This window comes from Coloeus monedula (genome assembly GCF_965178545.1).
Source record: "Coloeus monedula genome assembly, chromosome: 10".
Classification (NCBI taxonomy): Eukaryota; Metazoa; Chordata; class Aves; order Passeriformes; family Corvidae; genus Coloeus; species Coloeus monedula.
This window is the reverse complement of record NC_138790.1, coordinates 11,617,542-11,905,899: the sequence shown is the minus strand read 5'-3', so window position 1 is coordinate 11,905,899 and position 288,358 is coordinate 11,617,542. Positions and strand designations below refer to the sequence as shown.

At 38.6% G+C, this 288,358-nt stretch overlaps 2 protein-coding genes across 2 annotated transcripts; one reads left to right on the top strand and one right to left on the bottom strand.

Moving 5' to 3' along the window:
* Positions 1-48,636: 48,636 nt before the first annotated feature.
* DIPK2A (divergent protein kinase domain 2A) lies at positions 48,637-64,592 on the bottom strand (the record flags this gene model as incomplete). The annotated part of the gene is made up of 3 exons (XM_082287976.1): positions 48,637-49,445; positions 51,887-52,190; positions 63,939-64,592. The coding sequence occupies 3 exons, from the start codon at positions 64,590-64,592 to the stop codon at positions 49,114-49,116; spliced, it is 1,290 nt and encodes a 429-aa protein (XP_082144102.1). The 3' UTR covers positions 48,637-49,113.
* A 24,666-nt stretch (positions 64,593-89,258) lies between these two features.
* On the top strand, positions 89,259-265,892 carry SLC9A9 (solute carrier family 9 member A9; the record flags this gene model as incomplete). Its single annotated transcript, XM_082287798.1, has 16 exons — positions 89,259-89,433; positions 95,855-96,057; positions 98,931-99,008; positions 99,623-99,699; positions 127,236-127,351; positions 135,390-135,495; positions 158,247-158,382; positions 159,209-159,317; positions 169,481-169,569; positions 188,611-188,724; positions 190,494-190,605; positions 196,195-196,348; positions 219,880-219,928; positions 224,683-224,762; positions 265,064-265,169; positions 265,671-265,892. The coding sequence occupies 16 exons, from the start codon at positions 89,259-89,261 to the stop codon at positions 265,890-265,892; spliced, it is 1,926 nt and encodes a 641-aa protein (XP_082143924.1).
* Between the last annotated feature and the right edge of the window lie 22,466 nt (positions 265,893-288,358).

Genomic DNA, 288,358 nt, shown 5'->3' with positions numbered 1-288,358 from the left:
CATGGTAAAGCTAAACCAAGAGTTTCCATGTTAATGGCATTCCCCCACAGCAATACTGATGTGAGGCAACTATTATTCCAGCTCTACCTTCACAACAGTGAAGACCAGCATGAACAGAGGCACCATGACAGTGCTGGCAGCTCTCACCCACAGCCCCTGCAGGCAAGTGCTCAAGCAGGGTGTCGGAGGTAACTTAGCACTACCTTCATGCCTCTTCTAGAACTGTGCAGCTCAGAGCTGTTGCCTTCCCACTTAATGACTTCATAAAGCTGTGGGTTACAGACTAAACTGATCTTTTCCATTTGCTCATGTCAGAAAATAAAAGGCTTTGTAGTACTTTGTACTTCTTAGAAATGAAACTGAGCTGACAGGTTTACTGGCACTCATGACACTTGAAACCATGCTAACTGGACAAAAAACCTGATGAACAAGTTCCCTGCTGAAGTCTGGCAAGCAACTTCCAAGCATGGTTATCTCTTTACAACCAAACAGAAAACTACACTGTAGCCACATTAAAAAAACATAAGCTGGAAGGAAAATAAAAAATTATCAATGAAGTTCTCAATTTCTCTTAAAAGAACTCTAAAAATCTGAGTCCATTTACTTCATTACAAAATTATCCCTTACTATCCCTATTCCAGCCAGTATAAGCTAGCTACTTATTCACCCTAAAAATAAATAAATTCAGCCCATTCAACTTTAGCTGACACAAAAACAAAAACTTAAAATAATTGTTGCAATCTTAGGTTTCAATCTTGCAAAAAATTAAGTGGATGAATAATTCTGTATCTAAGTTATCCCCATTGACTTCAATATATGCAGAGTCAGCTTTAATATCATATTTCACCTGTATGTAATTTACATACACCTGAGGAGAGTCTACAAACACAGAGTAACAAACACTGGTTTAGAGGGATAAAAACTGCACAAAAAACAGACACAGGGGAAAAAAAATTCTATCTAAATTTACAGTTCTGAAAGTTATAATGTCTACACTGAAACATAGTCCTGGAACTAGTAAGTGGAAAGCATAGTTAGGAAATGGGGAATCATAATTCATTAAAAATTACCTGCTAGTAAAGCTGCAGAATTATGAGCAACTTCTTGGCTAAATTTGGGCCAATGATGAAGGATGGGAAAGGTTGTGGAAACCTGGAAGTTTAAAACAAAATTGCGGATAAAACCAGTTTTGAATAATGGGGAAGTCACAGTGGAGAACAAACACGTAAAACCTCACAGTAATACTAATTAGCTTTCATCAAATACTAGAATTCTGTTTCTGAAGACTGCCCATAAGATCTATGACTTCTTTTCCCTGTTTATTTGGCCTCTCATTCTCCTCTACACATATGCTACTGTGCATCAAAACAACTCACAAAATATTCAAAAAGAAGGTTCAGTACCACTTTGATCTTACCATCTTTGACAGCACCAGATTTTTGTAAAGCAGTTTAAAAGTTTTAAGTTTATATAAACAAAAGTGTTACTACCAGAGCTGTTGTCCTATGAGATCATGGTAGTCATGGAAGACAGTGGCAAGGCCACTGGAAATGCTTGCTCTTATATAAAAGGTACAGCAAATCATAATGATGTCATTGTACCATGTGTGGCTATGGTTTGGATAGGTGACCAAAAGAGTGTTGAAGATGACAGGAATGTTTTAGCTGTTGCTGGTCTGTGCTTGCACAGCATCAAGGCCTTTTCCATTTGTCATGCTGCCCTGCAAGCAAGGAGCCTGGGGGTGCAGGAAAAGCTGGGAGGGGCACAGCCAGGACAGCTGACCTCAGCTGACCACAGGGATGTACCATACCATACAGCATCATGCTCAGCATATGACGGTCGTGAAAAGAAAGAAGATGGAGATGTTTGGAACTACAGCCTTAGGATTCCCAAGCAACCATTACATATGGTAAAGCTCAGCTTCACTGAAAAGGGCTAAATATCTGCCTTTCCACAGGAAGCAGAGAATGAATTCCTTATTTGGCTTTGCACGTGCATTCAGCTTTTGCTTTACCCATTGAACTGCCTTTATCTAATCTCCAGAGTGTTCTGACGTGTATGACATGGTTCAGACAGCTCTATAGTCATTGCAGAGCTTCTAGCTCAGGTATCCAATCAGAGAAATCAGAGGTGGATGATACCAGCAAACTGCTATCATGTAGTTCACTTCTGTTCTCACTGCCAATGTAGGGCATTTTTTTGATGTAGATGACAGTATCCCTTCCCATCTCACTTATACTCTTTCAACTGCTCCCATTCCCCTCAGGAATCTCTTGTGCAATAGTCTAATCTCACTGAGCTAAACTGAAATGTAGACTATTCTCCCTTCCTGGGGAATAAGAACAAGGTACAATTTCCCTTTCATTTGGTGCCATACTTAGACCTCAAGTGGTAACACACAAAATTCAGCAGGAAAGTACTGAAAGACGCAGGTGAGCACTGGAGAGAGGCATGGCTCCAGTCTTGCTTCTCAAGAAGAGCAGCTGAAACAGCACAGAAGTGAAATACCACTGGCATGTAAATCACTAAAGCCCTAAACAAGCATAGAAAATACACTCGTGACTGTTTCTGAACTAATGCTTCCTGAATTTCTCCTGAAACACTTGTTCAGTGTTTTGCTCCAACAAAACCAAAAATTATGAAAAATCTCCACCACACCAAAAAATTTATTTCTTTGCACTACTGAAAAATCAAAGCTATTAGAAACACACATTAAATTAGCTGTAGCATATGAATACTACACTCAATCATTTTAGTTCCTTCTATGACAAGGCTGTTAATCTTAAAATTTTAAGCTGCCTTCACAAGCTTTAGGTCCAAAATTTCCATCCACCTCCACAAGCTCTTAATCTGAACCCAAGTCTGTAAGACCCTATAAACTATGCAGCTTCTACTTGCCCCTTTTTTTCACTCTAACCATAAAAAGAACGAAACCATGAAAAATTTTCAGAAATATTTTACAGAGACAATTAAGCATTTCTTAGGACATTTTGGCAAGCTGGTAAGTCATCTCCATCAGCCTCTATTTACAGGTGAATAACTGGTAAATGCTCTTCCCTTCTGAGCCAGCATATCCATCTCTCTGTAGCCCAGACTGACACCCTGTGTGCCCTTTCTCTGAGAACAGTTGGGTTCATGGCAGGGAGATCAGTGCATGGGGAAAGTACTAACAAACAACAGAGGATATTTAAATCTCACTGCTTGGAGTTTATTCTTTAAATTTCAGCACAAAACTTTGAATCCAAGAGAGAATCCCAGTCTTGGATAATAGCTATGATGTTTTTCTTTAAGCTTTTGATTCAGTCTGTTAAGAGAAATTTCACATCCTTCTCCCTCCCTATTAAGAAAATAGACCTTACATAGATCCAACTGTTTACCCAATAATTTATCATCTTTCCCAATATTTTCAACAGCATCTTTTAGCTGATCAGAGCCAAGGCTAATATCCAGACATAAAATCCATTCTCTGTCCTCCAATACAGCAAAAGTCCAAAATGACATTTCACAGGCAGCAAGATTTTTTTAAGTAGGCATCCATCAAAAACGCATTTTTCCTTGGTACCTTGGCCTTGAAAACACTGCATTTTCCAATTTCCTACATGCTGCTTAATGTTATGCAGTGTCAGTCACACCACATTGTGTCATTCTATATAGCAGGTCAGCACGGGCCACCATGTTCAGAGGTACCTGATATTTTGCCAAATCATTTGGCACATCTCGCATTCTCATCAGTTTGAATTACTTGTAGATCATTTCAAAAGAGGGACATAATCCTTGGCAATCATTCAGAAAAATGGCAGACAGTCTGAGTGCTTTGCTGGACTTTTCCTCCATCTAGAAACTGCAAGATAGACAGATTTCCCTAAAACAATGTAACTGCATGTCAGATTAATACCTGTGCAATTCTTGCTTACATTTACTATCTCAGGGCAATGTTTTACAGTTCTTCCTTAGAGTGAATTGTACTTCATTCTACAGCTTACCTCAAGGCAGCTCATAATCAGTGTTATTAGGAATACCAGATTCTGACCCTGAGGCAGAGATTAAATAATACTCGATTCAAGTGTTAATTCACTACCTTATACTTTCTAAAGTAAGCATATGTCTTTCATTCTTTCAAAAAATTAATTCTTACAGTAATTCTACACCAACTAGAATAATTAAAGCATTCTTTACATGAAACTCTAGGTGATAAATCCCCTTATTATTATGCACATCTGGTTTTGTGTCTCTTAGAACATTGCGTGTAGGAGCACAACAGATAAATAGTGCCAAAATTGATGGTTAAGTTCTGCTTACACAAATAAGAACATTCTTGAAAAGGCCACAGGTAGTGAGAGGGAAAAAAATCCCAGATTAAATGTTTCATAACAGTGAGATATTTTTCCACAGAAAAGCAAAGCAAAGCAGAGAATTTCTTTCTGTGTAGAAAAACCTTGCCATCAGAAACTACAGGGAGCTGTACTACAACCACAGCGACTACAGTTCAGCAACAAGAAAGCATAAAGAATGAAACCAGGAAAGCATTCATTTAAAGTAAAACAATACCAGCTCTTCACCTAGTTGCAAAACAGGCTCCCATGCATAGCAAAAAGACTGCAGAGCAGCAGTAGACCAGAGGATAAAGATCTGTGGTGAGTTTGCACGGATAAAAACGTGGGCCAAGAAGATCGACCAGCATCTGAAGTCTGATGGGTCTGACAGACGATGTGTTTGGGGGATGTGCCAAGAGCCTGCAGCCTCACCCAGGGGCAGCCAGTGAGATCCTAGACTGAAATGTCAACACTCTAGAGCCCGATCATGAAATACAAGCCCCCAAGCAGAGAAGACTTGACATTTTCATAGGTTCCTTGGCATAACTGCTTTGTCAAGTATAGTTTTCTAATTTAAAAGCCTTGATTTTAGTAAACAATAATTTTGAAAGGGGCATAATAGATGATTTATATGGCTAGCAAACCAAATTTACAGAATATACTCCAAAATCAAACCCCAATCCAAAGACCCCCTGAACTGAATTATACGAGTATCTGCATCCTACAAGCATATAAAAAAAAAATATTTGTGGTATGTGATCATGACAACAATTCAGTGGCCATTCAGTGTATGTTTGTAGAGATAACAAAGAAGATGGAGGCTGTAAAACTCATTACCACCTTGAAGAAGGTGTGGCAAATAGCTCCTTACAGGCAGAGAATTAGAGCAGTTCAAGACTGAACAAGCAGCTTTCCTTGTGATCTGCCAAATAGTGACAATTATTTCAAGTGAGAATATTTTAGGTTGTGCAGGGGATAAAATAGTCTTTGAGTGTTGCAAGGCAGCTAAAGGTTACTCAAAACTATATCTAATTTCCACTTACAGTTTTACTAAACCCAATGATTCAAACAAAGAGTTTGAAAGCAAACCTGAAAACTACATGAACTCATGGACTGCTAAGAAGGTGTTTTGCTGTGAGATACAGCTGTCACTTGTCTAAGATGAAGAAGGAGTAGTCCATAAAGAGGAAGGAAAAAGAGAGGAGGAGAAGTGAGAGTTAGGAGAGAAAAGGAACAGTTATGTCTAGCAGAGGTAACACTGCATAATACAAACCTTATAAGAAACCGGTTTAATTTTTTATAGTTAAATGAAATCCATTGTCAAAAGAATTTAATTCTGGAAAGTCTCAGTACAAAAGGCTTGCTAAAGAGGTGGTGAAAGTGAGGAGAAAATTATTTTTTGTATTCCATTCTATATTGAACAATAGCACTTGTCTAAAAACGGGCTTACTCATACTCCTTGTAATTGCATTTTTCTTTCAATCACCTTCTTTTTCCCCAGTGAAGTTCCATATAAGTGAATGGTCTCTTTTCTCCACTGTCTATAAAAGCAGCTATGCAGCAAATCTAAGTGAGGGTAGACACAGGAATATGCCACCAACATTTCTTTACTAACTTCTCCTGGTTTTAGGCACTTCAGTTAGGCTACTATCATAATATTAGTAATTTGAACTCTATCCCAAACAAAGCCAGTACAATAAGTTTTCTGATCAGAGGTGACAAAAAACAGAAGGTTCAACACAAAAGAATATGCATGCTTTCAAATGTTGCTTCCACAAATGAATTAACTTTTTTAAAAATCAAGTGATTGGTTTTGGTCAAGCAAAATATTTTATTTTCTCCCAAAAAGTAATTTTTCCTCCTCTCCTAGCATTTAAAGAACAGCAGCAAAATCTTTGGACATAGGTAATCAGCATGAGATACAACCACATACAGTGCTTGTGTCCAGATGTTCATTTGTTCACAAGCTTGAGCATTAAAAGTTCCAAAGAGCAGCAATGTGAAAAGCAGAAGTGCACAGTGAGAAAGATAAATCCCTTCAGAGTCCCTCTATTACCTACAAACTACATTGGATTGATAAGGAAACATCAGCATATGTCCTTATACACCCCCCACCCCCCCCCCCCAAATTATTTTAATTTCTGGTTTCATTTAAAAGAAATTATATTTTTCTCTTCATCAAAAAGGAATTTTGGTACAGACATGAGTTTAAAAAATAGGGCATGACAGGGGTTACAGTCTTCCAAAAATGGGCAGGTATTTACTTCCTTTCCAATTGGTGTCTTCTTTCAACATTGTGGCTCAGATTTAACGGCCTTAGAATATGACTTTGACTTACAGCTTTCATTATTTGTAAGAGCTCCTACAAACTAATTCATCTGTTTCCTTGTTTTCTACCCAGATTTGGAAAATTTTTATGGAACACAGAGCTCCAGTTAGTCATCAGCATTGTTAGAGCACACAAGAGCCCAGTCAAGATCTGCTCTGGAACAACAGGGCACTTTGGAAGGGGCCTTTGGTCCAAGGAGCTTAAACTTTTGAACTAACACTGAGAGCAGTTCTGCATGGCTTAAGCCAGGGTTAACTGCACTGCTAACACAAGTGTCAGGCTTCACAAGTGTAAGATTTTAACAGATAATTATGGAAAAATAAAGGATCAAGCTGAAAATAAGATCTCTTAATTATACAGCTGGGTATTATATAAGTACAGCACAGGCTGATGGCACCTGAAGGTATTAATTATCATTACTATTTCAAGAAAGATCTTCTGTGCAGATGTAAGCCATCACTTGTTCATACACTTTGCCAGTTACAGGTATCTCCGTGGAATTTTTTTCTTTTTTTAAAATTTATTTTTAAATAACAATAAAAGTTTAATTTAGTGATCGCTTTTTTTCCATCCTAGTACTTATTTCACTAGGACCATTTTCTGTGCTTGAAATTGAAAACATATTTTAGCACTTTTCAGAACTAAGCAAGAACATATAGCCCATAGGCTGTCCTACGAGACATGGTCCAACAAACACAGCCAGCATCCCTGCAGCTCATTGAAAGAGGCTCAGTAAGAATCTCTAGGGAATATTAACAATAAAACTCTTCTCAAGTAATGGACACGCGGAGGACTTGGCAGCACTGTGGCAAAAGAAGCTCAGATAAAAAGGTTGTTTCCAAGGTGCTGTGTGAACAGATCCCACGTTCTCTCGAATGAGCTGGTTGAACAGGACTGATAACACGGTTCTGAACAGGATGCTGTGCTAAGGACATAATAAAACAACACTGCAATGCCCCCTGCATGGGGAGAGGCAGATGGACTCAGCATGTTTTCATGCTTGGTCAGGTGTTATTAATCTATGACCAAGAGAGCAGGTGGCTGTCACAAACTGAAAGAATTTTTCAAAAATCATTCAGCTCTCCAAAGCCTGAATATGCTTTTTAAAAAAGACAGAGAGAGAGAAAAAAAAAGAAAGAAAAAAAAAAAAAAGAGGAGGAGATTGCAACCAAGTGCTATTTCAGTAATTGCTAAATTTAGACAATGGCGCATAGCATGACAATTTTTGCCCTCTAAAACTTAGCCTAGAATAGTGCTTGCTCAGCACAAACAAATATTTCAAAATATTCCATTTTTTAAAAAAAAACCTTAAACCACATATCCTCTTGACAGTAGGTTCCTCTGAAGGATTACCATGGGAAGTTATAACCCAAACCCTGACTGCAATGTTCCCTGAAAGAACATATACAAAATCTCGTCTAGAGACAACACACAGAGGTCAGGTTATTGTCTCATAAGGGTGCCTGACACATGCTAAGCAGGACAATTTTTACCAGGATAGTATAGGAGAGAACTTATCCAGTGAGGATTTTATGGGTTCATGTATTTAAAAGTCACCACTTTACCTTCATAATAAAAGTAAAATTGTAAAATATTTTTCTCCTTTTCAAAAATTAACGCATCTGCTCACACTTTTACTTTGCTCAGCCTCAACAACAAAACTAATTTTAAATGAGGATAGAAAGTCAGTTTCAATGTTTCATGGGCAAAAACTGTCTCAGAAACCCTCTTATCTGTGCCAACTACAGTATCCCCATTCAATATAAACCTTTACATTTTATCCATTTACATTTCAAAAAAAAAATCCCTCACATTATGCACAGAGTACATAATGAAAAGTTTAGAAAAGGCAGCTTCATTCAAGCACAATGAAAAACAGATGTTTTTCTCAAAAACTCCTAATTCTGCTACTCTGCTATTTAACTTGGATCCAGTGAACTAAATATAACACTGCAATACTTACATTTGAAATAATTCTGTAATTATTTTTCTATAATCCACACAATTAATATTTCCTTGGAGTGCTGTTTCTCACTTCCACAGCGTTTTGGGGATTGGATGGTTCAATTAGGAGAACAAATGAAAAAGGAGCTACATCCATCTTGTGTTTCAATCTAGGCAATGTCACTGGACATAATGACTCCATTTCCCATCTGTAGGAATATAATGCAAAATTATCTACTGCAATACAGGCATATTTAAGCAAAAGTATCCTTTCATTGTAGAACCTTTTGGACTGACACAAGCTTTCTCCTAGCAAGGAAGTAAATAGCTGTTTTTAGCTCAAAAGAGTTCTTCACCCTTGTCACCAAGCTGACTGCTCAAAAAATGGGAACTGAGAAGGCAGGGCAGAGAAGAGAACTGACTACGCCTATAACACGATGGAAAAATAACTCCTGGGTATGTATCTTCAGTGTCAGTGCCCCAAGACAGATTGTGTTAGAAAATGAACTCTAGATTTGCTGGCTAAGTACTGGCTGAAAATCCTTTAGAGAACAGCAGCAAATGCATATTGTCTGCTAATAAACACAAACAAGCAGTAGTATTTAAAAGTAAAGGAAATCCACTATTTCGTTTACAATTCAGTTACAATCTGATTATTATTTCCTTCCTAAAACCAAAGGCACTTTTCTTTTTAAGAAGGAAGGGTTTAAAAAAAACAAACAAAACAACAACCTTGCTATGTTTAATTGTAATGATTGTTTCTATCAGCAAGGTCATTCATTAACTGCAGCACTGCAATAATTGCCTCTTTTTATTGCAGGGGTTGCCCAAGACTTGATATTCTGTTACAGCATTGTTGAATAGTAGAAACTGGGCACAGGTTCAGGCAAACAATGTGGTCATTCAACCACCACAAAAATGAATTGCTGTTTCTTCCCTGCTTGCAATAACAGATTATCTCAGTAGGCATTTTCTATATGGCTTTAATTTTACATATAATCATTAAAATCTAATTGGTGTGATCTTTCCTTGGAGCAGACAAGATATCCAATATAGTAGTAGTTACTGCTTAAAACGTACAGTATCCCAGTCTATTTTAAATGCAAAGGAAGAAGTACTGTTATGACAGTCACAACCTTAAAAGACAAAGTTACAAAATATGACCATTGGAGAGGAGCAGGATTCCCATGCAATACCTTCTGAATAGGCAGTGCTGAGGAACTGGGGATGGTTCTTTCTGTGATGCACAGGTCTCCAAAGCTTGATAATATTAACCTCAACATGTGAGGCAGTACTGTCACGATGATACAGTGCTGCCTGCAAGCAAATAACCCTGACAGACCCTATCCAACACTGTCCATGACACAGTCAATCTGTAAATAAATGCAAGCTGACTACCTTCCTGCCTAAAAAAGCCAGTTTGGACTACTGCTTGCCAAAGTATTTGAGAAGTCATGCTGATGTATTGAGGCAAATATTTCAAAGAATATTAGTTTCTTCAACTGTTTTGCAAAAGAGATTAGGTTACGCTTTCAAAAAAAAGGTTTCCCTTCCAAAATGTCTTTGGAATTGCAGAATTTAACATACAAAATCCTACTTAAAAATCAAAATTATTTAAGTTTTTACATTACTGTCTAGACTGAGTGGTGAAGAGTTTACATAAATTCTTTACCTAAATGTCACTAACAGATGTGAGCCATAAGACAACCACCAACATCAGAACACCAAATAGTTTCAGGGAGTATGCATAAATTGCAGAATAAGGCCCCTTTACTAAAAGGCACAATTCTCAGACAGACCACTTCTTCTGGGAATAACTTAAATGAGACTCCAGGTGGATGCAAGGATCCAAAACTGCAAGAGATGAGTTTCCTATTACGAAGCATTTAATAATAAAGAAAAATGCACAGTCTTTCTATAATAACAAAGATTGGGAATTTATTTTTCTCTAGCTTTCATCTCTCATTGCTCCTGTAAGCCTAGATTAGTATTTGCAACAATCAAAACCTGTATGCAAAAATATTACACTATTTCTCTTTGCAAATTACTTTGGCTTCCCTGTTCCCTGAACACATTTTTAGCATGCTTTTAACACATACTTTTCCTCTAAAAGCTGTTAAAAAGCCTCAGCTCTGTTAATGCAGGCATCCCTTTATCTGACACCAATGATTTTTACCAGGTCACTGGTTTAATGCCTTTAAGCCCTTTATAAATTAATCATCAGTGCAGCCAAATGATTTTGTCAACTTCCTAACAGTAACTGCAGTTCTGAATAACTGGATTCCAGTGGAAGATCTGCAACGAAAACCCCTTAGCAATTTTTAAAATCTCCGTCTGTCCATGAGAGCTAAGGGCTGCAAGGATCGTGCTGCTATTGTTACAGTGTCACATCCCACCCTTGCAGATGGCAAGGTGGGGAGGGGGGATGGAATTACATCAGGGCAACTGAGGCGTTTTTATTTCTTAGGAGTTAAACACTCACCCCTGTCTGCACCCCTGGACCAAATCCAGGAAACCATTTCAACTGGAGATCTTCCTTGCTGATCTCAACTGGCCATGAGCATTTTTAATATTAGACATTGTTTCAATGCTTGCTGGATTAAGCTGCAGCACTAGTTCCTGGATGTAAAGCTAGAAGTACAGTACAGAAATGTTTTACACGTGCAAATGCACTTAAAACTCAACATTATACATCTTTGTCTATTTAACACTCCTCCAAAAAAAAAAAAAATAGGTGGCATAACGTAACAGAATTTCAGTCTCCCTTATAGAAATCAAATTCCTTCGTATATAAATTAGAACTCGTAATCGTGTTAAAAACACAGTCCATGTGGGCCTGAAATCACTGATAAAACAGTGCTTAAGTGAAGCAAATTTCTATTATTGATGGTTCTCATGACCTGTGAAGAACTTCTGGAGAGAAGGACAATTCCAATTACTAAACCATTCAGCACTCTAATAGGATCTGCTTTCCTCCTTAGAGAACAATAGGATTTTGGGAGCCAGCCTTAAACAACGCCTGCAAGATGTATCTGCGTGGGAGAGGTACTGATCTGAAAGCATACCTGTTTGGGTCAGGAATCACCACCAGAGTGAGGGGCAGATTTCCAGTCCCTGGCAATGCTGCCCCTCCCCGAGGAGGACAAGGGCGTGGGCAGGGCAGCTGAGTGACCTTGATACACGGAGCAGGTCACAAGTCAGCATCAAAAAACCACACCCCGGGGAAGTTGTGATGTTATCAAAGCAAGACAACTGGAGAAGTATTGCCAGAGGCACTGCTACTACAATAAGAATTTGTGAGAAGGGGGAAATTAAAGAAACAGAAGTTGTTGGGAAAGAGGATCATGACAGGGGATGAGAAACCAGCAGGCCAAAGAGAAAGAACTACGTGGATGTATACAAATCTACTTCATAAAAATAGCTAGCTGCTCTGTATTTTCACAACGTTCTTGAATGTCAGGCATGATACAGCTAAGGTACCAAGCAGCTGTGCACAGACAAAAATGTATCCTGTGTGTTACAGTTGTGCTGAACAAATAATGAATTACATTTTCCTTAACCAACTAGAAATCACTGGAGGTAGAACTCTCTGTAAAACAGATTCTGACCAGAGAGACACCATATTAATTTCTCAAGATGAAATATAATGCATGAAGTATATGCAAGTGTCTAAGGCAATTCTCATAATACATATTCCTTTTCTTTCCCCCTCACTCACTGCTAGTTTTCTATTAGTTTGAAAAGGTGGTAGAGTAAGAGCCTGAACTCTCATTTAAACACCTAAGCATATTTAAAATTGCCATTGCCCATTCCTGTACCAACACAATTCCAAAATAAACAGGAAACTAAAGGCATTCACAATTAGCATCAGCAAGTAAATTTTCTATTCTGGATACACATGCTGAAAACCTTTACGAAACCTCAAAACTGGACAGGGGAAAGGGAGAGTAGAAGGGAGGCAGAGTCAGATCTCATTGCTTTGATTTGCCCTAGAGTGGTTGTAGTCCTCATTCTTTGTTGGAAACATGAACCCCACAGTACTTATCACCGGGCTAAACAGAAAATGTTTGGTTCACAGCACTGTAATTTCAGCATTAAAAATGCTTGCTGGCAATTTTCTAGCCGTATGTAGCTGTTGTTGCCAGCAAGTGCTAACAATCACCAGGAGCCAGATTCCAGCTAAACCTGTCAGCACTTCAGTTTTTGGCAAACATTTCACAGATAGTGTTTTGACGCCTCTGTGCTCACTTGCAGTCCAGTCAGATTAGAGATCACAGGTTGAAGTACACTGCACTATCGTGCTCTTTAGAACAATTACCCTCTGTTACTCTCTGAAATGAAGGAAACCAGCACTGGCTTCTTAACAGGTGTTTCAAAAGTAGTATACACTCTGTACAACCTCGTAGGTGAATTGCACCCACCTCCATACTAGCTTCCACAAAACAGTCACACACGGGATGAACTAGATGGCCTTTGAGTTCCCTTCCAACTCAAATTGTAAAATGATATGCAGAAGAAATGGGTTTTCTATCGGAACGTGGGAAAATTTTAGTACATAACCTTAAGATTCAGAAAACTTCCACATCAAAAAATGCAATGGCACAAGTGGCACCTTTCCATTACCAGGGCACTTTGCAGTCAATGCTTGTACTTAGCTCAAACTCAAATTTCAAAATGTCGTGAACCTCTGTAGCCACCCAGTGAGGCACCTGCAGATGTGCACAAATTCAAATCAAGTTAAAATGGAGAAATAGCCTGAAAAGGGCTCATCCTAAACCTAGGCTCTTACTGTCCCCTCCTCACCTCCAATCTTGGACTCAGCTTCTTGTGGCCTTCCTTGTCAGATTCACATTACCTATTGCAAGTCTCTCATATTTCCTTCCTGACTTCACCTTAGAGGAAAGGCATTAATATACTGAACTCTAGTCCCAAAAATGTTCCCACTGGAACACATTTTGTACAGGACCATGCCCCATTGTGACAGCAGCTGGAAATTTCAAACCAGAAAATAAAACATATTTTCAAGAAAGTAAAATAAAGTGCAATTAACCTTTATAACAGCTTATCAGGGTATGTGGCTTCCAACACTCACCATGTCTCAAATCAAAAACTGAAGATTAAAGATCAGCAATCATTTTAGCTAGTGGGCATGATATTGGAGTTACCTGTGAAATATTCCCACATATTATATAAGGCCAGACAGTAAGATTCCTCTTAAATGTACAGGCAAGAATATCAACCTGTAATAACAAAGAGAGCTCTATTATATTTTTCAATAAAAGGACAGAGTTTTGTTGCTTCATCAATATTCTTTACACAAATTCTGTCCACTACTGCTTCAGGAAAAGGCATCAAAAATCTAAGACTCGAGTTTAGATAGATTACTAACAAGACACTCACAGGATATGAAGTACAAAAGGCACCTTGTTTGCAAACCAGCAACCACAATCAAAAGAGAATATGGTGCCTGGACTTAAAACAAAGTAATAAAAGTTGTTGTCTCTTCAGTGATCCCAGCAGTATCATTCAGGCAGAAAATAATTATCTCTTCTTTTACCTGGTTGTACTTGATAGTAGTCCTAACATTTTAGGTCGTGCAGTTACATCTGAAAAAATAAAATGTCTTGAAGTTTTACCTGGTACAAATAGTAATTTCCTATAACCTCATTCAACATGCTGTATGTTCTGATATTAAAAAAAAAAAATCAGACAGAAAAGGTTGCAAAAAATACTCAGACAAGAAACATTATAGGCATACATGACCAGGGAATAAAACATATATATTAACATATTGACACAATATCAAAACAAACTATTGCTGTTACTTGAAACTAATAATAAAAGTCATCTAGCCTTTGGCATCATTCAGAAAGGTTCATTCATGTTGTAATAGTATGTAAAAAACTGAATCTTATTAAAGCATTGAAGGGTTAATCTTAAATTATCTACATAATCTGAAATGATGCCTGAAGAGTGTATTAGTCTCTAGAGTACTTTTGTTTTCTGACAGCTGCTTAGGCAGCCAAGCTGTGCACTGAATACACTGATGATGAAGCATTCATAAGCTTAAACTGAAGCACTGCTTCACCATATACTTATGCATCACTTTCAGTGTGTGCTTTTGGGATGACTTTTCTTAGAAAGTTTGTAGACAAAAACTTTAAAAATTGGAAGGTTTTTAATTGAAAAGGACAGCCACACCCCAGTGAGGTACCCAGGTGGTTTGTGACTCACTCCAGAACTCTCATGGCTGGGCCTGAGGCCAGGGCAGAGAGGTTTGGGTTTCAGTGATGCTGTCACCTACACAGTGTGTCTGTTCTGCAAACTTAGAAACAAACCCAAAGCACAATGCAAAGCAGCTCCAAAGGAGAGCCAGGATAAATCTTCGCACCAGCGCTCTCAGAGGAGTCAATGTGTTGCCCTCCTCAGCCCTGGCTGTCATAGTGGTGACAAGCAGGACCCCGCACAGGGGACGTGCCCTCCATCAAAGCTCCCAGCACTTGTCCCCCAGGAGCTGTGCTGCCAGATCACACTCTGCTCACCCTCACAAATGTCACAGGCACATGGAATACACAGACAGTTTCCAAAGCAACAGCATCTTACACAGCCCACAGGGGAGGGCAGACCGCGGCCCTCCCTGGGGCGTATGACTCTCCAGATGACACAAGTGTGAAAGGGCTGCCAAGTGCCAGCAGGACGCTCACGCTCATTTTCCTTCCCCATTCCCACCTTCTTCCAGCCATGTTGCCCCTTGGACTGCTGGGTTTGGTTCTCTGTGCTCTCATATGACACTCTCACCACAATGTCCCTGTGTGCCCAGAACTAGACTCTTCTGGAGCAAGCAAAACATGGCACCACCACAGTCAGCTGCTTGGCCCAGCAGGTGAGGCGGCACAGCATGATTCCAAGGAGGAACACACAGTAAAAACAAAACCAGAAACACAGATTAAAAGAGGAGAAGGGTGTGAAAAGCAAGGCTTTAACAGCCAGAACAGTCAGTAAATGTTGACCAGAACACAGCCCAAGCGATGGTATAGCAAAAACAAGCGGTACCCTTTAGGGACAGACCCAAAAGCTGCAGATAGACCAAGCTCTGTAAACAGTCACATTGCTTTAAAACTAACTGTTCCTAGAGGTGATGATCAAACGGATGCATGAACCACAAGGTTTTACACAAACCTATGCTTAACCAAGTATTTACTGCAATATTCATTTTGCCTACTCAACCAGTGAGTTATCATAGTTAGACAAGTCAAAATTAGTCCTGGAAAACTCATCAGCCATCTCCAGAATCTCACTGTCAGTAACTTTTTTATTGGAATGATGTCAAGGAGCATCCCTTGCTGGTACAGAGCTATACCAGTGCTGCACAGACATGGAGCAGGCACACAGTGCCTGTCTCCACAACACATCTATGCTAAGAGGTGTGACAGAGGAAAGAGCAGGGCAAAAAGGGCTAATTGAGTTGGAAAAATAAATAATTCTGAGAAGATCATGATGTTTCTTCAAAGTTGTTTATGCTGATGAAAATATGCTGAACTGTTCACTTTGCCTTTCAAGCTAGGCAGCTGCTGACTCAGCTCATACTGCAAATTTTAAGTGCTGTGTCTTCAGGGTATTTTGCCAAACTAGAAACTAGTAAAGTCATTGCACAAATAGCTTGTGAGATTAAGCAGTCACAGGTTATAAAGAGGGTCAGTCATCAAAGTAGTTAAATACAGATTTACTCTGTCATATTTTAAGTTAGTTTGATATGCAGGAGGGCCATTTCCTTATTTCCTCCTTCAATCTGTGTTACCTAAAATAAACCAGAAACTTGGTCCCTGATACAAAACAAACTGAAGCCTGAAAAAAAAAAGACTATTGCATTCTCCAGTAACGTGTCTCATGGGATTCCTGTAAGCTTCAGTAGGCATAGTTTTGAAGAGAAGGTGGATTAATAGGAAAATATGAAATATTCTATAAGATCAATAGGCAAGGCAAAACATAGTTATCTCTTTTTCCAAGTTAATAATGAAAAATATTTCAGTTAAATTGTCATTGTGAATTTTTTTTTCTTTTAATATTAAAAATTCTATACTCTTATGGCACATGATTTGACCTCAGTCTCATACCAGAGTACACAATCCCTGCAATAACAGGGAAGAAAAGATCTTTTCACAGACCAATTTTTCCTTCTATTTCATAATTTAACTTATAACTTGTTCCATAATATGTCCATCCAGTTGAACAACCAACACACAGGCAGTGCAGGCAGGACAGTAACCAGCCCAGATTAGATCTCGGGAAGGAAAATTAGACAGGAAAAGCAAAAGGAACATATGCCTTCTGAATTTACTGATCCATGTTTTTCTACACAGCCCATAAAACATGCTCCCTGGTAGACCTTTTAAACTGGTGGAATGAGATCAATCTTCTTTAATGTAAAACAGAGCTGCATCTATTGTGTATTTTAAATAGTAATTGACTTTGAGATCATTTGAAGAAATGAACTAAGTTTCATTAAAGATGATAGTATCTTTAACCAAGAGGCCCCAGAAGCGATGGGCTGACATGGGCAGTAAGTGTGCACACCAGAGATAATAACCACCCTTGCAGGAGGCAAATTGATTTTCTTCTTCTGTGAAGCCTAACAAATGCTACCACATTCTTTGTTCCCAAATCGCTCTCAAACCACTACCACGTTTGTCAGATTTACTCATTCCCTTATTTTCTTTTTTTAATTTTAAAAATTAGCTGTTTATCTTTCAAACCTAGTACCATCTTATAGGACCTCTAAAAGCACAGCAGCTGGTAACTACTGTGCTAGGAAGTTTCCCTTCATCCCCATCATAGCAGAAGCAGTTCCTAAAGATATTGTCAAGCATAATGAGATTATTAGAAATTATTGACTGGCTTTCTGCCTTCATACAATTTACTTGCTCCTGATTTATTATTTACAGAACCTTACACGTATAATAAGGGTAGACAGATCCAGTACAGGACTGACAAAAGATCATTTCTTTCCTATTTGCTGAGCCAGCTTTTTGGGAAGACGTATCCCACTAATATATAGCTGAAGCACGTTGGCATAAGCTCCTGCTTGTGTTTTCATGTGCTGCGTAGGTACTTGCTATATTTAAAGCAGATTACTGTCCATGGGAAAAATAATTCATTTGGATCCAGTAGAAATGCACTGAGGTGTACAGCACGCTTGTCAGAGAGATTAATGTAGACCTCAGTAATAAGATTCACCTCAGCACTAGGGTTAAGCTCTAGTTCAGCCTCCCTGCAGACAGACCAAGAAAGCCACAGCAGCAGAACAGACTGACACCACTTCCCCACGCCAAGGCCGGCAAATGCCAAAAGCCACACACAGCCCAGACAAAACCAGTTAGTCCCTTGGGTGACCCCAGCAGCTATCTCTGCCAGCGTTTAGGCAACATCTCTGAGTTGCTACCAGAGAGCAAAACTCAGAAGGAGCCAGTGTCCAACATACTTTCCTACCCCTGGGCTGAACTTCAAATGAGTGGGAGAGAGGCCCAGGCAGACATCAGCTGGGAGCTGGGGAGTTCCAGATCAACATGCTTCCAGTGTTTTCTGCCAGTTGGTCATAGCTCCAGGGATTTCACCCCAAAACGTTAAATGTGCACACATATGAGCCACCTCTCACAACAGCAAAAGACAAAAATCATTCTTGGTTTTACCTACAGCTCTGTATTCTGAGTTATCAAATGTATTATTCTTAAACAAGAAAAGAGAGCTAGAGCTAGGACAAGGCAGAAATGGACTCCTTTTAGGCAGCCACCAGAAGAGCTTCTTGATTAGCGGGCAAAATTTAAACCTACTTGATCACAAAAAAAAAAACCAATTCACAGGAATCATCTACACAGCTGCCACAGTCACAAAGGTGTTAACCCCTCCTCTAGCACAGCTGATTCTGCAAGCACAAATTACCACCATCTTCCTCTCCCATCAAAACCTGCAGCTCTCAAATAGTATCTGTATTTGAAACAGTTTTTATTTCCCAGGTATGAATTCAGTCACCTACAGCATAATTGCATCACTTGGGGTAACTCCAAACACATCCCAAGATGTCTGATTAGGCAGTCCCAAAAAGCCATTCTTGGATCAAAAGCCATTTTCTCAGCCAGGTGTGCTCTAAATGAATACACTAAATGGATTACAGAGAATAAAACAGAGACAAACACATTTTGTAGGTGTTCCAGACCTCTTAAATATGTTTGATTCCTGTGAGCACCAAGGAACACCAAACTGCTGTGCTTTAACAGTAATTGGAGCTGAGAACAGAGAATGAAGTTTCTTTAGTTCATTACTCCCTCTGACAAGAACAGGTTTTGCTAATGTAAAGTTAAAAAATAGGGAAGCTGCAAATTTCCCTTAGAAGAAGCTACTAAAATGAAATAGTCTTTAAATAGCAACACTGGATCTCCTGTTGCTTGGAGAATTTAAAACTGCACAAGCCAAAACACCAAAGTTGGTACATAGCAATTTTCTGCTGGCAGGAAGCTGATCTAGAAAAGGAAGAGAATCTTTTTGGTTACAGTGAATTGGCATTTATTCCACTGGTATGAAAACAATGCAATTGTACTGAAGCAGTAATAAGTGTTTCATTTTGTGAGACTTAAAAGGCACAGTAAAAGACAGAGATGTTCAGGTCATGTGTTGGTTATGTGTGTTGTCATGGACTGTCACCTGCAAAGCATAAACTGCTGCAGGCTAGACTGTCCTCGGTTACACCTCTGCAAATCCTGCTGAAAGCTGATAGGTTTGGACAAGTTTATTCAAAGTTGTCTCTTAAGAAAAAATAAAGGGGGGCAACAATTTTTAATAATGGCCTCATTTAGCCTGTGGTGCTCTTGCAAACAGCAGTGGGGTTGGAAAGGAAAGTATCCACCCTGGCTTTCAGATTCAGGTGAGGTTTACAGAGCTAAGAGGGATCAGAGAAAATCTTTTATGCATAAGCAGAGCACAGTGGATAAAATTCCATTACAAAAGAAAAAGCCTTCTGGAGTCATTGACACTTTTACAGATCTAGCATAACCAGTTTTGATTTTGACTTGAGAGAATTTTTTTCTCAAGAGACCTACTTCTAGAAGGAAAAAGTATACTCTTATCCTGTCATCCCCTGTCCACAATGGCACACCACATTCTCTTTATAGAAACTACATTTACTGAGATCATGAATATTAAAAAACTGATTTTTTTTCATGCCACTGAAGTAATAATTATAGCTATTTACATAAAAAGTTTTACAAATTAATTAACTAATCTTAATAATGATGCTACCAAATCCAAAGTGAAGCAATAAGGATAAGGCATGACTTGCATGGAGAAAGAGTTCAAAATGAACAATGAAAAGAAGGTAATGAAGATTATTATGTCATCTATAATCGAGGAAGCCGTGACATTCCTGAGGGATTACTCTTACTAGGGAGGAACATGACTCTTGGATTAAGGTCAATCAATATAGAGCTAATCAGAAAACCATTGGCTCATATTGATCTCGTGCAGCAGAGCTGAGGTTAAGAACACCCCAGTGCTTGATCTATCGGCACTTGAAGATGAACTGAGTAACATTAACATTTCCATATGAATAAATTCTTTTAAGCAAACTAGTAGTAAACTGGCCTCTGCACCACAATATAGTAACTACGCCATTGTCCTTCCAGAAATAAACAAACTTTTGCCAGTTTTTTGATGGATTTTTTTTTGTTGTTGCCTTCGTATATGATATAAGATTGAACCCTCTGATCTAACCAAGCACTTTTACTGCAATTGGCAGATCAACAGAGACTATGAACTCCAAAGGAGGTGGTGATGACCAGCTGGAGACAGTAATCTCTGGGATCAGTAAGGAGGATACAAACCACAGTCTCACACTAACATTTTTGCTTATTGCTCTGAGAGAAAGGGGCTACAGAGCCAGTTTTTCAATCCTGTCCTGGCTTGTGGAGTAGCATTTACTCCACTTTCTGTTTGGAAACGTGCCCAGAAACAGTGTGTGTGAACTGCCTCAGGAGATGAGCAAGTCTTTGCCAAAGTACCTCTAGAGAAAGCCAAGATGTCTGTTCTGTCTCTTACATGCAGAGCTGACAGTACCTCTTACAGTCAGCACATTCAAAGCCTTCCATGATAAGACCTATTTTTAGTTGTTTATAACTTTGCCAGTGTTGACCATTCTGAGGAATTTCCTGTGCTGCTGGGTGCTTGCCTCAAGCTGAAAGAGTTTGGAAAGCGTCAGCTTAAACAAATGAGCCAATTTCAAGAAAGATGCAAGTGAATAATGATCTACCATTCAAAAAAAAGAAAGAAAGAAAAAATAACATTTCATTTAAAAATTTTGTTACCTTCAAGCTAGAGAGTAAGAAATGGAAATTTGGCAGAAGGAAAATATCACTGCAGTGTCATGGTGTGAAAATTCTCCCAAATTTGTTTAAAATATAAGCTTCCAGAATTCCAGTTCCCACGTGAACAGCTGAGACTTTTGGTACAGCCTGACAGTAAAATGCTTTGAATATGCAATTTCTGGCCTGAAATAAGAAAAGGGTTTTTTCTGTAATTGCACAATTGCCATGGTTAATTTAACACCATACTTGAGAAATAAAAAAAATAAACTCCTCCTATGTTTTTGTAGCTTTGGCTCTAAAGACAAGAGTGAGCTGTGTAATTCAGAAGAAAAGAGCTGGGACATTTTGGGAAGACAAGAAGTTACAAAGATTTGACAGTGACAGGAGGAAGAAGAAAAAAGTTTAGTGAGAAAGACTGAAGAAAATAAAAAGGATACAATTTAGAAGGGAAGGCATGAAAAGAAGTGGGAAATGGTGCAGAGACAGGATAGGTACAAACATGGTGCCAGGATAGGGCAGGGAATGTGCTGCTAAGGTCCGTGTGGACAGCTCAAGCAGTTGTCTCAGAACAGGTGACATCCCAGACAGACACATGCTAACAATTGCAAACTATTGAACCTCCATTATTTATGTGAAGATCTGTGATGCTTCACATCCTTTGGCACAGCTGTCAGGATTTGGGTCCAGTCTGGTTTGTCTAAAGCCTTCCACTGTGTTCAGTCTCACCTGAAAGGACATGATCTGCTGAAAAGAAGAGATCAATAGCTCATCAGCACCTCCTTTTACCTAACTCACAATCATAAAAGGTGGAGTATTTTGTGGGGTTTTTAAGGATTATAGAAGCAAGCAACCCCTTGGCAGGTATTTAGTCCCAGCAAGGGTATTAAATTGCATAATAGCACTCTTCAGTTCTCTTTTTCTCAGCAGGGTTCATTTTCTCCCTTCTCATGCCAATGTAACCCTTTGTTGGTGAATATGGCCATGACCTGCTAGACTTGAGCACAGTTTTTAGTTATTAAATAAAACAACAATACGTTCTCTAGTTTGCAGGTTTCAGAAATTTGAAGTGGTTAACCCAGGTGCACACCACCTCAGAAGGGCTGTTTTCCTTTCCTGTTTTCTGCTAAAAGGTGTAGGACTGAAGGCTTTCCAACAATGTACTGAAATCCTTGATCTTCTAATCAGAAATCAGAGGATATGCAATGCAGGAGATAATTTATCAACTCATAAATGGAGAGTGATTAGTTTGTATAGTATGGAGGAACAGAAGCGCAAAACCTACCAGTTGCAGTTATCAAGGCAATGCAGACTCCACTAGAACCATAATATAGTTAAGGAGATGTCTCTGATCAAAGTACGTTGTGCTCTTGCTTTTGAGCTCATTCTGAGGAAAGGCTCAGTCAGCACTTTGCTACTGTAAAACTGAAGCCCTCAACCTTTGAAGTTATTAAAGATTTTAGAGCATTTTTCACAATGAAAAAGCAAAGTTTAGCTAAGTCTCTAAGTACATTATATTTGAAGTAAGCATTTCTTCTAAAATCTTAACTAAGCATTTCACTTGCTGTTCTAAAGCATTTTTGTGATGTTACTTCACACAGCTAAGCAACAACTGCATCACGTTTTAGCTTTTAGTGGTTCTGTCAACATAGTTCAATTTACATAGAGAAGAACATTTTGGAAGGTACAAATTTACTCCTTCAGCTGCCTGCAGAATTAGATAATACATGTGATTATTTTATTTCAGAGACATCCAGTTCTACCCTACCCTTAAGGAAAGGATGTCTGGGATATTAGGTAGGTCATTTCTGTGACAAAGTCTAAAGATAACTGCAGTGCAGGCACAAGCTGCAATGCTGCCAGCCACTGCTAAAGATAAATATTGTGTTTGTTCTTGTGCCCTAGATAGGAAAGTGGTGCATTAGAGGAGCTGTATCCTCCAGCCTGCGTTGAATAAGTGACAGTGGAGAACACCATGCTTTAATTACAAGTCCATAGTCAGATTGGCTCTCCTCAGTTTCCTCATTGATAATGGATACAGAAAGGCAAAAGACACGTGCATTTCTACTGCTTGATTATGGATGAAAATCAGATACACGTCAGATTAAATTACAGATTTGGCGTTTAGATTCTGTGTGAGTAAAACCTTTTCATTTTCCCAGGCAAAATGTTCTCAAATTATGGGTAACTTTCCACCACTTTGCCATTCCTCAAGCAGAAAAGCCTACAGAGGTTACTGGTACCTACATGAGGCTCTGACAACCTCCACAGCTATCTCTGGGCACTCTGCACTGCTTCCTCTGATGTTAATAAAGACTTGGATGTCTATGTTTCCCCATACTTGTAATTTTTTAGCCAGTTCTTAACCCAAGCCATTTTCTGTTCATCACAGAGCTTCCAGCCACCAGTCAATGGCTATTCAGCTGCTAAGAAATAAATGATCAAGATTTCAGCAGGATCCTTTAAGATCAATTTAAGATTCTGCATGGGAGAAACAGAAGGTTTATGTGAGGCTTTAAACCTATTTTTAATTAACTTGACCAGATAGTTGTTTCTACTGCCAACAATAAAATATCTTGTACACACAGTCAGTATAAGACCAGAGTAGATTGCATTTTACAGCCAAACAGTCACTGGCTATTTAGTTCCACATTTACTGAAAGTGGTCTTCTTTCATTTTCCTTTCCTCAAAGGAAAGAAAAGAGATAAAGGAGAAATGAGCATAAATTAGTTCCTTTCCTTACCTCTGAGCTCCAAAGACAAGTGTTCTCTAGCAGAGGTGATTTGTACTCACTTTCCCAGTCACTCTGCTGTGTTTAAACACAGTTATTGCTGAGGAATGCTAACAGGTAACATCAGGACTCTGTACAGAGCTCGACCTTTTAACTACCCTTTCAAGCAGACAAGCTGCCACTTTATGGGCAGCTGGGGGTTGCAGCTCTTCCCTAGTGCTTGCTTCTTTTCAGATTATATATTTGAGATGGGGCAAGAGAGCCTCTGCTTCATTGATCAGCTTTTTCAGTGAACTACTGTACTTCCAGTGACATCTGAGAACAATAAAATGAGTGTATAACTTCACACCTTCACCATAGGCCTGACACTGTATTAGTGCATCAACTTTGTCAGCTACATTGCATTAATTATGCTAACTTTACTAAATACACACTGCTAAATCCAGATACTGGAAAATGAGGCTTCCGTTGTAAAATGTTTCTCTCGAGAATAAAGACATTTCAGAAAGCTTAAATACATACCTTTGCTTACTAATGATAGTGTTCTTGATATACAGAACATTTTAATGCTATGGAGTCTTTAATGTTCCCTGAGTCATTAATTTGACTAGTAAATTCCACACACTGCCTGGAAGCAAAGATCTTCTAGTTGCATAGGTCCACAATGGCAGATAAAGACTGCATCTCAAATTATGGGTTTTGAGACAGCATCCAAAAGTCTTTGAATATGCCTGAAAATGACTATGAAAAGAGACCTATGTTTTTCTTGGCATTTGACTGCTTTTGTTTCTTATTCCACAGTTTTAAACATGAAATTGCTTTTACACTGACTATCTAACTTCTGACTTTATAGCCAGGAGCCTTTTGGGAATATCTAATAACACACAAAGCAAGTTCCCACAGAGGGTGGCATTGTATTACACTCTCTGGCTTCACAGATTCCAAATTTTCAGCTCTTGGCTAACGAAGCACTTCTGAAAACCTTCAAATACCACCCCAGAAATATTATCTTTTTTGCTTGCTTCTTAATTAAGAATTTAATGATTTAGACTTTTCCCAGGACATTTTTCAAGACAAGTTAAAATTTGAATTTACATAAGTTCTGTGTTGCACTGTGTAGATATGTTTCCATTGCCATCAGTATCATGAGCCAAAACTATTGTGAGGAAAAACAATTATTCTGCTTCAAGTAGCAAGTTTTCTATTTTCTCATGGCACTAGCATCTTTCTTGTTAATATTTTTTGCAGACCTTTTCCAAGACCTTTTAAAATATTTAATCTTTTTCTTAAGGCATAATTCATTCAGGATAATAATTATATTTAACAAAGTAGAAGAAACAATGTCTGCTTCGCATGATTTATAAGTCATATTATTTTATATTCATGTATTCCAGAATCATTGCTGACCACTTATAACTGAGACAGGGCCCTGGTCTGACTGAAATTTGCATATTGCACTTACTGATAATCTAAAAATATTCTAGTATGAGAAGCTGCTTTCCTTGGTAGCATTTGCAATGACACCTCAGTGATTTTAAGGCCTAAACATCCTTTTTAAAATCAAATTGGTATTTATGTTGGAGCCCAATTTTGAATGTACTGACAGCATTCAATACACAGATCTGCAGCCCATTGGACCATGCAGGAAGGCATTTGCATGATTTGGGAAAGCCCAGTGTGTTCTTTAGCTGGTCTTTAGACATCCAAATCCACCCAAAATTTGGCATTAAGTCATAACTGAAAGTGAGACTTGGTTTACAAACTTATTTGATTCTTGCTCTGACTGACAAATATTCACTTACTATTTGACAGGGTAGAGAAAACCAACACAGCAGCCTCCATGCAGCACACTTGTGGTTCTTTGGGGGACAGGAAAGCCAGCTTGAATACCTATAAGGGTTTTCATTGACTTCAACAACTTTTGGATCTGCCCACGACTGACAAAAATCTCTGTTGAATATTTTCAACAATGCCACTGTTCATTTATTTAACTATTCCTCACAAGATCCCTTAAAAAGTTTTATTTTCTATATAATGCATAGCTAAATTATACTGATAAAGCATAACATGACACCATTATTTCCCAGCAAAAATGGTCATGGCTTTTGTTTTATTTTTTAGATGTTTAATTCAATTAATCTTCTAATTTCTCTGAACAGAGAAACCTGTGTATATGGTGGTTTCCAGCAAAGATCAAAGAGCTTAATTTCATGGCTTATCAATAAGAAAATCTTTCATTTTCCCAACTAATGTTTTTATTCATAGGTTGGAAACGGAGATAAACTCCCACAGAAGAATAAAAAGGCATTTACTCTCCTGTGAAGGCTGCACTCTGCTTGCAGTTAGAAGGAAAGCAGCTCCTGCCAGATGGGTAAATCTCTGGCTAAATGGAGGGCAGAAAACAAGGACAGTATTAGTGCTGCTTCTTTTGCAGCACTGCACCAATAAGCACAGGGAATTCCTCCACCAAACAAAGGGGGAACAGGGACTAAGTGTGACTTCCTGGCTTGAGACAGCCAGAAAGGTGCTACTTTTTTGCAAATGGCATTGCTGCTGTTCTTCTGTTTGTTCTCCCAAAAGATGAGAATAATATTTACCTTATGCAATATGTAGGGATTTGAGGATAAAAAGCACAGGAAGCATTGATATTATAAGCTGCTGAGCAGTTCTCTCAGATAATATGCCATTAGTCCAGGAGCTGACAAGGATCCTAACCTTAAATCTTCAAAGAATTCTGCCACAAATATCAGACTACTAGAGACAATCATGTATGTTTGACTAGGGTATAGGAACAGTATGTGAAATAAGACAAGATTATATATTACTATATGCCCTGAACCAGAATTCAGTAACAATTTCAGGGCATAATTAATTACTAGCCAAGGTTATGTCTCCAAAAATAACTAAGTATGACTGGCAGCACTGCTCTGACTAAACCAATGTCCATCCTAAAAGTGAAGGAGCTGTGAGAAATAAAGAACACACAGAATCCCAGGCAGAATGAAGCACATTCATCTTGTCTGTACTTGCAGAACCATCAGCCTTGAGTAAGAAAAGACATATGACTACAGTTTTCTAATAAAAGCCCGCTTTATTTGAGAATGAGATTCATTATATTGATAAGGATTTTAAAGTATTCTTTTTGGTTACTGGGGAAAAATCAGAGTTAGAAGTAGAACTGTTTAGTAGTAATTTTTTAGCATAAAAGGCAAGTATTGGGATTGGATGATCCTTGACTGGCAACACTGCCAAGTGAGTAAACACTGTTCAATAAGTGTGTGCTCAACCCCAAACCTCTCCAGTGAAACACCGGGGCTGTGCTCACAACTTCAGTGCCACTCAGAGTTCATCATCCAGGCAAGCACAGAGCCTCCAGAGCCTGCTGCAAGGAGAGAAACTTCCAAGAATGTCATATTGACTTCAAATCCACCTCCATCCCAGAAAAAAAGCCTGATGTGAAAGTACATTTCCTCAGCCTACAAGAGACGAAAGAGCTGTGTTCAGGTCTCCTGGCCTGCAGCCCAGTGCCATTCCACCAAAAGATTTAAAAGTTTTCCAGTGAGGAGTGTGAATTCCAAGTTCTCCAAATGACCAAGATGAAGTTAGGGAAAAATGAAACATATATATACTTGAACTCAGTGCAGAGCTTTTTATTGGAAGATGATGGTTTGGCTGCAGTAGAATCCTGTGCTTAAAATGTAGAAAAGGATTGTGGGTTTTCTTCCCTCTGGGATTTTGTCTTGTTTATTTTACAAGGCTAACTTCTCAAAAAGGTGACTTATGTTCCAAAGCCATGTGTAAATAATTTATATAGTTTGGTATAATTTAGAAAAAAAACCATATCACTGGAACTCTGACGCAGTAAAGTACTGAATATGTGCTTGAATGCCACTATGAATAGATTGCCTTTCCTAAAACTAAGCTGAGTACATGAACAGGCAATAGAATGAAGTAACTTGTAAGAAATCCACTTATTAATTCAGCAGCCCCACAGTGTATCCCCTATGCATCCCTGTGTGTCCCCTGTTGCATTAGCACATGCCATCAAAGGCAGAAAAGTGCAGGACAATTCGGGACAACCCTTGCAGGCAACTCTGCTGATATTTCTTTCATGCAAGTGTCCAAGTGTGAAACAGAAGTCAGGAAATGAGAAAAGGAACAGCTACAGAAAACTGTTGCAGTGGCCCCAGAGGGTAAACTGGTAAATTATGAGGTAAGAGATAGAAAAAAGCTTCCAGTACCTAATATTTTAACTAAAAGTCTAGAAGAACACAAGGAACGTTGTGCTGACAACCATTTTCACACAATGCTTTCTTACATTTTTTATTCTATCCTAATGTGTCAATGTAACAATATTGCCTATCTTGTCAAGGCTTAGAAGGAAAGGTATAAAAAAGGAAAAGCTGAAGAGACAACAAGGAAAGAGAAATGTGACTTGACAGGAACGTTTCAGGCTTTTTTTGTTCTCCTGTCTCCTAAATATAACTGCATTTTCCTAGGGTGCAGTAGTGTTCAAATTTTGACCCACTGGTGTTTATCATAAAGGAGTCAATGTTATTCAGCCTTCATTCTGACTTCATTAGTCATTACAACAAGTCCATATTACAGACTTCTCACCCTTCACTTCAGGTTTCTGGTTATTTCTATCAAATCTGGCAGCCTCTCACCACCAGCAAATTCTGATGAACATAAGGGAGTTTAGCAATTAGGAATAGCTGAAGGCAGGAATGTCTGAACCTCCCCTGCCCTGCAGAGGTCTCTTACATCACTGTAGCCAAACACGAACTCTAACAACTTGCTGTGTCTTGTTCTCCAAGATCTTACTTTAGAAAGACTTACTTTGTTTTCCCAGACTGCTTCTTCCTCCAAACAAAATGGATGTAACCCGGCTTCTTCTCTTTTCTTCAAGGGAGTCACGTATGGTCACATTTTTGGAGGACATTCACACTTCTACATGAAATAAAAAAATAAAAAAAAAAGAGGCCCAGTACTGCAGCTAGGCTACATAGCTAAATTATACCAGGGAAGAAAATGTGACAAGGGCAACTAGAGCAGGACCAGCTCTTCAACGTGTAAGGTTTATACAAGTTCATTAATAGTGAGGAAAATACATCTCTTGAAATTACTGTCTGCCATAAGCATCAGTATTTCACAGTAGCCTAAAAATTTGTTTTCATATCTATCATTTAAAAACACATGGATACACAAAGCAAGCCAATCTCCAGACAGCTGCAGCAATACAATTTTTAAAGGTAAACTGAGACCTTATGTAAACACTAGTTCCAAATTCACTTCTTATGCTCAGAAAGAGCAACTTACTTTCAAACCAAACTGCACTGGTGATCTTTGCTTTTTCAACCATTCCTAAACATCTTTTTTTTCCCCTCTCAATAGAAAGACTATTTTTGTGTTTCTGCTTCAAAACACTTTAAAATTAGTTTGTCATTTCCCATACTACTTGAGGGCCAAAGAACACGGGCTTCTAAAATTATGTCAACATTTAATTGCAATAATTTTTACATAAAAATATGTCAATAATTGTTGTCATAAAATTATGAGAGTCATTTCAGCTTCCAGTGTATCCACTGTTCACAGCATTTTTTACAGTCCTTGCCATACAAGGTGCTGGAAGGGTTCTCTCACAGTCACTGTCATTATGCCAAAGCCTGTGGACCTGAACCTAGATCATACAGGTGCATTTTCCAAGTTAGCCAAAACAGCAATTCTGAAATTCAGGCTGCCTTATGCTTTTATGGAACATTACTCTGGCTCCAAAAGACAAATAATACTTCTTCAGCATAAATGAACTGGTACAACGTTAACTTGTCAATAATTCAAAAACTTATCAGAACATGCACAGGTTTCACACAAAGTCAGGATTTTTGCCATTTGCCCACAGCAATTTTTTCAGTACTAAGAGGGAGTGCTAAATTGGCATTTATTATACCATTAAAACAGAGCCCAACTCTGCAAGCTATCTGGAGAGAAGTACAGTCTCCTGGGTGGGAAGGCCTTAAAATCCATTGACAAATTTAGGAATTATCATAAAGCGAATGTATAAGGTGATAACGGAGACACTGGAATGGAACAGAGTGAAGTTTAATGCAGTGTCTGTCAAGGTTTAATAGTACAAGAATTATAAAAGGCCCAAATATCCCCAATGTATCAAATGCTCCAAAGTCCATGCTAGGCACCATAGGGAATTGCAGCAGAGCACTGAATCCAAGTAACAACAGAGGGACATTGCACAGCTGCACCTTGGTCAGGCACTGTCCTCAGATGCACAAACATGCAGGTTACGCTGCTCATCTGAGGGCTGTACGTACCTCACCTGCTCACATCCCCAGGCATCGTGAGACACCATCATTCTACCTTCCCTCTACACATCAACGACACCTCTGAATCCATCAGAATCCGCTGAAGTTACCCACATCTAACACCTCGAGCCTAAAGCCTGTTGCTCCCTTTTAAGACTCAACAAGACTTGGCAGCATTGCCAAGAGGCATCGACCTCTATGAGCAGCTTTAAATTAAGTAAGAGCCTCTAAACTTCATTATGTGTGGTACCCTGGAAGGCTCAGCTGATGAAGAGTTTGGAATAATAGCTCAGCAAAATAATCACACCAGTCCCAGATCTGTTGGTTTGAAGCTCATCCATAACCTTCAGTTTGGGTTTCACACACATAGATACTGTTGTAGAATTGTCATTTTAGTTCTGGTTTGCATAGATTTTTGTTTAACAGTCTCAATTTCAGCTGCCACTTGTGCTACATCACATCTTTGTACAACTTTTCTCTCAAGCTCTCAGTTCTTGGCAATGCATAGCAGATTAAAATAATTGTTAATAATATTTTACCATACTTGTTCTTTTCCAATACAGTTTTGTAATTTCATCTCTTTCTCAGCACTGGTGTGTTTTTCTGAGCTCAAAATCAACTGAAACTAATTATTTTTAAAATTATGTAATTTTTATTAAAGAAATTTCTATCATGCAGTATTTTAGTAAAAGGTGTACTGATCAAAGTACTGTAGTTCCTAGAACATGCTATTTTCACATGAAGTTCTTTTTTTCCTATCCAATTAAAATAGGAACTTTTGTTACTTTGAAAAGCCCCTATTTCTGATACAAAATACATACTTAACATTTTAAGCAATGCAACACCTTCATAGTTGCTACATCTGTTAGTCTACCATTTCAGTATGATCTGACCTACTGATTTTATACTCTATTTAAGCCACTTTCTTAAAATAAAATAAAATAAAATAATCCACATACATGAGAAATGATTAATCATTTACAGTTTATAATACCTTTCATGAGGGAAAATTAAGAATAGTTTTATGGATTTACAGTTAGTTATCTGTTACTGTGAAGCAGTTTTTGCAAAGCAGTGTTGAATACAGGGACCATTTAATGATAGCAACCTCTCACAGAAAGTGAAAAGTTATTTATCCAGCTGAAGCTGGAAATGCAATAATTTAATGTCAGTGTAGTACCCTAGATCCACACTGGGACAGTGGCTGATACTGGAGTGGAGAATGCCCTACGAGTAACCCTTGGGAAGCCCTCCCCTTTAGGCATCCAAAATTGAGCCTGTGCAGTCTCTGCTGCTGTGACAGGTTTGTGCTGCTGTCTGGGGCTGGCTGTCATGGTGATGATGGTTCTGTCACAGTGATGCTGAAAAACAAACTCGTAATCTCAAATGTCATTTGTTGTTCCAAAAGCTACAAGCATGGATGAGAGCCTTGGCTGTTAAAATGCTAGAATGGGTTTCAGCTACAGCCTGAGTGATTCTGTGATGCCAGTGGCACCTCTGTACCTCTTAGGCAGGACACATGGCATTTTCTCTGTTGGTGACCCCATGTGCTTAGAATGCCACGCATGTTTTGGTGAGCAAAATGACACTTCTTCCTCATATGACTTATTAACTGCTATTCACATTACCTTCTGCAGTGTCTGGTCAGCTTTTAAAAGCCTCAAGACAGGGTACATATCCATCTTCAGAATGAAACAGGACAAGACAGCAACTCAGAGGGAATTTCTGTAGAGTGCAAGCGAGCAGGTGACATGAACACATTCAGTGGGTGTTTCATAGTAGGCAGGAGAGACCTGCAGTTTCCAAGGTGTGCTTTCTGACCTAAGCCCTGTCAGATCTGCCACCTGCCTTGCTGAGAGGCTGCCTCTGGCCCCCAAAAGCACTGAGGCAGCTGAAAGCAGCTAATGCCCCAAGGCCAGACCTGCTCTGTAAAAATAAGCTACTTCAGCACTCTTACTATGCCTTCGCCTTACTGACTTGAAATAGCCCAGTCTGACCCAAGGATGTGCTGTGAGGGATTTGGGTATTGTGATTTAAAAGTGCTGAAGGGCAACTGTGCCACAGGGACAGGTCATTAGTGTTAATCATTGGTTCTGCACAGTTACTCAGTGAGATATTGGGTGATTCCTACTTGTTTTCTTTCTACACTGATTGTAGTGTTTATTCAACAGTTTTCTGTGCTTTAATTTGGTTGATTGACATGCCCAGAGAACAGAGAGTTCTGGCCCTTTTATAAATTCAGAAGAAAAACTAACACAAAATAAATTGGCTCTGGCATTAACCTACATTCAAAAAAAGTGAACTACCTAGCTGATGTACAGTTTTAATTGTGCTTTTCCTGATGCAGGGTAAAATCCTATCCTCAGTGTAAAACCTGCCCTCAGTGGAAGAAGCCATTCTGGGGACAGGGACGAATGCCAACCACATGTTGTTTCCAGAGCCACCCTGCTGTCCCAGTTCAGCAGCACACACTGCTGCTGGTTTTAGGAATCATTAACGTACCCTCCATCACAGATAACATTAAGCTCCCAGCTGACCATCCATGCTCGCTCAGGCCACCTCCAGGAGTGTCCTGTGTCCTACTCCAGCCCCACCCAACCTCTCCCAGAGTTTTTCCCAGCCATGGAAAAAAAACTAGAATGTAACTGCCAAGTGACCTGCTTCATGGAGCTGATTCAGACATCCTGGAGTTGGAAAGCTTGTTTTCCCTCATGAGTTTTCATTTCAGCTGCATGGAGTGGCTGCTCAAGCTGCAGGTTTGCCAGTGCCTGAGTGAGGACAATGGCAGGACTACAGAGCTGGGGTGCCGCAGGGGAGAGTTGAACCTGCAGGCTCAGCTGCTTTCTGGAAACTTTCTTCGGTGTTTGGTCGGCTTTTCTCACCTACAAAGGCAGGGAAGGAGCAAAAGATATCTCTCCCAGTAGCATATGTGCAGATCAAAGAGGATTCTTTTCCTTACACTTATTTCCTGAACCAGTATTTTAAATCTTTTCTAAAACATAAACCTGAATTTAATATCAGTAGTATCAGAAGTATTGGGACATAAATTAAGATCTTGCTCTCTAAAGTCTCATCTCCATCCTACTCATCAACAAATACTGTAGCTAGGTTCTGGTTTTCTGTCTCATCTAGTCTAGACTAACAGCACATGAATATTAAGTTATTCTAGATTCATAACAGTATAATTGAAAGCACAATTTCTCTCTCTTAACTAACCAAGCGGGAACAAAAAAACCCAACCCAAAAAAATACTCCCTCTAAGAAAAACAAAATAAAACAAAACTCTGTAGCTTCAACCTAACACCATTTACAAAGAACAAGACAAAGTGAAATCTGAAAACTGCAAAACCTAAAATCTCACCTCCCACAACACTGGTAAAGCTTGCCAGTTTTTGCCCCACCCTCTTACTGTTAAAAACTTTCTCTCACAACCTCTTAAAAAATATTTTCACATTGTTTGTGCCTTTTAGAAATTCAAATGAAAAGGTAACACACATATCTTAAACCATCTAATAAGCTTTGATTGTAACACTTAAATTGCTCAACAAACTTTCTTGTGCAGTAAAGTCTGCCGAACTCATAGCCTTAGAAAGCCCTGAGATCCTGAATTTTTTAAAAAGAAAGTAAAAAGTGAAGAAGTTGTTATTATTTTAGATAACTTGGAAAGGTTTCCGAAAGTTAGATACAATGCCTGAGGCCATTACACTTGAAATCTTAATCATCAGTGTCTCCAACACTTGGGATATGAAGGTTTTATTAAAACAGAGTTAATAGACATTTTTAAGAGTGTCTAGCCTTTAAAAGTGGTAGGTGCACACATAATGTGCCATCCCCTAAAGAATTATTGGCACAGATTTGATATGACCTACAAAATTAAGCCATGGCTCCACTACTTCCAACTTGAACTCGGGAAACCTCTGAACTCATTATATTATTACTCTGTTCTACAGATACAGAACTGAACTTCAAATCAATATATAACCCAATTACTAACCTTGTGAGCAACAGAGAGATCTTTCTCAATATTCTTTCCCCCCTACTGTAAATGCATACAAGGGCTGACAGATTTTTGAATGCTTCATTGTTTATAATTTGTTTCACGATTGCAAAAAGAATGCAATTTTGATGATTCTCAAATCAGAAATCTCTCTGACTAGTAAACATTCACCACCCAAAAATGAGTGATATCTAAACAAATCCTCCTCTAAACATCTGAAATGGGGCATCCACATCACCACCATTTGAAAATAAAGCTCTGTGTGCATACTAGAAGGACACATCCCCTAAGTTAAAGCTGAGATGGTGAGCACTGCACACAAGCTCTTGGGGGGAACAATCTTTTGATTCTCTTTGGTTTGCACAGCATCTGTATTGCCATGCTAGACTTACCCATTTGGCCTTCACTGGTGTGCTGTAGATCTCACTTGGGAATTTAGAAAGGCAATTTTTCCTCTCTTCTCTTGAACAATTATGCAATCTCCAATGCAGGGATAACTCATGGTGTGGCTCTAGGCAAAAGCCTCCTGCAGAGGCTCTGCTAGAAATGCCATTAGCACAGCTGATACCAAGGTCACCCTCAAAGCCTCTCAAGAGCAGCTGCACAGCTTCCCCACCTTTTTGCATATGCTTCAGCTCTAATATTGATTACATTAACAGAAGAACATAATATCTGATTTTACTGAATGAGGTGTAACATTTGTTGCCAAATTATTTAATTGCTTGGGAAGCAGAAGCTCCAGACACAAATGTATCTCCAAGAGAACCATTAATATACCTCCTCATTTAAAAGTTTTCAAAGACACTGTGTTTTGGTACCCTGACCTATGCTATTTTGGGCATTTTAGGGAGTTGAAACTGACCTCTGTATATTTCCTTACATACTGATAAAATAAACTAAAAACTTAACTCATTACTTCAATTGCTTGCAAGTTTTAGGCAGTTGGCAGTAAATTTCCTTTTATATAAATATAAGTGTTATCTCATTACCAACAATCTCCATTAGGATCTAGCAGACCATGAAATAGACTTTGCAAGTTCAGGCAGTGTGCTAAGGCCCAGAAAACCATTACTTCAGCTCCCAGCTCCAGAAATTATGAGGGAAATGAAGCACTATATTACAGTGTAAAACACACATGCTAAACAAGCCTTTTTAGTCAAGGCATTAGGAAAAGAAGCACAGATTACTCATTACTGTGAAAAGTACAGTTGGGTTATTTGGCACCTTTGCCGAATTTCCTACTGTTAATAACTTCTTACAGAATGTGCTTTTTGCAGAGGAGAAGCTGTAACACATAATGCAGGATCATGAAGAACTCATTTTATATCCTAGGGGAGGCAACTCTATTCTAACATTTTACCCAAAACTACTTACCTGTTCAAAGAAAAAAAATATTTACAGATCTATGGCAAGAAAAAAATCAAAGTACCACAAGAAAAGACAAAAATATTGCTCTGAATGCTAAGTAAAATATTTGAGCTTCCCTAGTGTTTGAATAGAAATAATGTTCCGTTTATAAAGCACACTGAGCTTTAATCTCCCTATGAGACTAAAAAGAGATAGTTTAAGTCAGTTTACTAAAATAACAGAGGATAACATTTGGTTCCCTAGATTCCATAAGACACCTAAAGCTCAGGCAAAATGCAAACTGTCAACCGAATACAGCACTGAGCCATCCTATCCACACTTGGTGGGAGAAGAGCGATTTTTATTTTGTAAAGGAGCTGTGGCTTCAAACTTAACTGTACTTCCCAAGGTTTCTTGTCAACTCGGGTTTGTAGAGAACAGAGACCCAAATTAGTAAACCCAAAAGGGAAGATAAGCAGAATCAAAAACTAAAGATATTTGCTCGTCAGCAACCATTGGAGGGTCAGCAGTCTTCTCTCCAAACCCCAGCACTCTGTTCTTGCCCTGTGGGGGGATGGAAAACAAGTGAACCAGCTTCAGGGGGCTGAGGGTACAACACAGTCCAGAGCAAACATGTTTAATTCACTTAAGACCTTAAGAAATGACTTGTTTCTCTTAGCAAAAAAAATATATTTTTTTTTTCCAGTCCACAAATATTAAAAAAAAAAAAGAGAAAGATAAAATGTTGTTCTCCACAATAAGAATGCTTTTGGAATTCTGTATTTATCACTTCTTCCAGACTTAGTTTCCTGAATCCATATTTAAAATGATCAGAATCAATTTTTAAATTGCCATTTAATTCCATATGATTTTACATGAGCAACAATTGAAACCGAATTTTGTGACACAGAAATCAAGCCATCACAATAACATTATAGTAATCATAATGGTAATACAGTAGCTTCTAGAAATGCATTCAAATACAGGTCTATAGGAGCTTTAAAATGTCCATAATTGATAAATTAAACACCCTTTTGTGAGAATTTACAGTGCAGCCCTCCAGAAATTCCAGCTTTTGCTTTTCAAAATATTAACAATGATCAAAATTCTTTTCAGAATCTGCAGTTATTCTGTGCAAGTGGTTTTGTTATAGCTATATCATTATTATAACATCAGGACAAAAAGAAAAAATGTATTTGTTTGCCATGTTAGTGATGCTTACAGTAATAGCAATTCTACAGGTTAAAAGTCAAGGTATTATGAACACTGTATTCTTAAAAAAATAAAGGAGGGGGACATTTGAAATCAATTTCGCTGTATTCTCTCCCCCAAATTACTCCAGAATTATAGTCTCTTATGTATTATATTATTTCTCCCAGTCACATTCTTGAAATCAGTTGAAAACCTTCTAAACTGAGAGATATTGAGAGTTTAAGACTAAGACTGTAATTCCTTTGGGCGATAACAGGTTGTTCAGCTGTAGCTGATAAACAGTAGGGGCCAGAAAAACCAAGCAACTTTTACTGAAAATCCCTCATGCTGCTTTCCTGCAGCTCCTCAGCCGTGTTACACCCTCAGAGCTGGCAGCAAAAGAACCCCAAAACAGCCACTGCTTTTCACTCCTCCCTCGGTCCAGCTCCCAGGGCTTTGGGGCCATTTGCCATCAGTTTTATTATCATGCAACCAGTAGGAAATGTGTATCATGTGTGGGACTCAGTGGAAGATCACATCCTCCACCACTGATTACTGGCATATTTCAGGGTACTTGAAATAAGTACTGAACTGTGCAGCCCATGGAACCTCGTATTCAAAAACAGAGCACAGTCCTTTGGGGTTGCTGAGATAATGGGTAATTGTTCACTTCTGTGGAGAGAATGTGAACTGCTACAAACTCAAATCTAGTTGAGACAGCTACTGTGGGCACTAATTTATCTGTCTGTCTTTGAGAGATATAAAGTCACTCACTGCAGGGTACTCCAAAAAAACTCAGAATTGTGCTGCTGCTCTGAAGGGGATTTAATCCTTCAATGAGTTCAAACACAGCTGAACTGTTCTATCTGAGTTCCTATATAGCACCCATCATCCAAATGCCCAAGTGCCTGAAGAAGTCTTTCAAGAGTTAACTTCCATTCATCCCCTCGTGCAACATCAAGACAACTTTGGGTACCTCTTTCCCACAAAGCTTTTCTGAGCCTGTCCGAAAATATTTCCCATTCTCCTCATTATAATTAGGTCATGTTCAATAAACCACTTATCATTCGAGCTCATTCATCAGCCCTCTTAATAGGACAATATCACCCCCGAAATCCAAGAGACTTAAACTAAGCATAAATTGTTGAAACAAACATATTCTCCCTTCTAACAGCCACCTTTGTGAGTCTCTCTTCCACAGTTCCACCTGGATTAATTCAGTACTGGCTTTGGCCAGGCCTGGGTTAATGTTTCATGGCAGCCCATACCGTGCTGAGGTTTGGGGTTGTGACTAGACCAGGCTGGATAATGCACCAGTGTTCCAGCTGGTGCTGAGCACTGCTGCATCCTGGCAAGGCTTTCTCCAGTCCCCACTGTGGCCCCCAGGAAGCAGGGTGAGGGTGAGCAGGAGGGTAGGAGGGGACAGTCGGGCACACCCCACCCCACCCACAGCCCCGGCACCACTGTGGCACAGGGAGGAACTGGGGCTGCCTTGCCGAGGCGGCTGCTGCTCTGGGACTGGCTGGTGGGACGTGGTGCGTGATTCCCTTTGTGGCACTGAGGCTTTTCCTCCATCTATTAAAATGTCAACCCAGGAGATTTCTGGCTTTTGCTCTCCCTGTTCTCTCCACCAGCCTAGGTCTATTCATATTACCAGACTTCACTGCTCAGGTGCCAAAGCCACTGGACATTTAGCACAGATGTTTCTGCATTCAACTTCCTTCCTCCCTCAGAAGTGGTTATCACAGTTTATAGAATAGGAGTCATAGGAGCAGAGGAATCCAACTGCTGTTAAATTTCCGCCTCTGAACAATTTGTCTTTGTTCTTTTAAAAATATTTCTGGAAATGCTTCTGTCCCCCCAGAGCAATACATCTTCAGTGCCATGTTATGCAATGACCTATATATGCAGAGAGAACACTTGGCAAATAATAAACTCATTAGAAAAGCCACTCTTCCAAAATACTGAGAAAGGTTGGAGGTATGCAGGCTAGCACATATTATGCAGGAATTTTCAAACCAACAGAGAAAACAGATTTCTTGGCCGAATCTCCTCATTTTTAAACAGTCAGGTTGAAAGATGAACAGTTCCAGATGGCACTTGGGTGAAAACATGCAGCTTCACTGACAATGTTTACCAAAGATGTTAAAAAAAACCACAAACAAATAAAGGCAAAGTTTTACAGCAGCATTGTAAAAACGATTTCTTAGCTCTTGAAAGTTTAAGAGAAACAAGAGGGTAGCACTGCAGATTGTATGGAGCCGCTTTTTTTGAGGACAGATTTTTCTCAGTTTCCTTAGGGGGGAAAAAAAAATGTTTACCTGCTAAAAGACAGTGTCTCTGTGGAACAGACCTGTGGAAACCCCAGTGACCACATATGAATGCTCAGAGAAAATGACAGCTCTGCACATTTCTCATCAAGGATTAGTGTGTTGAATCTGAAATACATTTTGGTTTACTGTAACCACATTTAAAGGTTATGAGCCGTATGTAATGGAACTGTGACATTTCAAGAAACATTCATCTTCGAAGTTCAAAATACTGAAGCACCTTTTTCAATTTTAGCCAGCTCTCCTATGCACACACTACTAGAACAATCACTTTTAACTTTTACCTATTCAATTTCATTTAGGAAATATTAAATGACAGTCCCACATTCATATATATCTCTTAGGTCAGACAATCCATGGCATTAAATTTGATATCCATGCACCAGCATTTTTGTTTTGTCTATTCCTTTAGCAGAATTTCCTGAACATTATTGTTTCATTTTTTAATTTATTTTCCTTTTTTAGGTAATATTGAATAATTTGTATTTCTAGAAGTAGGTTTTAAACCACTGTCTGAAAGAGCCTCTCCATTATGTATGGAAGGACCAGAGTATAAGAACTTAGTTAAGAGATGATATTGAGATGCACCCTCAATGAAGCCAATATTTTAAAAAATGACTGCTATCATGCCAAGCTAAAACAAGTTTTAGTTTCACTAAGGCTAAAATCTTACAATAAGTACTCAAAAGACATTTTCAAAAAATTAAATCAATAAAACTATGTCTCCTTTGTAAACCAAGGAAGAACAGCCCTACACTGCCTGGTAAGGAGACGTTCTCCTCCTCTGCAAGTTTTTTTCATAGATACAGGAGCTCTTCCCTAACTGAGAAGGTGCTACAAATATGTGAAAAGGATGATGCATTCTGTAAACCAGTCTACTCAATTTGCTGCCTCCCTTCAGTCAAATATTATTCCAACTGTAAGAGGAAGTTGGAGATCAATCTTTCTTTAAATGTTTGTCTGATTATAGACTTAAGTTAGCAGAGAAGCAAAACCAAATGGTACTACCAGCTTCTGGATATTTAACAGCTAAAAATGTAACATACAGACTCTAAAATTTACAGAGCATATTCTTTTCACTATTAGAAAGCCTTTTACTTGCATGATTAGCTTGATGCAGTCATAATAATGGTTTCTTAAATATTTCGCTTCTTCTTAATTTTCTATTCTGATCATTAAACCCAAAAAACCAATGGACAGCAATCCCAGTGCATGTTAAGGTTATATAAAAACTAGATGTAATCAATTTCCTCTGGTGTCTAATATTTCCTGAAAGGATGTTTCCTGAAAGGATGGATGTCCTAATTGTCCTCAAACACTTTAAACAAAAAAAATGTAAACTGCATTATGTGCAACTTCATTTAAACTTCAATTTAAAGTGTGTGTTTAAGTGCTTTGCTGAATCCATTCAGCACTGTGGTATAGGGAAGATTACAGTGTTCATATCTTAATTTTTCAAAACCAGTTCCAATAGGACCGAACTCCTCTGATCCTTTCAAGCTGACAGGAAAGCACTGGAGTAAATGGAATCAAGATCACAAATGTTTTTCTTTTTCCCAAAACAGAACAAGGCAAAGTTCCTGCTGGAACTCTTGAGGTGTCTTTTCCCACAGAGGTTTGCATTATGAAACTCTGTACAGGCAAATATTATCTATTACAGCACAGCATATAAATGCATTCACTTCACAGCATCGTAATCTGGATTTAAAAGCTGAAGAAAAACTATGAAGAAACGTGTACATCTAAGATGGGAGAATGGGGGGGGGAGAAACAAAACATTTTCTGAAAATCAGAATCGTAGCCAGATTTTCCATGTGCTTTACATTTCAGGATTAACCAGTTCTTTACCACTTCTCAGCCTCCCTCCTACACTTTGACTTACTTGTTACAATAAACCACAAGGTATTTTCAAGCCGTCTTCTCAGAGGACTCCTGGACTCCTCTGAGCCCACACACCTGTATTTTCCTTTTGTGAAACCCAGAACATGCAAGGGAAATCAGATGGGAGATTATTACACCTTTCCTACAGGGCTTGGAGAAACTTCCTGCTTCATTCTTCAAAAGTAAAGAAGTATATAGATATTGTAGCACAAGCCTTGAACATTCAGTCCTCTGTGAGGGATTTTCACAGCTGAGCCGCGCTTTAAAGCCAGGAGTGTGGCACTTTACTTACCCAAAAGGATTGCTTAGCAGCCTTACACAGCTTCAGCAACTCCCAAGAGTTCTCTTCGGGGAAAGACTTGGCCTAGAACAGTCTACTTAAAAGCCCCACGTTGTACAACAACTGCAGTGATTTCTTTTGTGTCAGTCACTGCTGGAAGCTCACCCTTTCCTTGCTGAATTGTGAAGTGGTAAGAGATTCCCTCGTTCCCTACAGCCAGGATGCCTATGGACAGGACAATATGGCAGCAGCTCAGCTGGTGAACTACAGCAGCAGCTTCCAGTGCTCTCCAGGTTTGTTTTATTGTTACCTCCTCCCACATCATTTGCTGGTCCATCCACGGCCCCACCAATACTCAACTTGAGCAGATTCTTTTTTCTTTATCTTTTTTCCTTTTTAATTTCTCCAGGCACTGTTTTGTTCCTCCAAAAACCAAGGTGGTATCAAAATCTTTTTTTTTTTACAGAAATCTTACTGTTGTACATGGGCTTACTGCAATGAAAAGATCATCACACAGTATTGTACTGAATATATAGTATAGAGACCTTATGCACAGCAAATAGAAATGAGAGGTTTACCACAGCCTTTTGTACAATTTAACCAGCAGTTAATGCACATGTTCTTTTATTCTATCTTTTTTCACTAGGAAAACAAGTTGGCAGTTAAGAGGCTATAGTCTAGAATTTACACTATCAAAGCAGTTAAATATTACTGGCTTTTAGTACATTCAGCAAGTAAGGTAAATGTTACCAGATTCCATTCAGCTTTGAAATGTGCTCTGTAAGTATTAAAACATTCCCAAACACTGGGAAAAACATCTGCAGATGTACAACCAGGATGAATACAAAGGGTATCTATGAACATTTTGACCCCAAAACTGTAATCAATATATAGAATAAATGAATTGTAGCACTGCTTGGTTTTGAAGCTGCTGAATGCATGAAACTGCATGTTGTTCTTGTTTTCCCCTGTGGTTTGCTACAAACATCAAGGGCTACTTAGCTGTCTATAAGTAGGACAACTGGCAAGAACCTAGAGGCCTTAACAAAAGCCTAGAGAAGAACAGACTTCAATAAATATAACATTAAATAACACAGATATTTGAATTACAAACATGTGATCTGAATGCTTTTAAGTGGTTCGCGCATCATCTGACCATACCTTTCAGCCACTGTGAATTACATCCCCTGACAGTCAGATACTGGTGGAGAAAAGTTTCCTGAAAACTGGGCTCAATCCAGCTACAAGAATTGCAAAAGAATTTTCAAGGCACATGGGTATCCCACAGTTAAACACTGTTTTCTTTTTAACTGGTACCCAACAAGGTGCACTGGTACCTGATAAGCTGCCCCAAAGCTTCCTTTGGCAAGCTACTACTCCACATCAGCCTGAACCAGGAAATAATTTCCCCCAAGGCCTTTGCAGTCTGGAGGGCTGTGGAAGTGAAGCCCTGTGCCCCTTCCTGCAGGATGTGGCACAAGAGCCACCAGCACCCACCAACGCTTGGCCTGAGGCTCCTTTGCCACTAGGTAAGGAAAACACAAGTCAAATTTATTCTGGCTCTTGAATGCAAAGCAGAAAACAGCTACCAAAATGAAATCAGTAGAACAAAAAATCAACATCTATGTGGAACACAGGATGGTCATGGGCTACTGAACAGATTTCCTCCTGCAGACATCTGTCCGCTGCCTGGACTGAGGTGCTATTTCAGCAAACATCCTCCCTTCATTGTTTCTGCTCTGGAAGAAAAAACTCTTACCCTGGTTCATGGTCTTCTAATTATACTTCTTTTCTTTTTGCTAAATATTAAGCACAAATAAATCTTCAAAACAGATCCTGACCCCCCAATACCTGTTCTTCCTGCAATTCATATGCTGATGTCATTGTATACCACATGCAAATCGTCATGCGTAGCTCATGGGAACAAAAGCTCTTCTCTCTGGATGACTTTCCAATGTGTGGGTTATTTTAAACATGGTTCACGCTGCCTGCAATGCACATGAAGTGAGGATTTAACTTCAAACCCATTGCTTTTGTATATTGTTCATTAACCCACTCTACCTAACCTTACCAGCTACTTTCAATTCACACCAACATACCTCAGCCTGTGGCTCATGTCCTGGAACCCAAACAGTGCAGCACTTTGCTTAGTTGTCTGTAGAACAGAGAAGTTCTGATAATCTACCGCTAAAGAGCTGTGCTAGAGACGAGGAACAGACCCCTACTCCATTTGTAACTGCAATTGTGTCCTTGCTACACATCAATTCTAGCAATAGCAGACATGAAAAAAAGAGTGCCTCCTGGGTAAATCCAAGTGTGATACTAGTGATGGTTTTGGTGGGCAGACAAAGGTCAGTGTATGGAATAAATTGCTAGCCCAAATACAGAAAAAAAATGTGGTTACACTTGGCAAAAATGTTTGTAATTAACTGCTTATTTATGGAAATACATCACATTAAAATTAAAATATTCTATTTAAAAGGCACTAATACAAATTGCTAAAAAGTGACTTTTGCAAGATTTTAACATTATAAAAGCAGCATAATTAGATTCATCTCACAAAATGTAATCAGTTGAACTCCAGACAAGTACAGATTAATGGGAAAAAAAAAAAAAAAAACCACAAAATCACCTATAAGAATATATTTTCTCCTTTTCAGAATGCTTTTGCCTTAAGGGAGATGGGTTACAGTTTCTCATGTCTCAAAAATCCAGGCATCAAAAGATACAGTCTGCCTCAATTCTGCATCTAGTGAATTACAAGAGATGTGGTACTTGTAAGAGCATTTCAGAATTCCTACACTGGACTCTGCTGAGGAATGTTGGATGTCTAAAAGCCAGAGCTGTAATCTTTCTCTCACAGTGCTAACAAAACATCTGAAAGTCTAGAAGAGCAGTATTCCAAATCAAAACACTTTTATAACTACCAAAACAATCAGAAGCCACAGTTCCTTTACAGGCAGTAAGGCACCAAAATATAAATACAACAGTAGCATGTAAGCTAAGTTATCACATTGCAAATCAAAAATTTAAACTTGAAACGACTTAAAATAAGACCAGGAAGATCATTAGTTTGTTCCAAATAATAGCTGGTTACAGATCAGTTTTTAGGTCCTTAAGACATCAGATCTGATGAGCAGTCGCACAGATAAAGACAAGGTGGGGAAATTATGTTATTAGACTTTCCACAAGTAAAGCACTTCAACTGAGTAAAACATCATTAGTTGAGAACCTGAATTCCAAACTGAATTCTGCAATAGCAGCTTGGGCTAAATACACATATATGGTATATACATGTATATACATTTGTATATACAGATAAAATTTGAATATGACATTAGCAAAAACTAATAGATAAATAATATATAAACTTAACTCTGAGGAAGCTCACTCAAAATGCAGGATTCTCATTCTGCCTAGTGAAGAACACATTTAGCTCTCAGTCTGGGTTTATATTAACCCTGTTCAGAAGGAGTAAGGCAGATCTGAAATGAATCTCTCAATCCTATTCCTGCTTCCAGGCGCTGGTTTGGTTGCAGAGCAGTGTTGATGCACATGAACCAGGTTCCTTGCCAGCAGCTCTTACCCATGTGCACACCAAATGTCTTCCAAGCCCAAACAAATATAAATTGGAACTGCTAATTGGGCAAAAACACACTGAAGACGTTCAGTGGAGGAGACAAGTCCCAGTTTAGGCTGAGGCAGATCTCAGACATGCACACACTGAGGATGCAGAGGCTTTTGTCAGCACTGAAGGGATCCGTAGGGCAACCCAACCCCGAAGGAGCAGAGGGCAGTGCCAGGGGAGAGAGGCCCTGCTCAGGGCACAGAGACCTCCTCAGCTTTTGTCTCCTTCCTGCTGCACTTGCTGGTCAAGCACCTGGATAATGCAGTCATTTATAAATTCAGACAGCTGTGTCCACAAGCAATTTCTACAAAAATGACAAAAAGCATTTCTGATAACATATTTGGTCCTGGAGCGGGTGCATATCACAGCAAGTATGTGCCACATAACACTCAAGGCTGGTCTGTACTTCCACAGTGTTTTCACGTTTGAAACACTAAACACCACCACCACACTTCCACCAGCCAGCTTTTTACCCAAACCCCACCTTCCTGAACGGAAGGAGGTGACCCTAATACTTCTATTTCAAGTGCCAATTAACTATTTAGGAAAAAAGACAATGTTAGCAGAAAGCAAATCCAGTCTATTTATACTATAATAGTCCTGAATTATGCTGAAAATAAACAGGATATATAAAGATCAAAGACAAACACAATTTAATTAACATATGTATACATAATTTTACTGTTTGGCAGAGGCAAAATACCACCTCTTCTAGGAAGATGTTAACAATAACCCTAATATATTTTGTATAATACCTTTGGGGAAAAAAAGTAATTAGAAAAATAATTGGGAAAATATTGTAATGGACTGCTGACAATATCCACAAGAGAGACTGGGGAGAACTGCAGAAGTATGTACAGCTGAGATGGACAGGAAGGCAAACAGCTGAAGGAATAGTTATTAAACTATCTTCCCTGGCAAGTTCTCCTCCTTTGTAAACTAGGAAGTTTTTAAAACAAAACATCACCAACAACAAACACACCCAAGAACATCTCGGTCAAAGAATGCAGGAAGGTGGTCTGAGAAAAGAATGCATTTTCCTAACCTTTGTCAAGTCTCACCCTCCTCTAAAACAAATTGAGAGCTGACAGGTGTTTACATATTTTGATTATATAAAACAGTAAGCAAATGAAATGAGAGTTTTTTTACAGAATATTGATTCATATTAGAACTGGAAAAAAAGTAGGATGTGAAATTCAAGACTAAAACCCAGAGTGTGCTTTGCCATAATCCTGTAACTGTGTGCGCTCGCTGTACAAACTCCACTCCTCACAAAGTGTGCTGGCTGTCGATAAAGAAGAGAGCAACTCTTAAAAGTTGTTGATGACTAAATCTGCTTTTTGCCAGAGCTCTAAATTTACCCTTAGGAAAGCGAGTGTGAGTGTGCTAAGCTCAACCATCTCCACATATAATTTCTCAAATGAGTGTATCTAAATAAACAATTAGAATTGCTCCTGATATTCTATAAGAAGGGGAATAATTAGGCCCATTATTGGTATACTAATTTTCTACTGTGAGGCACTGAAGTCAGCAAGTTTCCCTTCATTCAATTCCCCAGCAATATTCCCCCAATTTCTTTGCTCAGAATTCTGGTCATATTTTTCCATGCCCTCTCCTGATGGAGGAGGTAGGCCCTTCTTCTAACTGAGAAAATCAAAATTAATTTGTAACAGTAAACAAATTTTTTAATATGTGAAACTACCAAAAATCCCCACTTCTGATAATGGTGCATTCTGGAACACTACAAAAACTAGTTCTAGGTATATTTTAATGCATGCTAGCCTACGACAATCCCAAAAGACTCAGTTAATCCTAAAAGACTTACTGACCTGAAAATGAATAGCTGAGACAAGGTTCTTAAAGTATTCTTTATTAATATCATTAGAAGTTGCAGAAACAACTTTCTTATAATATAAAGGCACAGGGAGACAATTTTGATAAAATATTCCAAACAAACAGTAACTTACAGTACAAAAGGACAATTTTAATGCACATACAAACCCCAAACATCTCATTCAAAAATATTTCACCATGTTCATCATAATAATGGGCAATGACTAAAAATATAAATTGTTATTGTACAATAAATATCTCACAGGTGCAAATGGAACAAGATTTATTGCTCTCCACAATGTTTTCCCTGTAGTGTTTTTGTTGTAGTGGGGGTTTTTGGGGCTTGTTTTCTTTTCACTTCAAAGTTCCTTTTACAAGCAGCTTTAGTAACTTGTTTCTGGAGGGACTAAACCCCAAACAAAATCTAACAGAACATTCTGACAGTTACAGAACTGTCTCAAGTAGTAACTAAAACTGGCAGTGTTCGATTCCTTCACAACTTCAACAATCATACTCCACTCTCTCTTTGGGAAATGTGGTAGATGTTTAAAAATCAACTGTAGTGGTAAGTCAAGGCTTTTATGGTAGGGTGGTAGTACCTAGTCTGAGGATTAATCTATTTTCTTCAAATAAGTGGATTTTATGAAGAAATATAACATGAACCTTTTCCAATAGCTTGTGCCAGAACAAGCACATAAAACTGTTCAAATGAGGGGAGAAATTAAAATTAAAAGCTGCACTGAACATTCTAACTTCAGAAAACAAGACAAGGGACTGGGAACAAATTAAGACTACAGCGGCAATGATCACGTAAGAGTGAGAATTTCCAATTCTAAAATATATTTAATCATAGAATCTTCAAAGTTGGAAAAGATCTTTAATATCATCAAGTCCAACCAGCAACCCAGCACCACCACCATCTTCACCATTAAACCATGTCCTCAAAACACAGCGACTTAAGAAATCAAAGAGCACTCTGCATCTCTGCATAGCTCCCCTCTGAGCTTTGAGAAAGAAGTCAGTGAGTTTGCCATTTCCCTCACTTGCACTTGCAGAACAATTTCCATCAGGCTTTGATGCAGTACAGGAGGCAGAGCAGCCTGCTCTTGGAAGTAGCACACATTACCTTGCTCAGAACTGTGTTTAGCTTGTACAAAATAGTGTTTCATACACGCATTTAAGAAATATTAGTTTCCTTCATTACTGTTACAAGAAGTAATATGCACACATTTCCTAAGAGTGTATTTGTATGAACAAGATTTCAGGAAAATGAAGCATAGTAGTTGTAAAAATTAAACAAAACCAAAAACTGAGGAGCAAGCTTTCAAGTGAGTTCTTGTAGCAGTAACTGAGGCTTTTACAAAAACTGTGATTTATGAGAACAACTCCGTATTTACACAAACATCAACAAGACCATTTCAACTGCACTGGGAATAATCAAACTTAGCTCATGAAAAGGTACCTAGAGTGAGTACAGCTTACTGGTAAACCAAAAGATGAATATTCAGGAAATTCCATTCAACACACCTCGAAGGATGTAAAACAAACTGCTAACTTGCTTGACATTATTATTCAAATTAGGGTTTTCTCTAGCATAAGTACACAGTTTTAGAAGTTCTTCAGAAAGTAACCTAGGACAATCAAAATCTGAATTTTGAAAATTATTAGCTTCACTAAAGTATAGCATTTTTTGTTTACTATGTGTTCAAAAACTAATAAACAAAACCATTTTCTTTGGTTTATGCTTAACTACACCAGACTAGTAATTTTTTATTTTTAGTCAATCTTCTATCCCCAATTCAAATTAATACTGAACTTTTTATTGTAGTGTCTTTCCAATTTTCAAATTATCTCTGTTAAAAATAAGAGTTTGCTCATACCATGATTTCCTGTTAAACAGCCATGAGTATATACTGGCACGCAGGGAAGTTTTGTACAATAGTTACATTAAGTGATATTTCCAACAGCAGAACCACAGAAGACATTAAACAAATGTTAGTTCAAGTGAAATTTGAGTTTATGATGATCTTAAAAAAACAAACCACAATGTCTAAGCATGGTAAAATACAGTGTAAAACCCCCTAAAATTAGACAGTAAACTTCAGAATCCTGCACTCACAGTAGGAATGTTCTGCACAGCATTGATGTGAAAGCCTGTTCAGTTTGAAACAATGCAGACAGCTAGATTTACCTGGATGTAAATGCCACTTCAAGGTGTTTAAACAAACACAAAAATGAGACAATGATGTCAGGAAAAAGGCCTTTAAAACAGGCCGCCAGTCTAACTTGACTTTCCAAGTAAGAACATCAGTTTCACAAAACTGTGACACTAATGCAGTTTTATGTAAAGTACCCTTTGACACACAAGCTGTCAATTAAGCTATCACAGTCTTTTGTGACCTACTCCCTTTCAAACAGTTAGGGAGGACAGTCAATAGTAGCTCAAGTTTTAATTCAGTAAGTACCTTGTTTGTTTGCAAAGGAACATTATAACACCATAAAATTCTATTTTTACAGTATTTAGAAAACTGATAAACTAGGGTTTTTTATTCTCTCTTTTTAACACATGAGTCCAAAGCTTCTTTTTTCTATGTGTCTTTGCAATAGTGTTTTAGCCAGTGTTGCAAAAGAATTTCACTGTGGACTACCTCACGTTGTTGCTCAGTTGTGCAAGGTATTCCCGGAGTTCCTTGGCGGCTTGGAATCGACCGTATCTTTTCTTTGGGTTGGCACACTCGTCCAGCAGGGCTTCCAGGCGCCCGTCTTTGGCAATCTCAGCTGGGGGGTCGTGGAGGAGCCCCCCTGAAGTGCCACGCCATGTGGCATGTCTGGATAAAAGGTTCTGACAAACGGCGTAATAGTTGTGGTCCACAGTGACACGAGCACAAAGAATCTCTTTAGAGAAGGACAGACAAGCTTCTTTATCACAGTCATCGAACTTGCTTTCGTACCACACGTCCCAGTTCTCAGGTTTATCTGTGAAATATAAGGAGACAGGAAAAAGAAGTGAGGGGGGAGGAAGAAGCGTGTCTGAATACCATCAGAAGCTCAATACACAGCAAACTGCTAACATTTAAACTACAAACCAATTTTGTTTAGATAAACTCTGAAATGTATTGGCCTAAAACTGCATCTGATAGTTTGGTACATCCTTCTGCTGAAATGGTCCTGACAAAACAAAAAATAAGGGAAAGAAAGAAAGAGGGCAAAATAGATTGCTGCTGGTTTTGCTTCCTTCTCTTTGCTGAGTAAACACATGAAATCTACATTCACACATACCCAGAGGAAAAAATGTAGCATGAGCAAGTACCAGAGAACAATCCACAGCCAAAGCTGAGAGAAAAACAAACAAGCAACATGATTTATTCTAGCAACATAGATTTGGTTTCTCCAGTTGCCCTGGAAACTACTGCTGGCAAGTGGTCTACCAAAGCCTAAAACAACATTCCAAAGTAATTACTATAAACTTCTGAAACTTTATCTTCTATCTTACTTTCGACATGGCAGTAACCATTAAGAATATAAAAAAGCAGATGCATTACTTATAATCTTAGAAGAAATTAAAATTCAGCAAAGCAAATGGCATTTATGTACAAGTACAAACCTTTCTCCTTGGTAGTTTTCTTTAACTTAAAACCTGATCTACATAACATACCTTATGCAGTAATAATACTTAAAAGGTTACTAAGTGTGAGCTCTCGTGAGTTCTTACTACTTATTGCTAGAAAACTTTCATCTTAAGTTTCCAGACTACTGCCAGCTTTGAGAAGAGGTCCTTGTCATGGAGTCTCATAGTTTTGCAGATCTCTCTTAGCAGTGTGAGGTACAAAAAAAAATTAATCTGTGCTTGGCTAGTCTCTGAGCTGACTACTGGTCTTCTCATTCACAGCACACTGACAGTTTAGAAAAAAAAAGAGTACTGAAGGATGACAGTTAAAACTATAGAAACATGGTGTAAGATGTGTATAATTAACAGCAAATTCAATGGAAAAAAAATCCAGCAAAGGAGAATGGGAAAAAAGGGCTTCAGCAAATTCAAACATGATATCCCACACAGAGTACAATCAGGTACTACTGTAGAGTGCAACTGGATAGAATGTACACACTGAAATATCTAAACAGGCATATTGATCATTCTGGACAGAGACTGTCTAATGGAACTTTCCAGAAGATTCATGAAATCAGTATTAAATGTCAACCACAACACAAGTTATTGTGTTCTTGATTTAGATCATAGATCACACACCAAAATCCTGGCTGGGACAACAGATGTGACACTTCCAGCATTCAGCTTCTGCAAGGAGCTACTCGCTCCTATTCCACATATATATCAACATTTTCAGAGTTCATCTGGATGTCTTTCTGCCTGAGCAATTCAGACATGCTCCAAAAATGAAAGCCTTCAGTAATATTATTTTAAGAGGGAAGGAAAGGAACAGAACAGAAAGGAATGGAACGGACAGAGCTCTAAAGTAAATGTACTGGATATCCAACACATTAAAAGGTTTCCTTGGTAGGCTCATAAGTTTTAATCTAAGCTTTAGAACGTATAATAAATCTAATAAAAAACAACCAAACAAACAACCCCAAAATGCATTTCCTTGTAGAAAAGTGTGGGGATAGAAAAACACAGTCCAAAACTTAATTCTGCAGCACAACATATGAAGCCTATATGCAAAGCTTAATAAATCCATTCACCCAAAGCAAACTGGAATCACTTGGCCTGTTGCCATGAACTTCTGCAGAATCCAGGGTCTCATGTTCAATGTCTCCAGCCCTTAGGTCTGTTAAGTCTTCCTTATAAGCTCAAAAAGAATATAAGCCTATGTGATGCCACTTTGTCAAACACCTCTTCTGCTGCCACTGCTTTGAGCTTTTACAGTTGACAGAAAGAAAATTAATTTGGAAACAGCACTATAATCACTCATTCCTTCAGTTCCATTATTAGAAAACCAACCAGAACCACTGAAGCAAAGTCAGGCTATGGGACTAAGGCAAAGCAGGCACTAACACTGTTAGTCACTCACAGAAAGTAGAATTCCAAGACCTCCAAAAGTGCTTCTGGGAAAAGACAAAAGGGACCTCTCTCTCTTAGCTAAGGTAGACAAGACAGACAGGCTGCTTATCTGTCCATTTGTCCAAACACACCCAGCATCAACACTCTCTTCCCATCCCCATCTCTTCCTTTATGCAGCTTTACAGTACTTAAAAAAAGTGTCCAGGTACGCTCTTCATGAAATTGACAAATTGGTCAAGCTAATTAGTAGTCTAACTGCAGAAGAAAGCTAATTCGTTTGTTAATTAGTAGTCTAGTTATAAAGCCAACAAAATACGTATTTAGCAACCACACATACTTTAAATATTGCAGAGAAAGAAGTGAGACACATGGGGTGAGGGGAGTGAAAGAAGAAACTTACTCTGTCTGATCAACCTTTTGTCTGCTACCAGAACATTTTCTGCATCTACAATGATAACTTTTCCATCTCTTGGTCCCACTGCAAAGTTGTCAAAGCTGACATCAAGGAGGTAGAGTGCAAATTCAAAGTCATTATTTGTCAGCTGCTCAGCTATTTCCATTAATTGCCAGGCCAGATCCACTCGCTTCTCCCATGGTGCATTAAAGTAACTCCACAGCTCTTCTCCCACATAGTTGACAGCCACCATTCTTCCGCACGCTCCCAAGTACTTTGCGAATGGCCAACCCTCATCAGATGGAAAACTCTGTATATAAAAAATTTTTAACATTTTAATTAATACAAAACAGTTTAGATTTTAAAAGGCTTTTCAATAAAACTTAGAAGAAAAAGCTGTAAATACCCATCAACACTATAATCCATATATTTCTAAGTTTCAAAGGGAAAGGAAAAACAATAGAAAATGTATTTATGTGAGCAAGAGGCCTTGCTGAATTAGTGAAGGGAAAAAGTTGGATGACCTGAAGCAATACATAACCCATATCTAGCTTTCCATATATACACACACACTCACATATATTCACACACACAATTCCACCAACCATCTTTTTCTCTTGGTGTTTTATTACACATCTCTTGTAGTAATTCAAGTATATTTCCCATCAAGATATTCTTGCATTTGATCTTTTAATTAAGATCAATTCTTTTAATAATCTAAGGAAAAAAAACTTTACAAAGTGGTACCTCCTTCTCTCCATCACCATCCCTTCCATTATTCCTAGTTGATGGGATTCTTTTGAGGTTTCTTATTTTTCTCGTATACCATAACAGTCTATCTCTTGATTAATTGCTCTATTTATACTGTGTGCTTCTTACACACGGCCACTTAACATTTTTATCAACAGTAAAATCTGTCTCCAACAGCACCTTTCTGTGAAGTTAACACAAGAGACTGAACAGAAATGACACACTAAAAGCAATTACAAAACAACCCACAACACACCAGCATGGTTTTCCTAATTCAGCTATGCTGAATGTGCCCTAGGACTTCGATATGGACAAGCACTTAAAAAGTACCCTCCAAACTGTGGAGGAATGCTGAATAGGAATGCAACAGGAAGAAACTACAAAAGCACTAATTTAAGAAACCACAAATTTAGAGAAGTTAGCACTCTAAGAGTATGATGTACACTAATTTTAACTATTAGGAGATACCACGTGCCCATGCCCCTTCCTCGTGTTCTACCTTGCTATCATGTCACCAGACACAACTCATGACCAATTCTGCAGCAATGATGTAGCAAAGGTTTTACCACAGTTGGGGTGAACAGCATGGTGGCGTTTCAGGATGCATGAAAGCTTTGTACCTCCTGGAAACCACAATGGAAGAAAACATTTATTGTAAACTGGGGAAAGAGACTGGAAGGAAACACCCCATGTAGACGGATCTGAACTACAAGACCATGCAGGGAAGAGGTGCCTAATATAACAAACCTTGTCTATATAGTACACGTGAAGAAACTAAAATCATAATTAATATACATAATTGACAACGTTTGTCATTTTTATGGCAAAAAGGCATGAAGCTGCTCTCTAAGGTGGCAAAGTGTAGAAGACAATTTCTGGGCAAGTAACCATGTTTACCACTGCAAAGAACCACCCTTCTTGGTTGGGCAAAAGAGCCATGTTAATTACAGAATAGGTTCAAAGTTTTTGACGTGTCTATATGTCTGAACTTCAACTCTATTTTTATCACATGATCTACTCACATAAGCAAAACAGGTTGTGATAAATCCTGACAATAATACAGAACTAATTTCACAGATTTGAGACCAGCATGGCATTTTCAAGCTGTGATACCACATAACTCAGCAGAACTAAATCTCTCTCAGTAATTAAATCTACCATGCAATAGGGAAGACATTATCCAGCCTCCAGGCTTATTTACCTGCAGGATTCAGGGCAATTAATGAAGGTGGTAAGTACAGCCAAATATCTGCCAGTTCAGGTCAAGTGTCACATTCCACAGTTAAGAGGGTTTTGGGGGCTTTTTTTACTTGTTTTGTGGTTAACAAAATAACCTTCCAACAACTGAAGTATGTGCTAATTCAGTGTTCCTTACTTATTCTAAGCAGACTATATAATAAAAACATGGCTGTGGCATCAATAAATGTCACCAAAGGGGTATTTCATGTGCATTTATCATAACTGTATTCAGCCCTGAACCAAAACAAAACAAGAAGCAAATGGCTGTTTTCCATCAAATGAAATTATTTTACCTACATCATATAAACTCCTCTTTAAATTGGAGAAAAGTTACCTGATTCTATTTCCTGATAAGCACAGGCTTAACTAATTTCACCAAATGTGCATGACATTTTCATATTGCTGCATTGTATCAGCACGCAACTCAATGATGCTTAAATATTTTTATTTAAATATTACTTTGGACCACCCCACTCCTTTTCTTTTCTATGGTTCTCCTTTTCTATGTTCCAATCCTGCCCTGCTTATGACTCTGCCTCCCTTTTCAAACACAAATTCAACCACAAGCAGTTGAACCTGGCAAAGGATGTGCTACCATTGGAAGCAAAGGTGTCCCTCCCTTCCAACCCACCAAGCACACTCATTTCAATCCCCTGCACATCATTAGGAAAGCAAGGCTGGTACTTGCTGGGCTGGTGCTCCATTGGCTCAGAGCCTGATCGATATCATCACATGCTGGGAGATACTGGTGAGAGGAAGAGAGAAGGCCTCAACAGCCGAGTGCAGAAGAGAGAAGGAGCTAAGGGGACTTTTCCTTTCCAGCAGCAGCAGTGATTTATGTAATGGATTAAACTGATTTTCGAGGTACAGCTTTAGACACTGATCTTCCAAATATATCTCTTATGGTTCCTGCACTGTGTACACTGAATTTCATTTCAGACAAGAAATCCTAGGAGCAGTCTGGTTTATTCAGAAGTGCACACCTTCATGTTACCAGTAGAATATCTGCATGCCATGCTGTAAGATATATTTATAACACTGTGGCAATAAAAACATCTTTTGACAACAGGAGTTCAGGGAATCCTGCCAACATCTGCACATGTACAAACAACATCTCTGCTTTGGCCCCCTTCCAACTGGCATGTAACAGCCACATCTACACTTCATTACCCAAGTCAGTAGCCGAAGAAGGGGATAAAAATATGTACAAGTGCCTCATTCAGCAGTTTTTATATTCACTTGGTGAATTTGACAAGAATATTAATTGAGGTGCAGATCTCTTGTCTTTGCAAGCAGCGATTTGTAACTTTTTGTACTATTCTATTTTGAAAGGTGTTTTCTAAGAGGAAACTGCAGCTAACTTAACACAAGGATTTTTTTGTTCATGTATTAAAATTTTGAAAGTAAGAAATGAAAACAAATCTGTATGACTAATAAACATGTTTTCCATGAACAAGTTGCATTTAGAAACAAAAAGCTTCATAGATCGCTGTCAAAAATCTGATTTCTGTGGAGTAATGCATAACCTTGGTTTTGGTTTTATTTTCTCAAATTATCAGTAGTCTAAATATTTAATTAGATCATTTTGTACTTGAATATGCTATTTACAGACTTAAAAATGTGCATTTGACAATTAAGGTAAAAACTAAGCTCTTGTTGAAAACCAGAATCAGCTGTTTTGTGACAAAAGAATCTGATTCCGATGCACCCACTCACATTTCATCTGTGAACATACACATAAATGCCATGGAAACCATAGATATTTAAACTTTTTAATGTGTTTTAAAATAAAGTAACACATATCAAAAACTACAAATAGGTAGTTTAGTAAGTTTCCCCTCAATAACACTGTTATCTTTCTGTATTCAGAGAAATATGTATAACCTTCTAACAGAAAGCCGGAAACCAGTAAAGATACCAAAAACTTCTGCTACCCTCATTCCCACTGACACACCCCCAAAACATATTTTGCTTGCTCTAATTAGTGTAGTTCCAAGATATCTCTCCAAGCAAGGCTTAAAAACCTAAACAAACCCTGTCAAAGGGACAACAGATATGCTGTTCCTGAAAGAATAATATTGCATTTATGCCTTTAAAAAAAATACACTGTAGTCTCAGAATAAATATTAAGAATTAACAGAGCAAATTTATCACTTCACTGAAGCAGAAAACACACTATCAGTGCATTTGTCTTCCTCACTTCCATCTGTCTAAACCTGAGAAGATGCCAAAATGTGCCAGTGCATTTTGTTCAGAGCTGTGACTTAGATCAGGCAGTGAAGACTCACCAGCTTGAAGCTGATAAAGCCTATTGTATTCGGCAGTAACACAAATCCCCTTTGAATTAAACACTTAAAAGAGTATTAGTTTATCATAATGAAGCATATAACTCATCCTCATAATCAAGACCAAAAAGCCAGACCAGCTTAAGTAACAACTGACATTTTTGTTCCACTGTATCACTAAAATCCAAGCTTTTCATTCTCAAAACTATTCCAGAAGATTCTCTATATGTCACCTCCAACATTTGCAGGAAGTGAGTTCCAGCTCAGAAAAAATACCCCAGACAAAATCTGCCCAAACAAAGACCTACCTCTTATATGTGATGAAATTTTAAAAAACACACACAAAACAGAATGGGGACTTCTCTCCGTGGGACCCTGAAGAACTTCATGGCAAAATTACCCTCTCCCTGACACCTTCATTAAATCATCCTGATAAACTGCATCTGCCCAGGCACAAACAGGCATGGCACGGAGAATTTAAATAGCATGTTCTTCCTCAAAAGGAAAATTAGTTCTCTCTCAGAGCACTGCTGGTTCTGCAGTGTAAACAAAAGCAGCACTTGTACTAGTACCGAGGCAAATAAGCAGAGCTCTGGAACCACGAAGAGCTGGAGAGCAGATTTTACAATGATGCTTTTCGGATCAAAGGAGTTACAAAGCACAATCTAAACACAGATGCCTCCTTTTGTCAGGAATTGATTTGCATTCTGGAAGATATGTATTCAAATGATTTTCTGAATGCTAGTGAGTACAATGAAAACCATTTAATTCTGAACTATATGCCACACCATTTGACATTTACCTAGAAGTCCCACAGAAGTTATACATATATAGCCAACAGCACAGAGTGAACAAGAGTACTCCAAACATTGGTGTTCCCATTGAAACCATGTTTCTTTTATTTATTTGACCGCTGTTCAAGTTTGACTACATTTCAAACAGTTATTACATACAATTCATGCCAACAAGAAGTACATACCAGGCTTAATTGACATACTATAGGACAAAAATACACAAAATTCTAAATACTCAATTTTTAAGTTGAACACTTCAGCTGTAAAAGCTGTATTTCACAATGCCAGCAGAGATATGCCTCTTTTCCAAATAAATTAATGAACAATGATTAAACTCGAGAACCATAGTAAAGCAAATTTAATGTCATTATTGGTTGTAACCTGTTCAAATTAGTTTGTAGTTCATAAAAGTTTGTTCAGATTAAATTTGCAACAGATGAAAATAATCACTGTGTATTTACTTCTCATCAGTAGTGAGCGAGACAAAAACAAAGCCTCAATTACTTAATTCAGGGACGTAAAACACAACTCCCCTTATACATCTGACATACCAGAACAACATTGGTATTACAAAGTTTGTAATGTGGGGTAACAAGCATTTTTCTGCTACTGAAAACTACAAGAGCAAGAATTTCTCAGGAGAATTTCTATTTAAGTCTATATAGTGACTTCTCTGCAGCCTTTAAATTCAGACAGCCATTCATCATAATATACACCCCACAATAACTTCAAGAATTTCTAGACTATTTTAAAATATCCCTTATAATTTACCCTGCATGTTTTCAGTCTAGGGAACTTTCACTAGAAAGAAGAATGAGAATAGTTTTGATAATTTAAGGAACATAATTAAATATGACAGTTAACATGACAAGTACAAGCCAGTTCTGGTCTAATATGTACAGTCATATGTCACTGCAAAAAATGATTCTTCAGTTTTCAATACAACCAAATCAGTGGAACATTCTTGTAACATGAGGCCACTCCATTTTAATTCAACAAAGAACAATTTTTCGTTCCTTTTAAAAAGATTCACAATGGAAATTCAGTCTTATTAAAATCCTAGTATCTGTATGAGCCAGGATTTAAATAAGACCACTCAAGGACATGTCAGGTAGTGCAGATAACTGCCTTAAATCCACTACTTGGTTTATGGCAGCGGAATTACAGATCAGAAACACCAAATTGAGTAAAGAACAAAGTTTAAAGGGTACCAAGTATTAAAACTGAATTGCCATTCTACATTCTACCAATGTATTTAGAATAGAACTACAAAAAATAACTTATGATTAGAAGAGTGTGTATGAAAAAATAGAAAAGAGGAATTTGCCCATTTACTTCTTATGTCTAGATCAGCAAAAAGATTCTGTGGAACATTTGGCTAAATTGCTACTTTGAGTGAATTCTGTGCAAGAAATTGTTTCAAAGTGATCAGCTGAAGTTTTAATATATGTTTACCAGATGTCAACTATTGCTCTCCCCGTAACAAAATCAAACAGAAAACCCAGGGATGACATGTAGAGAAACCAGAATAATTTTAGGTTATGCGGCAACAGACTGTTCATGCAGAGTAATTATACTAGGAATAGAGATACAGCTGTTGGGTTTGTTTTGTTTTGCTTTTTCCCCACAAGGAATAAGAATGATCAGAAGTTGTGAGAAAAATAAAGTCATTAAGCTTAAGCATTTAGAGAACTAAAACCATATCTGAGGGAGAGGCAATGATTTACACAGGCTATTAAAAATGCAGAAATACTACTATTTGGCACATAGAGATTGGCATTTCCTCTTAGAGAAATAAAAGTCCTTGAGACTTGTAATTTAAATCCCAGACACAAATGTTCACTATCATTCTTTGAAGAATTGACATTTAAAATGGTTGTTAAAAGCTACAGCTTGAGACAAAGTTGCATTAATGCACTCTGGATTTAATTGGCAGATACCTTCTAGAGTTTGAAGAAATATTCATTACATGAAAGCATTTTATCTTAACAGGAAAGTATGTGTGCAAATTCCAAGTTTGCTTTGTGTTGGTCTAATTTTTTCCAGAGTAGCTGGTGTGGGGCTGTGTTTTGGATTTGTGCTGGAAATGGCATTGATAATTCAGGGATGCTTCAGCTGTTGCTGAACAGCGATTACACAGAGCCAAGGCCTTTTCTGCTCCACATCCCACCAGTGAGGGGAATGGGGGTGCACAAGAAGCTCAGAGGGGACACAGCCAGGACAGCTGATCCAAGGAATATTCCATTCCATATGGCATCATGATCAGCATGTGAAGCTGGGGGGAAGGAGAAGAAAGGAGGGGGGACACACATCCAGAGTGACAGCACATCTTCCCAAGTCACCGTTCCATGTGATGGAGCCCTGCTGTCCTGGCAATGGCTGAGCACCTGCCTGCCCATGGGAATTGCTGAACAAATCCCTTGTTTGGCTTTGCTTTCCTTATTAAACTGTCTTGGTATCAACCCACAAGTTTTCTCACTTCTACTCTCCCAATTCTCTCCCCCATCCCAGTGTGACAGGAGGGAGCTGCGTGGGGCTGAGTTCCCAGCTGGGGTTAAACAACAACACTCTGAAAACAAAGCAAACACAATGACATTTCCATATGGCACCTGACAACACTGTAAACCAACAACACAATGGCAAGATTGAGGGTTGCAAGACCAGTTATACGTGCACTTTTGTGACAACAACTTATAAATCCTGTGTTTCAGTTTTGCCAGGACAGACATAAACTGTCTTTTCAGGTAAGCATAAGATCTTAGGAGAAATACAATCTAACTGAAAAACAGTTTTGTTATCTAGAAACAATTTTTATTTCAGCTGTCTTGAGCCAGATTGAACTTTCTCTAACTCTGAGAACAAGAAATTTTCTGGTTTTACCCTGGATTTGGGGCATTGTTGTTTTTTCTTGTTTTAAGTATTAAACTTAAAACTTTGCCACTGGCAAAACGTGTCAGACACTGCGTGGTTGCACACCATGGCTCACAGCATGGCAGCTACAGTGGCACGACAGCAGCAGCTCAAGAACTGTTATCCAAAACTGTTAGGAGACTGCCACAGCGCCTCCAAAGAGGAAATCTGGAGGCTGACAGGGATCAGGGCAGGAGCTCTATGAAAAATAAGAGGTACCACACCTTTTGGTTCTATTAACAGTAAGTTTATGTTCCAACTTGCAAGTGAAGATAAAAATTAATCAAGTTACTTGATAAAGCTGAATAACATCCACTATTTAAGCAGATATCACTGTTGAAAAAATTTCAAAAACTTTCTCCACTGCATCTATTTTACAAGACAAACTAGAAGCTGGGTGGTTTATATCAAGTCCCAGGACAAGGATAAATCTGCTTACATCCATGGCGGTTCTATGAATTCTGCAAAGAGCGAACAGTCACACTGCACTCAGTCTGTAATTCAAGTTATTTTTTAAATTTTTCTGTTTCTTCCTAAGGCAACTTCGGCCAACCTATCTTTGCAAGTGCTTGATGCACACCATCATCATATTCAGCTGGAAATAAGATACCATGCATAGATCCTATCCTCCAGGTGATTCCCATTTAAAACACCCTGCTAATCAGTGAATGAATTTAAACAGCACCAAGTTTTGTTGTTGCTTTTGTCCAAGTACCATGTTCATGCCTATATGAAATACTGGTTTAGATGTAGCATTTTGATTATAAATCTGACCTTATTTTATTAAAAAGTATTCATCTTTATTGCAGAAAACAGCTATTAGGAGGAGAGAGGAAAAAACCCCAAATCTATCAGAAGTTAAATCTTTAGCATGTAAGTTCTTTCGTTCAAATGTGAATTCATATGAAAACTGCAAAAGGATTTAATTAGTGAGTAGTTTAGCAAGATTCTACAGAAGAAATATTAGTGTTTTAATACCCAAAAAAAAATGTGAACTGTACTTGAACAATACTACCGCTGTCATTCCATTTCCTTAATGAAGTAAAATGGCAAAAGGGTCTGAATTCTTCCCTGAGTACACCTGGACAATAGATGTGAACAAAGGTTAACAAGAAAGTTATGAAAAACACAAATAGTGAGTTAGGATTACAACATGTAATCTACACTAAACTGTGCAGTGTTACACTTTTGATGAACAGTAACATCATGCTATGGGTTAAAGCCCCACCTGAAAAATTCCCACAGCAGAAGCTGTAAATCAGTTGTGACGATGCAGTTCATGAGCAACACCGCTTCAGGAATAATCCATACTCCACACAGGCTTCAAGCTAAAATCCCAGTCGCTGATGAAAAGCCTCATAATCCACAAATTGCTGGGTCTTGTAGATGACTACAGTGAATTTTCTATTATAAATGAAAGATCAAGCTTTGAATTCCTACTAAATTGCCTATTTACATTTAGCTGTAATGCAATTAAGAAACAGAACTTAAATGCACTGTACACCAGGAGTTTAGACATTATCTCCACTTCTAAACCAAAACTGTTATGAATAACAGCGCTCAGTCACTGTAGTGTTCCATGAAAGGCTCAAAGCAAAAATAAGCAATATTTTTCCTTGTGCCCTCCAGTGACAGACAGCATGAGTTAAATCCATCTATTTATTGATTTATTTTAAATTAAAATCTGATTCTTCATACAACATTGTGTAGATTTCTTTTCTTGGAAGCAGATAATTTTTAAAACAAGCCTGTAAGTTTCATTCCCATAGCACTACCTGCCTTCATCAACACTGCAGAAACTATACCATAAAATGTTTTATATATGTTATGTACTAATACAAACAATCTTCTCAGTAGTCAGTTATCAATTCTAGAAAGTAACCACCTCTCGAACGTTGCTGTTGCAAGAGCTGCAGAATACAGAATTACCCGTTCCTTACGTGTTTCTCAGGTAGACACAGAGCCTGGAGTACTAGGGAATGGGAAGAGTTCATACAGATTCATGTGTTTTAGATATTTCATTCCTAATTGAGGGAAGGTCTTCAAACCTCAAGTACCCATTACCAAAGTTAATTAACACTCTTCTGGAAAAACCACTAGGAGTGTTTAAGCACACAAAGCTGGCCTGAAGTTCCCCAGAAATATTGTCCAAGCTATGCCTAAACATCAACATTTAAAACACTATGAAACATTTTTGATCTGTTAAAAGGCGGCAGACTTGCTTTAATATGGTCTGAACTGCTAAAAGCTGCCTCACTTCCCACCAATTTGACCTGCTCTGTTCTCAGATGCACCTTTGCTAAAATAAATGTCGAGCAGAATGCTTAAGTCCATCCAAGATTTTATTCTCTGTAGCAAATTTGCTTGACAATCTCAGACTCTTCTACAGTTCATCAAGAAGCTGAGAGGAATCAAGGGTCTTAATCAACCCACTGCTTATGAAGCCCATTACAGTAAATGCTGCAAGTGTACCATACCCTTTGTAAAGAATACGTTGCCCCTGTGAATTATGAAGAAACACAGCTGCTCTCTGGCCATCTAGGTCTACACTCAGTATGTTGAAACCACTGTTCAAAACCAAAAAAGTAAGTTGCATGAAATGCAGCCAAAACAAATCACTTCTCAAAGAATTTCTGAATATACTCAGCAGAGCAAAGCAGTTTTGATTTTCTTACTTAAGTGGAGTTTCCTTTCTCACTGTGCTCAGGAGCAACTTCATAGCAAAATGGAAGAGACTTATGTTCCCTCAAGTCTGCTGAGAACCAAACTGGAAACACACTTTGAAAACAAAACTGAAGAGCTGTACATGGAGAGACTGAAGGGCAGAAGGCATACCACCCAAAAACATATGTAATTTGTAATTAAGTTCATAAATTGATTTTCTAGAAATTAGTCAGTAGGCAAACTTTCTGGAGGGTAAAGCCTTGCAGCACTGCTTTTTGAGCATTTCTTGGCCTCTCACTAGAGAAACAGCAGATGTTAACAGTAATCATGAGGTGATGTTTTCAAAACATATTTTCAAATATTATTTTGATCATACACTGGATAAAGGCAAGGACAGTTCAGTAGTTAGACAAAACAGTTCTTATTCCAAACCTAGATACTAAAGGCACACTTGGGAATTCCCTTGATCATGTTAAAAGCCAAAATGCAAGGCATCCCATCTGAATAGATACAGAATAGAAGCAACTGCGTGGTGCCACAGAATAGAAGTTTCCTATGCATTTTTCACGTAAAAATTTACATAACATATTAAAGCACAAATTTCAGGTAGGTGCACATAACCCACGCCCCTAATTAAAGACTAGGAAATAGGTAACCGCTGAAGAGAGAACACTGTTCATTTATTCGTCGGTCTATTTTCGGACTACAAATACCTATCTCTAATTTTTACCAGCAGTAACTATATTTAGTTCACATTAAGAACATGACATAGCACATGAGTCAGTTTCTGACAAGGAAAGCACAACAGCATCGCAGCACAGTCTCTACGCACTTTCTCTTGAACTAGACCTTAAGAATGAATCACGGGCACCCACAGCTCCCTGGGAATATATGAATTGTGGAACACGCTGACACCGAACTATGCGAAAGGCACAAGTAAGCAGAGAGCATCAGCCGCCAGCACTGACCCGCCGCGCTCCTGCGGGACGGCGGCTGCAGCTCGGTACCCGACAGCACAGCGGTATGGGGATGGAGTTAAAACCCTGAGGAGGACGGCAAATCGGGAAAACACACGCAGTCTTTGAGGGAGGAAGGAAGGAGGAGAGCTGATGAGGCTGAGCGAGCTAAAGTAACGCCTCCTGCCCGGAGGCAGGGACCCAAGACCCTCTGCTCAGCCCGCCCCGCCGGTACCTCTGCAGGAGAGTCAGCCAGGGCACAGAGCCAGCGGCGGCCCCCGCGATCCGGCGGGATTTGGGGCCAGCTGCCCGGGAGCCCTCGGCCCCCGCCCGCAGACACGGCGGCAGCGGCGAGGGGCAGGAAGGGCCATTCCGGCGAGGGTCCCGCCGGGACGGGCAGCACCGGGAGCACCGGCGGGGGCAGGCGGACGCCCACTGGGGCACTGCCGGCCGCCCTTACCTGCAGCACCAGCGGCTCGGGGTTGAAGGCGAGGGTGATGAGGAGCTGCATGCGCTCCGAGTCTTTCAGGTTCCGCAGCAGGAAGCTGCCCGAATCCTTGGTCTCAGCGTAGCGGCGCACCAGGCGGTCGAGCAGGCGCTGCGAGGGGCAGTGCACCAGGTCGGACCAGCCCTCCACGGCGCCGGGGGTGAGCAGCCGCACGTCGCCGTTCAGGCTGGCGAACTCGGTGGCGGGCAGCGCCTGCAGCAGGTCGCAGCGGCCCCTGCCGGTGGCACGGCGGCAGATCTTGGTGTCGATGTCGGCGAGCTCCTGCGCCGAGCCCAGGCGCTTCAGCACGACGCGGCGGGAGCCCTCACGGGGTTCCCCGTACCGCGCGAAGTACACGTTCTTCACGTTGAAGAAGTCCAGCAGGCGCAGGCGGCCCCAGCTCTCCAGCCGCAGCTGCCCGTTGAGGAACTTGCGGCACCAGCTGGTGCCCCAGCAGGCCGGGCACTTATTGAGCTGCAAGAAGCGCCGCTCCGACAGCTCGTTGCGCTGCAGCGAGGCCAGCAGCGAGTGCGTGTTCAGCACCAGCGCCGCCGCCAGGCTGCCCAGCACCGCCAGCTTCACGTAGCGGTACAGCCGCCCCAACTTCAGCGACACCAGCCGCAGCATCGTCCCGGGCCGCGCCGGGCCCCCCGCCCTTCGCCGCGCTCGCTGCCCGCCCCGGCCGCGCCGCGGCTCCGGCTCCAATAAACTCCCCGCCTCGCTGCCCGCCCGATAAAAGGCGGCCAAGTTACTGAGGGGCCGGCGGGGAGGGGGAGGGCAGGGGAGGGGGGGCGGCGCCTGCAGCGCGCGGGCCCGGGCGGACCCGCCCCCGGGGAGGGGCTCGGGCTCCGCCGCCGCCGCTCCCGCCGCCGCCGAGCCCCCCGCCCCAGGGGGCTCCTCCCCCTCCCGCCGATGGACACGCCCCCGGGGCGGGGCCTCGCGCGAGCGCCGCCGGCCGCCAGCGGTTGGCTGCGCGTGACGCCGCACAGTCGCGTGCGGCCCCGCCCCCTCCCCGCCCCATCCCGGCGCTGGGGGCGGGGCCGCCACGCGCGCGCTGGGGCGGGGCGCCGCGCCTTTCCCGCCCCTCGGCCCCGGCCCCGCCGGACTCTCGAGCCGCTGTGGGAGGGGGCGCGGCGCTGGCGGTGGCTGCCGCCATGTTGCGTGTGTCTGTGTGTGCGTGCGTGTGCGTGCGACTCTGTGTCCGTGTCCACCCGCCGTCTCCGTCCCCGCTCCGCCCGGGCCACCAGCGCTCGCCCGCTGCCGGCGGAAACCGCCCTACCCGAGGCCGGCCCGGGACGGCCGTGCTGCCCCAGCAGTGTCCGCCACTCTCCGTGTGGCCGCCGCAGCCTCACAGCGCAGCGGGCGCGCGCCGCCCGCCCTCACGGGTCCCGCCGCAGTTCTGGCCGTACCGCCGCGTACCAGCTTGGCTTGCTGGTGCCACGGGACAGGTTCTCTCTTTCCCAGTGCTGGCAAGGCGCAGTCGGTGTGTCTCGTTTTATCGTTGGAACACTACACCTGATCCTTCGAAATGCATTCATCCCATCCCACTCCGGGGGGGAAGAACCGTGCAGTCACCCTGCTGAGGAACGTACCGTGCTGTGAGGCTGCCTCCACAGCGTCCCTGTGAGTGGTGTCCCCGGCAGTGCCTCAGGCTCAGAACCATTCTATAAAACTGACACACAACAGATAACAGAGATTAAGAAAAAGGGTGAAAGTCTTGATCTCGTTTGACACTGTGCCCTCACCAGTTAAAGACAACTTTCATATTGTGAGAAGTACCTCACTTTATTACCTGTTCAGTTCCAAAAGTGTAGTAGGAATATCACTGGGAGAGAAGTGTAGCAGACGGCATAATTTCCAGTTATTCCATATGCGTTATACTAACATCTAAGTGCTTAGTACCTAGAATATTGGACATACATTTGCCTTTTTATATTAGCATGTACTGATATCCCTATGTATTGCGTTTTGACATTTTTATGTCTAGTCTAAAGTATTTATCATGCTGAGATTTTGTCACTGTCTGTATCTGATTCAACATGCCTTGTTAAATGCTGCTGATAGCAGCAAATTCTGGTCTACAAACTAGTGGGTTTATTACAAAATAAGTATATACATAAACAAATATATATCATCTCCCTTAAGTCTTCAATAGGGGATGCACTGCTTGAGGCTGTATTTCATATAATTGTAATTGATCCTGAAAGATGAACTGATTTTTTTTTTTCCTGCATGTAAACGCCAAACTCACTAGCTAAACGTGTTTGGTCTTTACATGGTGGTAGTGGTTTTTTTAATCTAACAATATCTAGTCCTAAAGTCATTAAATCACTAACAAATCCAAATATAAACAAATATACTGAATTAATGTTTATTTTCTGCATTGCTTATTTCTCAAGTTTTCTCATTTGCTCCTTTTTAGGGAAACAGCTTGATCCTTCTGAACATGAACAGAATATTTTAATCTTTACTAGATGAAAACGTTTTAAAGTACAAAGAATCATTTAAATCATTTATTATGCTCTTTCAACAACAATGTAGTGTTCTTAAAGCATTTGATATCGCAAATTCATAAACAAATAAATCTGTTTTTAAACAGATCAGAAAACTCGTTCTGTAGCTATTTCTGGTTTCACTGGCATTCACTGGAGACTCTGGGGGTTGTTTGTGAGGGATAAAGGAAGGTGGAGGCTGCCTTTTTATACAACATGTCTTTAACTTGGTTTCACAGATATATGAATTTTGGGTAAAGAGAAAAAAGAGACTGAAGGGAAAATGCAACCATTTGGAAGACTAAAATGTGGGGGGCAAAAAGGTTGAGGCAGAGTTGGAAAGAAAAAGCAAAGGAGGGGGACCAACTGAGTAAAAAATGGTTAATTCTGAAAGAATGACAGATGTATCTTGTAGCTTTTAGAAAGTCTGATTTGTGGATGATCAAAGTGCAGGGGAATGCAAAATAAACTAGATAATGCATTATAATGCATGCATTTCCCATCTTTCTAGAATTGCCACCTTCTGACTAACCTTCAAAAACAACTACAGTAGTTTTCCTGTGAAGACTTCATTATATATGACAGTGTAATTCATCAAAGGTTGCAGTGGCTGGGATGCAAACACAGGCCATCAGTGGAGTGCCAGTGCAGTCCTCTGATGTTTAGCACGTTCTCACAAAGGGCTGGGCCATAGCACAGCAACAGGGTCTCAGTTTGCTCTGTGGTATGAAGTGCCATTCCAACAATTACCTATCATTGCTGCCTCCATCCGGGGATTTTTTACATCTCCCATAACAATGGTGTATTGGAGTTAAGCACAGACCTTTTATACAAGTGGACAGAATATATTCCCACTGTTTTCAGAGACGTCAAGAGGCCTCATGGTGATCACAGACTCTTCAGCTGCAGAGATGTCTTACACAACGTTAAATTATCTAGTATATTGATTTGAAAGAAAACTTGAATAGATCCAGGCCTCCATAATGAGAAAGCAAACAACCACCCAGAATTTAAACAGTTTAGAATGAAAAGAGAATCCAGCAGCTCTACTGAAAGGTCTGATAACAGACTCTCCCTTACTAGGGCACGTCACTCTGAGCTTTTGTTTCAAACCAAAGAGTAAGCAGCTGTTCAAAATGGCAGTTATCTCAAAATCCTTGCAGATACTGCAAAACAGTGTAGAGTATCTTTTTTTTCTTAATTGTCTAGACACTCATTCCCACACTCAATCACCAAATCACCCTGCTGCTTTCAAAATAGGGATCTTCGTCACTTTAACCAGGCAGCACTGAAAGATGTGCTGGGAAAAACAATTCTAAGTTCTGCACCTGTATAACCCAGAGTTTACATATTTATGTTCACATCCATCAGGCTGACTGCATACCCATAGTTCAGATGCCCGTGTCCCAGCAAGGGCTGCTGTGGGCATGCCTGAGATTTCTGAATATTTTACCTTTTTATGTTTGGGGGATAGCCACAGGTTGGGACAAACATCTTTCAGATTTGATTCTTGAGCAGAAAGTAGAACATATCTGAAGGAATCTGGGTATATGGCTGGACTGTGTAAAGGATCTATCCAACCAAGCATCCATCACGCTCATCTTAGGGGGAAGGACACTGTTTGCAGTTGTCTGGGGATGTGTAGCACAGTTTCTGTTCTGTGCTCTACCTTCTGCAGATTGAAAATCTGTTTTGTTATGTTGTATCACTTACTCATAACAAAATGAAACGAGTATTGTGCTTCTGAAAAAATAACACCTAAAAGGTGGGTTAGGTTAGTCTGTTCATCTTACTAGTGGAAGGGAGTGTCCTTCTTTAACCAATAAAAAATTGCAGTAAATTGTAGTTTTAATTGTCTATGTACAATACTAATTCTTGCTTACAGTGCAAGCAAAAATGAGAAAAAGCAACAAGATGACAATTTTTATAAATAATCATAACATTTTTAATTGTGTTGAATTTTATGCCCATAACATACTGTATTTGGTGCAATGTAGCACAGAAATACTGGCTCTGTAGAATTTTTGCCTTTAGTAATCTGGCATTTTTCCTCAATTTCTTATTCCTTTTAATTGCTGCCTACTACAGCCTCTGAGCAGCTGAACAACATTACAGATTATTTTGCTGATTCAACATCCTTGCAAATGTGCTTTATCATCATGAATCGGACATTGCCTGGTTATTGCACTGAAACTGAATATCAAAAGCTGCAAAAGTATTTTCAGGTTCTCCTTTCCTCACATCTTCAAGTATAGATTAAGGATGGTCTTTGTCCTTTAAAGTGAACATCTATTTTCATCCTGATTTTGTGCTGTATGTTTTTTATATTTGTGTACGAACAGGGTGACAATGCTTATGTCTTGTGTAAAGTCTACTTATTTTGTTTCTGATGGAAATTTTGAGATTCTCAATGAAATTATTTGTTTTCATCTTTGAACTTTACACAATAGTTTTACCATAAATACACAATATTTTTGCTTCCAGTGCAGAATTTTGGTGCTTCTATGTGTAACTCTTTTTTTTTTCTTAATTAGCTCTACATGCATTATATAGTATCTGACATCTGTTTACTTAGAAGTATCATTGCTTAACATGGACTTTCAGGTTTGTCTGCTGGGAGGGTTTAGGTTGGATTATTTCTTTCTTTCTCTATACCACTCAATGATCAGACTGGTTTATATTATACTAATCAGAATTTTCATGGCATGGAAGTTGCGGGCTTGTGAAATTTATTCTTCTTTTTGTCTTATTTTCTGTAAGAATGAACCTGGTAAGCCTGCAAGAAATTTAATTTATCATTGTTTGGACATTGGCTTGGACTTCTAACGAGTTGTCCTGTGTCTGAAGTAACTGATTCAAAATATAATTTGCTTCATCATGTTCCTTCAGTGGGGACTGTCCATCTGTTAATGAAGTTATCTTATTGTAAACATCTAAAATCCATAATACAGGAAACCACATGAATGCTATCAGCAACTTTGCATTCTTGTTTACTAAAGGCACTCTTATTATAAATGAATTTGAAGATGTCTATGGGAATGCATTGCCATGGTAACTGGGATCCACAACAGCAGCTGCTTGCTCTTCATTGCTGTTGCATATATACATTAAAGCTGACAATGCCTCTTCATTCAATTTTAACATGTGTAGCCGGAAAAAAATACATCAGCATTTCAAAAACTACACATCTGATGTCAAATGCAGCCAATCTGTGAGTTAGGTTTATTTGGTTTTTTGTTTCAGTCTTAGAGTTGTTGAAAACTAGCAAAAACCTTAGCTTAAACATGATTTTGTGCCATGAGAAGTTACTCTTCCATACTGTTCTGTCAAATTAAAAACATGAGAAGATTTTCCAGTAATTCAGTTTCAGAAAATGCCTTTGTTATTCATACTTATTAATTGTTATAGCAATTACAGTCAATAATTATGAAGTTTTTGCCATTTGCCAGCCTTTCTGGGAGGCATCTATAACTGGGGATTCTGTTCCATTTTTTAATGTCCCATACTCTAAGAACTAAAATCCAGTCAGTTGTCCTCCAGCTCTGTGCTGTATTCTGTTTAACATTTCAGATATGTCTTTAGGTCTAAGCTATGCCATTCTGCTGTGCCGTTGAGACACTTCCTAAACAGTGTGTCGTTTGGTCCAGTGGGCAGAGGAAATATGAAGTGTGTTCCTTGTGTCAGAGTAAAATAATCACATTCATCTTTTTAAAAATCTAGTCAGAGAAGTATTTTATGTTATCCCTTCCTTAAAGATGAGGAAAATATAACACAGAGAGATTACAAGTCAGATTGAAATCTCTAGTATTACTTGTAGAATATTACATGGCATAGAAAAGAGTTGAAAGAATTAAAATCCCAACTTACAGTTTGTTGTGCTGGTCCTGTTAAAAAAAAACAAACCATAAACTAGGACTGGAAAAGATTCAGAGAAGAGCTGAAAGTTGACCAAAAATACAACTTCCTCACTAGGAGCCATGAAGTAAACTAGGACTGTTGGTTTGAGAGAAAGATATCATGGAAGGATATGATAAAGTACAAGATGGTGAGTGTGATGGAATGAGTGGATATGTCTCACTTCAGCTTCTCTATCACCAGAACTACAAGAACCAATTAACCCTGGCCCCCCAAGTTAAGCTTGTAGGATCCTGTTTCAGAGCAATGAGTGCTGCAATGCATAACAGAGCTGTGGAACTCCAGGCCAAAGGGCATTGCAGATGCCCAGAGCTTCTGTTGGTTCTCAGGAAGAATGGACAGTTCACAAAAGAGAAGCACATTGGGGCTAATCAAGTACATGGAAACTGACTTTGGAAGTCCCTGAGCTGAAAGGATTGCTCACGTGCAAAAAGTCTGCAGAAGTATTAGGCAACATTATATGTACCCCCTATTCGTGCTGCTTCCTAGACATCCATTTCCTGGATACACTTAATGACAGGCTACTGGTCTACATGGATATTTGCTTTGGCCCAGTAGGCTTGTCCCTAAGTGTCCGTACCCTGCAAACAGCATCACCTTTCAAAATATAAAACAACTATAAGATATTTAGTTTGACTATATTTGGTTTTCACACATGAAACAAATGCAAATATTTGAACATTGTTGGCAGATCAACTGTTTGACAGTAGGTCCATTATTATTCTGTTTATAAAATATTGCATCTTCAAATGCTTCAACTTCAGTGTAAACTGAAGAGCTTAAACACTTGCTTTCATGTCCATTTATTGATATATTTTTTAAAACCTAGTTGAAAGTTTGCTGCTGCTGGGATGAATCTTCTAAAGGATGTAGAAGTTCTCTTAACTGCATTTTGATAACTTCCAAGAGAAGGGAACATAATGTGGAATCACTGAGCTCATTAAAATTAAGTCATACTAGAAGAAACAAAGGAACAGTTGGCGACTGAAAGTACTTACCACAGTAATGAAATGCAGGACTTGACTTAGAAATAGCTGCCACAAAGGATGCTACTTTTTTAACAGCTGAGGTTTTTTCTATTCCTTTATGACTATCACTTAAGGTACGTTCATACCACCCCTGCAGCACACACACACCACGCCCCTCAAGCAAAACCTTGCCACATAAACCCAATATAGAAATCTTTAAGAAAATTGAATCTTTTAATATGGTATACTTGCCAAACAATCGTAAAGCTTCACCTAGCAGATAAATAATTACCTAAAGTAAAAGAGAAATTAAATAAATTTTACTGTGGTACAAAGTATGTGCTAGAACCATTTATGAAAGCTAATGAGAATAATGGTAATGAGAAATATAAAATTAAATTTTAAACTATGATACTAGGAGTTAAGTTTTTTAAGGTGGGTTAAATACAAAGAATGAAACCAGAACATACTACATGGCAATAATTACATTTAAAAATTAAGATTTGATGTAGAAAAGATAGAACACAGGTAGAAATTGGTAGATAAGCTCAAGCCTTAGCACAGGGCTGCCAATATGACTGCATCTTTAAGTAGAGCTTCTGAAAACACTGCAAACTATTGTAAATAATTATAGTCAAGGGACTGCACCATTTTTAGATTATTTGCTTAGCAAGGGAAGATCAGAAATTAGCTTCTAATTACAACATGTTGCAGTCAAGATCAGATTTCCAAAGAAAAAGATTAAATGCTGGAAGTGTTACCAAGATCCACTAATAGCAGACATGCCCCTCCTTAGCTAAGGCTACTTTTTTTCCCTGTGAGGATTCTTCCCAAGTTGTTGTCTCCTGCCTAGCTCATAACTGAAGTCACAGACAACTCAGCTGTCAGCACTGCTGCAGTGTTCTGGAGGCACCAGTCCTAATTCCTTACAGGTTCAAGTGTCAATGATAAATGAGCCACTCACTTTAAACTATATCTAATAAGCAAGAGCATAAAGGAAGTATGTGTTAAAGCAACAAATGGTAGAGGGTTTTTTTAAAAGACCTGGAAGGCTGAGTCACTGAAAACAGCACTACTAAAGGGAATTGAGGTATTTCTGCTTTAATGCTAAGTGTTGGATAAAGCTTTGATTTCTATGGAATGGAAAAAATCCACAAAAGATGAAATGAGGCTTTTACATCTTACAATAGTGGATAAAACCAAACTAGTTTTGTTACTCTTATACGAAAGAGAACACATAGAGACACAACCTGGAGAATAATGAACCACACCAGGATACACAAATTTTAAAAAATTGTAAGGCCCATGCTTTCAAAGAAAGGCCTGACCACATAAGAAATTAGCCCACCTCTTCCCAAAAAGTACCATTCAAAAAATAATGTATTTTTTTTTTCTTAACTGTTAAAAATGTTATTTAGTTCCAAATCAGCACTATTACTATATAGGGGCTCTGAAAAGTTCCACATTGTCCCATGAGATGGATTAGTTTAATCTAGGAAAAATTCTTTCCAAAGTGTTTGTCTAATAAAAGAGAAACTTATCTCCAGCAAGGAAATAATTCTCTAGAACAACTTTGCTTTGGCTTATGCAGGCAGATTTTTCCTTCTTCTTAGTCAAGCAACCACCGAGGATTCTTAAGAATTCAATAAAACAACCAAAGTGTTTTGGAAGCAGAATTCTCTTTCAAAGTTGCAGGCTGGTTTACAAGTTTGGAAAAAAAAAAATTTTACTGAGAGGTGGAATCCACTGTGTCAGTCAGCACCTGCTGCATCTGACACCAGCTCTCACCACGGAGACAGTTCATTCCCATCTATCTGTAAAACCCCACAGAGCCATTCCACTGCTCTCCCAAGGTCTCATAACAAGTAGATAACAAGCCTAGAAGGGTTGGGGTCTCATGGAATCAGCTGAAAGCAACCCACACTGGGCATACATTCATGAGGGAAATGGACTACATGACCTTCTGACTTTCTTTGCATTCTAAATTAATCTGTGATTCTGTGATTTTTCCAATTCACCCTTGCAGAATAAACTGTTGGTCGGTTAAGCAATGAATTTAGCTTAATTAAGGGGTAACTGTCTTAACTGCATGTAGTATGTAAGACACCTAACTGTATGATTTAGTGTCCTTTCTGCTCTAGGAAACTATGAAGCTCATGAAAATGCAACCCAACTTTATATGTTACAATAGTAGATATACCGGAAGGAGAAAAATGTGTTTGATATATACAATCATCTGCTTAACACTCTACTGAGGCTTTTCTGAGAAATAAATAACAAATTGCTGTCAAGTTGGCGTAACTTAAAAGCCAGTTCTAGCTAGTTTTTGCTTCAGCCAACAGTTTCACATATGGAAAAACATACAGTGCTTACCCAGCTTTGCAGATGGACAGAGTAACAAGGCCTACATGTTTGCAGACCTCGTAATAAGGATGACTAGAATAAAGAGATCATGGTTACTCATGCCTCAGACTTTCCTGAAATTGGTTATGTCCACATAACTACAGCAAATTCAGCTCAAAGACTGGTACTTACTGGCTGCTCTGTGTCACATCACAAGGTGCTTTAGGTCTTCAGACCAAAGTGGTTTATCCAGGGAAGTTTGCAGATGAATTACAAACCAGCCTTGTGTCTAAAGTTTGACTTAAAAATCACAATCTGAAAATACATAATTTCTAGCATGCACTTATGAAAACAAATAGAGCTGTACTTTGTAATTTGCAGTCCAAAGAAACTTAGTTTTAGTGATCTGAGGTCATAGGATTGAGCAGCAGTATTGTATTGTGCAATTTTATTAAAATGGCATGCCTTTCAAGTTCACAAATCATTCACATTTCAGAGCTAGTTTTGCAGCAGTCCTTATCAACCACTGATACATCTCATATGAGGGAGAGAAGAAAAAAGAAAATGGCCTCACCAAGGAAAAACATCAATAGTTTCATCCTCTGATTCTGAAAATTCCTATAAATACAAGGTCAGTTAAATTACACACTTTCTGTACTTTACTCCAGCTGACAATCTGCTGGTTATAATGCAAGAACACAAGGGCTCAAATAGATTTTTCTGCCATGGTGTGCCATCTGGCACAGAGCAGCCTCACAAATGCTGCTTCCCTGCTCTGCTTCTGCAGATCCAGTGACAGAATAATTGTAAGCCCTGTCAGTTTTCAGCAGCAAAGTCAGCTTAATGCAATTTATCTGTAGGTATCGAAGTCACTCATGCCAGATGCAAATGTTTCATGGCCTTAACTTAAAGATGTAATTATATTTCCATGCAGAAAAAAAAATCTCCAACATTGGAAGTATATTTGAAAGTGCAGGAGGATTAAAACAAAAAGTAGGGGATTGTATCTGGGACTGGTTGGTATATTGGTGCTTAATGGAATCATGCATTAAGCAGCAGATAAGGTATTTCACTGTTATGGTGCCAAATTGTGATCTTGTTTTCCTCAGATACAAGAGAGATGAGGATCTGCTTTTAAGAAGTGAAGCAGTGACAGAATAAACCATCATGCAGCTGCTGCTTAAGTGTTCCCAAGCAGCACTGTCAGTACCTCTCACTACTGAGGGAAGGATGCGTGTCCTTGTAACTTTGATTTCAGAGCATTCAGAATGATGCTCGAATGTGTGGTAGTGCTGGGATGCTGCACAGATGGTGACTGGAATAAAATTACTCTTTCATTTGTGACTCAACTCAGAATCCAACCTTGTGTCTCCAGCAGGGACAGGATAGAAAACCAACTCACTGCAACAGCTTATTTTCTTTCAATGAAATTTTTAAAGTATCTGTCTAAATGCTGCTGTTGCAGATGAAAATCTTGCTTCCTTGACATTAATGCTACAAGGAAAAAAAGACTGCAGAGTTTATAGTAAAAGCATCATGTATTAAGACATGCTGAACATCCAGGTCTGCTATTCTGAAAAATACCTTTTAATACAAAGATTCCATCCTAGTTTTTCCCCACACTTATTTATGTATGGCACTGACTGGTGTTTATTTCATCTTCTTCAGTACATTATTCAGTATTCAAGTGAACAGAAGGCTCTCCTTCAACCCTATTATGATACAATATTGTTCAGTGGAGTTAATATACATTTCACACTTAGAGGTACACAAAGAAATTGTATATGCTTGCATTTGACAACCATAATTTTGTACTCCTACAGGCAAGGTTCCAGCTTTCTGTGATTCTGCAGTTTTAGAAATGCAGTTCTCCTGTGGAGACCTCTGTACACTGTGGAAGTAACTTAAAAATGGAGGCTTCTGAGTTACACTCCATAGTTAAGTGCTTAGAGAACAAAGACACCTTAGATTACTGTAAATGGGACTAAAGCAGAGGGCAGTTGGAAGGAAAGTCTTCTGTATAACTATTGGCAGCATTTCTTGAATAGCATATCCAAGTAAAGGGTTGGGCATGGTGACATCAAAATATTAAGCCCCCTCCATAGATGTGTTACTTTAGACAAATGTTGAATTACTTGGCAATTCTTCACTTACACTTCTGAACACTTGTACTGTAACTACTCAGGAATCCCAAAATCATTTGTAAACAGAACTAAATTATATCTCACAATGAGACATATATGATAACTACCTTATGGAAAGTGCGTGGCAAAGTCAGGCAAGGAATTCAGATGTCTCATCTCTCTCATTCTGGACTTTAGAAGTTGACTTCATTAGCATTTATTATTAGCAATGTTCACTCTGAGTTTGTCCTGCCAAGAAGATCAATTTCTGAAAAAGAAGTGCCATAGCCCCCAAAATAGTCATGCTGGGTTCAAAGAAAAAACAAAACCACTCAGTTATTGAGAAGTGGCTTCTTAACGCCTCTGTGCTTTTGGGACAGTTTTTCTCTTGGTTTACAGGATCCATATTTTTGAGTGATTCTTCCTGCTTCCAATTCCATCTTGACGCTAGTCTTGGTATTGAGGGCTCAGTGGGTTTCCTTGATTTTACATATTAGCTGAATTTGCCTGTCCTTCCTGTATGAGTTTTCTGACAATACAATGTGACTGTCCCATAGGAAATGGTTTCTGCTTCTTCATGAAAGAGAGATGGGGCCGATTCCCTCTTTCTTTGTGGATGTACTACCCTGAGCTGTAACTGTTGTCCAATGTCTCAAGAAGAGCAAGATGGAAAAATATGTGGTGATTTGTTGTGAAGAGTAGTTTAATTCCAGAAGTCCTTTTACATTTTCCTTCAAGGTTTCTTAATCACTGACTGGTTTTTGTGGTTGCTTTTTGTTTGGTTGGGATTTTTTAAGAATATCATATCTTGTGAAAAGGACTAGGAGGAAAAAATCCTATTTATAAAGCCCCAAATTTTTGCTATTATTTACGAAATAAATATCTTCCCCATTAAGTCACACTGTATTGACTTCTGTTTGCCTTGCAACATAAGCTCAGAAAGCAACTTTTGCTTACAGATGAATGCTGGAAACAAAATCCATAATTTACAGTACTTTTGAAAATGTTATCTCACTTACAGGAAGATGTTTGGACTATTTAATTTTACTGCTTCCTTAGGACAAAGCACATACTCTATTTAACCGTGTTAGGTGGCATTTAAAAAAAAAAGGCAGCCTAAAATGGCTAAATTCATATGTAAAAATATCAAGTGGGATTTACTTTTATAATGAATTCAAGTAGAATAACATAACACAAGTAACAAGTAGTGATGGTTTGTTTTCATGGCAATATCACCTTTATGAACTGCAAAACAAATGTGTCTGCTTTATATTTAGATTGCACAGAAAGAAAAAGCCAAGCTGAAAACAGCAATAATTTATGGCCAAGCAGATGGCAAATAAAACTAAGTCTAGATTTAATTCCTGAGCAAAAGTTCAGTTTAAAATACATTGTTTAGCTGGCTAACTATTCTTATGGTCTCTTCCCATCCACTGCAAATGAGTGATAAATTTGAAGATTGTCTCGGGGGGGCTCTTGCAATATCAAAAATTGTACTATTTTCCTTTACAAAATTAAAATTTTAATATATATTCTAAAAACGTTGAGGAAGGACATATAAATTTTCCAATTCCCATTCAGTATCCAAATATTCCTCTATTTGTCTACCATGACAACAATTCATTTTAAAATCACATCTTAACCTACCTTTTAAAATGCTGTCTATCTGTTGAAATATTGATGAAAAACATGAAAAGTGACATGATACATTTTCTTTTTAAAAAAGCAATATAGTAAGAGGTATGTCTCAGCATGCACATCACATTTCATTTTGGGGATATGCTGAATGAAGTTTTAGTAACTTTAAATAATATATTAAAACATTTTTGCTAACTTTTTTTCCAAAAAAGTCTAGATCTTATGTGAGATGCGAATTATTAAGTTCCATGGAATTGTTTTCTATGGGGGATTCAAGTGGAGGTTTTGAAATCTGAATTTTCATTGAGAAAATGCAACCCATTGTATTATCAGAATATCAACATACTGTTTTATTCTACTCTTTTAAGACATGAAAAATACCTATTGTCATAAAACATTATGATATACACATTCCAAATGTTTTTATAAGTAGTATTATATTTTTAAACTCATAATTCCAATAGAGGAACAACTCCCAAAGTCAGATAATGGTATTTGCAGTTTTACTTCTTTTAAAACCACTAAAATTAAATCAGTATGCAAGATGCAAATGGAACTCAAGGAACTGCTTTCTTTCAGAGGCAGTAAGTGGCCATTTGCTCACCCATGTTGAAATGTATCTTTCAACAAAAGGCCATATTCAAAACCAGAAAACAGATAGACCTAATAGCCTGTGTTTTGCTGGCAGAGTCTTCCAGAGTCACAAAGAGAACCTTTAAGCCTGCACAAGAATGTGGCAAACATGTTTTATGATGTAATAGATCCCATTTAACACCCCAAAAGTGCCCTGGGGTTTTTTTTTTGATGAAGAATATTGTGAAATATATGAAAAACTACATTCAAAGACTGTTTCTCTATACATTTAGAAGGTGGAAAGAAGATCTAAGCAACAACAACAAGCTCAATCTTTCTGACTATTCTGCCTTCACATCTAGTAAAAGGCAGCTGGTCAGTAAGTTCCAATTTTCCTCTTTTCCAAGACCGTTGAGTTGGTTGCTCTTTGAAGTGACAGAGTATGGTGGATGCACAGAAGTTCTGGGGTTTGCTGCTAACAAAACAAATTTTAAAACAACTGCTGTGAGACATTGATCTAATAATCCCTTATTTATGGGTCTTCCCATTTTAGAGAATCTTGTTTCTGGTAGGTGAGGCCCTACCCTGCTGTCTTCTGCACACCTGCAGGGCTGTGCTCAGCAGGTAGAGTGTTGCCCGGCTTAGACTGTCAGAAATGGTGGAGAGAACTTTCGTGGAAGAGTCCAGGCTGTGCTCCAGAGAAGCCATATCAAGCAGCAACAGTATGTAAAGCTAAGTCCAGCACCCTTTCTCCTTTTTTTCTTGCTAGAGCTGCTTTATAAGGAGCAACTGTTTCTTCTGACCTGCAATGAAGGCAGAAGACTGGCAAGAAAAAGGACAAGGTGAATAAAGAACACTGTAAACAGCAAATCTGAGAACAAAGCAGGGATGCCACAAGTGCTGGCTCAACTTGAATAACCTCCTACCACCTTCTATCTGGGATACTTAGCTGATTTATCCTAAAATTGTTTTCTCATACTTGTAAGGATGTTGGGCAGATATGCTGTTTCTTCCTAAACAGTGTCTAACCTGTGAGAGACATGAATGCCCACAGCAGTCTCAGTGTCCTGGGAGTGCACTGTTTAATCAGTGGAGCATTTATTAGAGAGCACTTGTCAGAAAACAGGTGTGATTTGAAGACACACAAATCTAGCTTTGTTCCAAGCCTTTAGTACCCTGGGATGGTGAGCCCCTGCAGTTCCTCTCCCTGACAGGGCCAGAGAACTGCTGCAAGTTTTAACATGGGTTGTGGATGGAAAGAACAGCCTCAAACAGGGAATTAGCATCTGTTTGCCTTCTGATAGCAACAAACACAGCCTTGAGTTTATTTGTTGCTCATGTTAGATAATGTACTTTTACTAGGAGGATAGGAAAATGATCTCTCTCTTTCAAATACCAGAACGTGTTTTGTCTATAAATCATACAAGAATTCACTAGACATCCAAGCAGACTATGTGAATAATCCAAAATACATTGTGCATGCATGTTAGAAGACAGGACAAAATTCCTCACAAGGCTCAGTAATAGATTACACAGAACACAATTCATAAAGCTTTTTCTTGCAAGGCAGAAAATCTTGCCAAAATTAATGGTCCCCAAGAATTTTTAGTATTTCAGTGTTCTGTGTCTTCCATAACAGACTGGTGAAAGATGTTCATGTAAAGCCTAACTTAAGCAAGAAAAGCAACAGTTTTAATGTTATTCCATGTCCAAAGTGACAGAGGAATGAAAATGCAGGAGTCACCATAAGATGCTTTGAGTACCATGAAGTTTATGTATGCCTTTTGAATTTCATCTCTACATTATAAATGTTTTTTGTGTATATAACTCAAAATGCTGATGTTACTGAATGCAATACTTTTTTGTTTCCTCTCTCTTAGACCTGCAAGTCAAATACCCAGGAAAGCAAAACAAACAAACAAAAAAAACGCAGCGAGACATTGAGCATCTTGGAGCCTGACCTAAGCTGGTTCAGACTTTGGACCAGATGACCCCTGAAATCCCTGAAAATCTGAATTATTCTTTCATTCTGATTTTTTGGTGCTAAATTAATCAGAAATTCAAAAAGATAATTGCACAGCATTCACAATTGACCATTGTTGACACTTCATGAGCCTCTTCTCACAGAAAGCCTGGCATTCATAAACAGTAAGAATAACCACTTTGGCCAACAGGCTCGTGTCAAAACAAAGAAATGCCTAAATGGACTTCGATAAGCAGATGAGACTGATCACCAGAGGAGAGCAGAATTCATTAGAAAGGATTTTTTTCTTTATTCATCTTAGGAGTCTTCCACAGCTTATCTTTGGAGAGCAGAAGAAAGAGAAATAAAAATGTCTGCTACAGCAAGAAGAAATGTCAAGTTTTAAAGAAATTATATGAAGGGAAAGGAAACATAAGTGAGTCTGGATTCCTTCTGTTTCTTGGTCTGGGTACAAAAAATGCTACAGAGCAGTGAGCACACCAAAAGCCTCTGAGTACACACAGAGTCCTGATGCTCTATGTGTATCTGACAGTACCTGGGGAGTGACTCTTGCAGAACTGTATACACAATATGTGCTGATACCAGGTGTCACTTGAGTTTTTCAGTGGTAATGGCAATGTTTCTCCATTTCTTACTTTTCCCTTAGCAAATGAAAAACTCTACTCTGTTCATTCTGGCCAGCTCTTTCCAAAGAGATCAATGGCAGTTATTTCAGGTACGTTTCTTTCATCTAGTCATGACTGCTTAAAATGAGCAGATTTTCATACAAAATATGCATGGTAGAAGTCTGTAAGAGGACTTCTTTGGTTTTTAGTTTGGCAGCAGCTGTTGAAGTGGGCATGTCAGAGTTGTTATTCTGGGCATGCTGAAAATTAGACATTTTGTAATCTTGCCTGTAACTTAACCCTTATAGAGGGGATCAAGGGGAAGAACTGTTCTGACACAAACTCGCAGCAAATTTCCCTATAACTTCACAGAAACAGTGGATAAAGAAGAAAACAATAATGAGATCCTGAAAAGGCTGTCAGATGAAGGCACAAATGACTACAACAGTCATAATATGGGATAATTTGAGTATAACCTAACAAAACAAACATTTTTGGACGGACATATCAAATACAGTGCTTTTCAACCTCAAGTTCTACTTGAATTGGATTCCTCTGGCTTTGAAAGAATCTCCAGGATACCTTAAATAGAACAGAAATAGCTCAAAGACAAAGTTGACTTTAAGACATTCTTCAGAGGTCATTCCCATAGTATCAAAAAAAATCCAGGGAAACTGCCAAGAAGTAACATCCTTTGGAAGAACAACATTATATCTACCTTTTCAGTAGGGATACTTCTTCTGTGAAGTGGTGATACCTCCTTGAAACCTTTCTTGTCACTATTTCCACAAAGCAACAAAAGGGAAACATTTCTCCTGGAAGGAAAACAAATGGTCTAAGTATTTTAAAGATTACATTTTTGTTTTACAATTCCTCTATTTAAAAGAATACACATAGGTCCCCACAAGGACTATGATATGTTTGATCTGAGAATTGACTATTTAAGCACAGAATTTCTATAATATTCAAAAGAAAAAGAGTATCTTTTAGGTCAAACTTTACTGAAATACAGTCACAGACATCAAAGCTTTGTTCCCAGGTTCAGCGGTTACTGACTAAATGAAGCCGTACTCTGTTGGCCACAGCGCTGAAAGTGGATTCCTTTTGTTATTTATGGACAGAAGAGTTTAGGATCAAACTGTGGTCTCACTGAAGTTAATGGCAAAACTCCCACTGACTTCAATTAGAACAGAATTTGGCTCACAGTCCCATTACTGAGCATAACAATTAAAAGAAGCTTTTACAAGTTATATTGCTGTATAAAAGGGCATGAACCATGTAGCAGATTTCATTGAACCCACAGCCAACAGTCATTGCTATAGCAACTGAGGTTCTAACAAAGGTAGTCACTGTCTCTGTAGTCATCAGGTGTCTCTATAGCAACTAGACTTTCCAGAGAACAAGAGAAAAATATTTGAAAACTGTCAGTTGGAAGAAAAGAGGTTTGTGAATAAAGAGGTTGGAAGCAAAAGCAACGTAAGGGTAAAACATGGCTCGGAGTAAAGAGAAATAGTTGTCCTGAACATATAGGGTGAACTGGAAAGGAAGAGAAAGCACAGGCCAAGGGCTCAACTGGAGACAAGAGAGGGCTTTCCCTTGGGTAAGGAAAGCAACGTGGCACTCCAAAGAGATATTACCACAGCTAAATTAGTTATGTTTTGGACATAATTCTCTTAAAGAAAAATTAGTTACTACAAAAGAGAAGCAGGGCCAAACTTTGTCGGCAACAGAAGTTACAGTCCACCAGGTTTTTCAAAAGCACCTGCCTGCCCTTCTTGTGCCCACATTCCTTTACAAACATAGCCCTGTTTCTCTTCAAAATGGAAGAACACAATCTGTTCTCTTGAAACACTGCTGCTGATAGCACAGTACAATTATGTAGAAATGATGATGAACTGTTCTTAATGTTACTTATTTACAAGTTTTTAAACAGTGTTGAAATGAAAAAAGGAACAGCTGCTGTTTGGATACTGATAGGGATGAAAACAGCATTGTTAATTATAGGTCTATTTCTGTAAAATATGCTTTTGGGCTCTGAGGTAGGAAGATAGCAGGGTTATCTGCATATAAGAAAGGCCAGCATATGTAAACATTAAGTCCCTACAAAAAAGAATTTAGTGATATTGCAGAATCTATAAAATAACAACTTCAGACTAGCTGATTCCTACTGATCTAATGGAAATAAGAATTTGGGTACAATATTTTATTTAATTAGGAATTATCCAAAATGTTCATGTACACAAACTAAAAATAATTCAGTTGGATCAGCATGCTTCCTCTGAAAATAAAGTCACAAAAGTAATTATGTATTCCAAATGGGATCCAATCCAGTACACTGAGGCACTACAATGCTTTGTCCAAATAAACCAAAACCTATGTTTAACCTGAAAAATTGAGACCTAGGAGTGCTGAAGTCAGATTTCTATTTCATGTGTAATGAGAGCCCTCTAGTGGGATGTGCTTTCAGGTTCGACTCATTGAAAAGAGTAGCCATGTCATGCAAGGCAGTTAAATCAGGTATTTGTTCCCACATTCCTTACTAGCATTTTGTTACAAATTATATTACATTGTACTGGGTTGTATCTGAAACAGAAGTCACCAAATGACACACTGATGAACTATGAAACTGAGTAAAACAAAAAGCACTGTACCAAAATACTTTTTCACGCAGCTTTTGGGGTATGGGGTTGATTTTTTTTCTTTTTTTTTCTTTTTTTTTTTTTTTTTTTTGAGTTTGGTGGGAGTTTTATGGTTTTTTGGGAGTTTTTTTTAAGCCTTAAATGGCAATGACAGTCAGGATGTTTGCTGCTGTGGTGTGGAAATCCTGAATTCAGCTGTATTTCTGTAGTTGATGTTTACCTAACACAACTGAATCAGTGATGTGATATCACCATCACTATGGAAGCATGGGGTATTAATACTAACAGCCCAGGAGAGATTGGTCTCAATGAGGGCTACTTCAAACCATGAAGAACTCCCGACATGCAGAAAGTCAAGCAAACATGGCAGAAGGTTGGTGTGGATGAAGAAAGAACACCTGGCTGAGCTCAAATGGGAAAAGAAGGCAGAGAAATGGAAGCAGAAACAGTTAACACAGGAGGAATACAGAGACACTTTCTGATCAAACAGAGAAACAGGGTTGTAACTCAGTAAGGATATAAGGAAAAGGGCAGCAAAAGTGGCTCCTGCAAGGGTAGACCCAGGCTGAGTGGGGCAGAGAAACTAGTGACAAGGACATGGAAAAGCCAAAGGAATTCAATGACCTTTTTGCATCAGTTTTAGTACACACTTTCCAGCCTGCAGCATAGTCTGTGAGACTGATGCATTGCCTGCTTTTATAGGAAACTAAACTTAAACCAGTGGATATGCACAAGTCCATGGTTCTAAGAGCTGAACATGAGTCAGTTCCCCAAAGTAGTCTACCACCAGGAAATTGTAACTTAGAAAAATTTAACTTAAAATGGTAAAGATTAAAATTATCTAGATTGTTTTTCAGTTTATTAAAATATAAAAGAAAAATACCACAGGGCAGCAGTTCAAGCTGAAAATTAACATTAAACCCACAGAAGTAAACTTGAAAATACCTCCTGATATTCAATTGTGTGGATTAATTCAAACTGCATGAACAGGTAATATCAGTTTCCCACAATTTTCGTAGGAATTCATCTTAGTTCTGAACCTATTGGCTAAAACTGTCTAAACTGGAGCAGATTAACTCTCCTATAACAACTCTTAGAACCAAAGTGCTTTCTGCCTTTCAGAGCTTTCATTTCTTCAGGCATGCTGGCATTCTGTCTTTGCAGTGAGAAAAGCACACATGAGCATTTCAACTCTGGTTAAACTGAATTTGGTCTCCGAAGGAAGATTCCAGCAAGATGATTACATCTGCTTGTTACATCACAGGGTGCATGAAATTCATTCATGCTCAAAAGGGAGAAAAGACTTTCCTGTGTTAATACAATGCCTGGAGACAGTGACATATAAGCAGAAGTATCACAAGTCTTGGGAGATTAGAAGTCCAGTTCCACTCAATTCAATGTATATTCATCATAATTAGTACAGTATTTCAATAAGTCAGTAAAACAGGCTCTCAACCACAGAGGGAAAAAAACCAAAACAGACTTCACCTTCTGGATAGAAAGCTGTATTCCAGTAAGCAGAAATTACTTTTAAAGCTACTTTTCAGCTAAGTGTAATAGCTGTAACATAAAAGATACATAGAATTTTGTGGATTTATTTCTGTCTCTAGAGGCTCTGCGACCCGTGTAGATTGAATACCAGCAATATCAAATAAACAATAGTAAAACCAGAGTCTGACCTCAGAAAAAAAAGACAACAAGATCAGTAGCAACCAACAAATAAACTGATTTCATAGGAAGACTCTTCTAAGCAGTAGAAGAGATTTTAAAATGCACAGAGGCCTGGCAGTTATAAATGACACTTAGCCCACCACTGTGGGCTTAGTGGCCTTAAGTGGCCTTAGCCCACAGTATTTCCTGGGCAGTTGTGTATGAGAACAGGAGCTAGCAAGGGAGATCTTCTTGGCTGGAATGGATTAGAGAAGGATAATCACTTGTGATCCCACTAATCCTGTTCCAGTCTGTCTGGGGATTTTAGTCAAGCGAGCTGTGACAGAACATTTGTTATCTGTGTACTCACAATATGGTTGATTTCTCAGTTTCAGAGTTGGTTTTGCTTGGTCTTTTAATAACACATACAGACGCACTTGTTTTCAATGTTTGCTTCTACTCTAGTCTGTACTTGTCCTATGCTTGCAGGATTGCCAGTGGTGCTAAAGCATTGTATCTTTGCTTGGAATTCCCACTAACTATAATTAATTACAATTTTTACATTATGCTCCTTTTCTGACTATACATCTTCCAAGGTGAGAATCCCTCTACTGATTTACAAGACTCCTCTTGCTTTCTGTTCCATCTTGATAGTTTCTATAAGAGCAGACTTCTACATCTGCCGAGCAAAGGGAGGAAAGGATTATTGTTCTGTGAAACCCATAGAGTTGATAAGGTGAACATAGAAAATAAGTAAGACTATTACCTCTTGTTCATTAAAATTACATGCCAGAGGAGATAAAGAAAATAATATTTGTAGTAAGAACACAGTATTTATGAGAATTACTTAACATACTCTCTTCCACAGAAACTTTCACTTGTTTTGTCTGTGTCCTTGGCCCTGTTAGGTAATATTCAAAATATCTTTCCCATGAAAACTTTCTTCATTCACCTGGTAGCCTGTTCTTAAATCCAAAATGTAACTTTCTATTTTATCAAATTCCCTTCATTCTTAATTTATCATCTGTTATAAATATTGGAAATATGATGCAGCTGTTGCAACAGTTTTCCTATTTAACCTGGAAAACTGCCAAAACCTGGAGAGAAGTTATTTATTTTTAGGAAGGGAAATTACTGAAGGACCTGAATACTGCTGAAAATGGTGGAAAGACCTAAGCACAAAAAAAATCTGATTACCTAGCCCCATTGCCAATAGTTTTTCAAGTCAGATCTTATTACAAACCCAGATAAGGTTTGCCAAGGCCATACTGTTTTTCTGTATATTTTTCATAGATAGCTCTACTTTCTCAGTAGAGCTGCTCCTCATCTACTCAGACTCATCCTTGTTTACAAAACTGTGTATAGCAAAAATTTGCTAAAGAAGCACTGGAGAGGTGATTTGGCTTAATTTAGCTCAAGAGGTATCTGGCTCTGTGAATAAAATCACATGGCATACAGAGAACAATAATAGTGCCCCACCAATCAGCACAAGTGTAACAAAATTAGCTGGATTGAAACAGTTCATACCAGCTCTTCTATTACTTACAGGTTTCCCATTAGCTCTTCTCCATGTACAACCCTGAACATTTGAGGCATCCCTCTGAGTAGACTATAGGTGCCAAACGTCATCAGATTATTAAAAGCAAAAAGCACTCTTAAGGTCCTGCACCACTTAATTCCAGTATATTTCCCCCAACAATGCATGTATAAAATTCTCACTTACAAACATGTTGCAACAGTTATCCTGCCTTAGTCATACCTTTTGCATATTTCAGATAGTGTATAGTAATAATTAATACAATGGTTGAGAAGGCAAAGAAAAACAACAGTTTTTAGACATCATTTCTGTATTCCTCAGAAGCTGTAACTATGATGAGTGGCTGTCTGGAAAGCTGGTTTGAAACTATCTTACACCTCAGAGAGGAAAGCAACACCTGAAACCCCAATCCTGTAACATGGCAAGTGCTATATAGAACCAGACCTCCCCAAAATTATATAAGGAGCTTTGGCAGAATTTAAGCCCCAACTCCAACACCTACAAGCCTGATACTAAACCTGAAATTCTGTTTTCATTTAAGCTCTGGCCGGGTGCAAATTGCTGTCACATGTGATTGCTTCACAAACATGTATCAGATCATCTTCTGAGATAGGGCAGAATCATAACCCTATTTTGCAAAAGGGAAAAGACAGCTTTGGAAATTAACACTTACGTGTTTCAAATATTTCAAACCACCCTGCTCTAGAAGTAAGACTAAGGAATTCCTTGTTGTTTGGTGAAAAATACGAGTTCAGGTAAATTCAAATAAAAACATGAGCCTGGCTCCCAAATCTGAAGTGAATAGTCTAATCACTGATATTATCAGGATTAAATTACCTTTTTTTCACTGTTTTGTGCTTCTTCTCCATTGATTTCATTATAAGTGCCCGCGAATTACCTATTTGACAGGGTGGAAAAGAACTGGCTCTCTTAATAACAAATCTTTGGGTTTTATTGAAAAAGAAACTGAATGTGATTCTTTTAAATTGATTTTTTTGCTTGCTTTTGATACTTCTACATTGGAGATGGATGATCAGACTCACAAAATTGAGGTCACTGTCATTTCTAAATTGTGAATATGAAAACCAAATCAAGCCTTCATTTTTATTTTTTCTCCTCTATGAAAGTTATAAGCCTTGGCTATGTGACTAACATTTTTTAAACAGTTGCATCAGTTGTATAATGAAACTGCTACACCTAATTCCCTTACATTATTTTTTAATTCTAAATATGGCATTGAATAATTCTCAAGAAATACAGGTTAGCATCATTACCCTCGCTTAAAATTGAGTCACATGGTTCATTAATTTGGGAGGTGTCATCTGGTTTCTGCCAACTTTGCATCTCACAGAGACTCCTTTGAAAATTAGTTCAGAAATACAGTTTTGACTTAAACAATCCTGACGGTGTTGGCAAATTATCAGGTAGAACTACAAAAAGAAAGAGAAAATGAGGGAAACACAAAGGAGAGAAAATAGTGAAACAGTGTAGAGAACAAAGTTAAACCACTTATAGAGGTTGGAAAAAAAATCTGGTAAGCAAAGAAAAGCATTAATTAAAAAGAACTAGAAGGAAAATAATTTTCTTACAAAGTGAAAGTAAAAAGAAGAAACCTGTAAAAGGGATGAAATTAGCTTATACAGAGGATGCAATTGATTGATTATCAAGAAAAAAATATTTTAAAACATGGTAGATTGATTGAAGTAACAGGACCTCCTCAGGAACATTCCTCAGGAACATGAGCTACAGCCCCAGAATTACTGAGACAGCTGGGTATTCCTGGGTTATTCACCTTTGACACTTACCTGACTTGGACTGGATTCTGTAATGATTAGTTTCCTCCAAAATGTATTTTTAAAAAAATGGGATTTTAACATCAAATAATGAGAAGATTATCTTTTTATAATGAGAAGCATAATTGCTGTTTTTTCTGATAAAGATTAAAGTTTGTTTGAAATTCTCTGTATGTACGTGCATTGCAGCCTTGAGCTCAGACAGAAGAGCATGCAGGAGTATTTGCTCTACACAGAGTATTTGTTTTTCTGGCTTAACTGAATAAGGAATTGAGTAAATCAAAACCTGTGAACAGCAGAAATGATGAAAAGTATATTCCACTGCATTTTATTCAGTTCACTGGCGGGGGGGGGAGAGGTTAAGCACTTCTAGTTCTAGATAATTGGACCCTTGCTTTTACAGATATCAGTCTTCTGGCAGGATCAATACAAGTGCCTAAATCTTGAAATCCTTATTCATTGATTTCTTTTTCTTCTTCCGTCTTTGCACCATAGTAAAGCACCACCTTTATTCTATGTTGTTTACATTTAAATATGGGAAAGTGGGAAAGAGGAAAGGTTCTTAAACTTCCAAAATGTAGTAAAGGTTGCTATGCCATTTTTTTAACATAATTTTTTTCCATCTTAAACTGTGAAGACAAAATATGACTTTTATGATTCAGATTGTGCTGTTAAATTATAGGAAAAAAACATTATGAACACACACTGATTTTTAAAACAGAATTTCAGAAACTGAGTCTGAGCCTTGGAGGCACTTTGTGCTTCCACAGCCAGAGCAAGCGCAGTCCAGCAACACAATCATAACAATAAAAATGAGACAGGGCAGCTTTAAGAGAGAAACAGGAAGCTGTAACTAGAATCCAGCTGAATTCTGAGCTGGGGCGCTTTACCATGAGGCTGCAAATGAAACAGATGTGTTTGCTGTGAATGTCTGTAGTGTCTGGACTTTTTGTACCAAAGGTGACAACACTTTCCGTCCTGTGAATTTTTTTTCTTCTTTTATTTTTCACATACTTTCTATAAAGGGAATGAAATGGAGAAGTTGAAGAAATATGTATCAGTGAAAGATGAAGATCACTTTTATCATCAGGGAGCTGTGGAGCTGCTAATCTTTAACTTTCTACTCATTCTTACAATACTAACAATTTGGTTGTTTAAAAACCATCGATTCCGCTTTCTGCATGAAACTGGAGGAGCTATGCTTTATGGTGAGTATAAATTCAAATGCCAGCATAACATCAGACTAGTTGCATATTTATGATCAGGCACTTGAGATCAAGTGCTGAAAAAGCTCAGAAAACGTGCTGAATTAAATGTCAACAGCTCCATTAGTGTACGGTAAAATAATGATGTAACAGCATCTCTCCTGAAGTAGCTAGAGGCTGCCTTGAAGGGGGAGCAACTGTCATGAGCTGGTTATCCTCAGGATGTGCATGTTCTGCACCTCTGTGGTCAGACAGCAGAGAGTTGGGGAGTTTACTGTTTACAAAAGAATGAAATCCTTTCAGTGACAGAGATTATTTCATTTGCTTGGGGTTTTGTAGCATTCAAACCTGTTAGTCTGAGGAGCCTAGTAGATACAGACCTGTTGTCTAATAAAGTTTAAATGATATTGAGAGCTTTCTTTTGGCTTTGCTCTGTGCCTTTGAAAAACACACTGAAGAATGCATCTCAAGTTTGCTCTCAATGCTGTCATTGTAGGATAACTTCAGTTTGCCTGTCTAGTTCTAATCTTCTCTGAAGGTTTGCCAGGTTGCATTTTGCTTTCATGCGTAACTTTCCGCATTGTCCCCTAAGCACTCTCTAGTTTAATGGTACGCACTTACACATGTAATGATTTCTCTTGTCAGTCTCTTACTGCTGTTTCACTCTGAGAGACTCTACTGCCATTTCTGCTGCCATAAAATACATACAGGAGGGTAAAATGTCAAAATGGAAGACAGAAATCAGCAACTCAGGCATTACCTGAATGCCAGCCTGTTCTGACACGTTCTGTGCACACCACATCCTCTAGCAGCATAATACCCAAAATTGATTTTGTTAAGATTGCATATTCTGAAGAATATTTGTTTATCAAGGCACACCACATGCAAACAACTACATATGGAGGTTCATCTACAAGCCTGCAATGGCAAAGGCAACTGACACCTACATTTTGAGGTAAAAGTTTCATTTTCTATGTCAAGAATTGTAAGGTGATCTCTGTTCCACTAGAAGACTGAAGCAGATACCAGTCTTCTTTGTATCCCCTACAAACTATTTTTTTTTTATAAACTAACTGTATGAAATTTCAAGAACAGGCTAATTCCTCTTCTTGGCTCATTGTCTTCACAAGAAACTTGAAACTTCAAAGGAAAGCAAGCAAAAAAGAAACTCTTGTATTAATCCAATCATTGAGCCCCTATCACCTGGGTCTGCAGAATCTCTTACTTCTCGCCTGCCTTGCCTGTATTTTAAAGTTCTGAAAAAGTATTTATTCAATAATCTACCCTTTTTCTAACCTTTAAATCTGTTACACATGGAAAACACATCAACTGAATCAGTTGAGACTGAGATACGCATCACATGATACTTAAATGCAACAGTTTTCACCGTCAGACATCACCTGAATTGTTTTTTAACAATTTTATGGGGTGCAAGTTATGTAATACTGAGAACACATTTGCTTGTTGCATTTCTGTTAACATTTCTCAAAAGAAAAATCATGAGACATTGTGCAATATATTATGATCAACTTGTAAATTGTTTTTCTAAATACATGGGTGCCTCTACTGCAATAGCTTCCTTTTCACTAATTGTGCTGTTTGCCATGTGCTGCTGAGGACCTTTTCTGAAGACTTAGACAAAAGACTCTCAAAACAGAAATAAAATATGGGAGAATACAACAAAACAAAACCAAATAAGTATGGAATTGGCTTTTATCTGCCATTTGATTCTGTTTTGCTGCCTGCTCAGAACATACTCTGCACATCATGAGGATAACCTGCTCATATTCTTTTGATTGGTTAAGAGATTAGTGCTCCAGCAGGACAGGGCTTTTGAAATATTAAAACATTCCTCATGACTGTAAATAAACTATCTGTTTAGTCTTGCATTATTTATGGTAACCTTCGAACAGAGAAAAAAAGCTTATCTGTAGAATCCAAAAAGCTAATGCTGCCCTTCTCATCCTTCAAATTTTTGGATATGGGTGTAGTTTTCTTTAACATTGTGGAATGTCAATATTGAAAAGAAAGTGAAATTTCAGAGGTCATAAGAGAGGTGCCAGCTCAACAGGCAGCAGCTTTGGGAGAAAATCTGCATGGCACCAAGCACTGACAGTGAGACAAGTCCTACCCTCACTTAATTTTACCTTCCTTCCCTATCCAAACAATTCTGATTTCTACATTTTCTGTACAAAAAGAGGTCTCCATCCTACAGTTTGCTTTGCTCCAGCCCATTAAGCTCTTTATTAGAGATGTGGATAGCAATACAATGAACTGATAATTTGGCTTCAAGTGACAGAATATGGGCACCTTTTGCAGAGTGTGTCCCACAGGATGACAAGTGGGTCCATATTCCTCAACTGTGACCTTAGGGGAGTAGCAGTGGAGAGGATAGGAAGGCAAAGTGTGAGTAACACCAGGGCAAAAAAAAACAAACACAGAAAGACAAAAACAGGAAGAAGTTTTACAGTTACTGCAAAGTGCTGAACAGCCACAAACTGAACACAGCCTGATAGAGAGATCTATTTAAAGTACAGAACAAATGGAAGGGTGAGTTGGTTTTTTTTTTTTTTTTTTTTTGCATAGGCTCTGTAAGAAAATTCAGTTCTAGGCTGAATAGTTCCAGCTAGGGAAAAAAAAGCCACAACCATACTGTCCATTTAGAAATTTGAACAACTGAGGTGTATTTTTTTTATTTATCAAAGTGTGGTTCAACACTAAGTATAGCTAAATTTAATTCAAAAATCTTTCTACAAAGTAAAAAAAACTAGAAGCATTTCAAATAATGCAGAATTAATTCACAAGAATTAGTTCAACAGGAATTCAACATTTCACAAAATATATATATATATACACATACACTGGGAGGCATTTAGCTTGAAAGTATTTAAAGACTCAAAATATTTTGTTTGTTTTGAGACCAAACTGAAAAATCACTCACAAAGAAAGAGGAAAAATACAGACTTACTGGTTTATTCATTTATTCCCTGGTTTTCCTGGGTCTCAGAGAGCAAGTTTCTCTGCATGTTGTAGTTTGATAAACAGACCACAAAGAGTAAACTCAACTTAATTCCTGATTTCTGTATACCAGGGAGGCAGATGGATATGAGAGAGTTTGCTAGACAAGAGCACACTCAGGAACAGTGTGGGAGATGATCTACACCAGCACTGGTGAAAACAAAGCTACTTCTCTGGTATCAGAGTAGGTGACCCATCTTGTAGCACCAGGCCCCAGGATGTGGCCTCTTAGGGCTGGAGAAGACACAATGAGCCAATAAAACACCAAAGTGCCTGTAGGCACCTCATGCAGAGCCAGATATCTTTAGAAACCTCAGCTATAAACCATTAGGCACCAAAATCCCCATATAAGATGTAAATCATGGCTCTTCACATTAGTGCAGCAGTAGCCCAGAGCTACACAGTGACAAACTGAGTTCAAGTATCCAAGTTACTCATCCTCCCCAGAAGTCAGGTATCAGGCTCACATAGAGGTACCACCTCTCAGCTCTGAATAAGAGGCTAAAACACTCTTGCAAGTAGGCAGCTAGAATTGAACTTCAACAACACAAAAACCCAAACCAGCAGCAAGCCAATCTGTGCCTTTTATATGGGAGGTTAATTACCAAATTTAATTGAAATTTTCTCAGCTTGAGTAATTGTCACCCCTAGGCAGGGGGTGGTACCCCCTAGGTGGAGGTGGGGCTGACTGCAGATGCACCAGCCTTCAGTTATGCTCCATGGGATTAGTGGATCAGACTGGAGGGAAAACAAAAAAAGGCTGAATGACAGAAGAGCCATTGTGGTGCTCACATAAAATGGCTTTGGGTTGCAGTGGTTAGAGGTGTTTCCCCAGGTTTTGAGGGGACAAGTTTTGACAGGTGTGCAGAGGGAAAGCTGACTCACAGTAGCCCTTTGCAGCCCCTTCTGAGGATCCCATTAGTGTGTTTGGAACTGAGGCACAATCAGTTCTGGATTCAGCTTCGGGGGAGGTGTCTAATGATTCAGCACTATGATTCTTTTACTTCCTAAATCCAGTATGCCTCTTGTGTGAAATAATTGTAGTTGCCTTCTAATGGTGTGTTCTGAGTATCCCTGTTTCTCACAGGCAGAAATGGATGTAACAGGTCCCAGAAAGAGGAATCCCTGGACCTTAATAAAACAGAATATTTTATAGTCTTCCTGATTGCAGTGTTCACAATGAAAAAAGGTTGTCAGGACTCAGAAGACAGTATGGGAAAATCACAATTAAGTCAGAAACTGACATTTTGTAGTGGTGAGGTGAAGAGAGGAACATCATTTTTGAGGCAAACGAAGAAATTTGAAAGAAAATCTTAAATATTTGGGAAAATCAAGTAATGACTAAAACTGCATCCCTGAGTGTCCTTACTAAGGAAAGTCCTGTTTAGTTCAGGAATTTGGCATGATGACTTAAAAAATCCCTTCCAATGGTCAAATCTATGATTAAGGATTTTATCCTGCTTCCACTGAAGAAGCTGGAAAACCTGCACTGCCTTCAGTTGAAACATGACTGAGCTGTAGTTAGAGTGAGATTTTGCTTCAAGATCCAACTTCAAAGGACAGTTGAGACATTTTTAAAGAAATCTGTAACATTAGTGACACCCTTTTCTGTTCCAATGCTGCATTTAAATAAATGTGCTTAAAACACTTTTTGATAATCTTGCACAGGCCTTGGTGAATGTATGCAAAATATTTCTGTTACCTGAGCAGATTACCTGGTAATAGAAGTGCATCAGAGACTGTAGTTTAAAACATTGAGTCATACGGACAAAAATGGCAAAGGAAAACCTGTAAGTTTTGTGCTCCAGAGAATGAAAAACATCAAGTCTTGTTCAAGCATCAAATTAAGTTGAATTTTTAATGTATTTGAAATTGAATTTAAAAATTTAATATGTGGTTTTCTAGTGGAAATCTAATAAAAATAAGATGAAAACCCTGACAGTTTTAACTAATTAATGGTTTCCTGGTTTCTGACTCGTGATTTTGGACATCTGGGCTGACCACTGTGGAAGTTATATTTCACTGTAGCACGTGCAGTGCTTGCTTCCCTTTACATATAAATGCTTTCCCCTAACATTTTGAGGAATTCTGTCTTTTACTACAGCCAGATTTATTATCTGATTTATTGCATGAATGCTGTGTAACTTAAGAAAGTGGTCTTGGGATTTCTACACCTTATTGAAATTCTCTATCATTTAAAGGAAGCAACCATACTAAACAATAGATTCTAAACAAGCGCAAAAGCGTGCACACACTAAACAGGCAATACAGCTGTTACTCAGCATCACTGCAAGAAGCTACAAACTTGACTTACAGGTGCTCTAGGAATCTGCAGTTCTGAGAGTCTCTCTTAGGAGAAGATGTGACAATAACACAGACTCTCAAGGTCCTTGTGATCACTTGTATCACCATCTGATTATGGGATCAAACTGAAAATGTAACATCATGTTTTGCAGATGCTTCTCTGATATTTCCTGGAATTTAATTTCTTTCTTATCTTTCACTAGTAAGTGTGTCTATCTAGATGCTTAGGTCTCTTCCATCAATATTTAATCTGAGTATTCTTAGCATTTTATGAATATGTTAGTAATTAGTAACTGTAAAATTGTTCATCCTATACACTGGACTTAAAGCATATAGGACGCATAAAAGAAGTATGGAAATTAAATTTTAAACCAAATCAAAGTCTCTGAGGGTGGAAATAATCTCAGTAATGTTATCTAGCTAAATATTGCTCACCTCTCCTAAAGTAAACATGAAGCCTCCCACTAGAGCCAACAGAAAGAGCTATACCATCCCGAGGATGGCTGCAGAAGTACATTTTCCTTCCTGTTAAGTGTAAAGAGAGACAAAATATCTGTCTTAGGTAAGAGTCCTAAATTGTAGATAGTCTTATTATTCCTTCCCTCCTTCCTGATTTATTTTTCTATGTTTATGCAGTCTCAAAAATGCAGTCTTCTACAGAAAGCAGAATGTGCCTGAGGATGTGTCAGAGTTTTGTCCCCACAAATGAAGTGTGCGAAATCTCCAACAGCACAGCTGATGTTTATAGGCTCAGCACAGCACATGAGTTGTGCAGGCATCTCCCTGCTCTAAATAACTACTGAAAACGAAATGGTTGAGAAAACTCAGTTAATTATTATGCCAGAAACTGGATTGCAAAAACAGGAGTATGACTGTGCATATGTCAAACCAACATCTGCATTCTAATGAAATGACCATTTTGGAAGAATATTTTGTGGTCATCCATGAAGTGTTGAGAGAGGTTCTGTAAATGTAGAAACCCTGAGAAGGTTTCCTACAGTTTTGGAAGAGCTAATTTTTCTCTAAACTGGTAAATCTGTAGCATCAAATACTTAAAAATACTTGACTCTCTTTCATTTTTCTTTTTTTCTTTACTCTCCAGGCCTTTTAATGGGATTAATTATACAGTATGTGACAAAATCACCAGATGTTGAAAGTGGGACTGTTTATGAATGTGAAAAGCTGAAATCTGGGCCATCCACTCTGCTTATTAACATAACTAATCAGGTCTACGAATATCAATACAAAAGAGAGATCAGCCACCACAATGTCAATGGTCACCAGGGCAATGCGATGCTTCAAAAGGTAAAACCTATCTTATTTTTGTTCTAAACTCTGTAAGATATTTATTTTATTTTCACCCTTGAAAGAGGAAAATAAGCTTCAAGTTAAAATGAGACAGAGAGAGAGAGTCTATTCTGAGTTTAGGGTGAGCAAGATAAGTGATGAAGAGCAGTAAAGGAAATGAGGTGTGGTAGAACCCTGACCATCATTTAGCTCCAAGCTGACTGTGTGCTTGCGGAGTGGTTGCCTAAGCTGTTTCAAATGACAGTCCCATCTCCTGCAGACACTGAGTTCATTACAGACACAGCTGTTAACTTGGATTCATTGCCACTAAACCTTTATAAACCCCACTGGTATCTTTATTTTTCCTCTGTCTTCAAAGGGACTTGCTCTGGCAGGATAATGCAAGGGGAGGTTACCTCCTGTGGACAGCAGAGGAAACTGCCAACTCTAAACACCTTTCAAAACACAAACTTGTAAATATGTACTTAATGTACATTTTGATTCATCAGAGCATTCTCATACATTCTTCCACCCCTGCAGTGGTCCTCAGCAGGGACTTCGCTGCCATGGGGAGATACCATTGTGGCAATTCAGGCTGGATGCAAAAAGGGAAGTGTGGGAGAAAATTTGCAGTCTTTCACAATGTCATGCCCTTTTCTCTTTTCCAGTATATAACAAAATATTTTACTTTGTTATTAGAGTCGTTCCCTGCCTATGTAATATTTGCTTCTTATGATGTTCGCTTGTTTTAAAAAATGGCAGCCATTTGAAGAACACTGCAGTGCAGAGGCACTTTTTAAGACCTGGATTTTGTGCTCAAAGACATTGTATATTCACATGAAGCTTCTAAGCCCTTACCAATGGCATTTTAAAATATTGCAATGCATTATTTTGCTTTCTTTCAAGTATTATTGTTTGTGGAGCACAGTAATACATGATCCTGTGTATTATACGGTTATCGTTATAAAAACTTTTAAGTTATGCTTACAATGTACACTGGGGAGCTCAGCAGAATTAGGATTTAACCATCTGCTCAAATTTCTTGCTGATGCAGCACCATTTTGTGCCTGTCTGCTGTTCTGCTGTTACTGCCAGACTTGCCCTTCTCAGAAAGAACTAGACTGTCAAGGACCATTAGAGTTGTGGTGGGTGGAGACAGGAAAATACTGTGGCAGTAAGACTAATCAGGTTTTGCTGAATCTTCATCCTTTTTCCTGCTAACTGGTTGCAGTTGCAGCTTTGTCTTAGCCAAAGTGTGTGTTTAGTTTCCAGGGCATATGTACTAATCCATTACATTTGATCATCTTCATCAGACCTGGTACTGAAGCTGACTTAGGACAAAGGAGGAGCACTGACTTGCACAGAAATTTCTGGTGACCTTACAGGGAACTGCCTGATCTTGTTTCCATAATCTCACTTTGCTGGAAGGCTCTTAAAAGTCTCTACTGTGAATTGTAGTTCCTCTAAATTATTGGAGAGACCTCAGTCTGCCTAGATTTTCACTTCTTTTTCCTTTAAAATTTCCTGCCAGATGCCCTCTTGAAAAGAAAATAAATAAAAAAGGAAAAGGGATAAATTCAGCTGTATTTAGGAGACAATAACAATGCCTGGCAGCCTTCCTGACTGGCAAAAGCACTAATGTAAAAAACAGAAAGCATGATCACACCATGTTCTGTGTTTTGTACAACTGTAATTCCCTTTTGACTGCAGTAGAAGTGTTTACTTAGTGCCTTTTATCAGAGAGAATAGATTGTGCCATGATTTACAAACATGTATTCTTAAGAACATGGTTTTGAATAATAAAACATGCAGTCAGGATTTCTGATGCCCACAGAAAAGATATTTTGACATATTTGCTGAGTTCATTCCAAAATTAACATTTGAAAATGTTAGTTCATAAATTAAGAAAATCCTTTTTCCATCATGTTTTCAATGATGGTGCCAGCACAGCTAATGTTGCTGGCAGGTTATTTAGCTCGCTTTCAGCTTTATAACTCAAAGTGAGCAAGATGGAAAAAAGTCTCAGCTCTCACTTCCTGTTTATCAAATCAAGCTGTTAGTAAGAAGGCAGAAATAATTTTGTAGGCAGGTCTTACTCTTTTGAAGAAAAATAATCTAGAATACTGTAGCCTTAAAATATCACTTCATCTGAACAAAATGCAAGCCTTTGCACTAATTACCTCCTGTCACTTAAAAGTATTGATATAATATAGCCCACTGACAGAACACTAAGCAGTACACAGGCTTATTTAAGTTTGTTTTTTTCTCCAGCAATGCTGTAATTTTAAAGAGAATTCTATTTTATTGAAAGCTATTTGTAATGAATTGCAGTGGCTGGGCAATGTCCTTGGTCTTTCTCTGTGCCAGAAGTTGAAGGCCTCAGTGCATTTCCTCATTCTAGCATTACTTTAAAATTTTAATGGCTATTTTATAAACCATTTCCTTCAAAGGAAATGTTACATTGGTTTTGGTGGTGTAGGCCTTTTATCGCCATTCTGTACACAGGGAATTGAGGCCCAACACTGCTGATGTATCTTTCCTGCAAGTGAACAGGAGATCCATGTCTGACCCAGGGGTCATGTCATGGGACTGTCAAGTTGATGTCTGGTAGGGCAGCTGCTGTCGCAGGTAACGCTGCTTTTATGTGTTACCTGTAATGTAGCACGTGATTGATCTCCTTCTTGAAGGAATACTTTTCAAGTAGTAATCTGCATCTGTAAACTGTAAGGAACTACCCATTTATACTTCCAAGAAAACAATTCAGAATAATCCCACAGACAGTGGAGGTGAGCCTGAGATCAGTCCTGATAAGAAGATACAATTAAAACCTATCATATCAAATTAAATGCTACTTTATTTGTTCTTACCCTCTCTTCTGTCCTTTCTGGCAGATGACCTTTGATCCTTCCATCTTCTTCAATATTTTGCTGCCACCCATTATATTTCATGCTGGATATAGTTTGAAGAAGGTACGTGTCTTTTTCCTTATGTGACAAAAGGGACTGAGTGTGGCTGCTGCTCTGTAGACCCAACAGGCCAGTGACAGAGGACAGAGTCAGCTAACAATTATATTGCCTGGGAAGAACTTGGCAGGAACGGATTAAAATGAATGATCCATGGTCCTCATTCTGCTCCCTTTCTGTCCCTGTGCAAAGATCTGATCGTGCAGTTTAGGACACTTAGGCCTCCCTGTTTTCAGAAGAGACCACTTTGAATGCCGTGAACTGCAGGCAGGAGCAGCCTCTCTGTGTTTCACATCCTGCCTGATCAGGACTTTGTTCAAGGGATGGGGTTATGATACCATTTGTATCAGGTACTTCCAATGTGAAATTCTGCTAAGATCCTGAAACATTTGTCCAGATACATAAAAAAGATGGAACTTTGATGGCATTCCACTTGGGGAAAAAAATTAAACGTCTTTAAACTGTATTTTCCAAAATAACTGAAGTAGCCAATATTGTTCCATCTTCTATATGTGATAAGTGTTGTAACAAATGGTACTGCTAAATGTGTTTCTACTTGGTCTGGATACTTTTTTATTCACTATATTACAAAGGACTTTCTTTCCAACTTTCCTCCCCAGAGACATTTTTTTCGTAACTTAGGATCAATTTTAACCTATGCCTTTTTGGGAACTGCCATCTCCTGCATTGTCATTGGGTAAGTGAGTGTCTTCTGCTGTTATCACATGCTTGGTATTTTTTTCAATTAAAAACTAAACTGTAAAAATAACAGACCCTGCATGGTCAATAAATAACAGACCCTGCATGGTCAATATACTTAGCAACTTGTGTATCAGATAAAGTAATTCCTTCTCAGGAAACACTGAGATGGAAAAGGCAAAATTCTTGGATAGCCAAGGACTGTCCCAGGCATTCAGAAAATTGTGTCCTTCATTTTTGGTCTGTGACTGGTGTAAGCATAAACTGCCTTCTACACTCCATAGCTGTAACCATCTGTCCTGAGAAATAGGACCATTGTCTCAATTGAAAATCCATGCTTCTAACCAGAATTTCTTCTAGAGAAGAGCAGATCTCTTAACAGTAAGGGAAGGACTTTAAATCTCAGAGGGGGTAGGAATAGATACCTCATGGCATATATGTAAAATAACTGGAGTCATTTCAAAGGCTAAGTGAAATTTTTAGTTGAAGATCATATGAAAAGCCTCAGTCTGGAATTATGTGTCAATTGAGCCTGGGTAACTCAATGGCTTCTACAGAAAAAGAGGAAGGAAAGAAAGTAGAGGGGCAAAATATCCTGTTTTAGTTCCAGACCTGCTTAGGGAAAAGTTTCTAATTTTTTTTCAAATTTACCTAACTAAAGAAAATACTTGCTAGTCAGAAATGGATTATATCTTTCCAGGCTGGCATGGTGTGAAAATTCTGTTTGTCTGTTCGATTCACCCAATGAAAATTAAACAAAACATTTAAAAATCCTTTTGGATCTTAAAATTTCAAGTTTTTCATGATATTTATGAATTTCACATAGATACTTCAGCTCTCACATTCTGGAAAAATTCCTGATGCAGGGGAAAACAAATGAGCAGAGTTGGACTCTGCAGTGAGAGGGCCTTTGTGCCTGCCCAGAGCCTTACTGAGAGGAGCAGTGCACTGCTCCCAGTTAAGCCTGAGCATTGCTGACATCCCCTGGCATTTCTGTGCTGGAGACTTGCATGGAGATGGCTGAGCTACCTCAGTCTGGATGGTCTGGGGAGGTGATGGAGCAGTGCTGCATGGAAATGAGTAAGTCTTGCTGAGAGGCTTTGATCTTGCTGGTATTGTGCAGAGTTAAATTGGCAAAAAAAGTCACAGAACTGTCTGGTGTTCAGGTGTTAGACTAGGAAGCACACTATAATTGGTAGGCCTTATTTTCTACAGCCTGGGCTGTAGAACTCTGAAATTTAATCTCTGCATGATATGGAAGGGTATGTGGAAAAACCTCAGGTATTGTGAGGGCGCTTGAATTTAGAACTGGTTGAGGTTCTGTATTGACAGCAGCGTCAAATTATAGAAGCAGCTAATTTTTTTAATGTCTGTCTTTCCCTTTCTTTAAGTAAAGATGTATGTGCTGCATCAAGGTATAAAGCCCTTGCTGGCATTATTACAAGATGGAACTTTCTCCTTTAATATCATTTTAATAATAGTAAAATACATGAACAACCTATAACTTAGAGTTCAATGATTTTAAAACCATTCTTTTATGTGTATGTCATCATACCTATCTTGATATCCTAGATTCCGAATAATCAAGTAGCTTAGTAAGCATAATGCACAGGAGGTATTGTGTTATTAAAAGCTCTGCAAGCCATGGTCACTCCAAGTGCCAGGAAAATTTAGACTCTGCAATCAAAGTATGATCATCTTCTGTGCTGAAATACAAAGGAGTGTAAACTCTCAGTGTGGCTGTCTCCCCTTCATGTAAGAAAAACCAGTGAACATCTATGGGCTCAGGAAAAAGGATGCCTTTCAGACCCAAAGCTGTAACTACAGGAGGCACTGTGCCATGTGTCACATTTATTGGAGGAGGAAAAGCTTCATCTCACTTTTCTTTGTGAAAATTTCCTCGAGAAATGGCACCTCATCACTTCTTGAAGTTCACAGCTTGGACAGCTGCACCACTCATATTTCTCCCCTGTCTTTATTTGCATTAACATACCTATGAACCTTGTTCTTGTTTCTTTTCTTACCCATTTATATGGCAGCGAGCACCCCTAAGGTTGAAATTATAAATTCAGTAAAAAAATCTACAGTTTGAGCTGAATGGTAGCACAGTTCTGAGGTAACAGTGGTTCTGGATCTCAGTTGGAGTCTTCCTGTGCTTCCTCTCTCTTGTCTCAGCTATTCAACATAAACCAATAGCCAACAGATCTGTGAGATTGCAGGAAAGCATTAGGGTCGTCCAACCTAGTAATGCTTTTAAACATGCATTTAGTTTATGACTCTGACATTGCCCATGTTAATGGAAAATTCCAGAGCAGCTTTGATAATTTTGTTAAAATAAACATAATATATTCAATTTAGCCTATATTCCAAATACTTTCATGCCTGTATCCATGCTATTTTATTTAAAACAGAATAAATGCAGATAGAATCTACTTCAAAAAGTTCCTACTAAGAACAATTCCTACTAGCAATTCAAAGTTCCAGCCCAAAGTCAGGATAAAGATCAAAAGGAAACCTTAAGGGAGAGAGTAGTAAGCACTGGGCCTTGCAGGGTGTTCTTGTACAAACCCACAACACCCACTGGAATCACTGCAGAGAAGGCAGTAATATATTCAGAGTAGGGCTTGTGTGAATGTGAAGCATGTTTGCATAATGTACATGTCAGGATAAGAAGGAGATAATGACTGCATGAAGAAGAAAGATTATATGAAAACTCTACTGAAAGGAATGAAAAGTAAGTCCTAAAAGAAAAATATGTCTTCAGACAGAAAGGGTGAAGAACCCTGAGGTACTTCTAGGTTTCATTGCTATAAACAAATATTTTGTGCACAGGTATGATTAAACATGTGCCTTCTTCTCATTATGTGAGCACAACACACACATAAACAGTACTTTGATATCCACAGGCTCAAGCTCTGTGTGTCTGCAGCCTCTCACTGGGGCTGTGTTCCTGCTGCCCGGGTTACAGATGAGTAAATCCTTCGGGGGCTCACTGAAGTGGCAAGGCAAACCCTGTAACAAAGAAGGACCAGACCTCTCTTTGTCAATCAGAAACAGCTGGGAAATATCATTAATAAAGAACAGAAACATCATTTGGATTGTTGCAAACTCTTAGAGTGCTAAAACGTTGCCATGGAACACACAGATACAATGGTGCCTGTCTCCTCTTTGTGAGTCTTTGCTTTTGTGTGAAAGGCCTCAAGAAAGAGGAGCTGTGTGGAATTTGAGTGAAAAGGCTATAATCAGATATTCCCACTGAGGGTGAGAGAAGGAGGAGTAAGAGAGAGTGGGGTTTTTTAGTGAAGATTGTGCCAAAACGTACTTGCTTTCAGCTAAGTACTGCTCTAAGGAATGCCTGCCCATGTTAGCTGTAAGACTGTCCTCGGCCTCTTAACATACATGAAGGATATAAAGCTTTCCCAGCAAAGCAAAATTATGCCCTTTGTACCAAATCTGACTACCAAGGATCCATGCAGAGAGATCCTATAAGGGAAAGGGGAAACTCTCCCTCTCCAAGCCCTATTGACTGCAGAATTGCTGAAGTGGTCCCCTTCATGGTGAACAGTCTGCTGACTCCAGGTCTGCATGACATAAGATTATATAAGATCCAGTCTTTCAACAGATCTTTTCTCTGTCAGTGGTTCCAGCTTCCTATCTTCTGAAGAGTAGTGTGGAATAATCACTGAGACAGCTCTTTCTTCCTAAGAAAAGCCATACAGGCCAAGTCTCTCTGAGGCTCAGTCTGATACAGGGCAGGCAGTCTTTTGTTGGAGGAGACTTCTTGAGTTTCATAGACTCAGAGGATAACTTAGGTTAGTTATCCTAACCAAAATTAGGATATCCTGGAAGCAATGTCTGGATGTCTGTAGTCATCCAGAACTCTGGGAAATCTGTTCCAGTCTTAACCACCATCACTACAAAGACTGTCTGTTTATCCAATTGGAATTTTCCTTGCTTCACCTTGTAACCCTTGCCTCCCATCCTTTCCCTATGCAGCCCTCAGAAGGTGGCTCTATGTTCTCTGGACCCACCTGAAGATAGCACTTAGCTCCACTCCCATCTACAAAAGAAAGCTCAGCTTCTGTCTCTTCTCATATGTCACAGCCCTCAAATTACCTTGGTGGTTCTCTGCTGAGCTGTCTCCTATCTGCCTTCCCTGTACTGGAGTCCAAAACAAACCCTCTATTCCAGATGTCACCTCTCAAGTGCCAACAAAAGACTTCATGTCTTCGCTTGGTTTGCTCACCGTGCTTCCATGAACACAATGTGGTTTGCAGTCACCCTGCATAGCTGCTCTTGTGAAGTCCCATTCTGATTTATGCTCCATTTGATATCCTCCAGGACTCCAGGGGTTTTCTGCACATACTTGTGTAGCCAGCCATGCTTCTGTGGGACTGCTACATAGGGTTGCTCTACTTTTCCATATGTACCTCAATATTAGCTGTGTATTATGATCACTGTGAGCTGAAGCACCACTGACCTGATGCTACTCAGTGAGTGCATGAAAACTGGGCTGCTGAAGTATTAAATGAACATCTGCCCCCTCTTGCCTTTTTTTTAGGTTTTACACCTTGGGAAGAAGCAGGGAGAAGGACCTAATTTCAACTTCTGCAAGGAATAGTGTTATCTTCACTTAGATTCTATTTTTAATAAACTGTGCTGGGTTTCATCTTCCAGAATTGATGTCTGTCATAGATATTTTCTATTTTGATAATGGAAGAGTGCTTAAGTATTTGGAAAAATCTTGATACTATGGTAACAACCTATCAGAGCAACATATTGAGCAGCAGAGGGTGTAGAACTATTTGCATTTTTCCCCTCTTGAAATCCTTTTGACTTCTTTGATCAGCATTCTCAGTGGCAGCCAGGGCCAAGATGCCTATGCACAGGAGCACTGACATTATTAAGTTGGGCTTATCTGTGATTTTTTATTTGGTTTCACTTGGGTTCTCTCAAATTGCAATGCCAAAACAACATTTTTGATACTCAGAATGCAGCATGTCTGCAGTCACTTACTCATATTTTTCCAGCCTGTCTACTACTTTTGGCAAGGCCTGATTTTTCTGGAATTTAAAGCTATCTTAGTGTGCAACTCAAATAACAAATGTATTTGCAGAAAACATGGGCCAAGTTTGATCTGTCTTTGTGGCTGCACTGAGAATTTCGTTTGAATAAAGCTGAGATAAAAAATGAGGTTTGGATCAGAAAAAGTAGAGTAATTATAGTTTTGAACAAGTGAAGTTACAAAAAGCAAACAAATTATAATAGTGGTGTTAGCAAAAATCCTTCCAGGATGATCCCTGTTTTAAGAGGAAAGATGCTGGTGTTGTTATTAGCTGCTCAGTTTGCATAACCTTCTCTGGCTGGGGAGACAGGAGTTCTCCATAGGTCAACTGAAGGCACAGGTGGTTAGTTTGGCTTGATTCATTCCAGTACGTCTGTGAGCACATGGATGCTGGATTTACAGTAACCATGTCAGATCACCTCATGGCAATCAGTGCTCAAAGTTCAACTTCTAATTAAAAAACCCTCATAGAATCAAGGTATTTCTTTTGTGTGTTGGTGTTTAACTGCAGTGACTAACAGCTTGGACAAAGAAGTCTCTTCTGACATTTAAATTCAAGTGTGAGGAATAAATTAATCATACTTGATTCTCACAGGCAGTCAGGAATCCTTTCCTTTGCCATTTCTCACCATTCTACAAATGAATATTCAAATGCTGTCTGCATATGATCACTAAATGCTGAGACTACAATAATATAATATAATATAATATAATATAATATAATATAATATAATATAATATAATATAATATTATATTATATTATATTATATTATATTATATTATATTATATTATATTATCTATCTAAATTATTTTTTTTAAAACTGAATCTTGAATAGTTTTACTTGAAAACCAGGACAATTGTTTTTGTTTCTATACATAGACATACACCTATATAAGAAAAAAATTTTAAAAGAGAAAAAGAAAGGAGTATCAAGAAATATCAAAAACCTATCCAGATATTTTTGTTGACCACAAGATTAGATTTTCCATCATAACTTTCTATGAAAGTAGACGTTCTCCATTCAAATATCTGTGGTATCAAGATTCCACCATCACATGAAATTTATTTCTTAACTGTACTGTTTTAGCAGTCCCTCTTTGTGCCTCCTAAAGAAGGATGGGTTGGACTGAATTAATAACATTTCTGCTCAAATGCAGCACTACCAAGAAATGTTCAACTTTCCTTTGCAGAGTTTACCAGGGTAAGATGCAACTCTTCAGTCAGAGATTTAGTTCTCTCATTGTTATACCTACCCAAACATTATTCTAAAAGTGAGGACACACGCACCCGAGAGCTTCAGCAGGCAGTATTTGTGGTTACTGAGCTCTGCAAGACTGGTGATATTTTTTTTATTTTCACAGGTATTTTGGTAGTTTGGCAAAGGCTAGAGGGAAGTTCAGTGAGGTTATGGGTGTGTATATTACTTTCTGCTGGAAGCTTAATGGAATATACAAATGGAGTCTGCTGATAGGAAACAGTACTGAGCTTATTATCTGGCTGTTCTTTCTCACTGAAGGGCGATGGATAGACTTTACAGCCTGGAAATGAAACACTTGTAGCTATGTGCTCCAGCAGAGCAAAGCCAAATATTGTTTGGCTTGAATTTACTGTGAGGTGCTGTGGGATTCTTCTGGATTTTGGAACTGTTTCTGCAAGGGAAAATGGGGCCAGGTTAAGGCTAACAAAAAACAAAATCTCTGTTACAGAGCTCTCCATAAACTAAGAAAATAACTTTACAAGGATTATCTGCTGCTGCACCAGCTAAGCTCTTGCCTTCCCAGGTGATAACTTTTGTATTAATTTAGGCTCAATTCATGTATAAGGAAAGTAATATTTTTTTCCTAATTAAAATATTGTTTTCTACTGCATGTTCCCATCAAATGACATAAAAATCCCCAGGTCCCTCTTTCCTACACACACCACTTGTAAATAGCAAATGCTTAACCCCACAAGCAAGAATAAAAGCTTCATTTTTGGTACAAACAGAAACTGGTGAGGGGGAGTGTGAAAGTATTTTGGTGCTGTAGAAATTAACTGAGGGAGAAAGAGGGAAAAAATATATATAGACCACTTGCCCTCCTCAGTGGTAGAACCCGCTGAACATCAGATGTCTGACTTCAACAATTTCTAACAATCTTTTGAAGCCAGATATCAGCCTATGAGTGGAAATAAAGAGAAAACTAGTACACAGACATTCACTGAATGTACTATAACTGTTGTAAGAGTACAGCGCCTTTGCTGTACCCCTTTTTTAGATTTTGGCTGCTTCCATGTCCCATCTTGGAGTGAATGCAGGCATTTTCTTTCAGTCATGAGACAGAATTGCTCCAGTTTTGCATTGACTTGAGGAAACTCAACAGAGATGATTTAGCTGAAAAATCAAGCTAAGTCTCTCCAGATTTCTCCAAAGTAGGCAGATGAACACTGAGCCCTGGCAGGAAAAGAACTAGTGTTTAGTTGTTAATGTGCAGCTCAGGTGCCCAAAGCAGTAGCTTTGATTCTTTGGTCAGTCCAAATCTGAGGTCATTCCACTGCAGTCTGTGGAATTGCCACATATGACTCGTGGCTGCAGCTGCAAGGGGTAGTTGCTGCTTCTCACTTCTTTTCAAAGGTGTGGGGTGAATCCAAAATGGGTTTGTAAGTGTAAGTTTAGAGAAGCTTGAAAATATACACCCACTGTGATACCTGGGTTGGGGAATTCTGCACAGGGAGAAAAGAGGAAAGAGGCTTCTTCATAGCCACAATTCAGAGTTCTGGCAGGTCTAAAAGTTATAAAGTATTTTAAAAATCACCTCCTATTTGTATGACTTGTGAAATTATGAATAAGAAACTGGATTAAATCAAGACACTGATCCAAAATAGCATTTCCCAGACCACTGACACCCACACAGAGTGGAAAGTTCTTCCAAGAGTACTTTGATGCCTTCAAGTATGTGGTGCTGCAAGTTCAGTCAGAATTTGTAGCTATTTCACAATAAGCATCTGACATTGTTTACTGCGGCAGAGCTGATCATGCAGAAAACAGTTTTTCTTCTCATAAACAGATGTGTCAAGCAACAGGGTGTCATTATTTGTATCATCCAGAAGAACCCCTCAGCATACTAAGGAAAGACATGTATGATAGGGAAAACCAAAGGTGTGGGGCTGCAGAGACAAACAGAACCTGGACTAACAGGAGATTCATCTAAAATAAAAAGAATGTTTCATTTGGTATTTGATACCCAGCAGGTTCTCCAGGAATCCATCAAAAAATTTAAATCGTGCACTCTTCTGAAAAACATGCAAATAACATTTGTTGCAAAACAGGCAAACCACTCAAGTCCAGATATTTCCCAAGAAACCCTACCCTGGAAGGAAGCGTCTGTGTGGTTTTGGTTTCGTTTTGTGGGGTTTTTTTACAAAGTGTCTTCCCAGTTGCCTTGAAAGTCAAAGCTTTAACTGCAGGAAAGAATACTCTTGAATAGAGCTCCTAGTGTCTTCTTCCCTGATATTCATGGATCCTGTAAGAATTAACACACAATGTGGCTTCCAAAGATTGCCAGTCCCCTATTTCTCTGGCTGTGGATCATCCATAGCCCTGTGCAAAAAATCTTCCTTAGCTGCAACATCATTTGCAGTCTCAAGTTTTCAAGTCTGCTCTTGCAGTCTCTACAATGACTTTCAGGGAAAACATTTTTTGCAGAGCTGGTGAAATGGAAAATATGCATCCCTCATGGCCTCTTATCCTGAAATCCACTGCCTTTCTCAGTATATCCTATCTTTCCAGAGCAATTCCAGGCTACAGAGGAGATGAAAGCAGAAGGAGGTATATTGACTCTGATGTATTAGTTGATTTTCTACCTCTTACAGATATTTTTCCACACTGCATGAGAAACCTGCACACCAAGCCTGTAAGTAGGGAAGGCATCTCCACTTCAGCCCAAGCTGTGCATCGCTCCAGGCCATACATACCTGTATGGCTTTGCTAGGTAGAGAGCCAGGCCATGTTTCCTTCTAAGTCAAAATGGGCAACAGTGTGACCTCTACCATGTACACATGGACTTATGAGTTGGTTGCAAAGTGTTTCAAGCTGCTTCATGCTGAAAGGTGTAACAGAAATTTAAAACAGAGGAGGAAAAACCTATTCCACTAGAGTAGCATGGAGCTACCTGCAACCTGCAGTCTCTTTGAACTGACACATTTACTCTTAGACAGATCAAATGCTGAGCAACATTGGGAAGTGTACAGACAGCAAGTAACTCATTGGAGCAGAAAGAGAGTGGGTGACTGAGATCTCCTACCTGTTATCTTGAAAAATTCATAATATGCCAGCTCAAAAGATGCTTTGTTCTCCCACCCACCACCATTTTACATACCCCACTTCTGAGCCAGTTGATCAAACGGTGCTCTTGTATCTTTCAAGTATTTTATAGAGCACAAGTGGTTTTGGCCTGAAACGTTCTGTAAACACACCAGCTTTCATGATGGCCCTGGGACAGATGGGGCACTTGGTGGAGACAGAACCTTCAAAAGCTGCCTCGGTCAGGTAACCAGATCCTACACAGTGAGAGGCAGATGACATTTAAATACTACACAAAGCTTTTCTTCTGAGTATTAAGACGACAATGAATCATCTAAGGTGTGTCCCTAGTCTTGGTTCTCTTTAAAATACCAGTTATGTAAGAACTCCATTACATTTGACTCCATATTCCATACATTTGACTACGATGATAAATTGCAGCAAGTTCAGTGTACGGCCACCAATATGGACAAAGGCTGGGATACTTGCCCCATAAAGAAGAAACTGAAGAAACAGAGCTCATTTAGCCTAAGTAAGAGGAGCTTTGAGGGGAGATTACCAAGAAAGAAAAGCCAAGCTCTTCACAGTAGTGCATGGTGAGAGGACAAAATTGACAGACATAAATTGTAATTTTAAAAGACTTTAAAAAATGTATCTGACTTGATATAAGCAAAAGCTTTTTCTTCATGAGGACAGTCAAGCATTGGAACAGTTTGTCTAGAGATTCTGGTTGTGTAATCTCCATCCTTGGAGGTTTTCAAAACCTAAGTGGCTAAAGCCCTGAATACTCTGATTTGAGCTCATAGCTGACCCTGCTTTGAGTAGGAATTTTGACTAGAGACATCCTCTGGTCCCTTCTAACATAAGTTAGTCTAAATTCTATGTTGCTGTAAATACCAAACCTTACAGCAGAACATATGCTGCCCCTAGTCCATCCCTTTCAGCCTTTTTCGACTTTCAACTTCCTACCACTTTTTCTGATTCAATTGTCTTGGTCCTCATTACCCCATAACCAACAGTTATCTTCCAGGCAGTTTGTCTTTCTCCTCACCTCCTCACCTTTTGTTGAAATACAGCATCTGCAATAAAAAGGTCTTTCTGAAGAAAAATTAGGATTATTTGACTTCCTTCTGAAGCAAGGACTTTATGCATGAAGATGGCTCTTAAACGCTAGTTATCCTCAATTCTTAGTCAGCTCCATATCTTAAAAAGGAAAACAATCACTTTTCTTTCTGTAATACACTGACTGGGCACTTCCTTGCTCTTTGCAACACCGCCTCTCCCTAGCTAACCACTCTCTAGCTGAAGCTTAGCAGCAACCAAAATTGAAATGTGAAAAGACAACAATTACCACTCCTTTTTGACCTCTCCGCTATTGAGAGCATGGGTGCTTTTATCTCTTATATGGTATTTATGTGCACAGTGCAAATTTTGAGCAGGATGATGTCACTGATTAAAAAAAATAACACACTTGATCTGCAAAAAGGCAATGACTGACAGTGAAACCTCTGCAACAGGAATTTGAGGTCACGTACAGGCACAGTGACTGACCCAGAGGCTGCACCAGTGATGTCTTTTTATAGCCTGTTGATGTATGAGAGGGTTGCTGTTCTTCAGACTTAAAATGAAAAACAATTTTTTCTTTAATTGGACACATTCCTTTCTTCCATCCTTACTACCCACTCATTGATGAAAACAAGGGAAGATTCATTTTACCGAGGAATAGGAATTATTTTCAGAGTTCTGTTTGCCTATTTTATTTAACCCAAGTGGGACTGCATGTGAAAACATTAGGTTTGTTCCCTGTGAATAATCTTCTTTTATTTGATTTTGGTAGGGGAAAGAGTTAGTGTTTATGCTACCTCAATGGAAAATAAGTATCATAAAATGAAAGTAGGAAAGCAGAGAACCTATCTGAAGCTGTTCTCTATTGCAAATCATGTCATGTGGTTTATGAGACTGCCCTCCTTTGTTCATCAGGATGTGAATACCGCTGGTTTCAGTTTCTTGGCCTGTGAATAACATTCACAGTGAGCTTGCTCTTCACCACTCTTTTATCACACTCAAATAATTTAGGATGGAATTGACCTTAGGTCCAATCCCCTGACAAAAACAAAGCTTACTTCAGAAGCTGGAGCAGGTCATGTGGAGCCTGCTGGTCGCGTTTTGAACGCACCTTGGTGTCCATCTCTGAGAAGCAGCTTTACTATCCAAGTGCCAGCTGGGTTTCAAACCAGTGGTCATTACTTTCTGAGCCCAGCAGGAGGGAGGGTGTGCCACCTTCTAAATCCTTCCGAGATGGGTGACTTAACCAGCTTTCCGTAATCTTCCTATGAAAGTTGTCTTGTCTGGCCCATACAGAAATCCCTGGTTCGTGCTAAGCATAACAAAGTACCTGTCTAACCTGTCTGCTATTCAGACGTTCTCATTCAAAGATATTAAAATACCTTTTAAGCTGGGCTTGATTTCTAGGTAGCAGAACAGTGATTTCGCTCCAGATGTGGAAAAACGCACTTGCTGACAGGTTACAGGGTGTGACTGTTCACACGGTATCAGCGACAGCTGGGAGACAACTCACAGCCCCTTGCCCTGCCCTGCCCTGTGCTACACCATTTGCAGCACAACCACGACTATCTGAAAAGCATCCTTTTGCCGTCATCATTCAGATGGCTCAAAAATTCAGGTATCACGAAGGGAGAACAGCCTCAGAGAGGCTGGCACCAGCGAGCTCTGCCGGAGCCAGAAGCCTTATCGATGGCTGAGTATCCTGGGATACTCATACGGAAATGTCCTAATCCCCTTTTGGCACCTTTCCAAAACACCCTCAGCTATGGCCAAAGGATCGTTTGTGTCTGATGCTCCATCAGACCGATGCTTCTGGTTTCGTTCGGACTGAATGGTGCCATCCTGCTGTTGATCGCACTTTAACACGCAGCACGCGTGGCTGGGGCTGTACAGTTTTAACTCCTTCCGCTCTCAGCCCCGAGCCGTCGGCTTTGCTTCCCACGCGCCAGAGAGGGGAGAAAAAACTCATCCTGACTACTTTTAAAACACAAACAAACGACGAGAGAAGGAGCAGGCACAGCGTTTGTCAGCAGCGCCCGGCGCCGCAGCGAGCAGAGGCGGAAAGGCGGGCACGGCATCCCCGCAGTGCCCGCAGCAGGCACCGGGTGGCGCCCGCGCTCCGCCCGCAGCCGAAGGCGCAGCCCGGGCGGGGCGAGCGGCGCTGGCGGGACGCGTGCCCGCCGGGAAGCCGCGCTTCCGCCCACCGCAACCAAAACTCCATGTCGAGCCCGTGGTTCCTAGTCAGGGCTTCTCTAGGCTGGTCCTGGAGACACCAGGACACATGGGGTGGGGGGACTAGTCTGGGGGATCCAGATCCAGGATATGCTCCAGTTCCAAATCAGGAGGAGCCAGCGCCAGCTCTCTTGTTTATCCTGTGACAGAGCAGTTTCCAAAGTCTGGAGCAGCCAGGAGTCGCGCTTCTGTCTTCTCAGACTTTGAGCACGGGTTGTACTGGGTTTACTACAAGTTACTAAACAAGCATCATCCTTTACATGTCACTCTTCAAACACTGATCTACCCAGGGGTTCTGAATAACACAGTAAATGAAACAATTCTGATGAACCATCATTAGAAAACTAGGGATGTCTTGGGGATACAAGGGAGAGTCTCTTAGATTATTGTCCAGTCTGCAAAAATATCAGTGTTAATAATCAGTATGATTTTTAAAAGTTTTCGTATAGTTTTCTAAGTAGGGACTTAGTTACTGGAGCTGTGGCACAGTGATTTAAGGACATCACTAACAAAGTTACACAATTTGTGGGAACACTTTGAAGAATGGAAGTGACTCAGAAGCCTGCAGGAGTTGTTACAATGCCCTCCTAGTAAAAAGGAATAGACTGCAAAACCCATTACAGTTGCAACCTCTCACTGGCAAATTGCAGCCTCATTAGTAATCTTGGCAACATGACGGGGGTTTTACATTACTGATCCTCTTGTTAGCCCCTCAAGTGTGCCACTGAAGCGCTCTTTCGGGAGCAGTTTGTGGAAGTGAATGTTGTAAATATACTGCCTTTATAGGCAAACAGACACTCTCTGTCTTTGGGGCCATCAAACTGGTGCATTCACAAACTCGCAACTCACTTAAAAATAAATGGGAAGAGAAGGTGGTAGCAGTAGTTAAACCTGCCAAAAATTAGGATCTAATGATAATTGTAAGCACATAAATTTTGTAGTATTTTCCCAGTGAGCCAAGACACATACAGTAACATAAAGTAGCTTCTTTTCCCCACAAAACTGTCTCTTGAGTGGTGTGGATGTTCTAGATAACTTATAATTCTATATGCAAGGATGGAGTACATACATACATATATATATACACACATATATAAGTATATTTTTTGTTACCTGTAAAACAGAATTATCTATCAACAGCATAGTGACTGACTTAAATGCACTAACATTACTCTAGGGCAATAGCAGTTGTTCTCAGGCAGGCAGGAGGGGGTCCTGTTCAGGTGCTCCACTAAGACAAGAAATTTATATAATTAGGAATCCGTCTGTCACAAGCATCCCCAAGCACTGCCTCGACGTCCCTCACACCACAGTCTGGCTGACAGCATGTGGTGATGCATGTAGTCAAGAAACATCATTATCTCTCCACTGTGCCACAGTTTTTGTCGTAGATTCTTTAAACCAGTCTGTTCTTCCATTAAGCTGACCTGGGAGCTGCGGAGCATCCAAGCAGACTCCTTCCACTTCAGTAGAGCACTGGTAGGAGTTTAACACATTTCCCAATAATTGCCGACAAATGCTCCATGAAGGACAAACAGTTCCACAAAGCTTCTCAGATAATATTCTCCCTGATTACAGAGTCTCAGGAGGGCTTTTCTGCCAAGGAGAAAAAAATGCCACACCTTGAGGTTAGCTTGTCATGGGCTGTAAACAAGGTGTCTGCAGCCATACTGTTCAAAAATTTTCTCCTCTGTGTTCTTCCTCTGTTCATTACTGGCCCCTATGTGGCTTCTGCTTTGAAAGAATTAATTATTCAAGCTGCCTACATACGACTTTTCAACAACCAGCCCCATTGTGTTACAAGGACAAAAACGTTCCACAACAGCCAGGACAGATGGCTGAAGCCTGGCAACACATTTCAGAGCAGTGCCACACCTCTGTGTTATCAAACCTGGGTTTATTTGCAAACCTCCTTATCTTTGATATTTTAATTATAGTGCTACTCTTGAGGATACTCTTGTTGCACAAAAACATCATATTGAATTTTTTTTTAGGGCCTCATTATGACAAAAAAACTGGGAAACACGATCCAGATGCAAACTAAAAACTGAACAATCCAAAGAATACAAACTATGTAATTTAATAAAGATCTTGTTTAAGGACTTATTATTTATCTTTTTCTAGCTTTTTAACATGTTGGGGATAGAAACACTGCTATATTATTCAGCAAATATCCCTGCTGGAATACTTTCTTCTTGCCATAGTGATACTATGTAAGCCGTGCTATCTCAAGGGAATGTGTAACACTGCAGTGCCAAGATGCTGTGCTGAGGTATATGTGCCTTCATACTTCCTTTCCTGCAGGGTTTTCTGCCTCTAAAAAGATGTCTGAGTTGCTTTCTCACACTTCTTTGATCTGTTTGATCGTTATAGTCTAACCCATTCTTAATTTCCTCTTGCTGGCCCGTTTTGAAAGCCTCATGTATGATTTCCAGTTGACAAAATTGCCATTGGGATGCCCTTGCTCTCCCTTTAGCATTGATCATCATCACTCACGAACAGATGCTGGGGAGGCAGATGATCTTTCAAATGTAGCAAGGAAGACTAGGAGGAGAATGCCTGGAGGCAGATTCAAGTACTCAGAAGGGTGTAGTCACACACAGTGGCGTTAGCTTGCTTCAGGGAGGGAGGGGAGCGAGAGCTGAACATCAAAGTGCAATGGAAATGTAAAATCCTTAGTGCTGTGATTCCTCCTTTCATCTGTGCTTTTTCTCCTGGCAAGGTGTTGCAGGCAGTTCTGCTTTCTATGCCACCGAATAGACTCAAGACTCAAGCTTCAGTGAATGTAAATGGAGCCCCTGGACCAGTTTTTTATCCTTCAGAAGTTCTAACACTCTCTGAAATTAATTTGAGATTGGATATTTTCAATCAGCAAAAGCAGCTACAAACAGTTGTTCTAGGACAAACAAGGCACAGGTATTCTTCAGGCTCAAGCTGCAACAAGATGGGGAACAGCAGGAAAATTGGGAATAATCCATCTTAGGAGACACTTTAGGCTGGTTCAAGCCATACTCTGCGGGGTGGTGACAGACTGGCATCTGGGACTGAAGCTTTGGTGCAGGATCCTGCCTATCCATGGATGCCGTGTCTCACCCCAAATAGAAGGTGGCAAATACAGGCTCAGTGTGCTGGGGGCTTCCCTCGGCCTGGGTTCCACAGCCAGGCCAGGATCCCACAGGCACTGCCCACCCTGGGGCTCCCTCAGCCTGCCTGTGGAATCCAGATGTGTCCCCTGACCTCTGGTTCTGGTGCTGTTGCTCAGCTGCAGCCAACTCTGCTGTGCTCACTCAGGTACCAGAGCAAACATCAGCATCCTTGTCCCCTTGTTCAGCCTAAGTGAGTGGTGCCTCCAGTTTGGGGATGCGAGTAAATCTGTAACATCTCTGTCAGTGCTCCCAGAGAACAATGATTTTGTACACAAGAGATTGCGGTGAAAAAAAAAGGCTGTGTGTATTAAAAACCCCTAAGACATAATATGAAAAGTATAATACAAAGTTAACACAGCAAGAATTCTGAACTGAAGGAAGGCGGGATCTTAAGACCAATTGTTAAAGTTTTGTCAAGAAATTCCAGAAATACTTACTAACTTAATTACCTGGAGCTATACCAACAGGCAGCCTAAAACAATGCTTACTTATTTCTGAAGCACTCTTAAGTTTTGTGAATAGTCACAAATTTTTTTCCATCTGTGAAGGCCTGGCCTGATTTAAGGACTTCTCTAATGTGACATGAGCAGTATCTGATGAACTGAGGTTCAACCTACAGAAAAAAACTGCTGCTGGCAACCATTTTGAGTAATCATTTGTCCATATGAGATTAAAGGGGAAAAAAAATATTTCTGCAACTTACAGCTTACAGTGAGATTTAAATAGACACTCTGTTAAACTGTTCTTGTGTCAGGCTGACCCTGCTGACCCACCAAAGCTCTGTCCCTGCCCTCCTCAGCTGGACAGGGGAGAGAAAATACAGTGAAAAGCTCTTGGGTCGAGATAAGGGCGGGGAGAGATCACTCACCAGTGACTTTCATGGGCAAAAGAGACACAGCTTGAGGAAATTAGTTTAACTTATTACCAATCAAATCAGAGTAGGATACTGAGAAATAAATACAAATCTTAAAAAATCCCTTCTCTTTTTCCCCAGCTTAACCAGTCACACGTTCACTCCCTCCTCCCTATGGCTGCACAGGGGGACAGGGAATGGGGGTGGTGGTCAGTTCATCACACCTTGTCTCTGCTGCTCCTTCCCCCTCGGGGGAGGATTCCTCAGACTCTTCCCCTGCTCCAGCACAGGCTTCCCATGGGGTCACAGCCTCCTTCAGGCACATCTACCTGCTCTGCCATGGGGTCTTCCAGGGGCTGCAGGTGGATCTCTGCTCCCCCATGAACTTCCATGGGCTGCAGGGGCACAGCTGCCTCACCGTGGGCTGCAGGGGAATCTCAGCTCCAGCGCCTGGAGCATCTCCTGCCCCTCTTTCCTTGACCCTGCTGTCTGCAGGGCTGTTTCTCTCACATATCCTCACTCCTGTCTCCATCTGTGCAGGTTTTATGCCCCTACTGAAATAGCTCATCCCAGAGATGCTGCCACCGCTGCCAATGGGCTCAGCCTTGGCCAGCAGCAGGTCTGTCTCAGAGCCTATTGGCACTGGCTCCATCAGACGCAGGAGAAGCTTCCAGCAGCTTCTCACACCCCTTTAAGCCACCCCTTTAGCCCCCTTCACTACCAAAACCCCACCACCAAACCCAATAGGGTGTTAAACGAATTTGGCTACAGCTGCTCTATAAAATCAATCCCAAAAGTGACTGTAGCTCATAGTAAGAATGCTTAGTGATGTCGGTGTCCTCCCAATGAGGGAATGTACTTCAGTCTTGCTCATTTAAGAATATAATCTTTCTCTGATCTTTGAAGTGATGAAATGAAGACGTAGATCATGGAGGCACAGAAATTAGACCAGTAAAAGGGCTATTAGACTGTAGAGCTCATTATTCCACCCCTAAAAGGCTACTTTGCAGTTCATTCTTGGGTGTTTTGTCCAGTACACCTAAAAACCTGGAAGCATGGGAAAAATGAAGGAGCAATTCTAGTGTGCAGAAATGTCAGTCCTTTTCTCTCTGCTTTGATCCAGCTATAGGATGAAGCAAAGCAGTAATTGCTGCCATTATAGAGAACAAATCTATTTGCATTTCCAAAGTGCTTCAGCTCTAGCTGTGAATGCCTAATCAGTCCTATTGCTGGAAAAATATTTTCCAGCCTCTTGTCAAATCTATGTCTGATTGCAGTGCATTACTGCAAAGCCACTTCACCCATGTCCTGGCCCACATCACTAGAGGGCTGTGTGAGAATTTTTGAAGCCAGTGCTGGTGTGTAGGAAACAATACAGCAGCGTCTGTCAGTGTTCAGTAACTGAGCCTCTAACAGAACCCTGCTCAGCATAACAAGCAAAGGTGTTTGTGTTTCTAGAACGGTAAACCCCTAAATAATGGGTGTGTAAAGGTTCCTTTACACACTTTTGTAGGAATAGTAACATTTACCCCAATGTCCATGCAAGCCTTAGCCATGATAATTACATTGCATTTTCCTCACCCAGACTTCCCCAGCAGTTTTGGCTGTAGGCTGTTTCTCATTCCCTATTCTGCATGCTTTATCAGAGTGATAAGCACTATCGAGCTACTGCTACATCCTGATGCAAACGTAGCTGCACAGTGTGACACATATTTGGATATTTACCCTGAATCCCAATGAGTTGCACCTGCTTTTCTACTAATCAGTAGTTTTGTTCTACCTTCACAAACCCTGAAAGTTTAAGGACAGTTTAAGCTTAGTATGCAGTTCTCAGGACTGATATAGCTGCTCTGTTTCAATCACCCAGCATAGAAGTGTTTCTATTTAATTTGATATGCACGTGAGTCAGACAAAAATCATTTGTCTCATGATGGTTTTACATACACATTTAAGAATTTCATCTCCTGTAATCCACTGTCACTATGTTAGAGCTGTTCCAAAGTCAAAATAATTTATATAAATATATCAATATTTTCTCATCAAAACTATTCATTTTTCATGTATTTACAAAGTAAATTTTCCATGAGAAAGCAGCCAGCACCTCACAACTGCATTTCCATTTCATGAATTTAATTATCATTCTTTTGCCTCACCCAGGAAACATTTAAGGCAATTTTCCACTTAATCATTTCAACTAAAAGCTACAGCAGTAGCTTTGGGTTTAAAGACTGTCAAATCTCATCCTGTGGAATGGGAAACTTTGTTAAACAAGACACAACAATCATGAAAGACCCTGTAATGGGAACAGCATGACCTGTAACTGGGCATGTGCACTCGTTAGTTAGAGAAGTGACCTCCCTGAGATGCACCAAATCAGTCTGTCCTAGAGATGGTACTTTCACAAACTGTTCAGGAATGCTGTGGGAAAACTTTCTTTTATACACCCAACTTATGCCTGTGTAAGTCTCCTTATCAGATCCCAGTGCTAGAAAAATAAAATACATTTACTTAGAAGGTCGTTCTGCCTTCAGGGGAAAGGAAATTAAAACCTAGACAGGGAGTGAAGTAGATCTTGACACATCTGTATATTTATGCTAGAGGTTCCATCATATATCCTACAGGATCCTATAGGTTTATATCCTAAACCCCAGAAGGAATAAGAAATAACTTCCACCTACTGCCTTCTGCTAGCAATAGCTAACCAAATTTTTTGGCAATTCCTAAGCTTAAATGGGATCTGTCCTTGGCTGTTGTCAGTGAGGAGCATGAATACAGGATAAAGCCACAGAACATACGCATGCTGCTGTGTGGGTGGGCTTTGTGCAGTGTGAACTATAGTAAAAGAAGGGAAAAAAAAAATTCTACATGGGGCTTTTTACATGGTTAAAGCCTGTGAGGATCCCCCTTATATGTCCAGATCTGACAGAAAGCAGCTTGCACTCTGAATATCTAGAACTCAGTAGCGGGGACAGGATGTTGTCATTGGCATTGTCATTCACTACCTTGAACTTGTCCAGTTGCTTGGAACATACCTAAAAGCAGAGGATTAGGGAATGACTTCTCTTGTCCACCCCTCACACTCTCCACAAACAGCAATTGCCTAACATTCCATGTGTTTGGTTATTAGGAGTCTTTGCCCCAAGGTATTTACTGTGAAAATGCTGCACCTCTTGAGGCTGAAGGTAGGTATTTTTGGCAACCAATGTGGCAGAAATTTTTGGGACCTTTTAGGCCAGTCACTGCCATAAAGCCTGAGGCTGCCTAAGCAGCAGGGACTGGAATATAGAAACATAGAAGCGTAAGTTGTCGTACTTCCATCTTGTTGCCCAAATTCACTCTTCCCCCATTAACAGTGCTGCACAGGTCTTTGCCATAGACATTTTGAGGCATCAGCGAGGAAAAAGTCAAATCTTCTGCACATCATTCTTATTATCATAATTAGCCATAATTAAAGAACAGATACATACTTGATGCATTTTGATATAAAAATAACAAAACTACAGTGAAGAAATGGCTGTGTACTATGGAGAAGAAGCAACACCACTGTGTGAAGGAGCTGACTGAAGTATTTGTGTTCTACTGGCACTGAATCTGTGGGATCCAGGAGCATAGTCTGGTGGGGAAGATGCAGCTCCCACAAGACAGCAGACTCCTCCTCTATAGGACAATGATACTTGTCAAACTCATTATTACAACTTCAGAAGCCACAAACATATTAAATCAGAGGGTTTTAAAATACAAATACAGTAGCACAATAGGGGGCTTCTCAGGGACCCTGCTGCTATATTTAATGTTTTAAAAACCATTTCTATCTAGCACACCAGTTAAGGATAACTGTATAAGCAGGGGATAACCTGCTTGCCAGAAGTTAAATGTTTCAAAGCTCATGTCCTTCTGATTCATTCTGAATCATATCACCACAAATACTTTCACCCTGAGAAGTTATTTCTTGGCTTGGAAGGTCCTATTTCTGAAAGACAGTAGTTTCATGTCACTTTAGGCCTATCTGCATGCCTGTCCATCAGTTAATTTTTACTTCTTAACCAACAAAAACCCCAATGAGCATCATTGCACATTAATACTCTTACATCCCTAGAAACAGGAGCTAGCCTGGTCACAAGAAATTTTGTTATTCTCTTCCATCTTTGTTCATTGGAGGAAGGATTCTGTTTAAAAGCAAACCCAAACTTAAAATGTTTGTTAAAGTTTGGATGTGTTTCTTTTCCTGTCTATACACTTAGAGGAATTCTCACACTTCCAGAGGTCTAAATTTTGGATTTCAATTACTAAGGCACAAGACTGATCCATATCCCGAGAGGTAACCACACCCTAGTTCAGAAATGTGGAAGTTTGGTATTTTAAAGCTGGTTGATATTCTAAAGTGCCCCTTCTTTCTCAGGGAGACTGAACCAAACCCAGGTAAGCACCTGGAAACTCTCAAGCCTTGGCAATATCCCTGTCTGTCCTAAACACAATTAACTTTTTCATCAAACAATACATTTTACATTTGAAAACTGCACTAACTTAAATATTTATTGAGGGTACCTGGCAATCTTCATTTATAGTGCAGGTATGAATTCCTCTTTTCTTTGTTCTTGAGCTATTTGTACCACTCTTTGACTGAGCTAATCCAATAAAAATGCTAAAACTGTTTCAAACATGTTTCTTTATAGTTCATTTCATGCCCTATTTTACAGCAGGTTATTCTCTAATCTCATTTACATTATTCTGAAATCACAAACTGATCATAATTACCTTTTAATGATAATACAAGTTCATTTAAAGGGAACATCAGGTGCTCCAGTGAAAACCTACTGTGGCAGTTCCTTGCAAATGAGATCATGGGGTTTATGTATTTTGATATGAAATACTAAATGAAAAGATTTTCTTGTTTTCTATGTTAAATTAAATATTTACATGGTATTTTCAAGTGTGGGGCAAAAGTGTTGCTGTTTCAGAATCTTTGGAGGAGTTCATTCTGAAATTTAGAGAATAGCTGAATTATTCATTAATTAGTTCAGCATGAATAATAACCAGAAGCATGAGTCTCTCTTCAACATAGATTGATAGCAGGTTAGGATCCAGCAATGTTTCTATACTTGGAGAGGGAATTAAAATCATTATTGGCTCTAATTTCCTTGACTCAAAGTACTTTTCTTCTGAATTTCTGCTGAATCAGACTTGTTTTCTTCCTTTAATCACTCAGATCTGAGAGGTTTGAGGACTTTCCACAGACAGGTCTTTTATACTAACATTCTTGACTGTCCTGGAAACTATTTCTGAAAGTAGGATTTTTCTGTCATATGGAGTTCTGAAGAAAACTCATAGAGAAGTTTTTTTGACACACGGAACGTTCTTGACGTTGAAAAGAAAAAATTATCCTCATATATCCCTCTGTCAATATAATAATAAGGTGATACACAGTGATATTAAATGCTGGCACATTTGAACCTTCAAAGGTGAGGAAAAGAGATACAAAGTTTTGTTCTGGGTCCATAGCTAATCTGTCACACTTAATGCTATCAGATGTGGCTAAAGCCATGGATTTAGCAGAGTCTTTAATATTAAAGTCAGACATTTATATTGATAATGGGATAGGATTAGGGATCTCAACTTTTCAGAATACAAAGCATCCACTCAGCTGAGAACTAGAGACAAACTTCTTGTATTGGAGGCAATTTTACGAGCTGCAACAGCTCATAATGTCTAAATATTTAGACAAGACTAAATTTTTCAGAATACTGACTTCTTGTAGGTAAAGAAAGAACCTTGCAGGTTAAGATTGCTAGAATTATGATAATCATTGAAGTATTTCATTGGTGAAGTGAATTCATTGCTGACTGACTGAATGAGCCAATTAACCAGTGAACCCAATTTACCCGACCCCTGACTGACTCTGTGTGTTAGTTCAGGATGAGACAACAGTTGTGTAATCTGAGAACTCTGAGTTATTGACATTTAATTACATTGGTATTAACTCCTGTAGATAATACAATCACTGTCTTATTTTCTCTCTGTAAACGGGGTATTTTCAGTCCTTTTTTTTCATAATAAAAGTCCCTTGGTGTCACTAATATTTTCCTTAGAATTCCACCATCTTCTGCAAAACAGTGATTTTGGAATTTCTAAAATAATTTTCATTATTGTATCTGAAAAATCTTATGTTTGATTTCTCTAGATTTATTTTTACTGTCATGAGGATGTCTGTCTCAAAATATGTGTGTAAGACTGTCAGTAATTCATTATCTCTTTGAGGTTCTCTCAATTTATAACACTGAGTAAAATAAATCTTGAGGTAATGTTTAAATTTGTGTAGTGCAATAAAATATTAAGTGGCACTATGATTTGGACACAGTACAGTTGACATTGTTTCATGGCTCATTTGCCCAAGTAATTATTACATTTTACTCAGCACTCAAAGATCAAGTGCAGGTTTTTCATTGCAGAGGTTCCTGTTGTTAGGTATATAATGTGTAATGGCTCTAATTTAAGTGGAGATCAGGGATCCTGAAGCTGTGTTATACTCATTAGAGAAATATTAAAAATACATTAAATTATCTGGTGCAGTTGTGAGTGGTGGTGAATAGATTTGTATGTCTGTGATGCAAACTGTTGTAAAACTCTAATACAGTAAGACCTCTTTGAAAGTCAGTCAGAAAAAAGAGATAAGAGATTTAAAAAAAAAATCCAAACCATGAAATACCATTTATTGACAGATTCCAGCAAAGATTGGTGACCTCAACTAACTTTTCATCTCATCTATGTTCACACCTTACCCCCTTTTATTCACTCCTTGCTTTTGCTACACTGTTAGTATTTACCAGCAAAATCTACAATTGTGTCTTGAAATTTTGAACCTGGGCAAAATGGGTTTTTTGCATTTTAAAGGAAAGCATCTCTATATTTCAATAGATATTTCCCATGGTTGAATGTACTACAGAGGACTATATTCTTTACTTCCATGAGGAAAAATCCATAGGAGATATTTTTAATTAAGCAAAGGCTCAGACACTGAGGCCTTCTGCATAGTCTCGTTCAAGCCAGTCCTAAAGCATCAAACACAAATATTGTTGGTCTTCCCTTAAATGAAACAACAGGGCATGACAGCCCTGCAATTTTGAAGCCTCTCTCAGATTTCTTCACTTTTTCAATTACCAGTCGCCCCCAAACTGACTGATATAGAAACCTGGGCTGCATTTTTTATTTACTTTCAATACCTGTTTGCTTGATTGAACACCTCTGAACAGCCTTCACTTTCCCAAACCTCCAGTAGCACAGGACTGTCTGAGGAGCCAAGCTACCTACAGAGCCATGGTTACTAAAATACAGCCTTTCTTTCCCTGTCTCTGAGGTGTAGAGTGTGTTTCTCTCCATTTAGTCTTCCCATCCCAGCTTCTGATGTAAGAAGCAAACAGAAGATGATCTGTGACTAATAACAAAATCTCGATGAAAGATCTTTTGCACTGCCCATTGGGAAAAGCCCAGCAAAGGCCCTTTGCACCTCCCCAGAGCACAGCAGGGCTCACTGGAGCTGTTTGTCAGATCTGGTGATGCTAAAGCTTTGTGAGAGCTAAAGCTGTGCAGTTCTAATGCTCAGCTGTTGGACAGTCACTGTGCCCAGGTAACAGAGGATGCAGTGAATTTGTAAAGTCAAGTTCTTTTCTGATCTCTGTTATTTCTATAGCCAGAGGGGTTTTCTTCTTGTGTGATTTATACAGAATAACTTTAGGTAATGCTACTATTGCTTTATTGTTATCTAACACACTTCAGTGAGGTTTTCTCCTGCTTTGATTAGTAAGAAAATGATTTTTTGGAGAAATGCCCAAGATTGTACCCATTCTAGTGACAAAACTAATTTAAAAGATGACTAAAAGAAGGAAATAGTAGCACATAGAGCAATTTGAAATAACAGATCACTACAGCCAGAACATTTGATGTGAAGAATTCTACTGTATGGAAAAAGTTATGGAAATATATTGGTATGGTAGAAATAGAAAAATCAAAATAAAGGAATGAGTTTTTAATTTTCATCTCTACTATTTTTTTCAGCATATATTTTAAATTCTGACAAGTGACTTCTTCATTTCTATTATGGTATCAGTCAATCACTGTTATTTCATATACAAGCAAGAATAAAATAATCTACTTTTCCTGTTGTTGGCTTATTAATATCATTATTCCTTGTGAAAAAGAAGAAATGTGAAGGAAGAAATTTTTTTCACCTTTTACTTGTATGATTACAATCTGGAGCTATGTTCAACTGGCTTCAAGCTACAAGATAATCATGTCTAGATAGGGTAAGATTCTTTAGGGAGTTAGACTATGAGATAAAAAATTCTCTGCAGACTAGAAAACATATTTGGCAAGAAAGACTTAAATTACAAGTATTTTCTATGCTACACAGCATAACTGCACAAACACTTTAAATCTGGAATTATGCTTTTAAAACCTTTAACACAAAAAGACCCATAGTGAGATTCAGCAGTGATAATGCAATGAATAACAAAGCTGAAGAAAATACAACTGCAGATAAAATCATCAGGCAGATGAGGCTGTCTGTGTTGAGGATACAGGGCATGTGTGTGTGCACTGTGTATCTTCACTTAGCAGGTTCTGTTACATTCTCTTTATGTCCCCTACAGCTTTAATTTAAGAGTAGAGTCTTTTAGAACTGGTAGCTTTTCCCAGTTTAGTTAGCATGAGAGCATGCAGTTACTTTTCAAAGCAGTATCCTATGAACCAACCTGGCAATATATATTTATTGCCATAATTTTTTCAGTTTGCTCTATTGCAGAGCGATGGGTGCTGCGATGCCAGGTCCTGCAAGCTGAAGATGTGGCTGGGATTTTTAGGAGACAAAGATCAGCACAGATTTCTTACCTGACTACACTATGGGGGCACATTTTTACCACAAGAGATTTGAAGGATTTATTTTGATTTGTATTTGTCTCACCTCACATGTACCTAAGGTACCTTATGCGCTGTCACCTTGTCCCCCTTTCTGCACTGTTCATGCATATACAGCCGCTCTCAACAGGTCTTTTGGACACCCCTGCTGTCTCACATTCCCAGGAGTGCTGGTCTCGGGCTGGTTTTTACCAGGTGCCTTTAGGACTTTGGGAGTATGGTTGCCTTTTGCTGTATGATTACGTGTCAGGTGTGCTGCTTACTATGTGTAACATGGCCTTTCTCAGCCACCCACAGGACTAAAACTCTTGCCAGGCATTCAGCCTTCCTGTCTTGAAGACTCTGGTAACTTTTCCCTTCCCAGTGTTTGTGACTACTTAAAATGCTTCTGTCCTTTGCACCTTTCCTGCAGCCTCCATGTTCTGCATCAGACATACTCCACTTTCTCCACTCTAAAACTACAAATTCTCTCTCTTCTACTAGCATTATGCTGAAGAGAGGTTTTGCTATTTAGAGCTTTCTGACAAGCTTCCTAAAAGCCCCCAAAGCAATTTCACTGTCTCTTTTCAGATCCCTTAAAACCAGATGCTGCTAAAGGAAACTCCTGCAAAAAAATAAGCCTCTGTTGAGCTGCATCTAAAGCTCTTCCTGAGCATTTAGAAAGTTTTGTGTGTAGTAATTACTCTGTAAAAGCCTTAGGAGATGGCTCTCCTTTTTCCCCTCTACATGTAAACAGCAGCTAGTTCAAGAATGTCCGAGTAGCTTTCCTAGAGAGCAGCTTTATAAACAAACTCACTGAAACCTGCCAGCAGTACACAGACAGCCAGTGTGCTTTCCAAACTCCTTTCCTCAATGCATAGCAGAACTGTGGTAGTAAAAGAAATGGACCCTTTACAAATGGAGACCCTTCCCCCCCACTTTTTAACACCAACAAGCTTCAAAATTCAGCCCAGCTTCAAAAATATAAAGACAACCCAATGTTCAGAATAATTAAAACCTTGAAGAGTTTTTGTTCTGGTTCTTCAGTGTCTGTTACTTACTTTTGTTAATTTTGTCAGTTTAAAGAGGGTTTTTGTATTGTTGTGCTGAGATTTTGTGTGGTTTACTTGCCAGTTCATACTGGAAATTACCGTAGTTAAAAGTTCAGTTTCCCAGAAGATTCTTACTTCAGCAAGTCAAATATTTATTTGGTGTCTCCTCTACTGTGTAATGACAGCATTCTATGTAGCATTTTTTAGAGATGAGGTACTTTGTAAGTGCCAGACTTGCATAATCTAGAAAATTCTGAATTCTCATGTATTTCATTACATTACTGTTTTTCTCTTTTCCTGCTGAAGTGGTAAAATACTTGCTCTAGCTTGATGGGCTCCTCCCCAGATTTTAAAAAAAAAGAACTTTGGGTGTAGAAAATGTCAGGTCTCCTGCAGCAAAGCTAATCTCAGTCTTATTCTTCTGTTTTCTTACTTTATTAATGTTCCAAATCTATGACTTTGTTGCCTCCCTGTCACTGTGAGTTGTTAAATATACCCATTTAGAGACCTTATGTGGAACTTTGAGTGCCGCTAACATTTAAAAGCTGATGGAACAAAATAATTCATTTAGAAATACAGAGCAAGCCACAGAGCTGATAGTAGAACTGCCTTTGTTTAAATGTTCTACATTAGACAAATTAGTCTTAATAATGTCTCCTTAAGCTTACCTTATCTTTCCTTTTGAAAATAAACAGCCCAAACCATTGTTCTCTGCTAACAGCAGACGGCAATTACTCAAAAAACCTTTGATTTGGAATTTTCTCTGACATTTTATGCAATATTTGACAGTTGAACAGGAAATGGAATTTCTGTATGATACCAGTTTATGTTCAGTATTCATGTCATACATTCACTGAAAGAAGCTGAAGAGAATAAGAACCTGTTTAATACTGTAAATTAAACATAAGTATTAAATACGCTGTCTGATGCCAGTCTTATCTTTGCCCTGACAGGTTGATAATGTACGGCTTTGTGAAGGCCATGGCACACATAGGCCAATTAAAGCAATGGGAATTCCACTTCACTGACTGTTTATTTTTTGGATCGCTGATGTCTGCCACAGATCCAGGTAACCATTTCAAATGAGTTACTTTTTCACTTCTTTCAGAAGAGTAAATAAGAATTCTATATGCCATAGAAATGTTCAAAGTCTCTGCTCTTGGTTTTTTCTTTCCTTATCTGTTAAATATCTGATATTCTGATAATCATAAATCAAATCAGCTCCAGAGGACCCTTGTGGGTTTTTAATAATTGGTTTTTCCTAGATTTAGCTCACAAATTTTATAATTGAGGTTGCTGAAAAGATTTGGAATATGTTCTCCAATCTTCAGGACACCACCTGTTGATTGCTGATATGAGAGCTGCTGTAAGCTGGAGCCTCACAGATAATAACTACAACCTCACATCCACGTGTGACCTAAGCCAGTTTAAAGATATGGGGAATGGAGCATTCAGATTTGGCCATATGAATACTGTTCATAAGGTATCAGTGACAATTTGAGCAAAGTGTTCATGATAAATACAACTCTAAAAAAACAGATACCAAGAAATTGGCTCAAATTTGCAGATGTGAGATTTAAAGCCTAAAGTTACAGTAAATGGCAAAGTCTGGGAAGCAGACTCAGTCAATTTTGGAATCACAGAATTACAGAATCATTTAGATTTGGAGGGATGTCTGGAGGTCTTCTAGTCCAATCTTCTAATTAAAACAGGCTAATCTCAAACTTAGTCTAGGTTTCATAGATTTGTCCAGGTTTTGTTATGTTGAAAATGTTAATAAGAGTACTCAGATATTAAAAGGAAAGTATTGCTATTTGTAACTGTGGGAATACAGTAAAGGAGAAGGCGAACAGAAGATTTTTTTATATGTTATCTACTAAGACAAAGTACAAAAATTGTGCAAGGGTACATTGGAATTTTGCAAAATTTTCAGTTGAGCTGTTAAAGGAAATGGAACAGAAAACATTTTGTGATGCATGTGAGATGTTGCATTAGTGTTAAAAAACTACCCTAGAGAAGCTTCTTCAAGAAAATTAGGAATAAAGCTTTCAAATTTCTCGCTTTTAAAAGAAATGAGAAAAAGCAATATTGTTCTACAAACTTTTTACAGTCTTTAAATGAACTCTCAGTATCTAAAAAAAGATTTTGGGCTTGTGATTTATCATTCTGATGGTTTAAAAGTACGATCTAAAACAATTTATTTCCAAAAAACCAGTTGTTGCAAGATTACTGTAAAAGCTGCATCAAATTGCTATTCTCAAATTAATCCAAGCATCCAATACGCTGCCACTTCTCAGATCACCCAGCTACATTAATAAGATTCAGCACATGATTGGAGCCCTTCCTCAGAACAAGAGAAAAACACAGAAGTTGGAAGCACAAGGAAAACCTAGGAAAATACTCTTATGGAATAAAAGCATCCTTTCAATTTCCAAGTATATTTCTTGATAGTGGTAAGAATAGGCCTTTGCAGCTGGCTTAGTTTCTTTTCCTGTTTTCCAGACTATTTAGTTTCACAAATGTTGACTTATGACAAGTAATGTGTAAGTGCACTGATTTTGATTATAAGAGTATTATAAGGGTATTAAATCACCACTGATTAATCTGGAACAATCACGAGAAAGGAAAAAACCCCAACAAAATAAACAAAACAGAAGCACCTCTTGCACTGTAGGAATAAGCTACAAGGATTACTTTTCCCAGAGTTTTAAACAGGCTTAAAAAGCTAAAGCTGCAGGTGGGAAAACTATTTTTAGTGTGACAAACTGTCATTGATTAATATTGTTTCTAATTACTCCTCTGCTTATATAGTGTCTCTGCACGTCCAAGAGCTTTTAATGTTCAGTCTTGCTCCCTCTGCTATCAATTCACAATATTATAAGCTGTTTCATGTGTTCACTAATCTTATCCATAAATTTCAACCTTTCAAAGACTTAAGAGAATTTTGAATTAAGTTTTTCATTAATTAAATGGTTGACACTGCTGAAAATATTTCATTGTGTTGTAGGATTTGCTAGTGAATTATAATCTCAAGTATGTAAAGAGCTCACTGGCATTCCAAAATCAGTTAAAATATGGCGCCCTAGAGGACTGATACATATCAGGGCATAAAATAATCAGTATAAAGATTTTATCTGTGATATCCAGTGTTCATTTTGGGGTTTTTAAAGAAACCTTTAGTAAAATGTTGTTAGTGTTATCAACAATAAATTAGTCTTAAGATGAAATAAATTCCTATCAGATTTGCTACATGATTTTTCATTTAATTCTTCATTGTGTAGAATTATAAAATCATTTCAAAAAGAGATTTAATTTCCCTTGGCTGTGGAAAGCAATTAAGTCTCAAAAGATGCTAAAAACTGATCTGTTGACTTGACAGAAGTTGGTTTGATTGAGCTCCTTATTTGAATTAGTCAAGATAACTGGTAGATGTTTACGTGTTAAATAAAGACTTTTACTGTCAGGGCAGTAAACAAACATATACCAGCTAAATTTTTCTAGTATTATTAAGAAGATGGAAATAATGTCATAGCACTCTGCAGGTTTTAGTTCTGAAGGTTATCTGAAGATTTTTAATCTAGATAATTTTGCATAAAAATAATTCAGAAGAATTGTTCTTATATGCTTTGTGTTCTCTTACATAAAAAACTAGCACTTGAGCTAAGATTAAGAAATTAATTTATGATTGGATATACTTGGGACTGTGTTTTGCATTATAGGCTGTGATCCTTAAATATCAACCGTACTTTTTGATGCCTCAAAAAACTTTCATGTCCCTAGAGAGGAAAGTTAGAAACTTCAGGGACAAAATAAGGTTACTCTCAACCAAATAATTCGTCTTACAGAGAATGTCTCCTTCAAATAACTTATCATTTTCAGTAGAGAAAGTTTCTCATTTTAAGACTTCAGGTGAAAGGTTAAATTTTAAGAAACAGAATTTTAAAATTCCCAAATTATCCCTTGGTTATTCTTGGTTTAAAACATGAGACCGGTATTTACATTTTTCTTTATTCTGATCAATAGGTATCATTTATCACATCATCAAGGAAATCATATCTTCTTGTTTCATCTGCATAAAACAGCACAGATTTCCCTGTTTCACTGTTGAATGGTTTCCTTGTGTTAGTATTAGGTTTTGATTTCTAATGTACCCTGACTCTGGGAGTGTTTTGGTGTGAGCCCTTCAAAGAGGACGGAGAAGTTCCTCCCTGTGTTCTCATGCGCGTGTCACGCCTCAAGAGCAGCGGAGTGAGCGAGGAAAAGGTGCTGGTGTGGAGCCCCCACATCTCAGTCCCTGCCCATCAGAGACCTGCAAAGTGAAACTGCAGATAAGGGAATTGTGGCCCAGCTGTCCCCTGTGATTGACAGGCAGCTGCAGCAACGAGCCTGGGTTCAGGGTGCCTGTGGCTGTAATGGGAAAATGAACAGAACAGACCTGGCACAGGGATGTAACGATCGGACCTCTGCCCCAGCCACCAAAAACATGGGAACCGTACAATTCTGGCAGTCTCCAAGGCTGCTATTATTAACATGTTTGGGGCAACGACCTTCCCATCCAAAGACATTTCACATACCTTTAGCCCTTCCTTCTTTTTCTTTTTTTTTTCCTAATTTTTGATATTTCAAGTATAGAAAACCGATTTACCTTCACAGGGCTTGCTGAAGCACAGCTATTTCTGAGCTATATGAACTCCCTTACCTTTGGTCACATTGACAATCACAAGGCTCTTCCCTATTTGAAGTTACTATGGTTACAGCTGAACTGGAGCTGTGGGTTGCACTGCTCTTGTTATTGATAAAATTGGATATTTATCAGAAAGAGCAGTTTCTTTTTCTCATAAAACCAAAGGATTTTGCATTAGGAAGCATAATGTATAAATACAAGATAATGCATTTCGAATACTGGTTATGTAAGACCATTTATAAATGTGTTTTTAATTAAAATATATGTCTGCTTTCTTCTTATTCACCACTGAAATAAGCTGTGAGTGCTGTGACTTATTAATAGGGAAAGTATATAATTCAAATTGAAATATTTATTTTTAGATAAAGTCAATAGGAAATAAAAGATTAATTTTATTTTCTTCCCATTTGATACTGTCCTCCTAAAACAATTTAGGCCCATGAGCTATGAAAGATATTAATAGTTCTAGTCAGAAGACTAAGGTACAATAATACCAGTACTTTATTTATTAATTCTTTTATTAATTTATTTTTTGAGGTTCCTCATTCTTTTAAAAGTAACAGCAAAGTAGCATTGAATACAGTTAGCAAGGGGATTGTTGTAGTTTGATGATATTTCAGTTACATATACTTTTTACAGGGATCTATAACAAGCCAGTTTGTTTCTACATTTGCGAAAAGATACCATTCACAAACCAGCTCCACAGACACTTCTAATGACTTGGGTACAACTGAAATCATGTTGGGCTTAGCATGTGACAGATGTTACCTCAGTGCATGAAGTCAAGGAAGAAGTGAATCAGACTTCTGTTGGCATAAATACTGTGAAAATCATAGATGCCTCACTATTTCCTGCTTCCCATCACCGAATTTTTAACTGAAGTTCACAGCCCTTTCTGAGTGAGCAGCTCTGGTACATTTTATTTCTATCTGTGTCCGTTTCCTACTGCCACAGAAGGTGTAAGTGCTCCCCCAAAGACCTGTCCTTGCAGCCAGTTCTTTACCTATCTCTATTTCTGTCCTCATATGCTTGCACTGAAATAAGAGATGCTGTGTACTTTAATGAGAAGTAGTTTGGTATTTTTATAATACATATTGTATCTAATGAATATACAAGTATTTGAGTAGTTACCACACACAAAGCAGGCCCTACTTACTGCTCCTCAGCAGTGCCTCCAGAAAGCCAGAGGCTGAGCTGACTGCAGTGCAGCATCTACGGTCTTTACTTAAATATCAAAGTTCTCACAGACTAGATATGTTTCCGTGGTATAGAATTATTTTTAAATTTTTTCCCTTGAGTTTTAAAGTCATCCATTAGACAAAACACGATGTGACTTTGTTGGACATGACTGTTCCTAGAGCATTATTCTATCAAGAGGTAACTTCAATTAACTTTCTTCCATAGCAGAGTATCACATCCCTTTTAATGTGTCCATTCCAACCTATGCCCAGCGATTCTCATAATTAATGAAGGCAAATGTGATCATGGGGAAATGACTAGAAACTGGTGGTCAAAACAAGGTGAAAATGTTTCCTTGAGCTCTTAAAACACAGTGGATGCGCTAAAGATCCTGCAGTTCTCTGTTCTTACACAGATACTATTCATCATTTTCATTAATGCATTGGCTAATGCAACAGAGGGTGTTTCTTTATTGTACAATATTCTGCTGAAAGGAGATTGCAAACACTCTGAAAGACACGATCAGAACTCAATATGATTCCTGTAATGATTTAAAATAGACAAGAATAAATGCTACACTTAAAGCATCTTCATAGATTGCAGATAAGTGAGCATTCACTTCTGAAAACAATTTCAAGTTTACAACATATGAAAATGAGTCAAAAGTACCAATACATAACAAAAAAAAAAAAAAGGAAAACGATTTATTAACATGTTCTACCCCATTTTTTTCATTCTATTTCCTGACAGCTAGTGTCAACTACATTACTGGGATCTGATTTTAGGCACTGTATTTCAGGAAAGATATGAGCTGATTAGAGGGCAAGAAAACACTAAATGGAGGAGATTGAAAGAAGTGAGTCATTTTAGGGAGGAGATGTCTGAAATGAGTCTTTGAATAGATAAAATGCTGCTGGAAAGAAAATCGGAATAAATATGACAAATTAGTCGTCTCTCATTAGGCTAGGAATGGAAATTACAGACTTGAAGAGCAGGAGGGGAGATTTGAGTTAGACATGATTCAGGAGTAACTGCATTTATAAATTGTATGAATACTGAAGAGAGAGTTAGACTCCCTTGGGATTTGTGGAACCAGCATCATTTCAGTTCTTTAAAAACAAATCAAAGAAATATCTGTCAGCAGTGGAAGATCCAATAACCTCCCCTGGAAATGGGGAAAAATTTGAAATGGAAGATACTTTCTGAGAATTGGGTGAACTGAGGAGTTTCTCCCAAAAGAGGCAATTGATGCATTACTGTGTTGCTTGCTTTATTATTTTGTTTTCATTTGAAATATTTTAAGTCATATTTTTGAGGTAGAGTTGGAAGAGAAAGCAAGAAGAGAAAGTTGTTTACCTAGGAGGCAAGAGGAAGGAGAGGAATGTTTAGGCATCTGTCTAATTGGCTTGGCCTGCTACCCACACACCCCAGCAGTACATTGGACTATAATTACTGTTTTCTTTTTCTTCTATCATTATCACAGGGACTATTAATGAAAGCCCAAACTAATTAGCTAATAAGCAAAAGCTGAAAGTGGCAAATAGGTTTAGAAAACAAGTCTGTTTTTATGCCAATGACATTAGAGAGCAGGAGACTAAACTGAGTCCACATTTAGCATATTAAGTCAGCATTGCTAATCAGGCAAAAACATGAATATAGATGTTGGTGAACCAAGAAAATATCTTTTGTCAATAAAGCTTCTGCCTACACCTTTGAGCTATTCTGGGGAAAGAACTCTTTTCCTAGTTTAAATTATAACTGCAGTGGGAGTAGATGGGTGAGGTTACCAGGATGGTTAAATATAACTAGCTAATTTAAATATAGCTATATCAGCAAATGTTCAGCTATACACATCTCCTAAATTGTCATCTGTAGAATAACACTTCCAAAATTCTTCAGAGATAACACATCAACAGAGATCACATTGACATAAAATCTCACAGGAGAACTGAGAATCTATTTTGGGTTTATAAACTGATTTTGAGATTACATAGATATTTAAGTACCATTTAGAAAATCTTAGCAGTAACACTTTCAAAGTTCCAAGAAATGTTATTAAGAGAAAGCATAATCAGCTGGTCATGCTTTTGTGTGAATTATCAGCAGTCATGTGAATGTAAAAGTATATAGTTTTCATTTCTAAAATGTCAGATTGAACATGACATGAACATGAACATGACATCCCAGAGACACTCCTAGTTTTTGGGATTCCTGGGCTATGAGGACTGAGTCAATTGGACAATTACGTACTAGAATGAGTACCAGTGAAGCAGTGAGTTGCCATGTAACTTTTTACCAGACAAGTAATTGGGGGTCTTTACATTAAATTCTGTTTGAAAAGAGAAAGCTCTGCTTTGTCCATGCAAAGAGAAAATAATAAGAAGAATTAGAATAATACACACACAGAACAGAGACAGCCTTCTTCAGCTGGAGATTATGAAGTGCAAGATAGACCACAGGAAGGACTGTGATCCTCTGTCTGCAGGGACGGAAACTGAGGCACAAAACAGATAAGGCCTAAGGACTTAATTACCTGAATATGAACCAAATGTCTAAATGCTCCTGGGGATGTGTATCTAAATGATTTGCTCACCTTCAATTTAAATTCAACACACTCTATTTTTTTTCTATTTCACTGGTAAACTGAAAATCAAATATAGGATTTCACTCAGGGAGAAGGAAGGACCTTAAACTACTGATATGCTGAAGGAACCTTAGAATGGGTTCCAGGTGTCAGATATCCTGGTCTGTGTCAGAGGCTCCATGGCTACCCATGAGCTACATCCAAGATGAGCATGGGTCAGGACAGGGTGGTTACAATGCATGTTCCTAAGTGACCATGTATAACAGATGGATAAGTGTTATTCTATCCTTCTTAAAACAGGTAAACCCTTACTCATCACACACAAAATCCACAGCAAAACCCAAGTCTTTTCAGCACCCTTATTCCCCTGTGGTCACAAGATCACAGTGCTTGCGAAACACGCTGTGACATTTTCATTTATGTAAGATTCTCTGTGTGAGAGGGAAAGCTTCTTCCCAACTCAGCTGAAGCACCAAAACTCATAGACTTGATGAATGTAAGGATCTTATATATTCCAGTTGATCTTTTTAACTCATTTTTATCCACTTAGCCAATATATACGACTAGGTTTGTCGAAACCAACATTCTAACGATGCTTTATTTCTTGAACTGCCAGAGGAATATGAAAACAACAACTCACTTTGCTTTCTTTCCATACAGTGACAGTCCTTGCTATTTTCCATGAGCTGAATGTGGATACAGATTTATACACACTCCTGTTTGGAGAGAGTGTCCTAAATGATGCTGTGGCTATCGTGCTGACACAGTAAGTTACACCCACCTCCATTCTTTACTTGGGGAGATAATTAAAGCTTTAATCACTGATATCATTCTCACTGATACAGTTTGTTCAAGTACAGATATACCATTTGAAGGTTTTGTTACAAAGATGTAGTTTTAGAATTTTTCTTGGTTTGTTAAACACTAGAATTCCAATACTGTTAATAGCAACTGTATGTCCAGAATGCAATTTTAGTTCATGTTCTTCAACCCAGAAATCAGTATATTCTGTAAAATGGTAAACTTTAAATTTATTATGATTTCTTTTCTCATCTTAACAAGGTATCTTGAAAAAATAATGCTAAATGAGCCCCTAGGACATAGGACAACTATAAAACTCAGGACAGTTCTTTTTATTTTTTGCAATCTATTATTTTCCAAGAGTAAAACCACAGTGATACACAGTATCTGTTTCTCTGCTTCTGTCTACAGAAGCTGGCAGAGCTTCAGCTGGTAATGTTATCTTAAATTTATGTATAGCTTTTTTATTCTCAGGAATCCCCAAACAGATCATAAATGATGGACCAAAATCACACAAGTATGTGCTGTCCTAAAAACACAGATGCTAAGTACATGATTAACGGGATCTCAAGTTTACTCCACTCTACATGTATTATATGCTTCCTGGAGCTTTGCTAGAAATACAAATAATCCTCTCAGATAATCTTAAAAGTAACAGAACTGCAAAATCAAATTCAGTTCTCCAGGATGCTTGAAGATGCTTCACAGTAAGCCTGAATTCAGTGCCAACTTTCTCCTTAAGACACGGTCCCTTGAACTAGGGTTTATCCTATCCTTCAGAAAAAAAACTTTTAAAGAGTTTACAGTAGTTTAAAAACGAGCTTAATATTTTGTCTGTAGCCCTATGGAGTGTCAACTTATAAAAACTGAATTGCAAAAAACCTCCCAAATTTGTTTCAGGATACAAAAAAACCCAGTATTCTTATTTATCCTTCTCCATTACCAGTCTAGTAACCTGCACCTACACTAAACTCGTCCCACTGTTTTCAGAGCAAGAGCAATATTTTCAAGTGTCTGAGCACAGACGTTCATGATAAGATACAGCATGGCAGTCACATCCAGGGACTGGGGCTGGAATGTGTCATTTAGGAGAGCATCTGGTACATCAGATAATAAAATGCACAAAAGGAAAACTAAGCAAAGACCAGACAACTCGGTAGAGAGAACAGACAGAAAAGCATTGAAGCAGCTATTAGAATTGGAAGGAAGCATGTAGGTGGCAATAAGTCTGAGATTTTTATCTCTCTCCCTTGTCATTGTTTAATAACATCCCAGACATTTTCAGCTCATTTAGACTCTTCATCTGATAGTGCAAGGTTCCCAAACAAGGAACAGTAAGGCTCCAAGCAATTCAAGGGAACCCAGAATGTTTTAAGTCTCTCTAGTGTTCAGTCACCCTGATGCCAAAGCACACGGATCTCCCAAAGGAGCAACTCAACTGAGAACAAATCTAAAAAGTCCCATCAGATTCCAGTTCTGTCAGTATTCCAGTACATGATTCATGATTTTCTACTGTTCCCAGTACTCAAGTCTAGGTTATGCACCTCAGCCTATCTCCTTCTCATGTCTTCTTTGCTGTACATGGGAGATTACAAATCTTTACTATAGAATCTCTTGTCACTGGAAAACTGACGTATTTTTTTGTATATTCACTGTGATTGATTCTTTGATTTCTATAGTCATTTGTAGAGACTGAAGAGAATACATGGCACCATGAGTTTCATATTTCATTACTCTCTGGCTTAAATAATCAGCTTCTGCACAAATGCAATGCTTCTTCAACCCAATATAATCTTCCTGTAGCATTTTAAGTAAAGATATACTGTTAATAATGTCAACTTCAGGTCATTAACACCCTACTAAACCAACTTGAGTTTAAATGAAGAAAATTGTTTTTCTATCACTGCAAAAGAACAGCTATTTTTTTTTCCTGTAACCCATACCATTCTTGTGTGCAAACACAACATGTTCATAATTACAGCAATAGAAGTCTATTTTAAAAGGTGTGAGAATAATGTTTACAGATCTGGAAAAGCAATAGTAAGTAATTTAGTACACTACATAATGAGAACCAGAAAAACAGAATCTGAAAATACACATTGTCTTTCATTATCTAACAGAATAAATGAGATTATGTCTTCAGGAGTGACTCACTGCAGGAGAGGCAGGAAGAGAAAAGAGAGGAGGCCCTTATGGCTGGAGGTGGCAATTTGGCAAGGTGAAGGCAGTATGGCTGTCTGCCAACAAGGGCTTAGATTGATCTCTCTCCTTTCTTTCAGCTTCTCCCTCCAATCTCTCTTTTTCCTGTGCTGTTTTCACTTAGTTTAAGAAGGACAGAAGCAGGACCAGCTACCCCTGCATTTTTCCTGTGGATTTAGCAGTTTGCACGAGCTCTGTGTTTCTGCAAGAGTGTGTACAGACAGTGGCCAGTTGCCCTCAGAAAATACTAATCAAGGACACAAGTTCTCTGGGCCAGTTTAACAACTCTCCTCTGGCTATCCTGCCACACCAAACACCTGGGTGTTTGTGATAATTGCAAGATTTCATTTATAGTGTGCTATTTTAAGATAATCTGTGCAGGAGGGATCACTGTGACTCAAATTGACAGCCGTGGCTGCAGGAAGGCTGACAAGCTGTTGTGCATCTGGGAGAGCTCACACACACAAGAGCCTCTCTAAGCAAGGGCACTGGAGATGGAATGGGGTTTTTCTTCTATAGAAATCACTTCCAGAGTTCCTTTACAACTTTTCATTATTAGGATAAAATTCTCCTTTTAATAAAAATTTGTGAGAATTCTCTCACAGAAAATAAACATCAAGAATTCAAAGTATTTAAGAAAAATGATAGCAGAGCCTTACTTATTAGATTACTAAACATGTCTGCTTTTAGCCAGAAAAACCTATATGACTAGCTATCCACAAATATTTCATACATACTTTGTTTTCCAGAATACTGACTGAGGAAAATCCTGGTAAAAGTAGTTTCATGGTTCCTCTAAAATATTTCCAGGATGAACATCTACCAACTCAAGTCATAGTACATCTTCTTCGCTCAAAAAATACTTTCATTCTATTCTAGTTATACCTTATACAAGTTAATATCATGCTCAAACCATTCTTTCTTGGCAGAAGCTTCTATAGGGCTTTCAAAAATAACATGGCAAAGGTAACTAATTCATTGAAAGGGTAACAAATTTATTGAAAAGCAGTATCAATTTCCAGGGGAAATAACTCAGAAGAGTTCAGCTCAGTTTGTGCTGAGCACCCTCTAAGGTTGTCTTTTCTCGGGCAGTGATTCCTACAATTATCTTAGGCAGACAAGAGAATTCCTTCTGACACACAGTGATGATTCTTACTGGTAGGCACAGTCATCATATTACTAATTTTAATACAGCTGAGATCTTTTCAAAATATAAGAAACTCTTTTGATATAATGGAACTCAATTTGAAAATGAATAAGAATCTTTAAACCTTTCTGGTTCTAGGTATTTGTTTACCTGTATTGTTTTTATTTCAGCAGTTTTAATTCTGTTATTTTGTCATTGAACTTGAAGGTAGCATACACAAGAGAGAAATGTAATCAGAGGCTGAAGAAACAGATATTTGACAAACCTCAAATGCAGTTACAAATATTCAGTCTCTATTTTACGTGGTCATTGGCCCGGTGAGGTAACTGTGCGTTATCTACAAGCGTTACTTCCCTACTTTTCACAATTTCTTATTGTTATTCCTTGTGTATTATATATTAAAATCAGCAGTTCTGCAAAGGACAAGAACAGATATTGCAACTATGCTGCTGAATAATTAAGTTGGGAGCTGGGAATTGCGGGAAATAATATTGGCATTGAAAGTTATGATGGGTGTCTCCTTGAAGCATATCTCAGTAGATGTGAAGCTCCCTCTAGGATTATATTTTTCTTCTTTCTTTTGTCATGGACTCTCTCTAATTTGGATCCTTTGCCCTTCCATTTTTAAAGCATTATTCTGCATAGTTTTTGCCACAGTTTGATCCCTGAGCACATTGAATAACAAATGTTGCAGAGGAAAGACATCTGAATGTTCTCACATCATATTTTTCCCACAAACTGTAGTTATATTCAGAAAGTGGCCTTTAAAAGTGACATCATGGGCTTCCTATATGTACTATGTCAAAATCTGTTGTTTCATGTGTATCAATTAAGAAACAAAGGCTTTTCTCTTAGCTAATCCTTTGTCTCAGGTTTCTCCCCACCTGTAAGTAACTGGGAGTTTGTTCAGTCTAAGAACACAAGGAATTCTGTCAGCCTGAATCCCTTACCTCATGCTGAGATTTGCACTATTAGCAAATGGCAAAAAGTATTGAGTTATCACATAAGGAAAAGAAAGAATGCTGGTTTGTCTATAGCCCTTATATTTTTAGCCACTTTTTAAATCCTATATTCATGCAATTCTTAGTGTCTTTTACCATACTATCTCAGCCACTGGAGTGAAAAAGAAACTCATTTAAGTTCTATTTATTTTCAACATGTATCTGAGTGCGGACAAGATGTTATTCACACATCCTAGGCATATCAGTACATAAGAAATAGTGTAAAAAGCCACTTCTATGCATAAGTGGGCCTTTATGTACACACAGTTAAGAGCTTTAGTGTACCTACACATAGAACTCTTCAGCCTAGGTAATTTTTTTCAAAAGGATAAAAGCCTCATTCCCTGCCAGCTACTGTACAAAGCATGCACAGAGCCCTTCCAGGAAGGAAAGAGGGAAATAAAAACACCTGTGCCACCAGACAGGTGACAGAAAGGTAAAAAGTATCAACACATGCAACATTTTCCTGTTCAAAGAAAATAGATTTCTCTGTGTGAGAAGAGATGGTGAAATGAAGATGTAAGAAAATGAGCTGGTGAAAGCAACAAATGGACATTGTGAAGTCATGGCTAGGAAAAAGAAGCAAGAAACAAAGATAAGGCACATTGTGTAACTACAGATCATGACAGTGATACAGAAACCTGTTGCTAGGACTCTTCAGAGGGAAGAAAAGCTTGTTTACTCACAGGGATGCAGAGGAAAACCTGATTATCTTTCTCTGATGCAATTGTTTAGTTTTATATTGTTTTGTTGTGAATGTCTGTGTTGAAATCCTTAAGTAGTACGTCAAAATCTGCTCCTGAACTGTAGAACACTGGCAACAGAATAGGAATTAGGACAGCCAATGCTAAAGAGCGATATGCTGCAATCAGGAAGTGAATCTGAATTCAGAAAAGGAATGAGATTCTGCTAGAAATACAGGGGGTTGTTCTCAGACCCTTTCTTTGTAGCTGTCTTTACATTGGCTAGGTGGGCAGACCTGGAGGGACTGAGGCCTGTATGAGCTCGGTTTGAGCAGTGGCAGGTTTAGATGAGCGGTTGCCTTTGCAAAAGCTGACCTAGAAATCACAGCTCAAAGTAAGACCAGCACTGGAACCCAACAGGCATAGGGAGAGCTGCTCCATGGTACTGACTTGCATGATCTTGTATCCTTGACAAATATTTAGGGATTTCAATGTCTGTGACCTACAATTCTGGACATATGACTAACCGGATCTCTGGATACACGCTTGCCTCATTCCAGATAAATACTATTTGTGATTTTATTCCCACAAAGATTCCTGAGGAGGTATGTCTGTAACATTGTGGAGGAGAATAAAATAGAATCCCCTGGAAACCTGAAAAGAAACAAAATGCTGGATGGAAGCTCAGCCCAATCATTTCACTTACTGGTTCCCCTTAGACAAGACGAATTTGGCTACTATTCCCAATATTGTTTGAAAGGCTTATATACCAAGCAGCCCTTCAACCAGTCAAGTAACAGAGTAATTTATAAATTAATAGAGCAAGGAGTTAATTGTGCAACAAGGTAGTGAGTGATTTTAAAAGGTAGATGAGGAGTCTTTTTTCTCTATTATTTCTATAATAATGAAATTATGGTTGTCCATCTGCTCTTTTTACCTTTGAGGGAGGGTTTAGTCCCAGCTTATTTTGTTGATGATAATTAGAGTTTCACGTCACTGACCATCTGGAACAGGACATGTGAGCACTGGGAAACTAACCAAACTTGCTATTAGCAGGAACTTTAAAAGAGCTTCTTTCCCAGAATAGAGGAAATCCCACATAAAATGTTTATATCCTTGCTTAATAAAACTTCTTTTCTTTTTCCTCCATGAGCTTTACTGTACAGACCAGTGTTATGCTCAAATCAGAGGAAAAAATGCTGTTGAATTTCTGTAATGCTTGTTAAAGCTGGAATTTCGGTATGAAAATGGGCACTCAGAACGGAATGTTTTCAGGAGTTCTCACTCCTCGATGTTTTTCATATTTCAGTATTTCATATCCCTTTTTCCAGTATTAATGTCATATTAAAATGTTACTTAGATCTAGTTAATATATGCTAAAGGTCTTCTTACTCTCGGTGGTGCTGGGTCTGTCTGAGCTGGAGTTCATTTCCCCCCAGCAGCCCTCACAGAGCTGTGCTTTGTACTGGGAGCTGGAAAGGTGTTGATAACTCAGCAGTGTTTTGGCTGCAGCTGAGCAGCACTGGCACAGCATCAGTGCTTTCTCTCCAGCATCCCAATGGTAGGAGGTGGGCAAAGCCTTGGGAGAGGACATAGCCAGGACAACTGACCCAAACTGACCAAAGGTATATTCCATACCATACGATGAGGTTAATAATCAAAGCTAAGAGAAGGGAGGAAGGGGCAGATAAATGTTACTGCATTTATCTTCCGGAGCAACTGCTACACGTGCTTGGCTGGGCATCACCCACCAATGGGAAGCAGAGAATAAAACTTTTGTTTTCCTTTGCTTTCACACACAGCTTTTAGTTTATTAATGTGCCTTTATCTTCACTCCTGAGCCTTTTTCCATCTCATTTTCTTTCCCCCCCCACCCCACCCTGCAGAGGAGGGAGTGATGGAGTGGCTGGGTGGACACCTGTCATCCAGCCAGGGTCAGCCCACTACAGTTCTCTAATTGGCACTGCTTTATCTATGCAATTTATTTGAATAGGCAGCCTTCAGTGGCAGACTGCTAAGCTAGAGTAGATTTCAGTGAGCAGTGTTATGGAGATTGCCCTCAGGGATTTATGAAGATATAGGTTAGCTCAAATCAGCTGGGAATGTCTGTACTTGTCAGACCCAATCAAATCAGAGTAGCTGCAGGTATCTCTGTCCACTTATACACAAACAGATACATAAGTTTTAAGTCCAGAATTAAGAATGTTGCTTGCAGTCCTTGCAAATCACACCTAAGTGGAAATTATTTAGCTACACTTTCCCTACAAATGACCAAACTGGCATCAAAGCTTCTTCATTTCAAAGATTTCTATTGGGAACTCTTCGGAACTGAACTACACCCTGGTTCGAGTCAGCCTGGTTTTTGAGCTCTTCCAGATGTTTTTTCTTATCCAGATAACCTACCTCTAGTGAATGAGACAGATTTTTCCTGAGAGCAAGATAATTACATACAGAGTCTAATTTTACTTACAGAGACAACTCCCTTTCAGTTTAAAATGATAGTATTGATATTATTTCCCTTGAAGTACTCCAAAAGAAAGCTCATTTCATCCTCTCTGGATGAAATACTGCATGTAAGAGTCTGCCTGGCTCTTGCAATAAAACAACATACAGTTCATGTCTCCTGGCAGAGAAGACAAAGGAGGAGTGTGTGTCAGAAAGGTGAGGGAGACCTTTCCACCATTTCATTTGCAGGGTAGCCACCAATACCTACTCCCTGCCCAAATCCTTCCCAGAAATACAGTATTGGAGAGCACAGCTGTCTCAAAGAGACGAGAGTTTGTCACAACAGGATACTCCACAAAAAATCTGTTATTCTTTGGCAATAAGGTTATGATTACATGAAGGAAGAACCCATTCCTACTGTGGGAGAATGGACTATTTCCTGTGGCTACCCAGGAACACCAGGAAAGACTGATGTGTCTTGTGATCCCTCTGTGAACCCCTCCAGAACTTTGTGCTACAGTTCAATTTGAATTTCATCATTCTGACCTGCTCTAAGCCTTTTTTTTTTACCAACAGTATCAGGCAAACTGCTTCCTGCTGCAAGCCTTTATCTTTTAAGACTCAAATCCTTAAGCTACTGAGGCTGTTAAAACTGACATAACACACCATGAAAATATTTTGCATGTGCATATGTGCAAATAATTTTTTTTTTCTTTGTGCATGGGGAACGGTCCATAAAGCACATCAAAATAATGCAAATGTTATCAAAAATTCAAAAATTCAAAAATTACATAATGCCCAAAAATTTTCATATCTTTCAAAGGAGGAATTGAGAGGTACCTTTTGTAAACATTTTAATCAAATGTAATTTTTAAGTTTCTTTTTTCATACACAGAAACCCCCCACTCTCCATACCCAAGACATCATTTCAGTGTGCATTTCACCTTTTGGACTAGGAACTTTAGTGGTTTCAGGATATATTTTTGTCACTTGAGCAAAGAGAATAATTGATAACTGTAGCACCAGCTGCCTTCCCTCAGTGCCAGGCACAGCAGGAGTGACTGCAAACCTCTAGTTACTGCACTTTGCAGCTACTTAAATGCTGAGACTCAGCAAATTTCTATTCTTAGAATCTATTCCAGTGGTTACAGAGCTCCACTCTCTCCTTGTCTCCACTTGCTTTTGTACTGGTCTCGATCTCATTCCTTCTCTCTCCTTTATCTTTTCACAAGACAATGGTCACCTTCCCCATCTCTCTCTACCCATTTCCCTGAGCTGCATGACCTACTCCACCACTTCTGTTGCACTCACCAGTGCCTAGGTCTCCCATCAGAGATAGAAAGAAATTATTTCTAGAGATAATCTAGGACTGTAAATTCCAACATCCTTCATACCCTAAAGCCAAGAGAGAGCCTGACTTCACTTCTGGTGCAAGCACCTCTTCACTATCCTTCTTACTACGTTGTGACAAACAGAGGAGATAACGAGGACAAGAGGGGTGATGTGATGGTCAGCTCTGAAGGCTGGGGACAGCAGCTGGCTGAGTCTGGGGACCAGCAGTTGCAGGGAAAAAACACATATTTAAGTTTTAGATGGTACATGCCTAAAAAAATGAGATCTTGGAAGATTTTTAGTTGATGAAGTTTATCAGATCTCCACTGAGATTTGTCAACTAAACATTTCAGAAACCTTTAAAAATTTGCATAATTTTGTCACATTTTCACAAGGGCGAAAGATATGTAGGAAACAGATGGGTAATTTCCTCTTTCCTCCCCTTAGAAATGACAAGTCTGAATTTCAAAGTGGTACAGTGAGAAAGCTTTGTAATTATGTTGCTGTAAGGTTTCTGTCCAAGATAAGCACAAAGGTATTTTCTCTACACTGGCTCTACAGAATGCCAATTTAGAGGGGAAAAAAATAAAAATGACAAGAAAAAAAAAAATCTTCATGGAAATTACAAATGCAACGTGGCCATGATGTCTCAATGGTAGCATTTTGGCAAAGTCACGAGCCGTGACAGAGACAGGAAAGACTCAGGGCAGCACTTGCGCAAGTGGCCCTGAGAGAGCTCATTGTGACAGAGCTGGTTCATTTCTGCTGTTTTTAGGGCAATGGGACTTATGAGCATTCCCTGTAAAGACCATTGTACCAAGGAAAGACATCCAGTCTTTTTATCAGTTTGCTCTTAATGTGTTTGGAACTCTGATGTTCCCTAACTAATTGTTAATTATAATGATCTACATATTCTGAATGTAATATACATGTGTATGTTATTTGGATTCCTAATGAAATTTCAGCACGTTTCTGGGGAGTCATAGTAACACTAGAATTTGGATTTTGAAAAGGAATGTTTAAATATGATTAAAACTTTGAACAAAGTAGTATCCCAATAATACACTGATAAAACTGATATTCACATTTTTCCCTTAGTAATTTCTCCATTACAAAATCTCGCAAAAGTGATATAATTTTCAGACTTTAAAGCATTTTCATTTTGTATCCCCATTCACTTCATGTTTACTTTATTTTCACTTAAAAGAAATCAAACAGTTCTTTCTTTCCACATTGTTCTACTGATCTGTAGCAAGCACAGCCAGAAGCAATAGTGAGAGAAATGAGAATAATAGAGTGCCTAGCAGGCTGCTGTTCCCTGCCTCAAACACACTGGGAGAGGGTTACAGCTAGATGAAAATATTCCTGAAGAAAATTTCAGCCTCCTGAGCCATTTAACAGTGTACATCTTCTTTATTACAGTATTTTTATTCCTAGAGAGTAAGGTTAAAGGTATTTCCAAACTCTCATTATAGGATGTTCACAGTTTTATATTTTATTTCTAGCATTAGCAGGACTTAGTCCATAGCTTGGAGAGTATTTTCATTGTGCACTGTTAGAGTGAATGCAAAAGTTTCTGAGGTAAGACTCCTACGTTCCAATAATTATGAGGGTTATGAAGCTAGGCAGAATTATTTTCCTCTTATTAATAGCTGTGTTTAAGTCTCATAGAACTTCCTGTCTAGGGAAAGTATTTATTTTTAAACTAAGTGGTGGAAATTAATGTGTTATACCACACGTTTGTCCATAAATCAATGGAGTCTTTACAAAGCCAGAAGGAAAAATTGTCTGTTTGGCTGCCTATCATTTCTGTGTGATTTTTCACAGTGCATGGGATAGGCCAATAGCATATACCTTAATTTTAACAAAGGAAGATGTTCCTTAACTCTTTCAATCTTGGCAGTGAGGAATAATTCACGATCAGCTGGCAGTTGTGTCCAAAAGCCTTAGCATGTGTCCTTATGAATAATGAATTCTTATCAAAGCAAAAACTCTCATCCAGTATATTTGGTATTAGGTATCTTTGATCGAGTGGTTTACGTTTAGGAAATTAGGGTGGGTAGGATTTTATTATCCAGATTATTTTGAAGATTCCCATTAACTTTTAGATTTTCTTCAAGTGGCATTTGTTTATGTAGCAAGGCTTAAAGGTGACTTATCATTTGAAACTCCTGCACAAAGGATAAAAAAAAATACAGTCTTCCAATTATTTTGAGTAAAATATCCCCAAAGATGGAAGTCAGAGATACAGAATGAGTATATATTTCTGTGTGTTTTCTTGTTTTCTCTTCTTGCTGTAATCCTTAAGGATAAAAAGAATGTTTTACTATGCTGATTGCTTTAGAATTTGGGACTGAAATTCTATCCACATCAAGTTCCCTGCCTAAGTGGTGATTCCCTCTCTTTGTTTAATTTTACCATGAGTGAAGTTCAGTAATCCTCCAGATTGCCAAGAGGCATTGGCAGGTGTCATAATCAGCACTGACTTAACGCTTGAGCAAACCAATTTCCGCAAGGTTCAGCGGCCCCGTCTCTGTTCTCTGCAGCCCCAAGCTGCTGAAATGAACCCCCGAGGCTGTGGAGAGCCAGCTACAGTTTCAAAGGGCTTCAGACAGAGCAGCTTTTGCAGCTCCAAGGCAAGGAGAAAAGGTACAAGACGGATGCAAAGCCACCTCTCAGCCCATGCGCCATCCTGCCCGAGTCCCATTCCCTGTCAGACTGCGCAGGCTGCCTCTGAACACCTCTCTGCTCATGCTTTGAGCTATTGCTTTTCAGTCAGCATTTACCAGAGGTAAAGCTCGCTTTCAAATAAGTCTGGACCTATTCTTCTATCACCATCTCAGAAATTCTATCTTTAAATTTTTTTTTCCCAAAAGAGACTTAAATGGACTATTTACCTTCCCAGCACAGTGGATTTTTCCAGTGGATAACTATTAGTACATGTATTGGGACTTGTTGGATTATGCTTTCTTTATAGACCACTGTCCAGTAATTTTGTTTTAATGTTCTAACATTAAAGGTATAACAGCTTAAAGAACTTCAGGCTATAGAGTGATAAGGTAGGAAGCAATAGGTAATATTGCAATTTTAGGATTTCTACCATAGCTGGTATTTTTCTTTTTGTTAAGATGTGAAAAATAAAATGTTAGCATATTAGCAGAAAGGTAAATGAGGAGAGCTTGAGGCCCCCCTTTTTCCTACTGGAATATTACTACCACTCTCTATGCAAGGCTGACCAGCTTTTCTAGCAAATGAAATGCCTCTTTCTAAGGTGAAATTTCATTCTGTTTATTTGCTATATTTGGATCACGAACAGAGACTTACAATTCAGAATATGTCTAAATCCCCATCCTCAACTCCATTATCTCAAGAAAACAAAACATGTAACATGTTTTGTTTCTGACATTATTACTGCCAACACTAGATCATGCAATTCACATCTGGATTTATTTTAGACTTTCTCATAACAACAGCTGCATTCCTTGTCTTCAGTTGGATACATTTTTAAAAACTAAAATTGCCCTGGCAACAGCTGCAGCCATTTATTATAAAGCAATAGAAGTGGAACTAATATTTGTGAGAGAAGCTTTGTTATCAGGATAGTATTCATTCAGACAATGCCCGAGTCATTTTTCCCTAGCTGTTCCATTTTTTAAAAGAAAAATATAGAAAATATTTTCAATAATGAAATTCAGGTGGAATTGAACAGCTCAGGAGATTAAAAAGATTTTCTTCTTTAGATTACTGGCTCAACTCAAATCCAGATTAGCAAGAGGCAGAAATTATCAGCTGTTTGGTGGGCACGTGGAAAAATCAATAGTGGTATGGAGCTCTGAAAATCCTGTTCCCATAGCAGCTATGTTCTCAACTGCAGCGCAGAAACAGACAACTGAGAACACAGGGTGTGTCTTTATTGGGGGAAAAAATTATGTGACCCATCCTTGAGGCGTGCTAATGACTATTGCAAGGAAAAACTCCATAGGCAGCTTGCAGTGCTAACACAAAACAGTTCCAAAAGAATTGTCCTGCCCTTCCTATCCCTTGCACTGTACTGTGTTACCTGACAGAAGAGAACTGTTTTCCTGGGTAAAATGTGGCTAAAGAGGGATGTTTGGCACCAGCCTCAAGGTTATGTTGTTCCAAGTCAGGACTGAGGTAGGGTCATCTAATGTATGGTCTGGCCACATTAGAAATCATGTGAACCATTTTGTTTGCATCTATTGACAATATTTCTTGGAGCATTAATCCTTTAAAAAAAATATATATCTCTAAGAATCTGGGGAGGAGATAGACAAATTGTACTCCAGATATTAAAAAGCTATATGAAATGCAGATTTTTCTTATTTAACCCCCTTCTGACTATGAAAGAATCTGTTTTGCATGCACAGACTATACAGGGATGACATACCACATACCAAGGATTATTATAAAGTCTTAGGCAGAGCTGGGAAGAACACTGAAATAGAAAAAACTCTGGACAGACTTTCATACTACTTCCACTCTAATTTTTGTGGGATTCAGTGTACCTTATATTTATCAATTACATCCAGCATCAGGCCCCCCAGTGTACTGCTCTGTTCAGAGGTTCCTAAAGATGCTGAAGTTCAGTGAAGGCAGTAGACTAGGGGCTCTTTTCTTAATCTCTGACAGAACACATGCTGGAAGTGATGAAGCCCAAGGCTGTTGATAGGCCAGAAATTTGGCACAGCCCCATAGTATTGGCAGTAGAGCATCCATCTCCTCTAGGATATAGTAATTTAAACACAAACAGTAGCTTAAAAATCTCTTAAAAGACAAAGAGTACCCATACATACTAAGCTCTAGGTTTGTTGCAAAAAATTATCATACAGTCTGACTTCATTAAATTACTTTTGTGTCATGGACAATTTATTTCAGGGAGGTAACAGAAGAAAAACAGAAGAAAAAACAAAATTACACCTTGTGCCTGAGAAAAATCTATGAAAGCATAGAATTCATACATTCTATTTTTATAATGAGATCTGATAGAATATATGACTGGTAGAATAAAAAACTGGCATTTGGTAGAAATCACAAAGATAGTTTTCTTTTTCCTGCTTTCTCAACCTTTCAATTCTTTGTAGCATATTCCCAGCAGCATGGTTCCAATTCTGTCCTTCCTCTTCAACATTCCTAGGTAAGCTTTACACACCCTGTTACACTTCAAGCAGGGCAGTTACATGGGACAGCCGAGGCTTGGCAGACCAGTGGTGAGAATGGGGTCCTTTCCTGTCCCACCAACAAGAGAGAGACAGTGAGCAAAGAGTCTGTTTTCATCGAGGTGAGGCAGACTGGGCACTTAGAGCTTCCTCTCACTGTCTCTGGGAGTACTGAGCTGTGTACTCAATTCGGAACGTCATCTGTGAAAAGACAGGGGTTGCACCACCCTTGAACGCATCAGTCTCAGGATTTTCATAAGCAGAGGTCACAGAAGAAAAAGGTCCTTTGAATATTAAATAAGAACCTGCTGTATATGTTCTTCCATTCATCAGTTTAGCAGTCTGATATTGCCCCTCACTCCTTTGTTCACATTCATTCAAGGGGATTTCAGAGAAGACTACAGTATATTGTAGTACTGTTTAACTGGCTAAATCTCAGGGACAAGTTGGTTTAAATGCTGGAGGAGGGTGAAGTGAGTAGGACTATGCATTTGTGAAGGATAAGAAGCAGCTGTCATTTCAAAGGAAATGTTGCTATTCATCCCTGGGTATGTCACAGTGCACACAGGTCGAGTGGGTTCTCCTGCAGTGTTATGACAATGACTCAAATCCTAAATGAAGGGAATACTATCAGCATAAAATATACATCATTTTCTGTTGTTTCAATCTTAAACTGCTCCTGAACAAAATCATGGGCTCTGTGATTCTAAGAAAATTATTATTTAATAAAGGTTTAGTGGAAACTGTTTCCATTTAAGCTCTGCTAGTTGCCCATAAGAGCAAAGGATTCTTCATGGCTAACCAAGCTGCTTAAAACCTTCCTTGAAGCGTTTAGGTCATATCCTGCTTTTTTTGTAACACCAGTGTACATCTAGAACAACTGCACTGAATCAGTGGAGTTACTTCAGATACTCATCACTGTAAGGGTAATTTGAGGCAGTTTCTCCTCTAGAGCAGGATAACAGTAAATCACAGTGATTTCCTGGTAATCTGCTGCAGCGTTGTAATGCTCCAAGCAGGCAACTATCAGCCTGCATCATTTTATCAACAGGCAGGTGGAGTTCAATGGACATAGATAAATGCATAATTTGTTTGCAGGAGTGAAGTCACTGTAAAAGACAAGGGTAGTTGAAAGGTTTTGTTACCTCATCCTTGAGTTACCCCAAAAATTTTAGTAAAAGAAGGGGGGTTAAATTAAGACTACCAGTTCTTCCAGTAATCACCTTCCCTACCCCTTAAGGATACATCAGTCAGTGTCTTGTGAATGTGCTCTGCTGTTTTATTCTTTGCACTCTGTTTGTAGAGTAAATGAAGTCCCACAGTATCACATTTTGCCACTTTTGTGCAAATAAACCTGAGGCGTAGATCAAATTAGGCCTCCAGGAACACATTAAACTCTTTCCTATGCTGACAGAACACTTGCAGTTGCACATTAACTCAATTTTTGACTTTCAAGAGAGATATATCATTTTCACAGAAAATCCTTATTCCAGGGTCTCATCTCCCTGTGCTAATGAGAAGAACTGTCACATAAAGGGAAGGTTGTGTAAATGCTCCTGATAAATATTTTTCAGCTCTTTTCTAAGTAACTTTGGAGACTAGTGGCTCTCAAGTAAAAAATTGAAAGATAACACAAAGGTGAAGAATGCTATAATGAAGAAGAATAATGTAAAGCTAGTAGGAGATAGAGATGTAGCTGTATATGAAGAAAAGTGCTGCCCACTATTATCAGAGAAATACAGATCTTTAGATCATGTTACACGTTTGGCTGGTGGGTCTAGAAGTGCAAGAGCTGGGACTGGACGATAGCTCCCAGCTCGGGTGGCAGGGGTAGGGAGGCAAAAAGATGGCTCATGGACCAACATTAGCAAGAGTGTTAACACATACAGCACATCTAATTCCGCTTATGGCACAATTAGCATCATGCAGCAGATTTGGTTTAAATAACACAGAAAACTATTTCATTTTTCCTTCCAGATATTGACTGAAGAATTTGTTCCTTGTTCATTGTTTCTTGTTATCTCAGAGGGTTGATGGTTTGTGACTTTTACAATCATGTTTTCTTTGCAGAAAAAATGCATATTTTTTACAGTAAACTCTTCTACCTTGCAAGTTCTATTTTGCATAAGCATAAGTGATTACAGAGAGATTCAAGGCAGGGGAGAAGTCCAGCCCTTTGTATTAATACAATCATAATTTATTTATACATTTATCTCTTCCTTGCTGGTTGATTCTTTGTTTCTACTTTCTTAGCACTATGTGCATCTTCCCGGTTGCTGAAGCCACTAAAAAGCCTAACTGGGAGGACAGACTTCAAGCTGCTCTAGATACACACAGGCCTTTCCTCTTCATGCAAGGTTTAAAAAGAATGGGAATTTAACAGTGAGTTGGATTACAGTTCTGACATCCAACGAGAAAGGATCATATCTGCAGGCACAGGAATATGTAAATTATGTGCCTTTTGATATCATCAGCTCGTAAGTAAGGACAGTCAGACACATAACACAGAATGCAGCACATGTCACAGATGACCCACTATCAGCCATCTGTTTTCTGCTGATGTGCTTCATTCCTCACAAAGATATGGGACAGGAAAGAGTTGTCACTGTGACTGTGATATTTCCAAATAGATTTATGAAAATTAGACAATTAGACTCAATAGCAGTCATTTGAGAATGAAACATTCCTATGCCGAGCCTCGGAGATACACAAACATATTTTACTGTTAAAGCCTTAGTTTTCTTTTACATAGATTTTAAGCCCATGTTGCTGTTCATCAGAATGTCTTTCTGTCAAAGATAAAAACAGGTTGGAACAAGGTAATGAGAAGCTAAGGTACTTGTACAGATGACAGTGCACACCATTTCTCAGATGCGCTGGGGTAGAGAAGCTCCACACCAGATCAGAGATGATGTTAGACTTGAAATTGCTCTGCCTGCAGGCCCATTAGGTCATTACTTATTGTCAAAACTATCATCCCATGTCTTCTTTCTACGAGTCTGTAGTGACTGCAGCCCTGTGGTGAGCAAGTTCTGAGCAGGATCAGAAGGATGCAGGGTGTCCAGCACCTCTGTCAGCAGGAACTTGCAGAGTTTTTTCTGGGCACCAGGGAAGCTGAGTTCAACCCCATCCAGGTGGGTGAGATACCAGGTCCTTTTATGGCAAAGGTGGTGAAATTTTAGGGCAAGAATGGGATCACCAGGATAGATGATTTCCAAGGTTCCCTAAGGAGGTAGAACAGACTTGCTAAGGATAATAGGTTGGGAGACAGAGAAGGATGGAGAATGACAGATTTTCTGCAGTCCCTGATGTTTGGGGGTAGATGAGAACCAAGTCTGCATTAGGGAAAGTCTACCTAGAACAATACAAACTATTTGTTGTTTTCTCTGACAAGCTGCTGCTGTGTGTCAGCTCAGGCCTGGACACAGAAGAAAACTGAAAAGAGTTACAGTGTAAAAACAACAAAAGCTCATATACAACAACAGTAAGTGTTAGCTTAGTTTAAAGTAATCAAGATAAAATGTCCTCTAGTATTTTAGAAATTCTGGAAAAGCCTACAAAGGAACAAAGTATGGTCAGAAAACAGAGGAAGAAAATAAGCCATGACACAGAGAAAAAGAAACAGAGTGTAAACCCAGATAGAAAATATTTTCTAAAACAACTGCTAGACCTTTTTCTAGAAGTAAAAACAATAATACTAGTAGCAGTGTGATGAAACCAGGCTATAAGTGGAATAAAAACCATGATGTGCTGTGTTGCCAAGAATAAAATTTTGGGTATCCATAATGAAGGTTCAAATGCTGGCCACTTGGGCAGTAATTCAACTACCAGTACCTTTTTCTTTTTCAGTTCTTATATAAAGATCTATGTAAACAGAAATCTTAATATCTATATTTCTGCAAAGTCTCTGTTTCAGGAACCTTAAACTTCTAAAAGTTTGCAAATATTGCCAGGAATTAATTCCGTGGAGACAGATTCCTTTATACAGAAGGATGTACAAAAGACTCCTCTGTGTTCTTTTAATGTACTGATCACTCTTTTAACACATCTGAAAAATACAATAAGTTTGTTTGTTGTTTGAAATTTTTGTCTAGAAGATCTCCATACATTTGCTTCAAAACTGTTAAAATTGACTACTTCTGCTATTCCTTAAGCCTTCCTGCTCCGGGTGTGTCTCTTCTTTGCCTTAACTGCCTGCAAAGCTTCTCTGCTTCATACGTGCTTTTACTGGCTTGGCACAGTCACATCCCAAACTTCATTTGTTTTTATCTTTATAGTTCATCTACTTGCTCTTCCTGTGTGAAATCTTTTGTGAGGAAGCCTAAGAAGGCTCTACCAGCCTACGACTTGCCAAGAGAAGGTGTGGGTGTCTGGTGCCATGCATGGGGTTTTACTTCTGGCTTCTAGTTCAAGCACATATTGTGGGTAAATTACAGCTCTGACTTTTCGGCTGTCTTCCAACACTCTTAGGAAAAGTATACAGTCAAAAATTGTGTGGGAACAGAAATTGTTTGGTTCAATCCACTTCTCTGAAAGATCCAAGTTTTCAAACATGCTGTAGTGACCTACCTTTTTCTGTATAATTATAATCTCAGGAAAAATAACCTTCTTTCTCTCTTAAAAACAACCTTGAACTCTAGAATACTTTTTTCTGGCCTGTTTTATTTTTCTTAATTAGCAGCTGATGAAATCACCGTGTCGTGCTATAATTATTTATCACCTGAGGGAGATCCCACTTTATTCAATGAAGGTATTTTAGGGAACATCTGACCTTCCTGTATTTTCAGGTATTTTTTTCTTTTCTTCACGTTGTTCCTGATTGTCTTCTGGGCAGTATTACATGGCACGTGACGAAGTGGCAAGGAGAAAGAAGGGCACCTGGCTAAAGGAAGCCATTTGGCTTAGCCGGTGGAACGAATGTTCCTCTCCAGAGCTGTTTATTTTCATGTTGGTCAAATAGACAGGAGGAAGACAGGAATAAAACAGTCTGTTTACTGGTTATTTCTAATAACTGACTCTACATAATTCTATTAGAAACTTCCTGCTGTTTGCACACATTTTCCTTCTGATGCTTGAATGTATTTTCTTCAGCATAATGTGTTTTCCTAAAATTCATCCAATACAGGTGTTGCATCACTTTGTCTAATATCAAAACAGAGAGTCTTTATGTTGTTCTGCTAGTTAAAGCTGACTAATATCTCTTTATTTAGAGATATTGCCACATTAGCCCTCTGTACATCAGGTTTGGATAGAAACAAAAGTAGGATACAAGATTTAACCCCAACAACATATTTTTCCTCAAAAAATTTGCATGAATTACTGAAAAATATCTGCTGTAATGCTAAATGTTTTCCATTTTATTTCTTTTTTCCAAGGAAAATACATTGTGCTGTACTCACAGGCTGTGAAAACTAACAGGAAGACAAAGATCTTATGAATAAATGAGATTTTGCTTAAGAATAACTGAAGATGCAAAAAGTACTCAATTAAGATGTAACTGGAAACATGACTGGATGCCTTCTATTGCAACAGCGCTTCTGTCATGCAGACCTTTAGTATTAGATCCCTATGAAGTGTGTAGAAAGAGTTTGTCATGCTGAGCTTTCATCCTAAAGTGATCTTAACAGATGAGGGGAGGGAAGTGTAATGATTAGCATGGTACTACTGACACAGACTGTTAATCCTTCATCCACTTCAAGCAAAAGCTACCACCCTAACTTGCAATATATTGTATAAATAAGTATTGCCTATATTTCCTTTTTTGAAAGCTGTGAAAGCACTTGACCCTGTCCAATGTTGTTTGCTCAAGGAAACACAGAAGACATGGAAATAAAAAGAGATCTGTTAAATAGCTTTCTAATATAGAAAGTGCTGGCTAATCCTTATAAGAACCAGCCAAGAAGTGAAGTATTATTCCTGACTCCAACCAGAGGAGAGGCAGAGGTTACCAAGCTCACATACAGACAGGTGACTGTGACATACATATATTGAGCATTCAGTGAGGAGCCAAAAAAAAATCTCTAATTCCTATCCCTGCACTCTTTCTCATTATGGGTGGCAAATAAAGCAGGCCTTCGCCATTAAATCTGTTCATTTATCAGTCTCTGAAAACAGTTCTCTACTGCACTTACTTTGAGGACTCCCTTAATCCACCTCTGATACAAATTTACAAAAATAAACTCTTTTTTCTTCTTCTTCTTAAACTAGTTCAGCGTTTAGAAAGCCTCTGAAAACTAAACACAGTTTAAAATTTAGTATCAAACTCTCCCACACTTCTTATTAAAGAATTGCAATCAGCCCCTCTGTACAAAGAGCAGATAGCAAAGACAACAGGTCATGCCAGCAGGCCTCTTGAATTGCTCTCCAAGGAAAAGGAAGAAGAGTAGAGGCACTATAATTTTAATTATGGTTCTTTCCAGTGTTAAACTTTGCAGTTGTGTTTTTAGGTCAAATAATTAGTTTGGGAGGAAGTACTGGAATAAACAGGATAAAATCCCATTCTGTAAAATTGCAGCTTATCTAGGAAAACTGCCAGGTAAATCAGTGTGTATTTTGGATGCTTGAAAGGATTAAATGTTAGTGCTAAAAAGAAACATATCCAGAAAAATAAATAGCTCTAGTACAGAATAAAGCAAAATGAAAAGTAGATGTAGATATTCTTTGAGCTGCATGGAAACAGGAGTTCAGTAGAAAGATTTAGACCTGAAACTATGGTTAGCATAATGAGCATATGTTGTGATATGGTGCTTTTAAAAAATCATGGGGGGCACACTGAGTAGAAAAATTTCTCAGTGAGAATGAGTCACTTCATATTTGTTCCTGAATTAACTACATTAAGAATATCATGCTTTTTTCTAGTTTTCTTCATACCTGAAACCTGTTGGTAGATTGGAGGGCAAACTGTAACCCTAACCAGTCTAAATAGAGTCAACTTTTCTTGCCCTAAGATTGACATACTCAATAAAAAGCCATTTACTGACTATAGGTTACATTTGACTAATACATTTTCACTCCATGTCAAGACCTTTTCTGTTACTGAGCATCCCTACCATGGTCAGATACCCATCATTCTAATAGAACCATTTTCCTTGATTTTAGGACCTCTTTGAATTCACCACTCAATGCAGGCCACAGCACCACTGGCACAAAAGATCATTTCCTGATTTATAATTCACTAAGTGAAACAGACCAGCAGCTGCAGACTGTGTACTTGGCTGGGACAAACATCAAAGAACCAAGTGGCTGCTTTGCTGTCAAGACACACCTACAAGCTTTTAGGCAGGAGAAACAAAGAATTATAACTGATCCCCTGGTCTAAGAAAGTCACCCTTGAAAAAGGACTGAAAATTTAGACAGCAACATGTTGCTGATCTGCTACCAGTATTTTGTGTCCTCGTATCAACAGCACTTTCCACTACAAATCATCTCACTAATTTTGTGGTGGTGCTAATCAGCGTAACTGGAGAGAACAGATTTTAGTCCTCATGTAGTGCATGAGCATTCACCCCTCATATCTGTGGTGCTCCACCAAATGCCTTGAGAATCCTTGTGCCGTTTTTGCAGACTGAAGGCATCAGAACTGTTTTCACGTGTTCATGTTATTTCAATGCAACTGTTTAGAAAATCCTTTATACAGAACTTCGACTTTAAGCCTTATCTCCAAATGAAGAACATCAGGCTGCAAGGATCACATTCTTAATATCCAAAAGCTTAAAATATTCACAACTTTTTAAAAATTCTAAATTTTTAATTCTTAAAATACCAATTGTTTTCCAGCAATCCAGGGTTCATTCTGGAATCCAGTGCCAAGCTCAGCACATTTTCTTTGACAAGAATCATGAAAGTACTCAAAGCAAGAGAACATAAAGATCTAAAATGTTGCTTAATTATTTTGTGAGGCTTAGAGCTATTTTCTATCAGCTAAATATAACTCTTCAACAAGAAAAAAATACATATGTACATGGAGTTACTGGTGTTCTGGGTAATAACTGACTCGTGGCAAATAACAACTGAGACGCTCAAAGAATTATTTAGTGCACAGCCCCTTGGCTTTGGTGGCATCCTTTCCCATTCCAAAATGCTTGTGGCGGCTGCACTCTGGGGTGGGATACAGGAGATCACCTTGGACAAATGCAGCAGTTTCTTTCTGAGGGACAACATCCATTCTGTCCACAAGGTTTCCTATTGCTGAGCTCTTGCTACAGCTCCAGCTCTGGTTATGAAGGGTTGCACCAGGAAAGGAAATACTTGGTGGTTTGTAATAAAATTGCTGCTGCACGTGTGGTACCTGCTGTGATTTGTGTCACCCATTTGAACCTCAGCCACAGAGATGCACTTTTTATCAAAGATATTTGCAAATATGTACTGCTCTGAGGACATATGGCCAATAAATAATTCAAAGTTATCTATCTTCCCTGCAGTTTTCTTATCCACCTACCACCTTTTAATGTTGTGTTGGCCTGGAAACAATATTGTTTATGGCACTTCTAATATAAAAGTGTTATTGACTGGCAGTAGACTATTTCCAGTGTGATACCATGAAAATAAATTGGCTCTCCCTAGTCTCCATCTGTTTTGCTCTCATCTGCTGTTATCCCAGAGAAGTCTTGTTTTGCATTTTGCGTGCCTAAAACTGTTCATTTTCAATTATTGATTCCAAAATTGTTACAATGTGATTGAATTTGTTATTCCTTTTTCTCTCTCCCTCCCTCACCCCTTTGTTTTCTTTTCAGCTCTATATCCATTTACAGTCCTAAGGAGAATCCTAATGCTTTTGATGCTGCTGCTTTCTTCCAGTCAGTGGGAAATTTTCTGGGGATCTTTGCTGGATCATTTGCCATGGGATCCTCTTATGCTGTTGTCACAGCTTTAATATCCTTTATGGTTTGTTTTCAGGGAGCAAATCTATATATGTTGGAAACAATATGCAATATCTGAGACTGACCATCTTTAGTTTGAGCCTGATGCCTTTCGCTCTAGGCTCAAGTGGTTGCAAACAAACAGACAAATCATAAATTGACAGGAAGTCTAATTTGTCTGAATCTACAAATTTCTTTTTTACATTTAACTTTAGGCAGGACTCTGGCCTTTATGATTCTATTTGTAAATAATTGCATTTTATAGAAGGTGTTTTGAAGTATTTTGAGGCTAAAACATGAATTTATTAAGTACAGCAACTTATTTATGAACTCCAGGCTAGCAGCAGTTACACAAAAATACAAGGGAAACACTACACTGTGCCAGTGTGACTGAAAAGTCCATCAGTTTAACCAAGCTGGAAGTGAAAGGTCTGTCTGTTGCCCTGCATTTTTCTTGTGTTTTACAGTTCATATAAAATGCTACTGTAGAAAGATCAGTGATTTTGATCTTTCTTGCTTTCACACAAATATAAACAAATGCCAGTTTGTTTATAACACTGGACAAAATTACTTCGTTTTCCTTTTTTCTGGGAAAAAGAATGCAACCAACTAAGTATTAATTCAGCCTCCACAAAAGTACTTAAAATAGCTGACTTTAAAATCTGTTCTGGATTTTCCTCCTTGAGAAAAGTTAGAAGCTGTGCAGTTTTTCCCAAATTCAAAACGTATAGATGAGTATGGTGGGGAAGCTTGCTTTCTTTCATCCTTTATCAGACCTGGGCTAATTTTAGCCTACAAAACAGCTGGGTTTTTATTTTTCCTTAGTAATCTTTTAGCACTTGACAAAATTTACAAAGCTGTGTGAGTTTCCTATGTTGGAGACAGGTCTGTTTTTCCTCCTATCCTGGAGTGCCTTCTTATCAGCAGAAGCTGCTGGGCTTACAGGTAAGTGTTGCAATTAACTGACTAAAAGCAGTTTTATAATATGCCTCTAGTGTGGGTAAAAGGCCTGGTTTATTTTAGGCATGACATCATATATAAAGCTTCTAAAAGCCTGTTGCTATATTGAAGATTGTTTCATCTTTAAGAACAAATCTGTAGTGACATTGAATTGTCTTCCAGACAAAGACATAATAGATCAGGCTCAAGTCCTCACTCTTTCTTCCCTGCATTATCCCATCCCTATTAGTTCTTCTATTAATCCCCCTATTTTCTGGCCAGCTATGGGACCAAAGATAACAGTAAGTACAAGGAAGGAAATAGGCAGTACCATGTGATTACCAGAAACTGTGTGCTCCTCTGCACACACTGCGTGTCCTGGGCCCTTCTCATTTTTCACAATTATCAATAATTGAGACCAATTATCAATAATAAACAGTGAACAGGGGCCAGTGGGTGGTATCTACCTCTGCATTTAGGAAAAAAAGTCATCTTTTACAGTGCACCTACATGTACATCTTTGGCACAGCCATGTCCCAGTGACAGGTAGGAAGATGTGTTATCTGATTGTTTTTTCATTAATGCCAGGAAAAAAATTGTGCAATCACAGTCAATTATGTACCCAGGGCCTCCATTAAAGTGTACACAGATGTTTAGGCAAAAATTGTAAATGGATATAGTTTACCTCTACAGCAACCTATTGTACAGTGTGATTCAAAAGAACAAAGTTTGTATGACCTTGATTGTTTTTAATGCTCTGGAGGTTGTCACCCCTGAAATCTAGTGCTCTACTTCGTGTCAGGGAAAATCAGGAGAAGAAAAATGCTTAATGGAGTGGTAATGCCCACCATGCTGGCTTGTTTGCAAAATTGTTCAAAGCCTTTTGAAGGCAACAGTTATATTTTTACTGAGTTCTCTGGAGCAATCATGTTACTTTTTTAATAGCAGCCACACAATCAAACTATTTCTGAATGGGTATTAACATCCTCATCTTCTGGCATCTTTCTCTTACTAATTATACAACTTTTCATGCTGTTTACTGCCAAATTCTTCAGGCCAATGAATAAAAACAGTGTCACATGAACTGAACAAAAGGGTGGTATTTCATTACATCAAGAAAATCAGATAACAGGTTGAATTAAAGTCCATTTTGTCTCTTAACAGCTCTGTACTGGTTTGGGTGTTAATTTTCTTCACAGTAGCTAATGTGGTGCTGGAAACAGCATTGTTAATTCAGGGATATTTCAGGTATCACTGAGAAGCACTTACACAGAGCCAAGGGATTTCCTGCTCCTCACCCCACTCCACCAGCAAAGGGGCTGAGGGCGCAGGAGAAGCTGTGAGGGGATGCAGCCAGGACAGCTGATCCCAGCTGACCCATTCCAGAGCAAGAGAAGCTGGAGGAAGAAGGTTTCTCACTCATAACCTTGTCATTCTCCCCCTCACCCCACTGGGGGGAGGGAGTGAGCAGCTGGGGGAGTCCGAGCTGCTGCCTGGGGTTAGACTCAACAAGCTCTTAAAAATGTGGCATGAATACTGCAGAAAAACAGAAGCAAAGAAGGATTATTGTTGATCACTTGCCTCCTACTGGAGGTACTGATTTCTTAACCCAGTGACTTCCAAGTAAGGACTGTTTTAAAACGCATTCCTCACAGAGCATAAGGATGCTATGTTTCAGCAACTGAGCAATTGATCATACACTACACAGAAAAAGTAGATTTGTAGAGGAAACACTAATGTCTTTCAGAGCCTCAGGTGCTGCACCAAAGGTAATTTCCATTTCTCAGGCATAGGAACAGACTGTATGTCCAGACAAAAATAATTGGCATATGTCTTTTTTGCATACTGCAAATGAGATGATAGACAGCAGAGTCTCTCCTGGTAGTTACCCTGAAGAGTGTTTCATTGCTCTTTTCTGCTGTAATATATAAAATATCTGAAATAAAAGACTTAATTATTGAACACCACAGATGGTGGTAGTAGCCGTGGTAAGGAATTTTAAATGGACAGAGGCAGACACAAAGGAAGAGATTGGAACCAAAGTTTCAATTTAAGGGAAAAAATAGCAAATTGTTGGGAAATATAACTAATTCTTATCAAAAAAGGAACTGATGGAGGAAAGACAATTAATTCACCAACACATATATCCTAATAAAAATTACCAAGCCCTTTTAGGTCTGTCACTAGCATTTTTTCATGAGTATTTATTCATGGATTCTGAGTTTCAGGTGGAAATTTTTTAATTACACTGTTGTGAGAAGGCAAAGTTTAGTCTTGAAACTTTTACTGGTTAAATCTTTGTCACTTAGTTTCTGTAAAAGGCTTTTGTCAGAAGATGTTGTTATGGAAAAAATCACTGAGCCTTTCTTGTGGCTTCAGAAGTTCAAAGCTGTGTTTTATAAATGCATTTACTTTATTAGTACTGTGCTGACATTACCCTTTAGTTGTCTGGCTTAACCAGTTTTGATGTTGCTTTCATCTTGTCTCAATTTCCTCTGAAATAGTTTCAACTCCCCTCCTTTCAAAATATTATTTTAAACTCCCAGTTCAGCAGGAGAAATACTCTATGGTTAAGACATTTTCAACTGACTTTGGTTCAGCTGTGATTTCTCGTACCTGTGCTAAGGAAACCTGTGCAAAATGCAGTTGTGTGCAGTCCCCACACAGGTGGGTTACACACAAAGCCCCTGTTGCAAAAGGCAGGGGGGGGCCAGGAAAAGTCAGTCATCCTTCAGGACACAGCCAACTCTTAACCCACACTCCACCACTTCCAGTCTTTTCCAGCTTTCTTGCTTTGCCCTTTGTCTGTCTCAAAGCATGGACATTCTGGTTTTACAATCAACTGTGCCTGTTCTTGAAAGCAGCTGTGAGAATCCAGAGAGCCTCACTCCAGCAATGGCACAGCTGCACCACTGCATTCAATGGACCACACTCCTAGTTTGAACTCTCTGAATTCAGCTGACACGCTTCAAAAATTAACTTGTTCCATTAGACATTTATGCCTATATTCATCTTCATATTCCTTGGATATTGTGTTTTCTCTGTTCATTCCTTCTAAATGAACTTCAAAGGATTAACACTAGATATCAGTACTTCCCTGTAGCTATTAAGTAATGTAATTGCAAAATAATTTTAGTCTTATAATGCTTTCCACAGCAGTCCTTCAATCATTCTGAGCTTTTTGAAGTGTAATATTGAAGTATTTCATAATTTAGAAATAATGGGCTATACTGGCTTTTTAGTGGGTAAAGTAGGTGGTAGGGTTCACTTGTTTAGCTTGCAGATTTTTAAAATAAAATTTAAATGGAGAGTATTACAGGTCAGTATTTTAGAGAATATTTCATTCCTCTGCCTCAAGATATCCCATGATATATAACACACAATATATGGGCCTGACTCTGGTTGAAAAATGGATGTGATCAAAACAGCAAATCAAAATAAAAATCTGGGGTGACTACACAATTATTGTTATACTGGGAACTGGAAATTATAAATTAATGTTATGGTTATTAATCTTATAGCTATATCATCAAGCTGTGACATATGCATGATAAATTGATTCTTATACAGTAAAATCTAATTTATGCATTTTCTCATTTGCCCTGAAGTATATCATTCCTGACTGCTGAGCAAAGTTGTAATAACAGAATACTAGAGTAAGATTAGTGGTAATAGAGTTGTTTTCATTTGCAAACTTCATTACATAGTATTTACTTAGTAGGCTATGAAAAAAAAAACATAAAAATTTAAATTAAACACTTGTTGAAATAAATGAGGAAAGTACATCTAGCATTTATTAATTGCTTGTTCTCTTGTTTTATAATGAACAAAATTTTCTAAATTTTAAATGATCACTCAGTCTGGGGAAGGTTCCATGATGAACATGGGCATTTAATGGTCATCTCAGTTAGACCTTCTCTATCTACAGCTGTTGGAAGTGAGTAGATATTCAAATAAAAAGAGATTAATTTACCTGCAGAAGTACACTCAAGCATATGTATGGGAATTGGCTTGCATGTATGTGTTCAACTGATGCATCTTCAAAGTCACATAGGGACTCAGAGTAAAGGCATCAAAATTGCAGCCAAACACCTCTGATTTTTACACAGTAAAGACCTGCATTATGAAGACAAAAAAGACAATAGACCTTGAAAGAAAAAATTGTTGGAGAGCATCATTTTTGTTCCTTTACTGGTTTTCAGAGCCCTTTGATTTCTGATCATTATAAATGGAAATCTTGTGATAATAAATTACTGCTGCTTCCTCACCTTCAGCAATCCTTGTCTGAACATTTTGTGATGTGCCTGCCTTTGTGACACCTGCCTTCTTATTCAGGGGCTCACAGACTCTATCAAGCAGGAAAGCTTTTCCTCCTTTTCCTCCAAAAATAAATAAGCAGCATACTATGAATGAGGTACCTAGGATGAGTCTAAAGATCTGGTCCCTCGCTGGGGCAATTTTGTGCTACCTTCGTATTTAGGACATAGCAAGAGTAAATGTCACCAACTTCCATTTTCTTTAATACTGCTGACAAAGTGCATTTATCCTCATGCTGTTCAGTTCTCCTATCTGTTTGCTGCGATTTGTCTACAATCCGTCATCTACCTCACTGCTTTTTTAAAATGCTGTGACCAGTACTTCTTGTGACACTCCCAGAAGGGATCTACTAAAACATTTCTATCTTCAGTACCGAGCACTGTGAGCCCAAGGCAGTTTGGTGCCTGATGGGCTTTAGTTCACTGAGCTGACATTATTCTACACAAGGAAGATATTCTGGGCTTTAAATTCTAAACTGTGTGGTTTTCCTTTCTTTATTCATTAGTAATGTGCCATGCTGTGTCATACAGAGTAGGAAAACTCCTGCCAGTAAGGAGGGAGAAGGGATACCTTGGCTTCCAGGTCAAAAGGAAAGAGACCACAACTCTTGTAAGCTCTAGTTCTGCCACTCTCAGGAGCACAGGATGAAATCTAAGCCTAATTAAGAAAACAGGCTCTTCATAGGTAAGAAGAAGGCACTTGCACTGCTGTGCAGAGATAGATGACAATGAGCTTGTCTGCTGCAAATCCCTTACTGGAGTCAGGGCTTGGGTCTGGCTAATTTAGGGGCTGCTGTAGGTACTGCCTTTTAAGGCAGTAAGTGAAAAAGAGAAAGGTGCATGTTTTTAGAGAAAAGTACATCTTCTAGCAAGGTATTAAGCTGAGACCAAAGATCAGCTGCCTAAAATGTGGACAGTGGAATCTTATTGCTAGTGCAGAGGTTCAGAACAAACAGGGTAAGCACTCTTAACATGTCCAGAATAAAAGCTGTTATATGTCACCATGGGAGTTCCAATCTAAATTGAATTCAGCAATTCATTTGGGGTTACAAAAGTACAACACTGAAGCCCAGGTCTTACTTGAAGCAGTCAGGTGCAATACCAATGAACAGTTCTCAGACAAAAAATCCCCTCACCTCTATCTTCTATTGCTTTCTTTCATTTCAACATAAAATCAACCTAAGACAACTCCAGAGATAAAAGCCTCATTAACAAAGCACAAGCTTTGGTTCTGCATTGGTGCAGGTCTGTGGATGAAGCCTTAAGTCCTTCCTTTAGTATTGAGAAAATGATTAGTCACGCTTCATACCGCAGTGAAAACAGCCTGAACGGGGATATTGTTGTATGGCCTTATTACTGCAGCAATTTGAGGCAGACCACAAAGTCTCGTTTCCTGCCACTCACACATTCAGTCTGCATCCCAATAGATGCTGTGGAGATTCTGACATAAATATTACTCTAAAGCAAATTTATCTGATATAAATAATTTCTCTTTTACCCAGTCCTCATTGTTCCCTTTTCCATGCATTTCACCACCTTCGATGAAAGGCCAGTTCCTTCTGCTTTACTGTGAGATTTCATGATGTTGTGCGTCTTTAGAGGGGCACCCCAGAAGCTCTGGCAAACTTCAAAGCTGGGATGAAAACTGGTCAGTTTGCTTTTAGATCTTTTGAAATGAAGCTGTATTTTTATCTATTCCTTTGCTTCCCCAGAAGGCAGAGGTTTGGGGGGTTTCTTTTTCTAAATTCCCTTTTTTACCACCAAAAGACCTGACAGCTGGAGACAAATGTCAGTTTTAGTCTCTCAAATTAGCAGATTCTCAGGATTTGATTGTGGCCACTCACAGGTTTGCATTAAAAGCACATTGCATATGCTGCTCTTCTCCGACATTGCTTTCTACATGTTTGTGAAATGATGTAAAAAAAGATTTTGCCTTTTAGTGAGACTATAGGAGCTATTTTCAGATTAGCACTTTTAAATTAATTTCCACACTATCATTTTAAGGCTGACACTATCAGCAAAATACTATTAAATATACACATTCCTCTCCTATATTTTTTATGTCAAATAAATAAATAAATAAATAAAATATTAATATTTATATTACTAGCTTTTGACTTAACCATTTAATCTACATGTATTTGTAAAAACTAAAGTAAGTTCCCTAGCTGTATTAGCAGCTAACAAGCCACCTCTATTCCTCTGTTATAAAAAAAAATCGAATAAAATTGAAGGATTTTTATTTCTAATAAACCTCTTCAAAGAGGTTGACCTGCAGCTGAAAGTTTACTAGTCACTAAAATCATTTTTCTGTGAAGTGTCTCATTTTCTATATTAAGAGAAAAATTTCCGTAATCTGTTAATGAACACAAGGAGCTGTATTGCACTTAAAAACTGACCACCTATTTCAACACTAAACATTCCCTGCTTACTTTAAGTTAGCCTTTTGTGCTGCAATTGCAGTACTAAATGTCTCAGTAATTGCTAATTTTTCCACTTAAAAATATAACGAGTGAGCTGTCTCCAACAGTCTGAAATTGAGGACTAGTAAAAGGGCCATACTGCTTTATCTGCCTCCCAACATCTAATGGATACTTTCTGTTTACAACTCCAGTATTGTCATTTTTGCTCTTACCTGTTTCTCTCCGAAATCAAGCCCACAAAAACCACCTCATTTATGTGCCATACTCTGTCCATTCAGTATTTTGCTACCCAGCTTTAACTTCAAAATCCAGCTTTGTTAGTCCTACAAATAAATCCAGATTGCTTTTTCCTTGTAACTAAAGAGTTCTGTGTTTGCCTCTTTCAGTACTTCTCTTTCCTTTTCAGTTAACATGTAATTGGTCATTACTCTGAAGTAATAATTTTTATGGGTAATCATTACAAACAATTTTCTCCAAGCCTTTTAATGAACTCTTCATTGTGAGAGGCATGGCTGGTACATATTAAGCTTTCAACTGTAGCAATTGAAATATTCTACTGCATTCCCCCAGTCTTCCCTGGAAACAGGGTATCTGGTTTCTACACTTGCATAATTGCAAGGTTCAGTTCATTTATTCTCATTGCAAAATCAGATTTAAGCCATTTTATTCCTCATGACACCCTCTCAGTTCTCTCACTACCCATAATTAACAGTTTCTGAGCAGTCAAAAGCAGTTTATAATCACAGTTGAATTAAATAGTCAATTTTCAAAATGCAAGACTTGACACCCTGATGATTACTAGAGAAGAAACTGCATCAGAAACTCTTATCTCCATTTTGGTTAGTGAGCCTGGAGCTGATGATACTTAGCCACATTACTGATTTGCTGTATTTTTAACTGAAATGTCATTGTTTGAGCATCCCATTGCATATTATTAATGCCTTGAGAATTTTTAAATTCCCCAGATCAGTTCTGCACAGTTACTGAGAAAAAAAGAATTAGACACATTTATGAGAGCAATTAGACCTCACAAAAATATAAACTCCCTAGAATGTATTTATGCAGTGAAAATCTCACCACTCCCCACATTATTTACAGTAAAGTTTTAGTGTAGCTAGAAAAAAATAAATGTCAAAACAGACTTAAGAAAATAAATATTAAGAAACAAAGACACATGAAAAGCTCAGTGGAATTTCTCTTGGCTAAAGAGTAAGTGTTCTGTAGAAGCAGAAAAGGTAAATTTACAATATAAAGAGAAGCCAGAAGCAAAGAAAATGTCCACAGTGGTTTGTGGGGGGAAAAAAATATATTTGTTTCCTTATTTTCTCTCTGATGCCAGTTGTCCCTTGTGCCAAATCAACTCAGAAGTATTTACTCCATACTTTTGTCTTCCATCAAAGGCATATTAATGCCAGGCCTGAGTTCTTCCCAGAAAAAAGAGGGGCTTGCAAGTAAAGAAAATTGGATTTTTTACCCAATATTTTCTCAGTTAGCAATCTAAGGAGAGTCTAAAGAAAGGCATAGTAAGGTAATGATTAATTTAACTGGTATGTGACAATTCGCAGAGCCCACACACAAAATCTTCCCCAAATAAAATAGTTTCAGCATTGTCTAAATTATTACTTTGATTTGTTTCCTTATCAGTGCTGTGTCTCAGGGCAGGAGGATATTTCACCTGCCTCAAGGGCCCTCTTGCTGCTAAAGTTCAAACTTTTAGAAATTTGGATAAGCCTGTTAAAGAACCTGTTGAGGCACCAGTGCTTGAGGCAACTGACCCGAGTTCAGTGTGTTGCCATCCATTTTGTCCTGGAACTCTGAAGCCTGGCCTGCTCCTATTAATGCTTTTGAAGTAGCAGATTGTTTGTACTGGGTTTGCTGTGCTAGAGGTGCAGTGCTGCACATTCTCCCCTGTTACTGAGCCCCTTCTTGCTGGCCCTCATAAAGTCAGGAGAGAAACCATCCTGGAGAAGAAGGAGGAAGTTTTGTCCAGTTTCCAGTCCAGGACTGGAGGAACAGACTGAGATTATTTTCACCATTCCACTTCATGCTCTTTGCTTCCAGTAGAGCTAGTTTATATGTTTCAGTTCATGCTTGTTTAACCCTATAAATGCCTAGAAAGCTGTAGTACAATCACATCACAAGGATGAATAGTGCCTAAACCTGGACAGGCATCTTTCTGCTTGCTTTGTTGCCTCAGACTTATCAGTATAATGTCATTACACGTGAGCAGCCTGTGAGCTAAAATCTATCTTGCCATGTGCAGAGCAGACCATGAAGAAGCAAAACTAAAAGGCTAATTAAGGCGTGCTGCAGCTCCTACACAGGAGGCAGGGAGGAGGAGGGCTGAAAGGCACAAGGACTAAAGCACGGTGGGGTGGATGGTGGAAAACTGTGTATATGTGAGCCCTGGAGACGCTGGGCACACAGCGATCCCACTGTTGGCTGGCTTTGTGCCCAGCCACTCCACGTGCCTCAGGAGGCATGTGTGCAGGGTTTCAGGGAACGACGATCAGAACGGACATGAGAAAGCCCTGAGCTGCTGTGCAAATAATTACCTATGTACACATGCTCCGAGTTTAACAAAAACACAGAGCTTTCTTCCTCCATGGGCATCTACGTATGGCTACTGATGGGCACTGGTTTTTTGTTTGCTTCCTGTGTGAGTTTCTCCTGCACTATCTGTGTCCAGACTTTACAATCTTATCAGCTACTTTAATTACAATACTGCATTACAGTGATGTTACTCTGTGATTCTAGTGAGTTAGGACCAGGGCCAGGGAAGAAGTACTGAAAAATATCACTATAAAACAAACTTGTTATTATTATTCCTGGCAAACCTGCTTCCCTGCTCCTCCAGCCCTTCCAGAAGCTGGGACTATAACTGCTGCCATGTGTCTACAGTCACTGACCTGGTTGCTCTGGGCAGCACAGCTTGCAGCTGCCAGATCACTTTTAAGCAATGTGATGTTGTTCTCCCTGATATTGTTACCCACTGCTTGTGATGAGCTACAATCAGGCACAGACTGAAATTATTTTACCCTGTTGCAGTCATTCAGTACCAAGTGGTCTCAAACCATTTAAATGTAACAAAACTACTTTTTCCTTTCCTATTCAGTGCCTGCCAATTTTTTTCAAATAATCCAAAGTCCTACATATTATGATTGTTAGTCCTGCATTTACAATTACTGTCAGTTAGATTATGGTTGGATCATACCACGTATTAATTGAAACAAGTTTTCTACAGCCTTTGTATTTCCAAATACACAACAGTGGAAATGTTACGAAAGCATGATTGTCCTTAGAACATATCTCTCAAATTTCTTTCGTTATAAAAAGCTGTTAACAGATTAATTTGCTTTTTCATGCAGCCTTTTGCAAGCCTAAGTAAGAAAACAGAAGAAGCCAACTCTGTTTTTTCTTTGCATTTCAGGCATTGTTGCTGTCCTGTTCTGTGGAGTCACACAGGCCCATTACACCTACAACAATCTGTCACCAGATTCCAAAATGAGAACTAAACAGGTAGGGCATGGAAATAACTGATATCTTGTCTTCCACTGGTGTAAGGAATAACAGTTACTGGAATATAGCTGGATGGGATTACATTAATGCAAAGCCAGAGGCTTATGTCTTCATCAGGGGAAAGACTGGAGATTACCTGGATAAGCAAAAATATAAGAATTTAAGAATCTCTTCTTCCCAAGAGACCTGAAATATCAGACATGTATGGAGATAACAGCTTACACCAACTTCCATACAAAAATTCTTCAAAATTAAGGAAATCAAAGAGCTCTGGTAAGTAAGACAGAAGTGGTCTGACAGATTGGATCCCTGCAGATTTTTGCAAAGGGACTGTATGAAGTGCAGTCTGCCCCACAGATTTAAGCAATGACATAATTTAATTTCTGTTTCATTAAAAATGGTCATAATTAGAAAGACAGAGATTTTTTCTTTCCATTGTGTTATTTAGAGTTTAGAAAGAAATGTGAAATTTGATCATCTGGTTTGTTTGAACAAATTACTAGTACAATTGTAATTAATTTTTAAAACTTGAGGCGGTTCTCAGATCTATGGCATTCAGAGTTCAAAATACTTTTCAGCATAAGGAGTAATTTTAGACAACCCTGTCACCACCTAGATACTGTAAGAAGTCATTTAAATGCAGTTTTCTTCCCTTTTAGTGTTGACTCATATGTCCCAAGAACCCCAGGTTGTAGGAAATCTATGTCCTAGAACAAAATGGAAATACATGGTCCAATACTATAATTTTCATGACATAATATGGTGCCTTTTTCAGCAATTCCTTTCTTTTAAGTATTGGAAATTTTACATAGCAAATTTCATCACTTCTTGCACATCTCAATTTAATCAAAAATCCAATTTTCTATCAAAAACAGCTTGATAGAAAAAAAGTACTGGCCACAGTATCCGTTCAACTGTTAGAGTCTCACAGATTTTAAATCACAGAAAAGTTTCTGGTCAGTACTCCTATAATAAAGTGTTATCTATTGAACAGTATAAGTCTTTTCAATTGTATTTCTTCATACCAGCAGAGGCTGATACTTTCAGAAAGTATTCCAGCAGAGAACTAACCTTTCTCTGATAACTGTACTGTAAGAGAACATTGAAATCTATTATAGAATTGTTTCTGTTTTGCAGAAAGACTAAATTACATGTGCCACTACTCCCTTTGCACATAACTTACAATTTGAATAGAAGGTTTTTTCAGGGATTCATCTGCATGTTTTAGTGATGCCTAGCCTCCGAGGGAGACAGAAAAAGCCGAGGTTGTGATATTTTTAATCATCTATGAAGCTTTTCAGCTGCAGAATTAACTAACATTTTGTTTAAATGCATCCTGGTTTTTTTCATGCTTACTCTGTTATTCCCTCCTATTCAACAAGTGCAAAACAAAATAGTGAAAATAAACCAGATTTACCCTTGAACACACAGAAAAGAGATTATGTGTTTCTCTATGGAGCTCTGAGTTTTATGCACTCTTTCCTATTCTGTTTTTCTCTTCCACATAAGCCCTTAATCCTCGGCCTCCTTTGCGATATGGTTCAAACATTGTTGTTGAATTCCTTTGAATTCTTCTAATTTATTTTCTAATCCAAATATTATCCTTTCATATGCAGCTGTTTCAGTGAGACCTCCACTGCCTCTTTCTTCCTCTCCTTCCAAGAATTCTCTTCAAGCAAATTTAATAAGCCACACACTGGGCATTCTCATAATCATATATAACGTCAGTGCAATTTAAATGAATATTGTTGCTCACACAGTTGGCTTTGCTCCCAATCTAAGTCATTTTTGTTACTCATTACTGGCCAAAATCAAGGCTGTTCAGTTCTTTTATAGAATTATTCCAAAGCAGTCTCTCTCTTTTGTTACAGTATGACAAATCTTTCAGTAAGGAGTGCTGAAATGTAATGCACACTGACAAAAGAGTGAGTTAAGGCTGAAGCTGAAGCTAACAAAAATCATGGAAATTAGATTTAAAACTGTAAATCAGATTGCAAAAATTGTGTTAGCTGTTTTTAAACAAATAGCTTTTCTTTACTGCTCTGCATTATTTTCTTTACATTTTTTACTTGCTTTTAATATTTTATGGCTTGATGGTAAAATCCAGTATGCAGTGATAGAGAAGGTATTTCTGACCCTAGTCCCAGCTTCTACATTTCCCATAATGCATCGTCATTTGCTCTAAAAAAATAAAAAGGTTTTCTTGGGTCATTGATGTAAAATGAGGACTTATCTACAGTTCTTAAATGAGAATTTAAGAACATCCATAAAAAAGGCCTGTTAAAAGATGCCATGTAATTATTAGTCACCATGTATCCTTTATTATTCCATCAATCACTGTTTAACATTCCATGAAAGAGACATATTAGGTTTCAGGTATCTGAAACTTACAGAATCTGAAACCATAAAGCAACATTAATTATTTCAGAAATAAATGAATTATTTTGACACTGTCATAAGTAAAGTAATATAACAAAGATTTAGTGAAAATGGAAGCTTTAGATAGTTTTCATTCAATTCAATTATCCCCATTTCATTAAGTATTTATAAACATTCTGTGTGTTCTTACAGACATTTTTTAACATGGGTGATGTTCTATGGCAGTATTTTTAAGTCCTTATCCTTGACCTGACCATGGTCATCATGATTTTAACAATGAGATTGACTCTGCCCTCCATGGCAACAAGGTTAGGTCAAACAGAGCGCTCCTGAATTTCAGGCACTTAAAGTTTAATTTATCCAATGTATCTTTAGCGAAGGAGAAGATGAAGCTGCTGGGATCTGATCGAAAGCTATCTGATTCTGAGCAGCTTTCTTTAGAATTATTTACAGCTGCTATCTGACCTCACGTTAGGCTGCAGCCAGACAGTTGCTTCTAAATCTTGGGACATTACAGCTCAGATTTTTCATTAGGCTTCAGATGTACAGCTGGGTGGGTTGATTTGCTCTGCTACAAGTCAGTGGCTGGGTAGGGTGTTGTGAGATAAATAGAAATCCCTGGTTTGTTAAAAGTGGGCAGAGTGTAAATCCCTACAGGTCACCCCTAGAAAGGGATGCACTGTGTTTCCTATGGGAAGATAAGACATTCCTTGGTCTCTTTAGTCTCTGCCCTCTATCACTTTCACTCAAATGCCAAGCTAAGACGAGCACATTTTCCTAGTGGTGGAGTACTGACTAATAGCCATAAATATTATCCATCATACTTATGAGTTGAATCATTTGCTGGTTATGTTCCTTTAACTCTGGGGAACAATTGCAATGATAAGAATGGGTCAGGGCAATACCTCACTTTGGTTGAGTGTGCAAGGGTATGGAGAATTCTCTTTGCAGCCAAAATAGTGTCAGCAAGTTATAAATTCTGGAAAGGGAATTCTGAAATGCATCACCTATGGAAGAACAGTCAGGGAACTACAAGAAGACACAGGAAAGCATGTCCAGCCAACAAGGGAGTATGTAACACTCTGCCCTGCCTCCATTCATTCCCCAATCTAAGCCTTGTTCTCATGGTAACCTCTGAAACTGTTGGTGAAGGTTGCTTTCTCACATTAGATGTAGTAGCCTTTCTAATCACGCTGGAAGTTAAACAGTTACTCATCTGTTTTGCTGCTCCTGATAGCAAACCCATTAAGGGAACAGCTGCATTAGAGACAAGAGCTCCTGGCCTGATTGTTCAGCTGCACAGGGCGTGCTGTGTGCACAAGATTCCAAGTTAAGATTTCAGTGGCACTTCACCTCCAGGGTTTAACACAGGCAGGAAAATGAGGTAAAGGTACACCAAGAGAGCTCAGTGGTGCTTAACTTCTGAGTAACTTTACCAAGACATGTCTCACGAGGAGGCTTGAGCAAATCAGTTTGCACCAGAGGACTGAAAGTTCAGACTGATCTTGGGCTTTGCTCACTGATGGACATAGTACTGATTGCTTCAAATTTTAATCTCCACACTATAAAGCAGACATGATTATCTCAGATTAATAAAAGTCATCACTTTGCAGGGGAGTGGCTAATATTTCCTGGAAATCCCTGGAAAATACATGAAGCTTTCAAAATGTTCCTAGCTCATTGATGATGCAGCTACATGTTTTCCAACAAGGACGCTGGCTAAGGATCAATCAGCTGATTGCTGGATCAGAAATTAAGCTGCATTCCAAAGACACTTTTGTGTAAAAGGATTGTGGGTTTAAGCATATTAATTTATTATAATTAATCACTTTAATCAAAACAGGTTGAAAAAACAGTCATAAAACATGTTTTTAATTTGTCAAAAAACTGCAAATCAAATCATTATAGTCCCTTGTCCCTAATATGTTATAGTATAGTCTCAATATAGACTTAGAATAACAAAATCATTGAGGTAGGAAAAGATTTCCAAGGCCATCAAGTCCAATCATCAACCGAATACCACTGTGCCACATCTACTCATTTATTGAGCACTTCCAGGGGTTCTGATTCCACCACTTCCCTGGGGAGCTGTTCTATCCATGATTATAGACTCACTTTAGAAGTAAAGCAAAACAGTAGAGTAAAAGTAAAGTATGGCAATGGAGGTGTCCAAATCAACTGAAAGGGGGAAAAAAAATCAATCAGAGGAGTGTTACCTGAATGCCAACAATGTTTACTAAAAAGAGCATTATAGGACTAAAGGCAAAGAGGTGACTGAAGTCACTGTATCCAAATGAAGCACCATCACTGGGATCTGGACATTCTACTGCTTTTCTGCTGGCCTATGTATCTTGTAAACCAGTTACAAGCAGACCTACAGCCAGCACTGGAACTACAAATCTCCTATCTCTTACAGCTACATGATACTGTCTTACAGGATTCTTCCATCAGCTGTCTCTTGACAAGAAAATAAATAATGCTCTGCAAATTCTGCTTCAGCAATAGAATGATTTCTCCTGAGTTTCTTGCTAAAAGCACATGCCAGGAACTGTGGCTACTGTTGTTATCTTTCTGTGAGAGAAGGAGAGCAGCTGGGAAGAGATGACGGTGCACTACCAACACCCAAACTGCATCGATCTGGTTTGGGAGGGGTCCCACTCCAGATATCCAGCACCCACACTGTACTTGGGAGAAGCAGCCCTCTAGCTTCATTGGGAGCTGCAGCACAAAATGAAATGGTTTGGTGCCTTTATCTTAAACCCTCCACAGTCACGCTGGACATGTGTGTGCTCTGGGGCATTGGTTATGCTATTTGTGTGAGTGTTTAAAATCAAAGAGAACTGGGCTTGCTTCTATAGCACACAGCCTATACTAATTTATCTCTGGTTAATGCCTACTATTTTCTGTTATCAAACATTGGACTGTTTATAGATGATGAGTTTATACTTCTAGGAAGAAAAGTACACGCACAAATGTCAGGTTATAATGGCTCTTATAATTCAGACTCTTAATTTATAAAATATTTGATAGTATTTCTAGGCTGAGGAAAACCCTACTTATAGCAAAATGTCCTAGATTGTTAGCAAGGCAGAACTACCACAAAACATAAGGAAACACACGGATAATTCTCATCCTTTTGAAATGAGCAGCCTAATTGACAGCTGTCGTGATTCATTCAGAAACTCTACTTAGGGAAAAACTACCTTTAAGGCACTGCAAGAGGTCAGATATTTCTACACAAATGATTGGCAGAAAGAAAGACTGAGAGAAAAGTTATCTCTCAGAAAGGTTACCACTAGTACCAGATTCTAATCAGTCTTTGCATCTGTGCTGCGCAGGAGGAATCTGTTTTCTCAGCACACCACAATCACAGTGCCTACAGGAAAATTTCATACCAGAATGGGGGTTTTACTATCTTCTAAGGTGTAGAGCTGGTTGTCTGATATGAGATAATGTATTTGATGGCTAGTCCTTTGAGAGTAAACTGGAAATTCTTTTTAACTAATGCATGGCTTTCAGGTCTGGCACTCTTCAAAAATACACAAGAGACCTTTGCCTAAAGAACCCAGTAAAGCCCAAATTCTTGGTTAGCATTAAATAGGCTGCATGCACGAAGCACATTTATCCATTTAAGTGGAGACTGACCATAAAAGTTAGCTCTGATGGGCATTGTCACACAGTTCCCCTTCTGCAGCTGGAAAAAAAAAAAAAAATCCCTAATTTCCAACCTCCTTGAACTCCTGCAAGTTCAGACTCAAAAGTGATAAAGACTGAGGCTTCAGGCACTGCTTCTTAGGAAACAGCACAGGTGACCAACTAACAAGGGTCAATAGAAAAATTGAGAAGATGCTCCTTTTGATAACAAGAGTCTGAAAATCAAATAGCATTTGGGAAGATTTAGTTGTACTGGAATAGCATTAGAATAGTTTTGCCCATGTTTTAGCCAGTTTTGCTTAAAGTAAATACTTTGGAAATGAATGTCAGGGAAAGACCTTGTTCTTGTCTTCTTGCATTTCACCCAGATTTTTCCTTTTTTTTCTCCTTTTTTTTTTTTTTTTTTTTTTGAGACAAGGCCTGTAGAAAAAAATCTTCATTTTGCAGCTGTTCAAAAACACAGAAATGCCCCTATTGTTTTTCTTTTTGAGAGAAGAAAAGGATAAAAACATAAAAGGGTTGTAAGCGCAGTTTTTAAAAGAATGTCTTATGCAATATTTATCTTATGGTTATTAAGAACAGATACTGGCAATTGTAACCTATATTGGAAACAAAATAAGCCAGTCTTCTACACTTCTAAAAGTCCAAAAGCTGAGGTCTCTAGACATTAGTTATCATTACAGCTCCAGCCTAATACCCTGAAAAGAAGCAGCCCCTCATTCTTGTCCTGTGCTTTCCCTTATAAGCTCCAGTTTTCCCTCCCGAGGCACTGATGTGCTCCAGCAGTGTCACGGACGTGCTGGCTGAGCCCTGTGTTCCTGAGCATCTCTGCTGAGCCCCTGGGTCTGTTACAAACAGCCTGCCCTCATTCAGCAATTGCTTTTTTTTCTCTAATTGAATATGCACCACATCCATAGTGCTTGTAATAATTATTACCTTTAAAATGGATTGCAATTGACAGGAAGTGTATAATGAATTCCAGTTCTCTGCACAGCTATTTTCTGTGTTTAGCAGTAAAAGCTGAAGATTGGAAATGTGCCAGGTGCATTGTTTGACCAGATGTATCATAAGATCTTATGGAACCCTGTAGAACAGAGTAATGCTATAAAGAAAGCTAAAGCTGCTTACTGTATGGGCTTAACAAGAAGAATCATAACAACACAAGAAAATCTTGATTTCTGCAAAAGGAATTATACTAGCATGTCTTTCAATCTGAAATTCTTAACAAAATCCCTCATTATCTGACTGATGTTCCTGATTACTTAACCGTGCTAAAAGAATGTTAATCTGCAGTCTCTTTACATGCAACTTCCCTTAAATTTATCTGAAAATGCTGTAATTGTTTCCTCTCTTTCAGCTGTGAGCTACATGATGGATGGTAAACAGCTAGGAAACATTGCTATGAGTAAACCGATAATGGTAGACTTTATAACTCTGGTGTATCAGTAATTACCTGCATAATTTATGGTTTATATCATACATTAGCTGCTGTTCTATCCATAATACTGAAAATATTGGGTGTCCATATACAGGGATCTTGTTAAAATATTCAGCTCTATACTTCATTCTGTAGTTTCCATTTCTCTCTGTCTTTGTACACCTGCATTAGCGATTCCTTAACTGAGAATGTGCAAATGTGCTCTGGCCTCATTAATTCCCATCAAGCATGTGTCCCTTTGTCATCAGCATTTTATGAGGAATATCATATTCTAGTATCTTAAACACACACACACACAGAATAATAAAAATGTACTTTGGACCTAGGAAGAAGAGAAATTCTCTTGAAAAATGAAGAAAAAAACATTTTCCTTCATTTTGCTTAAGCGCAGAAACTGGAAAATAACATGCTCAAATGTAATTCATACCCTGAAGTAATCCAGAACTATAATGAAGCAGTATTTCTACAGAGAAGCTCATCTTGTTGAAAAATGATGTCATTTTTGATGCTGGTAGGCTAAGGAACATAATACCATATGCAAACTAGTTTCCAAATGGCTTCATTAAAGTTTTTACAATCTGTTTAAACATTAAACATTTTCTTTAAATATTAATAAAGATCTTAGATTGTTAAGGGTGTAGGTTACTCTTTACAGCACAGAATCAGATGCCAGCAGTTAGCTAACATATACCAAATGGAATGATAACCGATAGGCCGAAATCTCTTTGGCATATGGAGAAATGTGTAAGGAACTTCCGAAGTGAGACTCATGCCACAGTTTCTCTGAAACTGCCCTGAGTCACAAATGAGGCTCTGATATGTCTTGCTCTGTGCAGTGGAGTCAAACTGCTTGGGGCTGTGTGAGCTGCTGCAGAAGCCAAACGCTGCCTTGTAGAACTCTGCAGATTGTTACTGTCCCTCTTCCCACAAGAGGTTTGAAGAGCAACCTCTGAAATATTTCTCCCTACTTCAGGTAGCTAGCACTTATCTCTAGTTTTTAAGTCTGCAACCATGCAAATATCCAGCCTTGTGCCCCACATGTGGAAATCTAGTTTTGTGAAGCGAATTCCCTCTAGGTAGGTAGCCTGTGAAATCAAGCCCATCCTAATTATTGCCACCCTCCTCATCACAGCAACTGTGGAATGCATAAAGAGAAAAAGAAAACCAGAATCAGTCTAGTCCTGGGCTAGGAACATATTGTCACATCATCAACATGTAGTGCTGAAACAGAGCAGAGTGCACTTTAACATCCCATACTTGGAGTAAATATGGTTAACTTTAGTTCGAAGTATGGTTTATAAAAATCTCATGTTTTGTAAAAGTAGACAATTATTACAATTCTTTCAAACATGTAGACAGTCACAACTCCCTCACGTGAGAATTTGTGACAAGGATAAAAAATAAAGGTAGGATTCTTCCTTTAAGTCTTTCTTAATTTTTCATACAGGTAAACTAATTTAGTAAAGTTTTATATAATGAACCAAAGCCCCTTGACTTTAATGACATCTGGCTTATTCTATAAATGAGCAAGTTCTAAATATATGTAATAAGAGAGGTAAAACCACTCAGTCTTTTACTTAAAATATAGTTATGTCCTATGGTAATGATTTCCTCTGACTTGGAAACACTGATACTTTAGATTATTTTAGTACTGGATTTATCAATAAATTCTTCAGTTATGGAATAAATCTCTAGAAAAAAAAAAGTCTATTTTGTATTTCTGTGCATAGTACATTATACTGCTAAATTGGAATGCAGTAAAATTATTCAGCACATAGGTTAAAATAGTTTTTAATGTTGAGGATATTAGTAATAGGTTCCTTAATTAGCACCCTGTGTTGCCTTACACTTGCATGAGTGTGTGTCACCGTGTTCATAATTGCTCTTCCTGTGAGGCCTGTGTTTGGAAACACAATTAAGATGCTATTTCTGGCATGGTTGGAGAGGCTACGCTGGGATCTTTAGAGAGCATCGAGCATTCTGCTGCAAATGTGGACTGACCTCACCCAAAGCAGTCTGCATGGTTTGGGAGCTTTGCTAGCTTTTTACTTCATAGTTTTTTAAACAGCAATGCTTTTGCTCGCCCAGAGAGCTTTGGGACAGTGGCAGGCCTTAAGGAATCTGAACTGTTTTGTGATTCCTGACAACACCAAACTGCTGCTGACTAACATCCATTCTTGCAGTCTGAAATACATTTTGGATGTTTCTCCTTTTTAACTTAGATGATTTTTGCATGACTGCTGATTCCTCACAGTTCTCTTTCAAGGGTTATTATCTGCAAAATTCCCTACCAGCTATAAGAACTGCACAAAAGCTTTGGTCAAAACTTGTAGAAGTATGTAGGTAACACTAGAATTCTCACACAATAAGCTGCAAGAAGAAAATAAATACATGTAAATAAGGCATTATAATAGTCTAAAGCACTTGCCAGCATCCTGTCTTTTTAGTGACTGCACAGCTGTGTTTCCATTACATGATTAATGGATTTCCTACCTTCCAAAGAGGCATTTGTACCAAATGGTAGCACAGTGCAAGACATACTAAACAGCTGACTATCGCTCATCTCTTTCTCATGGTACCGTCTGTGCACATAATTAAGGGCTAAAAAGCCCTTTGTCAAAATTTTTCAGACTAAATGTCTAAATCATGACTAGGATTCAAATAAGTGCCCTATCTTTGCACATATTTGCATACCTATATACTTTAATTAACCTACAGTAATCAAATAGGATGCAAGTTTGAGGATCTTTTTCAAGCTTTTGACTTTTAATTCTGCTTCAGTCACACTTATTTGGGGGGGTATTGACCACTCTATGCCTCCAGTGAACCTGAGAAGAGTTAGGAGTGTTTGAAAATTCCAAGCAGACATTCAGCATCCTCAGAAGTACCCACTCATTTAATAACTAATACTTTTCTTGAAAAAACATTTTTCTGAGGTGCCCGATCATATGTTCCTAGTTCATCCACCTTCTGCTTTCCCACGGAATCTTACAGAAGGTATTTTTAAGATGCATTTGTATCTTTTCACTGCAGATTCTTAATCTTATATGTAAAATAGTCCCCCAAGCTCTCAGATTTAAGTACAGTTGAAGATGTATCTTAGTGTAGAATTTTTAATTTCTGCTTATTTTGCTGTGTCTTTTTTTTTTTCCCCTTTGGTGATATCAGTAAAACATCACCAGTGAGGCCACAAGTAATTTAGTAGACCTGAAAACACTGGAAATCTTTGCAATACTTTTTCGAGCAGTTCAGCAGCTTCTATTCTGTTTCATCTGGAGTCAAATTATGTCTCATTTATCACATCTCCATAGAGCACACTAGATTACAGCTTTAAGTGTAAAGGACTGTTAGATGAGAAAAGTCATGTACTCTAATACTTAGGAAAAAAGTGTGACACAGAGCACATAGCTGCTATTCATCTTTCTCAGTCTTTTTGTCCAAATGAATCATCAATTCTTGAACAGCAGCCTACATCAGGAGGCAGGGAAGCTGTTTAAAGATGACTGGAGAAATGAAACAAAAGAATTCCCCAAATTCCCACATATAAACATGTAAGAGCAGATCAGTGAACATACTAATTCAGTATCCTGCTTCAGGTACTATTACTAGAATTGCAGAGTAATTGCAAATAATTCTGCCCAGTGTAACTCCAGGGTGGCATTCTGCCAAGGTAATGTAGTTAAAAGTTGACTCATCAATAATAGGTCTTCAAGAATAACAAAAGAAGCTTAATATCATCAGGATCTCATACTACTCAACACTGTTCACAGCAAGAGCGATTGTCCAAGTGAAGATGCTCTGCCTGGGTTAGACAGTGGTAAGGCCTTGTCCCTTCCCCTCCAGCCTCTATAAACAAAGCACCGTATATACGGAAAACCCTGAACAAGTAATTGCAGCACAGAAACTAGATAAGCTGTACAGTAAAAACTCTTTTATCTTAGATTAGGCCCTGAATAAAAATAAAACAACATTGCATCAGAAAAATGCATGTGAATACTGCTACTGTTGTCTGGTTTAAGGTAAAATAGAGTTATTCCTATTTTTAGCTCTACAGCTTTATTTTTCCACAGAATTAAAGACTATGAAGGGAAACATCAATATTGGTAGCTAGAAGCTCCAATATAATTTCTATAGAACAGATGCAAAGGGGGCAAGTATTTGTCCTGTAGTGTCAGATTTGCAGTGAAACTGAAATCTCATAATCAGGAAGAAAAGACATCACAGACTTCAAGAGAACCTTTTGGTTTTATTCCTGATAGGTTAAAGGCCCCCATATAAGTCACTAATTCCTAATATGTCAAAGACTAACTGAATTTCTTTCCAACATCCAAAACTTGGCAAGGAAGGAAACTGTTTTTAAGAACACACTTCAAGAATTAGTATTAGCATATATCCTCTCAGCAAATTGAAATAAAATAAATTGCATTTAGTCCTCCTTAGAAACTGCATTGATTGTAAGAGATTAGGACTGTAGTAGCAGGTCACAGAAAAATAAAAACACACTTGAGGAGAATGAAAGGAAAAGATGAGAATGATTTTGTGTTTTAATTTTGAAAAATCAGCAGCAGTTCCTCTAATTCTAATATAAATGCAGAAATGCAAAGGATCTATTAGCTCATTGCCATTTTAAAAATAACTATATTACATTGATAACATTCCTATTTTTCCTTGGTCAGAAGAACAGTCATGTTTTATAGCAACTGAGTCTCCTTTGTTATCTCAAATTTGCTTTGGTAAAGCCACAAATTCTTTCTTTCCTCTGTTTATTTTTAAATCACTGTTCTACATAGCCCTTAACTCACAGTTTATGTCCTCACTTCCACATGATCAGTGATTTGCCACCCCAGAAAGAACCTTCCAAGAAAGTATCATTCAAATTGTTCAGAATATGTCCTTCAGCTTCATTTTCAGTGATGTTATTATTATCTTGATTTTTTTTATTCTTTTTCTTCTATACAGAGTCTATTCCCTAATTTCAGCTTCATAAGAATACTTGCTTAATCCTGGACAGCACAGGCTGTTAACAGCCTCTTCATTTTCCATTACCATCATTGCCTCTATCAGAGAATGGAAGAGGCATCAATGTTCCCAAAAATTTCCAAATTCACCCCAAACACAGTTATTCCAGTACTACCACTGTGCACTGAACAGTCAAAAGTTCTTTATATCCCTTCAAACAATTTTCCAGCTGCACTCTATTATGCCCCATCTGGAGCAGAACCCTTTCTTAATCCTTGCAGAAAACAGTCCTGCTAAAATAAACTTAGCGAGTTTGAACTGCAGAAATCCCTGAGCACATAATCTTGATATAACAGAGCACTGGGGTACTCCTTCTTTTGTGCCTGCAACATCTCAGTTCAGGAATTTAAGATAAATAAGCACTTTGAAAATTTTTTTTTCTAGTTTCTGGACCAAAGAAGAACTTGGCTGACAAGCTGTAGGAGCAGCAACACCATCCCCTCTCTTTGGGGGGACCTTCTGTTCAGCGGTCATTCCGGGGTTATTTTTAGGCACCATTTAAGGTGCTGTATAATAGCAGAAGTCGGTTGTGCTGCAGGAAAAGGAGAGACTGACCTGAAAAGGTTCCCTCTCTTTCAAACAGAGCCATGTTTGAAAAAACACAGCTTTGCAGAAATCCCCTTTCCTAAGCAACTTAGCAAGACTAATAATCTAGAGCTAGATCCAAATTTGATTGAAAGCAACATTTAATTTAAATTCCAAATTCTTATTTGGCTGTCCAATTTTCAACATTTTTGGTTTAAACTTCTTTTTTTAAACAAAGCCATTCAAGGCCTGTGATAAATTTAATAGTAGGATGTGCCTTTATATCTGAGGCCAACAGATTTGCTTTGCTGGTATCGGTCAGAAGTATATTCTGTGCCAGTATTATCCAGCTTCTCCCAAGCTGAACTTTGGTGATGGGGAGTAGATTATGCCAGAAAGAAGAAGCCATACCATGGAAATGCAAAATATTGCTGGCCTTTCCTTCCCCTTGGTGTTGCTGTCTTCTTTTGTATCTTTTTCCTTTCCTAGTTCATCCTCAGGCCTTATGAATCCTTTAAACCTCCCAGATCTATAGGGAAATAGAAAGTTATTGTGTGCCTTCGATAAATCTGTTGGGGTGAAATTCATTTAATTCAGTAGCAAAGCTGACTGATAAAAAAGGCCAAAATTTTTCCCCAGGGCATTAAAGATCTTGTAAGAATTTCTCTCTGCTAGAGTGTTTGCAAGTTTAGAGTCAGATATTCTTGCATGTCAAAATTAGCACCATAAACAAGTTTATATTCTGTCATGAATTTGAGTTACTTTTGCTGATCCTTTCATCTAAGCACGTTATTCAGAAATGAGAATTATAACTGTGTGCTGTGTAGATTCATTATAGCTGTATAAGATTTCAAGCAAGAGGTTCAAATCCGAACCTTTTTCCAATTGTGAAACCTCTAATCAGAAGAGAAATTAAATAAAGCAATTAGGCTATAATAAAGGCTTCTATAATCTCAGGAAAATTATGGTAGTTTGAATTCTCAATGCATTTTAATTCAAAAGAGTTAAGGAAAAGCAATTTTCATCAATTATTAATTTATCAATATCCTTGACTTCATGGAATATTTTTGATATCTGGGATCTAATTAAATAGCTTTATTCAAAGATAATAAATTTTATAACCGTCACTTAACATCAACATCCTGGGTTTTTAATAGCTCTGCCACCTTTAGATCTCTCTTAAAAGTATAATCAATTTTACATCCTAGCTTCCCAGCTCCTGTTGGACTGTGGAAACTCTCCCTGTTTTAATGCAAGAATATATCACTGTAGGGTGCACCCCCCAGACAGGTGGCATTTTCCAAGTTTTTAGCAAAATCAGTGCATCTACAGAAGGCCTGCAGGTACTTGCAAGAGGTGGATGACATTCCTGCAGCAGATATTAAATCAAGTGAATGAATACAATATTGCCATCAATGATTAAAATTCACTAAATTTTGCTGGAAGGAAGTTGTGGGTGTATTTCAGCTTCTACCCAATACCTCCATACTGGTGTTATTCCCTCAAGAGGAAGGAATGCTGTTTGCCATTCTGCTTTTACCCAGTCCTGTCATACTGACTTTATTGCCTTGAGATGGAAAAGGTTCCTTAAAATATCAGTATTTGAAAAATCTTACATTTTCCATCTCCCCAGCCACAAGGGGACTGTGGCATAGATTATGTTCATTTTCTCCTTTTGATGCTCCTTTAAGGAATTCTATTTTATTGCAGATGAGATTGATACTTAGTGTATTCCATCTTCCAGGTGCACTAATTACTTACCTAGAAAATCTCTCTAACACTCAGTGAAAATATAAGTAGTTCTAGAAAATAAATCAAGTTGCAAAAGCCATTCTGGCATTGTTTATTGCTCTAATTGGCTGGAACTTAACTGTGGGGGTGGAGGAAAGGAAGGAGAGGAAAAAAGACCATGTTTTCCTTATCTCACTGAAAAGATAAAACTAATACAGTTTTTATATCATATAAATGGTTTCACTTGAGTTAAAATAAAACATTGATGTAAGACAAACTCAGCAGTTACAGCAAGGCTTAAGGTGCAGATCACCTGGATTGATTCCTTCCTCTGCCAGTGAGAGCTGAACTGCAAGTGGCATCTTCCAAAAGAATGTCCCAGCTTAAAATAGAATTTTTGCACATCCCTCCTAGTACTTACAGCAGCTGAGAGTAATAGAAAAGCGGAGCATATTTAGTGAATGATATGTTTTTAAATACATAAATATTATGTCAATTTTAATTTAAATCTTTTGTAATAACCACTTACAGAGGAAAGTACCAAAGCAAAGCAAATACCATTTTCAGTAACTCACTGAGCTAAACACCTAAACCAAGTGCCTGGATTAGTTCTGAAGTGGTGTTTTTGTAATTAATACTCTACTCTGCAATGGGTTGACATTGGTGATTTATTACAGCTCTTACATTAAAAGTATAAGCAGATTTATAGACTTCATGGAGAGTTAGAAATGCCACATTACAAATGAGGGGTTTTAGTTTCATAACAAAAAGATGTCTTATTGCTATGTGTATATTAAAATGGTTTTCTGATATCCTTGGAAAAACTAAGGGTGGTGTATAAGCCCTTTAGGCCAATTTCATTTAGATTAGAAAGAGATTGGTTGTCTGTGTGGGTGGCAAGGGAAAAGAATTTATGGTTATAGATAAAATGCTTCCAGACACTCAGTATCCAGGACTTTAATCCTAACTTTTTCTTCCCACAAAAGTAATCCCACTTGCAAGTACATATATCCAAAATATTAAAAATTTTTCAGTGGCATTAAAGCAGACCATGGACCACATCATAGACCTGGCTTATGGCCCCTCAGACAGGAGAGGATGTCACCCAGAGGCTACTGTGTATGGTACAACTCCTTGGGTGACCTAGGAATTTTTAAATTCCCGTTCAAAGCCTATTCCTCCTACTTTTCTACTTCTCATACAAAAGATCTTGATGTCTCCTCTTTAAAATAATGACAAACATTTGACTGAAAGGCATGATAACTTGGACAAATGCTCCTATGGAAGCTGTTTCTTAACATGGTTTTCAGAAGATCTCTTTAGAACAAATTGTTTTGCTCTGAAGGGATTTGTGCTGCACAGCACTGACAGTTAAGTGCTACATGGAATCTCTCCATGGGCTCTGTGTTACTGTTGAACAAAACACAGAAACTGAACACTAAATAAAATACTGTGCTTAACTACACAAAAAAAAGTAAAGTCAGGAGAACAGTGGGTAATCTTTATGTTATACTCCCAAGTGTCATGTTCCAGGAAAAGGCATGCAGATATCACTTCTTTTATGAAAATAACTAGTTCTGAAGCAGTTGTTTTATTTAATTTTTTCTAACTCGTGGAGAGAAATTTGAATAAGTTGCAGTCAGTGAATAAATGTGTCATATGAGAGAGTGATAGACTTTTATAAAGAGAGAGCAAACTATGTGGGAAACACAGAAGATTCTGAATGAAGATAACAAGCTACTTTTACCATTTTAAGGAGCTGAATCTTTGATATGAGACTGTATCACAGTTGTGCCTGGAATAAGAAGGAGTGGAGCCTGCTCTAAATTAGCTATTGAAATAGCACCTGGATTTTTGCTACACAAAGGAAGAAAAGTAGTCTGGATTTAATCTTCTAGCAAGCAAGCAGTGCTCTGATAGAGAAGGATCAAAATACAGAGAAACTAGAGATAAGAGAAAAAAAATAACACAGTTCAGCAAAGACACACATGCACAAAAAAAACCCCACAAGCAACTCACAGAGGAAAAAATAAAAGGATTTGGATTATATTTGCTCTTGTGAAAAAAAAAAAAAAAAAGAATTTATGTCCAGCAATGCAATTCCAGCATTGGATGCATCTGACACAGATGCTGTGGCTACAAAGTGTTACATCCACTGTGAATAGAGGCCAAGGAAACCCCCAGGCCTGTGCTGTGGGACGTGACACATTCACCCAGAGAGCAAAGGAAGAATGTATTGTTCATGTTGAGTGGAAACACCCAGACCAGACAAGAATGAGGGATTTTCTTCTCTTTAGCAATCATTTACTCAAATGAGCCTGGAGGTTTGAAGTAAGATGAAGCAGGATGCATGTATTGAGTAAAAGGAGGTAAAGTTATAGGGAAATGAAAAGGATGCACTAAACCGGATTCACAAGAAATCCATAAAGATTGTATCTTGGTCAGATTGCTGGGAGACAAGGGGTGAGAAGTTTAAAACCAGCTATGCCATGAAAGCACTTCAGGCAAGAGTAAAAGCGTGCATTTAGTAAAATTGCTGAGAAAAAGTATAGAGCAAAAGCAATGATATAGCAAAAATCTGTTTTCCTCCAAAAATGTATGTTAACAGAAGTATTGAAGATACAAGAAAGGAAACTTAGTTTCAGAATCTCTGTTTCTAAAATGTATCAATAGTACATCTACTTTAAATTTTTTAGAGTCCTGAATGGTACTTTCTAAATGAAAAATGAAATATTATTCAGCTTTAAAACCTATGGAGCACTTTATCTCATCCCAACAATTAAAGTATTCAGTTGTGACTCCTCATAGCAGTATCCTTCCCTCAAAAGCTTTTAATATATACATATATATCTATTTTATAAGAGACGTAGATCCTGTCATGGCACTCCTGATACATCTTTCTATTGTTTCAAACAACGCATCAGATGACATTCCCACAAAGACATGGGATCATGTTTGCTCCCAAGTGGAAATGCAAGGATTTTTCATCATTTCTATGGGTCACAAGATCCCATACTTTGAAGTTTTTGACAACTGGTTTCTCTTATCTAAATTTAATTCAAATAATTTAAGACTGCTAACCTGCAAGTGTTTTTTGTGTTTGTTTTCATGTTGTTCAGTACTGCAGCACAAGATGAGGGCTATGGAATGTGTGCTTGGAATAATTGATGATGCTGCCATGGGGTCCAAAATATCCTCCCATATACTAATGGGTTTTATGCCACTTTGCCTCTCAAATTTGTCTTAATGATTGTGACAACTCTTATTTTTCCTTTGTTAAATTTTAGTGACTGTTACTGGATATTTATTTTTAGGACCACAAACATACTACACAAAATACATAAGCCCACTGAGGATGAATAAAACCATAGTAAGATCCATAGTAACGTTCTGGATAGTGATATATGGCTGGTTGCAGATAGACTGACAAACTTCAGTCCTAACTCTGCATCAGGATTTGTTGGCGTAGAATCCTGAGCTCAAAAGTGACTTCAGAAGTGAAATGCCCCCTTTTTTCCTTTGTGGTTATTTGGCAGCAATGATTGATTTTTTCCAGATGTAGTTAAATAGGAAAATTTGTTTTATTAGTTTTAATATAATCAGTTGTAAATACAATCAAGAATATACCCTCAAGGCAAATAAATATTTTGGATTTGCTTGTTTTTTCACAGAAGAAATTCTACCCTAATAATGTATTTTAAGCTTATTTTATAATACCTTTAAATGATATTTTAAATAGTTTGGGTTGAAACGAGTTTTGTATTGATGTCCATACAGTGCAATAAGAGTTTCCATCTGCAGGATAATATTCATGGTAGTAAGAAAGACCGTGCTATATTTTAAAGGGACACCTTAAAAGTCCATTAAGGATTTTTTTTCTCTCTCTAGGCATTAGTGTACCCATAACCCAGGACTGCATCATGTACAGCCACTTGTATAACCAGGAGCCATTTCCCAGGCTCACCCCTGTAAACATGAGTGAAACTAAATTCCCCCAGCTTCCTTGCAGTTTGAATTGAAGTTCATATAACTTACTTGCTGTTCATGTATTTTACCAGCTGTCTATGTCAAGCTTACATATACAGAGAAAAACATGCAAGCAACTATGATTTTTAAGGCTAAAAGGCACCTTGTTATACTGTATAGCAAATTAGGTGGGTTTAAAATCCACCCTTGAAGTAGCACCAACTTCTATTCCATTCATCTAAACAGTTCTGTATTCCAAGGGAACCTGGGATATTCAGTACTTTGTTATAGACGTGAATCATAATTATGTTCTTTCTCTCTCATTTAAGTTGTTCGAGTTCATGAATTTTTTGGCTGAGAATGTCATCTTCTGCTACATGGGACTCGCACTATTTACATTTCAAAATCACATCTTCAATCCTCTTTTTATATTTGGTGCACTTGTATCCTTTGCTTTAAAGAAGTATGTATCTCTGCACGTGTGTGTATATATATATATATATATATATATAAAGAATGCATGTTCTGTGTGAAAAAAGTCAACAAGCAAACCAATCAGTTCCTGGAATACTAAAAATCAGTATTTTGTCAATTCCAAGTAAAATCATCTGTTACATATATCCTAATCATTGCCCCAATGCATGTAAGCACATGTTCTTTGTACAGTTGCTGTTTTGCTCTTCTGCTACAGGCAAATATCTTTAAACAAGCTGGGGAACTTCTGCCAATGGTTTACAAGTGGGTGGGAAATTGGGATCAGTATTGGGACACATCTGTGGGGACAGATGCAACACAAAACCTTTTTTCCTGTCTGGAGCCAGAGCAGATCCACAAACTGGAGAGCTGCCTCCAGACAGATGTGTGTCATAAGCAGGACTTCCCCAAAACTACTTAAATGATATGAAGTCATTAAAAATCACACAGTTCTGCTTCGCTCAAATCCTTCCTTCTTTATGTGTGATATCTCTAGCCTATATGGAATTATTTACACCATCATGTACCTAGAGACTGGTAAAAAAAGCTCTGTGTCTTTAATTCTGCCATGGTTTCCCAACAAATCTTACTTGTACAGTGGTATAGATTCTTTTCACACTGACAATTTATGCAATGAAATTTTTTGGCTGAGAGCAGCAGCCCTCTGCTTATCACTTTTAAATGAACTATAATAGCTTTGAAAGTTGGAATCATACTGTTTACATGCAGTAACTTTTATATGCAATTTCGAAATGAATAATCAGGACTGCACCAGAGTTCCCTTGGCTACAGGTTGGGCTGGGTGGCAACAAGGACCCAAGAGCTCACTGTGTCCCCAGCCCTGTCCTGGCATGGGGAGGCAGCAGGAGCAGCACCCTGGGTGGGGCTGAGCTGCAGAGCAGTGCAGGGACCTGGCTCTATCCCTCCTGTCTCTGAGAGCCAGCAGCCTGCAGAGGGGCTGCCCAAGCAGGGGCAGGAGAACTGCATGCTCCTAGTGCCAGTTCTGCCAAGCCATGGAGCTTCAGGGAGCTCCTGGTGCAGCTGATAGGCTACAGACATCACCTCTCAAACATTTCTTCTGTCCTCCAGTCCACAGCATGTCTCAGACTGGGAGCATCATATTGGAGCCCTGAGAGCCACAAGACAAGGGGAGGGCAAAAATGTGCAAAATGTGCAAAAAGCATATATATTCTTTAAATCTGATAATGGCCTCATGTTTCTAATTGAGGCAACTTTTGTGATAGTTCCATAGAGGAGTAATAAAGAACTTCATCAGAAGAATCTCCACAGAGAAGGGGAAGAAAAAGCAAAACGTGCTGGGTATAGACAATATGAATTGCCAGGAAACAAGGAAGTAATAATCAGGTCTAAAAGCACATTTATTCTCTGCAAATTCCTGCTCAAGGAGACAATGCTGTCTCTGCTATTGATGATGGGCATTTTCCTGAAGGGCTGAAGATGAAGTCACATGTGACACTAATGTGATGAGTAGAAGTAGAGTGATTGAAGTGAGATATATTATGATTAATATAAAACGAGGATGTCTGGGGAAGGCAAATCTCTGCCACTTCACAGTTTTATTGGAAGCAGAAGGACATGGCACGTAAAAATGAAAGACAATAATACCATATTTCTTTAATTACAATTTATAAACAATTTTAGAGAAATATTTGGATTAAGTTAATTCTGGTTTTGTCAGTAGTTTGTCGACTATTTTCCTCAACATCTTACATTTTAGGTGGCAGTTTTTGTAGCAAGAGCTTCCAACATATACCCACTTTCTTTCCTTTTGAATTTGGGTCGAAAACAAAAGATTCCCAGGAACTTTCAGCACATGATGATGTTTTCAGGTAAGAGCTATTTTGGTATTTTTGGTATTTTTCCTGTCCACATTTAATGACTGACAAAAATAATCATCTATCACTAGAAAAAGCCACATCTATCACAAATAATTAATTATCTTAAAACTCAAGGTCATCTCTTCACAGTATTGAAGCAAATGGATGCATTCTGATCAACCTCACTGTGCTCTTGACCTATTTTAATTAATGTTTTGGAAACCCACTGCCCATTAAGCCATTGTCTTTCAATCCATTGTCCCCTCATCTGTCTACACTTCCATGACGATTTGGGAATACCATGTTTTTATGTTGTGCTGTTTTAGAGGCACCCGTAGTATACCTGAGAGTATTTTACACAGCAGCAAATAAATATCCAACTGGGACAATGTTAGTACTGATACTCAGATCAGACATGGTCTTTGGCAATTCCTTAAACTTCAGGAACAGTTTTATTGTGAAACATGAGACTAGAACACTTTAATTCCACAGACTTTTTCATATGTATTCCAGCTTGATATTTAATTTTATTGATTTTGTTAACATTGTAGAATAGCAAAAAAAAAAAAATTAAAAATCCAGAAGAGGGAGCCATGTTCTAGTCTGATTTGCACATCATCCCCTGAACTGTTAAAGTTCGTCTAGATACCATATTTTTTAACTTGTACAAGCTAGAAATAATTCCACTTGCCTTTATGATGCTAGTTAGGAAAAACTCACTTATAAGCAAAGAATATCGTTCAGTAAAAGACAGAAATGCAGACCCCCCCAATGCTAGTGATAATTTTCTAAAATTAGAAACTCAGTACCTTTTTTGCTTCATTTTCCTTCTTTTTATGCAAAAATTTATTCCACTTTTTTATGGATAAAAGTTCTTGATTGACAGCCTTGATGTACAGCGATCCATTTAGCCAGATAACAAGTGAAATACAATGTGCGGCATTTCAAGCTTCCTCATCAGGAGTACTCCACATCAGGGGGCCTCATTTATGCCTGTGTAATTCCAACTCTCTAGAGAGCAACACAGCAGTTCATTTCTATACCCATTCAATCCTTCTGCTAAAAGCTGCCACTGAAAATGTCAGCTAATTCCAGCAAGACTGGTGTGAGGGATGATGACACATCCAGCAGGAGCTGCCTTTCAGCCCGACTGCTCCCTTGCGATTGTTCCACGGGTAACTTGTATCTGTAGATCCCTCTAGTAAGCCTAGCAGGTGGCCAACTAGACAAAAGCATGAAAAATAGCTTCATATCATTTGGTATCTAGTTTCTGGGCTCCATTTTGGCTTTTGGTTTTCATCAGCTAAAGTACAGAATGAAAAACCCTCTGCAATCTCTCTTATTCTTTAACTTTTCTGCCCTCATTTTCTGCAGTCAAATTTCATTCTCCGTGGAAAAGGAGCAGAAAGTAGCCTGCAGCCAGAAGCTGAACATCAGGACTCACACACATTAGCTTTCCAGGACAATCTGGCAGCTGAGAACTGAAACAGTAGCATTGCAGTCTTCTAAAATGTAGATGTTAAAATTCTCAGAAAAGTAATTTTTAACTATTTTTCAAAGAAAAAAAACCCCTCATTTTGTAGAAAAAAAATCTTTATATTATAATAAAGCAATAGCATAATATGCAACTAAAATAGTAAAGGCTGTCTCTCACACTGCCAGCAGCTGCGCACTTCACAGAACACGGCATACACAGATTTTCTGTGTAATTCTATTTTCTGTGATGTACCAAGATTTGTGCTTAGTTACCAATAACATTCTTAGCGCTATAAACTGGTCATACTCCATATAGTCATAACAGAGAGGACAATGACTGCCAGAAGAGAGACACATTTCTGACGAGTAAACAAGACACTGAATTCGAATTTGAAGGAAAATATTATCTAGTAAAGATTAGTAGCAATAGTCATAGAAGAGTTTGGGTTGGAGGGAACCTTTAAAGGTTATCTAGTCCAACCCCCTGCAATGAGCAGGGGTATCTTCAACTAGATCAGGTTGCTCAGAGCCCCATCCAACCTGACCTCGAGTGTTTCCAGGGATGGGGTATCCACCACCTCAGCGTGTGTTTTACCACCTTCATTGTTCTGATACAACATCAGGTTCTAGCTGATCACAGGGAAAAATGGACTTCATTCACCACAGCATCACACATTCAGGTGTAAAAAACAATGTATTTGAGGTTAGTATTGTTTTCTGTGCTATCATTACCAAATCCACCAAACATTTACTGCTTGTTTCACTGCCACAATCACCAAAATGATTGCTGAGAAAAATTGCTGAGAAAAGCAATTAAGGTCAGGCAAGTACATTGTCGATTAGCATTTGATTATACCTTACTATGCAAAGAACTCTCCTGAAGTCATTAAGTTCTGCTTTTTGATGAGTATTAATACAGTTGAGAAAAGGTGGAAGAGTTAGGCTTGGAGGTGGATTATGTAGAATTTTGATTTATCACATTCTTTATCTGCTTCTGCCACTCCTCTAACAATACATTACAGAGGGTGGATTCACTTCTACAACTGGTTTTAATCATGATTCCTGATAACATTCCATTGTAAATGGAAACTTGATTAGTCTTCTCTACAAGGACTAATTAAGCCTGGGCTTCTCAAATTAAGTTGAACATCAGCTAAAGTGAGCAGTCCAGCAGTCTCTACTCATGTGAAAAAGAAACACTTTGAAGTCTTTGATTTTATATCACCTTCCACTCTTCTAACATCTTTATTTACTTTTTACTTTGCTTTCCTCTTCTCTACAGCACATAAATAGGCAACAGAGAGGCTTGTGGGACACAGTGCTACAGGGGTGGTTGCTGTTAATATAAGGCATTACACAGCAGCAGTGAAGTCTGAAAAGGATGAACACAAATGCAGAATTAAACCAAAAAATGCTGGTGTACAGGCAGCTGTTGTGCAGGCATTTACTTCTGCACACTCATACAGACATGGAGGTGGGAAGTGTCAATGTGAACCTTTCCAAGAAACATAGAGATGTAAAGAAATCAGCTAAATAGAAAAGAAAGCAAGGAAGAAAAGCGTAGAGAACTACAGTTGAAACCAAAACACCAGATCTACCCAAAGAAAGTTTTCTTTCCTGGCAGATTTTTTTGCACCAGCAACAAACACTCCAGCCCTCACAGGCTCTTCAAAGGGCTGGGTTTGGAGAGGTGTCTGTGTGGGGTGCAGGCAAAGGATGGCTAACAGCCCTACAGGGCACATGGGTTCTGTTCTGTGGGAGCTCAACCTTGGGCTGGTTTGCTTTGAAGGCTCTGGCACTTTAAAAAAATATTGCTTAAAGATTAATCCCTAATGGCTGGCACAAAAAAAAATACAAAAAACTGTTAGGAAATCTGCGATACAGCCCAAGGATGAATGGATTAACAGAGATATGGAGCTGCTGTCAGTGCAGCATCTCTGAAAGATAAGGGGAGAGAATCTCTGCTAATTGTTCATCAGAGTTTGTCCTTCTACCACACCACTCTCTCCAGGTGTAGCTGAAGTACCAATGTCCATTGCATCCAAGCATTCCATTGGGCTTTGTTAGCATTTTTCCCTGAAGTTTTACAGAAAATATAATCTAAAGTTCAGTCTATTTCAGTACCTTAACATTTTCTGAGGTTGTTAAAATTACCTTCCTTCATTTGTATTACTACCTGGAAAGTATTTTGAGATATATATATATATATATATATATATATATATATGTATATAGTAGTGTTCCTTGCTTCTCATTGAGTCTTTACATTTTAGGTGCATTCATCTGCTTCCCACTGCTTTACTTGGAAGCAAATGCTTTGTTTGATTATTTATTTTACTTTAGACATGTCTTCAGTTGAAACTGAATTATCTCTTCTAGACCATGTTGAGTCTTTTATAACTGAAAAATGCAGTGAAGTCACTCACTATTTTTCTAAACTGAAGGAACAGCCATTCCAGTGCTCAAGAAGCAAAGACATCACTTAATTATATTATAATTAATAGATATAGATATAGATGATATACATAGATATAGATTAGATTTAGATATAGATATAGATGTATAGATACAGATGATATAGATAGATAGATATAGATATAGATATAGATATAGATATAGATATAGATATAGATATAGATATGGTTAGATAGATAGATAGATAGATAGATAGATAGATAGATAGACAGACATCCCCTCTTGCAAAAAGAGATGTTCTAGATTTCAAATGGCAAGTGTGATGCAGTTGTGGAAAGCAGCACTGTTTTCCGCTGAAATGTAGCTGGTTTTATCATCCAGATTACCACTATAACCACTGAAAAAAGACCATTTCAATAGTGGTTCATTCCCTCCTCAGATACATGTCTAAAATGAGCTGATATTTTTCCCCTGTAAGAAAACAGTAAAGCATCTGCTTTCTCAGAGACATCTTTTACAGAAAAGCAAAGCCAAGGACAAGCCCAATGTGTGCCTGCAGTGTTTTGAACCTGCTGCCACTGAGATAGTGCACCTCCAGTCTGCTTCTTCCTTGCAGAAATGGCTTTGTGCTGTTCCCTAGATAAACTGCCCAGCTTCTATACCAAATAATTCACATTCTAGCTATGTAATCTTGAAGAGCTTTGGAGTTCTAGGCCAAAAATAGCTGCATTTAGCAGTTAATTAAATGATTCTGCATATGTCATCAGTGCCTTACAAGAGGTTTGATTACCAGATTTAATCTCTCAATACTTGCAAAGTACTTTTTGCATTCAGTGTGTATTGTATACACATAATGACTTTGCTCTCTACACTTACTTTGTGATTTTTTTTAGAAAACAATAAAGTGCATTTAAATAGATAAATGAAAGGCATTGTAAAATATAGAGTATTATTTGTATTATGCATCCTGAGGGCTGCAGGCACTAGCAGGCTTTTTCTCCCTCAATTTTTAAACATGGCATTCTGTGAAGACCTATTTAGTCACCTTATTACTACCTAAGGGGCTTTTTTTAAAAAATTCATTTAGCTGTTTTCACCACCTTTGTAATTGCTTGTTTATTCAGTCTCTGTGGGTGTATAATTCTACAACTATTATAATGTTTCAAGTACATTAATTTCTTCCCCTTTTAGCCATTTAAAATCATCTTTGAAAAACTATTCATTGTTTTTAAGTCATGTTTTTTCTGACTAGTCTTATAACATTAAATTATTTTATAAAGGAATTTTAAAGAAATATTCTATATTTTCAAGTAAGAAATGAGTAGCATATTTGGGTACAGGTTTTAATGGCAATCCTCTTTTTCACTTTCTCCTGACTTCTTGAGTAGTCTCACTCAACACAGGATATAGATTTCTTTTTCAATCTGCATTAAGTTCAAATTACAACTTAATTTGCAATTATTCAAGACAAAGAATTCAGTGGACGTAAAGCAAATGTGTGATTGTTATGTAAATATGAGAGTACTTTCATTGTTCATTTTTGCAAAGTTGCTGCTTTAAATCCCACCCTTTCAGTAAGCACGATTCAGTGTTTTATAAGCAGGATTTTGATCTGAAAATTTCTTCTGCCCTTGGAACTAGGTTTGGACTGAAAAGATTAAAATTGTGTTTCCCCATCACTTTAAGTTCGTCATCCTTGTCTTTTCTCAGGTTTACGTGGTGCGATTGCATTTGCATTGGCCATTCGAGACACGGACTCCCAGCCCAAACAGATGATGTTCACCACAGCCCTGCTGATCGTGTTCTTCACAGTCTGGGTGTTTGGGGGGGGCACAACACCAATGCTCACCTGGCTGCAGATCAGGTTAGTACTGTACAGCATTAGCCAGCAAAATGGAACGGGATCCCTAAGGATAAATCACTATATTCTTACAACTTTCTAATGCTTACATATGCGCTTTTTATGAGCTTTAACACACACAAAGGAAGTATTTAGCTACCTGTAAGAGGCTCCAGACCACAAGGAACAGGCTCTTTCCAAGTTTGTTATGAGTTTAGACCTAGGTCAGACACATCCTTGTTTCCTAAGAGTTTGTTTCACTACTGCTCCTTTGAACACTGTGAATAAATGTTAGTAGTGTCCTCCTCACTACTGAAGAAAGACCTATAAAGGCAGATTTTGCCCTCATCTTAAAATCCGTAGTTATTACACAAACATGTAATAAATCATGTATTTCTGTTTATAATGTGAATATGCTGGAAAAATCTACCTCCACTGGTGCCTTATTCAGGCATTAATTTATTACATGCTATTTCATATATTCTTCTTTGCTATGTTATTTTTTAAATTACTTCATAATCACTGGTATTCACAGAGAGCAATGATTGACAAGGAAGGTTAAATGACAAGAGAGAGGTAAATAGAAAACTGGAGTGAAAATTAGGATCTATTTGAAATGCAGTGTCCTTCCAAGTGTGCTTTTTCGAAACCCAACTTTTAATAATGAGTGTACTCGTGCTGGTTACTGATTCTGCTTAATTCACAATCCATTCAGAACTCCCTGCTGTGATTTGCAAGATCACCACAGAAAACCTCAGTATTGAGATAGGCCTGCAATTCGCAATTCCTTATCATTTATTCTATATATAGCATATCTTTTCCTTGTTTACAAAATGATGCCTGATTACAAGTCTTCATTTCAGACTCTCGCTATAAAATAGCAGCTGAAGATAACCAAATTGGGGCTTTTACAAAGAGCATAGATAAAACTTGCAGACAAAATAAGGACTAGCGTACAAGTGCACTGGATAAACATAAAATGCAGGCATCCATATACAGTGTGGAAGCTTTCTATTTCTGTGACAGTTTGATTCTTCATCATGACATGTCTCATGTCCCATAATGTCAGTCAAGGCCATTACAGTTTGGATACACTCTGGCACTATCAGTCATCTTTCTGAGATTTACCACTTTTTCACTGTCAGTCAGCAAGAGTTTTTCTGTGTCGCAACAGAAACGTGGGTGAGGAAGAGAATTCTCATTAGATCTTGGGGACCAAATGAGCCTGGGTTTCTATAACAGGAGATAAGGAATAATTCTGAGAATTCAGTAAGGGAAAAGGCTGTGAGCAGTAGTCACATATGCAGTCTAAGAACTTGGGTCACTAGATGCCCCTCTTGGTTTAGCTCTCTAGGGAATTTTTAAATGAAGATTGTCAAGTGCTTTCACTAACAAGCAATTGAATTGGATGCAATGGCATTTCTTCTACTACTAATGGCTACTTAGTGCTGCCCAGAGGCGCAAAGCCCCCCAAGACCACAAGTGAGGGGCTGACTCTCATATTAACTGTTTATACTGTTCAATGCATGTGCTTCTTTCTCTAGTCTCCTGTACAACAGATTTCACCAGACACAGACAGTATTGATTTTAAATGCTCATCTCTGAGGATTTCCTCTGAATCCCATCAGATCTGCCAGACATTTTTACCAATAAAATGAATTGGTTTTGTAACCAGGATATAGATTTTCTTACTATAAAGCTATGAGGTTCATAATTTCCACTTAATTCCTTGACATTGGAACATACATCTTCATAAATTATGAGGAGGTCAAACTGACATAAAATTTTAAATAGACATTTTTAATTACAAATGTATCTTGAGGCCCTGATTTCTCCTTATAGTGAAGATATTTGTCTTTATAATTTATTACACCTCAGTATGGAATTTTGTCCATAGTTGCCAGCATTTGTGTTTTTAGTCTTAAGTAATTTTGCTAAGTAATTGTATTTAAAGGTGGTGGTAATTCATGACAGTTGACACTTGTATGGATTCTAGCAGGTGAGTTTGCTGAGGAAAGTTATGGAGCTGTTGCTTGTGACACCAGCTTGCTTGGTGTAGTACCCCAGGATGCTGGCAGCTGTACCTGAACAGCAATTCTGAGCTGTGTCTATCCCCATGATTCTTTAGAAGAAAAAGATGGTATTTTCCAAGCTAGTTCAGAGGGGTCAGCTCACAAAGCCAAGGGAAACTGCATTACAAATACAAAAATTATATGATTGTCTCTGAAGAGATTTTTTTGGAATAGGTTGGTGTGTCATCAATTACAGAAAAAAAGGGGTGAAGCCAGGGAAATTCTGTAACCACGGCTGTAATCACAGAAGAGGGGAACTGGTCTCACCTCAGGCTCCATCCTGGGGCAGTTTGAAACTCTTCCATGTGATTCCCCAGTGCTTCAGGGAATCAGATCTACCACTATCGGTCAAATCCAAAGCTCAGTTAACCTAAACAACTAAAGCTATTCACATTATCAAAATAAGGTGCTTACAGGAAATTAAAAATGTATGAATGGTCACAGTGACTACACTGGCTTTCCCTACATAAACTACAAGTTGCTGTATTGGTAAACCTTCTCAGGAGAGAATGATCAAAAACAGCATGATCAAGCAAGTAACAGTCCCAAGCTGAGTGTGCTTTTTTTGCCAATTTTTCATCATAAAATAAGTATCCACCAGATAATGTATCTAATTGAACTGGAGGCATTCAGAGACTAATAGAGAGGAGCATGTGATTTCTGAATCTTTTTGGATGGGTTGAATCTTACATAGACTGTTTTGTGTCCCCTCTCCCTCTGAGAAATGGCTACAGTTCCTACCATTAGTTCAGGAGATGCAACTCTAAACTCCTCAAGGTCAATCAACTCAGTCTTATCCTATAAGATAAATGCTTGAGTTTACATGGTACAGACCAACTTACCCACAGTTTGGTTTTAAAACATAAATAAATCTATCATCCATTCAATTCAAGATATGTGAAAATAACATAAATCAGAAAGAACTCACACCAATACATTTACCAGTTGCTCTACCATAATGCATTACACTGTTAGGGCAGAAGACAGTACTCAAGAACTGTACAGCCTTCTTGCTGTATATTATTGCCTACATATTATACCATCTTTCAATTATTTATTGCACTCTCCATGATTTACATTGTGAAGGTCTCATAACAGTGACCAGGACTCTTGGCATATAAGGGAATAGAAAAATGACAATTTTAAAATAAGAGTAGGAATGAAACTTCTTCTGAAAAAATCAATCTTTGTCTCCATAATAACTGGAATTTCCATAACTTCCCCCCTCTCCTCACAGCAATAGCATCAGATCTGTGCTTTTCCTTTTCAGTTAAAATTTAACATAATGTAAATATAATCTGTCACTCTATTTTTAGAGACAAGATTAGGATGTGTCCTCAGAGATAACTACCAGTTGATTTATTCCAGGAATATGCATGGCTTATACAACACTTGCAAATTGTTGCTAAAACATATAGTAAGACACACTATCGAAACTAACCATGTGCTACCAAAAAAGGCTCAACTTCCATCTCCCATTTACTGCAGTGACATCAATCAGCTATGTCACAAGAAACTAGCACTGCTAAGAGCTTTTATTTAAAAAAAAGCTTAAATAGATCCCAGGAATTCACTGTTTATTGAAGTTAAGAATTCTACTTCCCTTTATTTAACAAATTAATTATATTAAAACATATATTCCTACTTAAACTCTATCTTGAATCTAGGAAAAGTCTTGGAAAGTCTTAAAGCCATGGAAATATCACCTGCTAATCATAGAATTTATGTCCACATGTGTCTATATGTCAAAACACAGTTTTAAAAGAAATCCATACCAATAATTCTCATTTTACTATTGCATTTACTCATACACAGCAGCCTTCAAAATGAGTCTTAAAATTCTTGGCAAAGAATGAATATTTCTTAACTTTGTTATAAAAGAATGAAACATGCACTTTTGGAAATGTCTTATTTATTTTAGCTGTCTCTTCTCTAAACATCTGAAACTCTGAGTTTCAGGAAGTGTTGAGTGTTCCCTTTCTGAAAATAAGGTCCTCTTTAAAAGTTCCCAGTTGTCTGGTGCAGTAACTGGTGCATTTCCTAGCACAGAGACACATGCACGGTGTATACGGCATAGTCAGCTGTCATGCTGAGAGCAGAACTGGCTGTACCGCGTTCCTAAATAATACATTGTCTTCTGACTTATCTGAGAGTTGTAACAGGAAAAAAAATTGCCTTTACTCCCCATGTAAAGGAGTACAATATTCAGTTCTTGGCAGACAATGAATAAGCCTGGATCAGTGTGTGAGAATAATTTTGTGATACATCAACAACAAAACAGAGATAGCCATTTAAGTCCACAGTCAAATTGAAGTATTCAATAAATGCGCCTTCAGAGATGTTGAGAATTACTTGCTAATGCTTTTGGATATATGATTCCCTTCATTCCCCATACTCTGATTAAAAATAGAGAGCTACATTTTACAGTAAATCTGCAATGAGAGGTTTGAGGATAAAGGATTCTCCTGACAGACAGAGCAAAATTTCAAAGCTGTTAATAAAGCATGTCCTACAAAAGCCTTGTGCTAGGTATTATGTCTTGTTTGTTTATCATCACCTCTTGTGTAATCATTTATCAAGGGATTGCCAGACTCTTTGTGCATCTCTTTGCAGCAGTTCTTCAGTTAATAGGAAGAATTGAATTCCGTATTGTAAATAAATACCAAGCAGCATTCAACAGTAACTTTTACTACTGTGCCTAGCTGGCCATTGCTTTTGGTAAATTTGTTTTAGAAAAGAGCTGTCTGTGTGCCTGGCTGCCCTTAAAATCACACCATTTCTAGTTCACCTAAAACTTCAGTTCCAAACATCTAACTTTCTCTAAATACTGAGGCCTGGCGTACTATATCTTTGTGGGGATGACCAAGGCTGACTGAACTCACATTCTCAGCAAAAGCATCTCACTCATCATGAGTGATTTTGGTTCCTTCAGTATCCAATAGTTTGTTTCAATATCAAAGGCCTTATAAGGCAGTGTGTATGCTTACCAGAATGTCTCGTTAGGGATGTAGATGGGCAGTGGGATGAAATGCTGTGCCTTGACTGTGTGTGACTATGCCTGTCTACCACAAAAAAACCAAAAACCTGGTTGGTAGAATATTCTGTGTTTATCTCAGCCATTTAACAACTAGTTATAGACTCCTGAAAGACAGAACTTCACGACAGAGCAACCCCAGTAACAACACTATCTTGGCTAGGATTATAGCACTACTCTTTCAGTAACAAAAATATTCTTTTCATTATTCCCAAATCCTACAGTAGCATTCCTGTGTTCAGTTGTGTTAAAATGTGTGCTGCAGAAAGGCACTGGAAAGAATGGTCTCCTGACAGGTGACCTGGGCAACAGGGCTGCAGTCAGCTAAGGCGAGGAAGAACAATCCTGTTGCCCAGGTAAGAGAATATTGTGCTGCATTGCTGAGTTCTGCTCTGCTCATGCAGAAGAGCATGAGATAGTACATCTTACAACCATTCTTTATGAACTAGATTCAAGCTAGAGCTCGATCTCTAGTGCTTCTCATTTATTCCTAAATTAAGGAAACACATCTTGGCTTTCCTTTCACCTTCACATGGGCATACAAGGATTATCGTTCCTGAAACAGGGCTAGTCCATGAGACACTCTCAATGTACCAGCCAAGAGTGTGTGTACATATCTTCAGATGATCCATAATTCAGTACTTAGGAATTTTTATGAACTTTGTTAATTGTTTTGCTTGTATTCCTTTGAACATATTTTCCTGTCACCAAATGTCAAGAAGAAGGAAAGTCAGTTTAGAAAAGAAGGTTTAGCTGAATGTTTTTTCCTGGCCTTAGCAGGTTCTCTCTTCTGTAACTGTATTCTTTTGGGTCATATTTCCCCTAAAGTCCTGGAAAACAGTCTCATTGAAGTGAAGCATCTGTTATTTACTGTTAAAAACAGAATATTCAACTGTACTTTGTGAGCGACCACAACATAGAGATGAACAGTGCAATTAAAGGCAGGATATTTTCAAGCACAGTTGTATTTCTGTGCACTTTGTACTGGTTATTATTTTGTTTTGTGTTTAGAATAGTCATAATCAGCCTAACTGGTGTTCCCTCTCAGTAACAAATATAGTTCCAATAAACAAAATTTTGATCTGGCTTGCAGGGTCATATTGCTCTTTAGCCATGGTACAGTATGTATTTAAAATCACACTGCAATAAACACTCCTGTTGAGAGGCCAATTTCAGCCAAGTCTCTTCAGCCCACTGAGGTTTTTTTCACCCCGACATGCTTTCAAGACAGATCACAGCTTTTTTTGCCTGGAAAAGCATTTAATCCTAAAAAAACCCCTCTGAAATCCAAAAACAGTTGTAATTTAATGTAACAAGTCTAACCATAAATGCTGCAACTATTTTTAATATAATGCCCTTAGCTGGCCAACTATCTGCTCCTGTGAACATCTACAGGACAGCCTTCTGCCTGGCATCTTTTATACTGATGATAGTTTGAATATTCCTGCCTTACCACTAATGGCAGATACATAAGAAAACATGTTGCTGACCCCCAGGCTCTCCTCACCATTAGGATATTACTGATCTATGTGCAGAATCTCAGGTCACAAAATCTACTTTTCTGTTTAAAAAATTATTTTCACAATTGTGAAGAACACCTTGAAAATTATTCAAGTAAAACTAAACTAACAAGGAAGATTTGGTGTGTTCATGGACAGCCCAAAACAATGGCTCAGAGGAGACACTGTCCCAGAGTTATTGAAGGAGCATTATCTTCAAGATACATCATTTGCTGATGAGCTCCATCACTGTTCGCACACAATATTCTGGGTACAACAGAAAAATAGTAATTTGGTATTGACTTAGGAAACTGCATGGCTGCCAGTCACTCTCTGTCTACCCAGTAACCCAGCAGGGTGGCGAACAACTGGTTCAGGAAGACAGTGGAAAAGGCAGAGTTCTGACTTCAGCTGTAGAACATAGAGCCACTATAAATAACATCTGTAATTTCAAGTTTAACCGAGCACATTAAATATCATTGTGATTTAGCATTTGAATGATTTGTATTGTAATGGATTGATTACTTGTGACATGGGTCACAGAGAGCAGAAAATCAGACTCTGGTTTATCACTTTGTTCCCCTTGATCCCCTGTAGTAGCACAGACTAAAATACTGGGATAGAACCGAGTCAAAGGCCTTTTATTAACACAAAAATATTGCTAGATGTGATACTTTTTCTTTGGTTGTTGGTCTTTGAAACCAGTTCTGGATTTGTGGGTATGTAAGCACATCACGCGTAGTAACTACGAGAAACAGCAAATGGTCAGGAGTTCCTGACTGAAGTCATATTAGAAAAGCATTCTGCTTCAAACCCAGAGGTGTTCAACATCACACATGAAATTATCTTTGAGCAAAGAAAACATTTCTTGGGGCACACCCACACTGAAAGGGTTAACATGATAGCTGCTTTTGTAACGGTAGCTAGAGCACGATTAGCCTGGGAAATGCTATAAATCAAGAAGCACTATAAAATTGGACATTAAATGTATTGGATGTTATTATAAAAAAAAGAAACTGGATAATTTCCTTTCATTTCTATCTGAAAATGAGAAATCATCCAGGTAATGAATCTCAGTGATGTCCTGAAATGCCTGTCATTTATTTGCAAGGTACTTCTCTGCAAAGATAAGGTGTGCATTTGATCTCTCTCAGTTTTGCACCACAGCATTTTGCCTGAATGGCACTAAGCAAGATTTATAAACATTTGTGCTTGATAATAAAATAAAAGACTGAAATACAAAGGACTTGAGCTTTCTGACTGCAGCTGTGAAGGCAGTCCAGGGCAGATGTTGAATAGGAGACTTTGGATTGCAGCTGTGACTCGTGCATGACTTGTACATGACTCCAGCTATCAACTCTGTTGGTCTTTATTGGCCAGAGGGGCCTAATTTTGAGCGCAGTCTCCTAACAGGGCAGACAGCTAAATCCCACCTCACACAGCTTGTATTTCTAGCTCCACACAGCTATTGAAGATAGAAAATGAAAAGTATGAAAAATACACTTTTATTGCTAGAATATTTGGTACAGGAGAGAAGGAAAATTACACAACAATAAAAGATTCATGCCTTTCAGTTTACTAGACAGAAATGGTAAGATGAACTTTCCAGAAGCCAAAAACCTGAATAGTTTATGGATACTTCCAGAAAATTATAAATAAATCTATCGTTTGTAATAGAATCCATCCAGCTGGATATGTGTAAATTAAACTATTTAGTTTATCCTGTTTTAAAATAGTGTTGTTTTGATATGTCTGAGTATGCTAAAAAGAAAAGTTTTCTTCCATCTAATGCAATAATTTTTTCTCCCATTAAAACTTTTCTCCTTGTCATACAAAAGGTAGCTGCTATGCAGCAGTCAACATGATGAAGTTCTTCAAATTACAAATAAAGAATCAAACAAACCTGTCCGGAAATAGTGCTAGGGACCATCTTAATTATTAGGAACCTCGGAATGAAAATGATGATTTATTGCTTTCTACCAAAATATCCCAAATTAATCTGGAGCTCTAACTGGTCTGTCAAAAGTAAATTGGTGTAAGCAGAAACCCAGGTTATTTCAAGCATATGTCAAAACTGTGTCATTTGAAGGTAAGCAAAAGGTACAGAAAAATAGTTTGAGCCTTTAAAAGTTTGAGATGAATATGTGGTATCAAACCAGACTCTAGAGAAAATAAGGATCACATTTACTAAGATGAATCTTATATTCCTGGTCTGTAAGTATTGAACAAGATACTGCTTAATTCTTTCTATTATTGGTCAGAGACTGTTGCATTCTGCAAAATAAGTGCTCTCAAAACTCACTGAACTTTCATATTTTAAGAACTGTGTGATACTGTCAGCTGGACTGAAAAATAGAAGGGCATGGAATTAATGGTTTTCACATTTGTTAGTTTGCATAATTTCCAAAGTGTGTATGTTCAGCCTTCTCCTATTTTACTTGACTGAGAATACTAGAATTCTTCAGCAAGAAAATATTAAGTAAATGGTTCATTTAGAAGGGATGAAAATTTTCAGTATGACTTAAAATATCATTTCAGTAGGGAAAGAACCCAAAAAATTTTCAAACTTTCTTGGGTTTTTTAAGTTTTCCTGTGGTTTTCCTTCCTGCTATCTAATATTCCACAAAGTGCAAAAACATTTCATTCTGTTTTTAAACTCTACATGAAGAAAAAAACCCCAAAGCATACCTTGTGTCTTCCAACAAGAAGAAAGGTGCTAACTGGGAAGACTTGGGGTCATAGGCAACATATGGACTGTGACATAAATATTCTAACAATAGTGAACCTAAACAATAAAAATGTTACTGGGTACGTCTGGGTTTGCAGAGGAACTTTTGTGACAGGAGAGAACTGTGACTTCAACTTTCATGAAACTGGCAGCTCTTGTGAAGCATTCCTCTGCAAGTTCTGAATTTTGTGTTCTTTTTTAAAATGTAGAGTGGAAGGACAGGTCTGGCACACTTGATAACAAGCCTATCAAATTGTTCCAGAATTAGTTGAATGTGAAAACTTAATTAAAGCAGATATTAAGTAATCGAGGCTCTATATGGCAGTCTGGGCTTTTAGCTTTTAATAAACAGATAATTACAGTATAATAGAGACTTCTGTATAGTGAGTTATCGGGGACAGCCCAACAGTGGCTGGCTGGTCAGTACATCGAAGAGCTTTAAATGAGAAAATTACCTCTTATCTCAGCAAGAAGTACTTGATTTCAATGCCCTTAAAAGTATATTCTGCTTCTGCATTTTTTAGTTCTCTAAATAGATACATAATTTTGTTATACTGACAAATAATATGTAAAGGAATCTTGAAAGCATACACAAAATTCTGGGTTTATAAATCCAAAATATTTTCTTTGCAAATAAATATACAGAAAAGATGTTTATACAAAAGTTTATATTTATACATTTATATAAGTGGTGGTTATGTAAAATACAAACAGGTATCCTAAGAAACCACACTTTGCTAATCTAATCTTACAAGCAGACAAGATGTTGTATAGCATGACCTTGGAACTACCCACTTGTCTTTGCTACTCACTTATGCATGAGCACTAAGCCTGGTCAGGAATCACAGTGTAGCTTCAGGGAGTCTGCCTGCATCTTGATTTGAGTCTTAATCAGTCCCTGAGCTATTCTAATCTCCACCCCAAAGGATTCCTACAAATGCCATGGCAGCCTTTTTCCCATCTAGACCCAGCAGGAGCAGCTGTGCTCTCCCTCTTGCCTGCTGCATCCACAAGTGGCATGGGTTTGATGGTTTGCTTCCTCTGCCTCACTCAATTTCTTCCACCTTTCTGGAATAATTCTAGCCCAAACCTCACCAATTCTGCGTGTGTATGCATATACATTATGAGGTAAGGAAAACAGAGAAGATAGAAAATAATTTTACTTCACCAGAAAATGAGATAAAATTATTCTGTAGACTGGTGGCTAATGTGTTCACTACGGAAGTGTCAGCTTCTGTCCAAATAAGTGTTTCTGTTCCATTTAAAATCAGTTATCAACTAAAATACAGTCATCTTCTGCAGAGTAAAGTTCAGAATCCAGATCATCCAGTACCATATTCAGTAGTCTACAGAAGAATGATTGCTCACATGCTTTCTGATCTAGTACTCCTTACATATACATATATTTGAATTTTAATTCTATTTGCTCAACTTAATTCCAAAAGACAGTCTACAGCCAATGTACTTTCTTATTTATGCTCAATGCAATACTGGGAACAGAAACATTGAATTCTCTGTCAGAGCATTTCTTTGTATTGCTTTATCACTTTGAAATCTAAGCCATAATAGATGTGTGCCACTTTGCTGTCACTTACATTGAAAATCAGAATTATAAACAAGTGACAAGCTCCCCAAGTTAGATTAGGCAAATGTCAACACAATTACAATTATGTCGATACATATATCTCAACTTGCATGTCCCAGAAAGGAGTAATGATACATTTTAAGAAGTAAAATTGTTTAATCTGTTCTTTGTTTCACAGAAGAAGGGAAGAAGGCTCTTGCTCTTCCAGATGTAGATGTGGCACATGCTTTACTTGTGGACTTGGCAGTGCTCGGTTAACGGTTGAACTCAGCAACCTTAAAGGTGTTTTCCAACCTAAATAATTCTGTGGTTCTGGGGGGAGTTTTAGGCATTAGATTGTTTTAGGAATTAGATTTGCCTTTCAGCTCTGAAGTTTACTGGCTCTTCTCAGTAAGGTAGGAACCTGAAGCCAATGCCAAAGTATCACGACAGAAATATCACGCTGCCTGAAGTCACTGGCCACAGAGAAGTACTCAGAGCCTCAGAGAAGCTGTGTAGCAGTGGAGAAATGGGGACAGATCCTTAGTGGGCTGTCATCATGACATTCATTTATTTTCTTGGCTTGTAGGCAGAAGTATACTATACTTTCAGAATCCCTGATCAAGGCAATTTCTCACTCTACTTTCTCACTTTGTCTCTTCTTAATCTCATGCAAGCTATTACTCTCCTTGTCATCACTGCTAGAATTCAGATGTTGGCTCATACTGCAACACGCAGCAGTTTATTCTTATTTTTACAAGAAGGCAATGGAAATGGAGTTCCTTTCTTAACCATGATGCAGCAAACACCTCCCAACACACTGCAAAGCAACAGAAGAAGCTTAAATAAAACTATGAAACTTCATAGCACACTCCCTATCTCATCCTCCCAGCACTCCTTTTCCGCTGCACTCATTTTAAACTTCAACTGGGTGCTTCAGGCTTTTTGCTCAAGCTGTATATAGCTATAAAGAGAAGACAAAACAAAATTTAAAGAAAAAACCCCAAACACTAGAAAGTTTGAAGAGTGTTTTTAAATGCACTCGTGAAAAGATAGACTTTATTTCATTAAAATGAAAATGTTTTACCAGTGTTTCCCAATTAATAAGTACTATTCAACAAAGGGGTGATTAAACCTCCTCCTGGGTGTTCATGAAAAGCATGCAAAGACTGGTCCAGGCAGTATTAAAAAAATCGCAAAACACATGTTTATGAGAGAACCCCGAGCAAACAAGGCAAAAATGCCAATTTGGTTCATTACCAAAAGAAAATTAGGAAATTTTTCACTTGAGATCAACAGAATTAGCAGAATCGAGTGGTTTGCAACCACAGTTGAGTTGCTGACACAAAAGGAAAAAGCCAACATTGACATCTGAAAGCTTTGCTTTTCCAGAATAAGAATGCTCAAATGCAAAACAAGTGCCTGACATTTCCTCAATTCTCCTGAATACCATGTAACACAATGGAAATAGATGTACACAAGTTGAATTTCACCTATGTTAGGGCACCAGACATGAGCTTCTGGATCATTTACATTCCATTTAAGCTCTTATTCTCTTCCAAAAAATGAATTTATTCCCAAGTCAAAAAAAAATATGGAACAGCATAAACACTAGACAAAGAGAAGCATACTTTTCCAGCACTTCTACAGTCACTCTGTCAAAAAGACTATTGTGTTTTAATTGATATTTGCTACATCAGGTGGATATAATCTACGTAGGTTTGGGGGTTTCAATGGTATAGTAAAAAATTAAATAAAATGGGTGTCTTTGAGTCATTGCTTTATTCTGTGTTGCTGAGAAGCAAAGTGCTGTAAAAGAAATGAAAAGTTAAATTTTCCATTAAGCAGTGTTTTAGAACATTGCCTTCAGAAAAGACACTTCTGTTTATCCTGCTGTATTTAAAGTGGCTTTAAAGTGTGTTGTGACACAAATGTGCGCAGGTGTTTTTCTGCCATTTAAACAAAACGGTAATACTGGCACTGTACACATCAGACAATGAAAATTTAGGCAAAACTCTTCTGTTTTAGTACCCAACATTTTCCTGAGTCTGAGCCCTTTTTCCTCAATAAGGAAATACAGGAAGATCCTATCAGTGCTTGCTCAGATCATGCACTGCGGTGTCTCTGCCTACGAGCAGAGTGACCTCAGCTCTACACACCCTTGTGCTTCATGGTGTTGAGAATTCAGAAATGCCATTTTGATTTAATCTTTGTTTTAAAAAAATAGTACAGCATATTTTATACGGTATACAGGAGAATATACCTTCAACCTGCTTTGTACAGCTTCGGGTCAATCAATCCATACAAGTCCTTACTATTATTCCCTGCTGTTCTGAACATTTCGGACAGAATTTACGTGAAGATATTTCAAAGCAGGAATTAAATATGATCTTAAGCAATGCAGCTGATTTACAAACTGCTTGTGAAAAGGGTAGCCTGAATGGGCAGATGGGTGACAGCTTTCATGGCACCAGTTCTTAGCAGCAAAGCCAGAAGCATTTACTCAGCATGTTTTGGTTGTAACCTGCATTAAGCTTGACCAGCATTACTCTTCCCTTACTCTGTGCACAATTGCTCCCACTAGCAGCTTCATATGATAAATTTTAAATGTCAATGCAAGAGATGAAGTGCATGATACACGTTTTTTCCCATGCCATGAGCCCAGGGAACTTAGAATTGGTCATCTCATTACTTAGACTAATGCCTCATGGAGGATTTAATGTTTTACTTCAGGTTAATCACATTAGCAATAATATAATGCATCTACCACGGCCTGGGCTTCTTTCCAATGCTGTAACTGTTTATTTTCAAGGAAAATAAAGGAACAGACACCTAAAGTGATTCAGAGAACAAACATTTTACTGCTCTAAAAATCATTGACATAATTCACTGAAGGGAACTGTTATTTCTGAGCCAGAAATCGACTAATCTCATCTATAGGATTTTGTCAAAATATATCTGCACACAGTTTCTTTTCCTCATACAGATCTTCTGTAAAATCAGTTCTCATTTTTCCTTACTGACAAAATTTATTAGAAGCCTAAGTAAGACACAAATAAAATGGCCTAATTCCTTAATTTTTTTTTTATATTTACTATGTGCAAAAAATGATATTTTCTGTAACGCTGTGGTGTTTCTGTCTTTTTGCGTTAACTGAAAATGCATTTTTAATAACGTTCCAGGGATTTTTTATTAATACACTTTCAATATTGTGTACAGAGCATTTGATCTGTAGACTTCCTCACAGCATGTGGAGAGGTATGGTAATAATAATGAAATTCTTAAAGCACAGGGAGGCTGGTCAATATTGTGTTTTGTGTACTGCCTCTTATTGAAAAGATGATACACAGATGCATCTGTGTGTCTAAACCTCTCCATTTGCATTATCTTAAGTTAAAGCAAAAAAAGCACCTGCCATCACCAGTAGCTCCTTAAGACATGTAGGTTGTGATCAGTCCCAGTAGGTGTTACTGAAAATACAAGATCATTGACTTAAATAAAGTATGGGAAATCAAAACATACCTCCCCCCTTTTTTTTTTATTCCCCCAAAACAGATAAAGATTTTGGATGGGAGGCATTACAGCCACATCATGACAACCTTTCTACACTGTGCTGTGATTCAGTATCTCAAAAGCTTACCTTTGTTGGGATTAACTGCTTTGGTCCTCAAAAGAAATAACGTCATTACTACCAAAAAAAGGACCCAACCCCATCCTTTCTTTGAAGTCAATGCTTCATCAATACTATATATGATATCAAGGGATTCTCTTATTTTCTGAGTCCCAGTACTCATCTGAGATCTAAAACTCAGGGGAAATCTAAATTGCAAAGTGACATCTTGCTGAGAAAGTGATAATTGTCCTGTATATCTCAGCTACTACCATGCACACTCCTCATATCTGAACTTCTCCTACACTTTTTTAAAATTATTCAAGTCTCATTATTTTTCATGTGTTATTATTTTTCAGTTTCTCTAATTTGAACACAGTATTCCTGAGTGATGTGACCCTTGTAACCACATTTTTCTCCAGAGGTGTCTCCATCTCAACTAAGCCTGAAAAGCTTTTTTCCAATTTAAACAAAGCAAATTTTTAATAATTTTTTAACATTTTCATATCAAATAAGCTACTTTTAGCATAAGAGTTTCATTTTAGAAGTCGTCTGGTAGCAGTTATCCTGAATTTTAGATTTACAGAGGGTTTGGGGCTTGTTTTTTCTCTTTAGCTAAGATAAAAAATAAAAATTCAGGAGGGTTACAGTCCTTTCAAGCTTTCCCATCCTTTGCCCATAAATCTATGTCTGATTGCCTACAAGTAATCACCTCCCTGCTCAGTAAGTGCAGTGTTACTCTGAGGGGCAGTGCTTATTAACTGACTGTGGCCATGCCTCCTTATAACCCTGTTCTGGACTTCCTGCTCCTCTTGCACTTCAAGAGGGAGATTATCGACAGAACCTAAATGGTTGAAAAGCAGGCAGTAAGGTGCTTACCTTGTTCTATGGATCTCAGGTTTTACATAAATGAGTTGCATAAGACAATCTCTTTTTTTCACTGAGTCAATGACAGCAATGCCAGTGAGTGCCCATCTCCTGTTAATGTTAATGAAACCCAGGCTGATGAGCGATGCCAGTGCAATCATACGTGGAAGGTTAAAATGACCATCACATCCCAGTATAACTCATAAATGCTGAGAGCTGGCAAAAATATCAGGGATGTTATCTTTGGAAAGATACAGTGCTAGTGTAACACTGCTCCCTTTGAAGTCGATGACATCAGTGACATTGCTTGACTGGCAGTCAGACCCCTGAGGAAACCTCCCCTCACACACTGCAACTCAGAGCCTGCTCAAAAACCAAAGGGGGCATTTTAGGATAATAATGGATGAAAAAAAAATGCTATTTTGGTGCAGGGAGAGTGGAATGGCTCACAAACTAGTGTATGAGCACATGACTCACAGACTAGTCCTCACTGAGGAGTGGGCAACAGACCAAAGATTTGCCAAACTGTCAGAGGAATCTCAACATTGCCAGGTTCCTAGAAAAACAATTCCATCTGAGATACATGTTTTCCAAATAAGGATATAAAAAAGAGGGAAAAGTGGTGGAGTTTTCCACATACTTTAGAACAGAAAGTTTATTAATCTATATGTGGACTACTAAAAATACCATTTTATGGCAGAATTTTCTTCTCCCTAAGGCAGAAGTAGAAAAACAAAACATGCAAGTGAGTTGTTACTCAGCAAAGCAGAGCTATAAACGCTAAAGTAGAAGGTGATAGCTGGATCACCTACCACAGTGCAATGAAAGGTACAGGAACAGCATATGATATAAGCATATATAAATAGGAAAACCAAAACTGAAAAGGAAAAAAAAAAAAAAAGGTGGGGGAAGTAAAAAAGCAAAGCAGTGTTGATCAGCTGATGTCCCAAGAGGATGCTTAACATTGCTGCCAAGGGTCGATGGGTTTCACTAGTTGTCTGTGGACAACATACTGAATATATTTAATTGTATCATTCTTGTGAAATCCAAGAAAACAGTTCTAGAGAAAGCACAGCAATCAAATTTCTCACGCATTCACTTTCTATCAGAGGCAGGAAGCAACTGTGAGTTTGGGTCTCTAAAGACACATGTATATATACACACAAGAATGTAAAACTTTTGTAAAGCCCTGCATTTTTCAGCACCATACTTTAAAACAGGAAACCCCTGCAGCCACTGCCTGAAGATGAAAAAGTGCTGAGCTGATCTGCAGCCATGGGCTGTGAGTTAAACCTCCTTAGCTCACTGTGAGTAGCATGGTACTGGGGCAGAGTGGATTCAGCACAGTCAGTAGCTGCTATTTTTCCACTTTGACAGGGAATTCAGTATAATCCATGCCAATACTGTGTCTGTGGACATAAATATACAACTTGCACTCCCCATCCAGCTAGACTTGGTAACCTTTGATGTAACAAGCCTGAGTGCCAGAATAAACAGTAACACCTTTTATTCTGTCATAGAATCTACTACAATAATATTTCCTTAAACCTGAAAACTCATCCCAGTCCTGACACTGTCACCAGAAGTTATGTTATTTTGGTTGCTTCCAATTTTCATGCTGATTTTTTTCCAATTCTATTCACATGCAGTGATACTACTACAAATGACGATTACTAAAAATTCTACAGAAGTTACGTTAATTTTAGCCAACTTAGGTTCATATTTTCAGGCCTGATTTCTCACTGCAGCTATGTTCACACAGCACAGTGACATTGATAATGTACTGTGTGTGGCAGAAGCACTGTAGGGATGTAAATCTCAGGATGCTGCACTGGAGTGCCTTGCTCCCATGACTGCAAAACATCTGACATTGCATTGTGCCATGCAGATGTACCTTGTGGCTTCAATGTGGCCATACTATTTTAGTGCCCCTGCCCCAATATTAGGATAAAATAGGATTATCAGAACGGAGAACCAGATACCGCTGTCTACAGATCCAGTTCATCAATCTGGCTGCTCTGCAAATAAGTTCATAATGTAAATGCAAGCCATCATCTGCCTTTAAACTTTAGCATTTTCTTTACACAGCTGCACAGCTATAGGAAAGTGGTAAAATTTTATGCAGTGACATTACCCATAATTTCACAATCTTTTTTATTCTTGAGATCACATCTAGAAACTATAACTTGTGGTTCTCTTATAGAGCACTACAGTTTTTTCTTCAGCCTTATCTTGTATTTGCATTTACCTATTATCTTCATGCACTGCACCCCACATTTATTTGGGCACCATTTATACAGGTGTATTAATTTAGCTGTCAATTCTGCAATCAAGTAGTTCTCCATATATCCACCAAAAAATGGTGCATAGACTTTAACCACAGAACAAAAGTTTAGCATTTTAAAAAAACCTATCTTACCAGTTTTATGAAATTCCAAGTTCAAAAGTCAAACTATGTCACAGTTATCTCTTACATGATTTGACAAGTTTAAAACTGTACTTTTAGTTCCATTTCAGCATGTTGTGCATAGAAAGTATTAGCTACATGACAAACAGCTGTCATAACCATTTAGAAAGCATCATTTACCTTATAATTTCTTTTAACCCTTCTCAGCATGAAATTAAACTAATTTGTTCTTTCTTCTGTGAGATGCAAGTGATTATTCTTGCTTTAAACTTAAACGGAAGTGTTTTCCTTTATTAACAAAATCAGCTTGAGCTGAACTTTGATGATCTATACTCATGCCATAATTCTTCATTGTTTTATGTCAATAAAATATTGTGCTATAAAAAAGCAGATGTTTTTGACAGCATCAGTCCCCAGAAAAAGCAGCATATAGCAGCAATAGAGCAATCTAGAAACAAAAGTAGATTTCAGGTATCAGTTTGTTAGGAATACACATCACACTTACTGCCACATGGACAAGAATAATGTCCTGAGAAATCATTATTTATCCTGAAGGTTTTTTAATTTCAATTAAAATGATTGATTAGAGATCATGAAACAATCTATTTTTGGATTTTGCTCATGTTTCTAGTCTTTACAGTTAATAATTCTGTACTGAATGCAATATGCTGCTGATGGATAGCTACAAGCTTGAGATTTATTCATGCAAAAATATTCAAGACTTCTGTTGCAAATGCTGTTTAATGGCCATCTTTGAAAATTGGGTTATAAATCACATACTCAAAAAAACCTTCCCAGGATGTGTAGCTTTTGAGAGGTAAGCTGAGGCTTAAAGACTGGTTTAGTTACAGTGAGACAGCCAGTGGAAGGCTGAGGCGATTGCACTGATGAGGTGAGTTCTTCCAGCGACACTTTTGACAAGCAAAGAAGCCAATATTGCTATTAATTAACTTCCAGCAGCACTCTTAGAGCTCTAAATATAATCATAGCTCTGCTGTGCTAGATTTTGTACAAACATAATAAAGGATGTATACTTACAAACTAAACACACTAAACAGATGAGGGTGAAGGAAATACTGTTATCCTGGTTTCATAGTATGAGGCCAGAAATGTGTAGAGATGACAGACTTTTCACCTCTTGAACTGCCTTTGTTTCCCACTGATGTGGAAAAGGATGTAAAGGAGATTTGGCTAATCCTGACCCTTATGTGGCACCTCTGTGAGGTCTGTTCCATCAGGTACACATTTACCATCATACACTTAGATCAGGGGAAGATTGCTACTGGCATTAGGAGATATTTCTCTTTCCCAAGCCAGATATTTTGTTCATTAAATCATTAGCTGCATTAAATAATACAGATGTAAACAATTGTTTCTAGAGGCTTCAACCAGATAGAATCAATTACATGCTCTCAGAACAAGTTTTCAAATAAAAGCAGTCCTGGCTGCCTCAGCTGGAGCACAACTAACCCATGTGAGTCCATGGTAGCTGCAAACCAGACTAAGTAGGACTGCAAGCAAGATTCAGCTTGCATGAATCAGGCCCTGCTCTGTGAGTACAGAAAGGCCCAGAAGGATCATTTCAGTAATGAGAATTCAGATTTCAGAGAAATGTCTCTATTTACAGATTTTTCAGCACTTAAAGTGAGGGAGGGCTGAGAATCACACTTGTAAGTATAGACACCAAAAGTTCTGCTCTGTGTGCTTAGGTCCACATGAAGATGTGAGTCTATATGGTTTCTTGTGACTTGGCTGTGGAAAGCAGAGATTTTATCCTACATTGTCGATTTTGTGGTGATTTGAAGTGAGGGAATTAAAAGTTTACAATGCCTGAATAGTGATTTACTACTCAGTATTCCTATAGATTGGGTGTGTATTTCTTACTGCTGGTTCCCCTGACAATTTGGGATTTATCTTTCGATCCATTTTCAAACCGCATAAGAAAAGACGTTATCAACTGCTTTGTATTCAGTGACAAATTCCTTCTCTTATTATCAAACACATTCTGACTCTTGCTAAAAAAATGATGCACTTGATAGCACACGGGGATTTAAATCCCATCCACTGCAAGGGGTGCTTGTGCAGATTAATGCACAGTTCCCAGCAATTCTTAGGCCTAATTGCTAGATGCTGGCTGAAGCCAAAATCTTCCCTTCCAAATTTTGAGCATAGCAACTTGAAGCATTTTCTGAATTCAGGTTTTGATCCAATCTTTATTTAAAAACAAAAAACCACCATGGCACACACCCTACCACACCCCAATCCCCCGCCCAAAAAAAACCGAAAGGACAATACAGAGAACCTGTCAGGGTTTTGATTTCCTTCCTATCTAGAGCATTTGGACCGGAGATATTACTAAAGCCTACCAAAATACACAAAGTAAACTTCACTGCAGTACAGAACTGATTAAAAAGTCTTTGCATTTGTCTTCATGGAAGAATAATCATCCTAATGTTTAATGTATAGAATAAAAAGATGCAAAAATAGAAAGGTGGAAATAAAAGCATACAATATTTAGAAGACAAACAAGGAACAGAGAGCAACCAGGGAAAGTGGGACAGAAAGACACAAGAGAGGCTGCAAGAAGTTAAAGAAGACAACAGGAGAAAAGAGAGAAAAGTTGACAGCAAGAAAGGAGAAAAAATACTGAGAAAATATTTTTCTGAGCATCCATTAGATCTTCTCACAGGAATGGAAACCTGAGAATGTTAAAAGGGGGATGATATTTGTACAAATATTATCAGGATATTTCTTAGAGGCAGTTATAGTAATTAATATGTATTTTAAGCTTGCAAGTTCTACTGGCAATAGCGTTAGATCTAGCAGGTCTTTTGAAGAAGTCAAGGATGTAAACTTGAAGTGCATATCTATGATTAATTTCAGTCATCTTGACTGACTACTATAATTTGTTATACTTTGCTTTTTCAATATTTAAAATATAAAAATAGCATTCTAGTTAATGTCCAGTATATCAGAGTTAATTATAGAAGACCATGATTTTCAATACTAGGTACCTGATATTAGGCTTCCAAGCCTATGTTTGGACATGAAATAATTCACCTCAATTTCAGAACTGACTGGGCTGAGTTTGCTTAGTTCATACTTAATAAAATTACAGAAATGTATTGCTATTTTAATGCACTAAGGAAATCTCCTATAGAATGGAAAGAACAATTTCATTCCTTTGCTGTGGGACTTTAAATCACTTGGTAATATTTGCTATCCATACTAATTCCCAGTAGTGAGATACTATTCTGTGAGGAAAAACAGCAATTACATCTGACCATGTATTTTAAATGAAGGCAAATAACAGACCAAAGAAAAGTGTCAGCTCAGGCTCTGTGAACTCATGTGGCATTGAAGCCTTCTTTTTTTTTTTCATATGTGAAAAATTTAAGTTTGATTTCCTTAGATATTTATTGTTGCTTTTTTCTGACTTTAAATGTAATGCTCCTGTTAGGATGTCATATGAGAATCTTCATTTGTGCTGTATTATGATAATCTGTTGTCTACAAAATAAAGAAAGCAAAATGCCTAGCTGTCACTGTAGCTGTACAGATGAGAAATTATAGATGCAGAGAAGCTTCAGCATACCACAAAATCTGCAGAACTCAGGAAAAAAGAAATTTGGATTTACAATATCAGTTAATTCCTGTTGTCAGTGGGATTAGCTATTAGTTATATCCCTGCTACTGAATCAATATCACAGCCAGAAACTGTTTCCTATCTTCCCCATGGCCTCCCCTTTCTCCCATTTGCTATTACAGTCCTTTGAGTCCTGGGTGAAACATTTTCTATTGTCTTAGCTCAGTCTCTAATAACACATCACAACTCCAACACACACAGTCAGCCACAAGTGGTGGTTTCTCAGCTCCAGCAAAGTGAGAACTGTATGAAGGCTGAATTACTTCTGTTCCAGAACTGACTTTCTTTGAGGTCAAGTTAAGCTCATGAAGAAGAGAGTGTTGGGAGGTCTGAGCTGTAGCCCTGCCTTTCAGCCGCACCTATCGCAGGTAAACACATTGGATGTTTTACTTCCAGAACTCTGCAGTCCTCTAACTAATGTACTGCTGGTGGGTTTATCTTGGCCAAGTGGTGAAGCTGGTGAACACATCTAACAAATCAGCACAGTCCAATAAATGGTGCCTGTGATTGTGTTCAGGAGATTCTTTCTGATTCTGACCTGGGTTATGGGTTTGGGACCACAGCACTCGCATTTGTACCACTGCTTCAGCCTTCACTCCAGCCACTGTTCTTCCCCTGCACACACTGCAGGGCTGGGCTGCCTCACACTGCTCTGTTTTACAGGGCCAGCACAGATAAGGCCCTGGACACTTCTGTTCTGCACATGGCAATAACAAACCCACTGTCAGATAGATGGTTAATCCTCTGGGTAATGATTCTTTTCCTTTTCATATGTAAATGTTTCCATTTTAATGAAATAGAAATACCTTACTTGCTTTGCTCTAAACTAATGAATAGGGTTAGTGTCATCAGAAGCTTTTCCTTGCAATTTAAGGGCCAAGAGGACAAAAAAAAGAAAAGAAAGAATCTCCTATTCATTCTGTCTCTTCATTGACTTAGCACCAGGATGGTTATTTTTAATAAAAAAAAATAGAAATATTTATGTCTGAAGGACTCAGGTTTGCTGAAGCTCAAGAGCTATGATAGAAAGAAATATCTTTATTTTTCTCTCCATTCAGTATTTACATATAAAAAGTATCTACTTTGCATATACTTTCTGTCATTGTCTCCAATTCAAAAGGAGTGTATGCATAACATTTATGGGAAAGATTGTTGAGGCATGTAATGGTTAATATTAATATCATTTTAAAATATTATGTGATGTGTTATTACCAAAAACAAAACTATACTCAAGAATTAAGACTATCAGAAAACCAGTAAAGCGGCCTTAAATTAATAACTAGTGAAAGACTACTTTTTTTTTTGTATCAGTAAATTCTGTTTCAGCTTGATGGACCTGCTACTATGTGAGAGCTTGTGAGGCATATGGGGGCTGTTGGTCACCTTAGCTGTGGGCTTCAGATTTGGGTGATAATAAGGTGCATTATTCATCATCCCTCACTGCTTTCCATACTTTCTTGTCTTTCATCAGTACAAGCCTCTGTTGTTCAACTTAAAACATTTTTCAATTGCATTTCTCCTCAGCTCTGCCTATCAGCCATACCCAAAAGATGTCAATTCTTCCACCACACCCCTTTAAACAGCCAGTTTTATTTTTTTCCCATCCATATGGGATGGGAAAATGCCACCCAGGTTATCATCATCTTGCATATCACTCACTGCAGTCTCCTCTCCCTTCTGGGTTGCTTCCCTATACCTGGTGTGCCAAGCCTTTTCCAAGTGCTTCAGGAGATCCATAATGCAGCACAGTCAAGAAACACCGGAGTTCTGTAATTCCATCCTCCACATACCAACTGCAGTACCTCAGCACTGCTCTTCTGTCAGCAATTAAGGATTTCCTAGCACAGGTTAACAGCTTGATTGCCTCTCCCCAGAGATGGATCAGAGCCAGGAAAAAGATCTAATCTCAGGTTTTAGGAGTGGCAGTTACAAGGAATTTTAAGTTTCCTAAAAACTTCAGAACTTCCTTAATTTAAAAAGTGATCCTAATGTTTCCCCAGCTCTTATCCTCATTTCTCACCTAGTAGGAGATGAGTGACACAAGAAGCACTTTTACACTCAAAGCAGTCTAATATACATCTGATCATTACCATATGTCCTCAGGTTTGGTTTTTTGGGTTTTTTTACAGAGTTGGCGTAGATCCAGATGAAGATCTGAAAGCTAAAGCTGCAAGCCAGGTATGTCAGGCTTTTGGACATACACGCAGAATTACAAAGTGTTCCATTTTTGGCAGATCATGGCTGCATCTGTGGAAATGAGACATCTCAGAACAATGTTTAATTCCTCTGAATTAAAAAGGAGAATGTGAAATACTCAATTCTAGTAGGTCAGGTTTATGAAAATATTTTTCAATTATTTTTCACATGGAAGCCTAAGTACACTGTGAACTTGAAACCTTTGAGGGGGGCTACTGAACAAGCTGCAGCTGTCCATCTGTGCCCTTCCCTTTTTTGTCATGCATGTATGGCACAGTTTCAAATGCAGCACTGCCTGCAGCAGCAGGAGAAATCTGTAGGGGGTCAATGCACAGAGACATAACCTGTGGCTCAGCATGGGAAGTGGAACAGCAGTAGGATGGCAGAGGAGCCACAATACAGCTGACAAGGTGCCAAAGCAAAAAGCAAACAAGTGCCTAATGCTGGTAATACCATCCCATGCACCCTTTCAGACTACACAACTGGAACTGAAATTTGAATCATCCAACAATACTATAAATTGTTTTGTTCTGAGTTTGAGGCGACTCATGGCTAAATTCACTTTCCTAAGCATCTTGGTAGGAATTCCTGCAATGCCTCTGTCTGCATTCTGAACAAGGGCATGACACAGAACCATAGCCTATTCTTGTTTGCAGTAAAGAGATACAGAATTGCAGAAATTTTCTACTTTTCAGCACTCAACAAATTATCAAAGATCAGGGAATGCAGAATGCAGCATCAAATTGACTGAATGCATGTTTAGCAAAAACCTGATTTCTTCAGATGCCACTAGGCATCTAATTTTCTCATTCTTTTATTAAAGATGAAAATAAAAATGTTTATTTACAACAGTAACACATCCAGTGTCCCAACTGTGCTCAATGAATTAACACCTATCTCTGCTGACAAAACTCAGCAATACAACACAGAAGGTGTAAATAAATATAACACTTTTCATGCCCTGTCATGTCCAGTTCATCATTCCTTATACTAGTATATTATACAGTGGGAAATAGTTTTGCTGTTCTGATTATTCTTCCCCCTCCCCGCTCTCATGCTATTTTTTTTTTTCATTTGTCTGACTTTTTTTGTATTTGACATCTCAATCTTTTAGTAATTCAGACCTTTGCTGCATTCTCTGTAGCACTCACTCTTTTAATTCATCTCATATCTCCCTCTCATTTCTCTTCACTTGTGTTTCTTTTTTCTTTCTCTTTATTTCTAAAATGATGCTTTAATTTAGTTTACCGTTCATTACTTTTTATTTTCTTCCTATGTTACTGTGTCTTCACAGTGAAAGCAGCTGCTTTCCCTACACATATATCCCTGCACAAATAACATGTCAGGTGCCAGTACCTCCCACTGCCAGTTAAAGCTCTTGCCCAGATGACCTTTAAACCACGTGCCAACTCTCAGTGCTGTTAATTGAAGCTTCAGGGGAGATTGTACCAGAAATAAGAACTAAATATCTTCAAGAATAAGATGTTTAAAAGAGAGCAAAAGTGAATGGAAAGGAAGCCTCTAGGCTTCTCCCTGCTCAGACTACTCAGCCGGAGTGGGAAAGCTACAAGGTCTGCTACCAAGATTTGAATTTAGCTCCTCTGTGACCACTCTAACTACCAGGACACAGGTACCTTGCTGTGTGAACCTCTCAGTCCATGTCTGTAACCATACCTAGACTTTTTAGGGGCAGAATAAGCCTTAAAGACCTTCCCCCTCATGGGTACTATGTCAGATGCAATACCAGCTATATGACCGCAAAACCCTTTTCCTTCTTCACCTCTTCGTCTCCCTTCTTTCCTTCCTTTGCCTCCCACAAATTCAATTTTCTATGAAGAGATTTGATTTATTCAAGAATTCTATGTACACAGTTATTTCTAAACTTCTTACTATGTTCTATTTTGGGCAACCTGAACCAATACTTTTGGCAATCAGCTGACAGCAAATTCCAGTTCAAACTGTAAGACCTGGCATCCAGAACTCCTTCCCTAGTAAAAGTGTAGAGCCTTTTTATGTATAATTAACATCTGCACTTCACCGTACCATGATCCATCAAAAGCATTCTCTCTTGCCACCCTTAAATTTATCATTAAATCATTATCACAGCATAAGCATAAACAAAAGAAAGTAGCCTCATATTCATACCCATTTACTTATTGATGGACTGTCACAACTTATTTCTGAAAGAAATTACATAATACCTACTAAAATAATATACATTATTGTATAGAAAATGGTATGTAAAAACAAACCACTTTGCTGCGTATCATGTACATGCAGTGTATAAATACCAAAAGCTAATTCTGAAAAGAACAATGCAGGACACAATCACTAAGCAGAGTTACAAAGTTGGTCTATTTTTAAAAGGCAAAAGCTTTATGGCAGTGAGCTATTTAACTAAATTCCCATCAAGAAAGACAGTCAATAGCATATTTCATTCAGATGGCTTATGTATCTCAAATTCTGCTATGTTAATCTCAGTTGAGACACAGTAAGAATATATTTTCTACAAGCACTCCAGAAAAAGTGTTGTAGATATGCTATTGATCTCAGGAAAAACTAAATAGCCTGCAAAACGCTTATCAATATCATCTCTGTCAAACTAATCTGCATAGTTTATTTAACCATCCCTACATCTTTGTAAGTATAATAAGGAATTTAGTTACACTGTTCTCATCAGTTTCATCTACCAGCTGGTTGGTGAATTTATTGCAAGGACTAATGAGAGTAATCTCCATATGGGCAATTCCCATATGGAAGAGATATGAAAAACTTGGCATTTTCACTTCCCAGAGAGGAAATTGTGTGGAAGAGGTAGAGCACTGTCTCCCCGACTTTTACCTCTCTGAACTGTAGGGAAAGTGAAAAGTTACTTTTTAAAATCATAGGATCCAAAATAGGATCCAAGGATCTTCAAGAGTCCTAAAACATTCACACCAACATCTCCTGTCATCCCTTGTACTGTTTATGCAAGACCTGCACTCCAGATAACCACCCAGATTCCCACTACTGCAAAAGCTGATAACACAAAACTGATTTCACAGACAAAAGGAGGAAGGTGCAACACATGTCAAACTAGAAATAAAAGAAGGTCCCGGTCAGGACCAGAAAACCCTTGGGGAATTATACTCTTGTGTAGACTTCTTTGTCTACTGCTTTCATACAGGAACAATTCATGTTCCCAAATGAGGAAACCTGCTCCCTTAAGAGGAAGCTAGAGGCACAATGAGTTTGGAAAGAGGAATTAGCCAATACTATGGCTTCTGAAAACATTACCATTCAAAGGACACAGGCCATTTACAGAGCGCCCTGTGCTTTTAACAAGCCTTCCTCTGCATCCCACTCCACATGTTTTTTTCCATGCCTGTCATCCTCTTCCTCACCACTACCCCTCTGGGCTCAAGTCCTTCACTCTCCTTTATTCAGCATTCTTGTTCTGACCTAACACAGACTTTACCTACAATCACACTTCCTGCTTGAATGTTTCAACCCGTTTCCCAATCTTTATCTTGCCAAAATGCACTATTAGATGTTTAGAGCCTGGAAGAGTGTTCTACTGCTTGGTTAGGGATTAGTACCATATTCTTTCCCCCCCTCCAGCTTCCCCAGTTACTGGGAAGAGTTGCTAAAATATTCAATTCAGTTCACAAGGAAACAGGTCTCAAGAATAATATTTGTTCTATTTGGTGAATTTACATGTTCAGTGTGACCACATTAGCAAAACCATACCAGCTGCAGCATGATTCTGTGTAACCTTATTCAAAACTCAGTGCTGCCAATGTTCTCATTGTTCCAAAGCTCCCGTGAACAGGTTGCCATGGAACTAGACCTTACACTTTTGAGGGTCAGACCACTGGCATTATTATCATCAGCCAATTTATATATATCATGTGAGTATATTAGTCTATAATGAAATATTTTATTTTAATATATTATTAGATTAAAATATGAAAATTAACAGATCAATTGGTTTAAAACAGCATAAGGAAAAATATTCTCGTTAAAACCAACCTAACTTGCCACAAAACACAGGCAACAGTTGAGTACCCTTAGAGAACTGGCCATCCCATTCCTGATTTCATCCTGCTAGTAATGCTTCCACTAGTACTGATGTGATGCCTAGAGTATGACCAAACTGGCTGTCTTTGTACAGATAATTGTTCCTAATGTGTTATTCCAAATTATGACCCTGAGGAAAAGGATAGTCCACCACTCTACCCATGCAGCATGTCAGAGTGAGCTTGCAGAACAGAAAGGGTATTTTGAGCCTTGTCAATTCAACTCATGTTCCTCTCCCCTTGGAAAGAAGTACAGAAAGAACTTTCCTAGTTATTAGAATATCTCAATCCCTTTGGGAATGACATCTTGTTAGATGTACACAAACAGCCTCTGATCTTGTAGGAGTAAACTGAAGTAATCCCACAACGGCAATTAAACCAAAATATCATTTTATTGATCTTAGAGTATAGTGCTTCTCAGCTGCTTAAAAAGATTGGAATCATTAATAAAAGTAAATGCTACATTCTTCCAATGAGTGCAGCAATGAAAAATGTGCTATATGAGCCAATTTTTTCCTTGACTGATTCACAAGAATGACATTTGTGTGACAAAAGCTTTTTAAATTTAAAAATAGTGCAGTTAATTGTAATTTGTTCAGACATGTATTTTTAATATTGGAACTCCATGTTTTCTTTTATAAAAATACTTCTCACTTCATTCATTTGTTTATTTTGCAGAGTGCATCTAACTTGGATAAAAATACAACCAAAGCTGAGAGTGCATGGCTGTTCAGAATATGGTACGGCTTTGACCACAAGTATCCTTTTCTGTTATAAGCCATGAATGAGAGTTTCATTAAAATTCACCTTCAAAATATTTAAGAATCAAAAATTATTATACTTTTAAAAACCAAAAGTGTAATCTGTTTTAATGTGTTTAGTAAGGAGAAGAAGTTTTGCACGTCCAAGGCAGCAGAAGGTCCAGCCGTGACTGAGGCTATGGGGAGAGGGAACAAGTTAAGGAGCTCTGAGCTACAGAAGTACATAGAGAATATGTTTAAATGAACCAACCTTCTTAAATTCCTGGATAAAACAAATCCAATAATTGTGTAGATAGGGTGTGGATTCTGTGTTTGGGGAACCAGGAGGTTGGAGCCAGAAGCAGCCAAATGCCTGCTGCCTGCCCATATGCTCAGAAAGCAGTAGCTACCTAAGAAAAAAATAACACTGGTTTTCCCACACCTCTAAAAAACAGAGAAAGAGGCATCCATTAGGAAAAGCTCCCAGAACTTTCCTGAAGCTCATGCTACCTATTCCCTGGATTCCTGATACTGTGCTTTTATTCACATTCCTACTGAGGCATGTGTAGTAGAGATCTTGAATACAGCTGTCTGATGCTTTTTTCCAGGAAGACTCGTCTCTATGTCTTTTGCATTTCAAGAAAATATTTTAAGTGATAAAAGAACATCCTCTGTAAGCCAAGGCAGAACACACAGTCTGACACTAATGCCTGTGCAGAAATTGTAAAAGCTAGCATCTTAATTTATTGTCATTTTAAACTGACTCTGCACAGGCTTTGCATAGCCGCCAGTGAGATCCCACAGTAACAATGACACCCTAAGCCTGTAACACAGACATACAGTGAATATAAGAGAAGCCCACCTACTGACTTCTGTGCATGCTGGCTCAGGAGCTGAACAGGCAAGGCCCTGCCAATACTGTCTCCATTATCCAATAGCACATCTATTGGTCAACCACCCTGCACTACTGAGCAGAAATTAATGTTCAGGCTGCATATATGTTTTTCCTGATACCAGCTACAGCAAGCTAGAATGAAACACATTTCAGCTGATAAAATGTAATTCTTTGGGAATACAGCTTCCTTGGAGAGTTCAACTGAAGTTATCCTTCAAAGAGACTTTTGATGGAAAAAACATCTTTTTGGTTAAAAATGAATGTTTTGCCTTAATTCATCTACTCAAACAATTTTAAAGGCCAAAAAGCACTTAGCATTAAAATGTTTCCCTTGGATAATTCTCCAAGTATACATAGAAATAGTAGGTAAATGTTATATGAAGTGAGAAAATATGTTTAAATGTTAATGCTGAGTACCAACATGACAGGCTTTACCCACCCCATTCTCAGAAGAAATAGCCTGTGGTTGCGGTATATCCTAGAAACCATAAGACAGAAGGAACAGATGAATGGGGTGAGAGAAGGGGGAATTTCTCCTGGGAAGAAAAAAAAAGAGCAGGCAAAATGTGAGAGGCAGAAGCAAGACAGAAGCATGGGTCAAAGACATGAAAAAGGGTAGAAATAGAAAACAAGAGACAGAGGCAGAAGAGGGAAAGAGAAATAAATATGAAAAAGTTAGACAGCAGTACATGTAAAATGAAAAGTCTGTAGAAAGCACCAGAAGCACCACTTCTCAGAGATTATCTGTATGGTAGAGATCTTGAATATGGGTGCCCAATGCTTTATTCTAGAAATTCTGGTTTCTATGTCCTTTGCATTTCAAGAAAATATTTCAAGTGATTTTAAAAAATAGTATTTTCTAAAGAACACATTTATTCATGTCACTCATAACCAGTCAAGTCATAATCTTTCTTTAGAATTCAGATGTTCAGAGATTATAGCTGTGCCACTACCCTAAAATGTATATTTATTACAAATAATACATCTACATTTCACTAATCCTGAAAATGTATGCCCATATTCCTGCATGGAATGATGGTACAACCCACTAACGCTGTGACTCACAGCTCTAAGCTTTTCTTTGGTATGACTATTTCCGAAAGACATTCTTCTCAAGGAGAGAAAAATTATCCAAACTTTCTTTTGCCTTTCCCTGCCTAATGTTATAAAACTGTGTTGCTAAATTTAGAAGAAGAAATTGTCATGTAGCATAGTACTTGTCCCCAGTACAAGATTGCAGAGAGGATTATGATAAAGTTTTCAAAGAAAAATACAGCAAACTGATAATCTATCTGTTCATATACTTCGAAAGCATACAAAACTCTGACATTTCTATAGTTTGACATTTGCTCTTAGGCATTAACACAAATCTACCCACTCTTCTGGCAATAACATCTCTTATGCCTATTTATTTCACAGGAAGAAAGCAAGAGGGAGGAAATATCACTAAGGAAATCAAAAAGTTGTGCTGTTCCTTGCTGTCGTTATGAATGATTTCCAATTAGTTCAGTGATCTTAGGCAAAGGAAACATGCCATGCTAGGGTAGAACTATGCAAAAAATCCCTGAAATCCTGTTTGAAAGTCAAATTTTATTTTTATTCTGAAGGAAACATCAGAAGCCTGATCCAGAGCCAAATGGGTTCAATGAGTACTGCTTTCTTTCAGCAAAAGTCTCTTTGAATCAGGTATCAACACCTAGGAAAAACATATCATTCTCTAAAATCTAGGCTAAGAAATGTTAATATTGAAATAATAACAATGAAGAACAGATCATTTTCATACTTAGAGTTATCCTCTTGGATTTCTATCTCAACAACTTAAACAAGAAAAATGCAAAATAAAATACTTGCATCTGACAGGGAGCAATTTCCAGTGAGTCTGTGTCAACTTGTTTTTACAGCCTACAATGCATTACACCATTTGAAGCCGTAACATCCTACTGAAGGCTAGTGGGAAAGCAAGGGAATAAACAAAGGTTTTTCAAGAATTTATCAGGAAAAAGGGACACCACAGATTTATAATCCAGCACTATATATGTATCTTCAAACTGTTGTGTTTTTTCAAAGCAGATGTAGGCAAGTTTAGCTAACAAATGAATCAGTAGGTGGAAATTTCATCCTGCAAGGTCAAGAGCCTGTGTGTATATGGGCAGAGCTCAGGCAAATGGCAAGCAAAATTGTCCCATTCCACAGCATCCCCAAAAAAGTTGTAACTTTGCTCCCAGCTAATAGCAATTTGTTTTTAACTCTGCTCAGTCCCAGCATCTCTACTTACTCCCTCTAGCAAATATCACTTGGTTTTGCCTGCACAGTCCTCAGACGTGTACCTGACTAGAGCTGGAATTCTTCCTCTACACAGGCCTGGAATCCCAGTTACAATTCTAAAAAATGAAGGAAAATTAGTGTAATAAAAATGTCTTGCAAGCAACCTACACCTGGTTTTCCAGCTGCTCTAGACTAAACTCTGGAATAATTTCTGGCTTAATATGATTTTATACAAGGCTCTTCATCCACTAAGGATTTTTCTCTCCCAGAATTCATCTAATTCTTGCTTCCTCATGTGGGGGCATTCTCGCTCTTGCTGGCTGTTCTGTAGCATCCATCAGGAAGATAACTACACTTTTCTCCCAGTTTCTCATGCTCTATAGTGAGAAGAGAAAGAAGGACTTGGGATTGCTGCACTAAAACACAGAAGTGTAAAAATAATGGAAATTGAAGATGAGAAAAGGAGAATGCAATGCATGCACTTAGATATTTCTGGATAGAAATGTTCACCATCTTCATAAGGAGAAGCCTACATTGTGTTGTGGGACACGTACTTCAATAGTACACACTGAAACTTGTACTGAGAAAAAAATAGTTACTGCATAACAGGAAAACATATGCAAGATTAAAATAGAAGAAAGCAAGAAGGGAAGGAAGAGGGTCAAAGACATCAAATGCATGGTAAGTTTCTTTAAATACTTCATAAGTGTTAAATTGCAAGACAGGTTTTGGACCCACCTGCAGCAAAGTCCAACCATTTTTTGTCGCGAAGGGGTGAGGATGGTATTGCACATGATCTGGCCCTCCAAGACTAACATGACCAGAGTGCTCAGGCTGCTTATCTCATGGCATATGTGAGGGGCCAGAGGGAGGCAGGAGAGGTACTGTGATTGTTGTCAGCTTGCTGGGATGGCTTCCAGGAGTATTGCAATGACAGGCCTACTGCACCCTTGACATTGCTCCAAGCTACCAAAGAGCAATGTAGCTGCCTAACTTTGCACAAAACTCTTCTTTTTGAGTGGTTCACACGCAGTGATACCAGGAGAGTAGGGGGAGGAGAGCTTTCTCCTTCTTTACAGATTTCTTTTCAATCTGAGGAACTAACACTAAGGTACACTGAATAGAAGCAGGTGTCTGGGACAGACTGAGACAATTCTCCATAAAGTAACTCCTAAAAGTGTTTCTGCTTAAACTGCAGTTATCCATCATTCAGATTCATGCCTTTCCATTTGTTGTTTTGGTTTTTTTAAAAATAAAGCTGTTTATGTCCTTTGCACTTACCTGAAATCAATCAGCCAAAAGGAATTGCATTATTCGTAGACTTCAAAAGTTTATCCTCCTTATCAGGGCACCTATCATTTTATTTCTCCTGTGCTTTGTACGTGGATAAAACAGACATAATGGCTGCCTATTGAGCAAGATAAGTACTATTCTGTGCCTGGGAGAAAATGGAAAAGCTACTAAAAGCAAAAGTGCATTCCAGGGTGAACAGACAATCAAAGAGAAACTCAGCACTTTGTGGTCTTTTCAGCTGAATTTTCCTTCTGGGCTGACTTGTCACTCTCATATCAGAGACAGACATCTTTGGAAGGAAAAGGCAAGGAAGAGCCTGTAAGCATACATGTACACACTATTTTCTTTTACCTGCTGGAGAGGTTTCTTGATTACTTCTAAAATAACTTCTAAAAGTTTCTTAATTACCAATATTCTGATTTTTTCTTCTTTTACTACTTCAGTGAAAACAGCAAAATAGCACACAGCATCCTAGTTTTGGACCAGAAGCTCATTTTGCTGGACAGTTTTCAAACAGAGAAAAGAATCTTATTTGACAGAGAATTCAGTCCAATCATGAACCAAAGCAGCAGTAGCCAAGTTAGCTCAAGCCAAGCCAGGTACCATGGAAGCAGTACTGCAGAATGGGCTGGCAGGAAAGGTAGCCAGCATAGCACAGATATGCCAAGAGAGCCCAAGAGTCAGTTTTGCAGGTTGTAAAAGCAGATCATCATAAAAGCTGAGATGAAAGCACAAACCACAGTAAATGAATTATAGTGGATCTCATAAGATGAGCACAACAGAAGCAGCTGACTGTGTCATAAGCTCCCTCAAACAGTGCAAACTTAAGCAGTACTGGAAGGGTCCCCAGAAGGTATTTTATCATTAGAAACAATTGCCTGAAGTTGGTTCAAAGCTCATTCCCAAAACACATTTTCAAGTACACGATCTAGAAAAACTCATTGTTCTTTCTACAGCACAGATAATCAGTAAAGCTGATTTGGTGCTATTTCCTGACCCTTTCAAGGACATAGGATTGTTGAAACTCTGAAAATTAACCTAATAAATAAACATGGCTAATAATTAGCCATAATAATAAATGACCTCAGTTTGTCCTCCATTCACAGAAAGAAACCTAGATAAATAATTCTGAAACAATTCCATGCTGAATAAGCAAGTAAAGTCATTCTCATTCGTAAAGTTTCACTCATGTCAATTCTTTGAAAGTCTCATTGATGTCCAGGTATTTTTTTTTTACAATAACAAATTACTAAGCATGACTTAAATAACAAGTATGAATGCAAAATCAAATGCAAAGTGTTAAAGAAAAATCTCTGGTTCTTATACAATATTTGACATATGATCCTTTTCACTCTTATATTGCAGGGAAACACACAAAGATTATTCGTGATCATTTCTTGATATTTTTATCATAAAATATAAAACTGTAAGCCCACCCTTTCAACACCACAGTCCTGAAATAAAGAACCTTCGGGTATTTTGTTTCCACAAAATATAATCAAAAGGAAATAGAGCTTGAATTTTGACTATTTAGGTCTTTCATCCTGACACTAAGATTCAGGACATTGCAGAAAGGTCTGTTTACATGTTTAAAACAAAAACAAACAAACAAAAATTAAATTATAGAGAAAAGGAACAGACAAGGGAAAACTAGAGAAAAATAAGATTCTTTTTCATAGTCTAATTTTAGCTCTTAAAGTTACATAAAATAATACAAACACTAAGTCAATCTGGAAATGGAGTTTTTTTTGCCAAAGGTGTTACTTCACTGGTAAGAAAGCCATCATATCAAATTTCCTGATTTCTTTAAAGCATTTCTTTAAAGCATTCAAAGTAGTATTTGCCTTTAAAGGAAGAAATAGTCACATGGGAGAAACTTTATGGGAATTCAAAAACAAATATACATTCAATTAATTGTTAAGCAATGCAGGGACAGGACAAGTGGAGGAGGAGAGCATGTCATTATTGCAGCAATCTGAGGAGCAGGGAAGTGCTTTTCTGGAAGCTGTTATCCAATCCTTGATGTCATCTATCAGAGATGCTGGGCCTGGTTTTCTGTTCTTTGCATCAAATGCTCATTGATTTTTATGAGAGTTTTGCACAGCATTTAAGGCAGAACCTGACCTAGAGCTTATTGTGCACAATTACACAGAACTACCAGCTTTTCTATTTAACATCCTGGCTCACATGACGTATTGTACCTTTTGTGTGTGTAGTTCTCCAAATTTCTGATAACAAGGACCTCAGTTGAATACAGAGACTTCTCACAGATTCTAGTTGGCCCAATATAAGTACATGGCTCTTTATGCAACTATAACCATCTTTCATCTAATATATTAAAATGATTAAAACCTGCAGTAGATAGAAATCACAAACATCACCCCATACGGGCATTTATAATTTAAAAATAAAGTTATTCATAGAGGAAATACACCTTAGTCTTTCCAGTACAAAGTCACTCCCCCTCAAAAAAAGAAAAACAAAAACAGAACAAAAAAAACCAAACAAAAAACACTTTCCAGCTCTGCAGCTTATTTTTACCTACGTACATGCCTGTTACAGTACCTGTCAAATGAAAATACACAACTTGAGGGAGTTGATCTAAAGCTTAGCAAAGTAAATGGACTTGCAGTTTATTGAGCCAGACAAATTATAGCTTAAACCATCATGATTTTACTGATAAGTATTATCTTTCTGTGTGACAATTCTTTATTTCCCTCCCCTTTTCACTTTATTATTACAGCAAACTGAAGGTTGACTGTACAAAGAAGCAGAAGCCTAGGCTTGTATGAGTCCACTCAAGCATGAAATTATAGTTTGTTGGCTGACAATACTTAATAGCACCCAAGAGACCTAAGTATGATATAAGAGTGCCAGAAGCTTATAGCACAGATTCAATCAAGCATAACTTAAAACCTTCTATCGAGTCTCTTATTATTTCATTTACACCTCTGTAAGTGCAAGAAGTTACTTTGCAGTACATCTAAGGTGTTTTAAAGTGTTTTTCTGCATGTGTATCTTCCACTGTTGTGTTTCCAGACATTTAATGTATATTGGAATGCCTGGACGTGCACGCAGCACAGGCAGCATCTGTAATACCATCTATAAATGGCACTTCTTTCACAGCAGCAATTGTCACAGCAAGATATTGCTAATTATAACATCACCTAGGCAAGAAATTGGTAATACTTCCTAGTAAGGGGCTGTTATTAATGTTAAATTACAGCAGTATTCCGGTAAAAGCTGTGAGACTAAAGGAATCAGTATGATTAATGTTATCAACCAGGAATGGCAAAGAGCACATTAATGATTTTCCATCAGAAAATATTGTTGAACTGAACTCTTTTACAGAAAGTTAATATCTGGATGCAAACTCCTTAAAGTCACAGATATGTTCCAGTGCATTCAAGTAGGTATGAATGAGACCCTCCATACCAGACTTATTTGGAAGCTTGGCCTGTACTACTGGCATTCTTCCCATTTTAGGTGTTTGCTCTGGAAAAAGCACCATTGGTACCCTTAGTTTGTGTTGGCTATGATAGTTTCAAGTTTAACTAAACTACTTTTAGCACCCTAACACAGCACCACCTCGGCATAAGGCTGAGGTGAATGTGCAAATGTGAGAGGAAAGAAAATTTTTTTGCCTCTAATTTTAAGAACACTCTGGCAATCAGCAATTCAAAATGAAGCAATTTTTGGCAGCAGAGAAACTCAAGAGCCATTTTCTATTTTCTGACATTGAAATAGATGCATGATTCACTAGAACATGAACATCATCCTGCATTCAGATAGACTATGAATCAACCAATCTTAGTACCAGTTCTTAATTCAGCTCTTCTTCTCAAGGGGATGCCAAGGAAAGATGAAGAGGATAGATCAGAGGAATGAAAACACTCATGCAGGGCTGACTACAAGTTTGTATGAGGTATTGCAGCAGATCTTCACATCTTACTAGCTCACTTTAACTATTGTCAGAGGATGTAAAAGTCCCAAGACAAAGGCTGTCTTTCATCTTACACTATAATACAAGCTTCTTGAAATGCATACTTAAATACATGAAGGAATGGAATAAGTATTTTGATCTGATTATTTTCTTCAAAATTTTTAACTTGTGCTATTATACCCAAAGAAAAATAGTTTTCATCTCTTAAATACTTAAAGTATCGCAAAGGATGTCTTATTTATGCAGACAATTCTACAGATTTTTAAATTTTGTTCTTCCATGTAATTATGTACTGAACACAGTTGTGCTATGAATGGTAAAATCTAAAATTCTAAAAAGTTCCTAGTGCTAATGGACTTGGAGTGCTTTGCTATTTGTTCATTAGGAGTTTATAGTGCATGTTTTATTCAATTTGCCAAAAGCAACACGGTGATTTTCTGAACTCATTCAGTAAATTGTTATTTATTATATCCTTAGTAGGCAAACTTCTGCTCAGTGCTATCTATTTTAAAAAGTAGAAAGCCCCAGCTGTGCAACATCTCTTAGGCAGTTCAAGAGGAGGTTTCCCCTTCATTTCATTTTGCTGTTTGCTCCACTAAGGACCTGTGGTCTCTGCTCAGCGACTGTTAACACCAGCAGAACATCCCTAAGCACAGCCCTGCAGTCAGGTTCACACCAGTGTGGGAGGGCTGGCAATGCACACCTGCAGGCCTTTCGCTGCACACATCTTTGGCTTCAGTGTCTTCAGTCTCAGAAACTCACATCCACCACTTCCCCACACTAGTGGGAAAGGAAATTCCCTTTGTTATACATTGGTTTAAGTTGGATTCCTTGAGACTAAATATGAGGAAAGTGGATTTTCCTCAGCTCTTGCACTATCCTACATAGTCTTGGCCATGAAACTGCTGATGCTGCCTCATTCTCTGGTGATCAGCTGTCAGGTGGGAAGGGGGGCACAGCCTTCAAGTGCAGAAACCTGATTTACACTTCCACTGTTGATACAACATCTAAAACCAGTTTGAGGAATTTTGAGCAGTAACAATAAGCCCTAATATTTCCAATATCATTAAGATAAGAAGTGATAGACTGTTCTTTAATGGGGAAGCACAGAAATGGTTTTTACTCATAAAAAGACCAGTATAATTTATTCAAAGATTGAGTCCTCATTAAAGATACAGAATAGTGCATGTCACAAATGGTTAAGGCTTTGAAATTCTTTGTGGGTTATTCACAAAAATTTGCATTGCTACACAGCATGAACTATTTTTGGATTCTGCATAAATAGAATATCTAATACAGAATTACATTATAATGAAATATGCAATAATGCAAGTACCCATAGAGTGCTTTTCATGTACTGCAGGCATCCAAAAGTTTCAAATGCATAAAAGACGGTTACACTTTCTGCACAAATGACTGCATATCAGGTTCATTCCCATTTAATTAAAACTCAGAAGTAAAACATAGATACATACAGGCTGCTATAACATAGTTAAATTGCTACTGATATTTTGTAACATGGCAAGTATCAGCGGCAACTGGAGTGAATAAAGATTGTGATTGGTCTTTAGGGCTTGGTCCTCCCAGCTAAACTGGAGACTTACACTTTGTGTGATGCAGAAAATGCTATTTGTTGATGACCCATGAAAATGTAGATAAGGCAGCTCAGGATCTGATTTTTCCCTAAGCTGCCACACAAATTTAAAGAGGCAATATAAAAACACCATTATGTTATCTTTGATAGTCAATAATACCTTAGATCTTAAAATATAAGGGAAGATTAAAAATATTAAAATATTCATACATTTACATCCATATGCAGTCCACATTGAATATAATATTTTTCTACTGTCATTTCCCTGACTTTCATTCTCACAGAACAGTGCAACTTCAGCAGCAGGACTGAAGAGAGAAAGCATAGTCTCAACACAGTCTGATCTCTATCTTGCCTGATAGGATATTTTTAGGAAATAGAAACAGTGGTTTCAAACTCTCTTGGGCTGAGAGGAAGCAAAAATCCTGATCTTTCACTTCCCAGATCAGTGCTTTAACGCCTAGGCTATTATGTAAAAAAAATGGCCAGTAACTCACCTGGCAGCAGAAGGGGGTTTTTTGGTTGAATTCACTGCTGTCTCAATGTGTTAGGGATTGTACAAGGACAACTAACTTACCATGTCACTTTAGGAAATAAGGCAGAAATGAAATATCTTCACAACCCTCTCCAAATTACAGGGATACTAAGGCATCTACCACTTTGATACATCTCTTCCCAGCCCAGGTTGCTTCTTAACATGCACAGGGATATGATTAGGAACCTAAGGAGATTAGTGGCTAATAATGCAGGTGACTTGTGGTTTATTCTTAACAGGGTAAAACGCCAACTGTGCTCCTTTTATGCACCTTCACCAGTTTTTCCAAGCACACAAAGTATAGCTGAAAATTACATTTTTATTTTAACTTCTTACATAGCAATACACACACCTACTTCTCTATGGTTTTGCTTTAGGCTCTTTTGCTGTAGATTCAATAAAACAGCCATGTATTTATGGTGATAGTTTTACTTTTGCATCTAGAAGGGCTAGGTCCTATTTTTTAAGCTTAAGTACATGGATGCTTCCATTATGGTACAACTGCAAAATTAATATTATGTCTTGGAATGCTTTCTCAGTTTTCCTCTATTAACATATCCATCACCTGTAAAGCACAGAATAATAATCTTCTATCTATTTCAATAATGACACACTTAAAATATTTTCCTAGTATGAGACAGGTCTGATCAAAATAGACATCTCCTGGACCAATCCTCGCCACACTCAGCCTGGGCACGCAGCAGTTCTGAGAGTGCACAACACTCCTGCACAGTGAGGGGTACAGGAACATCCCTACAGAACTGGTCAGATCAAACCTTACACAAGGCATAAAATAAGTTTGGGGTGTGATTTCATGCCCACAGTGGCAGGTCCAATCAACACAAATGAGCCCAAATGGACCTCATGCCAGCTCTGCCTCCATGTGCAAGGGAACTGCCACCTGAACCCACACGTGAGAGCCGTGCCAAGCCAGAGCTGCTGCCTCCTGAGTGCACATTCAGGAACAGATCAAGCAGTTCAGCTATTAAATACAGCTGTAAGCCAGAAGCTGTGGATCTGATCAGGTTGGAAGCTCAAGGCACCACAAGTGCTTTCTCATGAGCTCCTCATAAGGTATTTTGGGGACCCACTCCCATCCCCCTTCCCTGAAAGGCGTGCTGTTCTCTGGGGTGGGGAGAGAGTTCCTGCAGCAGAAGCTTCAGCAAATCTTGCCTCCCTCTCCACAGCTTGTCACTACAGATAGATATTTTCTACTCAAACTTTCTGTAGGGTAGTTGATCAGCTGCAAAGCAAATAGCTATGACTCAGTTTATCACAACAACAGAATGGGAATTAACATTAACAAGCTAATGCTTCATCTGATTGTAAGGAGGTTTTTTAATCTTGTTTCTAATTAATTTTGACAGATTGAATTAAAATACTTATTTGCTTTGCATTTGGTGTGCATTTGGGGACCTTCCTGACTTCCTCTCATAAGACATGCTGTCAGCACCATCTCTTTTTCTAGGCACTGGACAAGAGGACTAAGTCCTTATTTCCACTTTTTAGAGGCTTCTGTTTTTTAGCAAGGTCTTCCTTCTTTTTATGTTGTTTTGCTTTTAATTTTTCAGATGTAGAAGTTTTATTTTAACTTGGATAATAATGCATAAGCTCCCACTTTAACTATGGAGCCCCCTCACTATATTATTTTTTAAAAGCCTTCCTGTGTTAGTTCCAGCTGAAGTATTGGAGGAATAGACCTCTTATCCTTCTCTGTACTTTCTGTCAAAACACTTGGAAGAAACCTTTTTGAGCCATTTCAGCTGGAATTAACAAGAGAAGACTGATTTCCTAAGGTATGCGTTCCTTCTCCTGACAGTCAAGGAGACAGGCTGCTTCAGGAGAGAAACTACTTTTCTTGCATTCTTTTCTCCTTCTGATGCATGAACAATTCTCATTACCATTCATCTGAATTCTAGCTGCTTGCAGGGGTGGGTGTAAGTTCCTCAGCACTGAGCATTTTTTAGAGCTACTGTGTGCAAAACTGTAACTATCAAACAATGCTCAAGACTAATTCTCAAGAGCTACGATCTGTCACAGTCAGGAGATTATTAGATTCCTGTGATTCTGTACCCTGTGCCTTAATACCTGCAGTTTTGATGACTGCTGCTAGAGTGCACAAATTTCAGGGAAGGGGAAACAAAAGAGGTGAATAAAGTCTTCTAGCAAAAAATTTCACAGTAAATGATAAAGATCTTGGAAGCTCAGGAGGTATAATGATTCTGCAAAGAATTTCAGCTACTCCTCTTGGACTATGTTTCAACTACATTTGTAAAAGGCATGGCATTGAGCACACAGGTGACTTTTTTGTTCTGTGTTTTAAGAAAACTACAGTTACACAAATTGTTGTCAAAATAACATACAGGAAAAGTGTATAGATGAATTACATGCAAAAATAGTGCACATTCACTGCCACCTTGTATTAGCATCAATAAAATAACCAACAGCCCAACAAAAAAGGAAATCCAAAATAAGCCCTTTGGAATTAATGGAGTTGATATGACTCCTGACATAACTTAGCTCTTACTCCAAGTGCTAAACCCAGCACAGATGGAGTTGGTTACTCTGCATTAGAACTGCTGTAACTGAGGGAAGAATTTTCCGTGGTGACTAGATCCAGTTGTTTCAATGGGGAGGTAAGAGTGATGTAAAGTCTTCACAAAAAAAAACCCCATCTGTGAGACCCTGTCCTTTTAATCATCCTAGAAGGTGTTATTGGACTGATCTAAGCTATTGCATGTAAATCATTATTTAATAACACCATCTGCATAGACGAAACAACATTTTGATGACCTCCAATCTGTAAGTTAAAAGATCTCTATAAATCAACTGGTATTATTTTCATAGATTCATTACCTTCATTGGGATCATCCATTTTCTCAGTATTAGCATGGCATTTTCAGATTTTAAAGTTGCCTCATGACTGGTTTTAAGAGCTACATGTGGATTTTATCATACATATGCACGTAATACAAGTTTTTTAAGTTTTGTATATGTTAAATGACATGAAATAGATATATGTGAAAACTAAGAACAACCCTTTTCATAAATATTAGTTAAGCCATATACAATATAGTGCAATTCCAAACTGAGCCATTCAAAACCTCTCTATTTACTGTGGAAGGCAACTTCCATAATTATACACAAAGCCTCCCACCAGTGTAATTAGCTCCACTCTTCCTCACTAGGACAAATCACAGTACTTTGAACTGATCTGTAAGGGGAGAAATACAGGATCACATATTTAAATGTAACTCTCTGCCTTCAGCCTGAAAATTACAAGCCGGCAAGCTTGTGATTCAGAAAAGCTTGCTGAGGTATTTTCTCTACTACCTGGAGAAATTTCCAATGCAGAGAATTCTCTGCAAAGGATGCAGCAAGAAAAGGTTCTGTCCACTACTCCATTAGCAAAATTGTGTCTCGGTGATCTTGGTGAAACTCTGAAGTAGCTGAATTTCTTCCCTACCCCAACCCCCCAAAAGCAGAGTTGTCCACAATTTGAAAATCAGCCCTTTGTTGCTGCAACACATTTTAGCTTATATTTCAATTAGAGACTTTTTTAAAATGTTGTTCTTCACAATTCAAGTGCAAGTCTCTCGAGGTTTCTCATTCTTCAGTTAAATATACCCCAGCATGGCCACTGCTTAGCAAATTGTAAGCTCTAACACCAACAGGCTGTGACTAACAGCCAGTGGAGAAGGCAAATTGTTAACCTCATGTGAATGGAAGCTTATTTTATGATGTTCACAATTATTTGATAATGCCCTGTTAATGAAGCTTCAGTTGCTCTTTATTCCTGACAGAGGAGAGCATGTTCTTTATCTTACTAGATTTAATGACTATGACAAGTCTTGCCTGTCTGCTTCTAGCAGTGCAGTGCCTGTCCTGACAACTGAGTCAATTCCCTCACAATTGATCCCCACTAAGCCGTGCTGCTCCCGCTGCCACACTGCCAGAGCCTGAGCGAGGAATGGAACAGCAGCAGGGGCAGCCTGCGGAAGCTGCAGGGGCACCTCTGACAGCAGCACCAAGTATATCATTGGATCTAGAGGATAAGTGACAAATCAGAAGAATGAACTTTGGCATAACATAAACCAAACAATGTCCTGGCTCACAGAGCTGACAGCTCCTCAGACGTTGAGGCAAGTTTTGTCTCCAGTCTTGGGAGGCAAGGATGGCAAAAGACTACGTGATTTTTTTTTTTTATAAGATGCACAGCAACATCTTTCAGTGCTGAGGGCACAGAGGAACATTTGGGGAAGAGTAGTGCTCTGGCTCACCCAATCCCTTTCCCACCCTCTCTCAGCACAGCATGGTCAGCCACTGAACCCCAGCAGCCATGCCCTGCGGCTGTGTGTCCTCGGAGGCAGCACCACCCCGCTCCCCAGGCAGGGCCTTAGGGAACCCCACCTACTCCAGCTGCCATCAAACAACTGGGCACTCAGACCACATCACTCCCATGGTGACTGTGTTGATTCTTCAGCGCCACTGTGTGAGCCTAGAGTGGGCAAGTGACATAATTTTTCCTTTTTAACAAAATTCAAAATATGGATACATTGATCATATTTTTTCTTTCCCCAATTTCTTGCTCTTCTTTACTCCAGTGTTCCCCTAAAACCAACTCTGCCTTTTCTGTGCTTTTTTGTTTCTATGGAAGTTCTATTTTGAATGCTGAAATCTCTCCCAAATACTTCAAATCTTGGTCATGACTGGTTCCCACAGCATTTATTCTATGCCATTTGGCACCAGTAGATACCATCCACTCCTGAGCATGAGCCACGCTCTGTAATGATTGGCATTTTCACCAATTAGCAATCCTTCCATGAGATGCACATGTCAAAACAGTATGCAAGTTTGATTTCATGCTGCTGCTATATGTCTTAATTTGTTAATACTGCTTAGACATAAAACCCAAGAATATTGCCCAACTTCTATGATTTTTTTTCCCCCTTTAAATATGGCTCTAATTTTAGGAGTCAAATTTCACAAAATACACTAAATATTCAAGAACTGCTGAATTAGAAATACCCTGAACTTTCAAGAAGAATCTTAAGGAAACTTCTTCTTAACCACAAATTTTAGCATATGACAGAGGTTTGCAAGGTAAAGGACCTATGACTTCTGTGCCCAGATTGGCAACAGTTTCACTGTGTAACTTGCCAGAGTTGCACGGCCATGATCAGCACCAGTGAAGTCAAGGGAAGCTTTTTAATCTCTCTTAATATGCACAGATTTGGCCCTCTTTGGGCCGAATTTTCAAACCAAAGGCCTTTAATGCATGTATCAGAAAAGTCTGTCAGCACAGGTCTCAATCACCTTACAGTATTTACTCTTTCAAAAGCATGTCTGATATAAATATTACTGTTCCCCTTTTGCAGCTGAATAAACCACAGTACAGAGCCTTTAAGTACCAGATACCCATTTCTATAGATGCAGGAACAGTAAATTGCACCTGCAACTTTGCTTTCAAAGATGATTCACACTTTTTATAAGGATTTTTTACTCTCCACAAGTCGTGGATATAAAAGTACTTGCCAATAGAAAGGAAAAGTGTTCATGGTATGGAAGACAGTCTGGAGAGAAAAAAAAAAACCTAGAATGTTTTAAATTTTGGAAAGAAAGAAAACATTAACTTCATAGATCCCTATTCTGCTATTGCTCCAGCTCTTATCAAAACTTTCTCATCAGATTTGCTGTCAGGAGAGAAGCAAGCCACAAAACTGGCCAGTGAGCATTTCTTATGCTATCAGTATGCTGTCTACAGGCAGAGTCACTATGTTTTGCTACAAAAAACAGGTTGATATTTAGAAGAAATAACAAAATGAGAATCATGCTTGAAAACTCTGCTTTTGTGCACATGTTAAACAATTGAAGAGAAGCAAAAGTAATACCATTTCTTTCATGAAGATGGGAATGATGAAAGATGCCAGTTACACAATGTAACTGCCACTGCATAAATGGAGAATTGAATGCTTCTATATACACAAACACATATGTTGCTCCACTGAAAAAATAGGGGGTTTTTTGTAATCCAGAGGAAAAAAACAGAAGGGAAAAAATGTAAGGAAAGCAACTGACATAATAAAGTAGGTGGAAGAAAACCTTGGTGCTATCAAAATAGGTGGAAATATTTCCACTGACATCACTGAAGGATTCCACTGCACCTCTATACTGGATTGAAAGCTCTTCCCTTTGAATACTGACTCATCTTGACAGTGAAGTATATTTTTAGTGACAACAAAAGGCAATTTTCAAGCAAAAGGGATTCTAAATAAAGGTCAAGTAAAACTGTACATAAGCTCGAGGTCAGGTTTAGTATGGCCTTTTGGACATGAAAATGAGGAATAGTTTGCTGTTTGCAGCTAAAAAGTAAAAATTTTGGAAGAAGTCTTTCTTGACCTACTTATATGTGGAAGCCTGATGACTGTGGAGTATTTCCTACTGGGAAAAAAATTTAATAGCATCTGTCCTTTCCAAACTGCACACACTTGCCAACATTAAAGGATGTGTATTCTTATTTTCCTGCTCAACACAAAATACATTTTAATATTCTACAAACACCTTACAATAACTAAAAATATATCATTTCCCAAAAATCAATATGATTTCATTTGCTATTTGAAAATTCATGTTAGACTTTTCCCTTTTCCATGGATTATTGTATATTTTTCTTCTGACCCTTCTTTCCCTTTAAGGGAGGAAAAATTATATATATGTTTCCTAAGGGAACGATTCTGCACCTGGAGTGTCAGCCATGGCCAGTCTTGGAAAACCCAGATTAGCACATGTTGTTACTTGAAAGGTGCCATGCATTTCTTCCACTTCAGCTCTGATTGGGTTGTTATTTTCTTTTGCAGTAATCTGATCTGGGCAAAAACTTTTAAAGTACCACAGATAGTAAGAAAAGGAGTAAAATGCACCTTCTGCCACTGTTCAGATAAATAAAAATATTAAATATGTTTTGAATTCACTAATTGACAACTTTATAAACAAAGTGAAGCTTATGCAAAACGCTGTGCTTTGAGAATCAGATTTATCTCACAGATCAAGAGGCCAAATAGAGCCTTCATAGATTAACTGAATAGATCCCAAGGTTCTTAACTAGAATCCCTAGACTTGGAAGAAATTCTAAAAAGTTTGCCACAGCCTTATTTTCTGCTCCTGTTAATCTGCATTTTATGACATTTTCTCTGTTTTGCCATCTTTGAATCTCATCTCAAAAGCTATATGTTCACTGGCTGACATGTGACCTTCAGGTATCTTTATTGTATTCTAGATTTATTTCCCTTATCTTGAAGTTCATGGTGGAGCTCTGAATTTTATCAAATATCATGATGAGAATCCCAGAGCAATGTCTTCCTCATCTGCCCTTTCATTTGTCATATTTTTTATGACAAATTTTATGCTGCCTATGCACAAGCTGTTAAGTCCCTACTATTAAATCTGATGCCTGGTAGTAAATGCAACCTAGAATGAAAAATAAAATAGGTCTTTGTGTTTACTCATACTGTAGTAACTGTATAAAAACACTTAAGAATTTTTTTCTCAATGAAGAGTATGCTTTCAGCAAAGCAGATTAGTAAATATATTTCAGCTTACAACTAAAAAATATGTTTTGATTCAAGAGTAGAAACCTGAATGTTTCCTGGTGTTCTTTAGACAGATATCAAGCAGGGACATCAGTTCTTGTGTTTCTAAAAGGTAGAGTAAGTTATAACTAATCCACAAAACCAACATGTATTCAAAACAATACAAGACATTTGAAATGCAACACACAAACCTAATTCAGTTGACAGAGAAAAGCAAAATGCAAAAACATCAAAAACAAATTTCAGGTTTAGTAATCACAAAGGTCAAACATTTTTAAAGTATTTGTGGGTTCAGATACAAAGAAAAATAAAAAAACCATTAAAACACATTACTAATCCTCAGTTACAATGTAGTTTACTAAATGTAAAAATTTTGAAAGTAATTCTGAATGTCAAAAAAAAAAAAAGAAGAAGATGAGTCCATTAAAAAGTGAGTCGGGGGAAAGAGAAAAGTACCTGGAACAGAAGCCATAAAAAGGCAAAAAACTAGTAGGGAAAAGCTACATACAGGATGTTTGTTTTATCTGTGACTGACCAAAATGGTGACCTGACCAGAGGAACCAGGGAAGGAAATCAGCCAGTCCTGCCCCTTCTCTGTGTGTTCCCACTGAAACTCTCCAGTGCTACCAGCTGTCTCTCCTTTCCTGCTTTTCTCAATAGCTTGATCCAGTTAGGATTATTGCCTTTCCATAGTCCTGGCTACCAGGGAGCAGGGCTCTGAACAGAGTAGGCAGACCTTTAGTTGGTACAGGAATCGTCCAGGAAGACTTGTAGAGAAAGAACATGTGGGGAGGACAGGTCCATCTATTTTTGATTAATTAGCAGAGCACTACTCCACTTGCCTAATGTTTTAAATAGATACTAAGATGACACAAAAATATTCCTACAGCAGAATTGCCTTGTGGGCAAAACTGAGTTGTTAGGCTACTTTTTTTCCCTCAAAATACTCATTTAGCTATGGAGATTTTTCTGTATGTATTTGTTATGAACACCTTTCTTACTGACTCCAAACAGCCTCTTTTCTTAGTGTCCAGCTTCAAACACACAAAGGATATGTCTATCTGGATACTAAAAAGAAAAAAAGCAGTTAACACCTTGGAAAAGGGCCCACTGTATTACAAAATATCATGCCCCACACACCTGGCTTTCTCAGTACAGGAAATCCTTAGCGTGACTTGGCAGTTATCTTTGGGATAAGAATCTAAGCCTGCAGAAATCAGTGCATCTCAGCAGTGGGCCATGCTGCATTTGAAAGCAGAGAGGACTAACCCAAAGTTAAAGAATAGCTGCATTTTTGCACAGTAAATAGTCTTCTTGGTTAACTAATGTAAATGAAATTCCATAAAATATTCTTCCATTTTGCAGGCAGATATCCTAGACAGATATCCTAATTCTAATAATACTTAGATTTATTATGCTATTTCTCACTTTTCTATTTCCTCTTTAGTCTGTCACCCAAGGGCATCAGTTACTTCTTGCTTTTTAGTATATACTGACTTGATTTGCATAGACATCTTGCATGACATATTTCTTATATTACTGTATTTCTCTGTGTAAGTAATTTTCTAAAACGGTTGCAGTGCTGAGCTAAAAAAATACATATATATATATATAATGCTCCTGATATATTTAGGGCTCTAATCTTGTTTCATAAAACTACAGCATGATTCACAGGATAAACCCAAAGGAACAAAAACCATTGGATTCAAGAACACACTTTCAGTGTGCCCAACTAAAATTACAAGGGCACAAGAAGCAGTATACCAGCATTCTATAATTTCCAGAAAAAAATGTCCAAAACAAGTTAGAAGCTTCCAAGGCTCTACATATGCCGATGGTTATCAATCTAAATGGCAGATACGATACTTTTTATTTGTGAACTATTTCCAGAAGCATCTACATTCTGTGTTGGTAAATTCCTGGCCCAGGTGTCTGTATTCCCACCGGCAGGCAGAGCCTTCAACCCAGCTGTAAGTGCTGCCATCCTGGATCATGCCTCAAGACTGGCTCTGCTCCTGTTCTGTAGACATGCTCACAAGAAGACAAGACCCTTTGAGGGCAGCTTTTCCCCATCCCAGCAGAGCTCACCAGCTACTTAATGTATAAAGAGCCACATATTTGCATCAGAGAATGAATCTCAATTTTTAGAAAATTTTGAAAACCCCTTCAGGTACAGAGTTCCCTTGGTTTCTTCTATTAAAACAACTTTATCTTGTCTAAACGATTAAATGGTCCATGAGGCAGAGAGATGAATGGACTCTGAAACCTGTCTTTGCCTCACATAAGGAAAATTGAGGCTTACATCTAAATACTACTACTACTACTATCATAAATGGGACTCACAGAGATCTATCATAGAATGCCATGTAGCCCTTACTGTGGTTCAACTTGCAACTCTGGATCAGGGAAAGTAAACATGAAATGAGGCTTTGGAATGTGCTCTATTCCCCAGGGCCATTAGGTGTCTGGAGTTATGAGAGGCAGCACTACTTTCCACAGAGAATATCTAATATGACATACTAGTTCAATACCCAAGACAGATCCACTGATGCAAGTGCCTCCCAGAGCAGAGAGCCAAACAGGGAGAGGTATTGATGCTTCCCACCCTCTCTCAGCATCTCATTTCAATGTAGCCTCAGTGGATTTTCACTCATCAGGACTCAAAAGTCTCTTTACAACTAAACCTTGTTATTATAGAACTCAAAGCTCACGATTCCAGCAGGCACTTTGGGATCTGGCAGTTAGGTGATGCAGTGCTGAGTGCTACAACACCGAAATATCCCAAAGAATAAGTTTCAGAAACATATTTCATAAGGACTTTATAGAACCTCAGCAGCATGGAGTCCCATAACTCCTGGGCACACTACACCATACCTACACAAATGAGAAGGTCAGAGGCTTGCTGAGAAAATGGTTTATCAGCAAGGAGTATAGAACTGCACCCCCTGACCTATTATAACAAAGCAATATCATAACTACATGTAAGTGTTCATTAACATTTTTTACATTATTATGTATCTACCACCACACTTGGTTCACTGCTGATCACAAAAATTAGTTACTTCCTTTTCTGTTTTTAAAAGAGATGTCTGCAGCCCAGACACAGGGGATTCCCATTTCAGAACAAAGTCCTGCCCAGTCATGCTGGCTAGACAGTATAAGAGGAAAGGGAAGCAATCTGTCTTTGTAGGACTGTTTTGCATGAGCTTGCTATTTTCATCTAGCAGTTTGGTTTATGTGACTGCTGGTCTAATGTTAACTTGTGAAAAATCTCTCTTCCCCTGTTCTCAGCATTACCCCATTAAGCAGGTGGGGAACTTACACCCAATCTTTATTCAAAGTCATGCTGGCTCCATAGAGATATTTTAAAACTGACTTAAAGTCAGGCAAAACCTTGAGTGGACACCTTTAGTGCACTAGACACTCAATGTACCTAATTTATGATTGAATTGCCTGATTTAAGTTTCGATGGTACAGCCGTGAATATAAACGTGCCCAAAGCTAACAAATTAAGTAGCAAAGCCCAGCAAAAAGTCTGAGCATTCTAGCAGTTCTTTGGAGAGATGCCAAAGATTAATAGCACAAACAGAATAAATAAACTCTATGAACAAATCAATTTTTCAAAGGTAACATCTGTTCCACACTGGCTCCTGGTGTGAATAGATTCATCTGTGCACACATACAAGTGGGCTAATGGGATTCAGTGTGCTCCAATACCCATCAGCATGCTTTGTTTTCATCAAAAACTCTAATGTGGATGGGACTCCAAAAGTTTTTTCTGAAACAAACCAAACAACTTATACCTATTTTGCGAACTGTTTCATAGGAATCATTAATTCCGTGGAATCAAAACCTGAGAACACTTACTCAGAAATGTAAACAGGGAAAGGAGTCTGAAAATCTGAGGGAAAGTGTTTCCCCCTGGTTCCAATTTTTGAGTTTTGCCCTTTTGATAACTTCCCAAGACTTCCTAAACACCAAAACTGTGATGTCCTAGAAGTCGTGTGACTGCTTTAGCTTATGCTATGCTTCATCAATTTAAACCAAATTTTCCATAAAGTATGTGGCACAACCTACTTATATCAAATACAAAAGAGAAGGTATGTGAAACAAGTTGCAAAAAGGATCTTTTATCTTTGTTTTATGAGTTCTTGGAAGGAGCAGAAATCAATGCTTTAGTTAGGCAGAAATTAGACTTAATATTATGCTATGCATAAACAGATTAAATATTAAAAGTATCAATTTTAAAATTATTAAAATCAATCGTGCCATTACACAGGTCCATCATGCAGATAAGGAAAATGGTGGGTTTAGTGTGTTGAGTTCTTCCTCAATACTTCAAAATTGCATGTTGGTTTAGTTTCTTTTCTATTACTTTATTTCCTTCTACAACTTTATAAAAACCCTTTAAAGCTTTTTTTTTTCCCCAGCATGATTTTCATCAAATTTTGCTCACGATGTAAAGTTACACTGTCCTTGTAAACACAACCCTTGCTAGCAAATGAAATTATTAATTATTAATGTGAGGTGCTAGTTTGAGGACAAATATCCAGATATTATGTTATTCTAACATCTCGTGGGAGCTGTGCAGGTAGAGGGGAATCAAGCCGTATCCTGAAAAACCTGGGAAAAGAGGATAAGTAGACTGGGTCAGAATCTTCCTTCACATATGATAGTGTAGCAATAGCTTCACCTTCAAGCAACTGCTGCACCAACAGCATTGCTGCAGTGCAAAAGAAAAGCTGAAGAACTTGGCTGATTCCTAAGCTCAGCTAACACCTCCTTCTGCCATTGCATCTCTCTCATTTCACAGGTGAAATGCAGAGATTTAACCCAAGACTTGGCATGAGACTGTAACCATTGCAGCTGGTCACAGATGGAATGCATGCAGAGGGGCAAGGAAGGAGGGAGCATGATCTGGCCATTGTGAGAAAATACCTAAGTGCCAACATCACACTATTAAGGAATTTTCAATTTCGGTCCAAATAAGACTCAGATAATCAGCTGTGATTGACAGGAACATTAATTCAACTGTAGTCACTTTCAGGATCAGATAATATTCAGTAGCAGAAAGAAAATTGGCACATTAATGCCCAAAAGCCAAAGAGAAACTCATTTTGAGGAAATCACTCCTGCACTGCATAAAAGGGTACTGAAAGACAACAGAATGAAAACCAACCAAAACATCTTGTTTATTATTTCTTAGGGTTCGGGGTTTTACTTTTTCTAGTTTTAATTTTGATCTTTAACTAAACAACATAAAATCATGAGTAGGCACCATTTTAATAATAGAACTCTTTTTATACTTAATACTGGGAGGTGAGGTATGATGGAGAATGTGTGTATAAACATCATGATAGAAAACTCCTGCACAATATTAATGAAAAATCATCTGCTATTTTTTTATTATTATGTCTATACATTTTTTTTCAGAACAATAAGTAAAAAACTATAGGCTCTGCTGTGCTAGACACTGCACAAAAACCAAAGTTTTTCCACACCCTACAGGACAGCAACCTGCAAGACACATACAGACCATTCAGAGATACAGACAATTTCTTTCTATACCTCTATCAGACAGCATATTTTTTGTATAATAATATAATATTTCAAGGAACTTGAACTACTTAAATCTTTTTTGAAGTATTTTTCTAAGAAAACTCAATGGAAGTGTGAGGGACAACGCAAAGAAAATGCTGTCTGGAAAATTTAATAGGTAGATAACGTGTTAAGATGCCGACCAACAGAGGTAGAAGGACAATTCTTAACCCTGAGTGAGACATGAATGATGGGGTGGGAGTTATCTTTGAAAATTATGTCAAGCAGAAAACCCAGGGAACAAGACAAGAAAGAGTCAAAAGGAAGAAGAAACAAAAAGGGAGGACATACTGCGTACATGAACCCCTGGGATTTAGAATGACAAATCATCACCAAGTCTAAAATCTAGGGGATAAGTCAACAACCCCTTAGCAGGATCTCACTCTTAATAACAGCAGCACACCAAAAGTTTTTGCTCTTCTAAAGCTACAGTGTTTCAGCTCCAAAAGTTAGAAAATATCTCTACTATTTTCATTCAGCACGCAGTGTACACTATGGTACAAACCAATGTTTATCCACAAAAGCCTAATTTTTCCTTCAAAACTGTTTTGCTCATGTCTAAGTGATCAGTGGACATGCTACCACTTTTTCTATCCACCTTCCCATTGCAGGCTTTGCTCACCTCTCAACTCTCCATCCAAACATCAGGAGTGAGTTTAATATGACAAGTAAGTTGATGAGTCTCCTCTCCCAACCCCTTCATCTAGCTTGACAGACACCCAAATGCAAAATGCATCCAATTATGCTGTTCCTTGTCCCTTATTACTACCTCCTAACTCCTCCAAGTTCACTCTAATTTTCATGGTGTAAACACAAATGCACATGTACAACAGTTTATCTTGGCATCTCAAAGACAAAGATCATTAGGGCAGGTCCAGAACTGGAGGAGGGAGGAAAGTGAATCACAAATGTATTCCAAAACAGTCATCCTTTGGCTACTGAAAAAACATTTAAAATGGAAGTGTTTATATGAGTTCAAATAGCTTTTAGGTAGCATTACATTGCCAATAGGAAAATCCAAATAGTATTAGTACTGGTATTGTGTATTTGAATTTTCTGCCCTTTGCTAGGCCACCCCACGATGATATCGTGCACACATACACAGAGGGATCACCTGTGCCTTAACTGAAAGTCAAACCCTGCAGGTATGGACAGTGCAATATTGAGTAAACTAGAATTACTTGGTACAGCAGAGGCACGGATACTGCCTGGGAGCTGGGACCTGCCAGTCTCAATTCCTCAAGGATATTGCAGAGTATTTTCTGTACATTGCTGATGCTAGGAACAGAACTTGAAGTGAATGTAGCTCAGCTGGTTATGGCCAAAGATTGAATGAGGTCTCTCAGTTTCCTCAGTGACAGAACTGAGATGCAGGCAAATAAAACTACCTGACACACAGAATCTCAAAACTAGGTCTGTTCCAAGTTCCATCTCATCTTTACACAAACATAGAAGCCTGATTTAACCATCCAGACAATGTTACTGCAGCCAGAAAAGATAATCTGCTGTCATCTTTTCTTTCAGGATAAGAAGTCTTCTGCTTGCCTCTCAATATGATGTTTTAAGAGTTTCTTTGTCAAAACTGTGAGGTCAAAAGAGTGCTCTGCTATTAAACCTTTCTGCGTCTTAAATTCCTTTCACTTCATATGTCACAGGCTCCTTTCAGTTTGCCCACCTGAGAAGGTTCACAGGACAATGCCTCATGCCCCAGAGTGACAGGAGAGGAAACATGCACGTCTCAGGCACCTCTCATATGTCAGAGTGCTTTACTGTAAGTGACAATCAGCGTGATACTGAGAGAAATAACTAGAAATAAGAAAACCAAGGAGGGAATGATACAGAGAGGGCATAATGTATTTTATAGTAACTGATAAACACAGCAAAGGACAGCCATGCAACGCCACCAAATTCAAAGTTCTCCATTCCCACGACTTGGGCCTGAGGCACACCCCATACAGCCTCTCTTCCCTTCCTAAATGCCCTTTCTAAGCTGGCTGAACAGGAAATTAATTTCTTATCTGTCTTCAAATGCATACTATTCCCCTTTGTCTCTCTCAAATAATAATGTCCCGTGAGATAACGTACCTCATGTGCGTTACTGAAAACTACATATATATATTTGATTTGCTACTTCAACCTTGGCTAGCCAAACAGTTATCTTATCAAAGACAGATACTGGTCTAATCTGACACAATTGGCTTTTATTTAAAACACATTGCGTTTTATCCAATTTTCCATGTAACTCCATGTCCTTGAATTACCCTTTTCCATCAAAAGTGGTTCAAAGACTTCATTTGGTACTGAGGCCAGACATACATAGCCATCCTAAATCCAAAATACTTACAAACTTCTGTCCTTGACTACTGTCCTAAGTAAGACAAAGCTGTGTTTTTCTTTAATGTGATGGTCAAATTTTTTCAACTGAAAAATCAGCTTTCAACTGAATAAAAAAGCCCTTGGAAAAATTCTGACTTTTCATTGAAGTGTCAGGCATCTAAACCCAGAAATATTTTCAACTGAGAAATCAAAGATATTTCTATTATAAATGTTAATTTAATGTCTTGCAGAAATTTAGTTCAAATCCCTCACTGATCAAACAGAGCTTTCCTGGGGTTGGATCAAGAACTACTATGAAAGAATCTGGAATAACACCCACCATCATGCACAGATACATAAAATAATGATTTGGAAGGGCCAGACTTCCTAAATTATTTGGCATATACACCTCTAGACTGTAGACAAGAGAGCTCTTGCCTACTATCTAGATGTGTATATGCCAAAAATAGCAGAGGGAGCTGCTCCAGTGGTCCTCTGGAAAACAAATAGCTACAGAGTGAAAAATACGTATTTTTAGTAATGGTGTCAATCACTGTTCTAGATCATGGCAATGCTAATGATCCAAATGAATGAAGGGAAATTGACCCTTCAGGGTATTTCTGTAGACTGAGGAAGTACAACTAAGGAGAGGCAATCTCATTTAAATCTTTCGTGACACTGACACCCACAAATGATTGCTCACACACTACATACCAGCTACTGCCACACTATTAAACCTTCCTGACAAAAGGCTGAACAGATTTCTGGAGACCATACCCAGTATCTCTGTGTTGGAGTTCACTTAACTCCGCAGAAGATGAGCATCCACCACTGGGAGAGAAACTGTCACAGGCAGAGGCACTGGGAACACCCTGCCCCAGCACAGCTCCCTCCTTCACTGCTGTTTTCCTAGGTCCAGACATCCACAGTTGATCACACTCAGGTTTGCTCTGGCTCCTGGGGGAGCAGAGAGAGTGGCACTACTGGCCAGGCAGAAAGGAAGAAAAAGCAGTCCTTGTCCAGAAGAAGTAGAGACTGTGTAAAACACTAGGACAGGAACTGGATAGCACAGGAGTGAAGAAAGACACAGCATGGAAAGGGGATGGTCTCAGCTATCCAGGGCAATATATGGCCACACACAAAACTACTTACTGTAGATACTGCCTCTACCTGGTAATTTTACTGCTGTTCACCAGTGAAACGTTCATCATGATGCTGTTCATGGAGATTGAGTCTACTTAAACTGAGCTTTAAGTCAGCCTCTGTGACAGTACTGAACGTATCTATTGCCAGGGGCACCTATTTTGTGCAACACCTACAATAAAATAAACATTTGAGCCTCTGAAAGCTGTTTATCAATAATCGTGCTCTGGCTGGGATAGTGCTTTACCTATGCACCTCACTATAGCATCTAAACAACAGTTCTGCAAAAATAGAGGAATCTTTGAACTGGTACCAATTGCCACAAGATCTGCAATGCAATTTGGAGATTTTTTTTCCCAGAAAAAGAGAATAGTCCACTACTGTAATTGTATTCTTGTATTAGAGATAGAAGTTTAACAACAACAACAAAAAAAATACTTCAAATCTAAATACATTGCACAAGTTTTCTCAATATGCTAAATGAGTTAAGCATTGCTTTGTTGACAAACTTCAAGCTAATAATTATAACTGAGTACAAAGCAAATACAGTATTGTAACACTCACTGAAGAACTACAGGTTCACACACAGACAATGAAGTACTTATTCCACTGCTAGAGAACAAAGAGGAGCTTAGATGATGTGCTCCTATAGAATGCTAGCAAGATAAATGAAGCAGAGCTAAGTAACTAGGTATGGTTTAGCAAGTGTAGTCGCACAGACATAACCCAGGACAGCTAGGAACACAAAAAAAAAAATAATTTGAAGATTGAATATTTCCTCAGATAGTAATTCAACTAATTTTGCAGAGGGAATTAGCTTGAACAAGTACTTCCATGACTTTCATAGTGACAAATAGCTTCTAAAGATGTTAACTAATTGAATTAATAAAGACTAAATTTTAGACTGCGCATAGTCTTTTACATTATCAAGTCTGAACTCCTGGCCGTCAGAGACACTTAATGTTTGTCTGTATTGATTTCAGAAATTTGTGCATACTAAAGAATACCAGGTGTCAAGAAGGTATCCATTCCTAATCAGAAAAACACCAACTATGAAGATTTCATTACTTCCCTTAAGAGCATTTACCACTGATTAGTCACTGTTAAAACACCTTGCATCTTTTACCACAAATTTAGTTTATTGCCTGCATTAATTTAATTTCTTGAAAATTTAAATAATTTCTAGTGAGACATAGTAGCAATTTCCAATTTTGACAAAACCAAAACATTTAATTCATTAAATCCCGATATCCACGGACAAAAGACCCTTGAACTAATTAAAGTTAGAAAGTGGTACGTTTATTCAGGCACCGGTGGGCAACATGGGAGTAGCCTCCTAAAGACATGCCAGCAAAGTACAAGGTTCTTCAATCTCTATTTATTACACAAAGTTTTACATCTTCTACATATCTATGACCCCAGCACCTCCCATCCCCCACTTCATATTAAAATGAGATCATTAGTCTTTCACACATGTGCAGTTTCTCTCTTGAATTGGGTCTGTGGTCTCGAATTGGGTCAGTGGTCCTGAAAGATGAAGTCAGGAATGTCTTCCTCACAGTGACCTTTTTACCTTCTTGCTGTTGGTAGGCCTCCATGACCTCTTGGCACCACCCAAGATCTCCTACTTTTGATTAATTATTACGAAACCCAGGTGCTGTTCTTAGTTCTATTGGTTTCAATTAGTTTCAATTTGTTTTAATGACAGTTCCTCCTACAAACAAAACTTAAAACAAAATACAATGGCAAATAATACATCACTTAACCCTAGCTTAGGCATCTACTAAACATTAACTTATCTTTTGTTTGCCTACTCTATATCTTGATTAATACAAATTTCTTCTAACTCTTAGCAAAAATTTTATCCTTTTAGAACCTTGACTCAATTTGAGCCTTTGCTCTTCCCCCTTTTTGTTTTCTTTTTGTTTTAAGAATTTGACTTGAACTTTCCAGGCAGCTCATTTCCTGGGACAGTACTGCAAGCTCTACATCTTTTAAGGATGTACCTTGATGCCAGCAATTTCTATACTGCAGTGTTACATAAAAATCATTAAGTACTCAAAAATAAGACTGCTACTGCTAAGATACCCAGTGCATTTAGCAATGTGTTTTAAGTTTCCGCACTTTCTACAGGCTTTTTGGGAGGCTGAAGTTTCTGGTTTGGGGTGGAGGGGGGTGGTACATTTGGGAGTTTTTGCCTTTTTTTTTTATGATCCTATCATGGATTTTGATTTTAAAAATTATTAGGGGCTATCATTCTCCTAATACATAATAAGTGACCTTCAATTTGGATTATTAATTAAGTAGACAAATGCAGGTGTAGTGGGCCGTACCAGAGCAGTGGAAAGCCTTGCTAAGTCAGGTGTCTCTGGCACTGCTGCACCTCATCTTGGCAGGAGCTTGGAAGACTCCATGACCTCAGCCACTGGTGGATATGCCAAGGAATGCCTTGCCTGGGAGTCTTAATGGTGAAGCTCTGGACAAGCACTTATTACAGCTCCCCATGAACAATTCAGCCCTTACACCACACAAAACTGACACAACCTCAGTTTGAAGCACAAATCAATGTATACTGTATTTGGATTTTCACTTACTACCCCTCACAGGACTTTTGCAGTTCACACACAGCGAGTCTCATCCACTGCTTAGCTCGTATAGAAAGCTGGAGGCACATCAGAGCTGGAGCTGCTCAAAGCTCCTCCGCTTGGTCCCAACAAGATTTCAGTTCTTCGCTTGATCTTCTGTTCCCTGCCCTGGAGTGCTTGGGTTGTTACTGAGTTACCTCTGGCCACACCCTTGCAGAAGATCAGTGATGTACAAAACCAGGCTATCCATGCTCCTCTCACCGGCTTAGAAGTCATTTTGGCATTTGACAGGTCCTAGCCATAAGCTTTTTGGGAAACCAAAGTGAACAAGGCAGCTAACATAAATCCTGAAAGCTGAAGTCTCAGAGAAGAAAAGACCATGCTTCACTTCCCTTCCACAGCAGACTGCAGAGCTATGTAAATGTGCTGCACTGCTCAAAACAGATCCCCTCTACAAACAACAAAATTCTGTAAGAACTCCAAGGTGTCAAGTGCCTTCAGGTGGCCAAATTCCTGCTTATGCTCTCTCATGGGAAAAAGAGATCAACAGGTAGAGTTATCTAAATGTTGTCATCATCCAATCCAGCACCAAACCAATAACTTGATTATAACCTCCCAAAAAAAAAAAAAAAAAAAAAAAAAAAAAAAAAAAAGTGACTAGAGTGAAATCTGAGTGGCAAGCTGTTTTGGTATCAGATCTGGATTAGGAGTTTAGCACAGGAGTTGTCAGAGATGGGAAAGAGAAAGAAAAACAGTGATCTCAAAAAATGTGTTTCTTAAGCAAATCATGTACATAGAGCTACACCTACTCATGCACAATACTGCTTGCTTTTGTATTATGAGCAGCCTATGACTAAAACCCCAATAAGTGACCTCTCCATCTCTGATAAAACACAGAATGAGAAAACCTCATGCTCATTCATGCTGCACTGTATGTTTCCCCACCTCTATCACTGTCTGTATTTGTGTCGGGGGCAGCACCAGTGCATGTGGGCAGTGTACTGGCAATAAACAGAGCAGAAAGATGCCAACCACAGAAGTCACTTGTCACGCTTGCAAAAAATCTGTCCTGCTCCCACCCACGTCCTGCCCCATGTCTCTCCAGATTTGCCCATCACAGCTCACTGTCCCCACTCACAGCTTGCCAGCATTCATAGGCTCCCAGGAAAGCCTCTCATGCCAAGACAGTTGTCCTGCTCCAGATTAGTGCAGTGACAGGAGCAGGGAGGTGAGCCATCCTGGCTGGAGATCTAGCGTTTGCTTTTCCTATTTCTGATGTATGTTTGATAAGCTGCTCTGCCGATCAAAAGGCAGTTTGATCTTTTAATATGCATCCTCTGTTATTTTAATCTGCCACTGTTCATCAACAAAGTATTCTGGTTTACCTATTCAGAATTTTAAACTAATATTTGGATAAATACCTCATATTTCTTTCTATGTTCAGTAATCTGGTTTTTTCTTAGGTATGTGCCATAATTAATTATGCTCAATTGTTCTTTGCACTAGAATTTGCTTCTCTTAGGGAGCATTATTTTGTGAGAGTTTTCTAGCTGGTCTCTCTCTGTATTAAAATATCCTTACAACAGCAAAGATCTGGCTTGCCAGAAAGCTGCTTTCTTCAGATTACAGCAGAACCTATTCCTGGGCAATGCGTCTTCACATTCTCAACACTGAGCCCTCCACTTCTTAATGTGCTTTCTTCACAAACCTATTAGAGACTGCCAACTTCGTCCAGCTCGCTAATTGTGTCTATAACATGGGTTACACATTGAAAAAAAGTTGCTGGAGAATCTGAACACAATCTTTGGATCAATCTGCTCACAAAAGTAGAGGTTTTCAGAGGATATATTAAACTAGACAGGCTTTGTATTAGCAAGACTTTACGAAGGCTGTCTAGCTCAGCTCAGCACGGGGAGATGTAAAGACTGCTTATTTTAAGCCAGTCCCAGCACCTCTTACTCATTACCAATCTGCCCAGAAGTACAACATGCTGCTGAGTAAAATACACTTCTGCAAAATACTAAACCATGTCCTGATCTTGCCACACAGCTCTTGAATCTACTTCCATATGTGGAATGAACATGGTTTCTCACAATTGCACAAAAAAGCAATGCTGCATTTCTGTGACTACACTATACGTTATGCAGTTTCTGCCAGCCTGCTCAAGGGTTTCACCCAACACGGGTCGTGTTGGTATCCTGCTTTTACATTCTACAGGGACAGACACATCCCTGACTACAAGTTCTGTTTGTACACTCATACTGGGACAAGAGAATAGCACTCCAGTCTATCCTCACTACTGTATCAAACAGTCCTCAAAAATTTTTTCAGAATTTTTATTTTCCTTGGAGCTACTGTTCCCTTCTGACATGACACCAATCTCCTTTTTTATGCTTTATCCCACAGTCTTCTAATAAAGGAAGAGAGATTCTATTGTCTTTATACAGATTGTCACTTCTAAAAGACATAGTTAATTATCACTTTTGTTTCTGTTTTTTTAGTATCTTTACAAAAACAAGCAAGCATCAGAACAAGAGAGACATTGTTCCTCCAAGCCTTCTTCCGTGTTTGTAGCTCATCCTTCTACTAAATTCTGCAGGAAAAGAAGTTCTTTACAGGATTTTTTCTCATAAGGGATCATATTTTCCTTTTAAGTTGTACCTTTAAAACTGTGAGAGCATCCTTTGACTCTTGGCAATGCAGAAGCTGGAGAGTTCTCAAAAACCATCTCCACAGATCTGTGAACTCTGAACTCTTATAACTATTATTGTGCTGCTATATCCCATGTATTTCATTAAATATCTCATCTGACTTGCTGAAAAAATGCCAAATAATTATTTTTCTATTTGAACATAATTTTGGTGCATTGGCTTTAGCTCTCCATCTGCATCACCAGAGGCCCACAGAAAGACTATTACTCCAACAGTTGCTCACAAAGTTCTAGAGGCCATTTTCTTACCTTGCTTTCACTGCAGTATTTTAGTTTGAGCAGAATGATGCCCATTTGTTTGGAAACTCTTGTTCACATTACTCTCTTGTCATCATCTACTTCCACCACCCTCCTGGTCCTGAAGTTCTCCTGTTACAGGGTCAAGACACTACAACCATTGCTATCTTCCAGAGCTGCCTTGGTGCAGATTCATTGTACCTGATATAATTTATTGATGAAAGGTTTCTGAAAGCCTTCACTTCATTTGAATCAGACCTTCTTTCTCCTCCTCTGTGATATTGAAGTAATTCACTTGATCAAAAACAGTTTGTACTTATACTTCACTGCATTTTTAAGGTTTATTCTCCCTGCATCCTGCAAATGATTAGAACTGTGGTGCCACTGGTATTAAACTGTCATTAGCCAGGGGTGCAACCACTGCCAGTACTCATTCTTCACACATCTGTTTTCTGAAATACTTCTCTGCCAGATGGTGATGCCAAGGACAATCTCCTGAAACAATCTTCCACACAGAGTGCAGAAACCCCTGCTAACTTGCCTGTGCTTCTAAATTAGGTCCCTCTGCCAGCACCAGGGTTCAAGTGTTTTATACAAAAGCTGCACTTCAAGTGAAGAGCTTCAAAGTGATCTCACCTGAGGCAGCTGGCAACAAAGACCTTCTAAGGCTTTGAGGGTCTATGCACAGCCAGGTCACAAGCATGTTCATCCTTTCTAATGCAATAATTTAGCTTACTCATACCAATGGTATCTCCAGTTCTGTAATCATGTTAAATGTACCAATATGCCAAAGTTCCTTCTCTGCAGGAAAAGAAACCCTATTGCCAAGCTACAGGTAAAGCAGGTTTGCAACGTCCTGAGAAATTTCTATGCCTTAAAACATGCCAGGAAATCTTTTTAAGTCTTTTGAGGTCAAATTTCTTCTTATGAATCCCAAGTTCACTCAGGTTTTCACAAACTTAACAATTTTGAAGGTTTTGCTGGATTTGGTGCCATATCTATTACACAGAAATTTATATGGTTTTTATCTTTCTTTTTCTTCTATTTTTATTTAATGTAGTATTTCCTAATTATAAATATGATGCCTTTCATACACTGCTAGTTTCCTTCATATAGAGGACATTGTGTTTGATTTCTTATATTTTGCCTTAGGAACTCTATATTCTCATGTTCTGAAGTGAGATTCATTTCACCAAGTTTTAGGTACTTAATTATTAGTCATCTAAGTCTAATTTAGTTGTTTAGACTAGTTTACTGTCAATAAAGGGAAAGAAACTCATTCTAATCTCAATTCTTTCCAATTAGTTTTATCCTGCAGTGCTCGAGTTAATGGTCTTGGGTTTGGCCATTTCTCTTTACTGATGAAAAAGTAAGACTGGCAGGTTCGATGCCTGCCAGATATCCTGCTATAAGGTGCCTGAAGATAGGGGATACCAGTGATGTCAACTTAAAATCACACACATTTTTCAAAAAAGTCACATGTGTGGCATCAACCCTGTTGGGATTAGTGCAACAGTCTTGCCTCTTCATTGTGTGTGTAGCAGGCTTATGCATCTCTGGTGGTGCTGTTTAGTTGGTTGTAAGTTTTTCGGTGTTTTTCATTTGTTTGGGGTTTTGATTTTGGTGGTGGTAGTGGTTGTTTTGTTTGGGGAGGGTTGGGAGGCTGCTTTGAGGGGCAGGTACTGTTTTTTTGTCAGATGAAGTATCATTTTCTTGTTACTATACAACTGATGGCAGGGAAGGTTTTTCTTCTACTCCTTTTCTGCCTCACATAGTCTGCATCTTCCAAACTTCTCGGTAATGTTAATTTGTCTCTTCATACATTCTTTTTGAATCTTATATGAGTATTCTTCCATCCTTTGTATGCTCTATCCTTCTATTTTCAAGAGTAGCTGCATTAGCACTCATCAATTACATAAGCAGGTTTCCATTTAGGTCTCTGACTTTTACTTACTTGGAGGTGTTATAATCAGGATATAATAGACTTCAAATAACTTGAGTAAGATGTCTTGATTTTCTGTTCTGCCTCAGGGAGCTCTCAACTAAGACTCTGGTCTGCAAATACCCCAGACATTTTACTCAGCACATATAAGAGAACAAGCCACTTCTCAGTCTGCAGCTACTTATATATAAAAAGATGTGACTAAGACCAGTTCCACTAACTTCCTCCATTTTGCCCACATCTCTGCAATGCTTCCAGTTTCAAAGTTGAAAGCAGCAAATTTTTAGCCATATTCTGCAAAAAAGCCAGAGTTAATTCTTAGGGTCTGATGTTACATCTGGGTCTGGAATTTAATTCAGACAGATTTTCCTACAAAAACATATTAAATCAAATTTTATTAATACTGATTTTCATTATGCTCCCTTCTTTCAAACACGAGAAAGACAAAGAGAGAAAAAATGAATCTCAAAAAAAAAAGAGACCTGATGATTTGATTTTGCAGAGCTACAGTATTATTCCTTTTATCCTCATTGTTAAGTATTTTAAGTTACAACAGTAGCAGGACTTTTTAAAATTTTTTAAACCTCTGCTTGGAAAGATTTTAAAATGTCACAAAGAACTAGAGCAGAATTTGCTAGTAACAGCTATAAGTTAAAATTAAAGTATAATTTATACCAGATTTAGTGATTCCTCCTCAGCTTTCTCCACAGTGCAGACTAACTTATCTTTACATGTTAAATCACCATAGATCTCACGGGCTTTTCAAACACACATCTGTTATAACAACAGTTAACTCTGACATAACCGTTGCCCAATTTTTCAACCAGTCTATATCCATCCTTTAAAAATTCCATGGAACATGAGAACATGTACAGTATCCTCTCTTGCAAGAGCCAGGAGGAGAGCTCCCTCTAAAACATCTCTCCTTCTTTGGGTCGCTTTAATGTGCTGTACGTGCCCTTTAGAGCCGGCGATGTCTCTGTGCCTCCCCAGCTCAGTCATGCACACAAGCTGTGCTCTATAGCACCCAAATAATCTCAGTCAGCTGTTAGCAGGAGTCAGCCACGTGCACAACCCAGCCAGAGAAAAGTTCCATGGTTTGCCTGCTCCCACTCAAACACTACCAAACTGGAAATGTTTGCTCTTTAGGCTAACACGGAACTTATACCAAATCATCCTTTAAAAAAATAAGACACACAAACTAAACTCTAACAAAGAGCAAAACATGAATTCTCCTTATTACAGGAAATAGATTGAAAAAATAGAAGTGACATCTTTGCTTTCGTACCTTTCTTAAGTATATTTCTTCATAAACACCACAAAAAGTAATTTTAAAACTCATAAATAATCTACAAATTGAGACTCCAAAATATTCACAAAAAGGACACTAGAACAAAAGGCTGTGAATCTCAAGAAATCTCAGAAACATTGCACAAAGGATGGATATTGGGAGTGGTGACATTAACTTCTAGATACTCATACCTGCAGAAATATAGCACCTAGCAGTGGAATATCAAATGACACATGTAACAAAAGTGCATTTGTAGCAGTTTGATATAAGAAAATATGCTCTGGAAAAATTGCTCTATGTAATTTTGATAAGTACCTCAAGAATTCCTGTACTTTGGGGCTTTTTAATAGTAAATACAGTGTGAGCATATTTGCCTTTGAGGAGGATGGGATTGCCTCCAGTTACAGAGCCCCCTTTAGGTGAGGAGGCAAAGGCAAACCATCTTTGGGGCCAAATACAGGGCTTTACAGAGCTGCCATATGTCTTTCCACCTGCGACCACATCATCTGCTTTGTTGAGGGGCTGGGTGGGGTGCTTGAGTTTGGATTTTTTTGTTGCTATTTCACTCTTACTATATTTTTCATAGCAGAGCCACAGTTGGACTAGGATTCTGCTCCTCCAACAAAAGGAAAGTGAACCTCTTAAGTCCAAGTCAAAACAACTTCAACATTTCTGCCAGAATATCTTTCCCTATTTGAACATGCTAATGCTATTTTATCAAAAAGATAGTGATTTTTGCTAACATCCTCAAAATCAGAACATATCAATTTAACGAAGTATGGTCACAAATTTTTAACTTCTGATTTTTCATTCTAATATAAAGTGAAAACTTTTTTACATCTCAGATTTCTTCTGTCTAACGGAAAACACGAACATTCTGCAATATGGCTGCAATGGCAGCAGTGTTTCTCCTTAAATTTACCTGAGACTTCTCACTTGAAAATGCTCTTTCAGGTTACCTGTATCTTTGTGAAGAAGAAGCTGCATAAGAGGAAGATTTCCATAAGAGATTATTGTTTCAGACAATGTTTAAAAAAAAAAAAAAAAATCACAATTCCATGGTTTGATTCCTGATAAATCTTCATGAGATTATTTTTAAATACATTGCACTTAGAGCAAACAGGACATCATATCATTCAAACTCAGAATAGACAGAAGCTGAACCAGGAACAGGAAAACACATTTAGATATTGAGCCTGGTGTCAGTGAGATAGGGAGAGGAACTGTGCCTGGCAAGACTGAAACTGTCTGGGCAAGGGAATGGTCAAACAGCAGTCAGGTAAACCAGGATAAAAATCTCTGGGCATGTGAACTGAAAGTGGAAGCCTGGAGCTCAATGGGAAAATGGGTATTTGATTATAAAAGCAGGGCACAGTAATATCCCAGCACTGTGTATGGATTAAAATTCTATACACATGCCTATACTGGCATCCTTAATCCAGTTTCCCAACTGGATGTTGCCACCTTTACAATATTAATAACGTTCTCTAACACAGGCCACTGTATGGCAGAGACGTGCAGGTGGGCTGTTCTGCTCACAGAGGGCTGAAGTGCAAAGCAGTGTTTCCCTATCTTCTCCCTATCCCTGAACTGGGCAGGCATGAATTCAGTCCAACTGTAATTTGCAAGTTATGTCAAGAGATTTGCACTTAGTTCCTTCCAATTTTTAAAGCAGCCTTAGTGCAAAATCTACCTTTTTCTATTACACTATTTAAATTACATCTCCCTGGAGATGCAACCAAAGCAACTGGAGTGTGATAAGTCTTCTTGCCAGCCTTAAAATGCTGTAGACCCACGTCTGATATTCTTTTGAAATGCCAGCACTGCACATGAATTTTTCTTCCTCTTTTATGCTGCCCTAAACGAGGTGATTATGTCTGTAATACTATAAAGCAACTGTGTCAACAATAAAGAGGAAACATTTATGGCATAGGTTATTAAAACAATGAAAAATAGGCCAGTGCAATTTAAGTTCCTTGAGAGGGCTGAATAATAACTAGTTAAATAAGGAACAAAGATAAATAATTTATTACAGAATCATCACAACAAGCATAAGAAAATTGCATTCACTTTAAACTGCATCTCAAGAGGCTTCAGAGCAGAAGCACGGACAGTATACAACGAATGTGTCAGAGCAAATGCAAAAGGAAGGGGATTTAGAGAACCTGTTGCAAAATGAAGTAATTGCTCAACTTCAGAATATCCACATACATAAACACCAGCCAGTTAAACACACCAGACAGGAGTTTATGCTAAAAGTAATAGTGGCTTAGAGGACTGAAGATTACTGTGGTGGCTGGGTAGATTTTCTGCTTCAGCACGCAGCCCCTGCTACTCTGTGTGGTCAAGGCTCTGTGCAAGCACATGTAAAAACAGGACTAAATTTTACAGAGTGGGGTAAAAGCTCATTAGGAAGTTATAATTCTGCTTACAAGTAAGGTCTAGCTCAGACATCCTCAGATTAAGAAAGGTAGGGTAATACTCATCTTCAATTACTGATTCTGGAGGAGAATGAAAAAACAGAGCAGACAGAACTCAGTCTAATCAAATACAACTTCCATTACAAGCCTGTATTTTTCATGCTCAGTCTGACAACTCAGTTCAAACAATTCAAGTTGTTTGTAATAACAAAGCAAATATTTCCAAAGATTAAAAACCTAGAATTAGGCTTGTACTTCCATTTTTGGCCTTTTAATTAGGTTTTTCTGAAGTGCTGAAAACAGAGCAACTCTTAATTAATGGCTTTCATACTTTGCTTTTTAATAATAGCTCTTACTAGCCTGGCAGTTTGGAGGTTTCAGATAAAATTGGGAATAGAACAAAAAAGATTGTTTGGCTTGATTTTACTCTTACAGAAATGAGACAAATCTAGACTTGCCCTATACAATTTGATGTCATGAGATTCTCACCTTGATCAGGGTTCTGATAAGAATTTATATTACGATGTCACCATGTTTTCTGAAGTAGATTCAACTAATTTTTCACACTAACTCAGTATATGACCTTGGATGAAGAAGCCACCCAATCTTCTGACAGATGCAGCTTAACTTTTAAAAATAAATACAAAAAGCACACACTAAAACACCACTATAGAACAATTTCCATGTCTGTAGTATAGGACAGAGCAAGTTATTCAGCCTTTCAATTTTTAACTGAGATCAGAAGCATATTTTACATTTCTTCAGGATAAAGAATTTGTACTTTGTGTGTAAAGTAGCGATACCATAAAGAGCCAACAATGAAAGAAAAGGAGGCACTGGTGTGGATAGGCTCAAGACCCAGTGTTCCTTCCTCTGTATTTCTACAATATTGCTGCAGAACTTGAACCACTACTCAGTGTTACATTTGTTCCTTTCTTCTTTAAGGAGGTAGGGAGAAAGATTGGGTAAGATGGTACAAGCAAGAAAGCAAGAGAAAGGAGCAGGGGAGAGAAAGTGGGATGACAAATCAGTAAAGTAAATTTTCCCTAGCAGCAAAAATAGCTGACAGATCTGCTTCCCAAAGAACACTGAAAATTACTTTGCGAGTAAAAGCAGCAGAGAAGATAAGTCAACTTGAAGGACTCATGGGAGAGCTGTTATTGACAGATACGCAGATGATGTAGTTGCTCAAGATGAGCAGGTTTCTCTTTTATCTCAATAAAGCACTTCTGGATTAAAAGATTGAAAAGACAGATATGAGACAATAGCATAAAGCCCGTTCCTAACTTACATAATTTTGTATAAAGAACCGTTGATGTAGGAAGTGTAAAAGAAAGGCACTGAATGCTGAAGATAAAGTATTACAGAGAACAACTTACATACACTCCCAGTGATAAAGGAACTTAATATTTGATGATATATACTTTGTCTGTTGAAGAAATGCATTGATTTTCCAAAAGGCTGAATATGTGTTTAAGAAAATGTTCACTACTGTTCTTATATAAATTAGCTGATAGAATGGCATCTTAAATTGTCCTGTTTACTCTTCTACGCCTTGCTCCAATTGTGATTTCTTATGCAATTTGAACAGGAGACAATCCAGCATACACTTCCTGTGTTTCAGCTCCTGCTGCATTATGTATCCCATGCCGTTCCCTTCAGCCATTCTGATACCCTTTCAAGACAGGTCTTGAGCATCAAATAGTTTGGGGTTGGTTTGGTTTGGTTTTTTTTTTTTTGAGGAGTTTTCAGGTTGTTTTTTTCCTCTTACTGAAAAACATTAGACAATACTGATAACAGTGAATGTATGCAGTAATGGAGGGGGGGTTAAGAGATAGTATTTTCTATATTTCTATACAGTTGGATTATTTTCTTGTACTTTAAAATGAAATTTCGAAGTGTAATAGAGCAGCATGTTAATACCAGTATCTTTATGGCAAATATCCTTTAACAAACCTCACAGATATCTAAAGCCTCTCTTAACCCACACCGGGCCACCTCTCACATCAACGTTACCTGAATGGTGCAACCCTGTTGCCAGGCTTCTGACCAGCCCCAGCGCATATGGGGTAAGTACCCAGCTTGGTTAATTGTGTTCAAGGTGTTAGCCAAAACCCACCACTTTGGATTGGACTCCTCAGTACAGTCCCTTTTCTAAAACTTTTGACTTGTAATGCTAAGAATTATACAGTTTCTTCACTTGTGAAGAAGACAACAGGGTGCATTTTCATGAACAGCCACTTAATACTATGAGCTTCAAATATGAGTGACATATTCCAAAGAATTCATCCAGGTGCTGAAAGTACTGGCTACCCATCAGCAATATTTAAGCACCAAAATGATCTAAAACATATGAAGGGTAGGTTATGTTTCTCAGCACTGCTTGAGAGCAGAACAGGGTAAGCAACTATTTGCTTTAATCAACAAGATGGTAAATGAACACCTGAGAAATTAAGCAAGTAATGAAATAAAATCAAAGCAAAATTGCACCAGAGTTGTTCATTTAAGCTTTAACAAAAATCCCCCTCAAGAGACTCTCTTCACAGATCTTTTTCTTTGTTTGAATACAGGATCAACTGAAGGATGGCGACACAGATTATATCATCAATAACGATGAATTGACTGAAAACTATGAACCATCTGCTCACATACCAGTGCCAGCACAGGACAACACAGGCTCCATCCAGGCTACAGGCAGGGAAGATATTCAGGAAGGAGACCTAGGATTGGGAGGGTACAAACTCCAGCTTCAACACACTGCATCTCAACCCCAGAAGAATTTGTTGGCATGAGCAGCGTAACGTTAATTATAAAAAAAAAAGACTAAAACAAAGGAACAAAAGATCCTCTTATGTGAACAAGAGGTCAGAAAAAGTGTACTAAGCGCAAAAATCAAAGAAAATTTAGATTTCAGCAACTAAATGCCTGCTCCTCACAGGAAAGGAGTTTGCTATCATATCCATATATCTACAACTATATGCAGGTTTTATGATTGTAGCAGTTTTTAGTATAATAGCATAGGGCAGTACCAGCCCACTGTAAATCCATTACAGTCATGTTTTTCTTGGCACTTGACTGTGCTGTGCCCCTCACATGTATACAGGCCTTTGAATATTGCTTAGAGTCTTCAGTAAGTTGGAAAGGAGAGAAATAGCTTCCTAACATTCATGCTCACATGATGACAGCTCTTTTCTACCGCTGGTCCTGACAAGATCCATACATAACTACTCAGTAGCTATTACATTTGTAAGGAAGAAGCAGAAGATTCCTTTTCCAAGGAGTATGTGATCTGAAAATGCTTAAAATATGCATTGCAGCACCTCAGCCATGATAGAAAAAGCTCCTTCATGCTCACAGTATAGACTTTTCCTGACATCCAGCCAAGCATTTGCTTTCTAAATGCACCTTATAGCCTGGTCCACAGGGGGTTTCACTAGGCTGCCACAAACTGAACACTGACCGTGGGAGACATTGAAGTGTATGAAATCAGCAACAAACACCCCTCACGGCCACACTGAATGGGCACAACTGCTATTTAAAAACAGCAGTTATTCCACAAGACATTTGTCATTACAGCTTGGCAACATGCAAAGCTTAAATGGGGGGAAAGGTTTTCTTGTTTTGAAAGATCATTCTAAACTTATAGCTCGATTTAAGAACTCAAAATGTTTCTCTTTTTTACTGTTTAAGAAGAGTTGTTTCTAATCAAATATATCTGCAAAACAGTTATATCTTCAGACTGCCTGCTCAAAGGATAAATTTGTCTCTCTGCTTATGCTGGGCACCCAATGTCACAGTAGAAATGAGGTGCTGGTTAGATGTGAAAAAAAGAAGAAAAAAAACCAAGAGAGAAGTATCAAAGTGTTCGTTGTTCTGCATAAACACAGTAAATGGATAACCAAGTGCTCAGCCATACATACAGCTGGCTGCCATATACTATCAAGATTAGTACAGATCAGCTTTGGCATATAGCAGCTAAGCAGTGCAAAACGAGGGATAGAGCCATGCTTCTGTTGCTAGAGCACGTGCCTTTTCTCACTGCAGAAGTTTCAACTAACTATGCATGTTCACATTTCTACCGAGAAAGTCAAAACATCAGGAGTTTTTAAGGAAGATCATTCTGAGTATACCAAGACAATGGGCAAAAAGAAATTTGGATCTAGAAGAATAAAAATCAAATTGTCCCTATTAATAGTCCTAAAGATGAATAGGTCTTAATTTCACCACAAATAAAACCTAAAATACAAATATAATCAAGTTTTAGTCATTCTTCTCCAGTGTAATTAATTTCTGGCTATATGTGACTCTAGAACAGCCATTTTAAGCATAAATTTGAACACAATGGAGTTGTATGTGCTGTTACAAAAGACCTGAAAAAAACTGGCATTTTATTTTCTCCTAAACTCTAACCAAGGAACTTCAAAGGATCCTAATCCCCACATGGTTTAAAACAAACAATATTCAGGCACGATAATAAATTCTTAGAGGAACTATTGAATTTCCAACGCCGTGTTTTGCTTTGTTTCGCTGCATGGGCTGGGAAAAGATGTGCAGCAGGTTACGAGAAGGGATGGAGAATGGTTAAGGAGGGAAGATTTTGTGGCCAAGACTGGGAGACAGCAGGGAACAGAGGAAGGAGAAGCAGGCATGGAGACACTGGAGTGAGGAATATGTGGCAACACAGCAGGAACCTATTGGAGTAGGTGCTAACACCGACCTGACTTCAGTAGCCAGTTTCTGGTTTCAGTCATTGGAAGAACTGAGGGCATGTCATCAGGCTTACTAAGCTTCTTGGGAAGCATGAATTCCAGTCCTTAGATTATACTGGAAATAAAGTGCTACAGTATTATGAAGATGCAAAGCTGTTTTTCACAGCTGCTACATGAACTGGAAATGACAAGCTCTTCAACAGTTTTGCTCTTACGTTCTACTCTGAAATGCATCCCACGGCATACTGTACAGGGGGTTACTGATTTATTTATTGTGCCTATGTCCAGGTTTCTCACATTTGTATAATGTGATAAATGGAGAGCTCTGGGGTCTGAAATTCTCTGTTTATAAAAAAAGACTGCAGCAAATACTTTTCAGTGTTCTACCACGATGCCTTAAAGGGCTACTTTACTTGGTAAAGAAAGTCATCCCTTATGACAGACAACTCATACTTCACATCTTCACAGGTTAGATTTTTATGCTAAGACTAGCAAAGTGGCTGAATCAGTGTTCCCAGCAGGAAGGGTATTTATCATCTGGGACCATGCTCAGCAACCAAAGTATCATTGGCTTTTAGGAAAATTAGTAATATGAGCTGCAAGCAAACCTGAAGCTTCTGCTAAATAGCAATAAGAGTCTCAGTTGTCCATAACACTCACCATTTCCCTATTTTAAGATACTCTTTTCATGACACACAGCTCAAGAGAGTTACAACAACATTAGAACAAATTACATATTTGTATTCAAGAAGAAATTACTGTCCACTAGTAATTCTGCATGACTGTTTAAACAGAGTAATGGATGTTAAGAGAGGCCTTTAATATTAATTTACAGTTCATACACTGGAGATTTAAACTACTTAATATCACACAGTGTTTGACTGAATGTGCAAGTCACTTATGACAAATGTGAAGCTATTCCTTCTATCTGACTTAATCTAATAAAACACTGCTTGGAAAATGAAATGTAATATATATTGTTAAAAATGTAGTGACTACATATTCAGAATGAAGGCCAAAATGTGAGGCAAGGTGGAAATCTAGAATATTGCTAAACCTTTCAGGTTTCAAAAGTAATAACTGACATTTTATACAGAACTATGGAGACCATTTTGCTAAGGTTGAAAGCAGTGTAATGAATCCTGGCTACACAGCAGAGCCAGTCCAAAAAGACACTGTACTAAAAAATAACAGATTACTACGATGACTTTCACAGAGAAGTGCAATATTTGGTAACCTCACTGAAAAAGGGGACCATTGCAAGTAGACACTTATGTTGCTGTGTTAAAAACTTAAACTTCTCCACAGCAGCAACATTATAGCTATCTCCAAACTGATGAACTCCATGTACAACTTCAGCCACTAAACTAATTGTCTTGAAGCCCTGAGAGCGGTTCACACTCTTTCCACCTAGCAACTTATTCAAGTGCCTTGCTGAGCTGAGGGTAGTCTGTTCAATAGGTCTCTCTCCTTTTTTCCTGTGTTTTGCTATCAGCCATCAAGAAATGTGAGCCCTGTAACACCCTGTACATTTGGGTACAACATAAATGCGGCAATATTCAGAAGTGTATTTTAGGTGCACCTTAGCATTAGACATGTGCTATTGAAATTCTTTGCTTTCACAGAGACTGAGAATTCCTAGGATACAGATATTAACTATAAACTTCAGAGAACCAAGACAACAAACATCCTGAAAGCCACTATAGAGACTGAAAAATGCTACTTCCAACTCAGCATATTCTGTGATTCTATGCTTCTAAAGACAAAATAGTTTTTCCCTACTTCCTTCTAGCACAGAGGAAAATAGCCTTTTTTGACATCTTAAAGCAAACCAATTCTGAGCATTTTAAATAACTTAATACAAGCAAGCTCATCTCTGGCAATATAATCCCAACAGACATGAGTTCTGCTTAGTGAACTGTAAAGGACTCATAAAAATTTTATTTTAGAAACTGTCTTTCAGAACTTGAAAGTTCTCCAGTTGATCCAAATTTTCTAAGCAAATATTAGTTTATCCCACAGCCTTGGTCCCAATACCTATCAGTTTTCAGATCATTAAATCCTATCCTTCCTTGGGCTCAGCAATTAGTTTTTGTGGTAGGCATTGAGTTCAGAAGAGTTAGACGTAACAGCTGAGCGTGTTTCCTTGAATACTGGTTTCTTGGCGTTTTGGGGTTTTTGTTCTTGGTAACCTATACACTTTTTACATCATGATCACACAGAGTGCAACTTTCTGAACAGCAGAAAAGAAAACTTTGCCAATATAGTCATTATCTTTCTTTTTATTCATGCCTTTCAAGTGGTTAAAAGAACAAGACAGCCTAGTGCAATGATGGGCATCAGCCAGGTGAATATCCCCTTCAACAGCCTTGTGGTGCAAGTTACACCTCCAGTCTTAAAACTGAACATCCTGGCATACGTTTAAAAAGGCAGACTGATTCTTCAAAAACCAAAACTATGTCAATCAGCTCCATGGTGCCAATATATGGCCCAGGTTTGTCTTTCCTCTATGAAAAAGGGACTTTCCTGCAGTTACCCCAAGGTATGTCAGGTGTCCGTCTCCAGCTTTGGCTCTGTTCCTAACAGCTCCTTGGTACCACCAGCATTGGCCCACTATGCCTACAGTGCTAGAAAAGCCACCAGCCAAGATCGTGTCATACTTCCATGGAATTCCACAGGAAAAACCCACAGCCTACATGTTTCCAATTAGGAAACTGCAATTCCAATCCTCCCAGCTTTCCCACTGTAAAAAACCACACTGGCTTCCTCCCACACCAGCCCACCCTGCCTCTGGGCAGTCTTCCCTCCACACACCAGGGGAGGCAGCGAGGGCTGCACAAGCTCTGCTGCACGATGTGCAACAAGAATGATTCTGCTTACAAATAAACTTTTTTTTCCCCACCACCAGTGTCAGAGCAGAAGCTGCATTTTCCCCAACTAATTCAGTGTTACTGGTCAACGTTATTAGCCTACAAAAATCATATCCGAGGTATGGAAGAACAAATATTGTTTCAGGCCTCAGAGGATCCCAAATCTGAGCACATCAAATTATCATCCTTCTGAGGACGCAGCAGAGCTTGAAATTCTGGTGCAGGAAGCAGTAGAGTATATCCAGGAGTGTTTTCCAGCTACTGTTCTACATCATTGTGTACCACAAAACTGTCTGCTTCTGGTGTGCTACAGCAAAAGCAGATGGTCATAGAGAAAATACAGTACTTTATTGAATAAGGACTTGAGACTAGATGGAGCCTTACATCAAACAATCTAAACACTGAAAGAAATAATCTTATGCCATGATATTAGACATTATGCAAGCCTAGGACAAGTTATATATAAGTGAATTGAAACAGGATAATATCCCATAAGCATAATGAGATTTCTTATTCCAGAAGTAAAGTAACTTTAGAATGCATGCCTGACTGGAAATGAAAACATAAAAGAGAAAACAACATGAATAAATGAATGATGAAGGAAGGAAAGGGGGAGCAAGGGTGGAAAGAACCAGTGCCAAAGAGATTCAAATTGAAAAATATCAGAAAGATATTCATAACAACTGCAGGCTAAAAACCAAATTAAGCAGTGTGAGAAACTAAGGGTTAGCTTGAAGAGCACTCCTAAATACTTTACTGAGCCATAGATAGCCCTGACACTACTGTATTGCAAAACCTTAGGCATTCCACAGACTTAAAGTCAGGAACAGCTACCGGCTGAAAATTGATCAAATTTAAAGAAAATTAAGAAGAAAAAGGACCAAAGCTGAAAGGCTAATCCTCCAACAGCACTGTTGAAAAGCAATAAAAGCAACACAAGCCTGATATTTGCAGAAGGGTGGAAAAATGACTGAAGATGTAAATTCTTCAGTCCTGTTATTTCATCTCTCCCTCCTTTACCAGCTACTCATTTTCATCACCCAGTTGTCTCTTACACCTTCTCTGGTTTACCTTTAAGATGAACACTTTACTTTTCCCATTCCTTGGGCTAACAAAATTATTAAGTTCTATTCTGCCTCTGCATGATATCCACACCCAGCACAATTCTAAACAGTTCTTCAAAAAGAAATTAATATGATGCAAGATTGCATGAACTACATAACTTCTACCTCAAGTGGTGATCATGCTCAAAATCAGGGGGTCAAACACATTTCAATATCCTTTAGGCACTTCTCTATCACTACATATGCTAAGAGCCAGAGCTTATGTATTTTAACTATAGGAACCAAGAGGAGGAAAAACCCTTAAGAAAAGCTGCAGAACCATTCTCAGTGAGGCTGACATGAGGTTTTCAGTGACAGGCAGCAACATCATATGAGCACTCTGTCTGTCTGGTTTTATCTCACAGTGAGGATGGGCCTTCAACAGCTTGGGCACACAGGATTGCATCCAGTCTGGGGAGAGGCCGGCACACAGGCAAGCACCAATACACACCCTAAATCCAAACTCTCTGTTTTCACCCTTTGCACATATTCCCACAGGCTGGGGCAGCTCCAGGAGGGAAAGCTCCCTCACCCATGGGAGAGCTCACATTTAAATGCAGCAGACCAAGAGGGGTTTTCAGCTGGCAGAGCAGAGAGCGTGGTGCTGCTCTCTTGCTCTTTCGTGGTCCAGGCACGTTTTCCTCCTGGTACTCAGAGAGTGCTGCTGCCGCTGCTGCTGATTAGAGAAGTGACTGGAGCATCTTTTCTGATGAAAGCTAATGTGAAGTGGACACTTGAGACAAGTACTCCAGTTTCTGCTGAATGAACCATCAGACCCATGGGGAAAAAAAAAAAAAAAAAGAAAACACTGCTCTATTTCTTAACTGTTTTGTTTACTGCAAGAATCTGTCTACAACCACCAAGCCCTTGATATTTTCAGGCCTCAACACCAGTAACTGAGATCTGTTAGGAACCCTCAAACTCCCTATATTTGGCTCAGAACAAGCATCCTCCCCCTCTACATGAGCTCCCCCATATGCCATCATTTGACAGGGTTTTACACTGACCTGGTTCACTGGAAAACTGCAGTGGACTATCCCTAAACTGAAATTTTCAAGCAGTGAAAGAGAATTTCAGTAGAAAGGCAGGTACATGAATGCAGATTCCCCAATTCTTAGTGTAGTTCAGCTGCTCTGGGAGGGTAACTGTAAACCACATTTGCCAAAAATTAACTTTCACTTAAAAAAACCCCACATACACCTAAGGAGCACTATTGGCACATGTTTGTAACCAAAGGTAGGTATTCCTGCTGAACTTCACAAGGAATAGAACTCAGGGCTATTTTACAAAAATCTCCACCTTCTGTGCATACAAATATAAAAGTAACATGTAATACTCCTTTCTGCTCATGCAATACCCACAATGAACAAGTAGTGACACACTTAGTGTGTCCTATAAATATACAGTCAAAGACAAAGTTTGTAGGTGTTTGCATGAAGCAATAATAATAATAAACTTTTAAGATTGGTTTATCTCCCAACTTAATCAGGTCTGACGAAATAGCCAGAGCTCATAATTTACTTAATATGGCTCCTCAAAAGATTTAGAAATTGTTGTCACATGAGTATTATCTGAACCACCTCAGACTTTCACTAGGTGCTTTTGTTATAAAAAAATATTCAACACAGTATACAATGGAAGTAAGAAAAACCGCTACAGAAAAAAATCTGCCTTTAGGACTTTCCAGATTATTTCTAGACCTGTCAGTGTCTTCTGATTACTTAGAAAGTTATTTTGTTATCCCTGAATCTGCCTGACTAACAACTGCTGAGTTACCTGAGCCAGCTAACAGTCTATGAAATCACACTTCTCCAGCCTTGAGGACTGGGACAGGGAAGATACAGATGCTGTTTACAGAGTACAGCCTCCCTTTTGCCACTTCCCTCTTCATTTCTTACAGAAACCTGATGGAGGAGAGGTTGGAGCAGCATATAATAACCCCCCATTCATCTTCAATACTAAACTCATTTCTCACAAGTCCAAGACTGTCCAAAGATTTGCTTAATGTTAAACTGAGATACAATTTCTGAAAGAGTCTAAACTTAAGCTCCTAAAATTCATGGGCTTGTTATTAAATAATCTAATTTTTGCAAGAGATGAATACTGAAGAACTCACACTGAAACCTATTACAGCCCTAAAGTCACACTGAAGTTAGCCCATAGAAGTGCCAAAACACACACTGCTCCCAGCAGAGCCTCTGAGACAAAAACACAGCATAAAACACACCTTATTTTGATTGGCACAATAAACTCCCTACTCCAAGAATGAAACTGATTTTGTCACAGGGTGACTTGGCTTCTGTGTAAGAAACAAATTAGTGACTGAAACAGGACTGACTCCCTTCAGGCCATTGGTGCTGGATTTGGTTTGGGTTTTTCTATTATTTCCTTTTTCTTTTTTGAAGGCTACCTGGGGTGAACCAGGCTAATCATGAGGAGTGATGATCTCATCTTTTGCTCAGCTTCAAAGCCAAGGTGGCATGGAAGTCTGCATGAATTGTCAGCAGAGCCATGATTTGTGTGAAAGCCCAGTGTGTTGCAGCTTATTTTCCCTTGGTGCTCCAGCATATGCCTTCTGTATGATTTGTCCTCATGTTCATAACAGCCTTAGTTGATTGGGATTTTTTTCTGAAACTTCTATACAAAAAGGTATCACTTCAGGACACAATAGTGCAAGGCTAGAGATGTGGTTTTTAGCATTAACCAGTGCCTGAAGCTCCTGAATTCTTTGTGGTTTTAACATCCAGGAGTTAGGCATGTAGAGGAGCCCTGGTTGGGACTCAGTTTATTTAGAAGAGCTTCCACCATCTGTTCTTCCAAATTCTGAAAACATGAAGAGAATACACTTCACAAGCAGCTACAAACACAGATGAGCTCTGCAGTTTACGCTGGAATATACCACATGCAGGGAAAATCATTCATAACATCTTTGAGGTTTCTCCTTCAGGCATAAATTGAGGATTGAAGCTCTAATGCTTTCACTTTTTGCCACAGTGAAATAATTCTCTGGTTTACATGAATTCACCATCCTACATCTTCACACTGTTAATCAGAGACCCAAACTCTTTGAAACTAAGATGTATTAGTGAAGTTGACCAGTTTAATTAGAAAATATTTTAAGTCATCACCTGTCATCACACAGTTCTTATAAAGAGATGTTTTTATACCTAGAAATTAAAATCTCTGAATAATTAGCAAGCTAAGTTACAGCTACATTATTTAAACAGCTTCAAACCACAGTCCAATGAAGAAAATCCATTAATATCTACTTTCCTTAAAGTACAGCTTCCAGCCCTTATTCCTGACTTTTCAACCCATTTCCACCTACTTGGCAAATTATGCCTCAGCAAACTCTGCCCCAATTTTCCAGAGATTACAGGTATCAGTTGCCTAACTGCTGGGGATAAGGCAGTGGAGCTTCCCTGAGCAGAATTCTGCGAAGGACCCTCCAAAGGATGACCTGCTCCCAAGGAAGCAGGAGCCTGCCCACACCTGCATGGACAAGAGCCATTCCAGGCAGACAAGAAATACACCCTTCCCACTCTCCTCCTGCAAGGACTCGTATTTCCACACTTTACTTCCAGATGAACAGGCTTGACAAGAAGCCACCACTCCTGAAGGCTGAAGAAACAAATCCCTCTTTCCCAGCACTTATCCTCAGTATCTACTCTCACAGTGTTATGTTGATGCTTCCTTGAAGATGGCAAAACATCCTCCTTCACAGGCCTGGCTCTCCTGCCTGTCATCTTTAGAAGGGCCAGATCTGCCTCAAAACCTGTGAAAAATGCAGTGTGTACGAAGGGGAAGGTCAGCAAGCAACACCCTTTTGAAGGTAGCCAAAAACCCTCCTGCCCTCAGAATCAGTCATGTCCTTTTTTTGTCCTCTTCTATGGATAGACTATTCTTTCTTGTCTCAACAATACAGAAAACTGGCAAAGTCAGTGCAAGAGTTGACAGGACAAAGACAAGAGAACCCTGGTCTTGGAATTTATTGATGGTTCATTTCCCATACCTTATTTTATTTCCTCTTGGACAATCATACCTTTGCTGTTCCACTGCACTGCTGTCCACAGGTTACGGAATTCAGAGTGACTCAGGCATAGTTAAGTTATCTCTTGTTTTTGCTGGGCACTTACTGTAGAACTGGCCAAAAATACCACTCAGATATTTTGCAACAAAAAAAGCACCTTTGTATCAAAATCACAGACCGTACAATACTATGCTGATTTCATTAAAGGCTCCATGGAACAGAAGTCTAACAATCACTTTGACTGTGGCTTTTTTTTTGGTTAAAATTTTGCCCATTTATTATTAATTTTATGCATTAAAAATTAATATAGAGTGAAGTTACTTGCCCATATACTATACCCAAAATCACAAGCAAATCTTAAAATAATTCAGTTATGAAACAATACTGATTAATATCCTTATAAGAAATTTCAGGCTTTTATTCTAGTACAGAAGGGGAGGAAATATTTCAGATAGAAGAAATTGCTGTCACCCCCAGGATTAACCACATAAAAACACCAACATGTCTCTTTGAACCTTAGCTAAGAGTCTTTTTAGGCTGCTTCCAGGCCGAGAGCCCAAGTGCTATGGCCCACAGCCCTTCTGGGGATGCAGGACATGCACAGGGCCTCCCAGATAAGAAAGGAGAAGTATCTCTTTGCTCCAGCCAGTGACAGGATAGTAAAGAATGTCATTTATCACATGAACTCCAGCACTCTCAAACCAGCTCACTTCCTCTCTTTCCTGGCTCCCCGTTGGCTTCACCCAAATAAGCTCCATCCCACAGCAATAATCTTTTTCCATGACAAGCCCTCAAAACCCCCAGAGGTTTAAATGGGAACATGACGACAAAGCCAGGAAATTCACGCTAGTTAAAGGAAGGACAACTGTCTATTAATATGATCACGAGCAAAAGCATCTGTCAAATTCTTTTTTTAACATAATCTTAATTTCAGGCTTAACTCCAGTTTATGAATATATAAAAGAAATTTCTTGCATAAATTATTCAGTATGAATTAAACACCCAGCTGCACATAGCTGACAGATTTCTATTAAAAAGTCATTCATATAAGCTAGCCATTTGGCAAACATTCATTTTATCCTCTTACAGGGAAAACAGATATTTTCAAGTGTCACATATCTTTATGTCAAAAGGAAACCTATACAATAGGAATCACATATTTGGAAGAACTAGGCACGTCCTGAGGTTTGCTAAGCCAGGGTTTAAGAGGAATTTTGGTTTGGTGTTTTGATTAAGAAAAGTACTGGAGAAAAAAGAAGAATGTATCTAATAAGATAGTTTATAAAAAAAGGAAAAAAACTTTTTTGAAGGGGCAAGGTATATGAATCCTTTCCTCGGTAAAATCACTTCCACAAGTATAAAATCAGGACTTCTACGTTTAATAAAAAACACTTTCATTTTCTTCAAAGTCGCTCTTGGACAAACTAAAAAATCTTTTTCAAACCAAACAGCAGAAAAGTGCCATTTTTATCTCCACAAAATCTAATTTTTTTATTGCTGAAAAGAAAGCTGAATGCACAAAAATAATTGAGAAGCATCCATTTCCCATTATTTTGCCTTGCTTTTTTTCCCATCCTTTTAAATGCTTTAGTGCAATTAGGACATTTTAAAACCTGAAGCAGCATTCAGTTTGAGGGAGGCCAGAGGAGGTAGCACTGATAATCCTAAAGCTCAGAGCAGAGGAGGCTGCAGACACAGGGCTCCCACCAGCGCTGGGTGCCGGACAAGGAGCAGCAGCACTCGCAGGCTGCAGCCCCTCCTGCCCAGCAGCGGGAAACCCTCCCGTCTGCCACCAGAGTGGGCCACCCAGCACACCCAGGCAGCTCACACACCTCCCACCTATATTTCCAGTGCTCATGACACAGATGCTGCTGGCAACCTTCACAACAGCCCTGTCATACCTAAGTTCTAATCATCCTATTTCTCAGATGTAAGCAAAGTGGGTATGGTTCACCTTAAGGGAGGAAAAGGTTATGGGGACCTAGTGTGATCTTAATTTCAGATCTGCCTGCTGAAATCAATCTGTGCATTACCCCAGCTTCAGGTTTATCATTACGTGTAAAAAACTTAATCCTGAGAAGTTAGTTCCAGCAGGCAGTGTTCTTGTGTTAAGAAAGGGACCTGCCATGCACAGTGGCCACTGCCCTGTAAGTGTTTCCCTTTCTGTAGTGGAGTTTTTTCCCCATCTTGTAGCAGTGGCTTGAATTCAAATACTTAATGTAGCTTTTACCGCAATGTGAAGAGTGGAACAGTGCAGCCAATTTCTCTTAATGCACTGCCAACTGTTTTTTCTGAGAGAATATAGCCTTCTGACTAGAAACCTGGTTTGCATTTTTATATTTTACAGGGGGTTTTTTGAAAGAAGGGGACCTGTTTGACTTCAGCAATTTAAAATCTCAGAAGGCAAATATCAAATAATTTCACTGATCTTTGAACTGAACTTTTAACTTAAAGGGGATAACATCGAAAATATCCTGTCTGCCTTTCACCCTAAAGCACCACCTCCCTTTGCATCTGGGGATCAGATGCATAAACAGAGCTTCCTCTTCACCGTGTTTTGGGGAATGTAGCTTAGAAAGTTTACCAGGACAGTCATCCCAGCCACATGTCACTGTGCATGTGCCTGCCCTCCTCTGCCAGTGCTGCCAAGCAACCCCGCCACGGGGAAGGCTGTGCCTGCCCTCAGCTGAACTCAGACATGCTGCAGTAGAGGGAGGCAAAGCTGTGAGAGCCTTTGGAATCATCTTTTCTGCTGAACCAGAAGAAGAACTCAAGGTCAGTACTCCAAGGAATAGGAGGACAGGGGACTTAGGCATTGCTGTAACACAGCTGAGATGTTAGTAAGAGCAGCCAAAGGAGAACATTTCTGAGAGTGGGTTTATTTACTGATGTTTTCTTACTGGCTGAACCATTATTACAGAGGGCATGCCATATAGTGCATTCCTGCTCTTTCCTGGCCTTCCGAAGGGGGAGTGGTGGTTTTGGTTTTGTTGGGCCTTTTTAATTTCCTCCTATCCCCATCCCAGTCAAAGCATTAACAAGGAAATTGACTTGAATTCACCTAGTCTTACTCAACAAAGCAACAAAATGTGTTTGCTGGAAGCAATTATGTGCAAATCAGCAACTGTTAGATAACTGAGGGGTCTCATTTACTCCAACAAAAGTCTGTTGCTTTGCCCCTGTTGTACGACAAGCTGCAGATGGGCTGGGAAATGTGCGTTCAGATGGATAGAATTATGGTGGGTTTATATTCAGAGGAGCAGAGAGCTGAGGCTGAACACTGCAAATAAAAGCTGACCCATCTGGTGGGAGCAGATTGCATCAGAGGCTGCTTCTTATTTCTCTTGCAAAAACTCTACACACAAGACAACAATCACACTTTGAGAGGAACAAGCTTTGTGCTACCAGTTCTGGAGTGGACAGACCCTACCCAGAAACCAAGGCCTAAAGGATCTCTACCTCAAGTTTGAAAAGGTTGGGAATTACAGTTTGAGTCTTCTATTGCAACTCTGGTTTTGACTGTTTCCTTCATCTCTGTACCCTTGTTTCTGCCACCAAGCCCATGCACATAGTCACCAGTACAAGTCTCCTGATCTCCTCTAGGTACTCCAGTTTTCCAGTGCCAAAGGGGAATATAAAATATATTTAATATACACTTATATATTTAACATATACTATATTGAAAATAAATTATTTCACAGCTGGCTTTTTAGGCTGTTTCATAGATCTGAAGCCATAGATGCCTATGCATGCCCATAGCTTGGAAAGCACCACATCACTCCTGGCAGGGAGCATGGAAGTGACCCAAATCTCTGCCACACATGCCAGCACTCAGCATGAGGCACACACAAAATGATAACCTTGGTCTCACTGAATGTGCAGGTCTCAGACACCATGCCATCACCAGCTACTGCCAGGACCAGGGGATCACTGTTTCATCTTTTCCACTTTTAGAAGAGCCAGTTGCTGGCACAGTCTGCCTCTTCTTCAGAATGTGCCAATGGCACATGGGCTCCTTTGAAAGACAATATTTCATTATATAAAGCCTAAATTTTTCTTAATTTCAATCTGTTGCTCCCAGCATGCTGCTCATCATTATGGAAATGAAGCCTCCTTCTTCTTGGCATTTACACCCTTCAGAAACTTGAAGATTTCAATGTTCTCACAGAAGATGAGTTTACTTTTTCTGCTTTTTTAAATGGCCCAAGCCAAGTTCACTTCAGCTGGGAAAAACTGGAGCATGAGCCAAGGAAATCCTTTCTCTTCACTTCCACTTTTTAAAGCAAAAATTTAAGCGGAGAAGTGGTACTTTCAGCCCTTACACCTTTACAGGCTTGGATAAAGAAACGGACAAATTTCATTTAGAACAACCTAATTTTTCTTGCTGAAGCAGCTGACTCTCCACATGAATACATCTCTTACATTTTCTCAGAAAGATGGACAGGCTTCTGACTTCTGTCAGAAGTTATCAAAAGCTCATTATTAGTGTTGAGCTAAATGACAGGTAGCAGTGTTCCCTATAGGACTGAGTCGGGAAAAACATTACCACTCACTGAATCAACAGGATCATTTTACAGCCATTTTTTGGAAGGTTGTTCATCTGGTGAAGTCTAGCAGTGCTTCGCTTTAGCTGTCGACAGAGAACCCAGAAAGCACTATGAACCATAAATAAAACAGAGAATAGTACTAACATGTGAGCTTTACACTTGCTTTGCAACTGCTTCCTTTTCCTGCCCCAGCAGAGATGTGCATAACCTGACTGAACATATTCATTTGTCCAGCAAAGCTGCTGGCTGTTTCCACCTCCCCAGACAAAGGGCTGATTATTTTCTCTCATGTTAATGACTACCCCTATAGGCAGGTAGGCTGCCATCTCTCTCTCTCATCACTACCTTTCCCTTTCACAAAAAGAAAGATCCCTTCCTGTGGCACTGAGGGGAACACAGAGCCCTTTGCACTGTCTGCAGTACCTGCCTGGCAAAAAAAGGCCAGGGCTTTTACTGCTCTGAATATCCCCTCCTGAGACCCACTATATTGTCAATTCTTTTCACCAGCCTCAATAACATCCCCTTTGTGAAGGCCTAAAAGACAAATCCATCCTTGGTGTAACACTACTGCCCTCAGTAGAGTGTAGTAGAGTTGAATTTGAACCAAACTTCACTTTGACTTGCTTTAAAAGCTGCTTTGCCCATGTGTATAATTACTAGAGGCAGATTCCTTCTTTCCCAATATCAAACCTCGTCTCTCTACCTGCTATTTCATCTTAACACAGCCATCTGAGCTATAGACATGCCTACATGAAGCAGATCAATAGATGCTCTCCCATCCCTGCCAGTAATAATTCTTTATCAGATATGTCTTTGCCACTTGCCTTTTTAATGTTTTTGTGTAGGAGGTAAGGGGGCTGGCAAGTATTTTTTTGGTTTGGTGTCTTTGTTTATGATAGATGGAAAGCTTGCCAACAACACACCAAATGCTCTCTAATTAAAGTCAGTTCAGTGGCTGCGATTAGATGAATTGTGACTGACTTCTAAACCCTTCACTTCTCAGCCATAAATCCCTCCTGCTCCCCAATCACCTGCAGTGATGACTAATGCCAGGTTCCCCTAGTTACACTGGAAAAGGGGGAAGTGCTTGGGGATTAGACAGTCTGCTGCCTCCAGCTTATTTTCAGGCTTTCAGGCCCATGAAAAAAATTAAATATGATGAAAGAAGCCATATTAACTATATTGCTCCTGTCCTCATTCCTGGCTGTGTTACATGCTGTACACAGCTCATTTAATTTTCAGTTGATATTAACTGCCATTTCCTGTCATGTTCTCCTCCATTCATTTCCTGATTTGTCATTATCATTCACATATGCAGACTTCCACTGCAATAGCCAGCATCCCTGTTAGACAAAAAAAAAAAAAAAAAAAAAAAAAACACACCACACAAACTCAGGGGTCCATTCTCTCTTTCACCACAACCATGTCAGAATATCTGTGGATTTTCATTCCTGACTTACATCAGCAAAAAACAACCAAAAGGTTTCCTCCTGTCCAATGCTGGGCATCCCCAGCTCTAAGGCATGAAAGTAAATAGCTCTCAAACACAGACTCTTTTTAGAGAAAAAATTAGGTAGGCATGACAAACAGATTAATTCTTCCCCACATCTTCAAGTGCAGTTGGCAAGATGAAGTAACTCCAATACTAATAAGCTTATCTTTTATTATAAACACAAAGGCCACTTCCCTTATGAAGTAAAGGAATAATCATGCATCATAATTTTTTCCTGCTCTAAGGGAATTGCCACCTAAGCCCCACATTTCCTCTGTAAATGGCTCCATGGCACAGGCAGCTCACAAAACGCAACTACTTTTCTTGAAGCTGAGTGGCTTGAAAGAGCAAGGCTAAAAAATTAAGAAACTTCTCATGGAATTTACATAGCATGTTTTTTATAGCACAGTTTTCTGAGGGAATTCCCATTCCTATTATCCACCTCTCTGCTCTACTACTAGCACCTACAAAGGTAAAGCAATTGCAGTCTTTCAGCAAGGCAGAGATAACAGCAAATAGTTTGCCTATGAAATATGATAACAGTTCTCAGCCTCAGCCAGAGAAATTCTCAGAAGCTAAGAACTCCTTAAGCACTGGATATAATTAACTCTTTGTACATTCTAAACAGGGCTTGTTAACAGAAAATGTTCTTTGAGAAAGCACAAGGAGCAATCTCTTACCTAGTAACATTGCACAGAAAGAGTTAGGCTACTGAAAGCCTTAAGTGTCTGATCATCACTAATGATAAAAGGCTTATTAGATTTCTCTCTGTTTTAATTAGATTTATCTGTTTTCATTATTAAAGTAGGGTTAAGGGCAATTTGTTCCTTACAGTGTTCTTTAAAATTGAAATGGTCTTAGATAACAGACCGCACAGGTTGGTTGGTCTTTTGGCATCTGCTCTATGACAGATTATTCTAATCACAAACTCCTCTTCATAAAGAAAAAGGAAAAATACCTCTGCAGTCTGTATTTCGTTTTTGTCTCCAGTACCGAGAGTACTGTTTCCTATAGGAATCTATAGCCAATATGATATATTCTGGCCATAACCCATCATAAACACTAGGTAATATCTGTCACAATGTATTATCCTAGAGTGCTCTGAACCCAGGCACGCACAGCAGCAGTGTGCAGTGTGTCTGCCATGGACAGGACAGCTGCCATGCCGTTGTTGAGGCACCCAGCGCAGGCTGGAGCGGGGCCATCCCTGCCCAGCCCCGGCAGCGTGCGGAGGACCGTGCTGGAGGGGAGGCCGGCCCCGCAGCACACCCGCCTGCCAGCTGTGTTGCTAGGGAATTTTGTCGTGGCAGGAGTGTCAAACAGCTGCTGGCACCAAGCTGATGTTGCCGTGCTTCCAACCAAAAAGCCAAACCACTGCCCAACCACATTACGTAAAAATCCCCACCAGTTTTGGCAACCCTCAAACTACTGCAGGACCCCTCTATCCCCTATGGAAAAAGATGCTGCATTATGAGGGAGATTATGTCAAATCACTAACATCACAATAGAGCATCTTTGCCTGTGAGAACACTGCATAGACAGTTTGTTGTGTGTTAGTTTGTGGTGTGCTCTGGTTTTTTAAAATAAATTCAAAATTGTCTCTTCAGACAACAGTCAAATCACTTTTTTGCAATTTAAAAGCTGTACATTAGACAAGAGCCTTATAAAAGACTAAAAATAAATAATAATAAAGAATAACTATGCACACACCCCAATGAATTACACTTTTTGATAACAGCATGTAATATGGATTTGCTGCTCTCTTAGTGAAGGGAAAGGGAGGGAGGGTGTGGATAAGAGCAGAAGAATCCTATTCCGTCTTCAACACCTGCTGGAGCAAACTGTTGGATCCAGCTGAGCATTCGATCAAACTGAAATCTGTAGACAGATTGACAATCTGATTATTAATCTTCCTTGAAAATGCAGCAAGTAGTCATTTGGGGGAGGGGAGAAGTGCAGAAGGAAGAAGTAAAACAAACACTGCAACCATTTTAGTTCCTCACCCATGGTTTTCATCCCTTTAACTGCAAATTGTAGCAAATGCCAAATCAATTGTTCCATGACCTTGCACTAAGTGAAAGGGCAAAACAAGAATCTCTTAAAATGATAAAGGTAAGCTATCACAGCTGTGAAAACAGTAATCAATAAACCACTTCCCATTTAACAACCCTCCCTCTAACCAGATTGGGACTGAATGCACTCTGCCTACACTATCCATTTGGAAAAAAAAAAAAAAAAAAAAAAAAAAAACCACACCACACAAACAGACACCACATTTGGGCTAAATATACACATATAGGACACCAAATAATCATTTTATGATTCCAAATCATAAAACTAAAAATATGCACCTTATTAAGCCACAGAAGTTACAACCTAAGAACTTATGATCACCTTTATTCTCACAGCAGGAGCAACATAATCCATTCTAATTCTGTGCCCCTTTCTCCTAAGTATTCCAAGTCTTATTTGGTTTTAATCTTCATCTGCACTGAAAGGTCAGGAAAAACTGTTCTCAGTTCTACCTATATGCATTTATTTTCTGTCTATAACTAATACTCTGTGAGCTTCATTTACTTGATTCTTGCCATTTCATGGTTATTCTTCACTTCCCACTTATGTCCTCTTTTTATAAGCCATAACATATTGCTGGGACTCTTCTACCAGCTTCCTTACAGTGGTACATAAATACACTTAAATGGCACATGAATTATTTTTTAAAACTGTCTGGGCATTTCTGGTGTTTACAACACTTGATGTAACAGGATTCAGACCCTGACTGAGGTCTCTGGGCCTTCCCACATACAAGTGGTGGGCACACACCCACAACATTATATTGACAGTTGGTAGTGTCCCCATTTTAAGAAGGGGAGAAACTTACGGCACAGAGGAACAGGATCATTTATAGTAGAAGCAGCTCCCAGAAGTTTACTTTTTGGTCCCAAGACATATTCAGCCTCCAAATCCTTCTTGCCCGCTGTTTCCATATTCCAGTTTCCCCATTTCCCTCCTCTCCATGCTCCATTCCTCCCCTTTCGCTTTAGAGTACATCATAGTGGACCTTAACAGCCTTCCCGACTTTTCTCCCCTGCTTTCATTTTCATGGTCTTTTCCTCGTGGACACATTTCCCTTTACACACATCCAGAGTGCCTTTGACAGCCTCATGTGCAGCATTGACTCTGCTGCACTGACTGCACGAACCCCCAGAGCAGCTCCTCTGCCTATTGCCCACACAGTCTCTCTCTGCATCAAGGTGGGAACCCGATATTGCCACAGTCCTGCCCTTCCCATGGGGTCTCTGATAGAGCCTGGAAACCTCTTCTCAGGCTGCTCCATTTTGCTTCCTTAGTTGCTGACCTCCAGCTGCCCTGGTGCTTCAGGCAGGTCTCTCACAGTGCCTTCATCGTGGCAGTGTTACATGCTGAAGTTGTTCAGCCAGGCTGTTATTTGAATCAGCTCAGAATTTCTAAAATAACATTTTCTGTTAGAGCTGTAGGCTTGGCCTTATGTACCACTGCACCCAACGCTTTGCTCCTCTTCCCTGAGCAGCTGCCATTCCCTCTGGAGTACTGGCAAGCTGCTTTCCTTAGACAAAACATCAAATCCCCTGCTGCACTCGGTAAGTGCCTCTCATCATCAGGAATGGGAAGCGGGACTTAATTCCCAACCGGTTTCCCTCACTTGCTGCTCTCCTGGAGCAAACCAGAGCAGTTCATGCTCCCTGGGTCCTGGCCAGCTAGGCAAAAAGCCCAAAGACACAAGCAGAGCAGCACAAACAATTCTCTCTCTGGTACATTATCTTCACTTTAATTCAGTTTATTCTGTTTATTATTTAATTCTGTTTATTATCCAGAATATTAAACTCATGTCCTGCTTCTCTGCAGTAAAGAGAAATATAGACTGTGAAGGTGGATCAATTTTTGGGAGTAAGTCAAGCCAGGAGTGCCAGGTCACTTGTTCTCCTACTCTAGTTTGTTGACACATATGTACACACTCGGAAAAGACCAGGCTTCGCAACAGCAATTTGCAGCTTGAAACTTACAGATGTAGAAGTGCTCTGAGTAACAGCTCTGTTTGCAGCATCAGTCAGGCTGCTTCTCCAGGTCTGGGGCTTCCAAACATTACGTGCAGCTTCAGGAAGCCCCACAGACCTCATCCACAAGGTCTGGTTTGTCCAAGGCCTGAGCTGGTCTTGTAACATGAAATAACAGAATACACAAGTCAGTGCAATGTCCCCTCACAAACGCTGGGCACACAGAGAGCACCCTTTGCCTCCCATCAAACAAAGTCACAATAGAGCATTTGCGCTCCATCCATTTCCAAACTCCAAGAAATGGAGTTCCAAGGGAACAAAAATGTTCACAGCCCCATGTCAAATTCAGCACATATGTTTAAAAAAGTGTAGATGGGGATTCTTGAAGACATTTAAATACCTAATTTTTTACATTTTCGGATGAAGTTCTCTTGAAAAATGCCAAGATACCTTCAAAATGAGCGTTCAACTAGATGGAAATAAAATTTCTAAAAATCTTTTCAGAGAAGCGGGTTATGGTAGTGAAATAATCCAAAACTCTATTTTGCTTCAAGGGAAAAAAAAAAGTATCGGTTGCCACCAAAGTAAGGATTTACTTGTTTCTCATTTTGTTGAAAAGTACATGCACAAAGTTTGGTATAAAAACTGAAATGAAAGGCAAACTGTTTAGATTAAACAAACTCCAGCTTTTGAGAATCTCTTTCTAGCATCAGTCTATAAGCTACTGTGGTCTCTTTGAATCCTACAAACTCTTCACAACCATAGAACTCCTAAGAAGGCAAACATGTTTTTGCAAAACCTGAGCCCAAAACAGCAACAGATTAAAACTCTTCGAGCTCAAATCATCCCATAAATGTACAGATTCATCCAAAAAAATTGGATTCACTGCTGGAACAGTGGGAAGAAGTTGCATAGGACAGCTTGGGAGCCTACATAAAAATCTCACCACTTCCCATGGACAAGCATTACCTCTCCCATTTCTATTCCATGTAACCTTGTTTGAAAAGGTGTGATTGTTCCTCTCTTTCCAAATGTATAAGTAGTCAACTGTATTTCTTCCAGACTGTTTGATGAGGCCACTAGAGCATTTTAAAATGCAGTTCCATTCCCAAGAAAATATTGTATATTTGAGTTTGGATAATGCCTCAGCAAACACAAAGGGAAGCACATGTGTTTCCAGAGGAAGAAGCCTTACATCTACACAGCTGGATGCCTGTGGCACATCACTTATAACAGTCAGCCATGCTGCTCCTAGAGCTGCTTTTTGCAGACACTACGGGGTTAGATATATAGGACTTTGGTTTTTCTACTGTTTTGACAATCATTCTGAAGCAGTATCTAAATTTAAAGGGCTGTTTTGCAAATTAGCCAATTTGAAATCAGATCCAAGATCAACAAAGCCAAGTCCTTTAAGGTACATTTTTCCAGCTGACACACAAATACACCTTCTTTCCATGGTCACTAATTAGAGCCATGTTGAACTTTAAGTCTGGCTCTGCCTTATGCTCCCAGAGACTTCAAAAAGGCAGGTAAAGGCACAAAATTATTCTCTCTGAACATTTGGCTAAATTGCTATTTCCCACCCCCGTGGTTGCTGGGAGTGCACTTACTTCTTTTTGTTACAGATTACCATGTTTTTTGTGGTACTTCACATATCACTACTTTCACATACTTGAACACTTTACTGAAAACAAATAGAAATTGCAGTTGTACCCTCAGAGTTAAAGAAGGCCATAATAAAGGAATCCTTTTTAAAAATGCTAGACTCAGTGACAGTTTGGGCATACATCGTGCTCTCCAATTTTCGTTTGTTACCTGAGGTGACTGCAGTTCACCAGTTGTTAACCACTGTGACCATCACACACACTACATTGGTGTCACAGGATACACAGAAGGGCAAGTCATAAACAGCTTCCTCAACTATTTTTGCAGTGCACCAGCATGTACCCATCTTTAAGATGATGCAAGCTGATGTCAAAACTGTAAGATACTCTACTAAGCAGTTGGAAAATGTTATTAGTTTGAGGCAAATAAGGCACAGTTTTTCCCTGAAAAACAGCTTATTGCCATTGGAAGACTTTGCACAGCAAGGATAGTGCTGCATACAGTCTGTGTTTCTCTGTTTCAGGGTGAATATAAATATGTACATACATAAATCAAGTTATATATACAGTTTATCTGCAATGCAGTCAAAAACTGTATCTGCAGTACATAAGAAAACACTAAAAGTAGCTTTGGGCTAGACAGTCCTTATCCATATCAGTAAGACTGCAGACCCCATTTAAGGTCCCAAGTTTGTTCTCAACAGCTCAGACCATGCTCCAAAAGCATGGCTGCCTTCAGTGGGGAGCTTTACCACAGCTGTTGTCCTTGAGTCTTCACAAGGATCACTTCTACCCTAGACTGAAGTAAAGGTATGCTCCTACTAATCCCTTGAAGTCTGCATCTTGCTTTTCCTCAGAGAAGCTGACCC